The 288,358-nt window shown below is 38.5% G+C and overlaps 1 protein-coding gene across 2 annotated transcripts; it reads right to left on the reverse strand.

Moving 5' to 3' along the window:
* Positions 1 to 13,764: 13,764 nt before the first annotated feature.
* On the reverse strand, positions 13,765 to 230,429 carry LOC111155839 (transmembrane protein 131). 2 transcript variants are annotated; one of them, XM_022516255.1, is made up of 41 exons: positions 229,851 to 230,429; positions 166,993 to 167,054; positions 148,445 to 148,485; positions 129,089 to 129,157; positions 110,498 to 110,621; positions 93,738 to 93,854; positions 91,387 to 91,509; positions 87,275 to 87,355; positions 84,892 to 85,042; positions 84,733 to 84,789; positions 83,463 to 83,524; positions 72,363 to 72,471; positions 69,648 to 69,756; positions 68,685 to 68,838; positions 68,421 to 68,591; positions 66,843 to 66,953; positions 66,613 to 66,747; positions 63,287 to 63,391; positions 61,838 to 61,924; positions 58,238 to 58,390; positions 58,062 to 58,137; positions 57,760 to 57,877; positions 55,542 to 55,680; positions 55,318 to 55,427; positions 54,769 to 54,835; positions 50,311 to 50,462; positions 49,538 to 49,680; positions 48,909 to 49,095; positions 47,572 to 47,757; positions 46,604 to 46,762; positions 45,606 to 46,192; positions 33,508 to 33,683; positions 29,919 to 30,040; positions 23,535 to 23,659; positions 23,177 to 23,326; positions 19,223 to 19,388; positions 17,954 to 18,075; positions 17,771 to 17,867; positions 16,952 to 17,049; positions 15,866 to 16,026; positions 13,765 to 14,824 (listed from the first exon to the last, which is right to left on the reverse strand). In XM_022516255.1, exons 1-41 carry the CDS (start codon positions 230,032 to 230,034, stop codon positions 14,540 to 14,542), a joined length of 5,631 nt encoding a protein of 1,876 aa, XP_022371963.1. In that variant the 5' UTR covers positions 230,035 to 230,429; the 3' UTR covers positions 13,765 to 14,539. The 2 variants fall into 2 exon arrangements, with proteins under 2 accessions (XP_022371963.1, XP_022371964.1); XM_022516256.1 differs by lacking the exons at positions 87,275 to 87,355; positions 91,387 to 91,509; positions 93,738 to 93,854; ... (3 more) ...; positions 166,993 to 167,054; positions 229,851 to 230,429 and adding an exon at positions 85,809 to 85,924.
* Between the last annotated feature and the right edge of the window lie 57,929 nt (positions 230,430 to 288,358).

Below are 288,358 nucleotides of genomic sequence, written 5' to 3' on the forward strand. Positions count from 1 at the left end.
TTTATGTTTAGATTTATTTCTCTTTTTAAAATTAATTTATTTAATTCAATTAGTTAACATACAGTATATTAGTTTCAGATGTGGAGTTCAGTAATTCTTCAGTGGCATATAACACCCAGTGCTCATTAAAGCATGTACCCTCCTTAATGCCCATCACCCAATTACCCAATCCTCCCCACCTTTCCTCCAGCAACCTTGTTTGTTTCCTATAACTAATGGTTTGTCTCCCTTTCTGATTTTGTCTTACTTTATTTTTCCCTCTTTTCCCTATGATCCTCTGTTTTGTTTCTTAAATTCCACATATGAGTGAAACCATATAGTTGCCTTTCTCTGATTGACTTATTTCACTTAGCATAATACCCTCCACTTCTATCCTTGTTGGTGTAAATGGTATGATTTAATCCTCTTAGATGGCTGAGTAATATTCCACCATATATATATATATATATATATATATATATATATATATATATATATACCAGATCTTCTTTATCCAGTCGTCTGTTAATGGATATCTGGGCTCTTTCCATATTTGGGTGATTGTGGACATTCCTGCTATAAACATTGGATGCAGGTGACTCTTCAGCTTACTACATTTGTATCTTTGGGGTAAATGCCAGGTAGTGCAATTGCTGGGTCATAGGGGAGCTCTATTTTCAACTTTTTGAGGAACCTTAAAGTTCAGAGTGGCTGCACCAGTTTGCATTCCTACCAACAGTGTAAGAGTGTTCCCCTTTTTCCACATCCTCTCCAATATCTGTTATTTCCTGAATTGTTCATTTTAGCCATTCTGACTGGTGTAAGGTGGTATCTCATTGTAGTTTTGATTTGTATTTCCCTGATGCCAAGTGATGTTGAGCAATTTTTCATGTGTCAGGTAGCCATTTGACGTCATCTTTGAAGAAATATCTGTTCACGTCTTGGCTATCATTTGGAGTGGAAGGAGAAATTAAAAACTTCCAGGACAAACAGAAACTAGAAGAATTTGTGATCTCTAAACCAACCCTGTAAGATATCTTAAAGGGGATTCTTTAGTGAGGAGACAGCCCAAAAGTAACATAGACCAGAAAAGAACAAAGACAATATACAGAATCAGTGACTTTACAGGTAATACAATGGCACTAAATTCATATATTTCAACAGTTACTCTGAATGTAAATGGGCTAAATGTCCCAATCAAAAGACATAGGGTATCAGATTGGATAAAAAACATGACCCATCCATCCATATGCCTTCTACAAGAGACTCCTTTTAGACCCAAAGTCACCTCCAGATTGAAAGTGAGGGGGTGGAGAACCATTTATCATGCTAATGGACATGAAAAGAAAGCTGGGGTAGCCCATCATTATATCAGACAAATTAGATTTTAAACCAAAGACCGTAATAAGAGATGAAGAGAGACACTGTATCATATTTAAAGGGTCTATCCAATAAGAAGATCTAACAGTTGTAAGTATTTATGCCCCTAACTTGGGAGCAGCCAGATATATAAACCAATTAATGGCAAAATTAAACACATTGATAATAATAAAATAATACTAAGGGAGTTTAACAACCCACTCACAGCAATGGACAGATCATCTAAACAGAAGATCAACAAGGACTTTAAAATTTTTTTTTATTTTTTATTAACATATAATGTATTATTAGCCCCAGGGGTACAGGTCTGTAAATTGCTAGGTTTACACACTTCACAGCACTCACTGTAGCACATATCCTCCCCAGTGTCCATAACCCAACCACCCTCTCCCTCCCCCCTCACCCCCGGCAACCCTCAGTTTATTTTGTGAGATTAAGAGTCTCTTATGGTTTGTCTCCTTTCCAATCACATCTTGTTTCATTTTTTCCTTCCCTACCCTCCAAACCCCCTATGTTGCCTTTCAAATTCTTCATATCAGAGAGATCATATGATAACTGTCTTTCTCTGATTGACTTATTTAGCTCAGCATAATACCCTCTAGTTCCATCCATGTCATCACAAATGGCAAGATTTCATTTCTTTTGATGGCTGCATAGTATTCCATTGTATATATATCCCACATCTTCTTTATCCATTCATCTGTTGATGGACATCTAGGTTCTTTCCATAGTTTGGCTATTGTGGACATTGCTGCTATAAACATTCAGGTGCACAAGCCCCTTTGGATCACTACATTTGTATCTTTAGAGTAAATACCCAGTAGTGCAATTGCTGGGTCATAGGGTAACTCTATTTTCAACTCTTTGAGGGACTTCCATGCAAAACAAGGACTTTGAATGGCACACTGGACCAGATGGACTTCACAGATATATTCAGAACATTCCATTCTAAAGCAACAAAATACGCATTCTTCTGTAGTGCACATGGAATATTCTCCAGAATAGATCTTTCTTTGTTGTGGATCTTCCATAAGTTTTTTGCTTTGTCATTATTTTGAAGCTTACACAAAACTGCTTATAACTGTCTAAGTTGAAATAACTTTAGTGTGAACACATTCAAAAGTTCTACATTTTTATTCCTCCTTCCCACATTTTGTGTTTTTGATTCCACAATTTACACCTTTTATTTTATGTATCCATTAACAGGTTATTGCAGTTTTTAGTTATTTATACCTTTTGTTTTTTAACCTTTATGCTAGCTTTATAAGTAATTAACCCACCACATTTATAATATTAGATTATCCTGAATTTCACTATATATTTACCTTTACCTGTGAGGTTTATATTTTGTTTTCCTGTTACTAATCATTGCTCGTTTGTCTTCTCTTACAGAAGCACTGAACACGTCTTATAAGGCCTGTCTAGGTGTGATGAACTTTTTAAACTTTTGCTTCTCTGGAAAACTCCTTATCTCTCTTTCAATTGTGATGGACAACTTTCCTGGGTAGAGTGCTCTTGTTTGGCAGTTTTTTCCTTTTAGCACTCTTAATATATTTGCTATTTCCTTCTGGCCTGCAAAATTTGTGCTGAGAAATCTGATAGTCTAATGGCTGTTTCCTTATATTTAGCAAGTTGTTTTTCTCTTGTTGCTTTTAAGATTTTCTCCTTGTCTTTAACATTTGAGACTAATTACATGTATCTTGTTTTGGATCTCTTGGGTTAATCTTATTTGGAATTTTCTCAGCTTCCTAGATCTGGATTTCTGTGTCCATTGCCAGACTAAGAAAATTTCAACCATTATTTCCTCAAATAATTTTATGACTCCTTTTTCTCTCTTCTCTTTTGGGGACTCCTATAATGTAAATGTTGGTCTGCTTGATGTTTTTCTATGTGTCCCTTAAGCTATCTTCACCCTTTTTCATCCTTTTAAAAATTTTGCTTCCCTGATTGATTGGTAAGTTCCACTGCCCTGTGTTCAGATTCAGTGACCTTTTCTTCTGCCTCTTCTAGTCTCCTGTTGAACACCTCTATTGTATTTCTCAGTTCAATTATTATAGTCTTCATCTCTGTGACTTCTATTTGGTACTTTATTATATTTTCTATTTCTTTGTTGAAATTCTTACTTTGTTCATTCATTCTTCTCCTGAGTTCAGTGAGCATCTTTATGACCATTATTTTGACCTCTTCATCATGTAAGTCATTTATCTGTTTCATTACTGTGTTTTTCTGAGGGTTTACTTTGTTCTTTCAGTTGGAACATATTATTCTTTTTCTTCATTTTCTTTGTCTCTATGCATTATTTTCCATGTGCTAGATAAAAGTCACCTTCCCAGTCTTTTTTTTTTTAAGATTTTATTTATTTATTTGACAGATGGAGATTACAGAGAAGCAGGCAGAGAGAGAAGGAAGTAGGCTCCCCACTGAGCAGAGAGCCTGATGCGGGGCTCGATCCCAGAACCCTGGGATCATGACATGAGCCGAAGGCAGAGGCTTTAGCCCACTGAGCCACCCAGGCACCCCACCTTCCCAGTCTTAAAGCATGGCCTCATTAGGAGATGGACCTTACCATTCAACCCTTCTTTAGCTCTTGGCTGTCTTATACTTTGTGATTTCCAAGAAGTCAGCTTTACTTTTAGTGGTTCCCAGTAGCGGAGGGTGTGCCAATACCCTCAACTACTGGGTGGAATACCTGTCAGTATTCCAAAGGGGAGGAACTTAGCACCTAGCGTTAGTCTGATTAGAAGCTAGCTAATCAGGCAGCTGCTCTTAAAGTATGCCAATACACTTCTTTCAAGGCAAGACTGGAAGCTGGGTGTTTCTGTTGGCTCCCTCTGCACTGAGCCCTAATGTAATAGCCGATTAAGAACTGTTTCTTTGGTGCTATCCTGTTGAACCTGTAAACACAAGCCCTATTGGCCATGGAGCCACACTACCAAGGGAAGTATTTTATGGGTGGCAGACACAAAAGTAGGGCATCGGGAGAGCATGGAAATGTGCTTGTCAGCCTCCCACTCTTTGCAGAGAGTCACCCCCTCAATGTGTGTTTAATTAGAAGCCTGCTCTTCAGGCCACAGCTTTGAAGATGAGCTAATAGGCTTCTTTCACAGATACCAAGGTAGAGGAGAATGCAAAGATGGTGGTCCCTGGCTTATGTTCCCTGAGAACAACTTCATAGGCCTCTAGATGTGTGCCAAACCAGAGGCCTGCCCCTTAGGATAAAGCTCTAAGACAAACAAATAAGCTTCTTTCACAGAAAGACTGGGGATGTGCTATCCTTGCTGTGCCCTGAGGTGGTGGCCAACCAAGAACAGTCTGTTTGGTTGTCTTAGTCCCATGGAACCCATGAAACAAGGCCCCCTGGCCACCAGACACATGTACAAGCTCCCTTCCTGGGAATACCGGCAATCTGGAGTGTGGCAGGGGAAAAGTGTCAAGATATAGTGTCCATTTTCTGAGGTCTCTGGAGACGAGACATCCCTGACAGTATCTCTAACATTTAATATAATGGGCAACTTATCTCTGCAATTATGGGTAATATCAGGAATTTTGTTAGATTCCTCTCAAAATTTTTTTGGTGATTTAAGTTGATAATCCTTAAATGTGATGCACATCATAACTTTCCCCATTTTCTTTTTTTCCTAATCAGGGCCTTGTTCTGACAGTTAATAATAGCTTCTCTGAATTTCTCCAACTTTTGTCAACAGTGAGATTACACAAGTATTTCTCTAGGTTAAACTTGTTTCTTTAGAATAATGGTTAGCCCAAGAATTACCATTAGAGTCTGGGTCTTTGTGTTTTATTTTATTTTTTAAAAAGATTTTATTTATTTACTTATTTGTCAGAGAGAGAGAGAGAGTGCAAACGCAGGCAGAGTGGCAGGCAGAGAGAGAAGCAGGGTCTCCACTGTGCAAGGAGCCCAATGCGGGGCTCGATCCCAGGACCCTGGGATCATGACCTGAGCCAAAGACAGTGGCTTAGCTGACTGAGCCACCCAGGCATCCCTGGGTATTTGTGTTTTAATATTTATTGTTATTATAGCTATTTTTTTTACATGTTAGTAAAGCATATAAAATATCTTTGTGGGGCACCTGGGTGCCTCAGTTGGTTAGGTGACTACCTCTCGATTTTGGCTCATGTCATGATCTCAGGGTCGTGAGATCGAGCCCTGCCATCAGGCTCCATGCTCAGCAGGAAGTCTTGCTTTTCTCCCTCCCCATCTGTCCCTCCCCCAACTCTCTCTCTCTCTCAAATAAATCCTAAAAAAAGGCTTTCTTATTCAATTTTTATAGGCTTTTTTCAAGATCTTTAAGACTCTTTGAGTCAAAAGCAGTCAGAATCCCTCCAAATGTAACTATGTACAGTACAGTAATAGAACAAGGCATCATACATATCATTATCCTCACCTGAAGTTAGCAAAGCTGGATTCTGGAGGGACACCACTCCTTTATCTCTTATCCAAGAATTAGCAATGCCTCCTTCCAAGCAGAGCCTAGGGGAAGACACAACTCCTTTATCTGTCTCTCTAGGTCACTTGTTCCACCTGACCTCTTTATATGGTTCTAATGCAGTTGCTTTCTTCCTTTTTTTTTTCTTTTTAAGATTTTACATATTGAGGGAGAGAGAGAGACAAAGAGAGAGCACAAGCAGGGGAGCAGCTGAGGGAGAGAGAGAAGCAGGCTCTCGGCTGAGCAGGGAGCCCAAACGGGACTCAATCCCAGACCCCTGGGATCACCACCTGAGCTGAAGGCAGAGACCCAATAGACTGAGCCACCCAGGTGCCCCTCTAATGCAGTTTCTGCTTATGGGAAATGGTGACAAGTAGTGAGCCACCAACTCCCAGGTGGTATTAGATCCCTGCCTCTTAGAACTTTCAGCACCACGGACAGCACCCCCAGTCTGTTCTGAGTTCCAAGCTCTTGCTATTTCCTGACCCTCAAGCCCTGTGTTTTCCCAGGCCCTTTACTTAGGGGCAGGGAGGTGGGGAATCAAGTTATTATTCTGTGGTCTGTGGGTAGTTCTGGCCAATGACTGGCCCCACCACTTCTGCAAGAATCCATCTTCAGAGCTGGTCCCATTGCCTCTTTCACTCAAGGCACCAGTGGACCCAACTGCATACAGCTAGGGGGGTGAGGAGTGCCAGGAACAGGCTGCAATCCTGCAGTTGCAGCCTTCCTAGTGCCTTTCCTCCACCTTCCCTTTGCTTCTAGACATTTGGCAACTTCTTACTTTCCAATCACAATATAAGATACACATTTATTGAAAATAATCCACATATAAGTGGACCTGCAGAGTTCAAACTCCTGTTGTCCAAGGGTCAAATGTATATCATCATCTACAAGTACTTGCATATTTTGCTAATTAACTAAAAGGTAAATTAAAATTCTTTTTGTATCCATTTCTTTCGATAAAGTGCACACCTCTAAATATTACTTACAAATGAATTTAAGGTCCAAGTTTTTAGAAGTTAGTTACCAATCTGGACATTAAAATTTCAATAGCATATTAAGTCTTCATGAATTCTAGTATTTTAAGAATTTTTTAAAATTAAGCTATTTAAAAAGATATTTAAATGCTGTGTATGTACACATACGTATATATACTGTATATACACATATGTTTACATAAAAACTTAAAAAATTTTTGTTTTTAAATTTTTTATTTAAGTTCACTTTTGTCAACATATACTGTATTATTAGTGTCAGAGGTAGAATTCAGCGATTCATCAGTTACATACAACACCCAGTGCTCATAAGTTCAAGTCCCTCCTTAATGCTCATCATCTAGTTACCCCATCCCCCACTTCTGTTTGTTTCCTACAGTTGAGAGTCCCTTATGGCTTGCCTCCCTGTTTTCCTCTTATTTTTTTCTTCCCTTTCCCTATGTTCATCTGTTTTGTTTCTTAAATTTCACATGAGTGAAACCATGTAGTTGTCTTTCTCTGACTTATTTTTGCTCAGCATAATACCCTCCAGTTCCATCCACATTGTTGCAAATGACAGGATTTCATTCTTTTTGATGGCTTGTAATATTCCATTGTATGTATGTATATATATATATATATATATATATATATATATATACACACACACCACATCTTCTTTATTCATTCATTTGTTGATGGATATCTGGGCTCTTTCCATATTTTGGCTTTTGTGAACATTGCTGCTATAGACACAGGGGTGCACGTGCACCTTCAAATCAGTATTTTTGTATCTTTGGATAAATACCTAACAGTTCAATTCCTGGGTCATAGGGTAGCTCTATTTTTAACTTTTTGAGAAACCTCCATACTGTTTTCCAGAGTAGCTGCCCCAGTGTGTATACCCACCAACAATGTAAGAGGGTTCCCCTTTCTCCACATTATCACCAACATCTGTAATTTCCTGAGTTGTTTATTTTAGTCATTCTCACTGGTGTGAAGTGGTATTTCATTGTGGTTTTGATTTGTATTTCCCTGATCCTGAGTAATTTTGAGCATTTTTTCATGTGTCTGCTGGCCATTTGTGTGTCTTCTGTGGAAAAATGTCTGTTCATGTTTTCTGCCCACATCTTGACTGGATTTTTTGGTGGGGGGAGGATATTGAATTGGTAAATTCTTTTGGTTTTTTTTTTTTGGGTACTAGCCCTTTATCTGATAAGACATTTGTGAATATCTTCTCCCATTCCATAAGTAAGTTTCTTTTAAATTTTGTTTCCTTTGCTGTGCAAAAGCTTTTTTTCTTGATGAAGTTCCAATAGTTCATTTTTGCTTTTGTTTCCCTTGCCTTTGGAGACAAAGCAAGAAGTTGCTGCAGCCGTGGTCAAAGAGGTTGCTGACTCTAGGATTTTGATGGATTCCTGTCTCACATTTGGGTCTTTCATCCACTTTAAATTTATTTTTGTGTATGTTGTAAGAAAATTGTCCAGTTTCATTTTTCTACAGGTGGCTGTCCAATTTTCCCAGCACCATTTATTGAATAAATGTCCTTTTTCCATTGGATATTCTTCCCTGCTTTGTCGAAGATTAGTTGATCATAGGGTTGAGGGTCTATTTCTGGGCTCTCTCTTCTGTTCCACTGATCTATGTGTCTGTTTTTGTGCCAGTACCATACTGCCCTGCTGATTACAGCTTTGTAATAGAGCTTAAAGTCCAGAACTGTGATGCTACCAGCTTTAGTTTTCTTTTTCAACATTCATTCAGCTCTTCAGGGTCTTTTCTGGTTCTATACACATTTTAGGATTGTCTGTCCCAGCTCTGTGAAAAAAGCTGATGGTATTTTGATAGGGATTGCATTGAATGTGTAGATTGCTCTAGGTAGCATAGACATTTTAACAATATATATTTTTTTAAAATATTTTATTTATTTGACAGAGAGAGATCACAAGTGGGGAGAGAGAGAGAGAGAGAGAGAGAGAGAGAGAGAGAGAGAGAGGAGGAAGCAGGCTCCCTGCCTAGCAGAGAGCCTGATGTGGGACTCGATCCCAGGACCCTGAGATCATGACCTGAGCTGAAGGCAGAGGCTTAACCCACTGAGCCACCCAGGCAGCCCTTAACAATATTTTTTCTTCCAATATTTAACGATATTTTTTCTTCCAACCCATGAGGCATGGAATTTTTTTTTCATTTCCTTATGTCTTCCTCAATTTCTTTCATAAATGTTTTGTATTTTTCAGAGTACAGATCATTTCCCTCTTTGGTTAGGTTTATTCCTAGGTATCTTATGGTTTTTGGTGCAATTGTAAATGGGATTGGTTCCTTGATTTCTCTTTCTTCTGCCTCATTGTTATTGTAGAAATGCAACAGACTTCTGTGCACTGATTTTTATATCCTGCCATGTTGCTGAATTCCTGTATCAGTTCTAGCAATTTTTTTGGTGGAGTCTTTTGGGTTTTCTACACATAGAACCATGTGGTCTGTGAAGAGTGAAAGTTTGACTTCTTTTTTCCCAATTCAGATGCTATTTATTTCTTTATATTGTCTGATTGTTGAGGCTAGGACTTCCAGTACTATGTTGAACAATGTAGAATGGACATCCTTGCCGTGTTCCTGACCTTAAGGTAAAAGCTCTCAGTTCTTCCTCCTTGAGGATGATATTTGCTGTGTGTTTTTCATAGATGGCTTTGATGATATTGAGGTATGTTCCCTCTATCCCTACATGGTGAAGAGTTTTATCAAGAAAGGATGCTGTACTTTGTCAAATACTTTTTCTGCATCTATTGAGATGATCATATGGTTCTTGTCTTTTATGAATGTGGTGTATCACATTAATTGATTTGTGGATGTTGAACTACTCTTGACCCCACAAATATATCCCACTTGGTCATGGTGAATAATCCTTTAAATTTTTTATATTTTCAAGAAATATTTGAGAGAGAGAGAGAGAGCAAGTGAGAGAAAGCACAAGCCAGGGGGAGAGGCAGAGGGAGGAGAAGACTCCCCATGGAGCAGGGAGCCTGATGTGGGGCTTGGTCCCAGGACCCCAGAATTATGACCTGGGCTGAAAGCAGATGATTAACTGAATGAGCCACCCAGACACCCCATGAATAATCCTTTTTATGTATTGTTGGATCCTATTGGCTAGTATTTTGGTGAGACATTTTGCATCCATGTTTGTATCATCAGGGATATTGGTCTGTAATTCTCCTTTTTGGTGGGGTCTTTGGTTTTGGGATCAAGGTAATGCTGAACTCATTGAATGAGTTTGGAAGCTTCCTTCTGTTTCTGTTTTTTGAAATGGTTTCAGAAAAATAGGTATTAATTCTTTTTTTTAAAAAGATTTTATTTATTTGATAGAGATCACAAGTAGGCAGAGAGGCAGGCAGAGAGAGGGGGATAGGAAGAAGGCTCCCTGCTGAGCAGAGAGCACAATGTGGGGCTGGATCCCAGAACCTTGGGATCATGACCTGAGCCGAAAGCAGAGGTTTTAACCCACTGAGCCACCCAGCTGCCCCTAGTATTCATTCTTCTTTACATGTTTGGTAGAATCCTGCTGGGAGGCCATCCGACCCTGGACTCCTGTTTGTTGGGAGATTTTTGATTACTGATTCAATTTCTTTGTTATGGGTTTGTTTAGGTTGTCTATTTCTTCCTGTTTCAGTTTTGGTGGTTTAGGAATGCATGCATTTCTTCCAGATTGCCTAGTTTGTTGGCATGTAGCTGCTCATAATATTTAATTTTTTGTATTTCTTCGGTGTTGGTTGTGATCTCTCATCTTTGATTCATGGTTTCATTTATTTGGGTCCTTTCTCTTTTCTTTTTAATAAGTCTGACTAGGGGCTTGTTCTTATTCTTTCAAAGAACCAGATCCTGGGGTGCCTGTGTGGCTCAGTCTGTTAAACATTTGGCTTTGGCTTGGGTCACAATTATTAGAGTCTTGGGATTGAGCTCTGCATCTTGGGCTCCCTGCTTGGCAGGGAGTCTGCCTGCTTCCCCCTCTGCCTCTACCTGCCACTCCCCCTGCTTGTGCTCTCTCTCACTCCCTTTCTCAAATAAGTAAATAAAATCTTTAAAAAACAAAACAAAAACTTGAAGCACCTAAAGAACCAGCTCCTAGTTTTATTTTTCTGTTCTACTGTTCCTTTGATTTCTGTGTCATTGATTTCTGCTGGAATCTTTATTATTTCTCTCCTCCTGCTGCTGGATTGAGGCTTTACTGTTCTTTTTCCAGCTCCTTTAGGTTTAAGGTTAGGTTGTGTATTTGAGACTTTTCTTGTTTCTCAAGGAAGGCCTGTATTGTTCTGTAGTTCCCTGTGAGGGCCATCTTTGCTCCCTCCCAAATGTTCTGCATTGTCATGTTTTCATTTTCATTTGCTTCCATATATTTTTCAAATTCCTCTTTAATTTCCTGGTCGACCCATTCATTCTTTAGTAGGATGCTCTTTAAACTCCATGTATTTGAATTCCTTCCAAATTTTTTCTTGTAATTGACTTCAAGTTTCAAAGCACTGTGTTCTGGATATACACATGGAATAATACCAATTATTTTTATTTTTATTTTTTTTACTGGTTGAGGCCTGATTTGTGATCTGGTGTGTGATCTATCCTGGAGAATGTTCCATCTGCACTTGAGAAGAATGTGTATACTGTTGCTTTAGGATGAAATGCTCTGAATATATGTGTGGTCCATCTGATCGGTGTGTCATTCAAAACCCTTGTTTCCTTGTTGATCTTTTGCTTAGATGATTTGTCCATTGCTGTGAGTGGGGTGTTCAAGTCCCATACTATTATTTTATTATTATCAATGTGTTTAATTTTGTTATTAATTGGTTTATATATTTGGCTACTCCGATGTTAGGGGCATAAATAATAATTGTTAGATCTTCTTTTATTATGATTTAGTGTCCCTCATCATCTTTTACTACAGCCTTTGGTTTAAAATCTAGTTTGTAAGATACAAGGACAGCTATCCCTGCTTTTATTTGATGCCATTAGCATGATAAATGTCCTCTACCCCCTCACTTTCAATCTGGAGGTGTCATTGTGTCTCAAGTAAGTCTCTCGTAAGCAGCACATTGATGGGTCTTTTTTTTTTTTTTTTTTTTTTTATCCATTCTGATACTCCATGTCTTTTGATTGGAGTATTTGGTCCATTTACATTTTAGTTTATTTTAAAAATATTATTTTGAGAGACAGCAAGCATGAGCAGGGAGAGGGACGGCAGTGGGGGAGGGGGCAGGGGGAGAGGAAAAGAATCCCAAGCAGACTTTTCATGGAGCAAGCTCAACCTCGATCTCACAACCCTGAGCTCATGACCTGAGCTGAGATGAAGAGTTGGGTGCTTAACTGGCTGAGCCACCCAGGTGCCTCAGAGCTTTTACTTTTTTTTTTTTTTTAATGATTTTATTTGAGAGAATGAGAGAGAAAAGGAGCAGGGGGAGCAGCAGGTAGAGGGAGAAGCAGACTGCCTGCTGAGCAAAGAGCCCAATGTGGGGCTTGATCCTAGGACCCCAGGATCTGAGCCGAAGGCAGATGCTTGACTGACTGAGCCACCCAGGTGCCCCAAGCTTTTACTTTTAAAATTCAAACTCAGGGGCGCCTGGGTGGCTCAGTGGGTTAAAGCCTCTGCCTTCGGCTCAGGTCATGATCTCAGGGTCCTGGGATCGAGCCCCACATTGGCCTCTCTGCTCAGCAGGGAGCCTGCTTCCTCCTCTCTCTCTCTCTCTCTCTCTGCCTGCCTCTCTGCCTACTTGTGATCTCTGCCTCTCAAATAAATAAACAAAATCTTAAAAAAAAAAAAAATTCAAACTCAGCTTTGTGCAAAGCAAACTACCATGCTAACAAGTTTTTCACCATAAACCGTTAGATTGAATCCTGTCAGTTCAGGTTAGGTGGGTCTGTTGCCAGGCAAACATCTCCTGCGAGAGTTACTGAGAAGTAACAAAGTAACAGCAGAAGCTCTCGTTTGTATTTTTCCTCATTTCATGTGTATGGTGTTTCTCGGTCCCCCCACTGTTAGCAACATGGGGTGAAATTAGAACTTTTTTTTTTTTTAAAGAGGAAGGCATTTTGGGAGTGTCAGGTGATTCTAATGAAGAAGTTCAGAAGCCTTTAATGAGATACCTTTATTGAGGTAAAGTTTGGAACCAAATTGTTTCTCTTGTAAATGAGGGTTAACAGGAAGCTCACCTGTTTCCGTTGGTCAGTAACACCTGATTGGCTTTGGTGGAGAAAGAGAAGCTCCAGCCTTGAGTGTGTGTGTTGCGGTTTTGCAACTGCATACAGGAGATCCACTAGTGAGGCTGAGGGCCACGTTTGCCATGGGCCCCGAGCACCAGGGCTCTGGTGTCCCTGAGGGACAAAATATAGGTTGGAAAGGTGACATGGCTGGTTCTACTGAGCTTTGGTGTAAAGCAGAGAAGAGGTGGGACTCAAATTCATTTTGCATGTTTCACCTAAACCACTTTGACCTTGGGGGATCCTTGGATTTCTTCATGATGTAATTGACCTCAAACAGAAAGTTTGTGTTTAGTGTCTGCTGGTTCCCCAGCAAGGCTGAGTGTTCAAAGGCTGGCTTTTAAAATAGACTGGAAATAAGTGGGGGAGAAAAGCCATTTGGAGCAGGCAAGACAGTGTGAGAGAGTCAGCCGGGCTGATGCACTGTGGCATACCCAGTGTGCCTGATATGTGGTGTTTCTACAGGTTCCATGTGGAGCATCTGCGGGGATCTGAAAAACTGCAAAAGGGTCAAAACACTTGTAATTAAAAGGAAGAATAAATTTTAAGATGTGCCAATTATTTTCTCTCAAGGACCTTCAGTGACCACCATGGAAAGACATGGAATTTAATTAGACCACAGGGGTTTCCAGCCACGATAAATCAAACTGCACGGAATAAGGCAATGATAGAATGGTACGCTCTGGGGTGAGAGAGTCCAGTGATGAATAAATTCATCTTACTGTAAAGAAGAGACACACAACAATTCAAGGCTTTTGAAAAAAGCATCATTTATTTCAAAGTACAACACAAAGTTGTATTTTTAAGAAATACACATTCAATCTTGTATCCCAAGACTTGGCTATGTGCATTTCAGTTTATCGTTAAAATAACTTCAGGTATACAAATGGTACATACCTCAAGTACAAACAGCACAGAAAATGTGTATGGTCTCAACCGAATGTTTTTACATTCATTCACGGTTCTTAAAGTTGACTTACATTTCTGTAATCTGCTTTTAAACCAAGACAGCCTTATTTTAAAAAAATACTCTGTATTTTTCAGCACAAAGTCCTCATACATTTTTAAAATTAGATCTTGGTGCATAATATTGCGAAATTATTAAAAACCAAACTTGGTAGTTTAATAAAATTGTCACATGCCAGGACTTCTGAATCAACTCAAATTATCTCCTTAGCTGTAAATGTCAAATTTGTGTTCAGACAGATAAAGGATGGAAGAAGACAGGTGGAGACTTGATAGCAGCTAAGGTTTTCAGATGTACAGGTCTTATTAGAGAGTTTGTGGCTGAGTCCAGACTTTTCCCTAAAAGCACAACAGCAAGTCTCATATTATCATAATTGCAAGAAAGATCTGAAAGAAGCGAGTGGCACAAGCCTGCCCTGCTTGAGTCGTTTTGCAAAGATGAGGAGGGTGGGGAGTGGGAAGCTACAGCAGTAACAGCCTTAGAAAGAGGTCTCAGAAACTGGCTTATCATGATCTGGATGAGGGACCCCCACTTTTGTTTTTTTGTTTTGTTGCCTAATTTCAATTCTCATGAGGGAAGTGCGAATTAGACCAAGGGTCGGAGCTTCTTCTTCCGATTGTGGGGCTCCATATCCGCCATGGGTTGTAGGTCTGCCCCAAGTCATCGGCTGGACTCGAGGTGGAGGGAGCGTGAGGAGCGGAGGAGTGTTCTGTGCCCATGAGGCCGATGCCTGGCAGCGCATTGGCTGGGGTGGTGAAGGGCAGGGCACTGTTCAGGCTGCTGGACCAGATCGAGTTGCTGAACGGCGTGGTGGACCACAAGCTGCTGGTGTTGCCAAGGATCGACTGACAAGACAGAAGACACGCAGCATGGAGCATCAAGACTGACAGGCGCACAGGTTCTACGCGGGTGACGCTTATGCTAGAAACTGGGGCTGGGCCAGAAGTGCTTTCACCTTCTTTATTTTGAAACAAATGCTTCACACATATAGCCATCTCAGCATCTGAGCGGATGGGTCTGCTGGCTTCAAGGGCTGGCAAACCACAGTGGGCCACACCCAGCCCGGCCTGTTTCTAAGTCAAAGGGCTGCGGGCACATGACTGCCCCGCTGGGAGGGCCCGTCCGGCCACGTCGGCACGACCGCAGGAGAGGGGAACAGATGCAAAGAAGCAGGACGGCCTGCGAAGCCTAAAATATTTACTGACCCATTTTAAAAGCAGCTTAACCATTCTTTAAAACTGAAGCCAGAATGATTTACAAGGAAAGAAGGTAAAGTATCTACTTTCAACCCTGAGTGTCTAATTTAGTTTTCCCGAGAATGAAGAGGGAATCACAGCAGGGTATCTTTCTGTGATCATTTTGTGAAAGCTGAAACCAGTAATTATCTTGGCAAGAATACTTCTTTGGAGCATGATCTCGACAGAAAAACTTAGCTGAAAAACCAACAAATGTACACTGGAAAAGCTCAAGCTAAGGTGCTCCCCCAAAGCAAAATTAATGCACCCTTCCAGCAGCTTGCTGCCGGGGCCCGAGTGGCTACAGGTCATAGAGGGTGAAGGCCACCCTCTGCCGCTGTCTGGCTGCCCCACACCTGCGGCTGACTTGCAGGTTGGGAAAAGGCAGTAATGCTTTGGCTCAACTCGGAGACCCACCCCACAGGAGCTCACTTGTGCTTCCTATAGTTTCCTGACTGTAATCACTGACAAATCCCAGTGGGTCACTTGGGCAGAGTATGAAGACACGGCAATGAGGACCAGAGAAGAACTAACCTGCCCCTTCCAGGCCATGCTCTGGCCTCTGTAATGGCGTCAGTCCCGCCTGAGGAGCAGTGACAGTAAGAGCAGGAGTGACGAGGGAGCAGGTGAGGCCGAGCCCCGAGTACTCACTGTGGCCGTGTGGGTCGGGGAACTGGAACTGGCTGGCCAGGAAGGGCTGGGATCCGTTGCTGGAGAGTCCCAAAGGTACGAAGGGCCACTACTGAACTCGCTCCAGCCTCTCTGGGAGGCCTGATTGCATGACCGAGATAACCCAAGTTTGCTGAAAACTTCTGCAAATAAGGAAGCAATCAAGTGTGTATTATTTTGCCATGCTCACTGGGGCATTTACTCAGAGGCACATGTCCCCGCAGCTCTCACTTAGGGCCCCTCACCTGCTCTGCCAGCTCCCACCACAGCCTGGGGAGAACAGGGCATAGGAGGTGTTCCCCAGAACGCAAGCGCACGGCACACAGTCTGAGCTCTTTACCCGGCCCGCTAGCTGGATGACCCAGTGCAAACATCCCACGGCTAACGTGACTGCAGCTAAAGCAAAGCTCACACTGCAGCCTCTAGTCTGGGACACCAAGTAAGGAGCCCAGCAGGGTCAGGAGTCACCTTTCAGACACACAATCCTTTCTTGAAGTTCTTAAATAACCGCTGGGGACCACAAACCAGCTGGCACTCCTGGCACTGAGCTGGCTCTGCCAGACGCCTGGGCCTCGGGCAGGTGGAAGAGGAGGCCCTTTAGAGAGGTTCCTGCTGGGCGTCCCTTGCTGCAGGCCGCTGTGCCAAGGGCTGATGGGGCCTGGGCCCAGGCATCTGTCTGGGAGAGCTCCAACAGCCCGGCTGCCCTGAGCCAGCCTGCGTGTTTTCTGTCGGTGCCTGACCACAGGGACAAAGAAACGCGCTGACAAAATGACAGGCTGGGGGCGCCTGGGTGGCCTAGTCAGTTAAGTGTCTGCCATCGGCTCAGGTCGTGATCTCAGGGTCCCTGCTTAGCGCAGGGAGTCTGCTTCTCCCTCTCCCTCTGGCCCCACCGCTTGTGCTCACTCGCTCTCTCACTCACTCTCAAATAAGTAAAATCTTAAAAAAAACAAACAACAAAAAAAAACTCTCCTAGTTCAGTGTGTTTCTCCACACATAAAACTAGACCTCATCTTCCCTTTTTCTTTGTCCACGTGCTTATTAGTTGTAGGTCTAGTGTTAAACACTCACCACCAGTTAGGTTAAAAGAATTTCCAAAGGCCGAGAACGAATTGAGGGGTGTGAAGTCAGGGCTGCTGGGGTTGCTGGCAGGACTCCACAAACCCGAGCTGGATGTTACAGGAGGAAAATGCAACACACAGAGATGTATACTGGTTAGTGCGCACAGGCCTGTTACACACGGCTTCGCAGACAGCGGGCGCTGCGTCACCCGGGGGCACTCAGGCTATGGAAGAAGACAGGCGCCTGTGCCAAAAAGGGTTCGGGCACAGAGAGGTTCTGAGCTCCTAGTCTACGCAGGAGCTGTGAGCCGGGCTCAAAGCAGGTGTTCTGCGGAGAGAACAGGTATTCTTTTTTTCCCTTATGTTGATCTTTTGGTAATGGAAGATTGATTTTAAAAATTTCCAATCCAGCACTCACCCCTTTCAGTACAGGGTGGGTCGAGTTGGGGCTGTACGGACAGTCTTTACTGTTACTGACCTGGGAAATCGAACCACAGCAGTCGCTGCCCATCACCGTGCCCAGGAGGGTTGCTTGGGGTCAGGGGAGCGCATCTCCAGTATTCAGTACACACTGTCCTGTACCAACTCTCAAGCATAGTTTGTTCTCTATGTGCTCACATCCTTTCTTACAACAGACCATGACAGGGAAGAAGGGCGGACACACACCTCGTCCTCTGTCGGGGGAGCCACCGGGCCTTCTGCTTCCACCCAACAGACCAGAGCTCCGAGAGGATGGCCTACTTGGAATCTCGGGGGGGAACACGGGTATGGACGGAAGAAGCTAGCCCTGCCTTTTAGCTTTCTTTTGATTAAGAATGGTCTACTGTACCTGTCTGAGCCATCGCTGTCGACAGGAGTGTGTGAAATGCCAAGGCTGCTGGAAAAATCTGTTTTGTTTGAAGAAACTTTAGCAAAGCCATTCCCGCCTGTAACAATGGACTCTGAATCAATCAAAGGCAATTCTACTGTGCCCAAAGCCCAGGTGTGACAAATAGGACCCCAAGCCACTCACCTGGGCTCTTGTCGTACCCGGCTGTGACTGCAGCAAAAGTGGGGTTGCCGTTCTTGCCAGGGAGTGAGGCTGCTTTTGTCAATTTGTGTTTGCTTCCATTTGGCTGCTTGGTTTTAGGGTCACTTGAAGGAAGAAGCAAAGAGAGGGGCCATTCCTCGTTAGTCCAGGCTGGAGGCCTGCTGGGGGCACTTGTCTTGGGCAGTTTGGCTGCCCTGAGACTGAGCCCATGCAGTGCCATCACTGTAGCTGGGCCCAGGTTTTGACGGGCAGCTGGAAACCGCCCAGGACAGCCCCCCGAGTATGGCCTGGCCTCACCTAAAATGCTGCCAGACCTAAGACTGCGCCGTCTGATGGGACACAAGGGACTTGGGGGAAAGGTGTGAAAACAGAAGGCCCCTAGAAAAGAGACCAGGACAGGGATGAGCATTTAGGGGCTGGCAAAGCTGCAATCCCATTGTAAAGAACACTGGATAGGGAGCCACTGGGTCGTGGGCTGAGGAGGAGACCAAGAGCTCACTGGCAGGCAATACTACGTGACAGGGTTCCAGTCTCTGGCCTGTCAGGACCTGGTAAGGGGCCCAGTACAGCAAGGGCCTCAAGCAGGGCAGCCTGCCCTCTGGCTCTTTGGCAAGAGAGAAAAACTGGGCAGGTTGTCTGTCATGTCAGGCTGGGTGGTTCCCCAAGGGCAGAGCAGGGATGGTGACAACATTGGGCTTGGCTTGCAGGTGTGTGTGTGAGGAAAACGTGCAGCACTGAGGGCATTCTGGCACTCACTAAGAACTCGCACGGGCTCCTCACTATTACTGAGGTTGCTGTTACACCAAGTTAGCCAAACACGGGGGGGCTCTGGGCCTCCACGAAGGAGCGCCATTGCGGGGTCCTGCCTGCCTGTCGGGAGGCTGCTGCCTCTGTGCATGGCACCTGGTGCAGCAGCTCTTGTGGTGGCCGGTCTTGGCCTGTAACTGCTGAGCTCTGCAGCCGTAAGGGCGGAATAAACATCCTGTAAAGCCGCTTCCTCAATGCACAGGGCAGCTATAGATCTTCAATACTTAGGATGCTCAATGCCTCTTGAATTAGAAAGTAATTCTACCAAGTTAAATGATGCATAGTTGGGGTCGGGCACCAACCCCAGGAAAGAACAGAAGATGGCAGAGGACAGGAGCGGTGGGATGGGACAGCAGGCTGTGGCCACTGAGCGTTTCCAATCCAAGGGTGCAAGCATTTACCGAACTTAGTTATCTGAAGGGTGGGGGACAGCCAGGGACCCACCTGCTGGAGCTGCTGTTGACGATGCTGCTGTAGCTGCCCCGGGTCGAGAACGGGCAAGGTGCAGCGGGGGGAGAGGGAGAGGCAGGTGTCGGTGAGGTCTGGCGTTGTTTCAAAAAAATGTCTGCGTTGAGGGTTTGCAGAGAAAGTTTATAAAGACTATCGGTAGCTGGAAATGAAAAATAAATGGTCTTGTTAATGTAGTGTTTTGATTTTTACTCTTGAAATTACTTTTGATGTTCTGATAGAATGCAGAACTCAACCGCTTCTATAAAACAAAAACGAAAACAAAAACAGCCAGCAAGAAAGCTTTTACATGTGTTTTGTTTAAAGGCTTGAAAGGGAAAAAGGAAGTCCTGCGTCTCTCTGCCTAACGAGGCATTCCAATTCACCGCTCCTCAGTGCTCTGCCAGATGCTCCTGGACAGCTTCTCCTGGCTCAGGGTGGGAAGGCGGCTCTTCCTTGTCCTTCAGGGGTGGGCAGGTAAAGTCAGTGCCTGGGACCGGACAGAGTCCCTGTATTTCCACCCAGGCAGGTGTGGGGGTGGCAGGCAAAACATCCCTGAGTCCTATAGCTTGACCCTACCCTGCTGCTGCCCCAGTCCAAGGCACAAGGATGCGAGCTCCTAGGATAGTCCTGCTGCCCTTTAGGATAATGTGTACACAGCTGTTTGAAAAATTTAAAAAAGAAAAAGCCTGCATAAATAAAGTATTAATTCTGCACTCACTAAGAGGAAACACACATAACTTCTTACAGAAAACGGCATCATCTGGCGAGGTTGCATCCGGCCCCAGCCACGGGGGCTGTGGCCTCTGCGAGCTCAGTCCCCATGGGCTCCTGGGGTGTGTGGTTGCGCACCTCCCCGCAGTTCTCCTGGCACAACGGCCCCGTCCTGTCACCCTCCTTTCCCATCCCTGCCCAGCACACTCTTCTGCTGGGGCACATTCCCACCCCATCCCTGCCTGACGGCCCTTCCTGGCACGTGCCAGCCCTGTCTACAGCGAGGACAGCCTGCTCTACTCCCAGTCTCTGTGAACGGTCTGTTTCATCTCACCTCCAGAAAGACCAGAAGCCGGCTCAGCACAGTGCTTCCACTTCCCTTCCCACACCCGTGGTTCTCCCCAGGCCCCCAGGGCTCAGAGCCCGGATGGAGCTGCATGTTCCCTCGCTGCGTCAAGGCAGCACCTACGACACCGCCATGCTAAGCCCCCTTCTTCTCAAAGCCTGAGCTAGCCATTCATTCCCCATCTCCAGTGCCACCTTGCACCTACCCCAGGATTCTGGCATTCCTCAGTGCTGTTGGCCCCTTATTCCTCCTTATTGCCTCCACTCCACCAGCTCTCACCCTTGATTATGTGGTTAATCCCCTTCCTATATGCTCTGTAGTCTGTTGACTCGATGCCCATGTTCAGGGACAGCCTATCTCAAAGCTCTCCACCTTTCTGCCTGCCTCGGAAGCCCCTGCAGCGCAGTGTGTCTGCTATCACCTCTACGTGGTAGGACCATTATTTGTACAACTGTCCTGATCCTTCCCAGCCACCCCTTGTAGGACACCTTCTCTGACTACCCCCTAACCCCCAAGAAGTGAGCCGGGAACTGTCTGCAGTGGGACAGTCCTCCTCTAATGGGATGTGTTTCACTGAGCCCAGGAGTAACTTAGTAAATGTTAGAATGCAAGAGGGGAAGTTAAGTCAGAAAAAGACTTTTTGGACTAACGCTTGAAGTAAGAAGAGAAGATGGGGGGAAGGTAGGAGGTGACCAAGAATAGCATAGGGCATGTGCAATTAGAGATCTTTTTGACTCAACAGATTTCCTCTGGGGCTTTCTGTTTGCCTTTCAACAAACCCTTGGATTTGTTGTCTTTTAAAGTCATGACGTTATTCGAAGAGAATTTTCTCAGCATCTCCTAGGGTCCAGGGAACCATGCTATAAGGGGTCCTGCCTGGGGGTGGAGCGATCTCTCCACATGGTTTTCCAGTGAGGTGCCGGCTAGCACAGCCGAGTGGAGGATGGTCTACCCCTGGGAAGCCTAGGAAGTGTAGCTCTGCTAGCAGGGGGTGTGGAGGCTGGAGATCTCAGCCAGGTCAGTTATCAGTGAAGGGTGGAAAAGGGAGAAAAGACGAGAAAACAGGGGGACAGGGAGTGTATTAGACTGATTCTTACTGGTTTCATGTAGCAGTTTTGTGTATATGATGGAGCCCTGCTGGAACTTTCCAGTAAAGCTGATGGAGACAGTGGAGAGGTTACAGGATGTGGGACCAGGGTAAGGTGTTCCTTGCTTGGAAAAGCACACAATCATTATGCAGACGTGGGCCCTGGAGAGAGTACACACTTTCTGCAGTGGCAAAGCCATCTAGCTGTCTGACAGGGAGCTCTGCCCCGAGGCACTGAGCTCTCGGAGGCATCGGCTGGCCTTCTTAGACGGGCCTGGGGAGGAAACAGAGGCCCACAGCATTCTGCTTTCCAAACATTTTCTTCTCCAGACCATTTGTCTGGCATTTCTTACATTCCTCCCCTCCTGAGGTGGGGATCCGAACTCACATGGGTTTGGATCTGGTCACCTTTTCTCCTCCACCCCAAAGGAGGGACAACAGCATGTTTGTCAGGTGCCACTTGGTGGTGACACTGTCATGGCCAGCTACCTGGTCTTGAAGGCTGTGCCCGGTTGATACCCCCTCTCTCCTGTACCACGTGTTACTCATGGCAGCAGAGCTCACGCTGACCTCGCTGGGCTGCAGACAACCCTATGAAACTGGCTCCCTGGGAACCCAGTATCCCCAGTGCTGAAAACGTCCCTCTGTGGGGGCGGTGATGTCTGTTTAATACGGCACGGCCCAAATCACAAAGTGGAAGCCAAGGACCGGTGTCCAGCTGAAACTCAGAGGGGAATCTAAGGAAACAAAAAGCATTCAGCCTGGACACCAGGACTACTGAGAGATTTGTTTCAAGATCTCTGAATGACCAGGGATTTAGGTTTGTATCTCATCCCAGGCAAAAAAAAAAAAAAAAAAAAAAAGTATTAAATAGTGCCAGAAAGTCTCATGGCAAATAGGACGCTAGAGGTTTTACCACAGAAAGTGTCTTTTTCCAGTGTACTTATACAGGTGAAAATGTAAAAGGCGCCATGTTTCCTGTACACTGTACCTGGATTTCCAAGTTCTTTTCCCCCTTCGCTTTACTGAGGGCTCCAATCACACAGTCTTCATTTAAATCCCCCTTTCCCCCAAACAATCTTTTGTTCAACTCTGATTTTCCCTTTGGCACAAACTGGCTAAGTGTGAGTTCACTCTAACACCGTAGATGGGTTAGTCCTCAAGCTGGTCCTCTCTTGACCCCAAACACCTATAATTAGGCCCCTCCCTTGGCCTGTGTCTGTTGCCTTCTATTCTGGGTTGTAAGCATGTAAGGCGAGGACTGCTATCGTATTTTAGTAGCCTGTGCTACTGCCATGATTTACTCTTGGCCAAGTCTGACAAACAAGGTCAAGAAGCTAGTGAGTAAAACAGAGAAACCTTCACACAGGTGGTTTACGTAAAAGATGTGGGTCAAGCTGAAGGAAGACTGAATTTTTACAAAAACGATTATTACACTGGTAAACGTTATGAGGAACTAGTCAGGCAAAAAATGGCTGTGTTAACAATTTCCTAAAGAAGTATTTCTTTGGGTGATTCACCGCTCCAGACAGATCTTCCCATTTTGTACACTGGGAAGTGGTGTGGTCTAGCAGCTCTGGAAAAAGAGCCCTCGTGTGAACTGTCTACTGGTTTTTCTGGTGTAAACACTCCTGCCACGGCCAAACAAGCTAGGACACTTTTACCAATGGCGGACTATTGAACAAAGGGCTTTGGCTGGCTGGTACAAGTGGCCTCAGATACCAGGCCTCCTTTTAAAGCAATACGCCCCACGGAGTTTTCCTGCCCAGAGCGGACCCCAGGGTTTCTCAACCCCCATACTCACAGCTGCCGGGCTTGTGAACTGGCACAGAATCCCATTCCGGGGGTGGAGAGTCTTTTTCACCTTCTGAGCTACTGGTGTTGCCTAGTTCTTGACTATTTGGGAGGAATTTTGCTAGGGCAGGTGGCCTGTTATCCACTAACTTATTTGTACCTACAGAAAAATCAGGAAACAAAAAAATCATTAATGGAGGATAATTCCTTTCTTTCAGGTCTGTTTCAATGAACCTTTTAATGAGCATGAGGATACCACCGTAGCCTTTTACAGGACCAATGACTACTAATCGATTACTGGTAACTCACAACTAATAATTACTAGTACAATGAATCATGAAAATATCCATATGGTCACACAAAAGTACCTTTTGTTTTCTGGGAATTTCGTGATTTGGATCCACTTGTCAATGCAGTTGGAAGAGGAATCTTGGTTGGGAGATTTCTGCGTTGTTTACTTTCCAGTGGGGGGGTATAAGGGAGCTCTAAAGAACTGAAAGACAATCATGGATGGAAAATACAAATTTATGCCTTTGTTTTGGATCAGAGAGTAGAAGTTACTGATCACGCTACAATTTCCATTGCATATGTTTTTCTCATCTGGCTTCCTCAGACGCTATGTAGTCATGGTCCTAACTTAACACTGGCTGCTTTCCAAATGCTTCCAAGACTGCTCAGAAGACATGCAGCATTTGCAGATTTATCCTTTGCTATTCTGAGTGCTGACGATGAACTGAGGTCCGTTGTTTGATACTATGGAATGGGTGAGAGCACCTACCTCACATCGTATGTATAAAGGCTTTGGCAAAACATGCTGTTTTGGGGGCTGCTAAATGCAGTCATTTTGCTTGTGAATGAGTCTCTCCCATTATCTGGACTACTAGCGGGATTCTTGAATGTGGAGATTCTGAAAGGTCTCCGACTTACAATGTCAAAGGGTCTGCACATTTGTCTCACAGAAACCATGAAATGAACCAGGGCTAAGTTCCTGGGTTGCCTATGAAAATCCACTAGCCCACTGCAGAGCAGGACTGACAGATTTGCCTAAGCTCTAGGGTGACTAGGGTGAGATGAATTTTCTTCTTTATTCTTAAACTCAAGGTTAAACCTGGGCAAACATTTAAGTATTATTTTTTATTCATTCAGAGTATATATGTGTTCTAAAAGATTCAGAGGTAAGCTTAACATAATAAACATTTATAAATAGAACTAATTGGCTCTGAACTTCCTGTCCAAGGCAAAATGGGAGGCATGCTGGGCTATTTTAGTTTCTACAGCCTGATGCAGAAAACATTAAAATCTGGGAGAGAAGCAATCTCTAGGAGAAATGGACAGATGACCTATAGAAGGTAACAGTGTGAACAATGTAACTGTCTGGGCCATAAAGGTATTCTTTATGAAGTTGCTTCTGTAATGGCCACCAAGATCAAGTCAGAGGCTTGGGAAGGCCTTGGACAGGAGCTAAGCTAGCTGTGGTCCAAGAAGGGTGTTTTCTGGTGAAGGCATGAGACATAACTGAGAGAACCCAGTGGCCCCTTACCAGGATTCTTCCAAAATTTATCAGTTATCTCCACCATTCTGGTGATGGCCAGAAAGCTGTCAGTTCAAGGCTGAGCAGAGCTTGCTTTTCATTAAAAATCTGAACAAGTTTACGCGCTGATGTAGATGTTCTAAAATGGGTGTGTCTCTGGCAATTTCCACCTTAGGGTACTTCCTGTCCTGTCCCCAACCCTCAGGTGTGTGACTCCAACACACCACTCTGGCCTCCCCGAGCCTGTCCTTTAGGTTCTTTTCTATGTACCACATCATCTTCCTTCCATTGCTACTCCAAATTCTCACTCCTAGAAGCCAGCCTGTTTCTGCTAGGTTCTGGGATGGGGACAGCACACCATACTAATTCACATCAGATCTTAAAGGTCAGAATGGTTTAAACCTCCCAGGTGACAGAATAATATATAAATATTAATAATAATATAAATAAACCCCTTTTAACATAGGCTATTTACAAATATTTATATGGTAGTAGGTTAAAGTCATTTTCTTCTTTTTTTTGTATCTCTGTATTTCACAAATTTTCTATAATAAATATGTATTAGATTTGGAATCAGTAAAAGAGCTAACCAAAAATCCAAAGGGCTCTGTTAACCCAAGTAAGTAGAATTTTTGGCAGGTTAACAAACCAATGTGAAAAAATTCACTTTTTATGGGCAAGAGTATTAATGTTACAGTTTTATAAACTTTTCATGTCCTTCCACTTCTGACTGACAGTGTTATTTAAAAATTCCACCTAAACAACAACAACAACAACAACAATAAAGGCTCCCATAAACCCTCTGGTGCTGGTGGCAGAGATGGGTGTGTGGGAATTATTTTTAGGTAAGTCATTTATAAGTATGGAGGTTGGGGGTTATTTATACAAAGCTAACTCTGTGCCACCGTTAAATTAGTTGGTTTCTTTTTTTTTTTTTTTAAAGATTTTATTTATTTATTTGACAGAGATCACAAGTAGGCGGAGAGGCAGGCAGAGAGAGAGGAGGAAGCAGGCTCCCCGCTGAGCAGAGAGCCCGATGTGGGGCTCGATCCCAGGACCCTGGGATCATGACCTGAGCCGAAGACAGAGGCTTTAACCCACTGAGCCACCCAGGCACCCCAATTAGTTGGTTTCTTAAGAAAAAAGATGTCAGACAACTATTTTATTTCTGCTGATTCATACTTTCCAAAATTAAGTTAAATGATCTTTATCAAGAAACCTTTTTAAAGGCTTCTGAGTAAAATAGGAAAGAGCCTACTTAATTTATAATTTTTTATTTTTTATTAACATATAATGTATTATTAGCGCCAGGGGTACAGGTCTGTGAATTGCCAGGGAGCCTACTTAATTTAAATGATTCTTTCTAAAAGGGAAAAACCTTAAGGTGGTTCAGATGCTAGGCTTGATTTTTGCTCTGTAATACAGTCTGTGCCGCTGTCTGGGGAAGGGGGAAGGCAGAGAGCTGAAGCCAAGGTCAGGGTGAGCCAGTGCTCACGGGTCTGGAGGCCAGTATGTGAAATGTGGTGCCCACGGCCCTGAGCCGAGTGTGCTATTAGGGCAGAGTAGTAAAGAGGACAATTACTCTGTGAAGGCTCCCCGCCACACCCTCATTTTAGATTATTACATTTAAGTCATATAAAGTGTTGGTAAATAGACAGACAACAAAAGGATGAATGGATAGCTGCTGTCCTAAGCCAGGCCTGGTTCCACTGTGCCTGAGCTGGAACTCTCATTTCCTGGCCTCTTGGACCTAATACAGTCTTTTGGAAGTCTACAGGTTCAACTTACTTCTATGGTGTTGAAGCTGGCCAAGATGGACTGACTGGCTTCTGCCATTGCGACAGCATGCTCCCCACTCCCAGGAAATGATTTTTTGAAGCGAACTTGAGGGAGTACAGTGGGAGGTGGCTGCACAGGCAGAGACCATGACTGAGGCACTGCTCTGCCTTTATCACCACCTATTTATAAGAAAAGAGATTCCTCGACATTTCAGGATTGGGTCTTGTAGCCTAGAGATAACAGAACATCCCACTAATACTGACTATCAGCGTTTTGGCTGACTGATAGATGGAACATTTATTCCCAATCATATAAAGCTTTCAAAAGAAGGTGATAATACATATATGCCTTATTAATGGTATCTCTTTTTAAGAGTGCATCTATACCCTGCAGATCATGGAATCACAGGTAACACACTGACATCATTTCTGAAGTGACAGGAGTTTTGGGTATCATTAAGATAAGGACTGGCAGTGATTTTACCTGAGTGACAGAGCAAGGCCTTTACCGTCATAACTCAGTGTAGACAGGGAATGGTTCTATTCAGAGAGGCCACATTTCTGGTTATTAAAAAAGCCAGTCTTTGTATGATCTCATGGATATGTGGAATTTAAGAAACAAAACAGAAGATCATAGGGGAAGAGAGGGAAAAAGAAAACAAGACAAAATCAGAGGGAGTCAAACCATAAGAGACTCTTAGTAAACAAACAGGGTTGCTGGTGAGGGGATGGGGCAACTGCATGATGGACATTAAGGTGGGCACTGGGTACTATATGAGACTGATGAATCACTGAATTCTATTTCTGAATAATAATACATTATATGCTAATTTAATTTAAATTTAAAAAATTAAAGAATATATGGCCTATTCTTTGTGAAAACAAACAAAAACAGAAACCAGTCTTTGTTTAACTCCATATCTGAGTGATGTACTAATGAATTCTGACTCTTTTAATAGATTTATCCCTGAGTTTGGAAAAACACAAAATAAAATTGGTGAGTTTAAAGAGATTAGATTAAGGAGATTAGAAGAGTAAGGCTGAATATGGATTTCTTCAGTTACAAAAGACAATTTGGAAAGACAATTCAGAGGACAGTGCTTAAACTATTTTGCTGGTAACAATTTTTCTCTTAACTATACACCAAGAGGACATGAGTTAGACTTGGAACTGTCCCTTGATGGAGAGCCAGTAGAGAATGGACTCCTGTAGCTTTCTGTTAACCAGAGACCCAAAGTCCTTATAAAATTAGTAGCATTCAAGTGAAATCTTTTATAAAATTTTCAAAATCAAATCTGCTAATGGTCAACTTATTTTATAAAAAAATAAGAATACTGTAGAAGAGGAAAAGGGATGAAGGTAAAAATTAACATGTAGTATTTGTCTAAAAAATACTATGTATCTGAGCTCAGGCATCAAGGCTAACACACAATGCAGAATGGGTAAAATCACCTGTAATTCTGCTAATGGTCAATTTATCTCATAAAAATTTGGAATATAACAGAAGTCAGTGGAAAAGGGATGAAGGTAAGAATTAACATGTACTATCTGTTTAAAAAATTATGTCTGACAGCTCACGCATCAAGGCTAATCATGCAGATTTGGCAAAAACCACCTATGGAATGGTTTTGTTACGGTAATTTTTAGAAGGTTGGTTTTTAAATCCGTGCTAAGAATTATAGCATGATTTTCTATTCTCACAAGATTTCCATGAAAACTATGGTTTTTCATAATCTGTATTTTTAGCCCCATTTACTTAAGAATATCTTATCAATCACCTAAGCCTGCTTTAAAAGGCCTAGAAGGATAATCCCTAATCACTAGAGTGTTGTTCCAGTCCTGGGATGCCAGAATGTTGTTAGCACTAATTAGTGCCTTAGGTTGATTTCTCTCAGGAGAGATCCGAGTGTGTCAACCATTGCTTCTAGCTGGATCAGATTGTTCTCAACAAACTGTGGGATTGGATCCAATAACAATTTGCACGTAAGAGTGAATTTTAGGTCTAAATATTCCATTAGTAATTAATGACTGCCATATGCTGTATTATTTCATAAATTCAGAGACGAGGTTTCATTTCACTAGCATTAACACCTAATTTTTAGGAGCTGTTGATTCTGTGGAGGAGACTGCCTGTGCCTGAGTTAGGCCCTTCTAGGGAAAAGAGTCCAGTTTATTGGTGTTTCTGGAAAGCTCACGTATTATTCCCAGAATCAAAGAACAGATCTTCCCAAAATGTAAGGCCAAAAAAAAAAACAAAACAAAAAAACGTAAGTCCAATTCTAATGATAACAATGCTTTCCTTTAGTAATTTTTTTTTAAAAAGATTTTATTTATTTATTTGACAGAGATCACACGTAGGCAGAGAGGCAGGCAGAGAGAGAGAGAGGGAAGCAGGCTCCCCGCTGAGCAGAGAGCCCGATGTGGGGCTCGATCCCAGGACCCTGAGATCATGACCTGAGCCGAAGGCAGTGGCTTAACCCACTGAGCCACCCAGGCGCCCCTTTCCTTTAGTAATTTATACGCAATTCTCTCAACCTCCTAGGTCAATGCTCACTTATCACACAAGAAGGTAAATATCAGCTTCCATGCTATTGGCCATTTTGTACAATCAACTATGAAGGGCATGAACAATGCTAAAACTAAACTTAGCTTATTCAGTAGATCTAAGGTTTAATGAAAGTAACCTTAGTTAATGACCTACTAGTTCAACTTCATTCACTTGAGGAAACATTCTGCAGCAAGCCTTCCCTGTGGGGCCCACCAGAATCCTGTTCCATGGTGACTGGAATGACTGGAATGGAGTTATTTCATAGTTAATTCTTGTCTGATAGGGGATATTTGCCCTGAGTTTTTTTTTCTTAAATTGGAGAGAGGGAGAGAATCTTCAGCAGACTTCCGCTGAGCGCAGAGCCCAACTTGGGGCTTGTTCCAAGGACCATGAGATCATGACCTGAGCTGAAACCGAGAGTCAGACTTTGACGGACTGAGCTACCCAGGTGCCCCCTTGCCTGAGTATTTTTCAGGTAAGAATAAATTCTTTCAAGTTTTATGACACAGAATTCTAGAACCCAATTGCAGCTCTGCGTTAGTAAAGAGACTCAGCTCTTTTTGAGAAAGTTATGCTCCTATCTGTGGTTAAACCACCAAGGCCACCTTTGTACGGAACTGAAATGGCTTGCTGCCTGGGAACGAACTACCAACCTAAAATTTCATCCTAAATTTTCAGAACAAGTCCTTAACTCTGCCTTTTCCATGTCTGATATCAGCAGCATGTGGTCCCCAATCAACATCAGGTATTAGAAAAACCCTGAGAGGAGCATGATGCAGCTGTGGCTTTTGTTGCAGAAACCCCACAGTAACCAACCCACCACAAAAACATGACCTGATTCACCAATCATTTCTTCTGTATACCTGATTTCTCTGCATACATTTGTTTTTCTTACCTGGGTTTCACATCTGTTGGGATTTCTTTCTTTAAGAGTTTTTTGCTTTTTTGCTTCACTTGAGACATTTCATTTTCCTGTTTTTCAGGCATGGCTTGTTTTCCCTTTTGCTTTTCTGTATCCTGTAAAAAATGTACACTTAATTGCTATGAAGGATTAATAAAAATGAGTGATACAGCCCTATATGAAGGCAGAGACACAAAATCGAAGAGGCAGCAGATACAACATGTTATATGTATAAAAAGAATAAACTTTTTCTATCTTTATTGTAGTTCTGTCAATTTTTTAGCCTTTGCTTTACTGTAATTATGTTTTGGAGAGCCTGAATTATAAAGAATGTTTTTATTTATACTCATGTTCTGCCTGGGATGGGTGGTGGCAGTGGCAAATTGGTAGCTTCTCACTTTTTAAGCACAGGGTTGGGTGTGTAAAACCTTGCTCTTTTACAAGAAAAGTCAGCTTGGAGTACAATATAAAGTCCTACACTTCCGGCAATGTTGCTAATCCTAAGTACAGGTAAAATCTGGGGCGAGAAAGCAGTGCAGGCAGCAATACACGTTCACACCTGTTCACCAAGTGTTCACAAGCAACACCGTGAGCATGGAAGTGTTACGGTGGGTTTAATGCTAACCATTCACCATCAACGAGAGGGGCTTCATTATTTATTCACTTACTCAACCGACACTTACTGGTCACCCACTTGGTGTTGGGCAATGGGGGCTTCCAGGGGCCCAGACCCTTTCCCCAAGGACTGTGAAGTCTAGCAGGAGGCAGACACATATGATGGTTAGAGACTTGTACCCTGGTGGAGGGCTGTTCACGGGCTCTGACTAGAGCAGAGAAGGGCTGTCTTACCTGGCTTGAGTGTGGAGCCTGCACGGAGAAGGCCATACCTACGCTGTACCTTACAGCTATGCTGTGTCACTGGTCTGCCCACTGTGGTTTCTGGTCCCTGACGGGTAAGTACGGAAGCCACACTTAGGCATGTTTATAGTAAGTCCACACCGTTGTGGCATCCAAGCATGAGACCAGTGGCCTGGCCTCCCAAACAAGGCACAGATCTGTTCAGGTCTTATTGAATTCATTGGGGAGTCCCATGTGGCATGGGTATGTACCGCCCATATGACAGACTAGAAAGAAACAACACCCTGGTTCTTCACCCCCACAAAGCTGGAGCAACACGGTGTGCAGGGAAACACTGAGGCTAATCGGGAGATGGAAAGGGGAAGGACAGGCTCAGTCAAGTGGCACAGCTGTGGGTACAGGAGTTACTGGTACGGGTCAATGAAATGCTACCCAGCTTCACCATTTATGGTCATTAAGGAACCCTGGGTTTTAACAGGTCACATCAGGTCAATCTGTTTAACTGTCAGGAGTAAATAACCAGAGAAAGGGCTAACCCACCCTCTTGCCCACATACCTTTTAAGACTATTCTGAGTTATTCAAGAAGTATTTCTTGAACACTTGACTCATCAAGCACTTTGTACACCATGAGCTCTCTGAGGATAAAGAGATGGGTCTTTTTGTCCTGTTGTTTCCCATGCACAAAGCACTCAGGTGCTTAGTACCTAATTTTTTTTTCATTTTAATTTACCTTAAAAAAGACTGAGTATAGCTGACACAAATGTGACACATTTCAAGTGTATGACATAGTGATTCAATATCTGTTATGCTATGCTCATCACAAGTGTAGCTCCCATCGGTCACCACACAATGCTGCAGTGATATCATTGCCTACATTCCCTATGCTGTGCCTTCCATCCCTGTGACTTATTCAGTCCACAACTGGAAGCCTGTATCTCCCACTCCCCCTCACTCATTTTGCCCATTCCCCCTCCCACCTTGCCTCTGGCCACTACCAGTTTGTTCTCTGTATTTGTGGGTCTGATTCTGCTTTTTGTTTATTAATTTGTTTTGTGTTTTACATCCCCCACATGTGTGAAAGCAGGTGGCATTTGTCTTTCTCAGTCTGATTTTTTTTTTTTTTTTTAATTTTTTTACCTAGCAAAACTTCCTCCACCCGTGCAGTCACATAGCAGGAGCTCATCCCTTTTTAATGGCCATGTAATATTCCACTCAAGCCTTCCTTTTTGAATGAATGGGTTGAGGAAGGTTGGAAAACACATCTGTGGGATAGTGACCTGTCAAGTCTGTTATCTAGTTAGGAAGAAAACACACACAACTGGCAAGCAGATCAGTCAGTAAGAAATAAAAGCACAGAAACTGTATGCAAGAGCCCTGAGGAGGATGACTAAAAACCAATCCGGAGGGAGGACAGAGGTAATGGAGCCACACGGAGTCTGTGCTGTGTCTGTAAGAAACAAATGGTGGGGAAGGAGATGGGAGGAGCGGGAGGAAGTGAGCAGAGAGGGGAGAATGATGCCAGGGGTGCACAGAGAATGGCGGCAGATGGGGTCAGCTGGAGAGAAGCGTTAGGAGAAAAGCCAGAAAGGCAGGAAAGGAAGTGACGAAACGTGAAGAAAGCCTGCCCTGAAAATGCTTTCCAAATGCTTATTCATATCACTGAAACCGTTGGGATTCCACTCAAAGACGAGTAGACAGCATTCTACTTCTTTGAAGGAATCTGTTTGGTTATAATAAAGTACAGAACTCCAGGACTACGCACTGTCCTGAGGGCACACAGAGCACCCCACCAAATGTGACAGACCCAAAGGGGAAGGGAGCTGACAAGAAAAATAAGTCACATGTAAATTTCATTTAAAAATTAACATGGAGATAATGCTGTTAGACATCTTTAAGAAATGATTCCTTAGGTCACTAGATTAAAACTGAAAACGAAATTCGGGCCTGTAATATTAAAGGCTGTATTAGGATCATATTAAATTTGGAATATAGTTATCTAAAAATAAAAATGCCAAAATAGAATTATGCCTTCACTTTTCTGCATAGCACTTGTAACTTACAGTCTCAGACCTGTTCACAACAGTAACTTTACCTTCCATTTACCTAATGCCACTAAGTACCAGGCATTTTGCAGTATTACCTGACACTAGTGACAAGCCTGAGAGCTGAGGACTTTGAGAAGTGAGGTGGCTTTCTTGATCTGGTAATGTGTGCCAAGCAGAGTCCCTAGTTCTGGGTGACCGCTGAAGCCTGGGGAGCCACCTTCCTCTCCACAACAGTCCCTGCCCTAACTGTGGGAGAAGTGAGCTGCTACTGATGCCACTGTACCAGCAGTGGTAAGACAGAAGTCCCATATAATTAAAATGGTCTAGTTCCTTCTCAACCTCTTTTGATACTTAAAATTTGAAACTGACTTCATGAGCCAGAGAAGTTACTATTCCAGACAGTCCCTGATTTTCAAGCAGTGTATCCAATTTCTAACTACTTTACTTTATCAACATGCTTGCCAATGCTCCTGTCGGGGGGTGGAAATGACGACCTCCAACGTGGGGGCTGTGACGGCTTCCCGAGAGCCAGTGACTGTCTAGCCATGCCTATGCACTCAGAGGAGGAATTCCCAGAACGTGTGCCTACATTAGAGATAAAGCCTGATCTATGAGACAGTGTCTCGCGTGCTGCAGGGGACACTTCCTTCTCTCATTTGATCATGGGAGGCTGTCATACCTCCTTGAGGAGAGGCTCTGTGTCTGGGTTGGAGGTCTCCGTGGTGGTGGAGGAGCTGTCGTCATCAGCCAAGGAGTCTTTCAGATCGTCTTCCTGTGGCTTTCCCTTTCCCTTTTTCTCCTTTTCCTCTTGCTTCTTAGGTGGTTTCACCTTGCGCTGAAGAGGTTTTCCTTTCCCTGGGGATAAAAATCAAAGTAAAGTAACTTCTTGATTTTTCAAATAGCTCAGAAAACACAGCCATTGTAACCTTCCTCCAAGAGGCTGGACTCTCTCATTAGCGAAGGTTTCTTTCTCTACTTTATTTCTTCTCTGATTAAAACTTTCCAAATCATGTTTGACTTTTTTGATGAGAATATTTGTAAAAGTCCATTTTATTGAGGCACAATTTATGTACAATAACATAAACCCATTTTAAGTGTACAGTTCAATGATTTTTGGCAAACTGAGTATTTTGACAAATCTACGTCTGTCTTAGAATATTTTTTGATACCCCTGAGGACGATGTGGCTTTGAAAAGTGACAGAAGTGAAAACCAGAGATCCTTTCCAATCTCTTTGGAGCTGGAAGCTTGAGGGTGACACAGGATGAACTGTCCTTGGGCATCACCCGAGGGATGCTAAGAGGCCTGGTGCCAGAGCCATGATGGCTGAGTCCAGATCTTGGCTCTCCCTAACCAGGTGTATGACCTTGGCCTCCCATCGGGGTTGTAATAAGGAATTGCATAAAGCCCTCAGAGCAGTGCCTGACACATAAACACCATGGAATGTTCTATATGGACAGAATGAAACAGAGCTCTAGTGAGCTTAGTATTTTAAAAGATATGGATGCTCCCAAGACAAATGAGAAACCAACCCATAGCATATTTGAGTGCCTACTACTTCCCAGGCAGAGCTCCATGTCCTGGGAATACAACAGCCCCAACGACATAACCCTTGCAGCTTCCGTTCCAGCTGAGTTAGACAATGGCAGAGAAACTGCCAGACTCCAAAACCTGTGGAATCACCGGGGTGGGCAGGCAGGCTAAAGCTGCAGAAGCTACATAAGCCACAGCCTCACCCACTGTCTACATGCCATTTGAAAATACATCCTTTTGATAATGGGGGCTTAAACAAGTTATTTAAATCCTAATGTCTCCTGGCCACTGGTTAATTGTTGCCAGAAACTCCAACTCTGGCGTCTAGAACTGGGGTTGGCAAATGATGGCCCTGGAAGGAATCTACCCTGCAGCCTGTTTTGTATGGCTTGTGAGGTGAGAATGATTTTTTCATTTTCAAGTGATCAAAAAAAAAGAAACAAAGAATATATGACAGAGACCGTATGTGGCATACCATGCCTCATGTATTTACTGTTTGGCACTTTACAGGAAACCTTTGATGGGCCTGATCTAGAAAAAGAACAGGTAAAGGTCCGACTGGATTTTAGGAATGACATTTTGTCATTTTCTTTCACTAATTCCAGGAGGTAATAAACTTGAAACTACAACTGGGACATTAAGTCTCAAAAATTGAGAAGCCTTTGTTTTAGGAGAAGACTGGACAGTTGGTTTAATTACAACAGCTTCTGCTCCACCCCGACAGCCTGGAGCTCCTTTCTGCCATGGTAAACGGGAAGGAGCCTGTCTGGCTCTGGCCCTCAGAGCCCTGGGATTTCTTAGATTCTGAGTTCAACAGTTCATGCTGCGAGTACTTCAGCCTTTCCCACTGCCTGAGATCGATGCCCCATGCAGTGAACAATTCTGTCATGCTTATGAACATTCTCTGGGTGAGAGGCACCATTTGTATGAATAACCACTATTTACAATAACTCAAAACCTGCTTAATTAAATAGGAAAGCACTAGAAGTGATTTCTTTTTTAAACTGGCTCAAATTTTGAAAATATGGATACATAAAGGAGAAAAAGAAACACTTAACAAACCAATAGTTAAGCCGAAAATTTGGGTAAAAAAAGTTTATTTCATGAAAGATGCTTTTTAATCTCCAAATCCCCATCTTTTACAAATTTCTTAATGTCCTGCCCTTGGACTTCTTCTCTTTAACTGTCAGTACCAATGACCTCTAACACTCCTCATTCTACAAGTTTGACTGGACACTGGACTATCCCTCTTACCACTCCTGCCAGAGCAGACATCATTATCCTTTTCTGATACTGTGATTGTTTTGGCAATGTTTTTTGCCAGCTCTTTGCTGCTATTCCCTAAAGATCAGCCCTTGGAACTTCTCTTCCTCCTTTATATTCTGGGGGATGACTTTAATTAATTTGACATAAGCAATTCAAATCTGAGATGCCCCAAACTGAGTTATATATCCTAAAAACTTCTTTTGGGTTCTTAGTCTGTAACAATCATTCTTAATCTGCTGTACCTTAGCCTAACCTAGAGAGCTTTTAACAAATATCGGTTTGTTTGGGCTCCACTCTGAGGTTCTGATGAAGCAGTTCTGCGTGGGACCTGGTGTGGGTAAGTATTTAAGCTCCTTAACTGATTCTACTGTGTAACTAGGCTGAGAACCATTAGTCACGGTCTCAACACAGTCACCACTATATCAATCCAACAGCCCAGGCTAGCAGCTACCTCACTGTCCTGGATGGTTTCTTTGGCTGCTTCTGTTTCCAATTTCAAATGTTGGTGGGAGGAGAGAGAGCATACTTTCATCAAAGGACTAATAAGAATTCAGACTGGATGAGCCTGATGACAGACCTATGTGCCCTGCAAGGCTGTATGTATGGGGGGTGGCCTCTCCTTCTTGCCACTTAGTGCGGGGTTTCTCAGGAAAGCTTGTTCCCAAGGTACTCAGGAACTGCTTCCCAGGGCTACGAATGGGCTCTAGGGAAAGACAGTCTAAAATGTTTTGCTAGGAGGAGACTGGGAAGTGGGAATCAGAAGTCAGAGGGAAACTGCCTTCTCAAAGGTAAGTCATTTATTACCACGATACACAGGGGAGAACACAGGATATCCCGTCTTAAGGGAACCATGCCTTAACTGGTGTATAATCTATATAAAAACTAACCCCTCTAAATAATGACAGTAAAACTGAAGGGAGAAGCAGCTGAGAAAAACTGAGGTTTCCAGCGGTGGCCAAGGGATACACCCAACATGAGTGACCGGTTCCTCAGGCTTCACCCCACCATCTGGATGAACGGTCCCCGAGGCTACTCACACTCTGTCTGCCTACTCCCACCACCACCAAGCAGACTCTTCTTGATTGAAGATGCTACCTGTCCTACCGTGGGCAGCGTTTACCCCCTCGGTGATATTCCACATACAGTTTAAAAACCTGAAGGGCAGCGATAAGCTTTACTGATCCCTCCATCCTCAGTGCCTTGCATGGTGCCCAGCACATAGCAAGCGCTCAGCCAGTGTCTGTCAAGCTGTACAAGATGGTTTTGTGCTTTTATAAACAATGAAATACGTCTACTGTGTGATCTGCTCCGGGACTTACCGCCCCTAGTCTGGAAGCTTATCCCATTTCACTCTTTCACGACTAACGTATCAAGGACTGAATCCAAAGTCAGTCTTCATAGCAAACTGTGTGATTCCACATACAGAACATTCTTGAAATACCGTATTATAGGAATGGAGATTAAAGGCTGCCAGGGGCTAAGGAAGGGATAGGAGTGGGAGGGAAGTGGGCGTGGCTAGAAAAGGACACACAGGGAAGGGATCGTTAGGGTGATGTAAATGTGCTGTATCTTGGCTAGATAGGCATCAGTATAGAAATACCTCTAGATGTTGCCAGGTTCGATTCCAGACCATGACAATAAAGTGAATCAAATTAATTTTGTGGTTTCCTAGTGCATATGGAAGTTATCTTTACACTATACTGCCATCTATTCAGTGTGCAATAGTATTATATCTAAAAAACCCAATGTACATACCTTATTACTAAAAAATGCTAACCATCATCTGAGCTTTCAGTGAGTTGCAATCACTGATCACAGATTACTAACCAAATTTAGTCATAATGAAAAAGGTTGCAATATTGCAAGGATCGCCAACATGTGACACAGAGACACGAAGTGAGCAAATGCTGCTGGAAAAGTGCCGTGGACAGAATTGCTCTGTGTAGGACTGCCACAAACTGTAGGAAAACTCAGTTATCTGCGCAGGGCAACAAAGCCAGGCCCAGGGAGGTGCACATGCCCGAACCCCGGCTGTGGTAACATGCTGCCCACAAAGTTATGCCCAGCTGGCGGCTGCGAGGCTTGCTCACAGAAACAGTCAGAATGAAACCGTTTCTTCATTGCTTTAAAGCCCAATTAAGTATATTTTTTCTAATAATTGAGTGGATACAAAACTTTATTGGCAAAAGCCGTTTGTCCCTATCTGCAGGGTACCTCAGGACTGACCTGTGCATACAGGGCCATAAGGCAGGCTGCTAAACATTTGTGGCAGAGTACCATCTGCCTCTTACTGCTCTAGCATCCTGACTCAACAGAAAGTTCGAAGCCTCATCAAATAATCCAGCTACAAGCATTATATACTTTCTGTAGTCACCATGAGTACTGTGCACACGCGTGAGGCTAAGCATAAATCTGTGTGAAGAACATTCCCATGTTCTCTCCAATAAAGACAAATGCCCACTGTATTAATCAGTGTCCTCCGATGGAAGCGGGAACTCAGTGCCAGCGAAGGCTGTGTGGTTTTTTTTTTTCTTTTTTTTTTCTTTTTTCAGATGCAGTCTCAGGTATCCTCTTCCTGCATGAGAACTACAGAACAATGTTTTACTTTGGCCCTTGCAGCCAGGAACCACGCTGCTCAATTTAACACTCAATGGTAACAACACAGTTTTTTCTAGGTTTCTGAGGAGAGAGCACCATAATTAAAAACAAACAGATAAAACATCAAAAACTCCTTTCTGTCTTCACTGTTTTACCCAGGCTTTAATAATTTAAACCACCTCCAATTATTTTAAGGAGAGAGAGTATGAATTATAAATTTAAAGAATACATCCTGGTCATTTACTTTTTGTCTTCACTAAGGAGTGAATAAATTTGTAATCAACTAGTCTGGCCAAGCTGCTTTGGCTATCTCTCTTCCACGTTAAGTCATTTCATTAACTTCAACCCAAAAGAATTGTTTCAGTAAAGTTTCAGTTAGCAGCAAGTGGTTTCTCTGAGTATGTGCTGTCCCTGGCAGCGGCAGGCCCAAGGCAGGCCATGTAACAGCTGACCACACGCTCTGGAGAAGCACTAATCCTGAAAGGAATTTGTCTTCCTCCTTGTGTTTTGGCTGCTGAAATGGTCTAAATGAGGCCAATAAATAATACAGACCCACACACAATTTACTGGGGTCAGTACCAGTCATGCAAATTTATTTCCCCACATAATAACTTTATATAAGCATGTTAAACTAAAACATAACAAAACATGCATATGAAAAAACGTCTTTTTAGGTGTTCTTAAAGTTAAAGCAAATAATGGTTTTCAAACTTATTCTGATTAAGTTCTGTGCACAGACTGTGAAGATGCTAGTTTGGCTCAATTCAAGTTAGAAAAGAAGTCCTTATTAAGTGAAATAATTTTACTTCTAAGCCGGGGAAGGAATTCATGAATTTGTATGAATACCTGTACTCCTTTTGTTCTAGCTTTTCTGGTACCTTTATAAGGTTGTATATATCAACTGTGGTGCCTAAGCAGAACCAATAAATAAGGTACCCAAGACCTTATTCCTGCACCATCAAAAACATTACAGTACACAGAATTCAATTATGTAGGGTTTTCATAAAATTATTATACTCAACTCATTTTGGATTCATCACAGATATTCAAAAGCACACTGAACTACAATTTAATGTTGGGAGAGGATAGCTTCTGTTCTGTCTAGGTATTTCTGTCCATTCCCTTTAAGGGCAACTCCCTGTCTGCCCAAAAACCACCAGAGGGACCGGTGCCCACCTCCCAAGGACATTCATTGGTTACGTTCACTAGTGGGTTAACACAGGTTATCCCAATCACCAGTGGACCTTGTTGAATGTCTGCATACGACTCAGCACTCTGGGTTGGCGCCCATGATCCTACATCTCTTAAGGCCCTGGACCACAACTTTCGGTAGCAAATACTACCAACACTGCTCCCCTTGCGCTGATACTAGCCCTTCTCTCTGCTTGCTCAGGTCCACTTCTCCGCCCCTATTGGGCAAATCACGTTAGATTTACTCCGAGGACTGGTTACCTTTGCCTGTAGGACAATATACAGTAGTAGAGGAGGGACTGGAAAGTTTATCAACCAAGCCTCAGGCTTTAACAATACTTGGCAGATGCCGTGCTTTGGGAGGCAGGTGAGTTTTTATAATGTTAACTCTGAATCTAGTCTGTTTCCTTGCAGACAGCCCGGAAGGCAGATCTATGCGCGCAGAATCCTCTATGTCTATGACAACTGCACACACACTACATTCCTACACACTGGCCTCACCACTGTACCCTACATGTCTCCAGTCCTCACTGAGGAGACTGACACCAGCCTCACGGACTTCTTCTCTCAACCTATCACCTGGGCTCCAGGCCTCGTATGGGTCAGGTCAGTCATCTCTCCTTAGGACCTCTGAAATCCAAAAAGCTCTCGGAGTTTCTCTCCCTAACACATTCAGAAACAGAACTTGAGGACTAAACTCTTAGTGCTGAACTGAAGTTAGACTTATGAATCACATGGTGCATGCACTGTGTGCCTTTCCAGAATCTCAATTCCCAAACACGTGAGGCTTCCAGAGGGTTTTGTAAGGCTCTGTGGCCTCACTGTTGCTAATGGGCTTTACTTCCACATCCCATTGCCAAGGCTGCACCTAAGAACCTGTTACCGCCCAGAACTGTGTTTCCTTGAAGCCCTACAGTCTCAGGTCTCACTTGCAGACCACAGTCTCCCGTCATTCCCTTGCTTCCACCATCTCTGCAGTTGGACATGTCGGATCTCCCATCCCTTGACTGTCCATGCTCTCCCCGTTTGTAGAGCTCCTTCTAGCCTCAGCTGGGTCCCAATGTTACCTGCAGGGCTGCTCTGCACATCCAGCTCTCATGTCCCATGGACTCCCAGTCCACAGAAATGTGAGCTCCAGAAATGAGCACCAGACCACTCTCAAGTGTTTCCTGTTTCTGCCCTCCCACTTTGCCCCTCAGTCCCAGCAGCTGTGACTTCAGCTCAAACAGCAGCTCCTTGGACTCCCTGTACCGCTTCTGCATTTCTACCCATTCATCTGCATCCACACACCTGTGGAATGAGTGTCTCATCTTTGTAATCTACTGAACTGGGGCCCAGCCCACCCACCTCCTTGGGCACTTGCTTCTCTTCTTTTTGGAGGCGGCAGGACAGTGTAGTTACAAGCTGAGGGCTTACAATCGGGCCTGGTCATGGTCTCCCGTAACGCCTGTTGCAACCTTTCTTTCTGGACTGAGTTTCTAACTGGAGACACAGGGTCACAGCAATGCCAGCCACCAGGGTGCACGAGGCATGTACAGTCAGGCCTGGAACATTAATTAAGTGTTGACCAACGTTATCGCTCTCAGCTCTACTGCCTTTTTGTCCTTCACTCACAGATATTTCCAAACGCCATGCTCCCCATATTTTTCATTAAAAATACGACCACACAGTATTTTCATCCCGGGTCACTGGGTGGCTGAGTTGATTAGTGTCTGCCTTAGGTCCAGATCATGATCTGTGGGTCTGGGACTGAGCCCTGCATTGGGCTTCCTGCTCAGCGGGGAGTCTGCTTCTCTCTCTCTCTCTCTCTGTCTCTCCCCCATCTGCCCTTCCCCACTACTTGTTCTCTCTCAAATAAATAAATAAAATCTATAAAAAAAAATTCATTCCCCTGCATCTTTTCTTTTTTTGTTAAAAGTTAAATACGGAAACTACAGATTAAAGAATAAATGCTCCCTTTCACTTACTTGCCCCCAACGCATACCCTAAGAAGTGGCCACTGTTAAGTCTGATGTGAACAGTACTCTCTACACCACAGTAACCAAGTTTCTCGTCCTATCACTTCACAGCAACTATCCTGCCAAGGTCAAGTAATGTCCTAGCTGCCAGACTCTGTGCAGCTCTGCTCTACCTTTATTTCTTCTGGCCTTGCTGGGATAGGGCGACCACATCTTCTGCCTGCTTTGTCACCCTGTCTGCTGGCCTTCTCCTTGCTGGCCCTGCCGTTGGCATTCTTTCCTTAGCCCCGTTTGTCTCATTTCTCACCCTTAAGATCAGTGCTGCGGTGTTCCACAGCTCCCTTCAACTCAGCAGGCTGAAGACCATGAGCGCCATCTTCTGCCTAATAATAGTCCCAGCAGGAGATACGTCCCACGATGTAAGTAGTAGCTATCTCTTCCACTTTAAAGGTAACAAATGGGGGCTCAGAGAAGTAAATGTCAGAGTCACACAGTTAGTAAGGAGCAGAGCCATGATTTAACCTGGGCCTGCCTCATGTCTGAGCCTAGCCTCATGACCATGTGCCACTCTGTGTCTCCCTACCCTAGATAAAGCTACCCCTCATGCAACCATAGCCAGAAATTAGCACAGCTGCAGATGGCACCGTTTCTTCAGGTAATATGGATACCGACAGGTTGACTGCACCAGGTGCAGAGCTTCCTTAGGTTTTAACCCTCAATCCAGCAATGGCCTCCATCCAGTGCCTAGGATTCTGTATTGCAGGGGAAGAAACCACACAAGCGTTGAGTCTGACGACTGCGCAGCTATATGAGGCCCTGCACAGGCCGCCTGTGAACAGAGGGCATTTCTGGGTGCCATCTTCCACGAGGAGCAGTGACAGGAGGAATGACTAGGTTAATGGCTTGGATGGCCTACAATCTAGGTAAAACCTAGGGAGAGCTATTTATTTGAAGAGAAGTCACTCTGAACAGTCCAAAAGCTAGAACTTTTTTTTTTTTTTTTAAGATTTTATTTACTTGACAGAGAGAGAGAGACAGCAAGAGAGGGGATGCAAGCAGGGGGAGTGTGAGAAGGAGAAACAGACTTCCCACTGAGCAGGGAGCCCAATGTGGGGCTCGATCCTAGGACCCTGAGATCAAGACCTGAGCCAAAGGCATATGCTTTAACGACTGAGCCACTCAGTTGCCCCAAAAGCTGGACATTTCATAAGCTCATTATAAGGTAGACTTTTTGTCTGAGATACTGGGGAGGGACAGAGGGGAACAGGGTGCTTCTGAAAACAGAAGGTTTATACTTAATGTGAACATGATGAAGACTTGCAGGGGCTTAGGGTAAGCTTTAGAGAGCTTATAAAGGTTCTGCCCAGCTAAAAGCCTATGGTTTTATGACACACCACTGTTTTGCAACCTGGAGATCAATGCCCACTTTTTTTTTTTTTTTTTAAGATTTTTTATTTATTTATTTGTCAGAGAGAGAGAGGGAGAGAGAGCAAGCACAGGCAGAGGGAGAAGCAGGCTCCCTGATGAGCAAGGAGCCCGATGTGGGACTCGATCCCAGGACGCTGGGATCATGACCTGAGCCGAAGGCAGCTGCTTAACCAACTGAGCCACCCAGGCGTCCCTCAATGCCCACTTTTATAAGTTCTTCTAAGAGGCCAGTTTTCCACATGTATGTTACATTTCAATAAAAATACTTGCTAAAAAAAATTAAAGGTTTTGTTTCCTTCCTTCTTTCCAAACAGCAGCAGTGGGGAGGATAACAAATATGATGTGATATGATGCCTGGAATCACTGTGTCCTCGTGGGCTCAAGAATCACTAACGATGTGGAGGTACACGTACTCCATCTCCAAAATACCTTTTAGTAGGTCAATTCTAGGACCACTGTGACCATTAAAATCATTTTTTAGTTTTAACATTTATGTTCCAGATGGATGACCATGAAAGTAAAAATGGACCCATCACACTGATGTTAGCGGACTATCTTAGACATAGGTAGTGAGGTATTCAGTTTGACTGCCAAATTCCTTCTGGTAAGAAATGATTATATATGTTTATTTTATTCATGCCCTCAATATTGAAAAAACTCATTATGTAACTTGATCTAATAAAAAGAACTTTAAGGATTCATTTCCTGTTACTATGAAAATTACCCTAAAATAAGCAAGCTCTATTAATAATGAGTTAGCAAAAAATACATTTCTCTGGAAAAAGTTAAAAATATCTGAGACATTTTACTACTTTGCAAATCCAAATGCATGTAATTCTAAGAGGACTCTACGTAACTAGTCTTCATATCCAAGAGTAGGAAATTCTCTAATAAAAGTCCTGGACTCTGGGACATTGAGTTTCTCCTGGTCTCTCACGACAGCCAAGCTCCCTGTTTCCCTGTGTAAATGAAAGGCAAAAGCCCTCCCTGGTACACTGGTACACGAGTGAGGGAGGTCCTGAAACAGGCTTGGAATCACGTGTACTTAATGAAAAGTCCAAAAGCTGCCATGGGAGAGAGAGGAAGATGCAAAAGCTCGGGCTGTAAAGGGATTAAACTGAAATAGAGCTACAGGCTGTTTATTGGTTTTTATATTTTGATTTTGGAAGTTACCAAATAGCTTACCTCTGTGCCTGTGTTGATAGGTCACGTCTAAGATCCCAGTGCACCCCTGCCTCCTGGTGTTTATGCTCTGTGGAATTCCCTCTTCTGGAGTATGGGCGGGACATTTCTGAGTAGCAGACCACTGCCAAAGTCATGTGATGTCACTTCTAAGATTAGGTCGTAAAGGACTGTGACTTCTGTCCTGCTAGCTTTTCTCTCTCTTGCCTTCTAAACTTCCTTGCTCTGGTGAAGCCAACTGCTTTAAAGTACCACATGGAGAGGACTCATGAGGGTGGGGGCCACAGCCATCAAGGAACTGAGATCCTCAGTCCAACAGTATATGAAGAACTGAATCCTGCCATCAACTGCCTGAGTGAGCTTAGAAGCAGATTCACCTTCAGCTGAACCTTAAGATGACTTCAGCCCCAGGCAACACCTTGACTGCAGTCTTGTGAGCCAGAGACCCCAGCTAAGCGGCACCCAGATGCCTGACCCACAGCAACTCTGGGATAGTAAATGTGGGCATTCTAAGTGACAAAGTTTTGGGGTCATTTGTTACTGAGAAATAGGTAACTAATACAGTATACAGAACTCCAGAGCAGGGATCAGCAAAGTTTTTCTGTAAAGAGATAGATAGTAAATACTTTCAGGTTTGTGGACCTCATGGTCTCTTGCAGTTACTCAACTTTGTTGCTGTAGCATGAAAGCAGCTATAGACAATATGGAAATGAATAAGCATGGCTATGTTCCAATAAATGTTTATTTAAAAAAACAGGCGGTGGGGCGCCTGGGTGGCTCAGTGGGTTAAAGCCTCTGCCTTCGGCTCAGGTCATGATCCCAGGGTCCTGGGATCGAGCCCCGCGTCGGGCTCTCTGCTCGGCAGGGAACCTGCTTCCTCCTTTCTCTCTCTGCCTGTCTCGCTGCCTGCCTGTGATCTCTGTCAAATGAATAAATAAAAATCTTAAAAAAAAAAAATTTTAAAAAATAGGCGGTGATTTGGCCCCCTGGCTATAGTTCGTTTGCCAATCCCTGCTCTAAAGTACAGATTCTGTGGAAATATTATTATTATCATTTTTCAAAGATTTTATTTATCTATTTGAGAGAGACAGTGAGACAGAGAGAGCATGAGCAGGGGAGAGAGGCAGATGGAAAGGGAGAGGAAGACTTCCCCACTAAGCAGGGGAAGGTGAGGGGCTCATTCCCAGGACCCTGGGATCATCAGCTGAGCCGAAGGCAGATGCTTAACTGACTGAACCACCCAGGTGCCCCGGAAATATTCTGAGCTAAAATGCATGGTCCCCATTTTACCACTGTATTAAAAATTAGTTTAACAATTAAAATAAAAGCTCAACCTGTCACAGCACAACAATTACAGACAGCTGAACATGGAATCAGATGTTCAGGAAATTTCTAAATTTGGTAAATAACCTAAGAAGTTCAAATATTTTTTATGATAAGTGGATACCTCTCTATCTGCATCGGATATGGAAACGTTGGAAGTCCAAACTGGAGGTAAATTAGAGCCAGAAGAACACTTACTACATCAGCTGTTTATATCACAACTACAATCACAATAGCCCCTTAATCACACACCCACCACTTTCCTCTCATACGTCATGCCAGTGAGAACTGATGATTACCTTTGCTTTTGGACAACGGTGATGGCGGCTGCTCTGTAAACACTTCTAGGGGTGGGGAATCGTGGTGGTCGAAGTCTTTGTCCATGGCTTCTATGAGACTGGTGATGTCTGAGTCCTCTGAGCTGTGCCTTGTGCTGCCGGCACGTTCTGGGTGGGCAGGGTGCGAGAGGGGGGCGGGGGACAGCCTGTCCAGCTGCAGCTCCTGGTGCTGAGGCACTGGTGGTGGTGGTGGTGGAGGTGGAGAGTGCTGCTCCAGCGGGCTGTGGACATGGTGCTGACTGCTGTGCTGGCTCTGTTTGGCTCCTTTGGACTTTCTGCCTGCTGCGTGACCTTGGGCCACTGCACTAGAATCTAAGACAAGGGGGCTTGCTTTGCTAGCAGCTTGTGCAGAAGTCCTGCTAGAGGTACTTGAGCTGTTTTTTGCTCTGACGTTTTCCACGTCAGCTGAGTTTCTATTGCTGTGACTGCTGTGTGGGTGCACCGGTGGGCCACACTGCTTGTGACTCCCTCCACTGGTTCGGGATGACGAGCCGCCTGCTCCACAGAATCCCCTACTGTGACCGGGGTCACAGCTGAGTGTGTTCAAGCTGAAAAAAGGACCAACTGCAGATCAGTAAAGAGCAACTTATAAAATCTAAGATTAAAAAAATGTTACTCCTCAGGACAGCCACAAGAGAAATATAAATTAAGGAAAAAAAAACCCAGCAAGAAATAGGGATGCTTTCCACAATTTTATAGGATCTGTTCTCTCTGAAAATTTAGCAATCAAGTCAGTGATCTAAGAATATTTTAATCCTCATTAACATAATAATAAAAACATGGGATTTGCTGTGAGTTCCTAGTAGAGAAGAGAGCTATACACAAGAGATTATGAAGTTATTAGAATTAAGATTTCTTCCCCCTTGAGCAAAGATGAAAAGAAAAACTTATTTTTTCTTTTAATTGTATCAGCCACATCTATGTGTACTAGAGAATTTATTTCCAGCATGTGAACATACTTTCCTTCAGATGAAATACCAACGATTCTCCTGAGATCAAATGGTCTGCCCACATCAAAGGGTGGGTTCGAGGCCTCAAAGGACAGTCGCCTTCGAAATGGCTCCCAAATTCCTTGAGCTTCTAAATAGGCTGTTCCAATTACCAAGAGAAACAGTGCACTGTAGGGGCACAGAACGTGGAGAGTTGGGATTCACTTGTTAGTGTAAGGGTAACAAAATTTTATATTAAAGGCAGAGTTTTTTGGTAAAGTACAACTGGATGTATAAAGCAGAGATGCCTGAGACAATTTTTACTGGACTAGACAAAAACAAAGCGTCACGAATAAAAGTCTGCAGGGTCCTTTTTATAGAATGCCAACTTACACGGAGGCTGATAGAGAAGAAATAATTACTTGTATCAGAACAGATACTTGGAGGTTACTTTTCCTTTTACGAAGAAGAAGCTTTTACCTTGCGGTTTTAACCTTCTAGGCCAATTCTTTTCCCTTAAAGGATGTGTGGGGTAACTATGTAAATTTAGGGGCAAGTGTATCAGATTCTCTAAACCCATAAATATACTGGAAAAAAAGATAAGGTTGCTGAAGATTTAAAAAAATTTCTCATGTTTTGTGTTGCTTAGGTCTGCTTAAAAAAAATACTATATAATGTTGAGTAAATTACCTATGCCCAAATCAAGTAACTTTACCTGGCAAATTATGAGTGGTTTTTTTCCTTTAAGAAATTAACATGTACTTAATTTCTATAAGAAATTTTAAAGGTAGAAGACTTTTGCTTATTGTATATGCTACTCAACCGGGGTTCAGTTCTGACTGCTCCCACTAGTAGACGTGGTTTGATCAAGGCAAAAAGGTCTGTTCTGTTTGCGGACATAGTGCTAGCACTCAGAACAGTGACTGGCACACAGCGAGCGTGCGAGCAGTAGTGTCAAGTGACGCCTGAACACCAACCTCAAAAGAAGACACAAGTACCTCATTATTCCTGAGATGATGATGTACAGAGCCAGCTCCCAGTTGGGTCTGGGCAGGGCTTCTGCACAGGTTGCTAACATATGGTATGGAAGGGATGCGTTCAATACAAATACAAATTCAGAGCCACTGGTTGTTATAAACTTCAGTTCACGAATAACTCTAGAAGCTGTGAAATCAGGAGTAAACCTAAAACAGAATAGTGGCAGTTAGACTAGTTTTAAAAATACACCATAGCCGGTTACATCTAATACCAGTGCCACACACCTTTGGATCCTAACGGGGAATTTTAGAGTTTGGTACGTCTATTCAACTTCTAAGACTTCATTTTAAGGTCTCATTTTAAGACCGAGAAAGCATTATTCTCTGAGGTTAATAACAAATACAACTATATTCTGTCGGTAATTAGAGAAAACTTCATGAAAAAGAAGAATAATGAGCTTAATTATTAATTCAGGAAGTGCTCTCTGAGCTTCTCTCCCTTCCTCTTTTCTCCTTTATCTGAATCCACTCTTTTCTCTCAGGATATATTCCTAACATATCCTGAGAGATAAAGCGAAATATATGCACACAGAACCTGAGAGATAAAATAAAAAAACAAACAAACACACAGAACCAAAAACCATCTTAGCCCTGGTGATCTTCTCTTCATCTCTTGCAGTACTGACTTCTGCCCTAATTATTTTATTTTTATTTTTTGCCAACTGTATGCTCTCCAATCAGATGGTCGGCACTGTGAGGAGAGGCGTCTTCTTCTCCACTGTGCCGTTAGGTACCAAGCACTATGCCGTACCTGAGTACTATCATTCCATACTGAGTGACTACCCATTGAAGATCATGAAAGTATCACTCAGTTAAGGGGACAGAGGTTACATTTTATTACACAAACTCTATAATCTAACAAGTTACCAACTGACTGTCAAAACAGGCTGCAGCTATTCCCAATACAGGCATTAACAATGTCTTCTGACCAGAACATTACACACTCCTCCATTGCACAACATGGAAAAACTGCATGTGTGCGATGCAGGGACCTCTCTGTTACTGAGACTGAATTTATAATTAATTTCCTACCAAAACCTTATGCTTTAACACAGCCCTGGAAATAATTGTGAAACCGGTTTCTAAGATTATCTGATCCACTTTGGATATATAGGAAGTTTCACAAACAAAGACACGAAGAAATAACTAAAGATGAAGGGGAAACAAATCAAATGAGTACATTTGTGGATAAAGACTTTGTGAGTATGAAAACGTATCTTTGCACAGTCTGAACAACTGTACTATTTGAGGGTGATGGGAAGCCAGTAATTTGTTACACCTCCCAAGATAGTACTTACAATATGATTATGTCTTTAGAGGCGTTGGCGCTTAGTGCAAACTCTTGACAATTAACAACTTTAAAGCCGTATCCCTCACACGAGTACCCACTGACTTCAATGGTTTCTATGTGAATCTGAAGTTGTCCCGTATTCTCTACTTTAAATGTTCTTTTCAATGTGAAATTTGGTTCTCTTAGTTTCAAACCTAAAGGAAGGAATGTCAAGAGTATAAAATCTTGTTAGCATGTGCTGTAGGTCCAAGTGATTATCACATTCACCATAAATGTACGCCAAACATTATGAACCACCTCCTCATGCCGAAGAGATTAGCTGGTACCCAGACTTCATCAAGAAGTACTATTCCACTTTGTTGTACCATTTGAGATAGCAAAAGTTTAATTATGCTTTATTTTTCATACGCAGAGTAAATCATCTAAGACATGCAATGGAAATTGAACTTTGAAATATTTGAAGATTCAAATCAAACAACCCTGAAAACAAGTCAGGGTATTTCATTAAAAATCTTAAGTATTCATCACTAATATACACACGTGCACATAGAGAAATACTGTTTGTTTTGGGGGAATTATTTATTTTTGGAAACAAACACTGAAAGTTGTGCCATTGAAACTGTTAGGAATACTTACTATCTGTACAATCTTTCAACAACGCTTCTGTGATTTTAAAGCGTAAGGAACTCCCTGGACCTGGAAGCTTGCCTGCCACCCTCAAGTTCTCAGTTGTTCCTTGTCCTTGGACCATCACAGCATCCACCACTGTCAGATTATTTCTGTGCAAGAAATACAGAATTTTCTCCCATTAAAATTTGCGTTAATTATAAATTTGCATAAATTATAGATAATTGATCTATAACTCATTTTTTTAATAAACCATGTAAAAATGAATATACTAAACTTTAGAATGAAACATTTACACTTCAAGAATTTAAAAATCTTTACACAGAGAGCAGCAAGAGTTTTTCATTTTTAAGAGTCATACATGGTATAGTAACAACACTACTCAGGTTTTCAAGTTCTAAATATAATCACAGAGGTACATTTCATCAAGTGTGATATGTTGTGTGCATGTTTTGGACAAAGTGAATACCCTATTTATTTTTAATTCATTTTTAAAAAAGATCTTATTTATTTACCTGAGAGAGAGATAGAGAGCATGGGGGGGGGAGGGTCAGTGGGAGAAACAGACTCCCTGCTGAGCATGGAGCCTGATATGGGACTCCATCCTGGGACTCCAGGATCATGACCTGAGCCGAAAGCAGTTGCTTAACCAGTTGAGCCACCCAGGCACCCGTGAATACCCTATTTAATAATCAGACGCACAAACTCACATTAAAACAAATCAAGTAAGGACTTCTGAGTAAGTACTAAAAATCAACTCACACTTAAATCACGGAACATACCTGATTATGATTAGTGAAGAAACAGTTCTATTGTGAATCGGAGTAAACTTTACTTTGACAGATTTCTTCTCTCCAGGTTTTAAAATTAGGTTTAAAATTGAATGTCGAGAGAGGCCTTCTGTAAATCCTGTTGAACTCTGCAGTGGATGAGCCTTAAATCATTGGGTAAAACAACAGAAGTCACTATTATATTCTCTGGAAAGAAGTTTTTTTCTTTACCCCATCCACAGCCCAGTACTAGTTTCTTGAACTGATTAAATGTGTGAACAATTTTACCCCTCATGATTCAGATACTGTTTAGCCTGCAGACAAAGTAGCAACCAGTGATGGCCCTTCTCATTGTGCTTTAAGTCACCAAAAGGGCTTTGATCCCGTCACCAAAGTCCCTATATTTGTACTAGGCATTTGTTTTTGTATACATATCTTTTTAAGACTAAAAAATTCTGAAATGTAATACACATACATAAAAAGGACACAAACCTAAGAAGCAAAGCTCAAAATTTAGCACAAAGCTAAGAGCTATGCAACCAGCACCCCAAAGTCCTATGTTGCCATTCCCACTTTCATCCAATTTTCCTGTTCCTTCTCCTTTTGATGGGTATCAGCTGAAGAGTCTTCAGGGTGTATCAGATTTTTTTTATTTGTAAAAATATTTCCAACTCATATCCATCTATCTTTGAATATTATTTTGAAAGCTCAGCACATAATTACTGTTTAACATTTGATTGACTGAAAGTTAAATAATAGCTTAGTTTAATAATCAAAAGATCGCTTCTTGACAGCCAGTTACAGATAAGATTTAAAATATACTTTTTATTAAAAATATGATAGTTCATACTTAAGGATACACTGTTCTGATTTTTAAGCAACATTAAGTGTAAGCTTTTTTGGTGGTGGTGGTGGGGGGGGAGGGTTGGAAACACCTGGCTACAAATGTCCACGGTTCTTCATGGCTCTGCTAATATGTGGAAGGGGAGTGAGGTTTGCATGACTTTCTCCTCCACTTGGCATAGTTAGGTTTAAAACATACAGATCTATCTACTTGTGTTGGCATGATTCTACAAACATAACTTACAGTCAATAGACTTAATGAAGCTGCCTACTGAAGCATCACGTTGTCTACCATTTGATAGACAAACTGAATTAGCTGCTTTTCTCATGGAAGACCATTCATAGTTGAAAGAATGACTGACAGTCTGTGGTTGTTCAGACTTGGGTATTTGGTAGAGATTTTCACAAAAATGAAGTGTGTCTGTCCAATTAAGGAAAAACAACTGAAGTATTTGTTGCCCATGGTAAAATTTGAGTGAGAAAATTCAGAATTTTGGAAAACGTGCATCTACCCCTGTGAACTTCACAGCTTTCCAATAGTTAAGGAATTCCTTGATGAGATTGGTAGTTATATAAATGAATATGATTTTTTTGGATTTTGTAGAGTGAATCATGTCAACATTTGGAAGCTCTGCCTATCTCAGTGAACCAGTATTTTCTGAATAACTGATGCATGCTGTTAGAATTAATTAAAAAGGCAGTTAAGATACTCTTTTTTTTTTTTTGTAACTACGTAACTGTGCCAGGTCATGTCAGATATCTGTCATATACTTCAACCAAAACAATACAGCATGAGAGACTAAATGCAGAAGCAGTGGGGCTCTATCTATGTATTAGGTCTGAGAGCCATTAAAAGAGATCTGTAAAAATGTAAAACAATCTGTTCTTCTTGCAAAAAGTCTTTTTGGGAAAATACAGCTATTTTTAATTTTTATGTTACCTGTGTTAAATGGAATGAGTTTATTCTTATTTTAAATGAATTAAATATTTTAAAGATCTTTCACAGTTTTTTCCCAGTTTTGAGAAGTAACTGACATACATCACTGTATAAGTTTAAGACACAGTGGTCTCATTTACATATACTGTAAAATGATTACTGCAACGGGCTCAGCCAGCATCCTCCTTCTTATACAGACACAGTGAAAAGAAAAGAATGAAAAAAAGAATAAAAGGAAAAGAACTTTCTCCCTGTGATGAAAACTCTTCGGATTACTCTCTTAACAACTATCTACTATATATATAGCAGTGTTGGCTCTAGTCAACATGTTGTAATCACACATCACATCCCTAGTACTTCCTCGTCCTGTACTTGGAAGTTTATACCTTTTGACCATTTCTCTCCCAATTCCCTCTCCCCTCACCCCTCTACCTCTGGTAACCACAAGTCTGATCTCTTTTTCTAGGAGTCTGAGTTTTTTCCCTTTTTTAAAGATTCCACATATAAGTGAGATACAGTACTGCCTTTCTCTGTCTGACTTATTTTACTTGGCATAATACCTTCAAGGTCCATACATGTTGCCACAAAATGGTAGGATTTCCTTGTTTGTTTGTTTTTTTTTGGCTGAATAATATTCCACTGTATAAATATATACCATAAGTTCTTTATCTATTCATTCATCAATGGACACTTAAGATTATTGCCTTGGCTATTATAGATAATACTGCAATGAGCATGGGGGTGCGGATATCTTTATGAGTTAGTGTTTTTGCTTCCTTTGCAAAAGGAAGTAGAATTGCTGGCTCATTTGGTAGTTCTATTTTAAATTTTTTGAGGATCCTCTATGCTGTTTTCCATAGTGGTTGTACCAATTTATATTCCTACTCTTCTTTCCACATCCACACCTGCATTTGTTATATCCAGTCTTTTTGATAATAGCTATCTAACAGGTGTGAGATGATATTTTATAGTGGTTTTAATTTGCATTTCCCTAATGACTGTGATGTTGAGCATGGTTTCATATACTTTTTGGCCTTTTGCAGAAAAGATCTCTCCGTTTTAATTTTTAATATGGTAAATACGGAGAGATGTGACCCACATGAACAAAAAAACCTTTTTGGAGTCATGAATAATTTAAGACTGTAAAGAAGTCCTGAGACCAAATACTTTGAAAACCATGGGTTTTATAACCACTATAGAGGACGGTGATAGAATTCATCCTAACCTTACTCTAAGATCTAGTATTTCATATTTAGAATAAATTTGTGAGATCTAGAATATTCTTACACATCTTCCTACCTTTCACAGTGCCTACACTTCAGTGTTTTATACCTTGTAAGTAACACGAAAGAACTTGTGTTTGATAAGAAAAAAAGGTAAATATTAGCTCATTTACTTCTTATGTGTATTTCCTCCCTTATAAAAGCAGGGTGAAAGAAATCTCTGATTATTGAGCTTTCTAATTATTTGGAATCTAGATAACCTTGAGCTTATTAGGTTGTCATTTTATGCATTTTATGCATGGAAAAAACCAACCAGGAAAATATTCCAAGAGAAAGGCACGAGACTAGAACATATGTCTATATTCTAGTCTGGTGTTCTATTATTTGGCAGAAAAAAGACACATTGAAATTTACTTTCTTACATTGAAAATTACTTTCTTACACAAAATTGACTTATAGACAGTATAAAAAAAACTACTATTCTACAAAGATTTAGCTTACACATGCCTTATAGACTAAAACTCGAAACTACGGGAAAGAACACAAGTATTTCAAGAACTATAGAATATCTGGTCTGACAGGCTAATTAGGGACACTGACTACGTGGCATGACAGTATGGGGGAGGGCTCTGGGATCTGAGAGAACCAGACTTTAATTTCGCCCTGCCAGTTATTTCATACCTGCCAGGTATGAACTTGGGGCAAGTTCCTTCCTTTTCCTGAGTTTTATTTTTCCCCAGCAACAGAACAAGGAAATCTTTACCTTTTGGGGTAGTTAGTAATTGCTCAGCCTGGCTGCCTGTAATGATTCCATGAAATTACAGATGTGAATGTACCTGCTATAATGCTGACACATACTAGATGCTCATGATACTGGGAAGCATTCTTCAAGATGGCCCCCCAATACTGAAAACCTTCCTACTGCTTTTCTTTCCTGGCCTACTTAGCCACAGATCGACTTATCTAGTCAACATTCAGCACAGTCTTCCTACGCACCAAGGAACCATTTGAAGGACTTCCCATGAGTTTGTTTAATCTGTTCAACAACTATGGGTCTGGCATTAATGGAGCTTACAATTTTATTTGGAAGTATCCAAAATAAAAATTTAAATGACCAAGCTCAATATTTTGAAGCTTAATAAAAATAAATTATGTTAGTATATACCTCATTTAGATACTCTCAGGGTTTCTGGTAGCCATTATTGTAAACCTTCATGGACTCAAGGAGTAATGCCTGCAAACTGGAATCTTCTACCCAGTGTGCCTCATGTTGATCTAAATCCCATCTATTCCCCCTGGGGTTTTTTTTTTTTTTTTTTTTTTTCCTCTAATTATTGGACTGCTCTGACTTCTTCAGTAACTTCCCCTTCAGCCAAATTTAAGGATAGTCAGTAGGTTTCCTCCATGTTTGCACTTATAATATCATAGAGTTATTTCTCAGGAATAGTATGAAGTTTGCATACTTACACTGTTTCTGAAGACTTGGAATTCTAGCGTTCTTAAATCTATCTTTGCCACCTTACTCAAGTTAAACCTAAAATTAAAAAAGTATATATATTTCTTCATAAACAGCATCATAATTAATGGGTAATTAGAGTAATTATCAAGTCTGTACTTTATTTACAAATTACCTTTTGGCAGATTCTAAGGTCAGTATTACCAGATTAATAGCCTTCCAAAAATTAAAGGCCAACTTACAGTTAATATTTTGTTCAGTTTTTAAAACTAAAATATTTAAAAGGTTCTACTTGTTTTCTCTTTATGATCTTTCATTTTTTAATATTGTTTTAGAAAGGAGTTCAACATTACTTTTTCTTGTCTTAAACTGAAAACTCTTCTAGATACTTAACATATTATGAATATCTCTCTCCAGAACCCCCTCTCAATTTTAATTACAGATTTAGAATTTCTCTAAGTCAAATCTATAACTGTATAAGCTAAGACAGAGTTCTAAATGTGTAAAATAATAATTCAATGCTAATATAGAACATTTTGATTAATTAAAGCAGTGCTTACCGTGATATTAACTTATCTACAAAGACTGAAGGATTGGAATATAAAGCCAGAGGAATAAATTGAATATAAACAGGAACATCTGCAGGATTTTCCAAAGTAATCTCTTCTTCCTTAAACAAAGTAACAAAACAGTAAATGAAATGTTTCCATAGTTAAAAGTAAGAGTAGATACTTAACAGCCCTGTTACGAATTTCCAAAAACCAATGTCACTCTGAATACTTACGGAGGAGCAGTTTGTATTAGTAAGTGGAAATTTCAAGTGCCGGGGTGAGCTAATTATAGAAGGCCAGGAGAGCTCAGCAGTGATTTTTGATAATATATTTTTTTGAAGGTCTGTATTTACTTCAAATAAAGCACTCAGTCTAGAAAAAAAAATTTGTTAGTTACTATATAAAAATGAAATATCTGAGTTTTCTGAATATAAGAAATCTAATTAGGCTTGTATACTTCAGAAATTTTATTCTGGCCCTGAATAAATATAGTTTTATTTGTTCGGACATTTTACTATGTTTTTAATAGAAATCTATGAAGATGTCTGTTTTGGCACTAAGAGGTGATCACTGATCACCTGTGTTGTTTTTGTACTGAATAGTGAAGGAATAGTGAAGGACAAGGCAGACATATACGTATAACATATGGTGTTAAGGGATCCTAAAGGAACTTGCAGCCTAGTGGAAAGATCTAGACACCAACAGCAGAGTGCTGATGAATATTCATCAGCAGAACTTATGAGAAGGCAGTGCATTGCTTGGCATATGGCTTTTTACCCCCTGAGATTAAAAAAAAAAAAATGAAGGAAAATCTTAATATGCAACGAGGATGTCAGCTGAAGTGGTAATACATATGAGGGTTTTGCGCAGATATATGTAGAGTTATCAAAAATATTCAGGACCTCATTTGAGTATTTCTCTACTTATGAGCATTCATAAGCCAGCTGTTTAGAACTCAAGAACGTATTCCCTAAGGAAACACTATTACACACGGGGCTAAGGTTCCTGGGCCCAAACACAGAAGCCCACTTCTGTTTTTTAAATTAAGATTTTATTTATTTATTTGACAGAGACAGAGAGAGAGAGAGAGAGAGAGAGAGAGAACACAAGCAGGGGAACTGGGAGAGGGAGAAGCAGGCTTCCCGCTGAGCAGGGAGCCTAAATTAGGGCTCGATCCCAGGACCCTGGGACCAGGACCTGAGCCAAAGGCGGATGCCTAATGACTGAGCCACCCAGGCGCCCCCATTTAAGCCCATTTAAACCCACAATACTACTGAATTGTGACACTCTAATATTGGTAAGAGTACAGATTTTATAAGGCGAAGAACAGAAATTCTCTGTAACACAAAGTCAGCAGCAGGGAGAATGCCACAGTCACTGTGCACCTGGGACATGATGGCATGGGACAGACGAGAAGCCTAGCTCCTTAGCTGTGGAGTGCTGGGCATACAAGGAGGAAGGGAGAGGTTTTGGTGGGGGAGAGGTGAAGAGGCTCTTCAGCACCGCTCCAAGTTTATCTGTTCATAATGTTAACATTTGGAGAATGTCTATACACTGTAAGGTCTGTAATGGAAATGTAGGCGACCAAGAACTAGTGAATTCATTAGAGGTTTCTCTCTGTTTATTTTCACCATTTTAAAGTAGAACTTTAACTCTTTTGCCTGAAGAAAATTTTTGATAGTAGGTAGTTCAGATAAATGAAACCCTCAGATTCAATCACTAATGGTTTGAAAAATGTATAGTACTATAAATTAGATTCTCTAGATACTGACAAATACATTCAAATTAGCCAAGTGAAGAAGAGCAGTTTTTATCAGTTACCACGTTATCAATATTCTAATCAAATTCTCTTCTGGAGCACAAGAAAGATGGTACTTCTACCTTGCTGAGGAAGTGTGTTTCTGCTTTTGAATCCAGGTGTGGTTGGGTTTGCCATTAGCACATTTTCTGCCTGCCAATGACATATGGTTGAGCCTCAGTGAACTGGGCTCTAGGTGCCCCCTAAAGGCTCAGCACTTGGGAAGGGAAGAGGCAGTTCTTTTCACAAGGAGCAAATGGACACTTGGTCTCCACTGTGGGACTGAACCTAGGAAATGTTTTCTCTGCCTTTAGCAGAGGGCAGTGGTAGCTCTTACGCAAATGGCTGTATCTCTGGTGAAAAATGTATGCATCCTCTATAAAGACAACTTCAAATAGTTCTTTGATTTTAAGGAAGTATCTAGAGCACTGAAGGAGAGAGAAAAATGGCAGTGTGTGTATTTCTGAGCAACATGCAATTAAAATGGCAATTTAAGACTCCTTCTTAATAATTTTCTGAAGATGAAGCATTATTTTCTTAGCTATAGAGAAGTAAAAGAACCTAATATAAGAGTAACATTTAGAAAGTAGTATCAACAGAGACATTTCAAACTTGCAAAAATAGCTAAACATACTTAAAGCAAAACCACTCACCTATGACCTGAATTTTCCTTTATTCCCATCCATCCTTTGAACAGGCTTTGATGCAAATCCCAGTCAGCATCCCATGTGTCCTCCTGCATGGCTACACCAGGCTGTACTTTGGGTTCAGCTACAACAAGGACACATACTTTATGACAAACTCAACCCTACAATTTACATCCACTTGTCAACTTCCCTTCAAATGACTTCCATGGTACCAAGGGATAGAGATGGACTTTGAAAGTGGCAGCCTTTCATCAAAGAATATTTTGGGTGGAGTGAAGGGGATGACAGAGAATAGCAAGATAACTTACATTTGGATAGAAAAGGCAAGCCAACATAGCAATGATCCCCACACTGCAGTCCAGGATCAAAATAAATGTTTGCAATCTACAAAGAGGCACAGGAGAACCGTGAATCCTAAATCCACAGAAGGTCACTGTAACACAATACTAACAGAAGGGAATCCTCAAATACAATGTTCTCAAACCTTTGACTTTTTTCCTGGCTCCAAGTCTTCCTTATTGCCCCGTAATCGTTTGTAGTAAAATCGCACATCTTCTGACAAAGATCGTATTTGTTGTATCTTTACCTTCTGTGAGAAGGAATTCATAATATTTAAGCTTTGATGAACTACTTTTCCCTGAAGAAAACAAACAAACAAACTCATTAGTATATGGCTGGATTTTCTTAAGAACACACAATTTAGAGGTGACAGACACATTTTTCAGGAACCAAACTCCAAAAGACACTTGGAATTTTTATCACTTGATAATCTCTAATTTTGTAATCAGAGTGCTCCCAAATCTATCTATACTTATCTCTCTATATGTGTGTGTATTATATATATATATAAAATTATTTTTTAATTTGTCATTTTCATGGCCTGTTACACAAAAATCAGTAGGACAAATCTCTATAATCTTGTGAAAATGAAATAAAATAAGAAAAATGTCCATATCTGATGTTAAAATAATGAGGCTGCCAACAAAGGTAATAAACAGAGTTAGCTTTGAATAAAGGAAATGGTCATTGTCAGTTTGTTAAGCAAGATTCGTTTATACCAAGGCCAGGTTGCCCTCCAAGTATCCAAATTCATGATGAAATAATTTAATTCTAAAATCAAAAGCCAAACAAGACCAAAAAAAAATCAGATTTATTTTACTTAGAAGTATTTTCTTTTTAAAAGAAAAAATATCACTTGTGCCAAAAACAAATTAGACATCTTTTAAAAATACAGGTTATCAAATATCTTAACACAGCAGACAGATTAAATAACCAGATAACCAATGACTGCTCTCATCGGCTGCATGCTTCTCCCTATGATAGGGTATCAGATTTTAAGTAAAAAATTAAATAATTTAAATAATCTTCAATAAGAAATATAATCTTTCCTTTCATTTGAGTTCAGAATTCGATCTTATAATCTGATTCCTAGTCATTGGAAGAAGTCTCAAAAATGACCATTACCCACTGGGCAAATATCTGGTATAAAAAGACACAGAAATTAAGAGAGTACACAGAAAAAAGGAGTTGAATGAGGGTGAGGTTAAAAGTAATACTCATCATTTGCACCCCAGGCAGAGGGAAACACAGCAGAAAGGTATCAGAGGTCAGGTATGGTGCTGGGACAGGAGAACAAAGGAGCAGGAAGCCCGTCTTTGACAGCGAGACAGCCCGAGCCTGGCCTCTAACCAGCTGTGTCTTCCTGGCATGCACTGGTAATAATCATTTTGCTCAAGTCCATGTTTTGTCTCTCAGGAGTGTGTGTGTGTCGGGGGGGGCGGTCAAAAGAGGTAACAGTACAAAAGTTCATTTTATGATGGTATTCAAATATTAAGTATTAAACTATGAGTACTTGAAATGCTAATTTGGATGTATTGTTTTCATTAATTGGTGCTAGTATACTCCATTGGATAAGGATTTTACAGAACCTGGTGACTGTTATGGAATGAATGTGACCCTTCCTCCACACCCCATTCCTGCGCTGAAATTCTAACCCTCAACATGACAGTATTAGAGGTGGGGCTTTTGGGAGGTATCATAAGGGTGAAGTCCTAATGAATGGGATTAATGATCTTAAAAGGAGAGACAAAAGAGCTTGCCCGCCCTCCCTCCCTGATCTGCTGGCTCTGTGAGGATACAGTGAGAAGACAGCCATTTGTAAAACCAGGACCAATGCCCTCACCATATACCGCATCTGCCCAGTGCTTTGATCTTGGGCTTTCCAAGCATTCAAAACTGTGAGAAGTAAATGCTTGTTGTTTAAGCCACCCAATCTATGGTAATTTGTTATAACAGCCTGACTAGGACAGTAACATCAAGTTAATTTGTGATTCCAAGTAAGTATCTGGTAATGTAAGTCATCTGAGGATATTTAAAAGTTTGATCCTACTTTGTTTAAAATCAACACCTTGTTTTTATACAGACGCTTTCTCATTTACTCCATCCCGGGGCCTTACACTGTGTCACTACTGAATTATTCTGTTCTAGGATTTTTGCTGTATTTAAGGAGATCATGATTGAAAAGGCGAAGGAACAAGGTCTTTTTGGATAAATAATGAAGTCAAGTGCAAAGTGGAATGATAAGAAGACAAAAATTTAATTAAGAATCAAATAGGCTCAAACTATGAACTCAAAAGTTATCTTTTTAAGGTGCTAAATTCCAAATTTAGGTTTTATTATATATAGCATTAAGATTTTTACAACATACTGTTTTCTCATAACCCATCATGTTTCCTTCCACACGGTAAGGGACACTTCTACATTTGCCCCCATGTCTCCTGAACTTACCACATCACCTTCCTGCAAAAGGCTGTGGCTGTCTCTTGGTTTTCCATTTCTTTTCTCTTTATTCTCTAGGTTCAAACTCTAAGTCATATTTTTGACTCTATCTACTCTACCTAGCTGCTTCAATTAGTAGGACCTTGTCAGGATATTCAAGCACAGTTTGAATCTGAAATGTCTCTTGCCTAAGCTCTCTTCTCCATTATTCTGCTCTTTCATCCACCCATTACCTACTTACTAACTGCCCGCTTTGGGGATATAGGATCCCTTATCCCTTTCCTAGAGGATCTTAGCGTCTCATGGGGAAGACCAACACACAGAGCAATATTTAAAGCACATGTGACACCTGCTGCAAGGAGTAATTTAAAATCATTCCAAGATGTAACACTTAGTAACTATCTAGCAGAGTCAAGAAATCTTCAGAGAGATGACGACATGGAATTGAATCTCGGAAAATGTATAGTTCTGTCGGTAGGCCATGAGGAAGGGTATTCAAGACAGACTAACAGCCAAGGCTTAGAAGTATGAAAGGGCTTTATTGCCTCTGCCAATGCCCTAAGCTCAAAGCCCCTCCTGACATTTTTCAAATGGACTATGAACAGAGTTCCTGGGTTGACCTCAGGCACTCTACTGTCACTTCCATATGCACCCTTTATTTACTTGTGCCAGAGAAACAATGTTTAAAGCTCAGCAATAACGATGTCATGCCTTTGCTTAAAAACTTCAGATTTTTCATGGACTTAAATGCATTTTTTTCATGCTATCACTCCAACATGTCATTTCATCTCCTCTTACAATTTCCCTCGATTCTTGTCAAACTAGGCAACTCACTACTACATAAAGCCATCTCAGACTTTACTGCCTCTGTGCCTTCAGGTTGATCCCAGGGATCTGAATGTAAGTTCTAACTACCCTTCCTATCATCTAACCTGCCAAAAGAAATTCTAAGCTAGCTCACATGGACTTTCATCAATTACGTGTGTAGCTCACTCACAGCACTTCATTTTTATAACTTTTAGGGCATTTTCTACATCCTGCTTTACATTTATGAATCATGGGTCCATTTCCCAATCTAAATAGAAAACTTTTTGAGAGAAGGGACTATTTCTTATTCCTCTTTATACCTCCTATGGAACCTAGTTCAATGTTTTACCTTAAAATAAGCAATTAGTAAAGAATAACTCACTTTACTGTTGGATTCTAGGAACACAGAGGTGAAGGCAAAGAAAACACAAACACACACACACACACACATACACACACACATATATATATAAAAAACCCTATAAATTAAATCTCTTACTGGAAAGGAAGGTGGAAGAACCATATGTTTTGGGAAGCAAGTCAGCGAACCCACTGCAATTACAGCCTTCACAGGAATTGTTAGGATCTGTAAAGTGAAGAAGCAGACCATAAAGAAATGTGTTTAAGTATGAGATTGATCTTGATCATTATTGCATTATTCTTGAGGATATAAAAGAAGGTCATCTTGGGACTTATATTAGCAATAACCAACTCAAAAGCAATATTAAAATTACCCATGAAAACTGTTCAATTTGACCAATGTACTCCATAAAATGCTCTGAAATACATTTCCATGTATTTCTCAATGATTCATTGAAAACATGGTAAATAAGATGAAACAATGGGAAAGAAATGAAGAATAGATTTTTCATAATACAGGTTATTTTGTGGATGATTATGTTAACAAGGAAAGTCAAACTGTACTCCTAAAACAATGTATGCAACACTTAGCATTTTCTACAGTTATGTGATTCTAAATTTTTTGTATGCAGCAATTGACCTCAACTTAATTTAAAAAATGAGTTTAACAGAATAGATGCTGAATATCAACTTACACTCTGTAACTCATAAAAATACTTAAGATATTTTTTCCTAATTAGCACCTTTATCCATACTAATAAAAATTTATCTTAGCTATGAAATGTACTTATTTCTCTTTCAGAGTGATAAACAAGAATTTTTCACTTTTGGAGGTAATTAATTGACACACTCCCAACAAATCTATTACTATTATTACTATATATTATTTACATATATTATTATTAAATGACCAGTTCTGTTTATTCTGAATTAGCTTTCTTTTATGTGGGGGTTGTATGGGTTGAAAACAGGAGACTAGCGGAAGCAACTTGTTGAATTTAGCAGTGTTCAACTTCCTGAAGAACTTGTAAATATTAAAATACTTAAGTGTGGCAGAAATATATCCATTAAAAAATCTGACTGAATGCAACATGTTAAACACCACAAAGAGTCTTTCAAAAGCTCAATGATTTTCACTCTGCCCTTGACTTAGAATGACTCATGTAAATACAGTATCATAAGAACTCAAATTAAGATGTGATTTCTTGATTGTATCTTCCTTTTTGGGAATATTACACAGGAGTATATTAATGATTGCAGAAGAATCAGTTATCTCATTCAGGAATTCCAGTCAGGATCTGTGCAATGCTGTAACTATGTGTAAGCAGGTTTCCAAGAGAGCAATTAAAAATGTGCCAAAGCCATTTTTCTGAAGTTGTTTTTAGTTAAGAGGTTTGGATTATATCAGAAAACTAGGAGCTAATGAACACCAAGATTTTGTAAACTATTCTCAAAAGCTCAGTTTTTAAGGTATGAAATAGGTAAACTATAACTTTATTAGCAAACTTAGTCGTTTCCATAAAAACAAACAAACAAAAGACTGAATTATCAGAAAAACCTCATTGACATGAATCCCCATAGTCTTTACCTCATAGTCTGTGGTGATCTGTATGGCTCCATCGTGAATCCCTTCCAGTTTTTTTGCAGTAAGTTTGACTCTGAATATTGCAAAGTAGCCTGAAGCTAATACTACCTGTGAGCGGTAGAAAGGATATCATTCATTAGCCTCGCTAGCTGCAGTTTCCTATTAAAACGGTAAAGAACACTATTTGTAATGACCTGACCTCCAAATTCTAACATATGCTGTATGACACTGAATTACCATACCATCTTGTACAAATATCTCAAAATAATGCCCATTCTTAGATCCCTATTTACTACACTTATTCCATGGGCCACTGAGATAATGGCTCCCTGAGGAACAGATTCCCGTCTGCCAAGGTGCAAAAGGGGTATGGTCCTCACACATCCTGCATGTACCTGCACCAACAGAGAGGGTGAGGGCTGGAGCAAAGGGAGTCAGATCCAAAAAAAATCATCACCAACCCTGATGTTAAGGGACTTGCCCCCTTCGTCTAGGGGGTTTTATGGGTTCAGGTCTTAAATTTAAGTTTTTCATCTGTATGAGTCAATTCTTGTGTGTGGTGTGTGACAGTGGTTGTCCCTTCTCTTCCTGTCAGCACTTTTCAATTGTGAAATTCCCAAAGAAAAGTAATTCATTTTGTGAAGTTGCACCTTAATTATTAGTTATATTTTATCTAGAATTCACGGTTACCTTAAAATAGAAGATGGTGATACACCAAACATAGTCACTTTCTCATTTTAAGGAGCATTTTCTGTGTTGGTTTTGTGCCATTCTAATGCTTTCTACTCTACTGTGCAGACTGCACAAATCAGTACAAAGGTCTGAAGAACACTGAATTGTTGGCAGTGTGTGTTTTGTAAGGAATAGGATGATAATTTAGTTCATAGCTTTGGGTTTTGGAAAAAACAGTTGAAAGTTTAAAGCGTTATAAGCTTAAAGAAAAATCATTTTGTGGAGTTGCTATTTTGAAGTTGGCAACTCACTACAACTTCCTATTTTAAGAGTTCATAACAATGATCTCATCTTTCTGTCTCTTGTTTTTAAAGTTACAGTTTTATATAAAAGCTAATTCTAAAACCCTAAATTATCAAACTGGCTTTATGTTTTTAAATGGACCTTTCAAGTTTAAATAGTATGTGTTAACATATGCTATTTATTGCTAGGAAATGATCTAGATTTCTAGAATTATTAGATTTTTTAATGTCTTCCCAGGAAACAGTAAAATGCAAACAGCTGGGAGTAGATATACATACACTTTTATTCTAACTTTACTGTTGAAAGGAATACATTAACGGCTGGCTTAATTATTACCCTTTTTCAGCATTCTTTTTTTTTTTTTTTTAAGATCTTATTTATTTATTTGATAGAGACACAGCGAGAGAGGGAACACAAGCAGGGGGAGTGGGAGAGGGAGAAGCAGGCTTCCCGCTAAGCAGGGAGCCAGATGCGGGGCTTGATCCCAGGGCCGTGGGATCATGACCTGAGCTGAAGGCAGACGCTTAATACTGAGCCACCCAGGTGCCCCTCAGCATTCTACTTTTGTTAAAAATAAAACCTCAGCTGGAGTGACAAATATTACTTCTCATGGACATATATATACTTGTTTTAAAAGGAGGCTTTATTTTTTTTATTTTTTATTTTTTATATTTTATTTATTCATTCGACAGACAGAGATCACAAGTAGACAGAGAGGCAGACAGAGAGAGAGAGGGAGGGGGAAGCAGGCTCTCCGCTCTGCAGAGAGCCCGACGCGGGGCTCGATCCCAGAACGCAGAGATCACGACCTGAGCCGAAGGCAGAGGCCTTAACCCACTGAGCCACCCAGGCGCCCCAGGAGGCTTTATTTTTGAATCAAATTTAAAATGTTATAAATTATTAAAATATAAACAGATATAAATTACCTCTGTTCACAAATATCTGATTATGTAGCTTGAATGCTACATAGTTGCAATTAGAATATTTAGTACTGTCTTCCACTTTCTCATAAATCATCTTCCAACACTGCATCAAAAACTAAGGATGTATTTTATGGTGACTAATAGGACACAATTAAAAAAAAACATCTTCCAAGTTTCTACACACAATTATATTTATAGTTATTTTTATTTGCTTCATATGCAATCATAGAATCATGATTTACTTTATGTATTTGACTGTTTCCAGGTATTTGAAATTATTAATAATACTATTACAAACATCTTCATTTTCACGGCTTTTAGCTTTTTAAAAATTTTTTAATACTTTTCATTTATATTAATGTATCCAAGTTATTAACATTTCAACATGTAATCAATATTAAAACATTATCAGTAGTTTAATATTATTATTAACAGCTTATAATCCCAAACTAAGTCTTCAGATCTGGTGTGTATTTGACATAAGACATCTTAACTGACACTAGCCACATTTCAAAGGCTCTGTAGCCATATGTTAATTAGTTCTGACTGTCTGGGCAGCACAGTTTTATACCAGTGAGCTTTTAGCTCTTTAAATTACTTCCATGGGAAGAATTCCAGGAGTGGTACATAGTGCCAAAATGCCCTCCAAAATCGTTATTTTGGAGGGTCCTTCTGGCACAAACTATTTAAATAAATTTTTATAGCTGATGGCATCCCATGGAAGCATATTTGCCAACCATCTCTGCATAAGGACATTCTCTCTTTCTTTTATAAGACTGTCACAAGAAGTTCTATCCTTAACTTACAGATGAGGTATGTTACGCTCCTTCTCACATAAGGTAACTCTCCTAGTTCTGTTGTGAATTGGTATAAACTCCAAGTTCCACTTTCAGTAGTGGTAAGGCCTTTGACTGATATATCTGTTTTCTCTTGTTTCATGCTCTTTTATGACCAATTGTACCTATTTCTAAGACAGAGTTGAAGTACATGGGCAGATCTACAAAGGGATCAAACAAGGTTTGTCTCACTTACGGAAAACGGTCCAGAAATATTCTGTATAACTAAAAGCACTTTCTACCAATGCAAAGGGCTATCTCTTTGGCCAAGTAAATTCAAGGAACACAGGGTTAGTGTAGTACCAATGGGAACTTCTCTTGTAATGACACTTGTGTTACAAAGATCATTTAAATTTTCTTTGTTACGTAACTTTTATGACAAGCTAGAACTTAACTCCTTTGGGTTTCAAGTGCCCTCATCATAAAAGAAGGGAGTTAAAGTAGATTATCTACAAGAACCTTTTAATATCAAATAACTGATGCTATTAAGAGTCTCATAAAAACATTAGTTCAAGTATGTGTCGTAGGAATAGTCTTTTATTTGGGGTTTAAACATACAACTAAGTTTAAGGAAACAATAAGAAAGTTTGCTTACTGATGACTGGTCTGATAAAGATGACTTTTCTAATTCCGGAAGGCTTGAAATTATTGTAGTTCTGTTGCCTCTTTCAGTAGCTACCAGTTCTATTGATAAACCGTCTCCTATGATGTGCCAACTTTTTATAGCCAACTTAAAAAAAGAGAAAGATATGAAAGGGATTACTGTAGCTCTAGCATAAAATCCTTAAATGTGACTTAGAATAAAAACAAATTTTTTTTTTTTACCTCAATTGGATTGCTGTTTATAATTGCAAATAAAATATTACTTGCTTCTGTAGCACTCAATATGCCAAAATCTATGAAACGTTCCTCTATTTTGGGGGGTAATACAAAGTACTGGAAAGATATTAAAAAAAAAACAGATTAAACATTAAATCACACTTATATAAAAGCATGTTATCAAGAGAAAGTAGCTATATGAACATACTAAGGTTTCTATTTTTATGGCAATATATACATAGATACAAATATATAAAATATAATTAAGAATTCTGTACAATGAAGTATTTTCAGTAATTAGAAATGAAGACATTCATAGTCTCTACAGAATAACTATTTCTCCTCTAAAGACCCATAAAAGAAGCAGGAAGCTAAAGTACTAGGTACAGGTAAGTAGAGCCCCCAAGCTTAGGCAAAAAGTCCTTGGTCTTAGTAAACAACGTATTCATGAGAGCAGCCAAAAATGTGTAATCACTCAAGCAAAACAAATGAAGAAGGGGAAGTCCCCTCAGCTCTTAAATTCTTACTGATGTTGACTTTTTAGAGAACTACATCTCTATATGTTCTAATTTTCATTTTATCTTTCATATCTTTCTTACCAGTTTTATTTCTTTCTTTTTTTTTTTTTTTAAAGATTTTATTTATTTATTTGACAGACAGAGATCACAAGCAGCCAGAGAGGCAGGCAGAGAGAGAGAGGAGGAAGCAGGCTCCCTGCTGAGCAGAGAGCCCGATGCGGGGCTCGATCCCAGGACCCTGAGATCATGACCTGAGCCGAAGGCAGCGGCTTAACCCACTGAGCCACCCAGGCGCCCCACCAGTTTTATTTCTCATCTAAAGTTCTTTCATTGATTATCCTAAGGATAGCTTAGTTTAGACCCCCACCTGCCTCGGCTTCTTTTCTGTATTAGACTGACCTTTATTCTTTTCTGCTATTTCAACTGTGTGTCTTTACCACCTCTCTTATTATTTGGTTCTTTTCTTCATGCTGTATTTCCAGATTTTTTTTTTTAAGATTTATTTATTTGACAGAGATTACAAGTCAGTAGAGAGGCAGGCAGAAAGAGAGAGGAGGAAGCAGGCTCCCCACTGAGCAGAGAGCCCAATCCGGGGCTCGATCCCAGGACCCTGGGATCATGACCTGAGCCGAAGGCAGAGGCTTTAACCCACTGAGCCACCCAGGCGCCCCTGTATTTCCTGATTTTGGTCACCACCTCCTTAAATAGTTTCCTCTTTGCCTTCCTTGTATTATTATTATTTCTTTTGCTTATTATTTTCTTCCACTTTGTTTTCAGTTTCCCCGTGACTAAAATTGTTTAAAAGAAAAACCAAGAAAAAGCACAATGTGGAAAAGATCTAAATGCCAGCTGTCACAAAAGGACTGAACTGTGTCCCTACAAGAGATGGCTACTGGGAAGGGTGAAAACGAGTTACCTTGAAAGTACTAAGAGGAGAGATTAGAGCAACTTGAAGAGCTCAGAAAACGGCAAAGTTTAAGCACGTACAAAATGATCGCCTAATAATACCTGAACACAAAAAAGATCGGCTGGGAGCTTAAATGTTAAAGGTAGACGACATACTTACATCTAAAAAGCCTGTATATACTCGCACAGGTAAATGAAATTTAGAAGCATTGGTAATAAGTAAAATATTGTTATCTATGTGCATGGACAATGTGGAGGGCATAAAAAACAGAGTAAAAATGTATCCTGATTCGTTTGGGAGAATTAAGACTGGTTTGCTGAAGTTGTGAACCTAAGAAATGAGGGGAGAGAAAAAAACAATGGGTCAGCATCACCTAGTTGGTAGATCAATAAAATGAAGAATATGGGGGGGTCCCAGACATACTTTAAACATTGTTTTAGCTTCTTCTGGTAGCAACACATCATGAATGAGGATAGCAAAGCTGAAAGTGTTAGTCAGGTAAATTGGCCTTTCCACAGGGTCAGCAGGACTGTCTCGGATGTGAAATAATGTGGCAGCATGATCAAATCCCAAATAACTATTTGAAAAAACATAAACAAAATAAATCATTTTTATCTCTATGCGTTAATTTAAAATCCAAGTTCTTCTGTTGTATTAATTTTACATTTAGCATTAAAGACTGTTATTGGAGAATCAGAACTATGAATATTTTAGAGCTTGAGCACACGATTTAAAACAAACCTTAGACTGCAAAATACTGACATGTAACATAAAGAATTATTCTCTATTGAATTATATGCAATTGAATAATTAAAAATCAAGAACGTATTAACAGAAAGTTTTAAGCTACTTAAAAAAGATCATGTTTATCATTTAACTGTGACCAGCTTTGTTAAAATGAGTTCCTACCAAGTTGCATATTAAACTATTATTGTTTTAAGTACAATAAAAAATGAACTACATTATATTATTACCCATTTATAAAAAGTTGCAATTCTAGAACACTGTTTTTGAGTTTATAAACAAATATAAGTGATTTTGTTTCAAGTGACAATATGCTTTAATAACAAAACACAACCACTTGTATGTTACAAAAGGAATTACAGAAAGGAAATAGCTCCAATGATTTAAATGTTATTTAAAAATCATAGATTCCTTTTTCTGTTATTACTGAATCACTAAGACTTCATTTAAGCCCAAATCATATCATCCCATTTATCTTTTTCTTCTAAAAAAGTAAAAACTACAAAGTATAAGTTGTTTTTCTAATAGTAATTCCAGGGGGTTCATGTGAATTTGGTTATTACTTTTGCTAAGGTCAATTAGTAGAAAAACAATTTTCCGATTAGCGAAAAGTTGTAAAGCTTATTTTAAAGAGAAACTCACCCATCTAAAACTTCTGCCTGATATGGTATTTCGAGTTTAGAATAACTCTTTTCCTTTGCTTTAACAGTTATTTTCCCAGAAAACTGAGATGGTTTTTTTGCCTTTGATGCTAAAAGGAAACATAAAAAATAATCTCTGTCACCTTTTGCTATGAGAGTTTCTAGAGAGGTTGAGAGTGACTACAGACTAACAAAATCTTTAAAAAACAAAGTTGAGCTTTCAGATTGGCAAACAGACTCTGACAACATTTTACATCAAATATCACATTTTTCATCCAAAAAAGGGAGAAATATTTTAATTTTCCTGTAATGGGATTAATCAGACAAGGAATTAGCAAGTGAACATAATTGAGGAAGAAAAAAACAGTTATTTGAGCTGCTTCCATGGAGCCTGAAGCTATGGCTTTCCTTATACCAGCGCTTTTCACACTGGGCACTACTAACATTTTGGGCCAGGTTAGTATCTTCTGGGGTGCAGGGGCTGCCTGTCCTGGGCACTGGAGGATGCTCAGCTGCATCCCAGGCCCCTAGACAGCAGTAGCAGCCCCCCAGATGAGACAACCAGCAATGTCTGTGGACACTGCCGAATGTCCCCTGGCCTGGGAAGCAAAACCAGCTCCCACTGAGAACCACTGGTTTAGAGCTGTATCAAGAACTAACTAACATTCCTTGTATGCCAGAGCCGTGTTATAAATATCAGTAAAGTAGCATGAAATAAATATCAGTAAAGTGTCATGGAACAAAAAGTGTCAGGAGCTGTGAGCTCTGACTTCCTGTATTAGCCAAGCCTAACTCAAGAGTGTTAAGCCATCATACTGTCCTCAGAGATGAAGTAAAATCTTTAAATTTTGTAGCATTATGAATAATTCCATCTGGAATTACAGAAATAGATGCAGTTGGATCCATTCTTGGTACCCATTAGATGTTCTTTTCAAAGCAAATAAAGAAGCTGTTTATCTTTATCCCACTTAAGGTAGTTTAGGAACACTTCTAGTTAGGAGAACTTTATGGGAGTTCTGCAAATGTGTGTTACCCAACGTTAGCACAAAGAAAGAAAAATAAAAAAGACAGTATGACATCTAGTATATGGCTATGTACAGACAGTGATTTCAGATTTTTAAAACTTGCATTAATCCTCATTTCTTTCTGTTTGCTGTGTAGCCCTTACTGGGCTCATTATCTTAGGAGGCTGTACAATATTCCCACCATGCACTGGGGTGGTAGGAGGGGAGGTGGGAGGTGAAAGCTGGAAGGATTTTCCCATGATGATTAAAAACCACGTTTAAGAAATGTAGCATTGGTTTAAAAGATGCTTTTCCTTTTATTAATATTACATTATTTAAGAAATACTTTTTTTAGAGCCTGTGATCTCAGAAGAACTAAAGGTTCTGACATTCATTTATCTCAAGAAGGGAAACATTCACAGGGTTGTCGATTCAGGAGCTGGAGAAGAAGAGCTTGGGAGAACTATACACCACACCTGCTCTTGGTGCATACTCCCCCACTGCCTGAATTTATCAGAAGGATGGATCCTGAAAGTTCTCAGGTTCAGGATACTACCAGCTGCTCTTCTTGTTGAGAGAAGAGAAGGCACTCAGTGATGCTGATACTGGTAGACATGACGGTGGTACTCCAGCAACACAGAAGACAATTTATCACAGATTTGGAAGTAACTGGGGCATCAAAACCTTCTACAATACTATTTCCTGATAGCTGGGTTATGAAAGTATGCCACATATTTAATCTTGTTTCTTCAGGAGTTTTCTCTGAGCTCATAAGTTGAACACTAAAGCTTGGCACCCAGCCTGTGCACTGCTCCAGAACCTCCCCAGAGCTCTTCATGTACAAGGAGTAAGCACAGATGCTCTTACAAACACTGTGCAGAGTCTTCCAGTATTCTGCTACACTCGGTAGGGCAGAGTGATCAAATGCTCTTTTCTGATGAGGAGTTAGCTGTGAAATGTGGGCTATGAGTGGAGGTGGCTTCATCATAAAGCCGAAGTGTAAGCTTCAGGGCTCCTCATTTGCAAGGGCCCTTATGAGAAGAGTCCCATTTGAGTGTCAGTTCTCATTAAGTACAGCTAAGCAGCCACTAAATCACTATTTAAAAATTTCTGTGACAGCAAACTCAATAAATGTTCTAGTAAAGTGGGCAAAGCTGAATAAGAACATGCTATTAAAATATGGTAAAGTCTGGGTCAACATTTCAAATGTTAAAATATATAATATACATGTCTGAAATAATAGTTCTCTAATTTGAGAATGCTATCATGAAGGCTATTATTTTAGGTTAGGCAGAACTGTCTGCCTTGTTTAAAAAGCCAATATGTGAAACTGTTACAGAGAACACTTTATTTCTAGTCTCAAATTCAAACACACTTCTGAAATCCAAATACATTACCACTCAATTACAAAAAATAATGACTTCATCGTTAAGGCAAACCTTATTAGGTATATATGTGAAAACCCAGATTACAAAAATTTAATTCTAATCCTAATGTATTTGCTAATACTAATTGCAGTTTATAAACTTGTATTTTCTTTCATGTAGCAACCAAATAAGAGTTTGTGATGGTTTATAAGATAAACCAACCTAAGCAGTAATATAAAATCTGACTGTAAATGGTCAGTGTTTTTACCCTAAGATATCAATATACATGCTTCTGGTTGATCAAAATAAGATCACTTCAGTAGAGAGAGAAAGCTGAATACTTACCATCAAAACTAATACTTGCAACCTTGGTATATTTACTTTCTGAAGCTTTCAGTGTAATTGGTTTAAAGTGTACCGTTATAGCGTCATTTTGTGGTGTAGGTCGAACACTCTGCAAACAGAAAAATATATACAGCCTTATTTTAGTCTAATGGCTCAGTTACTTTATACTGGAGAGTGTACTGAAAAGTGAGGCAGAATCAAAACTGGAAAAGTTTTACTTTATGTGCTCCCTTTAAATAGAACAGGCCAAACTGACACAAGTTCACATTAATGTCATTAGAGTATCTCCACGAGTGCTGGGTGTTGTACATAAACAATGAATCTTGGAACACTGCATCAAAACCTAATGATGTATTTTATGGTGACTAACATAACACAATTAAAAGAAAAGAATCTTCATGAAATAAAATGATGGCTAGAGGAAAAGTGTATGATAGGTGAGTATAAAAATCTAGAGACAAACCAGTACACTAGGTATGAATACATAAAACAGAAAAGTATTTTCTAAACAAGTGCCCAGTTCATATTAAGAGAGAAGGAGACGTGAAGATTTACGACAGGGTCCTTCTTAAAGAACTCCACAATAACAAATGTAATATCCTGACTATATGAAGAATGAACACGAATTTGGGAGCCGGTACCCCTTTGCCAGTAGTTTTGCAGATCCCACTTTTGGTGGTACTTTCTCTATGTCTCTAGGGCATGGCTGTGCAAGTGAGGCATGCTGCTGTTACTGTACAGGGCTGTGCTCCCAGCTGTGGGCCTGAGCAATGGGGAGGACTGAAGGGCTGTGTAGCTCAGAGAGGTCAGAACAGTTTTAACTTAAAAAATCAGATCTTTCTATTCACCAACTAAACCTATAATAACAAACACAGTAAAAGTTTGTAGTTTTGGAGCAAGCTAGAAAAATAAATGCATTTTAAGGTGCAGTTACCCTTTTTTTTTCTTTTAAGATTACATTTGTTTATTTGAGAGAGAGAGAGACAAGCAGGTGAATGGGCAGAGGGAGAAGCGCACTCCCGGCTGAGCAGGGTGCCTGATGCGAGGCTCAATCCCAGGAGCCCAGGATCATGATCTGAGCTAAGGGAAGACACTTAACTGAATGGGCCACCCAGGCACCCCGTTAGGGTTTTTTTTTTTTTTTTTTAATCTTTACTGACACAAAGCATTTTTCATTGGAAAGAACAAAGATCCCAACCTGCTTCGCTGTTTTACAGATGAAGAGAATCTTACAGTACGGAGAGATGTTTCAATACCTAGGCATCAAGAAATGGGGCTGGAAACCAGGTGTCCTGACTTGATCCAGGGTCTGGGCCCTTTACTTGGCATCCTACTGCCTAAATATGTGTCAATGAAGTCATGGTACTGTATACAAATCTTGATCAGTAATATTCCTTTAGAATTCAATTTGAATCTTACTTGGGTCTCGAAACCTTTCTAGGGTTTTTGCTGAATTTTCAGGGGCTTCCTGAACTTGTTGTCAAAGCCTGATGCTTCCCATAGAAAGAACTTCTGTGACACTCACCAGGTGTACCTGCTAACACGGGCACAGTCAGATCCCTGCAGGTCGCGGAGTTCTTCCCCCGGCTCCCTACCCACCCTTCCAGTTGATCTGTAAAAGTGGAAATCTGACTAAACCGAATGAAGGGCAGTTGCAGGAAGGCACAAGAAGCACCTGAGAGGAGTATGAAGAAAAACTCTTTTTGCATTGTGTCTGTGATCCAAGGGAACAAAGCTGGTTATACACATGATGATTAAATGGTGAGGTATCTCCCTTCTCACTGCTGTTTGCTGTTTGTCTTTATTGGACCTGACGGTGGTTCTGCAGTTCTGAGCTGGAAATCATAATAGCCTGCCTGAGCTCTTGGCCCCAGGCTCTCTCAGTAGTTTATCTTTCTTCTGAATTTCTCATTTGTTTTTGAATCTCTAATTGGAGCTGCAAGTGGATTTGTTCATATTGATATATTTATTATCAATAAGCTTGCTGTTAGTAGCAATTATTTAAAATACAAATCCCTTCCTTCCTTGAAGGCTGTGTGTGTATGTGTGTGTTATTTTTAAGAATAAAACAACGCAGTTTCACCTGTGAGATAAACTACAAAATGGAAAGGTCTCATATACTATACTACTACATTAACACTTCTTCCAAAAGAATGGAAAGCAGTACAGAAGTGTATGTGACAGTCCCATAGTGATGGGTTTATGCACAAAGAAGAAATTAACTATTTAAGTAGAAATGTCAGTTTGAGTAAGCTGCCCATCTACTCTGGGCCTTATTTTTCCTGCTTGAAAACACCAGGATTGGATTAGGTATTTTCTCAGATTCCATCTATCTACAAAGTTTTGTAATTCTATTAATTTTGTTCTTTATTCAAATGAGCCACTTTTCTCCTGAGGTGGAGATTTGTTAGAGAGATGATCAGATAAAGCTCTGTAGTTTGCAGAGGACTGTTACATGCTCTACTGAACGCGACAGAGCAGCAACAAAATCTTGACCATTTTCAAACATGCCTAAGGTGGCAGTTGAGTAGGAACAACCACAACACTTTTTGAGTGTTATCAGCCTGCACAAACCAGAAATAGCTAAGCAATGACATTTATTAAAATACAGTCACTCTAAGTTGTTGGTGGGAATGCAAACTGGTGCAGCCCCTCTGGGAAACAGTATGGAGGTTCCTCAAAAAGTTAAAAGTAGAGCTGCCCTACGACCCAGCAATTGCACTATTTACCCCAAAGGATACAAACATAGTGATTCGAAGGGGCATCTGAACCCCAGTGTTTATAGTAGCAATGTTCACAATAGCCAAAATATGGAAAGGGCCCAGATGTCCACTGACAGATGAATGGATAAAGAGGTTGTATGTATATACAATGGAATATTACTCAGCTATTAAAAAATAAATGAAATCTTGCCATTTGCAATGATGTGGATGGAACCAGAGGGTATTATGCTAAGCAAAGTCAGTCAGTGAGAGAAAGACAAATACCATATGCTTTCACTCGTATGTGGAATTTAAGAAACAAAACAGATGAACATAGGGGAAGGGAAGGAAAATAAAATAAGATGAAAACAGAAAGGGAGGCAAACCATAAGAGGCTCTTAACTATAAGAAACAAATTGAGGGCTGCTGAAGCAGAGGTGGGTCGGGGAATAGGGTAACTGGGTGATGGGCATTAAGGAGGGCACTTGATGTAATGAGCAATGGGTGTTATATGCAACTGATGAATCACTAAATTCTACCCCTGAAACTAATTACAATATATGTTAATTAAATTGAACTTAAATTAAAAATATATAGTCACTGTAAGAAGTGAGATCTTAGAATACTTGATGAAAAATGTTTTTCTTACATGAAACATATTACTTTAAGATTTTCCTTACCAGAGGAAAATTTTTATATTCAGAATTATTACATATATAATATATATGTATATATATTATAGCAATAGTAAGTATTTAATTGATTTGTGTTTTATACGAATGATCTGTTCACTTATTATCATTAAAAAAAACAAACACCCAACCCTAAACCAGTTAAAATTCATTTTCCAAGGAAACAAAAACACGGCCAAACAAACAAAACACTTAAATAGTTGGCTCATTCTGGTGGCTTTAAAGGAAAAATACATAATCATTAACTTGTATTAAGCATATTCACACTAACAATCTGTTTTAGTATCAGTCACTAACTGTTGCTTACTAAAGATAATTGAGAAGTGGAAAAAATTTGGCAAGATTCCCAGGAAAGGCAGCTTGCACATGTTCTAAATATAGTTCTTGCTTTTTCTCATGATATTCATACCCAATTAAAGCTCAGTAACTCTCAAGTAAGATTCAAAGGTCCAGGCACTCTAAAACTACTTACAAAAACATATGAGCAAGTAAGGAGAAAACCTTTCAGAATATAACAATTGTATTTTTAACAGTAGCTACACAAATTCACTAAAGCTCACATCAAGTTGACAGTGGTAAAACTGACAAATATATCCGTGTTTCTTATTCATTATCAGTAAGGAAACTTTATGCAAATGTTTCTCTTAAGATATCTTATGCAAATGTATTCCATCATTTATACCACAGTAATGTTTTCTAAGTGTTGAGAAAAATCATATTCTCAGAGTTGCATTATACACCATCAATGTCAGGTAGGCTTGAACTAGGTATCTTGTCCAACTGCAGGTAAGAAACTTTTATTTTGAGACACTTGCTTTAGGGTTCCCATATCTAGAAAGATGAAGAGACTCTGAATTCCCTGAAGGGGAATTAAAAAACCCTCCAGCTTCTGATTAAGATGTTACATATCTGTGAAATGGACAGAGGCAGGGGCACTTTTAAAAATGTGTCAGTCTCGTGTGAGGTGATATCTCATTGTGGTTTTGATTTGTATTTCCCTGATGCCAAGTGATATGGAGCACTTATTCATGTGTCTGTTGGCCATCTGGATTTCTTCTTTGCAGAAATGTCTGTTCATGTCCTCTGCCCATTTCTTGATTGGATTATTTGTTCTTTGGGTGTTGAGTTTGCTAAGTTCTTTATAGATTTTGGACACTAGCCCTTTATCTGATATGTCATTTGCAAATATCTTCTCCCATTCTGTCAGTTGTCTTTTGGTTTTGTTAACTGTTTCCTTTGCTGTGCAAAAGCGTTTGATCTTGATGAAATCCCAATAGTTCATTTTTGTCCTTGCTTCCCTTGCCTTTGGCGATGTTCCTAGGAAGATGTTGCTGCGGCTGAGGTCGAAGAGGTTGCTGCCTGTGTTCTCCTCAAGGATTTGGATGGATTCCTTTCTCACATTGAGGTCCTTCATCCATTTTGAGTCTATTTTCGTGTGTGGTGTAAGGAAATGGTCCAATTTCATTTTTCTGCATGTGGCCGTCCAATTTTCCCAACACCATTTATTGAAGAGGCTGTCTTTTTTCCATTGGACATTCTTTCCTGCTTTGTCGAAGATTAGTCGACCATAGAGTTGAGGGTCTATTTCTGGGCTCTCTATTCTGTTCCATTGATCTATGTGTCTGTTTTTGTGCCAGTACCATGCTGGCTTTTTTTTTTTTTTTTAAGATTTTATTTATTTGTCAGAGAGAGAGAGGGAGAGAGAGCAAGCACAGGCAGACAGAATGGCAGGCAGAGGCAGAGGGAGAAGTAGGCTCCCTGATGAGCAAGGAGCCCGATGTGGGACTCGATCCCAGGACGCTGGGATCATGACCCGAGCCGAAGGCAGCTGCTTAACCAACTGAGCCACCCAGGCGTCCCGTACCATGCTGTCTTGATGATGAGAGTCAGAATGGCTAAAATTAACAAGTCAGGAAATGACAGATGCTGGCGAGGATGCGGAGAAAGGGGAACCCTCCTACACTGTTGGTGGGAATGCAAGCTGGTGCAACCACTCTGGAAAACAGCATGGAGGTTCCTCAAAATGTTGAAAATAGAACTACCCTATGACCCAGCAATTGCACTGCTGGGTATTTACCCTAAAGATACAAACGTAGTGATCCGAAGGGGCAGCAATGTCTATGATAGCCAAACTATGGAAAGAACCTAGATGTCCATCAACAGACGAATGGATAAAGAAGATGTGGTATATATACACAATGGAATACTATGCAGCCATCAAAAGAAATGAAATCTTGCCATTTGCGACGACATGGATGGAACTAGAGGGTATCATGCTTAGCGAAATAAGTCAATCGGAGAAAGACAACTATCATATGATCTCCCTGATATGAGGGAGAGGAGATGCAACATGGGGGGTTAAGGGGGTAGGAGAAGAGTAAATGAAACAAGATGGGATTGGGAGGGAGACAAACCATAAGTGACTCTTAATCTCACAAAACAAACTGAGGGTTGATGGGGGGGGGATTAGGAGAGGGGGGGTGGGGTTATGGACATTGGGGAGGGTATGTGCTACGGCGAGTGCTGTGAAGTGTGTAAACCTGGCGATTCACAGACCTATACCCCTGGGGATAAAAATATATTATATGTTTATAAAAAATAAAATTAAAAAAAAAAATGTGTCAGTCTCTATGTCTGGCATGCTATGCAGAAAGGGGAAAAAAAACCTTAGGAAGCTCTCTTAAAACTCAGTTTCCATGGTAGATGGGCTTGTCCCCTGGCCGATAAGGTAAGCAGTCTAAGCTAACACCATCTCAAGTGGACCAGCGCAACAGACTCCTAACTCTACGTAGTGCGTTCTGCACAAAGTAGCTACTATGACCTTTACAACACAGATGATGACCTTTACAAATCAGATGATGTCACTCCCTTGCTTAAAATTCTGTAATTTGCTGTTGCACTTATAACAAAATCTAAATACTTCCCAAAGCCCAGAAAGCCATGATTAACTCTCTGGCCCTCACCTTATACATTCAACCCTTCCTTGTTTCCCATGACATCCAAAGCTGTTCCTGCCTCAGGCTTTTGCACTTGCTGTTCCCTTTGATGGGAACTTTCATCTGCCAGCTTCTCTTATGGGTGCCAACTGCTTACTCTTCAGTTATTACCTCAAATGTCAGCTCCTCAGAGACAACCCTATCTAAACCATCTCCCTCCCCCCACTTACATGCCATTCTGTTTCTTTTTTTGTTAGAACTTGGTTCAATTTACAATTATATTGTATACTGGTCATCAGTCTCCCAGCTAAAAAGTGAGCTTAATAGGGGTGGAAACCTTGGTTGTTTGATTTACTGCTGTGTTTTCAGTACTTAGCACAGAAGCTGGCATATAGCTGACGCTCATTAAATATTTACTGGGTGAATAAAGGAAGAATGAATGAGGAAATATGACAAGACTACCAAAACACTGGCAAGTTTAGGCTCTGGATATTAGAAAAAATACATACACGGGTAGCTACAGATGCAGATATACAGACAGGTATTATAGATCAATAGGATTTTAGGAGAAATACTAAATATGAAATTAAAATGATATATTTGCAAAGACTTGATTGGTGTCATTATATACTAATATACTTTTAAGTAACTTTTGAGTTTTTATGGTTGAAGAAGTCTTTAAAAAAAGTTTTTTTTTTTTTTTAATTTCTTTTCAGCGTAACAGTATTCATTGTTTTTACACCACACCCAGTGCTCCATGCAATCCGTGCCCTCTCTAATACCCACCACCTGGTTCCCCCAACCTCCTACCCCCTGCCCCTCCAAAACTCTCAGGTTGTTTTTCAGAGTCCATAGTCTCTCATGGTTCACCTCCCCTTCCAATTTCCCTCAACTCCCTTTTCCTCTCCATCTCCCCTTGTCCTCCATGCTATTTGTTATGCTCCACAAATAAGTGAAACCATATGATAATTGACTCTCTCTGCTTGACTTATTTCACTTAGCATAATCTCTTCCAGTTTACCTTCTTTGGAAAATCAGAACCTGTGTATGTTATAGGACTGTTGTATTAAATAAGGTGATCCATGTATTAAATAAGGTAATCCATGTAAAGAACCTAGCATAGTGCCTGACCCATAGTAAGAACAAAAATGTTGACTTATAATGTATCCTAAAACTCTAAGAAAAAGGAGGAACATGAGCCTCTTTCCTTCTCTTTTATAACTGAATTTCCTTCTCTTTCCTAACTATGGTATTTTTTCATTCATATTCTTATGATTGATAATTTCATTTTTAAGAAAATGTTTATTGAAAAAGGCATTTAAAAAACAAGATTTTATTTATTTATTTGTTAGAGAGAGCACAAGCAGGGGAGAGGCAGGCAGTGGGAGAAGTAGACACCCTCCTGAGCATGGAGTCTGATGCGGGGCTCTATCCCAGGACCCCAGGATCGTGACCTGAGCTGAAGGCAGACACCTGGGTGACTGAGCCATCCAGGCGTCCCAAAAGACATTTGTTTTGGTCCGTTCACTGTATGTAAAAAGTTGGACAAAATTGCTTGGGCTAAGTAAAGTCATTTTCCCATCAAATCTCTAAACCCTCACATTTGGAGAAGTGACTGCAGGCGTCAAGTGTGCCCAACAAGAAAGCTCTCACAACAACCCTGCCCTGTGCAATGGCGTCCCAAGGACAGAAGAAACCAACCATGGACAAACAGCATGGAGAACACACAAAAATAAAAATTATCAGATATCTCGAACTGAGGCAACAGCCAGGTGATCCATCAGTGACAGTCAGTGTCTGCCCTACAGGAGAAGAGCTGCCGTCTGCAGCACAAGAGGGATCTTCCAGTGTGCTGCCAGGAAGCTGTGCTAGGAGAGGCTTTCCCAGTGGAGAAAGCACTTGAGCTCACCCAAGAGAAAAAGGGCTGGGAGGAGTGGTGGATATACTACCACGGATACAGTAAATGTGCTCTATGTAGCCAAATGGGCTAAAGAAGAAATCAGTATCAAAAAGTTCAAGGAAGGTAAGCAGGTTGTAGCCAATAGAATCTAAACAAATCTAGCAGAAGGAATTATATTCTATTATGGAGGAAACCCAGATAAACGAACTCAGAAATTTTTTAACAAAAACAATCATAATTCTGGGTAAAGAAAGATTTTAAAATGTTAAATTTTAGTGATACAGAGGCCTTTGCATTTCATTGACTGGTACAACCTAGAATGTGTGTGTGTTCATGGTTGGAGAGGGAACTCTAACAGATTTCTATTTCTTTAGTTTGCAAATGTGAGGATAATGGTATCAAGGGAACAAAGGGGTTCTCCTACTCTCTACCATCTTTACTCATCAGCTAAAGGATGTTTTAATGACAGACAAAGAAAAATAGAGAAAATTAACAAAACCAAAAATTAATTCTTTTAAAGATTTTATTTACTTACTTGACAAAGAAATAGAGAGAGAGAGCAACAGACTCCCTGCCAAGGAGGCAGCCCAATGTAGGACTTGATCCCAGGATTGTGGGATCATGTGCTACCGAAGGCAGAGGCTTAACCGATGGAGCCACCCAGCTGCCCTCTTTCAAAGGATCAACAGAAGTGACAAACCTTTAGCTAGACTGACCAAAACCATCTTTAAATACAGAGAAGACTAACTTACTAAAATCAAGAATGAAAAACGGGACATTGCTACCTACTTCACAGGGACAAAAGAATCATAAGGGAATACTATGAACACTGGTACACCAACCAATTAGAAACTTGAGACACAGTGACAAAATCTCTAGGAAGACAAAAGCCACTGAAAGTGAGGCAAGAAGAAACAGACAATCTGAATAGGCCTAAAGAGACTGAATTTTAAAACTTCCCACAAAGAGAAGCCCAGGCTCACAGGACATCATTGGTGAATTCTACCAAACATTTAAAAAGAGTTAACACCAGTTCTTCCAAACTCTTCCCAAAAATAGAAGAGGAGAGAATACTTCCCAACTCATTCTACTGGAAAACAACAATAACAAAACACTGCTACCTTTATAAGACAACAGGTATTTTAACATCAAACAAAGAAAACAAGTATATTATTACAGAACGGTCCTTGTCCAGAAGGGTGTTCATATTAACACACATATAACTCACATCTTTATAAACATTTACACTGCTCTTCTTTTGCTCATTTTTCCATATACTTTGAAAATGTCAATATAGTTAAAGAGACAAAATCAGTCCCTAGCCCCTCAATATAGTAACAATCAGCATTACGTATTTAGGAAAACGTAATTAATTATTGCTAAAATAGGAATTACAAAGATATCATACAACAGAACTATTCACTGTAGTATTTTCTTATGTAAAAGGTCATTACTGGAGAACATGGTGAGTTCATTCCACAGAGACTTCGATGGTAATCTTTTAAAAAACTGAATCAAAAAAAGTTTTTTTAAAAGCAAGCATATAAAAATATTTCACTAAAACTGCTATTTAAAAAGAAAAATAACAAAACAAAGAGATATAATGCTGCTGTTCATACTGTTGTGTTTTGTTTCAATGGTACCAGGGTGGCCGGGTCAAAAGAGCTGTTCCTTGTCATCTGTGGTGGGGTCCCAACACGTAAGGACCCCCTGAGAAGGACGGGTGTGAATCACAGCAGACCCAGGCAACTGTACCACAGGTTCCTCTCAGCCTGCCAACAATGGACAGGCAGGAACTCCAAGTGGGGCAGTTTCAGCCCAGAGTAGAGTCGGGGAAGCTCCCTACCAGACCCCATCTCCCTAGTTCTTCTATTTAGCAGCAAAAAATACTAGGTCAGACAGCAGGACACTTCCTGGACTATGATCAATGAGCACAGTTACTGTACATTAAAATATGGTTACCCGGGATGACCGTCTCTCGCTCCCTCATTTAGGATTTGCAAACTCTCCTCTCTTTGGTCCATGATACCAGCTGGCTAAAAACTCTGGGTTTGGCCATGGATGGACAAAGGTCCCTAAGTCTCATGACTATTTGATGCATCTCATTTTATCAGAATTCTCTGATTTTAGGCTACTGACATTAGCACAAATTATAATAAAAATGTACTTTCTTTTTCCATTATTTCCTATATTTGTATCTTCAGGACTTCACCAGGAGGTAAAGTTGTGGACCAAAGCAAAATTTGGGTCTCTCTCTCTCTCTTTTTTCCCCTAAAATCGTGTAATGGCTCCCCAATTCCCCTGTAAGGCCTAAAATTCACTTGTTTCATGTGCATGTGTGAGGGGAAAAGACGACCCTGGTTTGTAGTCTGCTATCTAGCATGCTGTAGTAGTTGCCAGTTAGAAGGATACTTTGGACAAATACTAACAGCATTCTCACATTACCTACCATATCTCTTTGCTTTATTATTATTTCCCAACTCATCTGAACCCTTTCTACCCCTCTCTCTTTACTTACCCATACCTTACGTCTAACAGCTAAACCTGATGGAATCGTTATAACCCGTTTTTCTTTGCACATGGCACACATCCTAGGATTTATCAGAATCCATAAGCTTCTTAAATGACACCTAAAGAAGAACCTCAGGGACTTTGGTTCAGACTTGGCTTGGGGAAGATCATCGACTTTCCTTCTCATCTTTAAAGGTGGTTAGAGGAAGAACAGGTTTCTCACATCACACTTAGAACCCAACTACACTAGGCCACCATAAAACAGAATCATTTAGAAGAGGAGTTTAATTATTTTTAACTTTCTCTTAAGTTTAAAAACAGAGAATATATAAATTTGGAGAAAATAGATAAAAACTTACTGTTATTGGTACATCTTTTGTTCCTGAATTTAATAAATGAAGGTTTAAAACTTTTGGTAGATCTGTTAAAATTGAAGAAAAGAAATATTTCTTTAACATGTGTGCTTTACAGCAAGCTAGAATTTTTACCTTATTAGATATGAGACTGAACCTATTCTAGAACATGAAAAAGAACTACAATTACATTAGTAAAAAGAATGTGATCCTACCCAGCTCATAAGGATACAGTGTATTACAAGAACCATGCCCTCCTAAATAACCAGAAAAACAAAACATAATTTTTTAGTGGAATTAGACATTATTACTAATCTTTCAGTTTTCCAGGAAAGCATAAGGAAGCAAATTAATGTGCAATGTGAAATTATCACATTAAAACCAAATCTAGTTTTCAAAAAGGGGTCTTCAATCCTAAACAACCAAATTCTAATTATACATGACCCACAGAAATCCCAAATTATAACTATTTCTATTTTTTTCTTAATAAATCCTTAAACTTGAGCGATTTCAATTTTAGAAATCGAATACTTTCTTTGAACATCTGGGGCAAATTTAACATTATGTTATTATAATATAACTGAATAATTAATGTTAATAATAAAATATTAATAAAATTAATAATAAAATGGCATAATCTACTTCTAAGAATCCAGAAATAGTTTATTTTTTATTTTACTATTTTTTATTTTTTTAAAGATTTAAAAAATTTTTTTTAAAAAGATTTTATTTATTTATATTGACACAGAGAGAGAGAGATCATAAGTAGGCAGAGAGGCAGGCAGAGAGAGAGGGGGAAGCAGGCTCCCCGCTGAGCAGAGAGCCCGATGTGGGGCTCGATCCCAGGACCCTGAGATCATGACCCGAGCCGGAGGCAGAGGTTTAACCCACTGAGCCACCTAGGCGCCCCTATTTTACTATTAAAAAAAAGATTCAGCATAACTGAATATGTGACAAACTAGATTAAAAAACTCAGAAACTATAACTTCTGCCTCATTGTTCTGTTTAGAAGACTTCACTTATCTCACAACCTTGCTTTCCCACCTGCTAGGCAATGGTGTCCCTCAGAGGAATGGGGTATGAACTCATGAGGGCTCGGAGTTCCCAACAGTAGGTTTCTACGAGATTGTGTAACTCACAAAGGTAACTCCCAAAGCTGAGTTACCAAAGAGTTAAAGAAGAGTCAGCCATTCAGCACTGTTCTGAACAGAGAGGTTTTTTTTTTTTTTTTTTTTTTTTTATAAAGACTTAGAAAAATACTGTCTCTTTTCTTTACCTTGTGTTCGTAGTGTACCAAAATCTAACATTTCGGTTGAGGAATAAATTCCAGGAGCTTGGAAAAGAGAAAAGTAAACCATTAGATTTTACTTTGCCCAGTGTAAGATGTACTAAAACAAAACAAACACATTTGCAGCTCCTTCGGTTTTCTACTAACCTGTTGTAACTTCTACCTCAACAGGAAGAATGATAAACTCCGTGCTGTCTGAAGCATTCGTTTTTATTCTGATGAAGGCTGTGTGGTTATCTGCTTCTCTGGATGAAAAGCTGGCTCTCATCACTCCCTTGGTTTCATAAGGAGGGATCTCCTGACAAGTTAACAGACCATACGTAGCACAGATTTTGTAATGTTCCAAAACCACCACAGTTTAGTGAATAAGATGAGAATGACTGAAAGATGCATTATTATTTTATATGTCTACTAAGAAAAAAACCACATTGCCATTTAAATATATTCCATGGATCGTAACACACTCCAATTTTGAAAAACATCAAATGTGAAAAAAAAAAGTGCATCTTAGAATTGATGAAGCATGATATAAAAAATCAAGCAAAGAAAAAAAATCATCTGGAAACAAACTGTCAGTTGCAAAATTATCATTAAAAGACTGAATTATTCTATAAATCATTTATTCTTTAACGTGATGTTTGTGTATACAATTCATTCCTAAAATTCTCTAACAAATAGACATGTCACTATTGGAGGGAAATGCTTTTCCAGAAGTCTACAGAAATTTCTTTAAATAATAACTGAGAGAGCTCTTTAAATGAAAGTGTCCTTGCATTTAAAACTAAACACAACAAAGCTTCCCAGGCAATCGCAGTTCACCAACTGCTTTCAGTAAGACTCTTAGCAAGTAAGATAGCAAACATTTTTAGGCCTGGAACGACAGAACATTCAGAAATACACTAGAAGGAAGATTCATCAGGAAAAGAAAAATTTCTTTTTAGATGTACTTTTTCCTGGTTTTACAACAATCTGGCTTCCTTGGGACCACCAGAATTTCTCTCCACCCACCTTTTGGTATATTTGAGGAGATCCCTGTGATATAGAATTTACTGGTCATCACTTACCTCTATTCTCTTAACTTTTTAGCCTCAAAGTAGGAAAGAAGTGATTGGAACCCTCCTGGGGCCACTAGAGATGCACCATCCACTTCCCCATCTCTAGGGAGCTGACTGGTCTCTGGGCTTTTCTTATGTACACTGTAAATGGGCTGAGGGTGAGGTCAAGGCCAACTGACTTTTCTTACTCTAGGTTTGTAGGAATAAGAATAACTTTATCTTTTCTTGTAGCCACTGGGAGTCTTAAAACATTATGCCATCTCTGCTACCATTGATCACAGTTCCTAAATAATGAGAAATCTCAATTCTCTGATGTTTTTTGGTTACCAATTATATTTCACAGTAAATTCTTAGTTCTTCTATCTAGAATTAGAATACAAGTTGAATAGCTTATAGTTAATTCTCTGAAGCACTGTTTTAAATACGATTTCTCCCAAAGGCTTTTCAAACAATAACATAATTTCGAGATAAAATATTTTTGTGAAAGGATATACATGAACCATCCATTACATATTTCTATCTGCTAATGTGTTCCTGTATCGGAGGAGTTAACCAAATCCCTGACAAATCTATTTCTAATTGCTCAAGTCAACATTCTAAAAATGTTCCCTCTGCATCCCTTCCTAGGATGAGACTGGTCAGAAGACGAACAAGAGGCTAGGTGTGTTTAATAGAGCAATTAATAAATAAATTTGATATTCTGAATTTACTCATACCAGTAAAGTTTGTTGTCTCCAATTATGGATGATAAGCGATCTGAGTGCCCTCGGTACAAGAACTGCACCTCCTATGCTTTTCCCCTCTTTGATTAAGGTGTGGAAAATAACATTTAAAGAAAAACCCTCTGATGACAGGAAACTGTACAAATAAGGTAGTTGCTACATATTCACTGACTTGGCTAATATTTGCCAATATTCTCTAAGTGGTTCTCTAAGAATTGACACAAACTAGTATTGACTATTCAGTAATATTAAAGGTGGATGTAAATTACCTGAGAATTTAAAATGTTCTAAATTGTCACGAGGGCTTGACTACATTCTCTTTGAAAATGTCATCACTATCAACAATAAATCTGCATGTTCAATTCTCTATCTCAAACATATAATGGATCTTTCCCACAGGTTTTTTTTTAAAATCTTGGTATAAAGCACATTATAAATGACTATATTCAGAGACAACATTACCAATATAATTCTATGAAAGAATAGTTGAAATCTCTTCCTTTTCACAGAGTGGGTTAAAGCTCCCACTAATTTTGTTCATTGCTCTTCCCAAAAATTACTACTTATACTTTTCTCTCCATGTATCATCTAATTTTCAAATATATCTGATTTAAGTTTAAAATTAAGATATAATTAAGGGAAAGTCACCCACATTTATACAGCTGATAAATGTGGTGTATAATTTCTGGTGTATTTAAGAACATAATTGGTTCCATGTGACCACACATGAGAGAAAAATACACCATCACTCACCCACAGTTTTCTGGTACCTCCTTGTTGACCCGTTGGAAGTTCTAGGTGAAGATCTCCTCCACTAGAGTACATTTCTACAACCTACGACAAAACAGCATGTGATGGTTAAGTTCAAAATCACATTCTCAATGCAACTGATTTGCTGTTAAACAGAAATACGTCTGACATCCTGTGTCTTAGAACAACTTAAAAACATTTACAGATATAAAAGTAGGATAAGTATCATGTCTTATCACTGGAGTCAGTGATTCATATGTGTGACCAATGGTGGTTATTTTTTATTAAAACAAAGTAACTTCCAAATATTAAATTTAGAGTATAGTTATATCGGACACTGGATTAAAGAAAATCCATCCACAGAACACCTTTTTTTCCGAAGGAAAAACAGTTTATGGAAATACAATTTTTGTACTTTTTATAGTAACATGGTACCTTTTTTTTTTTTAAGATTTTATTTATTTGAGAGAGAGAAAATGAGAGAGAAAGAGAGAGAGCGTATGAGAAGGTGAAGGGTCAGAGGGAGAAGCAGACTCCCCACTGAGCAGGGAGCCCAATGTGGGACTCGGTTCTGGGACTCCAGGATCACAACCTGAGCCGAAGGCAGTCACTTAACCAACTGAGCTACCCAGGTGCCCAACACAGTGCTTTTTTCAGTCACACATTTATATCAAGATTTAGCAGCAGATCCAACAACTACTATAATAGTGAAATAGTGAAGAATGCATCATTCTGGGATATATGTAACATTTTTAATGCAGTATGACAGTATTTGGTTTCTCTTGGCGGCAAAAATCAAAGGAACTGTTAATACCTCTGTGGCTTGCACCTATACTCATGATTTTGCTGAGCTATAACTGATGTACAATAAACTACCATATTTCAAGTGCACAACTTGATAAATTCTGATATACATATATAGGTGTGGAGCTACCACTGCAATTAAGACATTAAATATAACCCTTCCTCCAAATTTTCTTCATGACCTTTGTAATCTAACTGTCTCTTTCTGCTCCCTCACACCCCCTAGCCAACCAATGGGCTGTGTCTGGCCATTCAAGATTAGTTTGAATTTCTAGAGCTTTATATAAATGGAATCATACAGTATGCACACTTGTCCTAGCTGCTTTTACTCAGTGTAATTATTTTGAGATTGATCATGTTACTGTATGTATTAATAGTTCTTTTCTATGTTATGGTGATGCCACAATTTTTGATCCATTCACCTACTGATGGACATTTGGATTGCTTCCAGTTTTTGGTCATTACAGATAAAGCTGCTATGAACACTGCATTTCTATAAGTCTTTGTGTGAACATCTGCTTTCTCTTCTCTTTGGTAAATACCTAGGGATAGAATGGGTCATATGGCAGGAGACTTTCCTTTAAGAGCAGGTAATCCAGCCTCTTAAAAAGAAAGAATATACTTAATTTTTTTAAAAAAATTTTTAAAAAAGATTTTATTTATTTATTTTAGAGATAGAGATAGGGATAGAGAGAGTGAGTGCACGCAAGTGGGGGAAGGAGTGGAGGGAGAGAGACAAGTGGACTTCGCGCTAAGTCGTTGGTGGGGCTTGGTCCCACAACCCTGAGATTGTGACCTGAGCTGAAATCAAGAGTTGGCCGCTTAACTGGCTGAGCCATTCAGGCACCCCAAGAATATTCTTAATACAAATTTGGGGCAAAGTAAAAGAATGGGTGGAAGACCTTCACTTGTTTTACCACATAAGTCCTTAAGGAATTCATAAAAAAAAGACAAAGCAGGAAAAACAGCAATATTTTAGTATAAACTTCAAGGTTTTTGGTGTATATTGTTAAAATAACACATTTAGCAAAGACTAACAAGCTAAGATTTTCTTTGAGTATTATTGCCTGCTTTCTGTTTTATTACAGTGTTCCCCTATAGTCCCAGTTGTATTAATAGTGATACCATCTAAACTGATGGAGTGACTGTAGAAACTCTGCTGAAAAACCAGACGATATCACATACTATTTTGTTTATTCTTCCAAGGTATTAAGGAAACAAGCACAACAATGTGTGGAAACAGAAGATTAAAACGTAGACTACTGATTGTAGGGAAAGGAATAAGGAAATGGGGACAGAAAAAGGCTACACTATAAAATTCAAAGGAAAGATCACATTAAAACTAGGAACACAACATATTCCTGACTTTAAGTCCAGTAATATTTATTCTAATTAAACAACATACAGAAAAAAAGGAAGCCAACAATAGAGAATATAATTTATATAAAAAAAAAACTGCACAAGAATGTTTATTTTTGTGTCCACATATATATATATATGCAAATGCATTGAAAAGGGTCTAACAAGACACACCAAGATCATACCGGATAGTATCTATAAGGGGGGGTTTGGGACTAGAGCTGTGCTAATACAACAGTTATCAGCTATGTGGTTATTTAAATTTAACTGAAATAAAATAAAATGAAATGTTCAGTTTCTTAGCCACCCTAGCCACAAATTCAACTGCTCATTAGCCACATGTGGCTGGTGGCTGCTATGCTGGACAGAGCAGATACAGATATATCATTGAAGAAAGTTCTATTGGATAGCACTGGATTAAAAATTGGAACTCAAGAGGATTTTTGCTTCACATGTTTGAGTTAACTTTTTTTTTTTTTGCGCAGTGAGAACATACTCATGTTTGTGCTTTATCAAATCAGATGCAACCTGTGATTTACAGTATTTTCTTAAATTTAAGGATAAGACTAATGACACAGTATAACACAGAACCATCAGGTTAAAGTGCCTTCCAGATAAATAATCTGTACTGGTTCTAAGAGGGCAGCTTTGGCTTTTCCATTTGCTCTCCTGTGTGCTGGTGCCAAGTCCAGTGTGGGATATATTCTTCATTAAAATGTAGTAACTGGAAAAAGCCCAGATTAACAACAACAAAAATCAGTTGACTGAAAACAGACAAGGAAAGAAAGCAACAGGAATTTATGAGATTTCTGTATAATTTGTCATAAAAATTAGTCAGAACAGGGAAAATACACAATTACCTAAAGTTAGCCACAAGGATATAAATGATCAACTGATGATGAAGAGGAAACACTTTTCACTTGTAAAAACAGGACAGAAAGGCATTTTCTTCTTTTGTAACAAAGATATCTAGCTAAAAAATCATTAAAATTTGGGCAGAATATTCTTATGAGTAGCTATGCTCACCAAATGTTATAAGTGTCGGGGAGAAACCCCTTTCTTGCTAATTCAGCATATAATTTCACAATTCATGTTCTAAAAATCTCACTATACTCTTCCTCACTTTCTGTTTATGAACATTTCTACCAGCGGTTCTGGGATGACAAGAGCCATTCTGGCTGTGAAAGCTCTGCAGTTCACGACAATATGTAGTGCTTTCCCTCCAATGGCTATGTTCAAACTACTGTTAAGGCCTGCAGCACTGGTCCTCAAGAACTCTGGGTGTGGATATTATGGACTATTCTGGAAAGCATCCACATCTCCTTCCAACCAGATGACACAAGAGGCAGCAAATGTCACGTAGCTGGAAGTCACTGGGGATGCAGGTGGAGATCTTAGGAAGTACATAAGGGAGGAACATCAGCCACTCCCACTGTGCCAGAGACGAGGAACTAGTGAGGAGATTTCAAACTTGAAAACACTCAGTACTAACAGACTGAGTAAGATCAGGAGTGGACTTTTAAAATAAAAAAAATATGTTTGCTTTTAATCATGATTCTGTATTACCCTTCCCTTGGACTTCAATTTCCAGGCCGCCATCACCAAAAACTTATTACCAAAAGTAAGCATGAACAGTGTTATAAAAAATTTATGTCATACTAGAAAAGTAGTGGCCTTGTGTAGCTGAACTCCTAAGTTAAATGTAGACCTGTTAAAATCTAATACCAGAGGAAACACAGTTTTAGAAGTGGTCCCCAAAATTCAATACCTGGACTACTGTGATCCAAAACTCCAACCGCAGAAAGCTGCACTAAAAGAAAGCCTCCACCACTGTGATGCATCCATTCAACCCCACTATTTCAAACAGTCTTGAAAACTCAGACTGAGATTTCATGCTAAGCATTAGTTTTTGCCCAAATGAAACTCATTCAAAATCACCATCATAAACTCACCTGTAAAGGCTCACTGTGAGGATTGTGTATGTTTATTATAGGTGAGAAACTGCTGTTCACAGGAACTCTGGCCCCAAGGAATGGCCTCAATCGATATGGGTTTGGAACCCCAACACCAAATACCTATTTCAAAGATGAAAAAAATCTGAGTTGCTCTGATAATTAACATTTTTATAGTTATAACTGATAGATCCAGGGAAAACGAGTGAGTCTTATTTAGATGGACAAATCTTAACCAATTTAAAAAGAGCACACGTGTAGTTTCTATACTTGATTTGGCTACATATTTGATTTACTACATATATATGTGTATTTGGAATTATTTCTATATCAGAAATTAAAATGATAGCAGGCCTTCATGAGCTCATAGAAGAGACGAAAGAAGAAAATAGGGACTCAAAAGATTTCCTTACTCTAACCATAAGGAGATGGATCTAGGGCCCAAGGAATTTCTCAAATATCAAGCTCAGCTCCAGGTCATACCAACATGGGAAGGCAAGGCCCTGGGTTTACTTACTAAACAGGGTGAGCCAGTCATTCAAATGACAAATATTTATTAAGTGCCTACGATGTGCTAGGCATAAATATACACATAGTGAATGATTTAATAGTGAATAAGAAAAATAGTATGCCTGCTGCCATACACCTTATATTCTAGTATGAGGAACAGACTAGGTAACAATAAAAAAGTTCTAAAAACCAGGTAATGTGATATAGAATAACTGGCTGGGGTGAGGCTGGGAATATTCTTTTAGAGAACACGGTTAGAGCAATCTTCTCTGGGGAAGTGATGTGAGCTGATGTCACCAGCAAGATGAGAAAAAGCTGCAGTGAGAGTGTATTCAGGCAAGGGGAAGTATGCAAAGGGAATGAGGCAGGAAACGGGTTGACTTGTTTGAAGACCAGGAATGCCATGAGAAGCAGGGTCATGGGGTTAGGTGGCAGAGCTATGGGAGTCAGAACCTCAGAGCCTTGTTGGCCTTGGTCAGAAGTTTACATTTTGTTCTAAGAGCAATAGGACAACATTAGGATTTCCATGGGCAAGTTGACTAGATGTGATTTATGTTCACAGAAGGTCACTCTGATTACAGTGAATGATGGCCTATGGCAGGGACTGAAGGGGTGTGGAGGGCTGGTTGGAGGCTACTGTGTCATCCAGAGAGAAGCAATGGTGGCTTAGAAGACAGCAATGGCAGTGAAGAGAAGAGAGGTAGACAGACTCAAGATATATTTAGGAGGGGAACTTTGTGAAAGATTAGATGTGGAGAAGTGAAGAAAGACAGTGGCCACTGAGGCTCTCCTTGAGAATGACCTGATCACAAGCCTCAGGTAGTTCCAGCTTGGCCACAACTACCTAGGCAACTGGGGGTGCCTTTGTGGAGCAAAGGTCTTAATACTCTTACAATAGTCTTCACTTACTCAAGAGGTTCTTGTTAAATGAGTGTCATATAAACGGTACTTCAAAGTTACTAATCTATGCAGGCTGCTTACTAAACAACATTAAAGACTTATTCACCATACATAAACACAGGTGCCTGACTAATCAGTTTACTGCGACACTAATTTTCAAGATACATGGTATGTTCTGGGTCCTGGAGAAGAATGTTGAAAACAAAATCATAGATACTGTCAAGTAAGACATTAGCTAAGTAAGGAGTTAAACCAATGTGTTCCAAGCACAGTATAACACAGTGGTTAAGAGGATGGTTATTGTAGGTACAAAGACATGGGTTTGAATCCCTGCTCAATAATCTACTAGTAGCATAATCTGAACCAATTATTTAACTTTTCTAAACTTCACCTTCCCTATCTCAAAAAATGAGGATAACAGTATCGATAACATAGGCAGAAATGCATCTAAGGTATGTGTATAGTGCCATATAAGCATTTTTTCTTAATAATCTTGATAACCTTGATATATAAAAGTCTTGATTCATAAAACATTAACTTTAATAACCTAGACAATAATTACATATAAAAAGAACAATTTTTAAACAATCATTTACTAAGAAAAGCAGCCATGTATATTTTACTCTTGAAACTATTATAAAGTATAATGTGCAAAGTAAAATCTAAAAAAAAATTTAGTTAGTGTAACATATTTTTTACTATTATTTTGCTAACCAGTCTTACATTAATGCTTTAGCTGTAGCTTTAAAAGACTGTTCAGTCTCATCTGAATAGGGATAGTCACAGACACAACAGTGAGTAAAAATGCTCTAAGGCTAAACTCTTGTATTTCCTATTATCCCTGAGTTTTTAAAGAGGGTTCTTGATAGGCTGTCATATGACACATCAGAGACGAGAACTCTATTTTATAAAAAAATGAAAGATTTACTCCTGGTTCTTACCTGGTAAGTAAATACCCCATGATTGGATGTGTTAATAAATAAAGTATTTTCTACATTTCCCACTACTCTTGCAAGAAAAACTACATCAAATGATGTATTTCCTCCTGGAAGTATTTTCTGAAAAAGAACAGCAATAAATAAAGTTAAATTAACAACTAAAAAATCCAACTGTGCTGACCACAGTCAAGTAGCTGAAGTTCTCTAAAACAATCATCTTAGAAATATTTCCATGAAGTAGGTTCTCTCCCATGAAGGTATAAGCTTTAAATTAGCTAAATTATTCTGCAATGGAAAATAATAAAAAGATATCTTCATATTGATGTCTATAGTCATATAGCTTTGCCAATTACCAGCCTAAAACCCTGTAGAGCAGACAGTTTCCTTAGATTCTGTTCCTTCAACAACCACTAGGCTGGAATGAAGTGCCTAATTATAGGCTGTTCCCTCAACACATAATCAGGCAGGGACTGAGCCAAAGCTAAACTTTTTTTTTTTTTTTTTTTAAAGATTTTATTTATTTGACAGACAGAGATCACAAGTAGGCAGAGAGGCAGGCAGAGAGAGAGGAGGAAGCAGGCTCCCTGCTGAGCAGAGAGCCCGATGTGGGACTCAATCCCAGGACCCCGAGATCATGACCTGAGCCGAAGGCAGCAGCTTAACCCACTGAGCCACCCAGGCGCCCTAGAATTCTAATTTTTTAAAAAGCATAATTAACAATCACACACACACAAATACTGAAGTGTAAATCTATTAATGTGCAAGTTCTGTAAGATGAAACCTGCAAAATATTGCTGAAAGAGATAAAAAAAAAAGCCTTTAACATCAGGGAAATAAAAAATCAAAACCACAGTGAGATACCACCTCACATCCATCAGAATGGCTAAAATTAACAACTCAGGAAATGACAGGTGTTGGTGAGGTTGCACAGAAAGGGGAACCCTCCTATGCTGTTCGTGGGACTGCAAGCTGGGGTAGCCACTCTGGAAAACAGTATGGAGGTTCCTCAAAAAGATACAAATGTAGTGATCCGAAGGGGCACGTGCACCTGAATGTTTACAGCAGCAATGTTCACAACAGCCAAACTGTCGAAAGAGCCTAGATGTCCATCAACAGATGAATGGATAAAGAAGATGTGGTATATGTGTGTACACACACACACACACACACACACACACACACACACGAATACTAGGCATCCATCAAAAATGGAAATCTTGCCATTTGCAACAATGCGGATGAAACTAGAGGGTATTATGCTGAGCGAAATAAGTCAATCAGAGAAAGACAATTATCATATGATCTCTCTGATATGAGGAATTTGGGGGAGGTTGTGGGGGAAGGGAGGGAAAAATGGAACAAGATGGGACCGGGGAGGGAGACAAACCATAAGAGACTCTTAATTTCAGGAAACAAACCGAGGGCTGCTTATGGACACTGTGGAGGGTATGTGCTATGGTGAGTGTTGTGAATAGTCTAAGACTGATGAATCACAGACCTGTACCCCCGAAGCAAATAATGCATTATATGTTAATAAAAAAAAAAGAAGCCTTTAAAATGGAGACATACTGTGTCCCTGGATTAGAAGACCTAATATTGTTAAGATGTTAATTCTCCCCTAACTGATTTATATATCCAATGTAACTGCAATAAAAATTTCAGTCAGAGAAAAAGTTGCATGCAATGTGAAATAATATCCTACAGCAGAAAAAGTACACTGCTGATAGGAAAACTGATGAAATTCACATATTTTTAAAAGATTTTATTTATTTGAGAGAGAGAGAGAGATAAGAGAGCGATCATGACAAGTGGAGGGAGGGGCAGAAGGAGAGGGAGAAGCAGACCCCTGCTGAGTGGGGAACCTGCCACAGGGCTCAATCCCAGGACCCTGAGATCATGAACTAAGCTGAAGGCAGACGCTTCAGCCACTCTGAGCTGACTGAGCCACTCAAGTGTCCCTCATGTAAGTTTTTTAGTAATATTGTACTAATGTTAATTTCCTTGTTATGATAATTGTACTCTGATTATATCAGATGTTAGCACTAGGAGAGACTGGGTAAGGGATATAAGGAGTCTATCTGTACTGTTTTTTATACATTTAAGAGTATATCAAAATAACATAATAATAATTTCTTAGAAAGATTTAAAACAAAAGAAATTGACAAGCTGATTCCAAAATTTAGATGGTGAGAAAAGGGAATAAAAAGAGCAAAACAGGGGCGCCTGGGTGACTCAGCTGGTTAAGCGTCTGCCTTTGGCTCAGGTCATGATCTCGGGGTCCTGGGATCGATCCCTGTGTTGGGCTCCCTGCTGAGTAGGGAACCTGCTTCTCCCTCTGGCCCCCTCCCAGTGCTCATGCTCTATCCCTTGCAAATGAATAAAATCTTTTAAAAAAAATCTTTAAAAAAAAAAAACAATTTTCAAAAATAAAACTGAAGGACTCACAATATCTAAGAATTATTAAAAAGCTACAGTAAACCAGAAAGTGTGGTATTGGTGAAAGGGTAGACATTTTAAGAGTCTATTAGATACATATTAGGACATAATGGAAAGTCTAAGAAACAGACCCACACTTAGGTCATCGGACTTTTGACAAAAATGCAGAGGAGTTTCAGTGAGAAAGACTAGTCTTTTCAATCAATGGTGTAGGAACAACTGTGTATTCATATGCAATACAAAATGAGCATTAATCACAGCTCATACCATAAACAAACATTAACTCAAAATGGATCACAGACCTAAACATAAAATCTAAAACTACTAAACTTCTGGAAGAAAAATAGGAGAAAATTTTTGTGACCTTGGTTTGGGCAAAGCTTAGCTACAAGTCCAAAAAGCATGACCCATAAAAGGAAACTTGATAAAATGGACTTCATGGAGATTAAAAACTTGTCTTTGGAAACATTCTGTAAAGAGAATGAAAAGATATGCTGCCAACAGGGAGAAAAGATGTGCAAATCACATATATGATAAGGACTTATATCTAGAATATATAAAGAATTCTAAAGAACTCAGTTAAGAAAACAAACAACCCAATTAAAAAACAGGCAGAAGAATTGAGCAGACATTTCAACAAAGAAAATATATGCATGGCAGAGAAAATATACACATCAAAGAATATAAAGGGGCATTAAAGATGGTGAAAAGATGTTCACCATCATTAGTCAGTGATGAAAGTAAATTAAAATAAAAATGAACACTACAACTATTTGAGTGACTAACACTAAAAACAAGCAAACAGAACGCATCCTCACAGTACGGACTACTAACAAAGATGCTGCACAACTGGAGCATACATTCATTCCTGTTGGGAATGCAAAATGGTACAGTCATTATGAGAAACCATTAAGCATATACTTAGCGTAAGACCAAGCAATTCCACTCCTAAGTATTTATATTAAGGGAAATGAGGAAAAGAAAATTTATGTTCATACAAAAATCTGTATGTGAATATTTATAGTGGTTTTATTTATAATAACTCCCAAAGTGGGAAGAATGTAAATGTCTTTAACCGGTGAATGGATAAACAAACTGTAATACTGTCATCCAGTGAAGTATTACTGAGAAATAAAGCGGTACAAAGAATGGATACATCCAACTACCTAGATAACATGAAATGCATTATGCTAAATGAAAGAAGTTGGACTCCAAAAGCTAGGTAATGCATGGTTCCTATCTACATAACCTCTGGAATAGGGTATACTCAGAGACTTGAATTGACTGAGCTGTCAATTACAGGACCATGAATTTTTGAAGCTCAGAACTATACATTAAAATGGATGTATTTCGGGGCAGCTGGGTGGCTCAGTGGGTTAAGCCTCTGCCTTTGGCTCAGGTCATGATCTCAGAGTCCTGGGATCAAACTCCGCATTGAGCTCTCTGCTTCCCCCCCATCCCCCACAACCCCCCACCCTCTCTTCTCTGCCTACTTGTGATCTCTGTCAAGTAAATAAACAAATCTTAAAAAAAAAAAAATGGGTGAATTTTCCTGAGAGTATACTGTAATAAAAATATATACATATATACATTTGCACATTCACTCAAGACAGTATTTTAGCCTGGACCTTTTTTATAAGGGTCTCAGTTTTTATAAGGGTCTTCCAGTTTCCTGGAGCAAGGACAAGTAATCGAAAGATTAGGTTTCACTATCAGTAGGCAAGAGTAAACTCAAATCTACTTTAAGACAACAAAAATCTCTAAACGAAATGGATAATTTCACTGAGCACAGGCAGTCTGTCCATAATTTCCACTGCTGTGAGTTTAACTATAAGGGGTCATATTGTTGGCCACCTACTTACCACCTTCATTACTCCTCTGACAGTTCAAGGACTTGTTGCTGACACCAAAGGGCACAGAGAGGAGTCTCAAGGCTCTTTGAGAAAAGAATGTCATTTTCCCCATCTAAGATACCAGTGCTTATAACAGAGATGTTTAATTTTTTAACACACCAAGAAAACAAAAAGGAAAGAAAAACACACTAAAAAATGCAGAGTTAAGCAGAAACTTCCTATTTTAAAGCAAGGAGTGAGGTTAACAGAAGCCTCACAGAAAGGGTCAGTGAAGAAATGTGTATGGCTTATTCTAGGCACTGCATTAAGGTAGGAAAACTCATTTACTCTTAGCATTTCAACTATAACTCAGGACTCATGAAGGTTTATAATCTAATTACAGATTATAATTTTTTTTTTTTGAGGGTGGTCCCTCAAAAACCTCAAGCAGTCAATGTAATGTTTAGTTGGTAGCACGAGACACTAGTGCTGTCAATCTGGGGAAAACGTTAACTTCAACGCAAGCTAACAGTGACAGTACTATGCCCTTCACTGTAAGCCGTGTTCCAAGTTCAGAGACATAAAAATGTTGAAAAAACTGTTTTAGAATCAATGAGTATGGTATCCCTGTTTGACAGCATTTCTAATGTCAATGAAGATATTCATAACTTACTACAGGGAAGTTTATCCAGCCAGAGAAAAACTGGTTTCCTTTAAATTTTAATGGGAACTTACATATATATTTATTATCTTTCTATATCTATATTCTATATATCTGTATCTATATTCTATTATCTATATTTTATATAATATTATCTTTCAAAAGTCCATCTAAATTCAAAGAGGAAGGAAAATTATCATGGAACACTTAATTCTTAGTATAAACTTTGGCTACTACCAGAACTGGATATCTAGTCTTGAGTAAGTAGGTGATGCATTAGAGACCTGAATTTCTAGTTCCGTCACTAAGAAACTGTGATTTTGGCAAATAATTTAACCTCTGTAAGTTTCAACTTCTCCTAAATTCAAAATGAGCCAGTTTTATTAGATGATCTCTGAGATCCCAATTATTAAACAAACCATAAAAATGACCAGTCTGTTTAATTTTGGAAGATAAGGCTTTGCTTTATGATGTCATTTATATCTGAGGAGGGACAGGAGGAATCTAGAAATGAGAGTATAAGTTCTCTTTGATAGTTCTCAGTATCTATCAAGACTTGACTCTACTCTTATTTTAGTACTTGAAGAAGATGCTGAGACTGAACAAGTATTTCCCTCCCTCCCCTCCTCCTTCCCCTCTTCTCCCCATTTTTCTTCTTCTCCTCCCCCCCTCCCAATAACAGGGAAAATCTAATTCCAAGTGACACTTAAGGATGTAACAAAACAGAACAGCAGGCTCAGGAACATAACCTTCCCATAAGAGTTCATCAGATTTGCTACAATTTATCCTTTGTCCCCTTTCCTGCACACTTTCTAAATTAGATGAATTGATGTGATAAAAAATTAGAAAACAGTATAAAGTAATGAAGAACAAACAAGGTGTGCTAGCTTTAACCCAACATTATCTGCAGCTAAGTATTTTACCTTTGTACCACTGCTTAGTCCCTGCCTGGCTCGTAAGCTCAACCAGGTCCACGACTTCACCAGTGACTCTTAAACTTCCATTTTGAATCCAGTCTTTTCTCTTATAATCTAAACTCAGACACCAACTGACTCTTGGCACTTGTACCCGGATATCTAAAAGACATCTCAAATCTAACATGTCAAAAACTTAACTACTGATTATACTCCTGAAATCTGCTCAACCTTCAGCCTTCTTCATCCCAGTTGATGGCAACTCTGTTCTTTAGTAGTTTGGGACAAAAACTACAATCAATCTTGACTCTCCTCTTTCTCTTGGTCTCACATCAGGAAATCCTGTTGGCTATGTTTTCAAAATATATCCAAAATCCAACAGCTTTCTTCACTTTTTTTTTTTTTAAGATTTTATTTATTTGACAGAGATCACAAGTTGGCAGAGAGGCAGGCAAGAAAAAGAGGGGGAAGCAGGCTCCCTGCTGAGCAGAGAGCCTGATGGGGGGCTTGATCCCAGGACCCTGAGATCATGACCTGAGCCGAAGGCAGAGGCTTTAACCCACTGAACCACCCAGGCGCCCTGCTTTCTTCACTTCTTCACTCTTGTCAGAGTAACTGTCTTTTACCATGGGGTACTACAATAGTTAATGTAACTGGTGTCCCTGATTCTCCCCTTGTTATTCTGCAGTTTCTTTTTGATAAATAGTGATCCTTATAAAACATAAGCTATCATTTAATTTCTTAGCTCAAATCTGTGAAGGCTTCCAATTCCAATCAGGATAAGAGCCAAAGTCATCCTCATAGCTTGTAAGAGCCTTCACAGTTTATCCCTTCCCATCCCCATTCATTTCCCTCACCCTTGGTCACTCTGGTCTAGCCACACTGTCCTGTTTGCGCACAGGCAGGCTTTCACATCAGAGCCGTTGTACTGCCTGTACCCTGTCTGGAATGTTCTTCTTCCATATATTCTACTTCCTTCCATTCAGTACTCTCTCTCACCTCTTTCAAGTCTGTCCAAATGTCACCTTCTAAATGAAGGCTGTCCTATCTTATTTAAAATTGGAAGAGTGATGGCAGCCTAAGATGTCAGCATGAGACTGACATGGCAGCATAAGATGATCCTCCTTTTTGTCCCCCTTTTTAAGCTATGGATTAGAAATACATCCACAAACAGTAGTGCTTTTGTGGGAATTGTGGGATTCAGCACCATATGCCAGGGGACTTGGGAGTTGTCTCAACCACCTGTGCATCTGGTAGTAGGTGGGCAGACTTCAATATGGGTTGCAGAATCAGTCCACTTGCCCCAACCACTCTTGCCATAATGGGAAAAAAACCTGGAGAGTGCTGACCTAGGCAGATACCCATACAAGACAGATGTTGTTTAAAACAAACAAACAAACAAACAAAAAAAAACGGTTGGTCACAGTGGAAACTGTAAGAGGAATTTTCCCAATGCCAGTTCCATTTCCCCTACTCCACCAAAGCCAACACTCCATGGGAATAAATCACCCAGTAGTGGAGACCTTTACAATAAGGGAAAAGGAGAGCAGTGAGTGAGTACCCAACTAGACCCATTGTGCAGGGAGTGGCAGGAGAAACCAGTTTCTTTCCAGCAACACCCAGAGTACTGAGGCAGGACCTCCAAAACTGGGAAAGGGAAGAGAGCAGGAAAGAGAAAGATAAGAATATAAAGGGGCATTAAAGATAAACAGTTGCTGGTAACTGTACTCAGGACTTCAGCAGGAAGCCTGCCCATGAACCTCTGGGAATACTTCGCCTAAGGATACCCCCCACTGCACTGGGTCTACAGGCACTTCAATGGCCCAAGTGCTAAACCCACATCCCGTTTCACTCTGCAGTGGCTCCTTGTGCTCACTCCCAAGTGCAGTGGTGAGAGCAAACCCAGTAAATGGAATGTTATCAGGAAAACAGCAGGATGTGTGGGCAAGTGAGGAACCACAAACTTGAGCACCACCTTCTGGAAAATCTAAAAGGTGGAGAAAATCCAAATATAATAGCACCAACAAAGAATATACCACATCTGAAGACAATTAGTAAAGATTTAGGAAGGGGTCTCCTACTTCAAACACAAAAGCAGAAATGCAAAACTTCAAGAAACATGAAAAATCGAAAAAACATGATCACCAAAAGAACAGTAATTCTCCAACAACCAAAAGCACAGATTTTTGCAATCTAGCTGTTAAAAAAAAAAAAAAAAGGAACTACTTGAATCCTTTAAGATTTTGTTTATTCATTTGAGAGAGGGAGAGCACAAGCAGGAGGAGCTTCAGGCAGAGGGAAAGGGAGAAGCAGGCTCCCCACCAAGCAGGGAGCCTGGTGCGGGGCTCAATCCCAGAAGCCTGGGATCATGACCTGAGCAGAAGGCAGACGCTTAACCAACTAAGCCACCCAGGTGACCCTCAAAGTAGTTCTTCTGAACAAACTCAGTGATGTACAAGAAAACTCAGAAGGACAATTCAATGGAATCAGGAAACAATATGCAAACAAAATGAGATATTTAACAAAAAGAAGAAATAATAAAAAAAGAACCACATTGAAATTCTGGAGCTTAAGATTTCAATGATTGAAATGAAAAAAACCCAACAGAGAACATGTATAGCAGAGTATAGCAAAGAGAATGCAGAATAAATGATCTACAAATTTTGAATTATCAATTAGAATAAAAAGAATTTTAAAAAGTGAAGAAAGCCTATTGAATCTATCTAATTCCATCAAAGAACAAATATAATAATCAGAGTTCCAGAGAAGAGAGGGAGAAGGAGGCAGAAAGTTTATTTAAAGAAATAACAACTTTGGGACACCTGGGTGGCTCAGTTGGTTAAGCTGCTGCCTTCAGCTCAGGTCATGATGCTGGGGTCCTGGGATCGAGTCCCGCATCGGGCTCCTTGCTCGGCAGGGAGTCTGCTTCTCTCGCTGCCTCTCCCTGCCTTTCTGCATGCTTGTGTGTACTCGCTCTCTCTCTCTGGCAAAATAAATAAATTAAAAAAAAAAAAAACATGAAAGAAATAACAGCTGAGAACTTCCCAAACTTGGGGAGAGACTTGGACATCTATGTACACGAAGCTAACAGATCACCCTATTATCTCAATGCAAAAGACCTTCTCCAACACATGGTATAAAGGAACTGCCAAAAATCAAAGACAAAGGGAGAATCTTAAAAGCACCCAGGGAAAAGAGTGTAATCTATGAAGGAACTCCATGAGGCTATTAATGATTTCTCAGCAAAAACCCTACAGGCCAGGAGAGAGCGGGATGACATACTCAAGGAACTGAAAGAAAAAACTGCTAGCCAAGAAGACTCTTATCTGACAAAATTATCCTTCAGATGCAAAGGAGAAGTAATTACTTTCTTGGACTAACAAGTCACTTGTGAACTCTGAGGGAGCTTATCCCTGCTAGACTTGCTTTGTAAGAAATGCTGAAAGGTGTTTTTCTAGTGTTACTAGTGATACAAAAACAGATGAAAGTATACAACAAACTGGATAAAGGTAAATACATAGTCAGACATAGAAAATCCTAATTCTCTAAGAGGATGGTTTATTAACCATGTAACGGTACTAGAAAGGCTAAAGAGAGTGTCAAAAATAATGATAGCTATTATAATTTGTTAATGAACACAATAAAAAAAGAGGTCAATAATGACATCAAGCATATGAAAGGGGGAAGAGTAAAAGGTGATGCTTTTACACAACTGAAGTTGCTATCAGCTTAAAATGGATGGTTTTATAAGATATTTTATGTAAGCTTCATGGTACCAAGAAGCAAAAACATATTCACAAAAGTTAAAGAAGTAGGAAACAGAATGGGGGAAAAAAACCACAAATCTAGAAAGGCAGGCAGAAAAAGAGGGGAAAAGAATCAGTGGAAACCCAGAACAACCAGAAAGCCATTAAGAAGACTACACTGTAAGTCCATACATATCAAGAATAACTCTAAATGTAAATGAACTGAATTCATCAATCAAAAGGCACAAAGGTACTAGATAAAGAAATGAGACCCAACTCTGTATTGCCTACAAGAAGGCAAACTTCAGCTTTAAGGACACACATTGACTCAAAGTGAAAGGCTGCAAAAAGATAATTCAGTGCAAGTAGAAACCAAAAGAGAGGGGCGTGGCTAGACTTGTATCAGATGAAACAGACTTGAAAAGCCAAAAATGCTAACAAGAGACAAAGAAGGTCATAATATAATAATAAAGGGGTCAATGAATCAAGAGGATATAAAAATTGTAAATATATATGTACCCAACATCAGAGCACCTAAATATATTAGCAAATATTGCCAGATTTGAACGGAGAAATCGACAATACAATAACATCAAGTGACTTCAATACCCCACTTTCACCAATGGATAGATCATCCAGGCAGAACAAAAGCAAGGAAATGTTGGATTTGAACCATACATTAGACCAAATAGACCTAACAGACATTTATAGATCATTCTATCCTACAGCAGCAAATATGTGTTCTTCTCAAGTGCACACAAAACATTCTTCAAGGCAGACCATATGACAGTACAAAGAACAAGTCTTATGGCAAATTTAAGAAGACTGAAATAATACCAAGTATATTTTCAGACTACAATGGTATGAAACTAGGAATCAGAAAAGGGAAGCTGGAAAATCTACAAATGTGTGGAAATTAAACATACGCCTAAGTAACCAGGTCAAAAAAGAAATCAAAAGGGAACAAACAAAAAATTGAAACAAATGAAAATGGAAACACAACATACCAAAACTTATAGGATGCTGCACAAGCAGTCCTAAGAGAGACTTTATAGTTATAAATGCATATAAGAAAACAGAAACATCTCAAATAAACATCACACTTTACACCTCAAGGAACTAGAAATAGAAGAACAAACCTGAGTCCAAAATTAGCAGAAGGAAAGAAATAAAAATCAGAGCAGAAATACATAAAATAGAGACCAGAAAAACAACAAGGAAAAAAACAGTGAAACTAAGAGCTGGTTTCAAAAAAATAAAACAAAATCGGTAAACCTTTAGCTACACAAACCATGAAAGAAGACAATATTCGAAGTCAGAAATGAAAGAGGAGACATTACAATTGATACTACAGAAATACACAGGATCATAAGAGACTATTATGAACAATTATATGCCAACACATTGGATAACCTAGAAGAAATGGATAAATTCTTAGAAACATACAACCTACCAAGACTGAATCAGGAAGAAACAGAAAATCTGAATAGACCAGTGAGTAAGGAGACTGACTCACTAACCAAAACCTCCCTACAAAGAAAACCCCAGGATAAGCTGGTTTCACTCATGAATCACAGGTATGCCTGTGTTAGGAAAACTACAAAACCTTGATGAAAGAAACTGAAGAAGACACAAACACATGGGAAGATATGCCATGTTCAATGACTGGAAGAATCACTGATAACTGTCTGTTAAGATGTCCATACTACCTAAAGTCATCTATAGAGTCAAGGCAATCCCTATCAATGACCCAAAGGCATTTTTTTTTACAGAAATAGATAAAAATTGGACAGCTATATACAGAAGAATGAAGCTGGGCCATTCTCTTACACCATACACAAAGATAAACTCGAAATGGATGAAAGACCTCAATGTGAGACAGGATTATATCAAAATCCTAGGGGAGAACATAGGCAGTAACCTCTTCAACATCAACCAAAGCAACTTCTTTCAAGACACGTCTCCAAAGGCAAAGGAAACAAAAGTGAAAATGAATTTTTGGGACTTCATCAAAATAAAAAGTTTCTGCACAGCAAAGGAAATAGTCAACAAAACTAAGAGGCAAACCACAGAATGGGAGAAGATATTAGCAAACGACACTACAGACAAAGGGCTGATATCCAAGATCTATAAAGAACTTCTCAAACTCACCACCCCAAAACCAGATAATCAAGTTAAAAAATGGTTAGATGACATGAGCAGACAATTCTCCAAAGAAGACATACAAATGGCTAACAGACACATGAAAAAGTGTTCATCATCATTAGACATCAGGGAAATTCAAATCAAAACCACACTGAAATACCACCTTATACCAGTTAGAATGTCAAAAATCAAGAAGTCAAGAAACAACAAATGTTGGAGAAGTTGTAGAGAAAGGAGAACCTTCTTACACTGTTGGTAGAAATGCAAATTGGTGCAGCCACTTTGGAAAAGAGTGTGGAGGTTCCTCAAAAAATTAAAAATAGAGATACCCTACGACCCAGCAATTGCACTATTGGGTTCTTACCCCAAAGATACAGATGTAGTGAAAAGAAGGGCCAAACGAACCCCAATGTTCATAGCAATAAAGTCCACAATAGCCAAAACATGGAAAGAGCCAAGATGCCCTTCAACAGACGAATGGATAAAGAAGATGTGGCCCATATAAACAATGGACTATTACTCAGCCATCAGAAAAGATGAATACCCACATTTGAATCAACATGGATGGGACTGGAGGACATTATCTAAGTGAAATAAGTCAAACAGAGAAAGTCAATTATTATATGGTTTCACTTATTTGTGGAGCATAAGGAATAGCATGGAGGACAATAGGAGAAGGGAAAATTGAAGGGAGAGAAATTGGAGTGGCAGATGACCCATGAGAGACTATGGACTCCGGGAAACAAACTGAGGGTTTTAGAAGGTAGTGGGCTGGGAGAATGGATGAGCCTGGTGATGGGAATTAAGGAAGGCACAGATGGAGCACTGGGTGTTTATAAGCAAACAATGAATGGAACACTACATCAAAAATGATGTACTTTATGGTGACTAACATAACACAATAAAATAAATAAGTAAAATGGGCAGAGTAACTTCTTTCCCAAAGAAGACATAGCCAACAGGTATACAGAAAGAAGTTCAATAATTCTAATCATCAGGGAAATGCAAATGAAAACCACAATGAGATATCATTCCATAACTGTTAGAATGGCTATCATTGAGAAAACAAGTGTTGATGAGATGTGGACATAAGGGAATCCTGTACACTGTTGGTGGGAATGTAAATTGGTTCAAAACAATATGGTGGTTCTTCAAAAAATTAAAAAACAAGAACAACCATATGATCTGGCAATCCTACTTCCGGGTATTTATCCAAAGGAAATGAAAACAGGATACTGAAGAGATATAAGCACTCCCATGTTTACTGCAGCATCCTTCACAATAGCCAAGTGTCTATCAATAGGTGAAGAGATAAAAATGATATGATATACACACAAACATTCCCCCCATGGAATATTATTCAGCTATGAGAAAAAAGGAAATTCTGCCATTTGTAACAATATGGATGGACCCTGAGGGCATTGTGCTAAATGACTTATATAAAATAATTCATTAGATAAAAATATTCATTAAGACCTTCAACCCATGAGAAGAGATTATATTAGGAATAGCAAAATATGTGGGCTAAAACATTTTTAGTCTCAGATTGAAACAATGTTTTCTTAATCTTCAAATTATGTGAAAATTTAATCAATCAAAAGGTTCTAGACAATCAAGGAAAAAATAATTTGTGTTGCTTACCTATGTCTGTAAGGGACTACATTTTTATAATTCTTACCATAATCCAAATTAGACTATTATATACAGTATTAAAAAAAATCTGTATTCTTTGATACAAAACATGTATTACATGTTTCTTTTTAGTATTACATGTTTTATGGTCAATATACAATACAGTCATGAAAGATGAATAGGTCTAAATTGCGGTCATATTATGGAATTTTAAATTGTAAGTGTAATTAACTAGACAATTATAGTTAATTAACAGGTAATTACAAGTAACAATTAATTATTGGAAGTCACACACAGAAAAACAAATTGTCACACAACCACATTCTTTACTACCCTTATTCTTCTTGATTTTCAGGTTAAAAAAAGACCTTACTAAGGGGGTTATTTGCCTATGGGTTATTATATGGTTATATAAAACTTGGCCTTTTAGAAAAATAACTACTGTTTTCTCTATTTCCTCCTGGTTAGTTAATATAGAGATGATACTGGTAAATAACTGAAAACTTAAGTGAGTTATAGGAAATGTTCTATTTTCAAGGATGTGAGATCTGACCAGGAATTTTGAAGGTGACGAAGAGTTAAAATAAAATTTCAGAAAGGGTCTGCCTTCCTGGACATGAGAAGACTCTTTTCATCTTTCACCAAAGGCTCTTAATGTAGGCATAACATTGAAGTGGAGGGGAAATAAGGTTATTTCTTCCCCCAAGAATTCATTCCATTTCTCCTCTTCATTCTTCAGCTGCTGGAGTCCACACCTTACTTCAGGAAATTAAGATGGAAACCAAGAAGAAGAAGAAGAAAGAGAAGACAGCATAGACTTTGGCTATCTTCTTTTTTGAAACTAAATCTAGGTGATTCAGCTGTAGATTTTGGTAGGTATAGATAATTTTTGTTTAATTTCACCTCCTGACAATGGAAAACAAATATGATTTTTAACTTATCCTTTGACTAACATACAGATTTACTTTATCTTTTTTTTTTTTTTTTTTTTCAGATTTACTTTATCTTTTGAGGAATTTTCAGAAAAACACTTCTCTGCATAAAATTCATGTGTAGAAATAAGTCCTGGGAGAGTCTAGTTCGGAAATGTCAAGCTAGTGGCCGTTAGTTTGTTTCATTTGGTCCACACCATCTGTCTTTTTAAAACTGAATACATTTCAATGTGTAAAAACTGGAAGATATCATATAAAAATTCCTACTTCTGATTCTTTTTGGAACATAACAAGAACCATGGATGGGCTTACATTCCCAGATGGTTAACCACTGGCTGGACCTGAGTGCGGGCTGATCCCTTTAGACTGGCCACGTGTTCTCCAGTCACCCTCATTCCATGTGGCCCACTTCTCTCATTTACATTATTTATATGGTCCCTGTAAGCAATCTTTATTTGTAATTCTTGGTCTAGTCTTTGTCTTATGATAGAAACATGAAAAAAGTGAAAACCCTGGCCTTTAACAAGGGTGAAGCTTAGGCATTTTGAAACAAGAAAACATTGCTTGAATTAGCAGAGAATGTTAACGAGTTAAAAATAAAATCTGTACTGCAGTTGTGAACTATTTTTAAACTGTTTCCATTTTCACTTCACTATTTTGCTCTTTAACTCAACAAACAAGTCTCTGCACACTGGCCATTCCCGGAAGTTGGGTGGTTGCATTTACACATAAGTGCACCTCTATTCACAGGTGGTAGCATATACATCTCACATCACAGCCTAATATGATACAAATCGCTGGGTAGGCCAATAGAACACATAAACACTCATCTTGGGTCTTATCATTAACTGCATGACAGGGGCAAACCCTTCTGAAACTGAGCTCTTTCTTCCTTTGTATAATGAGGATATTGGACTAGATGAATACATAAATCTGTCCCAGCACAGCCACTCTATTATTTGAGAACATCAGCATGTTTATAAAAGCTCTGAAAACATCTTTTAAGTAACAACAAAAAAATTACTTCAGGGAAATTTAACAAATACCTTAGAAAAAGGGACTTCTTCCATGAGAACCACAAAAATAAAATTTTCATTACTGAAAGTAACATGCTAACTCATCAGTTCCTTGCTAATACTTTTAAATTTAAAAAAGCCAAAATTACGTAATTTTATTTTTTACTCCAGAAGTTGCTAGCTAAGGACAACATATGAAATAGGATTTTGAAAGGAGAAATGTAATATCTAAATAAATTCTATACTTTTAGCTACTTTAAAAAAAGATCCTTTTTATTTGGTCCTATCTCTTCAAAGGAGTCAGTAGAAACTCTGGGAAGATGAAATTAAGTTCCACTCACTTATCTCCCTCTGATGCTTGGTATTTAGCTTTTTTGGAAGCTCATTTATTAGTTATTTTAGCAGCCTATCTGTTAAAGCTTAATGTGTGCACTGTCTCAAATTCAAAATTTTTGAAGGCTCAAGTTTTCAGTCGGATTTTTTTTTTAAAATTACAAGTCTGCATACTATCTACAAAAATGATTATAAAGTTAAATTTCAGAGGATACTTGTGGTAGACAGAACTCTAAAACAGCCCCCCAAATTTCCTGCCCTAATCTCTGAGATTGTGACTATGAGGAAATATCACACCTGTGGTTATTTATATTACACAATAAAGGGGAATTTGCAAATGTAACTGAGGTCATTTTAGTTAGTTGACGCAGTTCATCAAAAAGGAGACTATCCAGGTAGTCCTGACCTGATGATACAATTAAGGCAGAATTTTCTCCACTGGTGGCAGAAGAGGAAGCCAAAGAAACCCGAAGCATGAGGGAGATAAGATGTATTACTCCTGGCTTGAAGGTGGTGACAAGCAATGTGGGCACCCTAGGGAACTGAGAGAGGTCCCTGGCTAAGAGACAGCAATGAAATGGGGACCTCAATTCTATAAGCATAGGAATTGAATTCTGCTGAAAATTTCAATGAGTTGGGAAGTGGATTTTCCCTGAGTTTCCAGTCAAGGACTCAGCGCAGCTGACATATTAACAGCTTTATGATACTCTGAGCAAAGAGCCCACTGGACTTAAGACTTACAAAACTATGTGCTAATAAGTGGGTGTTGTTTTAAGCTATCATGTTTGTAGTAGTTTATTATGAACAACAGAAAACTAACACAGTGCTGAGGAATTACTTATTTTTAAAAAGGAAAAAAAATCAACTAAATATCTGACTGCTACATTTTCCAGAATGCCTAGGTTCAAACTGGAATTAAATTGTTTCATGTTGAGAAAAACAATATGTGTTTAAGAGGAGAAGTGATAATTATTAGGAAATGGGGCAACTGAAATCCAGAACAAATATGAAACACTCACATTGGATTTTAATTATAGCAAAATGAAATTATACATAAAAAAATCTAGCTATTTCAATTTCAAACTTAAGGGAAACATTTATTGCAGAAATACTTACCCTATTTTGAAAAAATGATGCATGAAAATGTGATGTTGTAGCAGATATTGATACTAAAGTAATAGTTTCTTCAGAACTAGGATTATGTAAGTAAACTTTTTCCATTTTTGGCATTCCAACTGGCCTGTAAAAGCAAAAAAAAAACAAAAAACAAAAAACACAACAATAAAAACCTGTCACAAATACTTCATAGATTCCTAGTTGTTAAAAAATTAAATATCAAAACCATTAGACAAATATACATCCAAACATATAAAACTATTTATTAAATTGGTTTATATTTAAAATTACACATGAAAATGCATTCAGCAAATGTATAGTGAGTGCCAATTTTATGTCACAAACCGAGCCAGGGGCTGGGATATGATGAAGCAAATCTCTGCCTGAAGGAAGCTTACAGTCTAGTGAGGAAGCAGGCAGGAAACAAAATGGTCAGATCCTTTCATTGCTTTCTGTAATACCGCCCTGCTTTCCTACCAATTCTGAATCATGTCCTCTTCTCCCCAAATTCCACTGATACACGCTCTTCAGTTTAGGAGAAACTGAGTGGCAAAGTTATGTGAGCAGATCTGCTTTATGAGTTAGGGGGTATTATTGTCCTCATTTTATAAATGAGGATGCTGAGGCACAGAAAAGTTATTTAACTGATCCAAAGTCACACTTGGAATCTAAGTTTGAATCCAGGCCACCTGGCTTTAGTCCATGTTCTAACCCATTATACTAAACTGTCTCCTCTCATAGGAATAACATAAACCACAAACTCAGTGGTCTGATATCCACAGATGCATTTTAATGTTCTCCTTGGCATCCACATTATAGTTTGTCTCAAAAGTGAAATCTCTCCAGTTATGGAGTCCATTAAGTACGTATAGAGCTAATCTTAGTTGTACAGGCCTCCTGACTCATGCAGCATTAGAGAATTCTTATAAGTTACACTTCTTCTATGCTCTCTAATCATTTAATTGGCACCAGTCTTCCTCAACAAGATTATCAGTACTACTTCGGACAAAGGTTACATTATATATGCACCGTGTGGTCTCCATGTTATCTAGCACAGGCACTTGGTAAGAGGGTTCATGGGTGAGCTGCATCCCCCCACAACCCTCACCAGTGGAAATTAAGGTTCTCCCCAACCTGACATCAATCAACCTAAACAAGTAACTAATGCCTTATGTTTTCACAGCTTTCCAACCTGGCTCAGGCTGGTCTCATGTGCACAGCCCTCATGCCTTTACCAATCTCTTTGTTCTGTGTTTTCCTCTCTATCCTCTATGCCAATCCAAATTCTCATTTTCTAATTCAAATACAGTTTCTTTCACAAGGTCCTCTCCTCAGGCAACCATTCTGGACCACATTTTTATTTTATTCATGCTACTGCTCTTCTCGAGCACCCCATCCTCATACATACACAAACAACAATGCTGGAAAAATGTAGAAGCTAGAAAAAGGTACTGATCCCAAGTATTAACTAAAAAACAGTAAGAAACCCTTGGGGGAACAGAAGGTTGCCTTGAACTGGAAGGTGGGGAAAAAGCAAGGGACAAAAAACAGTCTAAGCTGACAATGAGAGGCTAGGGGAGAGGAAGTCTTCAAAATTTCATTCTCCATTTCCTTCCCTGCTTGTCTTGGGACAATCGGAGCCTGCCCCCTCAAACTAGAATAGCAGAGGACGGGCCTTACAGAGATAAGAAGCTGATAATCAACTATCCTGGAGCATAACAACCTCTAAGTCCTCTCTTTGGTCCTCCAAAGACCAAGACTGTTTGATTACAGTTTAGGAAGACACCTCCATCCAGATGCTTCTGCCTATCAGACATAGTGGTGGCCAACACAGGACAAATAACAGTTTTTACACATATATGAGTGTGGAACTGGATCCTTCTTCCTTGGGGGTCATCTTCCTTCTTTAATTCACAGGAGACAAGAACCAAAAGGTGTGGTATTCTGCCTTTCCTCAATATGCATTACAAGATGAATGCAAGCGGAACTCTTAAGTTCACACATCAAAATAACATGATCTGTAAGGGGTATAATCAATCAGAAAACATACCATGTTGTGGTAAACTGTAGTGTTCCCAATCTATTGACAGAACCTGTGAGAGGATTATACTTCTCCACTTTAACATCAGGCTTGGCTGTAAGATTTTCTTTGGCCATTGAAATGTGAGCAAAAGTGACATACAATACATTAAGTTTTAAAAGTCATCTTTTACTCTTTGCTCTTGTACATTGTTCCAAGAAATGGCATTTCTCAGATAGGGGTGCTGGTTAGTCTATACCCCACTAAGACTTTGGTCATAGTATATATGTAACTTGGTAAGTTCTGAATAATACACACTTGAAGTTGGAAAAGTTGAACCAAGAACTAAAAATAAGCACAATGTGATATATTTAAGGAGATATGGCAAGACATTAGTAAAAGGAGGTAAGAGACCATATAGAAGGGGCGCCTGGGTGGCTCAGTGGGTTAAAGCCTCTGCTCAGGTCATGATCCCAGGGTCCTGGGATCAAGCCCCACATCGGGCTCTCTGCTCACCAGGGAGCCTGCTTCCTCCTCTCTTTCTCTGCCTGCCTCTCGGCCTACTTGTGATCTCTGTCTGTCAAATAAATAAATAAAATCTTAAAAAAAAAAAAAAGAAACCATATAGAAAAAAGAAAATATTAGTATAAAAGTACAATATATAAAGGTGGATCAAAAACTATTAGTGACTTGGAAGATCAGACTGACAAGTTAGTTGAGAATTCAGCAAGAAAATACATATATATTTAGAGTATTTTAAAAGAGCTAAAAAAAAAAGAGAGAAGCACATAGGGCACAACTAGAAATGGTAATATTTAGAAGAATATTTAGGGATATTTAAAGAGTATGGATAAAATGAATGCATAAAATCCAAACTTTAAAAATGACAAACTAATTCTTTTTCTTTAAAAACTTATTTGAGAGAGTGCATGCACATGCATGGCGTGGGCAGAAGCAGAAGGAGAGAAGAGAAACTTTAGCAGACTGCACTCAGCAAGCAGCCCAACCCAGAGCTTGATCTCATAACCTGAGATTGTGACCTGAGCGCAAACCAAGAGTGGGAGGCTTAACTGACTGTGCCACCCAGGCACCTCAAATATAAACTAATTCTTAATTGAAAGGGTTTATGAAGTGTCAACAAGGAGAGATAAGGAAACCCTGTACTTAATTAAGCACAGAGTAAAATTAAAGGCATTGCAGGAGTTCCTTATACAATGTGGATATCAATTGTCCCAGCACCATTTGTTGCAAAGACTATATCTATTTAATTGTTTTGGCACCCTTATCAAAATCAACTGGTAATAAATGTGAAGTTCTATTTCTGGGATCTAAATTTTATTCCATTTATTTATGTCTTTCCTTATGGCAGTGTCACAGTGTCTTGACTAAAGCTTAGTCAAGAAAGTTTCTGATATTGGGGAGCACCTAAGTGGCTCAGTGGGTTAAAGCCTCTGCCTTCAGCTCAGGTCATGATCCTGGGGTCCTGGCATCAAGCCCCGCATAGGGCTCTCTGCTCAGAGGGGAGCCTGCTTCCTCCTCTCTCTCTGCCTGCCTCTCCGCCTACTTGTGATTGCTGTCTGTCAAATAAATAAATAAAATCTTTAAAAAAAAAAAAAAAAAAGAAAGCTTCTGATATTGGGCACTGGAAGTTCTCTCCTGCTGGTCTCCTTTTAAAACAATGGCTGCTCTGGTTCCCTCTTATTTCATGTGAATTTTAAGGTCAGCTTGTCCATTTCTAGAAAAATGTCAGTTGGGATTTGTGCTATGAACATCACTTTAGGGAGTATCGCCATCTTTATTTGTATCTTCCGATCTATGAATAAAAAATGGCTTCCATTATATTTAGTTCTTTAATTTCTTTTGACAACGGTTTGTTGTTTTTAGTATATAGGTCTTATATTACTTCTGTTAAATTTATATCTAAGTATTTTACTCTTTTTGAGTTACTACAAATGGAACTGTTTTCTTATTTTTTAATTGCTCATTGCTAGTGTATAGAAATATAATTTACTTTGCATATTGATCTTATATCCTGTAACCTTGCTGAACTCACTTATTCTAATTTCTTTTTGAAGTGGATTGCTTATGACTGTCCATATATAAGAGTACAACATCCAAAAATAGAGATGGTCTTCCTTTTTCCTTTCCAGTCTGGGAGTCTTTTGCTCCTTCTTCTTGCAAAACTGCCCTGTTCTTGATGTAGGGGGACTCTTTCAGTCTTTCATGAATATAATGTTAGCTGTGGGACTTTCATAGGTGTTCTTTATCAGGTTAGGGAAATTCTCTTCTGTTCTTAGTTTTTTGAGTGTTATTATCCTGAAAGGATGTATTTTTTCTTTTTTTAGAAAATTTTATTTACTTGACAGAGAGAGAGAGAGTACAAGCAGAGGGAGCAGCAGGCAGAGGGAGAGCGAGAAGGGAGGAGTCTTCCTCACTGAGCAGGGAGCTGGAAGGGGGACTTGATCCCAGGACTCTGAGATCATGACCTGAGCTGGAGGCAGCTGCTTATCCCACTGAGCCACTCTGGCACCCTGAAAGGATGTATGTTCAAATTCTTTGTGTGTGTGTATTTACTGACAAGATCATATGTTTTTTCTTGCCTTTATTCTTTTTTTTTTAATAATTTTTTTTTAATTTTTTTAATAAACATATAATGCATTATTAGCCCCAGGGGTGCAGGTCTGTGAATCGCCAGGTTTACACACTTCACAGCACTTACCATAGCGACATACCCTCCCCAATATCCATAACCCCACCACCCTCTCTCTACCCCCCAGCCACCCTCAGTTTGTTTTGTGACATTAAGAGTCTCTTATGGTTTGTCTCCTCCTGATCCTATCTTGTTTCATTTATTCTTTTCCTTCCCCTCAAACTCCCCTCACATTGCATCTCCACTTCCTCATATCAGGGAGATCATATGATAGTTGTCTTTCTCCGATTGACTTATTTCACTAAGCATGATACCCTCTAGTTCCATCCACGTTGTTGTAAATGGCAAGATTTCATTTCTTTTAATGGCTGCATAGTATTCCATTGTGTATATATACCACATCTTCTTTATCCATTCATCTGTTGATGGACATCTAGGTTCTTTCCATAGTTTGGCTATTGTGGACATTGCTGCTATAAACATTCGGGTGCACGTGCCCCTTCGGATCACTATGTTTGTATCTTTAGGGTAAATACCCAGTAAAGCAATTGCTGGGTCATAGGGTAGCTCTATTTTCAACTTTTTGAGGAACCTCCATGCTGTTTTCCAGAGCGGTTACACCAGATTGCATTCCCACCAATAGTGTAGGAGGGTTCTCCTTTCTCCGCATCCTCACCAGCATCTGTCATTTCCTGACTTGGTAAGCTTAGCCATTCTGACTTCTTGCCTTTATTCTATTAACATGGTGTATTAATTGAATTTCAGATGTGGGGCTTGAATTCATGATCCGGAGATTAAGATCTAAGCTGAGATCAAGAGTCGGTTGCTTGACCAACTGAGCCACCCAGGCACCTTGATATATAATCATTTTTATGTGTTGTTGATTTTGGTTATTATTATTTTGTGGAGGAATTTTAACAAAAGGGGTATTGGTTTGTAGTTTTCTTGTAATGTTTTTGTGAGGTTTTGGTATAATGGTATTGCAGGCCTAACATACTGAGTTGGGAAATGTTCCCTCTTATTGTTTGGAGGAGTTTGTAATGGATTACTATTAATTCTTCTTTGATTTCTTGGTAGAATTAATCAATAAGGCTTTCTGTGCATCAGAACTTTCATTCTGGGAAGTTTTTTGATTATTAATTCAAACTCGGGACTTGTAAGTCTATTCAGATTTTCTATTTCTTCTTAGGTCAGTTTCGGTAATTTCTGTCTTTTTACGAATTTGTCCATTTCAACTAAGCTAATGAATTTGTTAGCATATAGCTGTTCGTGGTATTCCCTTATAAACCTTTTTTAAAATTCTATAAGGTTGATGGTAATGTCACTCTTTCATTTCTGATTTTAGTAATTTGAGAGTCTTTTCTCTTTATTGCTTGGTCAGTCTAGCTAAGGGTTTGTTGATTTTGTTGCTCTTTTCAAAGAACCAATTTCTGTTAATTTTCTCTATTATTTTTATCTCTTATTTATTTCTACTCAAGTCTTCACTTAAGAAAAAAAAGATTTTATTTATTTACTTGACAGAGAGAGAGGGAATATAAGCAGGGGGAGTGGGAAAGGGAAAATCAGGCTTCCCGTTGAGCAGGGAGCCTGTTGCGGAGCTTGATCCTAGGACCCCAGGATCATGACCCAAGCCAAAGGCAGGTGCAGATGCTTAACAACTGAGCCACCCAGGCATCCCTACTCTAGTCTTATTTCCTTCTTTGTAATTTTTTTTTAAAACTTGCTTTTCTTTTTCTAGTTTCTTAAGGTGCAAGATTAGGTTTCTGATTTGAGGTTTTCTTTGCTGATTAAGACATTTACAGCTATAAGTTTCTTCCTGGGCAATGTTTTTGCTGCATTCCATAAGTTTTGGTATGTTATATTTTCATTTCATTCATCTGAAAGCATTTTCTAGTTTCTCCATTGATTTTCTTCTTTGATTCACCTGTTATTAAGTATGCTGCTTAATATCTCAAGATTCTTTTTCTATATTGCTTTCCAGTTTATTTAATTAGAGAATGAAGTTACCAGAAAACATACTTTGTATGACTTCAAAAGTTACTGGGGCTTGCATTATGGTCTAGCATATGGTTTATATCCTGGAAAACACTCTATGTGTGTGTGAGTAATGTAAGTACTTTGTTGTTGAGTGGAATATTCTACAGATGTCTACTAGGCCTAGGAGCTCTGTACTGTTTTCAGCACTTCTATTTCTTTTGTTATCTCTTGACTTAGATAGTCTATCCATCATTGTAAGTGGAGTACTAAAGTGTCTATTAATACGGAATTGTCTATTTTCCCCTTCAGTTCTGTCAATTTTGCTTCTTATCCTTTGGGTTTCTGTTAGCTGAGTCTTGCTTTTTTAATCTGAAAATCTTGGTCTCTTAATTGGTGTGTTTAGACTATTTATATTTAATGTAAATATTGATATAGTTAAAGTACCATTTTGCTAACAAGGAATACTATTATGCTGAAAAAAAAATTAAAAAAAAAGTACCATCTTGCTAGTTATTTTCTATTCTATCTCGTCTTATTTTTTATTTATTATTATTATTTTTTTAAAGATTTTATTTATTTGACAGACAGAGATCACAAGCAGGCAGAGAGGCAGGCAGAGAGAGAGAGAGAGAGGAAAGCAGGCTCCCCGCTGAGCAGAGAGCCCGATGTGGGGCTTGATCCCAGGACCCTGGGATCATGACCTGAGCCGAAGGCAGAGGCTTTAACCCACTGAGCCACCCAGGCGCCCCTCGTCTTTGTTTATAACTTTTATATTCATAACTTTCTAGTCCTGGATCAATTAAACTAGAAATGAATAACAAAATGGGGTAACTCGATTCCTTACAAATATGTAAATAGATCAATGAATGTGTAAATAACCCATGGATCAAAGACAAAATCTGAATAAAAATTAAGAACTATCTGGAACTGAATGAAAATTAAAAACTGAACTCATTAAAGCTTGCATAATACTGTTTATTCTGTGTTTACAGAAAAGTTCATGAACTAAATCTACATATTTGAAAAGAAAAAAAAAACCTAAAAATTAATGAGTTAAGCATCGATGTCATTAGATAAAGAAAAGCAAATTAAATTTAAAGAAAGTCCAAAGAAAGAAATGTTAAAATAAGAGTGGAAATCAATGGAGTAAAACATGTAAAATAGAGATGATCTACGAAATCCTTAGTTCACACGTCTTGGGAGTAAAAAACTAGTAAGTTGATAACTACCTGACAAAACTGAGAAAGAAAAAAGAGATGGCACAAAATATCAATATCAGCAATGACAGGAGTTACAGCTACAGATGCTGCAGACATTAAAACAATCACAGAATGATATTAGCAATTTTATGTTAGTAAGTTTGAAAATTATCCTGAAATTGCCAAACTCCTGGAAAAACACAGCTTACCAAAACTGGTAAATTAAAAAAATTATATGTAAGCATTACAAAAATAAAACTATTAAAGGGGCACGTGGGTGGCTCAGTCAGTTAAGTGTCCAACTCTTTTTTTTTTTTTTAAATCTAGGTTTTATTTTATTTTTAAAGATTTTATTTATTTATTTGACAGAGAGAGACACAGCGAGAAAGGGAACACAAGCAGGGGGAGTGGGAGAGGGAGAAGCAGGCTTCCCACTGAGCAGGGAGCCTGACGCGGGGCTCGATCCCAGGACCCTGGGATCATGACCTGAGCCGAAGGCAGCTGCTTAACGGCTGAGCCGCCCAGGCACCCCAAGTGTCCAACTCTTGATCTCAGCTCAGGTCTTGATCTCAGGGTTCTAAGCTGAAGCCCCATATTAGGCTCTACACTTAAAATGAAACAAAAAACTATTAAAGAAATTAAATTCACAATTTAAAACCTTACCACAAACAAAATTCCAGTCCAGGAGTACATTCTACTGGCAAACTTTACCAAATATTTAAAGGTAATATTCTACCAATTATTTGGGGGTGTGCAGTGAAATGCAGGTACAAAATGGGGAAAAATGAGGAAGAACTCTATGACTTTGGATCTGTGTTGGGAAAATATGAATTAGAATTATCAGTATCAGGCATGATTTACATATATGCATTTATTTTTTAATTAAAACTTTTTTTAGAGAGAGAGTGTGTAAGTGGAGTGGGAGACAGAGGGAGAGGGGGAGAGAGAGAGAGAGAATCTTAAGCAGGCTCCATGCCCAGGGTGGAGCCCGACTTGGGGGCTTGATCTCATGAGTCAGATGCTTAACCAACTGACTTATGCAGGTGCCTCTACACGTATGCATTTATATATATGCATATATATATAGATCTGAACACATAAAGATATGGTATATATATATACGAAATAATATTTCATTATATATATACATGTATATTTCGTTATATATATACATATGTATATATATATGTATATATATAAAACGAAATATTATTTGGCTATGAGAAAGGACATCTTGCCACTTGCAACAGCATGGCGGTTCTTGAGGGCATGATGCTAAATGAAGTCAGACAGAGAAAGACAAACACTGTGCATCACTTATATGTATAAAAGCTGAACTCAGAGAAACAGAGACTTAAAATAGCAGTTACCAGGGGCCGAGGAGTGCATTAAGAGGGAGATATTGGTCAAAGAGTACAAACTCTTAGTTAGAAGATGAGTAAGTTCTAGGGATTTAATGTCCAGCATAGCAATTATAGTTGTTAATACTGTATTGTATAGTTGAAAGTTGCTAAAACCTCCAATGTTCTCATCACAAAAGAGAAGTGGTAAGTACGTGATGTGATGAAGGTGGTAGCTAACTCTACAGTGGTAATCATTTTGCAATATATAAATATATCAAATCAACATGTTGTATATCTTAAACTTATACAATGTCACATGTCAACTATATCTCAATAAAGACAAAAATGAGTTATATCATAATATTTGTATACTAAATATATATATATATTAAAAATATATTAAAATATATATACTAAAAATAATTACATAAACTAAGAATATATAATAATACCTATATGGGTGGCAGGTGTAAAACTACATATATATGTATATATATACACATATATATCATGCATTTTTCTGTGTATTTCATGAAAAAAGGTAAAGACAGCGTTATGGTAAAGTAATAAGAATACTCTGGAAAGTAACACTACTCTACAATTGTTAAGCATCATCATATAAAACTAGAATAAAGCTTTTAGAGGTTTTTTTGTTTGTTTAGAGTGACCTCTTCAGTCAAGATGGTTTTGCTATGCGAATTGTTTACTTGAGGTCAATGAATCAAAAGGTATTCACTGACGCCCTATATATGAGCCAGCTTTATAATGATGCTGGCTTATTTTTATGGTTGATACTTTTTTTTTTTCCTTTTCACTGTGCGGCCTGCTTTAGTGCCTGCAGGCTATGGCACAGAGGCCAGGCAATGGTTTGGGGCCACAGTTTGCTCTGGCATGGGGCACTGTGAAAGGCCCAGTGGCATGAGCCGGCCATAAATCCAAACCCATGCATTAGAGCTGATTCTTATATAACTGTATAATGCTCAATCTTATTTAGTGAGAGTGAGTCTCATATATTAAATATAATCCCTCAAGAATTCATTTTTAAAAGTACTTAAAGTACTTTAATAAATGCCACATGAAATAGAGTATTACAGAACTCAGGGTGGGAAGTAATATAATTAAACATTACAAAAAATAAACTTAAAGGTCATTTTATTGTCCAAGTAGAAATTTCAGTCTGTTTCCTTATAGGTTTTTGTCTAACTTCCTCATTAGGACTTCATAGTTTTTTTTTTTTTTTTTTTTTTTTAATGCTTAAAGTCAGAAGTTCGTCAGATTTCATGTATTTAAACTGACTTAATATAGTCACATTATCTCACCTGATTTTCATATTCTGTATTATCTAAATCGTCATCAAAATCTAATTTACCATTACTTTACTCAGTTCTTCTGCAGCTTTATCTACAGTTTGATCTTGGACAATTTTAAACATTTTGTCAGTTCTAGAACAGAGTAACAGTCTCTTCTCCCGTATCACACAGAAAAGTCAGGTTCACCTGTGTAAGGTTCACCAGTTACGTAAAAAAGAATTATTCACTGTCTTTGGAACATTCAACACATTTTAATGGTTTTGATAATGGTCTTTGATGTGGTTTATTTTACACATCAATTGACAATTTCTTTATAATGATGACATGAAGTTTTGTTGTGGTTAATGTTTTCTGGTACCTCTAAGGGCTAAACACCAAGTCTTATTCCCATTCAGAGAGTTCATCAGTGCAGATGCTAACCACCTCTTGCCACAAGCCAGAAGGATGTGGAACCAAAAACCTGGTCCAAAATCATCCTATGGCTTACAGCCCAGCCACCATGAGGTCCAAAATCTTTCTGTGGCTTAACTGTCCAACCACGAGGAAAAAAACCCAAAGGTGGAACAAGGACTTCATCCTGAGGCAAGGACAGAGGGGTATCCAGAGAGAGACTTATAACAACACATTTAGAATTAGGAAGTAGGAAGCTTAGTGCCCTCATAAGCTCTCCTCATAAACTTAGTGGAATCCCTCTTGCCTCTGGTAAAAGAAGCTAGACCCCTTAACTAACAGGCTCATCAATCCCAGGCTGGAGGTCACAGGACCATGAAAGTAGGGAAGTTAAATGTAGATCCTGCTGGGGCCTCAAATTTGGGGCATGATGCTGCAGGAAGAAGCTGTATAAAGATAGCATGGAAGATAAAATTCTTTTTCCTCAAGCTTTATATAGACATAGAACAATAGTACACAGAAATAAAAATGGCTTTACATCCTAAAAGTTTACCACTAACATGCTTTCTTCAATAAATACGCTCTTTCACAATTCAAGTGTTCTGTAAGCTAACTGGCAACAGTCATTCACCTCCCTACAAATTTGACTTACATAATGTTTTCCCTCCTGTGACCTTAGTAATAATCAATCTCAGTTAAGATAAAGAAGACACAGTATAAGATGCACAGGTAGTCTGGGGGATCCTTCAAGAAGACAGGACTGGAGATGGCCTGCTGCAGGAGATGACCACGGGGTAAGTAAGTAGCCTGGAGGTACCTGGAGCCTGGAAGCAGGGAGCGGATCAGAATGCTTGGTGTGCAGTGCTGCTAAGGCTGGCCTTGCCCTTTTTTCCAGGGATCAAAGAGGAAAGGCCCTGGTCACACACTACAGAAATGAACTTTTGCTCAGAGGAGAAGGGTCATCTACTTATGTTGTTCAAAGAGGTTTGGAGTAAGAGGAACAGAAGAAAGATCTCAGGAAGGGTATCAGGAGGCTACTCTAGCTATGTGGGCTCAGACAGAGCAGGCTTCCTATAGCTCTGGGCAGTCCACACCACAGGAAGCAGAGGGAGGCCTCCTTGAACAGACCTCATATAAACAGCTTCCCCTGGCCCTCCCTCTCCTCAGTTCCCTTGGGGATGTGAACAGGATCCATGATAAAGTGGGAGGCTTGAAAGAAAAGTCACACTAAACCATGAAAACTTTGGCCAAGTACTAATGCCTGCTTACTTGTAAATAAATAAGCAGTGCATTAATTTTCTGCAACATAACAAATTACCACAAACTTAGAGGCTTAAAGCAATAACCATTTATTATCTTACAAGTCTGTAAGTCCAAAGTCCAGGCCCAGCATGCCTGGGTGATGTGCTCAAGGTCTCACTCACTCAAGCTCAAAGTCCTCTTCCAGGCTCATGCAGGTTATTGGTGATACTGAGGTTGCTCTCAGCCTCTTGCCATACGGCCCTCTTCAATTCCAAAAGCAGCACAAGAAACTCCCTTGCATCAAACACCTCTCATGCTTGAAATCACTGCATTTCCGTCTATGACTGCTACAGACAAATGTTGAGGGCTCATGACATCAGCTCAGGGCCCCAGATTATCTCCCTAACTTAATGGTCAACTGATTTGGGACCCTAATTACATTTCCAATATCCTTTATGGCAACATCTAGATTCGTGTTTGATTGGGAGGTGTGTGTGCATCTTGGACCAGGAATTTGGAGGACCATCTTAGAATTCTGCTTGCCATAAGCAGCACGTGTGACTGCAGGGCTAGACAGGTAAGATTTAAAAATAAAACACAGATTTTTCAAATGGCCTGCAGCAGTGGTTCTGCTTGTTTCCACTGTCAGCTCCTCCAAAGACAGAAGGAGGGCCAAAGGGGAGAGTGAATTATTTATAGATAAAACAAGCAGAATCAAAGATATGGCTGTTCTCTGTACTGTTTGTGCACAGCTACTGACTGTCCATATTCCAGAAGAGTCTGAGGTGCAAAAGAATTAGCAAGCAGCAGCTATGAACTAGAGACGAGCATGGAAAGTAAGCTGCAATTTTGTGGTCAGTGGCGAGTTTCCTAAGCCACAGAAAGACAAAGCAATGCCAGGAAACAGCTGCAGAAATGGCTGAGCAGCTACCCTCAGACAAACCTTATGAACGGCAGTGACACAGCACTCTACTAAACACAACTTTTGGCAGGAAACTGGACCGAATCAATATGCAGTACTTTGTACCACTCAATTACCACAAAATTTGAGCATCTTCTTATACACATTTGAGATTGAGGGTTGAGGGGATGGCCTTGAGATTGGAAGGGACGGCCTTGAGATTGGGGGGTAGAACAGTTAGAAACTGAAAAAGTGAAAAGGAACCAAACGTGCCTTCAGAAAAGAGAACCTACTTGATTTTATCTGAATATGAAAAAATGATTAGAAGAAACACCTTTCAAGAACTGAATTTAACTTGAAAATAAAGACCTCTGTTTTTAGCAATAGACTATTCAATAACTTCCATTTTTTAAGCCATTAATTAGGTCTCCATTTTAAGCTTTAGATTTGAAATCAAGATTTCCTGCACTTATTACATAAACCAAAGAACTCAGTAAACCAAGTTTCCACCCAAAGCATCTTTCATAGTCTGCAATAAATGTCTGAAAAAAGGAGTTGTTTTGGAAACAGAAAAATATTTAACAGCATTGGCATAAATAACTAAGAGGGGTGCAAAGGGATGGGGGGAGGTGGTCATGCCCAGATTGTACTAACTAATCGTTAGAGAGAGAACAGGGAAGGGAGAGCGGGAACGTAGTAGAATTAAAGAATAAATTTAAATGTAATGGATGAAAACAAAGAAAGCCTATTTTTAAAGAAAGTTAACTTGATTTACTGTGGAAGAAGCTCTAGAGGGCAGTAGCGATGCTCACAGTAGTGAGAGGAGTCAGTACAGAGGGGTCCGGAAGGGGGCCAGGGTACGTCCTAGAGCTGCATCCTCACTAAAGGGCCTGGAGCTCTCCTGGAAGCCCTGGGTGACCATAAGATGCAACTTAGAATGGTAAATTCTATCCAATTTAAAGTTTTTCCAGATACTGCAAAGGATGTTTTAAAATTATGAGTGACTTCTGGTTTAGCAAAAAGACCACAAGCAGTGTGGAAATAGTTAAAAAAAAAAAACACAAGGCAAAACTTCAGTGCATGAGTCAAGGTAGTAAGCAATGATAAGTCTACTGAGAATTTTTGGAAAAAATATTATGAAGTGTTAAGGATATTCTTCTCAAGTCCTAAAATTACTGCTATACATATCAAGTCAATGAAACTTTATAGCATGGGCATTAAGACAGTGCACTGCCAGATCAAGTAGAAAAGTAAAGCAAATGTTCAATGTAGTCTGGCAAAAAACACTTGATAATGTAAATTTAATTTAATTGAGATGAAGAAATCAATAGGCAATCTTACTGGACTTAAAGATAACGTACTGTATATAAGCGTTAAGTGTCAAATACGTGCCAGAGAGACAAAGATAAATAAATTCTCTTCACAGCCTGGTCTAGAAGGGAAGCAGACACCTAAACAGACAATTAGAGCAATAACCAGCATGCAGACAGCAGTTAGTATATGTCATGAGTAATGAAGACTGATTCCATTTTTGATGTTTGATTACTGACAGTTTTTAAGCCCCATAACGTCCCCTCACTTTATATGACACAACTGGGCAAGCCGAAAAGAGCCTGTACTCTTGCTCTTAGATGCCATGAGTTCAAACTTTCCAAGTCTGCCCCAGCCTCACCTCCAACCACAATAAAAGTCAAGCCGGTCTCCTCTCTCTGCTCTCTCAGGTCATTTTTCAGACTTGCTTGGGAGCCCACCCAGCTCTCCCTAGAATGCTTTATTCTGTGAGTAGAATAAACCTTCCTGCACCCTCTTCACATGTGATGTCATCAGTACTGAGTCAGTATCCCTCCCAAGATAGGTTCATTTTTGCCTCATCTAGTTTCAGTCAGATTTCCATCACTTAGAACCAAATAACTGAAGTACTGACGAAAACAGAGGGAATAAAGGCACTCTGTAATTACTGTTAATTTTCTTACAATATGAATAGCAGTAGTGTAATTATGTAGAATGTCCTTACATACGGAAATGTGTGCTGAAGAGTATAGGAATAAAATGTTATTGTGTCTGCTTTCAAATGATTTAAAATTGACAAAAATATGAATATGGCAAAAATCTTAATTATTGAGTTTACGTTAAGAGTACATTCATTACCTATTCTTTCTTCTTTGTTTGTTTTGATTATATGAAAGCATCCATACAATTCTTTTTAGAGCAGACTCAAAGTATGTACAACATGGCTAGAGCTTAAAAGACCACTTACTTTCATGAAGTGATTTCCTTTGGCAATCCGTTACTTCCTAACCTACCAATAATTCACCTTTTGCACAACCTCTCTTTCTTTGAACTAGAATTTATACTTTCAACTTTAATAAAAAGAAACTTAGCTCGAAAATGGCTAGGCAAATCCTTCCAATCACATTGCCTGTGATCTTCCAGGGTTGAAGTTCTAAATTTAGGGACCTCCCTGTTTACATCCATGTGGCAGCTCTGTGGTCTATCAACTTGAGTGGGCTGAACTAAAGTTCCCAGAATTCCCTCATACATTTCTGCTTAGGGTGGGTTATGTGTGATGCCCTCTCCTGAGAGCTGGAACATGGAAGGGAGGCAGCTACCATTCTGTAGCATACAGTAACTTCTCCCAGTTATTCACTCAGTCACTAATGTTGGTGCTGCTGGGAAGGGATTCTGCAGGTGTAATCAGCTGACTTTAAATTAATTAAAAGAGAGATTAGGTAGCTTGTCTTAGCTAGTTGGAAGCCCTTTCAAAAAGAACTTAGACCTTGCCTGAGCTAGGAGACTTGAAACAACAGATGGATCTGCAACTGCTCTGCTTCCTCAGGATCTTCCCTGAGAGCCTGCCTGTGGACATCAAGCTTCAGCACTTGCTCACGATCTTCCCTTCTTGTGCTGTAAATAAGAGCCCATGCTATGCTTCAAATAATTTTCTTCACTGTATTACCCAGCCCAGCTTGCACTGGAGTTCACGTGTCCATTTGCACACCTTCAATAAACTTTCACAGTTTCTCTCATGAGATTTCAGTTCCAGTCTCTTAAGAAAATCCCATTTATTTCCTCTCTAGTCATACATTAATTCATGTATTCCTATCAGTTCTCTTTGTTCATGACACCAAATTCTCTAGCTTAAATATTAACTAAAAACCTTTAAATTCTGTGTATCAGTTCATCCCACAACTCCATGCTTAGGACTCTCTCCTGAGAAAAGTCATGCTGTGCTTAAATCATTAATTTCAGCACCGATTATAAGAATAAAACATTTAAAGCAACACAAAACAATAAACAGATCCATACAATTTGATGTTTTCTAATAACATAAAAGAAAGTAACAGATAATTCAATAGAATGAAAAAATGCAAAATGTGTTATGTTTAGAAAGCAGGTTATACAACAGTTTATGTTCAGAAAATACCACTGTGTTTTTTTGTGACTCAATAAATAAATAACGATGCACAGAAGAAGGACCTGAAGGATAAAAGCTCAATGTTAATGTTTCTGTATGGTAGGACTGCTAGTAATTTCTTACTTTCTTCTTTCTCCTGATTAGTAATTTCTAAGTTTACTACAGTGGACATGCACTGCTAGTATAACAAGCAAAATCCCAGTAAGTTCTGTAGTGATGACTTAATAACCTGTGGCCTAGAACAGGAATTCTTCACTACCTCTGAAGAATCCAGTATGGACTTTGAGAGGGATGTCCAGAAAACCCCTTAACCTGTATGCACAACACTGTCTGTAGGTGCAAAGCTGTGTGCCTTTGTGTGCATTTGGAGAGGTGAAGGAAGAGGTTCACAGCTTTCATCTAGTCCTCAAGAGATCCATGATCAAAAAAGGTTAAAACCACCAGTCCAGCATCTTGCATGACCTTACCTCAATTTCTCCTATTTCCGGGGTAGGGTATTATTTAAAGAGTCCAGAAATTTGGAACAGAAATTCCCAATTTCTACTCAGGCATTTTGCATAGCTGAAAATATCTTTATATCAAGTGATATATAAAATCTGTAAAACTCTCTCAAAAAACAAATTATAAAGTAAAAAACAGCTGGGTATAACTTTTGACAAGATCTCTCTAGAGTGGTTACTGCTAAGCTTTCCAAGTAAGAATACTCTGTTTGAGACTAATAATTTTGGTGTTGTATGTTGACCTCCTCTCCTTACCCTCACATGGCACCAGAAATATAGCTCATGCCCTTGTCTTAGAATGGAGTTCATTAGTCTCTGTTCTGGGCCACTCTAGAGTGAGCGAACATATTCCAAAAGAATTTTACTGTACACAGAAAACTCACTAGTAGTTAGAAAATAATAACTCTTTTATGGAGATCAAAATATGTGCCATGTTTCATTAAATATCTTGCATTTGACAGAAGGAGACTGTGGGCGACACATTATTGTGATGTTCCTTGCAATCTTAACATTGTACACTTAAGCCGTTTTTGTAAGACAGAAATGATAGTGATATGTTTCCCATATAAATATTATGGTTTTTAAATCTAACACCCAGAAGTTAATTTTACTTACACAATGACTATTCTAAAATACTGATTCCATCTAGAAGTGCACAAAGAACTACACAAACTTCTCTCTACACCTCTACCCCTAAAATCCATGATCTCTGTAGGAATATAGTCTTAAAAGATAGGAGTTGCTATCAGATATCTTGCTTTTTTATGCTAGCTACTCCACCATGGTCCTGTACAAATACAATTAGTGTATTTTACTATTCCAGGTTTTGAGATTATAAATAATTTATTTGAACTTAATGTGTTTACTAGTAAAAAATGGTTAATTACAACTTTGACAACATTAAAGAAATTTTAATTTTCACTTACTGAATCAAAGAGATCTAGATACAGTTTCTCCACCACTTCCCTTTTAATTTTTTTTTTCCTGCTAGTTTACCAGAGTGGCATGGCTCTAGCAGTTATATCACTAAGAAGTTCTCTTTATCTACTTGCTGAATTAGATTAGAACCAAATACAGTGAAGACCTGTCTTTTCTTAGTGTATCTGAGACGTGCAAAACCTGAGACTCAGAGGTAGAAGGGAAGCCAGAAATATGGTTTGAGGAAGCAATTCTGTGGTTGAACCATGTCTTTCTGTGGGATTTTCTTTTGTCTGCTCTTTTGGGTTAGTGATGATGATATTTATTGGTGATGTAGAAGAGTCTGTACTTTAAAAGCACATGCAAATAAATAAATAATACATCTTTCTATATCCACATGGAAAATCTTTAATAGTAGAACTGGAAATGAATTACTAATCACAAAAGTAACCTAAAAGTATTATGCTGCTTCTGAAGATAAGATCCTTTGAACCAGGGAATTTATTAGGTGGGTATCTTTTAAACTCTAAGAGATAATATTATATGATAGATGCGTAACAGATACTGGCTTCCCATTTTCAAACCACATTCAACAACACTGCTTTCTTGTACTTAAAAATGTAACTTTCTCAGAGAGATGATACAGATAAAAACCAAGACAAATGCATGCATAAAATACACGTAACAGTTTAATGGGAACCTATGGTCTGAAAATTTTCAACTTACTGTTCATGGAAATCCAGCATTGGCGGCTCAAATCGTATAGGTCTGCAATTACCTCGGTACAGAGATATACTGTAAGTAAAAAGAAAAGAGCGTAAGAAACAATTCTTTAAAAAATATGTATATCCCAAAACTGAAGTCAGACACTTGAGTTTTGTCACAACAAACTATCTTTAAGGAAAGTGTAGTCTAATGTTCTGTTGGGAATGTGCATTACTTTTCTTAGTAAAGGAAATCAATAAATATGTATTTTTAAAAATGAAAAAAAAAAGGAGAGTATTTTTCCTATTCAAAGGCACATGAAAACAGAAAATGCTCAGGTAGACTCTATGTTGAAATTTATGTGGTTGAAATACTTGATAACAGTATATATCTTAATATGTTCACTCATATTTTTTTGATACATGCACCATGAACAATAAACAGTCAACACAACTACACATACTTGGCAGACAATACAGTATACAGACTAAAACTACAATGACATTTTAACTACAGTGGCAAAGGAAATAAAAATGAATTTGGGGATAGAAACTTTTAAGAACTGAAATATCTTTTTCATCTGAGAGTTTAGAACATACTGATCTATTTAAGTATCACTTCTCACCATCCCACTTGATGCTAGAACTTCTCACTAAAACCAGTTTCTGAACAGCAAGCCTCCTAGTCATCACCATGACCTAACAATGATGTGATACAGAAATGACATGGGGGTTTGGGGGATGTCCACATACCTCAAGTCATCTGCTTAAGTATTGAGAGAGTCAGAAATTCAGTAAGCCACTGAAGTTTCTAAATAGTAGACGTTTATCTTTCTGTTGTATTTTAAGAAATGATGTTAGAGCAAAACCATTCTGCAAAACTTTATTTCCATCAACACAATTCAGAAGAACACAAGCTTCGAATGATATCGTAATTTTTATTCAGGAAATACAGGACATATATTAGAAATAGACAAGGACATTCAGAATATGTAGGAAATTTAGCTTTAACTCAGTTCTTTAAATAATTTAGACTATTTAAAGATTAAACAGTCTGAGTAGTAGAATCGAAGCACTAAAAGTAATGAAATCTTAAGGTGTTTTTGGCTTGAAATCCCTCTACATATGCTGAGCAAAAAAAAAAATGAAAAACACAAGAAAGGAGGAAAACAGCAAATGTAAGACTACTTTACTAAATAAAGCACAAGTCTAAAGACACTAGGACAAAGGCGGCACAGTTCCCCCCAAGATAGGAGCCACGTGCAGCAAGAGGAACAAAATCTATTCCCTCTTGATTTCTGCTCTTCTTAGGCATGACCTAACAAGGACACTTTCTGGCATCTTTAAAATAAGAGATGCCCATCAGCTCATTCGTTTCAAGAGTATGAAACTCAAACAATAAAATCTTAATCCAATCAAGGAGGAAAAGTATAATGCACGAAGTGAATGCGTGTAAGTCATTAATTCATATATATATAAACACTGACTCTATTAGATGCTAGAGATACAAAGAAGATTAAGATACTGTATTTTGGTTTGTTTGTTTCACAGAAATGAGCATCTATTCCCCAAGCTGCACATGGAAATGTCTAAAGTAACCAGGAAAGGTAAGAAAAAAACAAGCCATATACATTGTGTTGATTCAACACAAATCAATAAACGTGAGGGGGGCTGTCTAGTGGCTGGGGCTATGGAAACAAAGCAAAGAGCCTGTTCTCATTGCACTAACATCCCAGTAGGGGAGACAAAAGTAGAACATAATAGGTAATATGGGACAAATAAAAACAAACCAAGCACAGTAAGAACAGAGAAGGTCTTTCTGAGGAGGGACGTTGGAGCCGAGACCTGAATGGCGGAAATCTGGGGGAAGAAAGGAGATCTACTTGGCATGCTGTGGAACAAGAGGGCTGAGGTGGCCAGAGCGACCGGAGGGAAGGGTAAGGAAGGGGCTGAGATCAGAGAAGCACAGAGGCCAAGTCTCCACGCAGGAATCAGGATTTTATTCTAATCGTGACAAAGAGCCTCTATAGTGTTTTCTGCAAGGGAGTAACAAGATCTGACACATCTGAAAAGGTTAATTCTGGATGCTGTGTCAAGAACAGATTGTAAGGAGACCAAAGTGGAAGCAGGAAGTCTGCAGAAGTCCAGACAAGAGGTGATAGCAGCAATGGTCTAGGGAGGATTACAAGACAAAGTGGGGAGAAGTGGCTCTTTTCTGAATATATTTGGGAAGCTAAAGGAAACAGGTCATGCTGATGGATTGATTTTGGAATGTGAGAGAAAGGAGAGAAATCAAGGATGACTTAATTCTAAAATTTTGGCCTGAGAAACTGGAGAGAGTCATTGACATGGGAAGAGTAGGTTAGCGATAGGAAGGATAGATGGGTTAGATGTTCAAGAGTATTTATCGTTTTAGACATTTAAATTTGAGATGTCTTGAATTTGAGATGAGATGTCAAGTAGGCACCTGGATATACAAGGGTATTGCTTTCTATTAAAAAGTTACTGATTTTTGTGTGCTGATCTTATAGCCCAAGTCACTTTGGCAAGTTAATTCTAACAGTTTGTCTATAGATACTCTTAGATTTTCCTAGCACTATATGTGCTGCCAAAAACAATCACCACCTTGGGTTACCTCTGTAGACAAATCATCTGCAAGTAACAATCACACTTTTCCCTTTTAAATCCCTAGACCTTGTTTTTATTTTTTATGCCTCGTGTTGGCTAAGATCTACCAAAAAATACTCCACAGAAGCTGTGTCCAACAATTTTTCTTTACAGATTTCTCACAAAATATGATAGAGGGACCAATGCATTAAAGAAGATTCCCTCATAAATAAATGTGTATTTTCGAAACAAGAGCAAATTTATGTCTAAGGAACAGTTTAATATTTGAGTGGGTACAACACAAGTTGTCATAGGTATAATCTTACTTTTTTTAAAGATTTTATTTATTTGACAGAGAGAGAGATCACAAGTAGAGAGAGAGAGGGGAGGAAGCAGGCTCCCTGCCCAGCAGAGAGCCTGATGTGGGATTCGATCCCAGGACCCTGAGATCATGACCTGAGCTGAAGGCAGAGGCTCAACCCACTGAGCCACCCAGGCAGCCCCGGTATAATCTTATTTAAAACAACAACAACAACAACAACAAAAATTCAATAACATAGTTTTCATGTATCCACAGCTGACTGAGATGCTTGCCACTATACCTACTTTAAAAAGGGATGGCACTGTTTAGCATTTTATTAACAGAAAGCAAATGTTTGCAAATCTTTAATGTTGAATAATAAACTGGGGCAGAAGTAATGTGAAAAGTGTACTTTACCAATTTCAAAGAAACAGAATCTGAGATATTTTAATAGTATATTGCATGATTTTTATCCTTTCCAGTGACTGTATTTGTTTGAAAGTCTCAAATATTTTTATTCTTATTATCCACTTGGGGACAAGGAGGTACAAAAAGACTGTTTTCTGACTTCAAGCTAGGAAATGGCTAGAAAGATAAAAGAAATATTGTGGGCCATGGTCTATGATGGTTTGTGGACTGTCAGGTTAAAGTTAAGCAGGTAGCTCCCCAATGAAGCAAATAAAGGCTTCTTGGAACTTTGGGAATTTTTTTAAACTAGGAAATTTTAAATGTTTCCCTAAAGGCAGTTACTATCCTAACAAAAGGTACTCTTCAGCCAGTATTTCTTAAAGAATGGGTTGTGGTCTATCTACACCTTAATCAGCTAGAATGCTTGTAGAAAAAGCAGATTCCAGGGCCCTACCACCATAATGTGATTCCTTACATCTAGTCTGAAGTCCAGAAACCAGTGTTTCATGTACACTCCCACTTTCAGGAACTACTCTTTTGCCATCTTGATCCACAATAAGCACTGCAGGCAGAAATAAGAGGGGACACAAGTACCTTAACAAAACTTTTAAAGTCATCAATAGTTTAAAATATGATTTTTATTAGAGACAGCTAAAAAAATCCATGACTTAAGAGAAATTATATAGATTATACATTTTAGCTTAAATTTGCATTTCTCTAAGGACTAATAATGTTGAACATCATTTCATTTATTTTTAGTCCAACTAGGTATCTTCTTTTGTAAAGTGTATATTCAAAGTTTTTATATTGGGATGTTTGTCTTACTGAGTTATATGAGTCCTTTACAGATTCTAGATATATGTCCTTTATCAAATATATGTCCTGTGAATATCTTCTCCCTCTCTTTCCTATTACAAATAGTGTCTTTTGGGGAGTGATTTCATTGAGATGGTGAGATAGGCTGTTGCTAACTTCAGTCCCCTTCACAAGAAGATCAATTAGCAACTATCCATGGATAAGACACTGTTGTAAAACTCCAGAACAGAGGGGTGAGGGTGAAGAACCCTCCTGGACCACAGAGACTGAAAAGGACTATGCAATAGAAAGGTAAGAGGAATGGCTACACTCTGATCACATTGCCCTTCCAAGGCACGCATAGAGCCACAGTAAAAAGGTCTCCTGGGCATACAGTTTCTCCAGAGGGAAAGAGACCCAGGTGGATATCCAGGTCCCTCAGTGTAATGGGTTGCTTCCCAGAAGGCCCACTTGGGTCTTGTCACAAGGGGATCACAGGAAGAAACTTCGGGGTGAATCTGTAGGTCTTGACTACTGGAGATTATATTGGGATACAGGGGAGGACAGGATATACAGCAACCAGAACTTGATAGACTGCCCTCCTCCTTGAAACAACACCCAAGTGGAGATCTTAGCCAGTGGCTATACCCATCCGCAAAGTCAAACCAGAGGCCCCGCCTGGCCAGTGATGTTGGTGGACAATTCTACATGATTTGGGTCCCCACCCAATGAACCATACCAGCCATGAGCCTGTTCTGCAGCCTCACCTAGGCTGGGAAGCAAATTAAAAGACCTGCCTAGGGTTGAATATAAACTTCAGCTCCACCCAACCAGGAAGCCTAACTGGAACATCTGGAAGCTGTAAACTCAACCTGCAGTCCTGCTTAAAATGGCACTTAGCAGAGAACTCAGCCAGTGGCTCAGCTCACCTGCAGAGCTGAGCTGGTGGCCCCATCTGGCCAGGGAGCTTGGTGGGTAGCTTTGCTAGATTCAGGTCTCCAGCCATCAAATCATAATGGTTATGGAGCCTGTTTTATGGCCCCATCCAGGCAGGGAAGCAAATTCATAGTCCTAACTGCTGAGTATAGCACGCAGTCCTGCCCAACTAAGAAGCATGAGCAGGCACTGTGGAGGGCATGTTCCAGCTATGCGTGGACAGGGAAGCAAGTCAGTAGTCCTATCCAGCTGTTCCCAGCCAGTGGCAACCCTGCTGACATCAGAGCTCCACTAGCATCCTTGCCCAAATAGAGACCCACTTGCCCACGGGCACTATCAGCTGATTCATCAAGAACCCCAAGTTAAGCTGACTAAAGAACTGTCTCTGCAAAGACACACAACCAAATTTTTTTTAAAAAATGCATAAATGAAATGAAAAGTTCAACAAATAGAGGATTTCTATTAAATGAGTTATATATTTAATATAGAAAAACAACCACCAAATAGAAACCCTAGGGATGAAGAATATACAATGACTTGACTGAAGAATTCAATAAAGAGCTTCAACAACAGATCTGTCCAATCAGAAGAAAGAATCAATGAACTGAAAGGTTACTTGAAATTACCCAACAAGAGGAACAAAAAGGAAACAGAATGAGAAAAAGTGAAAAAAGCATGCTGATTTATGGAATAACTTTAAGAGAAACGATATATAGTTGATCCTTGGACAACGTGGGTTTGAACTGCATGGGTCTACTTACATGTGGATTTTTTATAGGATACTATTTTAAATGTACTTTCTCCTCCCTAAGGTTTTCTGAATAATATTTTTTTCTAGCTTATTTTATTGTAAGAATACAGCACATAATACATAAAACATACAACACATATGTTCCGGTCTACATTAGGCTATCAGTTAAGTTTTCAGAATGTTGAAATTATATGTGGATTTTCAAATGCATGGGGGGTTGGTGCCCCTTTACCCTGTTGGTTCAAAGGTCAACTATAGCTTCCAGTGTATGGATTTCAAGGTGTTTTTCATAAATTTATCCTCAAGTATGTAACATCTTTAGAGGCTACTGTAAATGGCATTTTTCTGTAACATTTTATGGTTGCACTTGTAATAAAGAAAAAGTGTTTCTGATATTGACTATATATTTTTCAATCTTACTAAATTCACTTATTCTCATAGCTCTTTGGGTATATTCTTTAGGATTGTCTATACAATCATTTTGTTGACAAACATCTTCCTTCTCTTCTTTCCCAAATGATGCCTCTTATTTCTACTTTCTGTCTTAATGTACTGACCAGCACATCCAGTACAATACTGAGTAGAAGTGATGAAACTAGACATCCTTGTCTTGCTCTCAATAGAAAGAAAGCATCCAATCTTTTACCATAAGCATCATGCTGGTTTTTTGTTGTTGTTGTTTCTTCCAAAAGATGCTCTTTATCAGACCGAGGGAATTCTTTTCCATTCCTAGTCTGCTGAATGTTTTAAGTCATGAATATATGTTGAATTCTCTCACATATTTTCATTTCAATTTTTAAAATTTCCCAAATTGTTAATGACTTCTAATTTAATTCTGCTATGTCAAAGAACATGATTCTGACTGCTGAGTGCATTGCTGAATAAATATCTGTGAAGAAAAATATCTATAAGAGTAAGTTCATCGATAGTGTTGTTCAAGTCTTTTATACCTTTACTGATTTTCTGTTTGTCAGTTATTGACAGATGAGTGTTGAACTCTCCAACTATAACTGTGGATTGATAATTGTGAATTTACCTTAATTTCTGTTTATTTTTTCTTCATGCCTTTGGGAGCTCTCACACTAGGCTTATAGAGACTTAGGACTACTGTATCCTCATGACGAATTTTCTCTTTTATAATGATAAAATGTCTCTCTTTATCTCTGATAATATTCCCTGCTCTAAAGTCTAATTGGTCTGATAATGTTATTCCCCACCCCATCTTTTTACTTTTAACTTACTTGCATTTTTATACTCAAAGTGCATTTCTTCAAAATCAAATTCTCCCTGAACAACAGGGAGAAAATATTTGCAACACAGGACTACTACCTCTAATAAGAGAAACGGTTCAAAATGGAAAAAATAAGTATCAAAGGTCCTATGGAAAAATATGTAGAATGAAGACAGACAACATCAAAAAACAAATATAAGCATGGCATAAAATATGTAGAAAGATAACAACCTCACTAATAACTAGAGAAAGACAAACTAAAACTATATGACAGAATTTCTGACCTATCAGAGAGACAAAAATTAAAAAGTATGATAATATATTCAGTAGGAAAAGTTGTAGGAAAATAGGGACTTTAATTCATTGATGAGGGTTATGCAAATTGGTGCAGCTCTTGAAAGAGAATTTGGCAACATTAACAAAACTACACATGCATTTACCTTTTGACTCACCAATCCCATGTCTAGGAATTTACCCTAATCATGTACTTTCAACAATACAAATTACATATGCACTTATCTTTTTTTTTTTTAAGATTTTATTTATTTATTTGACAGACAGAGATCACAAGTAGGCAGAGAGGCAGACAGAGAGAGAGGAGGAAGCAGGGTCCCTGCTGAGCAGAGAGCCCAATGCAGGGCTCAATCCCAGGACCCTGGGATCATGACCTGAGCCGAAGGCAGAGGCTTTAATCCACTTAGCCACCCAGGTGCCCTTGCACTTATCTTTTGACTCAGAAATCCTATATGTAGGAATCTACTCTGCAGATAACTTTGAAAAATATGAAAATACATATATGCAAGGCTATTCTTTGAAGCACTGTTTGTAACTGCAAAATACTAGAAACAAATTGCTCATATGCAATCTACATCCAAATAATATGTATGTTGCAGTCCATAAAAATACTGAGAAGGGTCTCTATAGGACTTATTTTTAAGTAGATCAAACAAAACACAAAAAAGCCTATATTACGCTTCCTTTTGCAGAAGAAAGGGGAGGTATAAAAGAAAAATCCATGTGTTTGACACTTTTGTAGAGTTTGACTTTTTGAATTCTACTATTTCATATTTTAAAATGAGTCTTTAAAATGGAGGTAAAAAAAATCTCAAATAGAAACAAACGAACAAGCAAACAAACCAGAAGCCAAAGAGCCAAACTTTCTTCAGAATGAACATTACCACAATGCTGATGTGTGGGGGGGCAGTGGAGAAAGACAGAATGGTGAAGAACACAAGAAGAACACAACACATGTAAATTTTGAGTAAAATATTACTCAAATACCATATACATTCAAACTAAACAAAATAATAATAAATTCTAAACACTGTGCTTCCAACTAGTAGGTTTGTTTTCATGGTGGTATGAGTTAACCAATCTGAAACAAATTCATTTGTATTCTAGGGTTGAGTAATTAAGTCTATATTCTGTGGATAACTGGAGCCAGATTTCTCATTGCTGGAGAATATATGGAAACAAAAAGGGGAAGGGCAGAAAGAACACTGTGGTGGTATATTAAAACTGGAGTTATCAGTAACAACTCATCGTTTTAATATACATAGATATTAAGACAGATATAAACAGATATATGTTTGTGCATACATACATACAGAAACATTTCTTCCTAACTCTAACAAGGTCTAGAGACAATCACACCCCAGCAGTAATGATTACACACAACATAACAGATCTTAGTTTGTAAACATCCTCCACTAAAATGAAGCACAAGTCTCTGAAGAAGTGGGATGTTCCTGGGCTAGATGAGGAAAATTATGAAATACGCCTGGAACATCTTGATGTTTCAGAAAGTAAGGAAGTGTTCGAAAAATGGGGACATGTGAAAATCATAGATAATACCCCCAAACATATATGGTCAATTGATTTATAATGACAGTGCTAAGATAATTCAATGGGAAAAAGACCGTCCTTGCAACAAATGGTGGTGAAATAATTGGAAGTCTATACCAATAAAAGTGAACTCTGACCTTTACCTTACGGTTTCCTTGCATTAGAATGTCAACAACAAACAAAAAAACTGAAAGAATGATAGAATTAAAAAAGAAAAATCACCAGAGGAGTAATTTCCAGGCAAGATGCACCAGCGGATGCTGTAACTAGTCAGAGTTTGATGCCAAACAGCATATTTACATGGTTTCAAAGTACTTCTTTGCAAGGTATTTATGTATTACAAATGAAAATGGTACAAACAGACATGTTGTGCCTCCCAATAATCAGATGAACTGAGCAGGACACATATTTAAGTGATATTCCTGCCAGAAATGCATAATCTAAAATGAACCATGAGAAAACCCAAACTAGGATGCTGGCCTCTACTTTTAAAATAAATGGGCTCTACTTTTTTAAAAAAATGTCAAGGTCATAAAACAGACAAATCAACTATTCCACATTAAAGGTGAGTCTAAATTAAAATTAAATATGACTGGAACTGGCCTGAGATTTGGACCAAAAATTTCTTTTCTTCTTAAAATAAAAATTATCCCTAAGGCCGCCTGGGTCGCTCAGTCGGTTGAGCAACTGCCTTTGGCTCAGGTCATGATCCAAGGGTACTGGGATCAAGTCCTGCATCAGGATCCTTGCTCAGCAGAGAGCCTGCTTCTTTCTCTCCCTCTGCTGCTCCCCCTGCTTGTGTGCTTTTTCTCTCTCTGTCATATAAATAAACTCTTTAAAAAACAATAAAGTTTAAGGGCGCCTGGGTGGCTCAGTGGGTTAAGCCGCTGCCTTCGGCTCAGGTCATGATCTCAGGTCCCTGGGATCGAGTCCTGCATCGGGCTCTCTGCTCAGCAGGGAGCCTGCTTCCCTCTCTCTCTCTCTCTCTGCCTGCCTCTCCGTCTACTTGTGATCTCTCTCTGTCGAGTAAATGAATAAAATCTTTAAAAAAAAAAACAAAACAATAAAGTTTATAGATTAAATAATACTATTTGTGTTAATGATTGTGTTTACTGATTGTGGTATGTATTCTCAGCTTTTATAAAATTATGTCCCTCTTTATAAGAAATATACACTCAGGTTTTAAGAGTAAAGGAACAACATATCTATAATTGATTCTCAAAAAATTCAGAAAAATAATTACATATACATTACAGGTATGTAGAGAAGGACAGATAGGAGAAGGTAGGGAAGAAAAAGGAGGGACAGAAGAAGTAGAGAGGGAGTTAATTAATGATAAAGTAAATGCAAAATGGTAAATGAGGGACTCTAGGTCAAGGATATATGGTAATTCTCTGTACTATTTTTGCATTTTTTTCCTCTGAACTAAAACTATTACAAAAAGTAAAAAAAAAGTAAATATAATTTGAAAACTAAAGTATATTTCTTATAGACAGCATATGCTTGGATCTTTTTTTAAAGACTTTATTTATTTATTTGACAGACTAAGAGAGAAAGACAGCAACAGAGGGAATACAAGCAGGTGGAGTGGGAGAGGAAGAAGCAGGCTAATGCGGGGATTGATCCCAGGTCCCTGAGATCATGACCCAAGCTGAAGGCAGACGCTTAATGACTGAGCCACCCAGGCGCCCCAGATCTTTCTTTTTTAATACAGTCTGATAATGGTTTTGAAACTGTTTACATTTATTCTAATTTTTTATATAGTTGATTTTGGTCTACCATCTTACTATTTGTTTTCTATTTTTTCCATCTGCTTTTTATTCCTTTTGTCTTCTTTATCTGCCTTCCTTTAGATCAAGTATTCTTTTAGTATTTCACTTTATACCCATGACTGCTCTGTTAGATCTCTTCGGGTTTTTTCTTTTTAAATGATTTTAATGTATCTTCCAGTATTTGTTTCATCTTTTCACAGTCTAACTCCAAATTATTATTCCACTTTACATACATGTAAGAACTTCACAACTCAATTTTCCCTCCTCTTGTCCTTTGTGCTGTCATCATACATGTAATGTATACAAGTTATCAATTTCATAAAACACTGTGATTATTTTAGGTTTTAAAGGTCAGTTATCTCAAAAAAAATTTTAATGAGAAAACATGTCTTTTATATTTTTCCACATATTTTCACCTTTTTGGTGATCTCCATCATTGTGTCTAGAGCTGTTTTCATCTGTAATGGTTATTACCTTCAGAATTTAAAGGAACTGCCTTAACATTTCAATCAATTTGCTGATTTTGTGTTTGCACTGTCTCTGATGAAGAGCCAGTAGTCATTCCCAGCTTTTGTATCCCTACATGTAATTTATTTCTTCCTGGCTGCTTTTTGTCACTGATTTTTTTTTTTAAAGATTTATTTTTTTTTAATTTGACAGACAGAGATAACAAGTAGGCAAAGAGGCAGGCAGAGAGAGAGAGAGAAGAGGAAGCAGGCTCCTCACTGAGCAGAGAGCCCAATGCGGGGCTCATTCCTAGGACCCTGGGATTATGACCTGAGCCGAAGGCAGAGGCTTTAACCCACTGAGCCACCCAAGCGCCTCAGAAGTTGTTTTTTATGTTTTCTGAATAAATTTAAAATCATAACGTATGACAAGTTTGAAGGTTCTGAATATTTTTTATGCCTTTTTTTTTAAATTTTATTTTTTATAAACATATATTTTTATCCCCAGGGGTACAGGTCTGTGAATTGCCAGGTTTACACACTTCACAGCACTCACCATAGCACTTTGTCACTGATTTTTAGGAACTGGAATATTATGTGATTTCGTGTGGTTTTCTTTGTGTTACTTGTGCACTGGGTTTAGTGAAGTTCTCCAAAAGCTCTGTCCTCCAATTCCTGGAACTTAATTACATCTGTGTTAAATTGCTTGCCATTATACCATAGGTCACCAGGGGTTTGTTTATTCTTTTCCAGTCCTTCTTTTTTCTTCCTGTGCTACAGTTTGGGTTACTTCCATCACTATGTCTTCAATTTCACTTAAAAAAAAATTTTTTTTTTATTTATCCATTTGACAGACAGAGATCACAAGTAGGCAGAGAGGTAGGCGGGGGGGGGGGGGGGGAGCAGGCTCCCCACTGAGCAGAGAGCCCAGACCCTGAGATCTCGACCTGAGCTGAAGGCAGAGGCTTTAACCCACTGAGCCACCCAGGTGCCCCAATTTCACTTTTTCTTTTGTAATGTCTACGTTTTTATTAATCCCACTCAGTGAAATTTTCATTTCAGAAACTGTATTTTCCAGCTCCAGAGTTTCCACTTTGTTTTTTTACAACGTCCATTTTTCCTTCATTATATTCATGTTTTCCTTTAAATAGATGAACATATATAATGGATGTACTGAATTCCCTGGTGCTACTTCCATCATCTCCATAATTTCTAGATGTTTCTTTTTTTTTCTTGGTTATGGGTCCATTTATTGGTTCTCTACACATTCAATAATCTTTGATAAAAATAATTATTTCTATTACATTATTACTATTCTAAGTTACTTTCATTTCCATATGAATTTCAGAATTAGCTAAACTGTAGGTAATCTCTACCAAAAAAAAGCCTATGGGGATTTTGATTTGGATTGCACTGAAATATACAGATAAATTTGGAGCGAACTGACACCTTAATATTGACTTTTTATCCATGAAGACAGTATTCTCCCTCCCCTTATTTGGGTTTTCTTTATTTACTCTTGCTGATGTTTGGAGATTTCAGTGTACAGTCTTGCACATCTTTGGTCAGACTTAACCCTAGGTTCACTGACTGCCAAATCTACCCAGACTAGGCTACACCTAGGAAGCTAGGGCATATGAGGCCTGTCACTCAGCTGCTGAGCACACCAGGACACAGAGCTCTCCAGGACACAGAGCTATGTAGGAAAAGGGGACGGTTCTTTTCACCAGCTGCCCACTCTAATGTCCATACTTGGAAAGGGTGGCGGGAGGGGAGACAAATATCACCTGATTGCCACCAGCCACTAAAAAGCCTCTACAGCACGGAGCCTACGGAAAATGAGATCTGCCAATGTTCTCCAGCTGCCATATCCGATTGGAATAACTGTCCCATCCCAGTGAGCTGGGGGAGATAGGAACATCTACTTGTCTACCAAGCCCACTGAAACAATTCTGATGAAAGGCAGAGCTGTGGAGTGATGGATGCAGTCTCTAGCTTGAATGCTATGACCTCCCACACTGTTCTTACCACGTTCATACAGATTTTGTTGAATAAATGTTTCTCAATTCATTGTAAGTCCTTTGAACTATCTCCAGATACTCTGTCTTTGCTCATTTTAATCATCCTAACAAATGTTTCTTATGGGGAGAAGTCCCCAAGCTCCTCATACCATCATTCCAAAAATCTCAATTCTGTCACACTTGTATTTAAGGTGAGAATAATGTGATGCTTTAAAAAAATAAGTGAAGTAAACTGGCCTACTCAAAGGAGCTTACCAACATCTGCTTCTGTGGTTTAACGCAAAGTTAATCCTATCTTTACTTAAGCTCACTTCTGGTAAATTGACTTCCTATAATCAACTTACTACAGTCTCCAAGATTTATGTAAAGTAGGGCCTTTGGGGGGGGGGGAGGGGGGGGCATATATGTCACTTCATGTGCAGCTAAAAGCTCCAGAACTAGAAAATAAAAGTATAAACCCCAGTGAAATCTTAAAAAAAAAAAAACAAAACACAGCTTAAGGACAAATATTACCAAGTTTTGGATCTAACTACAATCTTCTGGATGCTTATGGCTACTATAGGCAACCAAAAGAGTTATACTTAATAATAAGGAAACTATACAGTCAATTAAAGAATCTGAACACCATGTATTTCCCAGCCCAGTATTTTTGGCTTATTTCCCAGGTACACCAGGAAACTTAAAGATTAGAAGAATCTGGTTCTTCTCATGAACATTAAGTGCATACACACACATATACACATATATCCTTCTTACCTAGCTGTATTTGCTAACATTTTCAGCTCTTATGAAAATAACAACAGTAGCAGTATTCCCAACCTAAGAGCTCTGCATTAGCTGCTTCTCTGTCTGAAATGCTCTTCCCTAAGACTTTCACCAGGTAAACTTAAACAGCATTTCAGAGAAGGCTTCCTTAACATCCCATCTAAAGAACCTATGGAGTCCTGTCTATTCCAGACTACTCTCTAGCTGCATTTACTTATTTAGTGGCTTACTGTCTGTTTTCCTCATTTGAACATAGGCTCCACACCAGGGCAGGAGTCTTAGACTATCTCGCCCATCCAGCACTGTAGTAGTTTTAAAATATGGCCACAGATTCTCTGATGCTCCTCTCTTCAAGAGATGGCGCTTAATTCCCCTGGCCTTGGGGTGACTTCTTATGAATGGAATATGGCAGAAGTGATGGTGTGTGACTGTAAGACTCAATTACAAAAGACACTGTGGCTTCCTCCTCATTTCTCTTGCATCACCTGTTCTGGCGTCAGCAGCTGTCGTGATGTGGCAACATTTAAACAGCCCTATGGATGGTTCAACGTGGTGAAGAAAAAAGGCCTCTTGCCAACAAGCCAAGAAAAACTAAGCCTTTTTTTTTTTTTTTTAAAGATTCCATTTATTTATTTGACACACACTGAGAGAGATCACAAGTAGGCAGAGAGGCAGGCAGAGAGGAAGGGGGAAGCAAGCTCCCTGTCGAGCAGAGAGCCCGATGTGGGGCTTGATCCCAGGACCCCGAGATCATGACCTGAGCCGAAGGCAGAGGCTTTTAACCCACTGAGCCACTCAGGCGCCCCCAAAACTAAGGCTTTTTGCCAAGAGTTACATGAGTGAGCCATCCTGAAGAGGATCTAGCTGGCCCAGGCCTTCAGATGTGGGTTGATACCTGAACTGCCATCTCAGGAGGGATCCTGAGCCACAACTACTTCACTGAGGTGCTTCCAAATTCCTCACTCCCAGAAACAGGAAGATGATATATGCTTGCTGTTTGAAGCCACTAGGTTTGGGGGTAGTTTATTACAAGGTGAGAGATAACAAATACAACTACTAAGTCACCAGTTCTTACAACAAAGCCTGGCATAACCGAAGATTCCAGCAAACGTTTGCTGAGTGACTGAGCAAATAAATGATCACACAACCACAACTTACATTCATATAACATTTTAAAGTTCGCAAACTATAGTTGGCCAAATATTTTGGCCAAATAATTTGATCCTCACAACAACCTTATATAAATACATAACCTTATTATCATCTGTAAGATATACCAGGCAGAGAAATCATCTTCCCCAGTTTGCCAATGAAAGTCGTGCTCAGAGCAGTGAAAAGGCTGCTTTCCAGGCCCCACAGACAGTGAACAGAGAACTCAGGACTTTTGACTCCTCATCTTCCACCACAGGGCTCCACACTCCCAGGAAAAGTCAACCATGAAAGATGGCCTCATGTCACAAAATACTCAACCATTACCGGTATTTATTGTAATATTTTGGTGTTCAACTCAAATAAACACTGATGGAACACTACCTGCACATCCTCTACCATTCTATCATTGTAACTGATAATCATATTAAAACAAATCAGAAGGGGTGAGTCAGAACAAAGGAGAGGAATAGGAAAAGGGGATCCTGGAAAATTGTGTTTCCCATGGTTTTACTTCCCACAATTCTGAGGTCATGAAAACAGCAGTTCATTCCCTTGCAGAATATCCTAAAAGCCCATGGAGCCAAACCTGTCCCCAGAACTAACACAGATGATAAGGGTGGGTGGTGAGGGTGAGGAGGGAGAGGAAAAGGCCGGGGGAGAAAGAAACGGTAGCCAGAGGCTAGCATCTACCATTGTACTGCTATACAATCCACTAGGTACAGAATCATTCTATTAGCTGAGCTTTTCATGTTACAAATTTCCCTCGGGCAGGTAAAGTTTCATTTAAAGAATGAGGGTTTTGATCCAAGAGATCATGTACAGGAATTTAAGAAAGTGTGGGGCAGAATCTACTGGCTTACTAATAAAGCCAGGAGGCAGGCAGCATGTGGCTTATATATCTGGGGAGCACCAACAGTGAGAAATTGATGCAGAAAAGACGAGAGAAGTTCAAAAGACAAAGTGTGCCTCCCAGCAATCTAACACTGGCCATGCCGCAAGGGGAGACTGGTAGAGGTAGTAATCTCTAGAGGTGGACCAGGCTCTGGAGTCAGAAGCCAGCCTTCACCTCAGCTATGCCTTGGGCTTTGTGGATCATCTTGATGATGCAAGTGAAGGGCATGCCTGTGTCTTCTGTACCTTGATCCCTACAACCCTTTATGACATCCTTTTCAAGTGTGCTTTTTTCCCCCACACAGTAGGCTGTGTTTTGTCACTTTAACACCTGTGCTCTATGACCTCATCAGAAGGGATGTCTTCATTGCCCTTCAAGATGCCTAAAGGCAGGGGCTACACACACAGTCCCAGCACTGAGCAGGTACTTTCAGAAACCTCTAGGAATACTGGCTGAAAAAGAAAATCCAGGGAATACAGAAGGACTACATACTTGCTGTGCACACAGTCAGAGTGAACACACACAGCCTGGCAATCAGAAGATGACGAATTCTAACTAAAACTGTGCCGCTTTCCCCGCAAGCATATTCCTTGGTTCTAAGGGTCTCAGCTTCCTCGTGTGTCAAACAAAGGGCTCAATAACACTACCTATTAGGGTCTCCTGTACTTAGAATCCTTTGAAATCATATAACTTTCACCTTAGTCAAATTTTGAGACCCAAACCCAAATGCTGACATTTTTACAGAACAGTTTTTTAAACTGAAAAAAATTATAATTTCTGTTGTGTTTACAACTATACATTTTATTTACAACTTCTGTTGTTACACAACTGCACACTTATATTTTCATTCACATTTTATTTTACAGATGCAATTTTATTTAAGTTATTCTTACTTAAATGAGAGCTCTGGCAGTGTTTACTTTATGTAGCGCTGAGCCACATGTTAAAAAAAACCAGCTAAATGTGTGCAAGCTATGTTCTGATTATGTTCTTGTAAGTGTAGAGGCTGTATTTGCTTTTCCATGTCATATATATGTTTTAAAATAACTTATTAAGGGTGAGTCACAAATATAGTCCTTTAGTTTAGTTTTTTGTTAGTTTATATTAGGTTCAAAATCTAAATTTAAGCCTGTATATTGTTATGGATTGAATTGTATCCCCCACCAAATTTGCATGTTGATGCCCTAACCCTCTGATATGATAGGCTTTGAGAGATAATTAGGTTTAGAGAAGGTCACAAGAATGAGGCCTTCATGATAGCATTAGTGCCTTTAAAAGAAGTGACACCAGAGATCTTGCTTCCATTCTCCCTCTTTGCCATTTGAGGATGAAAGGGAGACAGCAGCTATCTGTAAGCCAAGGACAAAGCCTTCACTGGGGAACCAATCTGCCAGCACCTTGATCTTGGACTTCTGGTCTCCAAAACTGTGAGGAAAAAAATGTTTAAGCCACTCAGTCTATGTGGTATTTAGCCCAGTAGCCTGGGCTAAAACGTATGTTTAGTACCTAATCCAGGTTCATACCCATAGCATATGCATTCCAATTTGAACCCAGTAGTTTAATGAATTCATGATCTTAGTCAAAAAAAAAAAAAAAAAAAAAAAAAAAGTGAAGTCTGATGGTTTTAAAACGTATCTGTAAATCATCGAATATTCATCATTCCCCTCACCCAATTCCCCATCCCCACATCTTTCTCCCCTCCCCCATGCCTTAAATCAAGACCAACATAAGTGACTGGTTGAACAGCAGCAGCCAACAGAGGTAACACTACATGACTTCAGAGTGAAGGTCAAAAAAAGTGATACAGCTTTTACTGGCTCTCTTTGGGATGTTCACTCTTGAAATCCAGCTATCATACTGTGAGGGAGCCCAAACAAGTCTTTGTGAAAAGACCACACAGAAGGGCCCAAATGTAGGCATTCTAAGGTGACAGCCTAGCTGAATTCCAGGTAACAAGCTAACATCAGCATGCGAGTGAACATGCCTCTAGCTCTGGAGTCTCCCCAGCTGAGGCCCCCATCACCATGGAGCACAGACAAGCTGTCTCTGCTGTGCTCTGTCTAAACTCCTGGCTTACAGAGTCTGACGGCATAATAAGATGATTGCTCTATGCCAGTAAACTGGGCTAGTTTGTTAGGCAGATGTGGATCACAGATAAGTGGAACATGAGATCAGAATATAATTATGTATTGATGTAAATTCTTCATTATACTAGGAAAATAACTTAAAGCCAAATCTTGATCATGGATGAATAACATCATCTTCATAAATGTAGCCAATATAACTTCATAGCTAATTTCCTAACTGCTGGAATAATGTAACAAGAAAGTAGCACAAGATAACAGGTGTCCCTTTCTTCCAACGAGTTTAGCTCTAGAGGAGTCAGGGGGTTCTAGGGTTCTCAGATGGTCTAGCCAAGGTGGCATCAGGCTAGACATGGAGTATTCTGGAAATAATCCACCCCAGTCCCAAAAATATCTGCGAAGGGGTAGAGGGGTAGAAGGGTGGCATTAGGCTTTATGATAGAGAGCGGAGTAGTCTACATCTTAGTGTAGGCAGTGGGTGTGTCTTTTGGGTAGGGTTCATGGGTAAAGCAGGTCTCAACAGGGCATATAAAATTAGGCAGATGGACAGAACAATGAGGAAGTAGGGTCATGTTACTGCAGATCTAAGAGTGAAAAAAGCAAAACCAGTGAATGAAGGAGTTTCATTATTGTATTTATGAAGTTGAGTTTTATTGTCTTACTCTGAGTATGTGCTACTTCTCTCTCAGAATAAAGTTCTTTGCTGATGAAAACTTCATTTCACTAGGCCAAGGACACTCAAGGATATTTAATTCACAGCTCTCATTCTCCTTTAAATACCAGGTACAGACCCTCACTGGGTATGTAAGTTCATCAGGATAGTAACTTTCTGTTTATAGTGTCTCCCTTTAGATGTGAGAAGCTACCAAAAGACCAAAGAATTTGGATGTGAGAAAGACATCTTCAAATTCACATGCATGTACCTATTTTCATAATACCTAAGGGTAAAACAACTCCCTTGTTTGTTTTCACAGAGAAGCTGTGTTCAAAAGGGGTCTCTTTCAGTGACTTAGGTTTCATAGCTCTGTAGGCAGACACCTTATGGTAACTAAGGGCAGGAACAGTCAGTCCACAATAGGTAGCAACAGCCAGGGGAAATTACTAGGGAGTTACAAAGCTGATCCTCCCCAGATATGATGGGGAGAAAGACTATATGATATACCTCACCTGCAAATTCAGATCTTAACCTGGTTTTCCACACTTGAAATACATGATATAATGTGACTTATAACTTGCTTTTTCCTCTTCACCAAAAAAGGTGGTGCAAGAGAAGGACAGTATTGCTGGAATCCCCCAAAAGGAACTGAAATTATGTTAGTATCTTATTAAATATATACAATTTTATGTTATAAAATATACATATATTCCTTACCTTTTCTGTTGATACGAACTGAGTCCAAGTGTTGTCTCAGTCTGCGAAAGGAAGAAAACAATGAAAATACTGAAACCTTTCTACTACAGACAGACAGAACATCCAAAATATACTGCAGTTTCAATTTCGATCATATACTCACTTAGATTTTCAGGTTAAACCCAATCCTTAAATCAAAGGAAATGATATGTCACATTACATAATTCAAATGAGAGAATAATTTGGGATTAAATTTTAAACACATATGAAAAGAATACAGAGTTATGTGATTTTTAAGAGTTTGCTAAACCAATACATCCTGTGAGAAGAGTCCGCTATGCAATCACTTTGGGAGGCCAGCTGTGCCTCTCATTGCTCACTGCTTACCAACTGTGTGGCTGGTGCTGGTGTATAACGGCTCCTGCTGCTATGGAGCTCAAGGGTGTGGGGGCAGAGCCATTTTAAAACTAAATAAATATAGGAGCACCTGGGTGGCTCAGTTGGTTAAGTGTCTACCTTCAGCTCAAATCATGATCTGAGGGTCCTGGAATTGAGCCCTATATTGGGCTCCCTGCTCAGCAGGGAGTCTGATTTTCCCTCTCCCTCTCCCTCTGTGTGCGCACGCTCTCACTCTCTCAAATAAATAAATAAAATCTTAAAAACAACCTAAATAAATATGAAAGAACTATGAAAATGTTGGAAAGGTACTGTGAAAGAGAATAAATAGGTGTTGTGTTTCAATGTATCATGAGGGAAGGCCTGTCTGAAGAAATCATATCTACACTGAACGTGATTAAGTGTAAAAAAGCTGTGTGTGGAAACAGGGCTGTGTAGTGGTGGAAAAAACAACAGGCACACAGATCCGACTTCAGAAAAGAGCCTGGACATTCAAGAAACAGACAGAAGGTCTATTTGGATGGAGCTCAGAGGGACAGGGGGAAGAAAAGTAGAAAATGAGGTTGGAGGGCTGGACAGGGGCTAGACTATGCTGATTCCTGGTGAGAAGCCATGGTAAGAAGTTTGAAATTTGATCTACTCTATATGTAATACAAGGGATCTGAAGGAGTAAGAGAGACAGAGACAGACATGGTCTGATTTAATTTTAAAGACACTATTCTGGTGGCAGTGTAGAGAGGATGGAGGAGAGGAGAACAAGACAAAAAGCAAGAAATTGGTAGACAACTGAGGAAGGTAAGTTCTTAATAATGGTATGTGAGAAAATGCCAAAACTCTAAGGAATACCATCAGTGAACTTATCCCAAAAGGTTAGCTTCTAGGTGGTAATTAGAAAAAGAAGAAGAGTTGTGGCATTATTTTTCCCATTAATATATATTATTTTGCAATGGTATTTTTGGAGACTGTATATGGAAGAAATATGACAGATGTGGGAAAATGTCCTTAGTGTTTGAAAGTGAAACCTCGGGTGAAGGTTAAGTGTCAGGATGTCTGTAATTTTCTTTAAAATGTTTCAGCACTATGACTTGCAGGTGCATGGAAGTATGCGTGTATATAAGCAAATATGACAAAATGTTAATAATCTATCTCAGTGGTAGGTAAATGGGTATTCATTCTTAACTCTTATTTTCTGTGCTTAAAAATGTTTAACTTTTCATTATAAAAAATTTTTAAAAAGAATTTATTTATTTGAGAGAGAGAAAAAGCACAAACGGGGGGAGGGGCAGGAGGAGAGGAAACTTGACATAGGGCTCAATCCTAGGACCCCAAGATCATGACCTGAGCCAAAGGCAGACACTTAACTGAGCTTCCTAGAGCCCCCCAAATTTTTTCTTGTGGGAGAAAATGTTATATATTTGATAAAGGGTTAATATATAAATATATAAAGAAGCACTAAAATTCAACTTTGCTATTGATAAATAGCAAATAAACAAACCTGATTTAAAAATGGGTGGGTGGGGGCCTGGGCAGCTCAGTAGGTTAGGTGTCTGACTCTTGATTTTGACTCAGGTCATGACTGCAGGGTCCTGAGATTGAGCCCTGCATTGGATTCCACTCAGCATGGAGTCTAGTCTGCCAGAGATTCTCTCTCTCCCTTTCTCTCTGCCCCTCCCCTGCTTGCATACTTGCTCTCTAAAATAATAAATCTTAAAAAGGGGGGGCAGTGCAAGCCTTGATAGACATTTCTGCAAAGAAATATACAAATGGCCAATGGTCCCATGAAAAGATGTTCAACATCACTATTAGGGAAATGCAAATCAAAACTATAAGAAGACACCACCTCACTCCCATCAGGATAGCTACTATCAAAAAGCCAGAAAATAACAAGTGCTGGAAAGGTTGTGGAGAAACTGCTATCCTTGTGCACTGTTAACAGGAATGTAAAACGTGGTGCTATGGTGGAAAATGGTATGGTTGTTCCTCAAAAAATTAAATATAGAATTACCACATGATCCAGCAATTCTACTTCTGGGCATATACCCAAAAGAATTGAAAGCAGAAAGCAGGGACTCAAATAAATATGTAAATATCCATGTTCATTGCAGTCTGGTCCACAATAAAGTGTGGAAGTAACACAAGTGTCTACCGATGGATAAATGGACAAACAACATGGGGTTTATATGTACAACAGAGCATTATTCAGCCTTTAAAAAAAGGAAGAAAATTCTGACATATGCTACAACATGGATGAACCTTGAAGACGAAGTCTATACTAAATGAAATAAACCAGTCACAGAAAGACAAAGACTACATGATCCTATTTATATGAAGTACTTAGAATAGTCAATCTAATAGAGATAGGAAGTAGAATGGTGGTTGTTAAGGGTTAGGGTAAAGGGAATGAGGAGTTATTGTTTAATGAGCACAGAGCAGTTTCAGTTTGGGATAATGAAAAAGTTCTGGAGCTGGATGGTAGTGATGCAAAAACAAATATGTATTCAGTGTCACTGAACTATATAAAATTAAAACGGTTAAAACTGTAATTTTTATGCTACATATATTTCACTACAATTTTTTAAAAAGTTACAGTAATGATGACAGTGAGCTGCCATAAAGATAAGACAAACAGATCAAGAGAACTGGAGAAAGTCCAAAAATGGACTTACATATGTACAGTCATTTGATTTTCAACAAAGGAATCAATGCAGCTAGTTCAATGCAGAAACCTTTATCTTTTCAGCAAATGGTGCTGGAACAACAGGACAAACTTATGCAAAGGAAAACTGAGCCTTTATCCTTATGTCACACCATGTACTCAAATTACTTTTATACTTATAGTTTTAAGCATAAAATCTAATTATACAGTTTCAACAAGAAAACATAGGAGATTATCTTTGCAATCCTGGAAACAAAGATTTCATGAACAGGACAAAAGCAACTAACTGTAAAAACAAAACAAAACAAAACAAAACAAAAAAACCTGACAGACTAGACTCCATAAAAATTTTTTAAATATGCTCACCAAAAGACATTGTTATGAAAATGAAAAGGCAAACCGTATACTGAGAGAATATTTGCAATCACATATTTGATGAAAGACTTGTATACTGAACACATAACTTGTGAATATAAATTTTAAAAAAACAACACCATTTTTTAAAATAAGCAATTGTAAAAATGTCAGTTAAGCACATGAAAAGATGCTCAGTATGTTATTAAGGAAAAGCAAATTTAAACTATAATGACACTATATACCTATTATAATGTCCAAAATTGAAAACACACTAAGAGTTGGAGAGAATGTGGAAAAACTACAACTTCCATACATTGTCAGTGGGAATGTAATATAGAACCACCACTCTAGAAAAAGCTTAGCAATTTTTTACAAAGTTAAACACACCCCTACCATATGATAATGCCTCTCCACTCCTAGAGATTTACCCAAGACAAACACAAGAAAAGCATGTGCACAAGAATGGTTACAGCAGTTTTATCTTCATAGCATGTTTATAGCAGGTCAATACTGGGACAACCCAAATTTCCATTAACAAGTGAATGGATAAATGCATAGTGGTATATCTACACAATGGAATACTACTCAGCAATAAAAAAAGAATAAAGACTGGGAAAGTTTCTTGTTTCCTTAAACATTTCTTTTTCATTTCATAATACATATATTATTTTTAAAAGAGCAAAAAATAACATTTGAGCATAAAAAAGAATAAACTGATGATACAACATAGATGAATCACAAAATAATTATGCTGAGTCAGACACCCCCCCCACCAAAGTACATTCTGTGTGAATGCATTTATATAAAATGGTTTATAGTATAAAATGATAGTGACAGCAGAACAGTGATTACAACTGCCTAGAACTGGAGGGTGAGGGTGGAGGGATTACCAAGGGTCACAAGTAAACTTTTGGGTGTGATGGATATGTTATCTTGATTGCAGTGATGGTTTCACAAGTGTATAAATATTTAAACTCTTCAAACTGTACACTTGAAACACATACAGTTTATTGTGTGTCACTCATACTTCAATAAAGAATGTAACCTAAGAATTCTAGAACATGCAACATTGTGGTTCTTAAGTGAAGTTGACTAAAAGGGAACTCAAAGTTTATCACCCATGTACACTTTCTTAAGGGGGAAAAATTCTTCATGAAGACAATCTGGCCAACAAGATTACTCATGAAGAATTGCAAATGAGGAAGCTGTCTTGTGAAAGATAGGCAGATGGTCACGGCAAAGGAACTGTGGAAATAAGATTAGAAAAGCAGAAAGTAAATGTTGTTTTTAAAGTGTAAGCCACAAAATAGAAAAATCATTTAATCATAATAAATAAAAATAAAAATCTCAGCACATGCCAACAAAACACCCTAAGTATTAAAAGAGAAAGATCACAATAGATAGGATTTTATTTTCGAAGTAATTTGAGAAATAAAGGTTTAAACATATTTAAAACGTACATCTGAAAATTAAGCTCTTAAATCGAGAGAAAACAACAAAGAAAAGATAAAAATTAGATGGAATAAATATATATACAGTATAATTAAATGAGATAAACTCATCTATTTTTAAAAAAGACTAAAGGATTGTGTTAGAAAACTAAAGCCCAACTATAAACTGTAAATACCTAATACAAAATGATGCAGAAATGCTGACAAACAATGGGCAAAAACAGGGTAAATGCTCCTACCCCACAAAAAGGAAGAGAAAAAGCACACAGATAAGGGTTACAACACTAATAATCTTACAATGAAAAAAATTTGTGAGTTTAGGTTTTAATCTGTATTTTCTGGGTGGATAATATGGTCGAGCAGTTTTCAAATGTCCTTTCTGCCATCTGTACATCCTTTTCAGTGAAATGTCTGGTCATGTCTTTTGCTGATTCCTGACTGGATTTTATTATTGAGTTTTGAGAGTTCCTGATAAATTCTATAAACTAGGTCCTTTGTCAGATATATGGTTAGCAAATATTTTCTCTTAGTCTATATTTGGCTTTTTATCTTTTTCATATGGTCTCTGGCAGAGCAAACTTTTAATTTACAAATTTTTCCTTTACGGATTGTACTTCTGGTATCAAGTCTTTGGTGTCAAGTACTCTGCTAGCCCTCTATCCTGAAGCTTTTCTCCAATGTTTTTTTCTAAAAGTTTTATAGTTTGGGGGTGCCTGGGTGGCTCAGTTGGTTAAGTGACTGCCTTTGGCTCAGGTGATGACTCCAGAGTCCTGGGATCGAGTCCTGCATTGGGCTCCTGGCTCAGTGGGGAACCTGCTTCTCCCTCTGATCCTCTCCCCTCTCAGGCTGTTTCTCACTCTCTCTCTCTCAAATAAATAAAATCTTTTAAAAAATTAAATAATAAAAATAAGAGTTTTATAGTTTTATATATTTTTGCATAGTTTTATATTTAAGTCTATAATCATTTATGAGCTAGTTTTTGTATAAGCTGTGAGAGATGTTTGTATATTTTATTTATTTTTTTTAAAGGTTTTATTTATTTATTTGACAGACAGAGATCACAAGTAGGCAGAGATGCAGGCAGAGAGAGGAGGGAAAGCAGGCTCCCTGCTGAGCAAAGAGCCCGATGCGGGGCTCGATCCCAGGACCCCGGGATGATGGCCTGAGCCGAAGTCAGAGGCTCAACCCACTGAGCCACCCAGGCGCCCCTGTATATTTTAATACTATTTTAATATCTTTTGATGTTCTTTGTTCTCAGTTTTTAAGGCTATTTTTGAACCAGCTACTTAGCTTTTTTGGTACCATTTATCTTTAAAACAGAGGGTATGAAATGGTAATGTGAAGAGAGTACAGAGTCAAAAATGGGCATGAGACAGAGAGCAGACAGTTCTGAGAAGACTCAGAATTTGAAGTAAAAAACAAAAACAAAAACAAAGAACCTGTGTTCAAATACCAGCTCTGCTCTTACTAGCCAAGTAACCCTGGGAATATGTGAGGAGGCTTCCTGTCAACTGTGAAGAGCTGTACAGATGTTAGCCTCTACTGAGGGCCTTCTAGTGTCCCAAACATTTCCCCACCTCCAACAAGCATTTAACTGGACATGATGAGAAATAACTGCTCTGGGCACTGAAATCAGTTGTTATACTGTAAAACTTGACTATGCAGAATGAGAAATCAAAGCTATGTCCACAATGAAAATCATGGAAAATCAATAAATAAAACTATTAACATGTACTACGTTTGGGTATTGGAATACAAGGATAACTCCCAAGTTCCCACTCTAGAGTACAGTGGTTTAGAACTTATGCTTTAGAGTCCAAAAGCTTGGTATTGAATTCTAGCTTTACCGCTTACTAGTCACTTACTGGGTTAAGTTACTTAAACTCTCTATTCTTTAAAATCTCCCCTGAAAAAATGATCATGTAATTAATACCTATCTCATGTATTTAAGAATTAAAAGAGTACCTGGCACTTGGGAATATCCAATAAATATTACTTAAAATTATTATTTTTCCAAATTTTCCATATTTTTTACAAGCATGCATTTCTTTTGTAATAGAACTACTTTCTTAAAAGAAAGATGAATATTTTTATAATTCTGTGTATGTCAAAATCACAGCTCCCTCTTCCTTTATCTCAACAAAACAGTAAGGCCATTCCCAAGAAAATTTAGAACAGTGGTTGATAATCTATAGTCCATAAGCCAAGTCTAGCTTGCTACCAAATTTTTGTTTTTTTCCTTTTTTATTGTAGTAAAATACACATAATGTAAAACTTACCATTTAAAAAAAATTTTTATTTATTTGACAGAGAGAGACACAGCAAGAAAGGGAAGTGGGGAGTGGGAGAGGGAGAAGGAGGCTTCCTGCTGATCAGGGAGCCCATGTGGGACTCGATCCCAGAACCTTGGGATCACAACCTGAGCTGAAGGCAGATGTTTAATGACTGAGCCACCCATCTTAAGGTGCCCCATCTTAACTATTTTTAATTGTACAGTTCAGTGGCATTAAATACATTTGCAGTGTTGGGCAACCGTCACTACCATCTATCACTAGAACTCCTTTCTTCTTGCAAACTTTATTTATTTGACAGACAGCGATCACTAGTAGGCAGAGAGGGAGAGAGAGAGAGAGAGAGGGAGGAGGAAGCAGGCTCCCCGCCCAGCAGAGAGCCCGATGCGGGACTCGATCCCAGGACCCCGAGATCATGACCCGAGCTGAAGGCAGAGGCCCAACCCACCGAGCCACCCAGGTAGCCCAACTTCTTGCAAACTTTAAACTCTGTACCCACTAAACAACTCTCCAGTCCCTCCTCCTTCCAGGCCTGGCAAGCACCATTCTTACTTTGTCTCGACAATTTTGACTAGTCTAAGTACTTTGTATAAGTAGAACCATACAGTATTTATCTTTTTGTAACTGACTTATTTCACTTAGTGTATTTCCTTAAGACTCACTCATGTTATACCATATGTCAGGTTTTCCTACCTTTTTAAGGTTGATACGTGTTCTATTATATGTATAAACTTCATTTTGTTTATCCGTATATCTGTCGGTAGATCCCTGAATTGCTTCCATGCTTTGACACAGTATATCATCCTTTTTATAAGTGGTTACATTCAGTTTGCTAGTCTTTTGTTGAGGACTTTGCATCAGTGTTCATAAGGGATACTGTCTGTACTTTTCCTTCATTGTCGTGTCTTTGGCTTTGTTATCAGAGTAATGCTGGAATTACGAAATGTTCTCTTCCTCCTAAATTTTTAGGAAAAGTATAGGGAAAGATTGGTAGTTTTTCAAATGTTTGGTGGAATTCACCAATGAAGCCATCAGGTGCAAGTTTTTTTTGTTGGGAGATTTTGGATTACTGATTAACTCTTCTTACCAGTTATATAGGTCTCTTCGGATTTTCTATTTCTTTATGACTTAATCTTGGTAGGTATTGTGTTTCTTAGAATTTGTCCATTTAATTGAGGCTATACAGTTTGTTGGTGTACAACTGTTCACAGTACTCTCCTATAATTCTTTTTATTTCTGTATGATCAGTAGTGACGTCCCCACTTTCATCTCTGAATTTAGTAATTTGGCCGCCTTCATTCTTAATCCACATAGGTAAGACTTTGTCAACATTGTTGGTATTTTTCAAAGAAGCAACTTTTGGTTTCATTTATTTTCTCTATTTCTCATATTCTCTATCTCATTTATCTCTGTTCTGATCTTTACTACTTCTTTCCTTTTGCTACCTTTGGGTTTAGCTTATTCTTATTTTTGTACTTCCTTAAGTTGTAAAGTTAGGTTATTGATTTGAGATCTTTTTTCTAACATCAGCATTTACAGCTATAAATTTCCTCCTTACCACTGCTTTTGGTGTATTACATAGTTTTTTGGTATGTTTTGTTTTCATTTTCATTCATCTCTCTATAGTTTCTAATTTCCCTTGTGTAATTTCCACAAATATGTGAATTTTTCAGTTTTCCTTCTGTTACTGATTTCTAATTTCATCTTCTTGTGATTGGAGATGATACTCTGTATGATATCTATCTTATAAAAACTATTGAGGACTTCTGGGAAGATGGCAGAGTAGGAGGATCCTAACCTCACCTCTTTCCCACAGACACACCTAGAGAACAGCTACAAGAGCATAACTAAATAAGAAAACAATGTGAAGACTAGAAGAACAGACTTGTCACAGTTAACTGTAGAGAAGAGGCCACACTGAAAAGGGTAGCGGGGGAGAAACGTGGCTGGGAATCAATCTGCCTGCAAGGCTAACCACAAACAGGAGAAACACCACAAGCATGTGGAAATGTTAGGAACAAACTCCACACCAGGCACCCCAGACAAGGGGACCTACCCTAAGAAGATGAAACCACATAACATGTGGCTTTAAAAACCAGTGGGGCTTAAATTTACAAGTTTTACAATCAGTGGAGCTTAACTCTGGTTTCTTTTAAAATCAGCGGGCTTAGTTCTAGGAGAGCCAGGGGGCCTTAGGAAGCTAAGTCCCTGCCTTTAAAGAGAAAACAAGACAAACCCATGGAGATAGTTCATAGAAGCAGCAGTTTGAAAAGCATGTGGGGTATATGTGAAGGTGGTTATTTATTCAGAACATGTGCTGGAGGAGCTGGGATTGTTAGAAGACTTCTCTAAGAACAAAAGAACTTTCCGTCCCCCATCCTCCCAAATAGCAGGATACCTGTGGGAGCCAGTTAAAACACCCTACTTGCAAAGACTGTGCACCACACAGATCTTTTTTTCCTGCAGATCTCCCCCATCCAACCTGCCCTACTTGGTAAGAGTGGCTTCAAAGTGGCTCCTGCTCTGTCACTTCCAGCATGTTGTCCTGGAAGGGACCACTACCACTCCAAAGTAATTTGTTTTGAGAAAAGGGGGAGATAACCGTACATACCAGTTTAACTGCAGTCCCAACATATGAACTGGGGGTACACACCTGATCTGACTGCCAGTCCTGTCCACCAACAAAAATCTCTCAGGAGACACCATGAGACAGCACTGCAGTTCCATGTAACTACAGACCGGGGAAATGGGCTGTGGGCAGGCATCTGGTCTGACCACTAGATACTACCCAGCTACAAGTGCAAGGTAGCCAGACTGGCCCCTTAACAGCACAGGGACCAAACTGTGGCCCAAACAGGTAAAGCAGGCAATTGTAGCTGACTGGACTAAAAGCTTAGCCACAAGAGTAGGGCACATGCAACCCACACAGGATACACCCCTAAAGCGCCTGGTTCTGGTGAACATGGGTCACTGCACTACAGGGTACCAAAGGAACTCTTCTTCTGAAGGCTACTTTCAAAATTGGAAAACAGATGATTTTTCTTAATACATAGAAATAAACACAGGGTTAGACAAAATGAGGACACAGGAATATGTCCCAAATGAAGGAACAAGACAAAAACACCAAAAGGGGTACATGAAATGGAGATAAGCAATAGACCTAAGAATTCAAATGGTCATAGAGATACTTACTGCACTTGAGAAAACAGTGAAGGATCTCAATGAGACCTTCAACAAAGAGACAGAAAATATAAAAAAGAACCAATCAGAGATGAAGAACTCAATGACTAAAATTAAAAATACATTAGAGGGAATCAACAGCATATTAAAGGAGGCAGAACAGATCAGTGAGCTGTAAGACAGAGTAATGGAAAGCAACAACCTGAAACAGCAAAAAGAAAAAAGAACAGTAAAAAATGAGAATAGGTTGGGGGAATTAAGAACAACTGCATTACAGGGATCTGAGGAAAAGAAAGAGAAAAGGGGGCAAGAACTTTATTTGAAGAAATAATAGCTGAAAATTTCCTGACTCTGGGGAAGGAAACAGAAATCCAGATCTAGGAGGCACAGAGAATCCCCAACAAAATCAACCCAAGGAAGTCCACACTAAGATACATCATAATTAAAAGGGGGGGGAAAAAAACAGTGATAAAGAGAGAATTTTAAAAGCAGCAAGAGAAAATAGTACACTCAGGGGGAACCCCATAAAGCTGTTAGCTGATTTTTCAGCAGAAACTCTAGAGGTCATAAGAGAGTGGCATAATATCTTAAAAGTACTGAAGGGAAAAAACCTGCAACAGAAAATACCTGACCCAGCAAAGCTATCATTCAGAACAGAAGGAGAGAGAGTTTCCCAGACAAAACTTAGAGAAGTTCATTGCCACTAAACCAGTCTGCCAAGAAACAGCAAAGGGAATTCTCTGACTGAAAAGAAAAGGCCATAATCAGAAGTAAGAGTTTTAAAAAGAAAAAATTTCACAGGCAAATGCAAACATAATAAAAGTAGTAGATTCATCACTTATAGAAACAGTACAGACATTAAAGCACAAAAACAGCAAAATCAATTACATATTGTATTACATACATAAAAATGAGTCAAAGGATACACAAAATAAAAGGATGGAGAGCATGGCATTATATACACAGGATGTGGGTATGAGAGGTAAAAATTTAGTGCTTCTAGAATCAATTCAAACTTAAGGGATCATCAACTTAATACTGACTTCCATTTGCATAAGGCATGTACATTAACCTAATAGAAACCACAAATTAAAAACCTGTATTAGATATGCAAGAAATTAAAAGGAAGGAATTGAAGCATATCACTAAAGAAAGCCATTAAGCAAGGGAAAAGAGCACGAGAAGAAAGGAAGAGAGAACTACAAAAACAACCATAAAACAAGTTAACAAAATGGCAATAAGTACATATCTAACAATAATTATTTTGAATACGAATCCATTAGGTGCTTCAATCAAAAGACACAGGGTGATGGAATGGATGATAAAACAAGACCCACCTATATGCTGCCTACAGGGGACTCATTTCATACCTAAACACATATGTAGAATGAAAGTAAAGAGATGGAACAGTATGTACCAGGCAAAATGAAATCAAAAGCAAGCTAGGGTAGCACACTTTTATCCCAAAACAATGGACTTTAAAACAAAGACTAACAAGAGACAAAGAAGGACTCTACATAATGACAAAACAATTTAACAAGAGAAAAAATAAAGACATTTTCAAACAGACAAGATTGTAGAGAATTTGTCACCAGAAGATTTGCACCAAAGGAAATAATGGAGAATAATATTCTTCAGGCTGAAGGTAAATGGTCTCAGCAGCTCAAACATACAAAGGATAAAGAGCATTAAAAATAAAAATATGTAGGGGCACCTGGGTGGCTCACTTGGTTAAGCATCTGACTTAATTTCAGCCCAGGTCATGATAACCTGAGCAGTAACAACTGTAAATATTTAAGCACCAAACATGCACCTAAATATATAAAGCAACTATTAATAGACATTAAAAAAAATTGATTGCTCTTCCTCCTAGATAATTCCAAATAACACATCTTCATGTTTGCTTATTCTTTCTTCTGCTTGAAATAAATCTGCTTTTGAACCCTTCTAATAAATTTTTTCAATTCAGTATTCCTGTTTGGTTCTTTTTAATTTTTTTCTATCCCGATTTTTTTTTCCTTCATGAATGGGTCACACTTTCACATTTTTTTTTGGTATGAATTGTTTTTCTGTTGAAAACCGGACATGCAAATCTAATAACATAATAACTCTGGACATCAGATTTTCCTAGGGTTTGCTTTTTTTTGTTATTTTCTCTTTACTGGTGAAGGGTATTTTCACTGGGTATAGAATTCTAGTTCTAATTTGTTTTCAGTAAATTTTATTATTTTTTGCTCCTATTGCCCTCAAGTAAATCCCTAGTACTTCTCTGACTCTACCTCAAGATCTTGCTGAGAACCCCAACTGACACATATGATAAAGGGTATCTATTGGGGTGGAGAAAAACTATACTAAACAACACACTTAATGAAATGCTGGAGGTTTTATCTCTGAGACGAGGTATCAAAGTAAGGTCAAAGATACACACTAAATACCGCTTATATTCAACATCATAATGACTGTAGCCAGTAAAGTGAAGCAAGAGAAAGAATTAAAAGCTAAAAGGACTGTAAAGTTAGAAATACAATGTTATTAACTTAAGACTATGATAGTTTATGGACCTAGTCCAGAGCATCTACAGATAAGTTTTTAGAAACAACTAGTAATTTAGCTAGTTTGCAGTAATAGTCAATCTATAAAAAACAATCGCATTTCTGTATTTTATGTTGGCCCATATGAATTTCTACTTTTATAGAAGAGAAAAGGCAACCGAGCCCAGAAATAGATTCATGCATACATGGATACTTGACTTATGAATAAAGTGTCACTGAAGAATACTGGGGAAAGAAAATATTGGGGAACAATGAAGGGTACTGGGACAAGTCAATATCTATATGAGAAATAAAACTATGACCTCACACCAATAACAAAGTCAATTTCAGTTAGAATTATAGCTATAATTATGAAAGGCAAAACAATAAATATCTGTATTTTATACAATAATACAGGAGAATATTTTTATGACCTTGGATAGGAAAATATTTTCTTAGCAGTACAGAAAAAGTATAAACTGTAATGGAAAATAGAGTTTAAACTACATTAAAATTAATTAAAAGTAAGAATTTCTGTTTATCAAAGTCACCATTATGTGTGGAAAGGGTAATCCACCAAGCAGAAGATACTTCTAATATATATAACCAGAATTGTACCAGATTTAAAAAGAACTCCTATCACACAAGAGGAAAAAAGACATGCAACCCAACAGTTAAACAGGGCCAAAGGTTTAACTGAGATTTCACAAAAGATATCCAAATGGTCAAATAAACATGAAAAGTTACTCCACCTTATTAGGAATCAGAGAAATGCAAATTAAAAGTACAATAAGATACTATCACTCACTCTTCAGAATACTTTAAAAAAATATATGAAGTACTGCAGAACACTTCCTGATGATGGAACTGTAAGCTGGAACAAGCACTTTGGAAAACCATATGGCATTACATACTAAAACAGAAGATTCATAACCTATATCCCAGCATTACACTCAACTCTACCAGAAATGCATATGTTCACCAAGAGACACCATTTATTTATAATAGCTCAAATTGGTAACAAGTGAAATGTCCATAACAGCATAAATTATATATAAATTGGGCCATATTCAAATAATGCAATACTGTTCAGCAAGGAAAATGAATAACCGCAGTCACACTTAACAGCACAGAGAATCTCTGAAACTTAACACTAACAAAAAGCTGGAGAAAAAAAGAATACAAACGGTATGAACTCCAAAAAACAGATGAACTATAGTGTTTAGAGACACGTGCTTAGATAGTTAAGACTTCTAGGGAAAGAAATTATCATACACTTCAGGATTATGACCAAATCTTGGGGATAGTGACTTAGAGAGAGCTTCAGGGGGGAACTTATGAAGAGTGTTGGCATGTTTTTAATTTTTAACTGGGGTGATGGTTATAAATAGGTGTTTGCTTTGCAAAAAAACCCCCATATTTTATGCATGTATATATGAATTATATCTCACAACAAACAACTTAATTAAAGAAAAAGAAATTAATCAAATTCTTAGATGTTTTTATACTCCTTGCAGGAAGACTCAATATAGGATCCCTAACTGAGTACTTAAAACCATTTATACCTGCCTACATCTAGAATAAACCTGATTCATTTTCTAGAATGCACAGCTTCCAATGGCTTCAACTCCAACTCCTTTTAGTTACAGAAACTAAAAAAACTTGTTTAGGAGCTCAAGTTATTCCCAATAACCTCTTTACAACTCCTGTTAAGTTTTACTATGGCTATCTTTAAAAATTATTATCTTTTAAATGTAAGCTCACCCAAGAACAAGAGAACTACTAAACAACCAAACTATATGCTCACTTGCTTATTCTGTTGAGTGTTTTGGTATGTTGCAAATAATTGTCTAGTTAAGGAAGGTCTCCATAGTCCTTTCCCAACAACCTGACACAGAATAGTAGACAAACTTTCCATTATCTTTTCCCCAACCTTCCTCTGAGAAGACTGGGAAAAGAGTTATTTCTATAAATGAACAACTTTGGCTGACTAACCATGGTCCTGTAGCTGAAATACTGGGGGCACAACGAAGTGGAATCTGTTATCTATTATGTATGTATGAAAAGATCTCTTAGACCTGAACTGTCTTCTAAGCACAGCAATTAGGAATTTATCTCCTTCTTCTAAGGCAACCTTGTTACTTAACCTTTAGGCAATAGACCAATGGAAAGTATTAAGTGTTAAGAGCTTTAGAATCAAAATTGCTTCTTATTCTCCTTGGACCCCTTATTAGCACTGAAATTTGGGGCCAATTAATGAACTAGCTGAGACTCCAGCAAGTACTTAAAAAATAGGAGTTCTAGCTAATCCTGCCTTTGGTACCTGAAAGCCAGGTAGTGAGCAGAGGTAATAGGTGCCTATAGGTTATGAGAGTGACCAATGAGCATACAATGAAAAGAATATTTCTGTTTCTTGACCAGTGAAAGGGGAGGAGAAGAGAGGAGAGGAGAGGAGAGGAGAGGAGAGGAGGGGAGAGGAGAGGAGAAGGAAGGGGAGGAAACAGGAGGAGAGGGGGAGGAGGGGAGGGGAAGGGGAAGGTGGGGAGGAAAGGAAAAGAGATGAAAGGAAAAGGAAAATACAAAGCCAGCCTTTTCCCTGGGCTTTATCTTCATTTGTTTATAAGAAAGTTAGATTAGGGGGCGCCTGGGTGGCTTAGCGGGTTAAGCCACTGCCTTCGGCTCAGGTCATGATCCCAGGGTCCTGGGATCAAATCCCACATCGGGCTCCTTGCTCAGTGGGGAGCCTGCTTCTCTCTCTGCCTCTCCCTGCTACTCTGCCTGCTTGTATGCTCTCTCTCTCTCTGACGAATAAATAAATAAAATCTTAAAAAAAAAAAAAAAAGATTAGGAAACAGATTAAGGCTTTTAAGTATATCTTTTGTTATTCAATCTTATAATCGACTGATCAAAGGAATGGGTCAAGAAGAGCCAACCACTCACATCAGTTAGGGTTGGAATGGTAGTTTGAGATACTTCTTGACCTGCAACCCCTATGGTGAAGAGTCTTCTATTGATAAGCAGAATTCTCAGGGTCTGTGTTCCTCTTAGGAATTATTTATCTTTCTATATTCTATATACCAAATCTTAGTAGCCCTGCCAAACAGGAATGGCGATGGCCAAAGCACCAACTACAGAAAACATGTGCTAAGAGGATTACTGTGATTTCTAATCACAACCTAATATTATTAGTGGTAACCCAGGCAATGCACCGGGAGGAACTGCAAATACATGGTGCTGTGGAAAGAGCTCTGAAAGCAGAAAGGCTGGTTACTTACTGAATGCTGGAATCCTGCACTAGTAATTGAATACTGAGCAAATTATTTAGTGTCTATGAGCCTCATTTTCCTTATCTTTAAAAAACAGGGAAGGTAAATCCAAAGTTTCTAGCAAATTTTTTATGAGCTTTGGCAATTTTTATGGACTTATCATCAATTAATTTTCGGGGCTTAAAAAGTTACTATGAGCCAAGCGGCATGAATTTAACATAGAATTCAGGATCAGAGAAGGAATGGTCTTAGGCAAAATGCTCATTTTAAATAATGCAATACAAGGCTGTTACTTCGACTCTCTCCCTGATTTAGTTATAATTTAATTTGAAAAACCTTGATAATATATTCTGCCATAGGAATGCTACATGTAAATACTTCTGTTCTAATCATACCATAAGAAACCCAGGAAGCTGAAACCCAGGAGTTGTTTAAGAAATGGTTTAAGCCACTGGTAAATTATCATTAGAAAGAATCATTATGTCAAACATCAAAACTGTTGTTCCTAGGAAATATTCTTCAATATTAAAATGAACAATTTACATGTATCTATTCAAAAGGGTCTTATATTCTGCTACCTGGGGATAAATAATACACTATAGCATCTTGACATTAGATGTACTGCAGGAGTCTTAGTGAGGTTTCACTGTGGCTGAGGTAACCAACTGGTAGCACCTACCTTCAACATTGTTCCTGTCTAAAATTACCTTTGCTAGGGAACTCCTGAGAGGTCTTAACCGAGGTCTCAACCAAGCTCCTGCCCTAGCATTCTGAAAACTCAAAGAGGATGAGCAAGGCACATAGCAGTCTACAAGCTCTTCCACAGCTAAATCCATGTAGACAGGGACGGACAGCCTCCCCAGACAAAAACACCAATCAAGCTCCAGAATTTTCAAAATGAATTACCATTCGCAACCTAGATGTCTAGTTCGTAAAGAACATGGGTCCTTCTTCAATCAATCAATAAAGGAGAATTTTTCCAGAAATTCAGTCCTCATTTGCCTATTATCCAGATCCTGCAAACCACTTAAAGGGAGGTATTTAAAACAGTCATGTCTATAGGTTCTCTAAGTTCTCAGCTTGCAACAGATTAAAGAACTAGAAAAAAGAGACTAAGCTCATTTTCTAGTATGGTGGCTTTACAAAATTTGAGATTATATATCTTAAGTTTTTATTCAGTTTTTCAATATAAAAAGCTGTACAAACACTTTTCTGGAAGTACCATGTAGACACTGCCTGCTATGTTTCTCAACATCTCTTATGTAAAGGTATGAATGATATGCTTATTTAAAAATTTGGAAGCAAGAAAAAAGTTATTCAGAACACTTACTTGCTTTATTGTCAGAGAAAAAGAACCTTAAAACCCATCACTTTTTTTCTTGTTCTCTCTGGTTTATGGTCTGAAATCTAAATTTGTGATAAAATGCAAACAGAAATCTTATTTGAGGTTGCTAGCACAATTATTTTTTCTCTATTGCCTTAATCTAACTTTTAGTTTCCTACCATTATTACAAGCTTCATGGGGTATCTGTGCTAGGTCTGAAAGGCAGGACACCAGATTATACCTTTTCAGAACTGCTTAACTTGTGTACTTCGTTTTAATTAAGTAAATAAATAAATACATCATAGGAAGCATCACATAAGAGAAAGACAAACAATCACACCTGGAATGAGAAGACGAGAATTCTAATACTAGCCATTACCACAAAGTAATGGGATCTTTGGCACCTTTCTTAAACTAAACCTTGGGACAACTGTGAGTCATGCTACCAAATAGATGGTACTTGAAAACACATGTTATAATTACAAAAGTGTAAGTATTATAAAACAAGCATAGAATAAGATAAAAGTTTGGAAGAAGGGAAGAAAACATCTCAGTCATAAAAATCAGAGGGGTGGTTAAGATGCCTTTATTCTCTTTTTTAGTTCTGAAATTCCGGAACTGATTTTTAGCTAGGGAGACTAAAAGAGGCTTCATGGGATATCTGTGCTAGGTCTGAAAGGCAGAACACCAGATTATACCCTCCAATTTTATGTATAATATATTTAAAGATGTGGCTTAGAATGGCAAGTGGAAAGATGATACAGATGTATATCTACAGAACTTATATTCTAGAGAAGTCTTCTTCCAGATAAATATTCTGAGGTCTGACATTTGAACTGAGTACTTCACTCACTGGTTCTATACTCACAGAGCTAACCACCAGTTCCACTGCCCCTGATCTGACTCTCCCCATGTAACCTCCCAAACCACCCCCAGAAATAACTAATTTAAAAAATAATTCATATAGCTAAGGAGGTTTTTGTTACAGAATTGTCTGCATATAAAGCTCATAAAATATATTTCACAGAAACCAGTTACATTTTTTAAAGATAAATAACAATCTGATAAAATTCAAGGTTTGACACTCAGATAATTTTTCAACTTAAAATAAAATTACCTGTAGTAACCCTCCATCATCAAACCGTAGTACTTCTATTATGCTCTCCGACTGAATAAATGCTGTGAAGGAAACAAAACATACTATCACTTTACAGAAACATAAATCTGATTTAAATAAATATCTTTTACCTTAAGATTAATAAATATAATTATATATTTTAAAAAACATACTGCTTGAGGGTGATGGTTAAAGAGGAAAGTGCAATCCTTCAGTTTTTAAGCAACTATAAAATACTATAAAATAAAACAAGACAACCTATTTAGAAAGTAGGTGTAACAACCTATAGGCTGTGTAAGCCATCTGCCAAATATATTTCTGGCATACTTCCAGAAAGCACAAAACAAATTCAACTAGATGCAGCTGATTATTTTCACCAACAGTTAACTGAAAATATCACAAGCACATGGAAAAGATCATCAAAGGTTCAATTACTAAAAAAAAAAAAAAAAAGATTAAAAAAAGACAAGCTCTTTTATAGCGATAATAAGACCTGGAATCAACAGTCAAAAGAGACTTGGAGGGAGAACAGGCAAAGAAAATGGGAAGGGGAGATTATTGCACTCCAAGAAACTATGTACAATGCAAAGACAAGATATTTAAAAAGCTCACATACTTTTGTCATATGGTCTGGTTGTTGTACTCACAGGTATTTACCCAACTGATATGAAAACTTAAGTCCATACAAAAACCTGCAAGCAATTCTGTATAGCAGTTCCATTCATAATCACTCTAAACTGGACACAGTCAAGGTGATGTTCTTCAATAGACGAGTAGATAAACAAACTACAGTCCCTCCACAAATGAAATATTATTCAGTGATAAAAAGTGAAATAAAAAGCTATATACTGTTTGATTCCAAGTGTATGACACTCTGGAAAAGGTTATACTACAGAGATGGTGAAAAGACCAATGACTGATAGAAGTTTGGGGAGAGGAAAGAAGATGTAAGTGAAGCAAAGGAAATCTTTCAGAGCAGTGGAACTATTCTGAAGGACACAGGAATGGAAGCTACACAGCGCTATGCATTCATCAAGACAGAACTTTAGAGTGAACTTACTGTATGCAATTAAAAAAAATCATTTAGGAAACCAGGGGGTCCTGAGATGAAATGAATATGACAAGATAATTTAACTATATTACAAATGTATGAAACCACCTTACTAAAGTGTGGGTTAGAATGGAGAAAGATGCTAACATGAGTCATGCGAAAGTGAGTAGAATCTATAAGACTAAAGGTAAAAGCCCAAAAGAAAAAGAAACTGTAAGCACTATACCCTAATTGATAAAGTCATTTCCCATGGGAGCTTGGGTTAACAATTCTCATGTCGCTTCCATGTTTACTGGAACTGAACAATTAAAGACAACAGAAAGTGAAAGTCAGACTTCTCACTACTGGATTAAGAGTGTATGCCAAAGCAAGGGGAAGAAGCAATCATGATCCATGTGGTACTGAACTGAGTTGGCAACATCAGTATGAACTCATATTTAATTTAATATAGATGTATAGAAATATTCATGTTATGTATAGAAATATTCATAAATATGTGTGTATGAAAGGGTTAGCATACACACATATATTTTCTTGCTTTGTCAGTTGAGAGGGCCTAGAAGTAATGACACCCCAGCAAGTGCTAACCATCCAAAAAAACCCCAAAATACTGTACTGATGAGAATTTGTCAAAGGGATGTAAGAATTAACAGAAAGAGTTCCCATATAGCCAAACCTGGAACAACGTGAGCAGTACAACAGTGCTGGATTACAGCCCAAAATATAAAATAAAGAGCCATGAGTCCATGCTGATATAAATAAATGATTGAATAAATAAATAAATGGAGGAGAAGATACAAGACCCCCAGACAGAATTCTAAATAATTTATGGATCTAGAAGATGGAGGATAACTCCCCATCTTTTAACAAGTGTGGGATGCACGTATGGACTTCCTTCCAAAAACAGTATGGAAAGGAGGGGAAAAAAGAGTAATTTTACAGTGGAGAAATCTGACAAATGTGACCTCAGTCAGATGATCTAGGTCAACATCCCAAGTGAAATGTCATGCTGACAGTACGTATCTTTCATATGACATAATAAAAATGGTATCTTATCTTTGTGGTCTTTCTCCCCAAATCACATAACCCCAGACTCATTATGAGAAAAACAGACAAATCCCAACCAGGAAACATTCTACAAAATATCTGAGCAGTACTCCTGAAAACTGTCAAAGTCATCAAAAAGAAGTAAAGTCTAAGAGACTGTCTGTCACAGACTGGTGCAGCCTAAGCAGATAGGACTACTAGATGTAATATGTTACCTGGGGGCAGATGCTAGGAAAGAAAAAGGAAATTACGTAAAAACTAAGGAAATCTGAATATGGACTTTAGTTAATAATCATGCATTAATACTGGTTCATTATTTGTTTAAAAAAAGGTACTATATTAATGTAAGGTGTTAATAATAGGGGAAAGGGTGGGGAGGATGGAAATTGTGGTATCTTTAAGATGTTTATATAAATCTAAAGGTGTTTTAAAATAAGTTTATTTTGGGGAGCTGCCTGGATAGCTCAGTCGGAAGAGCATGTGACTCCTGATCTTGGGGCTGCAAGTTTGAGCCCCACAGCAAGTGTAGAGATTACTAAAAAAAAAAAAAAAAAATTTAATGAAATAAAAAGTTGACTTTTAAAAAACAACATTCACTGACTCCTCTTTCTTGGTCTTTGAGTATTCGTCAGGGAAGCAGCTTACTATTTCATCCCACATACCTGGCTTTTCCAGCCTGACTAAAGCTGATAGTCAAGCAGCAAGGTAGGATACCAGCTAATTAGATCCACGTCACCTAACTGAACGGTATTTCCTGCCTGCCGAGTATCACTTTTCCATTGTTTTAGAAACCACATCCCAATTTTATTTTGGGGAAGTCCTGTGTCAGTCTGCTCAACTGCTCATTCCCCATCAGTTCTCAATGTAGAGAACACTCCATAAATACTGAGTGCGTGAGGGAAATCCCACCTTTTTTGCTCAGATGCAAGTACCAGTATTTGCATTTGTTGATGCAAATGATCTCTTTCCGGTTTGTTATCTAGTCCTAGCTTGTGGTTAGTTTCAAATCCATACTGTGAAGGACTCTACCTAGCTCACCCAGCCCATGACCCTCCCTTCCTCTACCTTTTAACATAAACTGAAATTTAGATGATCCAGAAAATATCTCTCAGTTATACTCCTGTTGAAGACAGATTTACTGATGTAAGAACACAATGAACTAACAAGAATTAGCTGAAGAGCCAGATGCTCACAATGGAAGAGACAAAAGTAGGAGCTCCCAGTTGGAAGCTTTCAGTAAGAAAGTACCAGACACATGATCTATTTGGAGGCTGCTATTAGAGTTATGATATAACGACTATCACCTAACTTCCCATCATCAAGCTATATCAGACCTTTAGCTAATTGAGGAGAACTTTCCTGCATAAAGATATGACAGCAACATAATTTGGTTGTATTTTATTTTTAATTAGGAGCTTTTTAAAAAACAGGAATTACCTTAGTTGAAAAAATTAGTAACAGCAGCTATTTCATAAAGACCTAAAAGGAAAATACTGTGTCATATATCATCAGTTTCCCTTAAAAGATATAGAAATGAATAGGATTCAACACAGGCATGAAATAAAGTTAAGATATTTCACTTTAAATGGCCAGTTATAAGAACTTCAAATTTTATGCCTAGAAAAATCCAACTGACACCAGATAAGTACTTAATCATTTAAAGTGTTAACAGTGTTAGGCTGTGAAATACAAAAAGTAACCTAAGCAAGCCCAATTCCCCTGTTTCTGGAATCAAAACCACAACTTACAGCTATTTCCTCTCCTAAGAACTTTCCCCCTAATTTTGTATTTTAAATGAATCCCAGATTCTCCCAATGTTCCCCAGTTCAAACAGCAACCAGATGTAATAGACACGAGAATAATATCCAATAATTATCATCACTATATTACTATTAGCCTTCAAACTAAAGGTATGACACAGCCATTAGAGATTCCATTTTAAAATAAGTAGGCACAATGAGGCTATGCTTGAGGTCACCCAGCAAGAAAAGCGGCTAGAGACAGACTATAAATTTCAGCAAAAGGACCCCAGAATCTATGGTTCTAAACCTATCACTATTTACTTACAAAGTAAATTTGACATTATGACTTAATGGTACCTTTTTTTTTTTTTTTTAAAATTTTTTTTTTTTTTTATCTGACAGAGAGAGAGAGAGAGAGAGAGATCGCAAGTAGGCAGAGAGGCAGGCAGAGAGAGGAGGAAGCAGGCTCCCTGCTGAGCAGAGAGCCCGATGCGGGGTTCGATCCCAGGACCCTGGGATCATGACCTCAGCCGAAGGCAGAGGCTTTAACCCACTGAGCCACCCAGGCGCCCCATGACTTAATGGTACCTTGAAGCAACCTAATTTCTAAAATTAGGCATATATTTCCAATAACAAGTGAGGAAAGAAGGAAGGGATTTATATTTCTGGCTTTTATGATTTTGCAGGCATTAACTTTGTGAACCTGGGCTCCATAAGATGTACTTTAAGGTCCCTGTATCCGCCCACATTTCCATGATGTCTCAGAGTAATAAAGACATTTCCATACAGTGTAAAAATCTCCACATGTCGGTCTTTAATCACTTTCAAAACATACGTTTAATAATTGAGTTTGTTTACTTCCCTATTTCATTTAGTAATGAATGACACAAGCAAAAAACCTTTGCTTTAAAGGCAAATTTTTCTCTACTATAATTTCTTTCTTTTAGCTAGAGATTTCTTTTCCTGAATGTTACAATCTGCCTGTTTACACACATCTTCGCAAATAATTGATGAAAACAATGAATGTAAATAAACAGTAGAAATATGTGTCATATGGGGGTGTGTGTGTGTGTGTGTGTGTGCACGCGTGTATGTATACCAGGCATTGGAATTCTAGGCTGTCACCACTGATTCTCTACCTTCTAGCCTTCATGGTCTCCTTACCCATAGGGAAGGAGGTTGGGCTAGTTAAGTAAGTGACTTTTTTTTAATAACTAGGAAGCAAAGAAAGGGCCACACAGGCAGGACTTGGAAGGGCACTCAAATCCTGTGTCAAAGAACCACCCTGCCTGGGATATTCTTCTCCTGGCTAGTGTCTTCTCCTTCAAGTCTCTCCCAAAACACCATCCCTGAGCCAGGTTTCCCATGACTGTTCCAAGCAGCTCTCAGTCATCCTCTATCATCTGCCCTATTCTAACTCATCACTTATTCCTGATTTGCTTGTCATCTAGCACAAAGTCTGAAAAATGGCAGATAAAAAAACTGGTTAAAATAATGGCATTATTATTTCAGATTTCATCATTGTTAATGATTTTATCTTTTACAGTTACACTTGCTCAGGATTTTATTTCAACATACAATCACTAACAAAAATTTTTAAACATTCTGGACTAGATTTGTGTGAGTCCCTTCTATCTGTAAAGATACCCTGACTGAAACCTTGTTTCTCCCCCTCATTAATTTTCTTATCTGAAAGATGTAATATACACCTAATTTATCTTCTTCTTCTTCCCACATTGAAAGTACAAAGGAATTTATATATGTCAAATTCTTCTTATCTTCTTCCCAAATTAAAAGTACAAAGGAATTTATATATGTCAAATTCTAATTTTACCAAGATCACTCAATACTACCAACCCCTTAAAAAGGCTGTGTCCATGTTATTTACTCCAAATCAAAATATAGATTTATGCAACTCAGATATGCCAGATACACACCACATATCCAAAGAGGTGTGGCACATATATTTTCAAAATAACTTCACAGTTATGATAAAATACCATAATTAATTTTCATTTTATCCTGAAATGCTTAATTTATATAAAATGATCAATAAACTTAAGTTTTAAAATGAATGTCTGAGAACCACCAACTACTCTAAATAAGCAACAGAAAATCACTAATACACTGAAGCATATCCTACTATGTTCCCCCTTCCCAGCACAAGCAGGGATTAGAGGGAGCACTAGAGGCACTATATAAAACAAGCAGATCAAAATAATAATATAAAGGCTCTTAAACTATTCTGCAACCATAGCTCACAAAAGGATCTCTGTGATAAACCTAAACAGGCTGACTGCCTGCTAAAATAAAAAATTTAAATAGTATCCAGACATAATAGAATCAACCCAAGTGTCCACCAACAGATGAGTGAACAAAACCAGATATATAAATACAATGGAATATTATTCAGCAATAAAAATGAAGTTCTCATACACACTACAAACACGGATGGACCTTGAAAATATTATGCTAAGTGAAATACATCAGACCCCAAAGGACTAATATTGTGATTCCACTTAAATGAAATATTTAATATAGGCAAATTCACTGAGACAGCAAATACATCAGAGGTTACCAGGGGATGAAGTAAGGGGGAGTGGGAGTTGTTGCTTAATGGTTACTGGGTCTCTGTCTGGGATGATGAAAAAGTTTTGAATAGATAATGGTAATGATGGCACAACAGTGAATATAATTAATGCTATGCTATAAAAATAATAGTGAAGTTTGTGTTACATATGTGTTAAATTTTTTTCTTAATTCCTGCAGATAATTAAAAAAAAAAACAAACCCAAACTACACACTACATCTCATTAACTTGGACCAAAAAACAAAACACAAAAACACAACAAACTATTAACAAATTGAATCCAGCAATGTATAAAAAAATTACACATCATGACCAATGAGATTTATTTAAGTTGTTTTTAAGATTTAAGCCAGTCTTGTACAATCTATTTAATTCACCACTACCAAGAGGCTACAGAAGAAAAATTACTTGACCATACTGACTGAAACAGAAAGTGTATTTGACAAAACCCAACACACACTCATAACAAAAACTCTCAACAAGACTGGAGAAAAGTAGATCTACCTCAACCTTCAGGTAATACCTTACTTAATGGTTAAAGAATGAGACTGGGAACATCAGAGATGTGGCTCTTGCCATTCTTAACACAATACCAGAAGTTCTAGTCACTACAACAAAGCAAGAAAAAGAAAAACCTATACACCAGAAAAGAAATAACGCTATCTCTATTTGCAGGTTACATAACTATCTATATAAAAATCCCAATGACTCAAAAGCAAACAAATAAAAAACCACCTATATCTAATAAGTAAATTTAGCAAAGTTGCAGAATAAAGGTCAAATCCCAAAAATCAACTGCATTTCTACATATTAACAACAAACATATGGAAACCAAAATTAAAACCACCATACCATTTATAAATACATGAAATAATTAGATATTAAATCTAAGATAACAAGTACAGAATAATATACCTAAATACACTAAATGCCAATGGAAAAAAATCTTAAAAAGACTGAAATAAATGTGGAGATACACCATGTTCATGGATTAGAAGAGTCAAACTAGTAAAGATGTCAATTCTTCCCACACCAACCTATAGATTTAACATAAAACCTATGAAAATACCAGGATAATTATTTGCAGACTAACACAAGCTTATTTTAAAAATTAGATGGAAAGGCATAAACCCAAGAATTACTAAAACAATCTTCAAAAATAAGAATGAAGTGGGAGGTATCACTCTAACAGATATTATATCTTACAATACCTTTATCATTAGAGCATGCTATTGTGGACAAATAGACATATAAACCACTCAGACAAAAAGAAAACCTAGAAGTAGACCCAAACGAATATCCCCACTTGATTTTGACAAAACTACAAAAGCAATTCACTGGACAAAGTACAACTTTTCCAAAACACACAAACAAACAAAAAAGCAACTAGACATCCAGAGGCAAGAACCAAAACACCTTAATCTCACTTCTTTACAGAACTAACTCAAAAGGGATCATGGATCTAAAATGCAAAACTGTGACACCTTAAAAAAATAATTAACGAGAAAATCTTCAAGATCCAAGGCTAGGAAAAGAGTTGTTAGAATTGACAGCAGAATCACAATTCAGGAAAGATAAAAATGAAAAACTGTACCTCATCAAAATCTAGAACTTTTACCCTCCAGTGACCCTGTTAAGACAAGGGCAAAAACTACAGAAGGTGAAAATTAGGGTGGATATTTGTGTAAACATATATTCAACAAAGGGACAGAATCTAGAATATACAAACAACTCTCAAAACTGAAGAAATAATCCAATTAGAAAAGAGGCAAAAGAGAGAAACAGACGTTTCACCAAAATAAATAATAAGATGGCAAAATGAATGCAAGAAAAGGCATGCAACATCATTAGCCAACAGGGAAATGCAAACTAAAACCACATTATGAGAATGGCAAAAATTAAACTCAGCTATCAGAATGTCAATACCCAAGTCATGATAGTGTAGCATTCTTTCACAAGATGTTGCCATTGAGACAATCTAGGTAGCTTGAGATGATGGATAAAAGGCCAAACGATAACCTAACGCTAGAGCTTTTTAAAAGGAAAAGTTGAGAATGAGATGTCCACATGGGCTTTAAAAAGCAATGGCATCTTGGGTCGCCAGAATGGCTCTGTTGGTTAAGCGTCCACCTTCTTCTTGGGTGGTGATCCCAAGGTCCTGGGATCAAGTCCAGCATAGAGCTTCTTGCTCAGTAGGGAGCCTGCTTCTTCCTCTGCTTCTGCCTCTACCCCTTGCTTGTGCACTCTTTCTCTCCCAAATAAATAAAATCTTAAAAAACCAAAAACCAGAAAGCTATAACATCTTCTAGGCAATCTAGAGGGCCATGTGCAAGAGGGCTGTACATATACTCAGGAAAGACCTGAAGGCCTAAATGTTCTCATACCTGACTGACCCTGACTGAAGCTCTGTGTGAGCAGGATGTGAAGGCTAAGGCCTAATGGTCAACTGCCTGGATAGTGAACGTGTGCTGCAAGAGCCTCTCAGCAGAGACTGAGAGAATTACTCATTCCAAGCATTTAAGGGAACCTCTGTTCAATTTAATGGCTGACCATAAGACTAACCAGGCCAACTGCACTGACCATTTATGACAAATAAGAGACTTAAAAGAATTAGTTCAGAAAAGACAAAAGAAGCAAATAGCAACAACAACAAACCTGAGGAGGAGAAAAATCTGATTGTCAGTTGCCACATTACATATTACTTTAAATGTTCAGTTCTCAATATAAAGTTGAAAGGCAAATGTATGGCCCATACAAAGGAGAAGGGATATTCAATAGAAAGTGCTGCTGAAAAAGCCCAGATGTTGGAATTATTAAACACTTTAAGTCAGCTATATTAAAAATGTTCAAAGAATTAAAGGAAACCATGGGTAAAGAACTAAAAGAAAGTATGAAAATGATGTCCCACAGAGAATATTAATAAGGAAAATGAATTTGTTACAAAATCAAACTAAAAAGTGCAGCAACTGAAATTCCCTAGTTTTTAGTGAACTATTATAAGCAATATTTAAAAAGGGGGGGGGCGCAAAATGTGGCCTATACACAGGGAAAAAAGACAGTGGATAGAAACTGTCCCTGAGGAAGTCCAGACATAGGACTTATTAGGAAAAAATGTTCCATAAACTACTGTAAGTATGTTAGAAACAAAGGAAAATATACGACAAAAAAAACAAAAAACAAAAAAAAAAAACAAACTAAAGGAAAACATGAGAATGTTGTCTCACCAAATAGAAAACATGGAATAAAATTAGAAACCAATAACGCGGTATAACTAAGGAAACTCAGAAAGTACGTGGAAATAAAAAAACAATCCCATGAATGGATAAAGAAGATGTGATACATACACACACATGCAATGGAATTACTTGGCATAAAAAAGAATGAAATCTTGCCATTTGCAACAATGTGGATGGAGACAGAGTATTGTGCTAAACAAAATAATTCAGAGAAAGACAAATACCCTATGATTTCGCTCATATGTGGAATGTAAGAAATGAAACAAATGAACAAAGAGGAAAAGAAGAGAGAGGGAGGCAAACCAAGAAACACACTCTTAACTATAGAGAATGAAGTGATTAGCAGAAGGGAGGTGGGAAGGGGGATGGGTTAAATAGGCGATGGGTATTAAAGAGGGCACCTGTGATGAGCACTAGGTGTTGTATGTAAATGATAAACCACTAATTTCTACAACTGAAACTAATATTGCAATGTATGTTAACTATATGAAATTTAAATAAATACTTGGAAGAAAAAAAATCCTAAATAACTAATGTGTCAAATAAGAAATCAGAAGAAAAATTAGAAAATATATTTTGAAAGAAACAAAAACCAAGGCACAAAATACCAAAACTTACAAAATGCAGGGAAAACAGTGCTTAGAAGAAAATTTATAGCTGCTCTGTGTCTATATTAAAATAAAACAAAGATCTCAAATAGCCTAATCAACCATCTTAAGAAACTAGAAAAAGAGCAAACCAAGCTCAACCTAAGTAGAAAGAAGAAAATAATACAAGTTAGAGTGAAAATAAATAAAATTGAGAAAAGAAAAATTAATGGAACAAAAATGTGGTTCTTTTGAAAACATCAAAATTGACAAATTTTTAGCTCAGGCTGACAAACAAAAAATTCATGAATGAAACAGGGAATAGGACTGCAGACCTAACAGAAATAAAAAAGAACTTTACAGAGAACTAATTATAGAAGAGTAACTAGTAACAACTACACACTAACAATTTAGCCCATATGAAATGAACAAATAAATACCCAGAAAGACACAAACTACTGAAATTAACTGAAGAATAAACAGAAAATCTGAATGGACTTATAACAAGAGGTTGAATTAGTAATCAAAACATCTTCCTACAAAGAAAAGCTTAGGGACATATAGTTTCACTGATGAATTTTACCAAATGTTTAAAGAATTAACAACAATATTTCACACACTCCTCCAAATTTTAACAGAGAAGGAAACAGCTCCCAACTTTTTCTATGAGGCCTTAATAGACTGAAACCAAAAATCAGATAAAGCCATCAAAAGAAAAGAAACTATAGACCAATATCCCTTATGAAAATGGATATTGAGTTCTCAACAAAATACAGCAAACCACATCCAGCAACATATGCAGAAGATAATCTAAATAAATGGGAAGACACTTGGTGTTAAAAGTTTGTAAAACTTAGTAATGCTGAGATTGCTATATTCCCCCCAACTGCTTGCTTTTTTCTAAATTGATAATTTGACCCTAAAATTCTTAAGAAAATGCAAGGGACCCATAATAGCCAAAACCATCTTGAAAAAGAACATAGTGGAGGACTCACATTTCTTGATTTCAAAACTTACTTAGTGTAGCAAAGCTACACTAGTCAAGACAGTGTAGTAGTAGGAATAATGATAAATGTACAGATTAATGGAAGAGAACTGAGAGTCAAGAAAGATCAATCACATTTATGAGTAATCGATTTATGAAGGAGTGCCAAGAAACTCAGGGGAGCAAAGGATGGTCTTTTCAACAAATGATGTTGGGAAAACTGACTAACTGCATGCAAAAAAATGAAGCTGGACTCTACCTCACAACACATGCAAAAAGTAACTCTAAATGGATCGAAGATTTGAGTTTAAGTGCTATAAAACCCTTAGAAGATAACAAGTGAAGTCTCCCCAACCTTGGATTAGGCAATATTTTTCATCTAAGATAGCTAAGCAATCAAAGACAAATACAGACACACTGGACCTCAGAATAAAAGCCTTTGTGCTTCAAAGGGCACAATCAAGAAAGTAAAAAAGATAACCCACAGAATGGGAAATTTTTGCAAATGATACATCTGTTAAGGATATGTACACAGACTACACACAGAGAACATCCACAACTCAATTAAAAAAAAAAAAGACCAATATCCCAATTTTAAAAAATGGACAAGGAATCTAAATAAACATTTCTTCAAAAAAAGGGGGGAGGACAGCCAATAAACACATGAAAAGACACTCAAGAACAGTCCTCAGAAAAATACAAATCAAAACCAAAGTAAGAAATAAGATACCACTTCACACATTCTAGGATGGCTATAATCAAAAAGGTATACAATAAAAGGCATTGGTGAAGATGTGGAGAAACTGGAAACCAGTAAGCTGCTGGTGGGAGTAAAAAAATGGAGCAGCTACTTTTAAAAACAGTTCGACAGTTATTCAAATAATAGGTGAATCTGGGTAAAGGAATGTGAGTATTCTTAATTCTGTTTTGATTCTTAGAAATTTTCTGAAAGCTTGAAAATATTCCAAATAAGTTTAAAACATAAATATTTACTCAAGACTTATAAAATTTTGGATGTTTAAACATGTTTTCTCTTTTAAAAAGCCATATATCATGCTACAGTAAATGTCCACTTGGAAATAGTGGTTACAGAGCTGTTTGGTATATTTACTGCTGGCACAGATTAACTTTGGAATAATAAACCAATCAAGTGTCTGTGACTACAAGTGGTATTATAGCCATCTTAAAACTGCCTTTAAAATAATATGCCAACTCACCTACTGTATAGGGATTTTATCTTGTATATATTTCCACTATGCAATCACCTAAGACATATAGCATATGTAGATAACATCTACATTGCATCCATATATACGTAATACATAACATCACATTTCAACTATTTAGATAAGTAATCATCCACATCTTATCAATATAGTTTTTATCGCACCTGCCCAAAGAAATGACCAATATAAGAAATTAGAAAATGAAGAGCAAGTTAAGCTTAAAATAGAATATAATAAAATAATAAAGAATACAAATCAATGAAATAGCAGAAAATAAAGAAGAACCAAAGAAATCAAAAGCTTCTTAAAATGTTTGAAAAGATGAATAAAATTGATAAACCTCTAGCCATATTAGTCAGCGGAAGTCACATATTAGAAACGAAAGAAATGAGAGACTAGACACAACTATACTTTCTATAAACAAAAGGCTAGTAAGGGAGCATCATTAATAATTCTGTTAACTTAGTCAACAATTCAGATTATGAGATTGACAAATTCTTTCAAAAATTCAAAATGCCAAAGATCAGTCAAGAAAAAATAGCTAACTTGAATAGCCCTAGATGTATTAAATGAATTGTTCTCCAGTTAAAAATCTCACAAAGAAATCTCTAGGCCCAGACAGATTAACTGATGAATTTTCCCAAATATTTAAGAAAAAAAATACCAATTTAACACCAACTCTCCTGAATATAGAAAAGGAGAAACTTTCTAACCATTTTATGAAGCCAGAATTACTGATACCAAAAACATACACTTTAATGGAAAAACTACAGGCAATATCCTTCATTATTATATATGAAAAAATTCTTTAAAAAAATTCTCATTAAAATTTCAGCAAATGTAATCCATTAGTATACAAAGAGAACAGATACATCATGACTATGTACAATTTATCCCTGCCATGTTGGTTTGACATCCAAAATAATAATAATAATAATGATAATAATAGTGTAATCCAACTTATAAAAGACTAAAAACAAACCCAAAAAAACAGGCATCTCAAAAGATGCAAGAAAGGCATAGGATTAAAATTCAACATACTTCCATGATAAAAAGATCTTGGGAGGGGGAGGAGTCAAGATGGCGGAGAAGTAGCAGGCTGAGACTACTTCAGGTAGCGGGAGATCAGCTAGATAGCTTATCTAAAGATTGCAAACACCTACAAATCCAACGGGAGATCGAAGAGAAGAAGAACAGCAACTCTAGAAACAGAAAATCAACCACTTTCGGAAAGGTAGGACTGGCGGAGAAGTGAATCCAAAGCGACGGGAAGATAGACCGCGGGGGGAAGGGCCGGCTCCCGGCAAGCGGCGGAGCAACGGAGCACAAAATCGGGACTTTTAAAAGTCTGTTCCACTGAGGGACATCGCTCCAGAGGCTTAACCGGGGTGAAGCCCACGCAGGGTCAGCGTGGCCTCAGGTCCCGCAGGGTCACAGAAGGATCGGGGGTGTCTGAGTGTCGCAGAGCTTACAGGTATTAGAACAGGGAAGCCGGCTACAGAGACAGAGCTGAGGAGTAAGCTCTAAGCTCGGGGTTACCTTGAACCGGTTGCAGGCTCGGTCAGCTCGGAGCGCGGCCAGAGGCAGGGTGACGGGAGTGGATCGGCGCTGTTCTCTGAGGGTGCACTGAGGAGTGGGGCCCCGGGCTCTTGGCTCCTCCGGGCTGGAGACCGGCAGGCCGCCATCTTCATTCCCGCCCTCCGGAACTCTACGGAAAGCGCACAGGGAACAAAAGCTCCCGAAAGCAAACCCGAGCGGATTACTCAGCCCGGCCCCTGGTAAGGGCGGTCCAACTCCGCCCGGGGCAAAGACACTTGAGAATCACTACAACAGGCCCCTCCCCCAGAAGATCAACAAGAAACCCAGCCAGGACCAAGTTCAACTACCAAGGAGTGCAGTTTCAATACCAAGGAGAGCAGCGGAATTCCAAAGGAGGAGAAAGCAAAGCATGGAACTCATGGCTTTCTCCCCATGATTCTTTAGCCTTGCAGTTAATTTAATTTTTTTTCTTTTTCAATTTATTTTTCTCTTCTGCTAATTTTTTTTAACTTTTACCCTTTCCTTTTTTAACGTTTTTTAACTAGTTTATCTAATATATATATTCTTTTTTTCCTTTTTATATTTTTTCTTTATTGGTTTTCTTTTTTTAATTGTTTCTTTCTTTTTTTTTTTTTTTTTTTCTTCTTTCTGAACCTCTTTTTATCCCCTTTCTCCCCCCTCACGATTTGGGATCTCTTCTGATTTGGCTAAAGCATATTTTCCTGGGGTTGTTGCCACCTTTTTAGTATTTTACTTGCTCCTTCATCTACTCTTATCTGGACAAAATGACAAGGCGGAAAATTCACCACAAAGAAAAAGAACAAGAGGCAGTACCAAAGGCTAGGGACCTAATCAATACAGACATTGGTAATATGTCAGATCTAGAGTTCAGAATGACGATTCTCAAGGTTCTAGCCGGGCTCAAAAAGGCATGGAAGATATTAGAGAAACCCTCTCGGGAGATATAAAAGCCCTTTCTGGAGAAATAAAAGAACTAAAATCTAACCAAGTTGAAACCAAAAAAGCTATTAATGAGGTGCAATAAAAAATGGAGGCTCTCACTGCTAGGATAAATGAGGCAGAAGAAAGAATTAGTGATATAGAAGACCAAATGACAGAGAATAAAGAAGCTGAGCAAAAGAGGGACAAACAGCTACTGGACCATGAGGGGAGAATTCCAGAGATAAGTGACACCATAAGACGAAACAACATTAGAATAATTGGGATTCCAGAAGAAGAGGAAACAGAGAGGGGAGCAGAAGGTATATTGGAGAGAATTACTGGAGAGAATTTCCCCAATATGGCAAAGGGAACAAGCATCAAAATCCAGGAGGTTCAGAGAACCCCCCTCAAAATCAATAAGAATAGGTCCACACCCCGTCACCTAATAGTAAAATTTACAAGTCTTAGTGACAAAGAGAAGATCCTGAAAGCAGCCCGGGAAAAGAAGTCTGTAACGTACAATGGTAAAAATATTAGATTGGCAGCAGACTTATCCACAGAGACCTGGCAGGCCAGAAAGAGCTGGCATGATATATTCAGAGTACTAAACGAGAAAAACATGCAGCCAAGAATACTATATCCAGCTAGGCTATCATTGAAAATAGAAGGAGAGATTAAAAGCTTCCAGGACAAACAAAAACTGAAAGAATTTGAAAATACCAAACCAGCTCTACAGGAAATATTGAAAGGGGTCCTCTAAGCAAAGAGAGACCCTAAAAGTAGTAGATCAGAAAGAAACAGAGACAATATACAATAACAGTCACCTTACAGGCAATACAATGGCACTAAATTCATATCTCTCAATACTTACCCTGAATGTTAATGGGCTAAATGCCCCAATCAAAAGACACAGGGTATCAGAATGGATAAAAAAACAAAACCCATCTATATGTTGCCTACAAGAAACTCATCTTAAACCTGAAGACACCCCAGATTTAAAGTGAGGGGGTGGAAAGAATTTACCATGCTAATGGACATCAGAAGAAAGCAGGAGTGGCAATCCTTATAGCAGATCAATTAGATTTTAAGCCAAAGACTATAATAAGAGATGAGGAAGGACACTATATCATACTCAAAGGAACTGTCCAACAAGAAGATCTAACAATTTTAAATATCTATGCCCCTAACATGGGAGCAGCCAACTATATAAACCAATTAATAACAAAATCAAAGAAACACATCGACAATAATACAATAATAGTAGGGAACTTTAACACTCCCCTCACTGAAATGGACAGATCATCCAAGCAAAAGATCAACAAGGAAATAAAGGCCTTAAGTGACACACTGGACCAGATGGACATCACAGATATATCCAGAACATTTCATCCCAAAGCAACAGAATACACATTCTTCTCTAGTGCACATGGAACATTCTCCAGAATAGATCACATTCTCGGTCCTAAATCAGGTCTCAACCGTTATCAAAAGATTGGAATCATTCCCTGCATATTTTCAGACCACAATGCTCTGAAGCTAGAACTCAATCACAAGAGGAAATTTGGAAAGAACCCAAATACATGGAGACTAAACAACATCCTTCTAAAGAATGAATGGGTCAACCAGGAAATTAAAGAAGAGTTGAAAAAATTCATGGAAACAAATGATAATGAAAACACAACGGTTCAAAATCTGTGGGACACAACAAAGGTAGTCCTGAGAGGAAAATATATAGCGGTACAAGCCTTTCTCAAGAAACAAGAAAGGTCTCAGGTACACAACCTAACCCTACACCTAAAAGAGCTAGAGAAAGAACAAGAAAGAAACCCTAAACCCAGCAGGAGAAGAGAAATCATAAAGATCAGAGCAGAAATCAATGAAATAGAAACCAAAAAAACAATAGAACAAATCAATGAAACTAGGAGCTGGTTCTTTGAAAGAATTAATAAGATCGATAAACCCCTGGCCAGACTTATCCAAAAGAAAAGAGAAAGGACCCAAATAAATAAAATCATGAATGAAAGAGGAGAGATCACAACTAACACCAAAGAAATACAGACAACTATAAGAACATACTATGAGCAACTCTACGCCAACAAATTTGACAATCTGGAAGAAATGGATGCATTCCTAGAGACATATAAACTACCACAACTGAACCAGGAAGAAATAGAAAGCCTGAACAGATCCATAACCAGTAAGGAGATTGAAACAGTCATCAAAGATCTCCAAACAAACAAAAGCCCAGGGCCAGATGGCTTCCCGGGGGAATGCTACCAAACATTTAAAGAAGAACTAATTCCTATTCTCCTGAAACTGTTCCAAAAAATAGAAATGGAAGGAAAACTTCCAAACTCATTTTATGAGGCCAGCATCACCTTGATCCCAAAACCAGACAAGGATCCCATCGAAAAAGAGAACTACAGACCAATATTCTTGAGGAACACAGATGCAAAAATTCTCGCCAAAATACTAGCCAATAGGATTCAACAGTACATTAAAAGGATTATTCACCACGACCAAGTGGGATTTATTCCAGGGCTGCAAGGTTGGTTCAACATCCGCAAATCAACCAATGTGATACAACACATTAATAAAAGAAAGAACAAGAACCATATGATACTCTCCATAGATGCTGAAAAAGCATTTGACAAAATACAGCATCCCTTCCTGATCAAAATTCTTCAAAGTGTAGGGATAGAGGGCACATACCTCAATATTATCAAAGGCATCTATGAAAAACCCACCGCAAATATCATTCTCAATGGAGAAAAACTGAAAGCTTTTCCGCTAAGGTCAGGAACACGGCAGGGATGTCCGTTATCACCACTGCTATTCAACATAGTACTAGAAGTCCTAGCCTCAGCAATCAGACAACAAAAGGAAATTGAAGGCATCCAAATCGGCAAAGAAATCAAACTATCACTCTTCGCAGATGATATGATACTATATGTGGAAAACCCAAAAGACTCCAAAACTGCTAGAACTTGTACAGGAATTCAGTAAAGTGTCAGGATATAAAATCAATGCCCAGAAATCAGTTGCATTTCTCTACACTAACAACAAGACAGAAGAAAGAGAAATTAAGGAGTCAATCCCATTTACAATTGCACCCAAAACTATAAGATACCTAGGAATAAATCTAACCAAAGAGACTAAGAATCTATACACAGAAAACTATAAAGTACTCATGAAAGAAATTGAGGAAGACACAAAGAAATGGAAAAATGTTCCATGCTCCTGGATTGGAAGAATAAATATTGTGAAAATGTCTATGCTACCTAAAGCAATCTACACATTTAATGCAATTCCTATCAAAGTACCATCCATTTTTTTCAAAGAAATGGAACAAATAATCCTAAAATTTATATGGAACCAGAAAAGACCTCGAATAGCCAAGGGAATATTGAAAAAGAAAGCCAAAGTCGGTGGCATCACAATTCCGGACTTCAAGCTCTATTACAAAGCTGTCATCATCAAGACAGCATGGTACTGGCACAAAAACAGACACATAGATCAATGGAACAGAATAGAGAGCCCAGAAATAGACCCTCAACTCTATGGTCAACTAATCTTCGACAAAGCAGGAAAGAATGTCCAGTGGAAAAAAGACAGCCTCTTCAACAAATGGTGTTGGGAAAATTGGACAGCCACATGCAGAAAAATGAAATTGGATCATTTCCTTACACCACACACGAAAATAGACTCAAAATGGATGAAGGACCTCAATGTGAGAAAGGAATCCATCCAAATCCTTGAGGAGAACACAGGCAGCAACCTCTTCGACCTCAGCCGCAGCAACATCTTCCTAGGAACATCGCCAAAGGCAAGGGAAGCAAGGGCAAAAATGAACTATTGGGATTTCATCAAGATCAAAAGCTTTTGCACAGCAAAGGAAACAGTTAACAAAACCAAAAGACAACTGACAGAATGGGAGAAGATATTTGCAAATGACATATCGGATAAAGGGCTAGTGTCCAAAATCTATAAAGAACTTAGGAAACTCAACACCCAAAGAACAAGTAATCCAATCAAGAAATGGGCAGAGGATATGAACAGACATTTCTGCAAAGAAGACATCCAGATGGCCAACAGACACATGAAAAAGCGCTCCATATCACTCGGCATCAGGGAAATACAAATCAAAACCACAATGAGATATCACCTCACACCAGTCAGAATGGCTAAAATTAACAAGTCAGGAAATGACAGATGCTGGCGAGGATGCGGAGAAAGGGGAACCCTCCTACACTGTTGGTGGGAATGCAAGCTGGTGCAACCACTCTGGAAAACAGCATGGAGGTTCCTCAAAATGTTGAAAATAGAACTACCCTATGACCCAGCAATTGCACTGCTGGGTATTTACCCTAAAGATACAAACGTAGTGATCCGAAGGGGCACGTGCACCCGAATGTTTATAGCAGAAATGTCTACGATAGCCAAACTATGGAAAGAACCTAGATGTCCATCAACAGACGAATGGATAAAGAAGATGTGGTATATATACACAATGGAATACTATGCAGCCATCAAAAGAAATGAAACCTTGCCATTTGCGACGACGTGGATGGAACTAGAGGGTATCATGCTTAGCGAAATAAGTCAATCGGAGAAAGACAACTATCATATGATCTCCCTGATATGAGGGAGAGGAGATGCAACATGGGGGGTTAAGGGGGTAGGAGAAGAGTAAATGAAACAAGATGGGATTGGGAGGGAGACAAACCATAAGTGACTCTTAATCTCACAAAAGAAACTGAGGGTTAATGGGGGAGGGGTGTTGGGGAGTGGGATTATGGACATTGGGGAGGGTATGTGCTATGGTGAGTGCTGTGAAGTGTGTAAACCTGGTGATTCACAGACCTGTACCCCTGGGGATAAAAATATATTATATGTTTATAAAAAATAAAATTAAAAAAAAAAAAAGATCTTGGGAATATAGGAAACAAAAAGAACTTTCTTACACTAAGAAAAATTATGTATCAAAGTCAAAGCTAATGCCATACTAAATGGTGAAAGACAAAATACTTTCCCATTAAGATCAGAACAAAGCTAAGAATGTTTCTTCTCACTACTCCTATTCAACATATTGAAAGTTTAGCCAAACCAAGAAGAAAAAGAAAAGTATGTAGAGTGGAAAAGAGAAAGTGAAATTGTCTTTATATATAGATATCATCATATTGAAACAGAAAATCTCAGAAATCCACAAAAATCCTACCAGAATAAGATTAGCAAAGTGGCGGGATATGATAGCAACATACAAAAACCAACCATATTTCTAATACTAGCAAGAAACAATTAGAAACTAAAATTAAAACCACTTACAATATCATCAAAATATATGAAAAGGAATATATTTGACAAAACATGGCTGGGAGAAATGAAAGAATACCTAAATAAATAAAGAATACCTAAATAAATGGAAAAATGTACCATGTTTGTGAATTAAAAGACTTTTTTTTTTAAGGATTTATTCATTTTAGAGAGAAAGCACACAAGTGGGACAGAGGGAGGAGGAAAGAGAATTCCAAGCTGAAATGCCCTGATCACAGAGCCTGATGTGGGGCTCAATCTCACAACTCCAAGATCACACAACCTGAGCTGCAACCAAGAGTCAGATGCTCAACTGACTGCACCACTCAGGTGCCCCAAAAGACTCAATATTGTTAAGACACCAATTCTCCCCTGACTGAGATATTCTGTGCAATACTAATGAAAATCTCAGCAGACCTTTTTGTAGAAATTTCAAAATGATTCTAAAATATATAAAGAAAAGCAAACAACCCAAAGTTTAAGTAAAGATAGTTTTGAAAAAGAAAATAAGCATTGGAGGACTTAGCACCTGATTTCAAGACCTAAAGCCATTGTAATCAACTCAGTAGAATATTGACACAAAGACAGCAGATAAACAGAATAGAACAGAAATTTCAGAAATAGACCCCCATATATATGGTCAATGGATTCTGACAAAGGTATCAAGGCAATTCAATTTCTCTAAACAATGCTGGTACAACTGTATAGTCATATGGGAAAGGGGAAAAAAGAACCTCAACACCTCAACACTTAACAAAAATGAACCTGAAATGAATGATAGAACTTAACGTTAAGAGCTAAAACTCCAAAACTGCTAGAGAGCAACACAGAAAATTTTAGTGACCTTAGGTTTGGCAAAGATTTCTTAAGTAGGATATAAAAAGTCATTAACTATATATAACTATATATAAATACAAAAAGATGCATTTCACTTAATTTTGTTTTTAAACTTTTCTTTAAAAGATGCTGTTACAAAAGGAAAAATAGAAGACACAGACTGGAAATAAATACTTGACAAAACATTTATCGGACAACGGATTTGTGTCCAGAATACATAAAGAGCTCCTGCAATTAAATTTTAAGAAAACAACACAATTTTTTAAATGCACAAAGATTTAAACAAATGTCCAAGCAAAGATACTATGATGGTCCGGGGGGAAAAAAGCATATGAAAATATGGTCAAAATTCTCATTCAAGAAAAACAAATTAGAGGGCGCCGGGATCGGTCAGTGGGTTAAGCCTCTGGCTTTGGCTCAGGTTAGGATCTCAGAGTCTTGGGACTGAGCCCCACATGGGGCTCTCTGCTCAGCGGGTAGCCTGCTTCCCCCTCTCTCTCTGCCTGCCTCTGCCTGCTTGTGATCTCTCTCTCACTGTCAAATAAATAAATAAAATCTTAAAAAAAAATAGAAAAGAAAAACAAATTAGAAACACAATGAGGGTACCAATACATAACCCACTGAAATGACTAAAGTTAAAATTAAAATTTCTTAACATACCAAATGTTGGTAAGGATGTGGAGAAACTAGAAGTCTAACACACTGCTGATGGAAATATAAAATGATGCAACCACTTTGGAAAACAGATTAGCATATCTTCCTTTTTTTTTTTTTTTTTAAAGATTTTATTACGTATTTATTTGACAGAAAGACAGCATGAGCAGTGGGGAGGAACAAGGGGAATGGGAGAAGCAGACCCCATGCTGAGCAGGGAGCCCAACACAGGACTTGATCCCAGGACCCTGAGATCACGACCTGAGCTGAAGGTAGACGCTTAACCAGATGAACCACTCAGGTGCCCAGGTTAGCAGTTTCTTAAAGTTGCATTATGCTCCAGACATTCTACTCCTAGATATTTACCCAGAAGAAAATGAAACACATGTGCATACAAAGATTTGTGGATGAGTATTATATGAAGCCTTATCTGGAATAGCTCTAAAGAGGAAATTACCCACATTCCCATCAATGAATGCATGAATAAACAAATTGTAGAATAACCGCACAATGGAATACTATTCAGCATTAAAAAGAAACAAACTATTAAAACAAAATACCATGAATGAATCTCAAAATAATTATGCTGAGTAAAAGAAGGCAGACAAAAAATACATGCTATATGGATCTGTTTATATAAAATTTTAGAATATGCACACTGATCTATAATAACAGAAAGCAAAAGGGAAGTTGCTTGGGTCTAAAGGAGTAGGAAGTAGATTACAAAGGGTCACAAAGAATCTTTAGTAGGAGGTTGCATAATGTTCACTATCTTTAGTGGGGTGATAGTTTCACCTGTTTATACATGGGTTTATACATTTTAAATGTGTATGGCTTATTATACGTCAATTTACTGCAACAAACCTTCCTATAAAAAGTTAAAAGTCCTTTCTGTATTCTACACATGGTTTGTTTCTTTGGTTCTTTTTATACAACAGCTTTTGAAGGATTCCAAATCACACCTCATCTTAACTATATGGAGGGTTTTCTTCCTAAGTATAACCATTCTCCTTGTCTTATTCCTTGCACCTGCATACTCAACCAGCCTATTACATTGAAATATTTCCCCTCAGAAATACATAACTTTCGTGTGATGATGATGATGGCTATCAACCTCATTAAGCTAAACAGAATCTTGTAGAATATCCAAAATTTTAACACAAATGAGAGAGACAAATAAACGCCTATCAAACCAATATTTAACCATAGCATTAAAGCAGTAAATGGGTGGGGCACCTAGGTGGCTCAGTTGGTTAAGCAACTCTTGATTTTGGCTCAGGTCATGACCTCAAGGTCCCTTACACTGGGCTCCTGCTCAGCAGGAAGTCTGTTTGGGGATTCTCTCTCCCTCCCCTGCCCTGCACATGCACATGTGCTCCAAAAAATAAATACATCCTTTAAAAATATAAAGCAGCAAATGGGAAAAAGGATTTCCCAGTGAAAAATACTGGCAAAGATTTGTATTCTACATTTTCATCTAGATGGCAATTATAAAGTATATACATATATAAAAATGTAAAAACCCATATTTAAGGATGTATATTCTTTAATGAATGAATATAAGTTATGCTTCAATTAAAAAATTTAGTCAACATTTGAGGGTACCAGTTCTATAGTTCACAGACATTCCTACCTTATTCCAAACATGTCTCTGTGGCTTTGGAGCCCCAGTCCTCTCTCCAGTATGCTCTGAGCCCACATCCCTAAACCTCCTATCCCTCTTGGTACCCCTCCAGACTCCAGTAAAGACCATCAGGCAAGGGCCTCTCTACAGGATATTCTCACTCAGGTGGTAACAGACTGGGGATGCAGTAAATCTCAGCAACCTTGCAGAAATACTATTTGACTTTTTTTTTTTTTTTTAAACATTAAGGGTACCTTAGAAATCTCACAGAAGCCGAATGAGTTCAGAGCCAGTACTAGGACATCAGTTTGCCGATTCCTAGAGCCCTGTATTTACATATCTACATCCTCATTTATTAGCTCAGATTCCAAACTAGTCTTACACAACGCAATTAAAAACTACTTAGTTGTAAACCTGTAACCAAAGATAACTAAAATTTGAGCCAATAAATTAAAAAAGAGGAATTAACATTATGAGACACTAATGTCATCATAACAGCCTAAATTTACAATAGAGGGAAGTATAGTGAACTAGGACATAGCCAACAAACCAAGAGGAACTCATTTCCTAGAGGAACATAGTTTTAGGATTTACCAGAGTCACCCATTTTAAAATTAAAATGACTGACCAATAAGAATGGAACCAAAGAGGAGCGCCTCTGTTGTCAGCTCAGGTCAGGATCATGGAGTGCCGGAACTGAGCCGGTCACTGATGAAGTGAATGATGTATCCCTGCTTAGCGGGGAGTGTGCTTCTCCCTCTGCACCTCACCCTGTTCTTGCTCTTTCTCTTTCAAATAAATAAATAAAATCTTAAAAAAGGTTAAAAAAAAAAAAAAAAAAGGAATGGAACCAAAGGGATACAAATACACTAACAACTCAAGTGATGGTGGAGACTCACATTAAATACCATCTGACATATTTTAAATGGCAAAATTCCCTTTGATTACGTGAAATTGATCTAAAGTGGTTAGAAAAACATGGTCTCATTTAAATTTGGCATGTAGGTTCTGGTCTACTTTTGTGGCCAATAGTTCCAAAGACAATTTAGTTTTGTAACAAGCCTTTGTAATGCTATGCTTAACTGTTTCACTCTTCTAGCCCTGCCTGAGCTCCCAGTGGGTAACTTCTGGGGACACAAAGGGATGGAAGGCACTTCCTTTGGTCCCCATAGTATGATTACATGACTGGGTAGAGGAATGCCAGGCCTGTGGGTGAAAAGTATTTATTGTGGCCTGTTCTCTTGGTCATCCCACTGGTGAGCAAGCTTCCCATTCTCTATTGCCACGGGCAGACCAGGACCATCGATGCCGTTGGGTAAATATCTCATTGCTAGGTCCCCTTTCCTGGTTTTTCTGCTTGTCTATGTCTGTTGACAATTCTAAGTTTTAGGCCCCTCCAGTGTGGGACATACAGGAAACAAAAAGAAAATACAGGGAATCTACCATAGTGTCATCCTTCAAGTCCTAAAGTCCCTAGCCAGTCCACCTTCTTTCTACCTTTCAGAATCTTTTAGTGTTTGTCTCTTAAGTTGTTTCCAAGGTATTTCATTTTATTTAGAGGTGAGGAACAGGGAAAAGTAAGCCTATGCCATCCCACTAAACCTAAAAAAGTAAATGCTTGGTAAAATAAAGATTTAAATTGACCCAGAGTCTCCTAACAGACAACATGTTCAAATACAATATGAAATGACTTATTACAACACAAGACCACACAATGTAAATGAGAAAAGACAATCAACTGGAGCCAAAACTAAGATAAATCCAATGCTGGAACTGACAAAGATTTTAAAGCTGCATAATATTAAAAAAGTAAATAAAAATGCATAATATTGTTTCAGTAAGTAGTTAAAAATTCCTTTGAGAAAAATGAAAAATACAAGCCTCAGTTAAGAAATATAAGTTTAGGGTGGGGGGATGAGGTAGTTGGGTGATGGGCATTAAGGAGGGCACATGATATGATGAACACTGGGTGTTATACCCAACTGATGAATTGTAGTGATGAACACTGCATCTGAAACTAATGATGTACTATATGTTGGCGAACTGAATTTAAATAATAATAATTAAAAAAGAAGTATGTTATAAAAAATGTCAATTATAAAACTGAAGGCTCTTAACTGAAAATTAAGGAATCAAAAATAAGATTCTGTAAGATCAAAAACTCCCCAAATTTGGTGAAAGATATAAACCTTCAAAACAAATCCCAGGCAGGATAAACCCTAAGTTCATGCCACATGTCACAAGTAAACTGCCAAAAACTAGACAAAAAGTTTTAAAAGCAACCTCTGAGAAATGACATATTACCTACAGCAGAACAGCAATTCTTAGGGCAGTGGATTTCTCATCTGAAACCACGAAGGCCTGAAGGAAGTAGCACATGCTGAAAATACAAGAACTGTCAATTGTGAATTCTACATCCAGCAAACCATCCTTCAGGAAAGGCAGAAAAATTAAAATATTATCAGATGAAAAGAACCTAAATACTTCATCACTACCATGCCTACCCCTAAAGAATGGCTAAGGAAACCTCCCCCAAAAGAAAGTAAATGATAAAAATAGATTTGGAGGGGCACCTGGGTGGCTCAGTGGGTTAAGCCTCTGCCTTCGGTTCAGGTCATGATCTCAAGGTCCTGGGATCGAGCCCCGCATCAGGCTCTCTGCTCAGAAAGGGAGCCTGCTTCCCCCTCCTCCTCTGCCTGCCTCTCTGCCTACTTGTGATCTCTCTCTCTCTCTCTCTCTAATAAATAAATGTTTAAAAAAAATAGATTTGGAAAAAAGAATAAAGAAAGAGGGAAAAAAAAGAATAAAGAAAGAGATTTTAAAAACAGAGATAAATATAATAGACTATCTTTCCTCATGAGTTTCTTAACTCACACTTGATGGGTGAGACAAAATTATAACAACATCTGTTGTGTTCAATGTATGGACAGGAAATGCTTCTATCTACCTACCTACCTACCTACCTACCTAAGTAGGCTCCAGGCCTAGCATGGAGCCCAATGCGGGGCTTGAACTCATGACCTTGAGATCAAGATCTGAGCTGAGGTCAGATTGCTTAACAGACTGAGCTACCCAGGTGCCAGCAGAAATTATATTTTAAAAGATGAGGAAGGCAATGGTATCTTAATGAAAGCAAGGTTTGGGGGCACCTGGCTAGCTTGGTCATACAGCTTGCAGCTCTTGATCTCAGGGTCATGAGTTCAAGCCCCGTGCTGAGCATGAGCCTATGTAGGGGGGAAAAAAAAAGGCAAGGTTTTAATACTACGAACCAGTAAAACATTGATATGAGTAGGCTGTGATGAGTTACAAATGGTAGTGTAATGTGCAGAACAACTACTAGGAAAAATATACAAAAGCAATACTTAAAAACAATATAAATAAAACAAGATGGAATCCTTCAAAAAAGGATTCTTTTACAGGTTCCTGAGTGCCTCAGTTGGTTAAGCATCTGCCTTCAGTTCAGGTCATGATCCCAGGGTCCTGGGATAGAGCCCTGTATTAGACTCCCTGCTTGGCAGGGAGTCTGCTTCTCCCTCTCCCTCTAACCCTCCCTCGTGCTCTCACTCACTCTATCTTTCCCTCAAATGAATAAATAAAAAATATTTTAAAAATAACAGTAATTGTAACTGTATTAACAACAAAAGGATTCTTTTTTAAAAGAAGAGCAAAATAAAACCAAAGAAAGTAGAAAGAAGGAAATAATATAAATAAGAACAAAAATCCATGAAACTGAAAAACAGGAAAATAACAGAAAAAGAACACCAAAATCTAGTTCTTTGGAAAAAAAAAATCAACAAAATTAATAAGCATCTAACAAGACTAACACACTAAAAAGAAAAGACAGAAATCACCAATACCAAGAATGAAGCAGGGGATAGCACTATAACCGCTACAGCCATTAAAAGATTAATAAGAGAATACAATGAATAACTTCACTCTCATAAATCGGACAACTTAAAAAAATTGAACACTTCCTGAAAAACCACAAAATACCAAAGCTCAACCAAGAAGCAGATGGCCAGTATACATTTATAGTCATTAAAAACAATGAATTTGGAAGATCTCTCCCAAAAGAAATCCTTAGGCACAGATGACTTTACTGAAGATCTTTATCAAACATTTAAAGAAGAAACAGCACCAATTCTACTTAAACTATCCCTGAAAATAGAAGATAGGAATACTTCCCAACTCTACAATGTTAATACTACCCTGATACTAAAGCCAGACAAAAACACAACAAAAATTTTTTTAGAACTCTAGGCCAATATGCCTCATTAACTTAGATATAAAAACCCCCGACAAAAAACTAGCAAACTGAATTTAGTAATGTAAAAAAGGACCTATACACTATGACTGATTAGGATTTATTCAGCATATGAAAGACTGACTCAAATATCTAAAAATCAATCAATGGAATCTACTATAGATAAATTAAAAAAAAAACCCTGCACGATCTAAATAAATGATGCAGAAAAAGCTTTTCACAAAATCCAACACCCATTCATGATACAAATTCTCAACAAAGAACAAAATGGAATTTTCCTTTACTCTATAAAAGAGCATCTGTTAACATCGTCATTAATAATGAATGACTGATAGCCCCCCAAAACAGGGGAAAAGGTGAGGATATTGCTTTCACAATTCTTATTCACCACAGTATTAGAAATTTTAGCTGCTGCAGTACTAAAAATAAAATGTACAGAGAAGGAAGGGGAAGAAAACCTGTCTCTATTTGCTGACAGCATGATGGTTTATGTAGAAAACTCAAAGGAATCTATAAAAAACTCCAAAACTCCTAGAATAAGTGAGTTCAGTAAGGTAGTAAGATATAACCCCAAAATCATATTTCTATATACTAACAATGAACATGTGGAAACCAAAATTTAAAACAAAATACCATTTACAATCAACCCCCCAAAAATAAATATTTTGGTATACACTTAACAAAATATATATAGGATCTATATGCTGAAAATTACAAAATGCTGATTTGAAAAAAAAAGACTTACATAAATGAACATGCATACTGTATTGATGGATTGGAGTTTTCAATGTAGTATAAATGTCAATTCTCCCAAAATTAGTATACAGATTCAATGCAATTCCTACAACTATCTTGGCAAGGTATTTTATAGACACAGACAACCTTATTCTAAAATATACATAGAAGGGCACATTCCCTGAAGTAGCTAAAATAATCTTGAGATATAAGAATAAAGTGGAAGGAATTACTCCACCCAATATTAAGGCTTATTAATAAAGCTAAAAGCACTCAAAAGGCAGAGTGGAACTGGAGGGATATGCAGAGATCAACAGGATCCCACACAGAACCCAAGAACAGACCCACACATATTGTTAACTGATTCTCACAAAGGTGTAGAAGCAATTCACAGGAAGGATAGCCTTTTCAACAAATGGTCTATAGCAACTGGGACGGGACACCTACAAGAAATAAGTATTTAGTATCTTAGAACCAATTTATTTTGCTTGTGCTAAGCAGAAACATGAAAGTTATAAAATAGTTACAACGTCCCATCAGATAACTTGTTGATTATACAGATAACACCCTTTTTTTAAAAAAAAAATGCATTCTTTGTTTTAGCTCATGTGGTGCTCATCTCCTATACTCTGATCAGTTTCAGGAGCAAATTAAATTCTAGTTTCTTTCAAGAAACTCTTACAAATGACAGGTCATACTCCATAAGCGGTAAAAGGATAAAAGACTTAGAGTTAGGAAAATTATCTTGGGCCCAGTAGTAATTGGAGGAAAACAGGTAAATGTCAAAATGAGAATGTGTTATAATTAGAAATAAAGAGTTAAAAGAACATTTCTTTTTTCAGTAAACGGTGGAAACTAGACATTTTTATTAAACATGATTTTTGTAAATGCATGATTTAGTATTTTTATTCACTATCAGTCTTTAATAGATTCTTTAATAGCTTATTCCCTACCTCTGACATAAATTTTAAGTTTAAAAGATTATTCAACACATTAACTTAAAAATAAAATTAGATGTCCAAATAAATGTGAGATGTTTTACAAAGAGGAAAAAAAAGTTGAAGACACCAATTTGGTAGGTTCCAGACCAAAAAAAAGAAACAAAAATCCTACTATCCCCAAGCACTTAATATTTTACTTAAATATAAATTTTAATAATACTATGACTTCTAATTTTGTTCTTGTTTTTAAATTTTATTCACATATTTTCATGTTATCATATGATTATACAAATACAAAAATACATTATACATATTTTTCTCCTCTAGCAATGAGGCATAAATCTTAATTTACCTCTAGTCTGTCCTGGTTTGCTTCAAAGCTCTAGGGATACCATTTTTGGCACTAACCACTGGATATAAACAGAAGGTACCAGCTAACTCACAGGATAGGAAGGGGCAAGGTTAATTTATGATCTCATTGTGGCGTGGGTCAATTACAAACCTAAACTTAAAAAAAGAAATGAGTTACCTCTTCAGACACGGCGGGGGTTGGGGGAGTCCAAGCACTAAAATTTCTATTCCAAAAGGACATAGACTTCCTGTTTTGAAAATGTGCTGGGAAGTTTCCTACCTGTTGTCACAGCTGCCAAGTATGTTGACAAACACGTAAGGAAGAAAATTCGTAATTAGGCCTCCAAGATATGATTAGCTAGTGCCATAGTAGGTAGTCTGATAATTTATATTTAAAAAGCAAACAAGAAAACTTTTGACAGGAAATACTACACACAGACTAGGGGCTACAGCTAGACACTGCCTGTCTTCAAGGAGCTTCCAGACCAAAAAGGGTAAACACCAACAAATCAAGTACTGGGGGCTCCGGGTGTGCCATCACCCAATTAAGCCACAAGTCTTCAGATGCCTCCAAGCAGTGATTAAATGTGAAACACAAGTGAGAGACAGGTGTGCTTTTCTTCCAAGAAGCACAATAGGCCAAAGGAATTAGAGGTATGAGAAAATATGGTACTTTCAGAAAATAACATTTATTAGGTCTGATATTTAAGAAGCAGTGGAGGAATTAGAGAAAAAGCTGGCTAGGGAAGCAGAGGCTGAGTCACACCCCATGCTAAGCCCTGGAAGTTATGTGTTATTTTTTCCCATTTTTCTAGTAACTTGCTCAAAGCTACAGAGCATGTAAACAGCAAGGTCAGGATGAAAGCTCGTCTGTTTTTCAACAATATTCCACACTAAGGGGGACAGAGGGAACTCTCAATATTGGCTTCTTGAAGGTAGAGGAATCCCATGGTGAACCAGTAGACTAACTAACCCTTAAACTGATCATTAAAACAGCAGTTCTCAAAGGATGGGTCCTTGGATCCCTACATCTAATCCCCTTGGTGCTCAGTAAAATGGAGATTCTGGGTCTACTTCTAAACCCACTGAATCCTATTCTCTGGGGCTGAGCCTGGGACTTTGCATTTTACAGTGATAAACACAAGCTTTGGAGATTAGTGATTTAAAGCCCTTTTCAACTGAAGCTAGGTGGATGACCAGATTTGAAGGGAGTATAAAGAAAGGAAAAAGGCTTAATTCAACCTCAGACTACAGGATTTAAGAGAACAATGGAATATGCAAGTGAAAATGCTGACGCAGGCAGTCCCACAACAGTGTTCGAACTTGGGGAAAGAGGTCAGAACTGGAGACATTCCCAAAACATGAACCTGATGAAAACTGAACCTCCTAAGCTTTAAAAAGTCACCAAGGAAGAAATGGTAGAGAACCCTAGTCTATACAGTTCATAGACAGGGTAATTATAGACAAGTGTATATAGTTTAGTCAGGGCAGAATGTCCCTCGGGAGCAATGGAGTTACTGAGAGTAGAGGTATCTGACAAAGAGGACCAGAAAAGCAAAGCATGTTCATGGAGGCCAAGAGAGGAAGGTTCAACAATGTCAAAAGCTATCATACGGAGAGGATGGAAGGAAAAGGAAGTAGAGACTAAAATAAGCCACCAGATTTGGCCAATTGGAAGTCACTAGCAAGTCTTGAGACAGGTTTCTGAGTGGCAGAGGAGGACAACTTGTTTTATGTTGATCCAATAATATTAAAATAATATGCAGCACACATTTAAGTTTACCTCAGTTGCCGACCCAAGTGTTTGATATTTTTGTGCAGTTCAGAATCCAATGGAGGATCATGCATTACAAATGGCTGTAATGTTTCTTTAGTCTTTCAATTAGAACAGTATCAAATATTTTTTGTCTTTGACACCATATTTTTAAAGAATCCAGACCTAATGTTTTATAGAATATCCCACAATCTTCATTTACTTTGCTATTGCCTCAAATTAGATTCAGACTGAACATTATATAGATGACACTGTGCATCCCAACATTAGGCAGATATGTTGATTTGTCTGCTATTACCGGTGATGCTGAATTGGATCACTGGGCTAATACAGTATACACCAGATCCTTCCATCAGAACTAGGTTTTCTTTTTGTAAAAAACAAGTAATTCATACAGAGAACACTGAGCTAGTAGGCATCTATCTAACCAACAACCTTTCACCAATGATTTTAGCACCCACTGATGATTCTTGCCCAAATCAATTATTACCCTGGTGGTTATAAAATGGTAATTTTCTAATTCAATCATTCCTTGTACATTTACTACATGACATTTTTTGGTAATGCCATTTTCATTTCCCTTCACCCTTTTCATTTCTGAGTATCACTATACACTCTGGATTTTTCTCCGAATATAATTGATTACTATTATTATTCTTTTGGGATGCTCAAAATGTCCCAAATTTGGTCAAGTAGAGTCCCTTCAAGCCAGCTCTTGTGTCCTTATGCTGTGTTCCCATTCGTCCTTGAGCACATCTTCACTTGCTGGCACACACACACACACACACACACACACACACACAAGTGTTCCAGGATCATCTTGTAGTTTTCCTGTCTGAGCTCTAGATGGTTTCCTGAAACAGGTTTACACACACACACACACACACACACACCAGACCAATTCTATATATAAATAATTTCCACATTAGAGGGGAAATATGTCCTAATTAATTTTATGAGGTCAACATTATCCTGTCACCAGAAACAGACCAAAAAATGCTTTAAAAAACTAAAACCAATATCCCCCATTAACACTGATACAAAAACGCTTTAACAATGTTTTCCCATGTTGAGTCCAGCAATATTTAAAAAATAAGTAACATAATGACCAAATGAGGACAACACCAAGAATGCAATGTTGGTTTAACTTTTTTTAAAAAATGTTACCACATTATAATGTACTCAAAAAAAGACCCATCTACAACCATCTCAACAGATAAGGAAAAGGCATCTGACAAATTCACTAAGTTGTAATGAAAACTATCAATGAACTAAGAATATAAATGAGCTTCTCCAACCTGATTATGAGCATCTATGAAAAACCTGCTATTATCATACACAATGGTGAAAGACTGAACAAGGTACCTTCCCCCTAAAACTGAGGACAAGGCAAGGATGTTCGTTCTTGCCACTTTTATTCACGTGTTCTGGAAGTCTTAGCCATTGCACTGAGGCAAGAAAAAGAAGCAAAGAAGTGCAAAATACAAATATGGGGCGACTGGGGGTGGCTCAGTTGGTTAAGTGTCTGACTCTTGGTCTCAGCTCAGGTCTTGATATCAGGGTCATGAGTTCAAGCTCGCACCTAGCATGGAGCCTGCTTAAAAAAATAAAGAAAAAGGAAGAGAAAAGAGAAAGGCATACATATTGGAAAGGAAGCTGTAAAACTGTTCTTAGTCACAGACATGATCATGTATGAATCTACCCAAACTACATGAATCCACATATGAATTTGGCTTAAGAAAGGCATTATTAGAATAAGTAAATTAATAAAGTCAACATACACAAATGAATTACATCTCTATATACTAACAATGAACAAATGAAAAATAAATAAAAATACAATTCTATTTACAATAGCATTCAAATACATAAAAGAATAAATTTAACAGACTACATGCAATAGTTGTACACTGAAAACTATAAAATACCACTTAATGAAATTAAAGACCTAAATAAACAGAGATGCACCATGTTCAAGGCCTGAAGACTGAACACGGTTATGATGTCAGTTTCTCTCCAAACTGACACAAAGATTCAAAGTCCCAACAGCCTTTTTTCTTTTTTTAGGAAACCGACAACTTAAGTGTGAAATATATATAGAAATGCAAATAAATTAAAACAACAGTGCAATTTTTTAAAATAACAAAGTTGAAGAACTTTCACTACCTCTTTTAAAAGACTTATTAAAAAGTCTCAGTAATCAAGACGGTGTGATACTGACAAAATGACTAAATCAATGGAATAGAATTAGGAAACCCAAAACATATATATATATGTTATATACATAGTTAACATATATATATGTTATATACATATTTAACAATAGTTAATGGATTATGAGAAAGATTAATTCAGAAAAATTAATTAATTTCTCCCAATTAAGTAAGAGAAAGGAAACTCCTCATAAATGGTACTGGAACAACTGACTACCCACATGCAAATAATGAATATTTACTCTCACCTCATATCAGATACAAAAATTAGCTCAGAATGATTATAAACCTAAATATAACAACTAAAACTATAATATTCTAGAGACACACATAGCAGTAAATCTTTGTGAATTTGTGATAAAATTGTGGCAAAAATTGTTACAGGTCTCACAAAGCACAGAACCTTGCATGAAAAAGGTGAAAAATTAGACTTCACTTAGCTTAAATTATTTGTTCTCAAAAAAGTTAAAAAATGGAAAGGCAAATAATATACTCAGGAAGAAATTATGAATAGGATAATAAGTAATAAATAAAAAAATAATAGTATTAGCTGTATATCTGATAAAAGAATCACATACAGAATATTAAAGAATTTATAAAAACTAATTAAGACCACTCAATAAAAATGAGGCAAAAGATTGAACTAGAAACTTTATAAAAGGAGATCCATGAATAACCTGGAACCACATAAAAAGATGCTCATATCATTAGCTCTGAGGCAAAAGCTAATTAAAACCATACTGAAATACTGCTACACATCTACTAAAATGACTGACACCACCAAATGGACAAGGACGAACAGCAAGAACAGCTGGAAACCTCATGGTGATGGAGGTTTGGCTGCTTACTATAAAGGTAAAATGTTAAAAAAAAAAAAACAAACGATTTTTACTTGGATGTTCATGAGAACTTTAATCATACTGGACCAAAATGTGAAACAACCAAAATGCCCGTTAATAGGTGAATAAATAAGTTGTAGTATATCCATATAATGGATCGCTACTTGGCAATAAAAAGAAGTGAACCACTATACATGCAACATCAGTGAATCTCATAATCACTATGCAAAGTCAAATAAGTCAAGGGAACAACTGCAGTGCAATTCCAGTATGATTCCATTTATTCTGAATTCTATAAAAGACAAAACTATGGGGACAGAAAGCAAATCAGTGGCTGCCTGGGGCCAGTAGTGAGAAGAAGGCATTGACTGCAAAGACGTGCAAGGGAACATTTTGATTTGATCAAAGTGTCCTGTATTAAAAATGGTGGTGGTTTCAAAACTGGGTATGTCTGTGAAACTAATCAAAGTACTTAAAACTGGTGAATTTCATTGTACATAAATTACTTCAATAAAGCTGGTTAAAATATGAAATAAAGAAGGTAGTAGGCACAAGCTCAATAAAGTTCACATCTTACAGGGCTATTTTAGGTACACAGTGCTCTATAGCCTAATATACTCTAAATACCCCTAAGGCAAACAACTGTCATGTAGTGTTTGTCTTTTATTATCTCCTATCCAGTGAGGAGAGAGAGAAAGAGTTACGTTGCCTAATTTTTTTTTTTAAGATCTTGGGAAGCAGAGAGATTAAAAAAATTTCTTCAAGATTGCTAGAACAACTTGATTTTCCACTTTAAACACCAAATAATGTTTGTACTACATCATGTATTTTTAAAAAGGTTTTACATCAGGATGCCTGGGTGGCTCAGTGGGTTAAGCCTCTGCCTTTGGTTCAGGTCAGAATCTCAGGGTCCTGGGATCAAGCCCCGAATTGGGCTCTCTACTCAGCAGGGAGCCTGCTTCCCCCTCTTTCTCTCTGCCTGCCTCTCTGCCTACTTGTGATCTCTGTCAAATAAATAAAATTAAAAAAAAAAAAATAAGAAGGCTTTACATCTATGCAAATGTATCGTGGTCAATTTCTGTTAAAAGTTCAAAATACCTGGATATGGAATGAACTAATATTTGAAAGAATGTTATCTTTTCAAATATAAACATTTTCCTCAGTCTGGTTTTCTGACCCACAGGCGTACATAAAAGTGACACAGGTATAGTAATGTTTTACAACACTTCAACCCACCTCCAGGAAAACTAGCAAACCAAGCTTTCACATTCCTACATGTTCTGCCAATAGGAGAGTAGCAATCCCTACACACCCATTATTGTAACACCGCTCAGACAAAGGCCTCTTTCTATTTTTCAATTAGAACTCCTATGTCCCTGGACAAAAGAATATAAAGGAGACCACCATCTAAAAGTTTCAAAATACTGCTCTAACATTTAGGAAATTAGGAGACTTGTTAGGCATTCTACTGGGTTTATTCAAGACTGACAATTGTGCTGTCACTTTATTTTAAAAGATTTTATTTATTTATTTGAAAGAGACAGAGACAATATGAGAGAGAGAAGAGTGAGCGGCAGTAGGGGATGGGCAGGGCAGAGGGAGAGGAGAACAGGCTCCCCGCTGAGCTGGGAACCAGATGTGGGGCTCCAACCCAGGACCTGAGCCAAAGGCAGACTTCTAAACAACTGAGCCACCCAAGTGCCTCCTCATGTCACTTTCTATTACTGAAACTGGTATGCAAGTCACACGCTTTCCCTTTAGAGTAAATTCAGTCCTACTGAAAACAATTACAGTCTGGGGGAATACAGTTAGAGAAGAAGTCAATATTTTCCATAATTCCTTTCAAATAGGCAAATAATTCTTGCTGAGGAAAGCAAAAATCACATGTAGCTGGGAATGTAGCTTGCTAAATACATAGTTAAGATACAATGTCCTTGACTAAGTCAATTCTACAACATATTGTTTTATCCTTATACTATACCTTCACTTCCAGATAGAAAAATACATCAAAATAACAAGACATCTACTGAATGCCTTCTACCTACTGAGCACTGAACTAGACAATTTGCATGCACTATTCTTTTTTAATCCCAACAAATCCTGGGAAGGACAATATTAATCTCTAAAATAGGGAGATAGGGATAATGATAAATCATTATCAAGTGATTATTATGATTAAAAATACACTATTAACTACTCTCAGGAAAATCTGGGAAAACACTGCCTCACATAATCTTTAAACCCCAGCCCCCTCACCTATGAAATACATATGTATTTCCTGTTACAACAGGCAGTACAGTAAAGTACCTGGCATATAATAGCCACCACTTACTTACTAAGCATCTATTATCAAGATTATTTATGGGGCTACTCAGCTATGTACCAAATGGAAACCTGGAATAATGAATGTGGATGGTGTGGCAAGTCCTGTGACTGGGCACCAACTCATCTGATGTCCTAACAGTACAGATTATTTAAAAATTCCCTAGTGTAATGAAAATTACTGCTTCTGGAAATACGAAGAAATTCTCTAGTGAATTTTGATTTGTAAGCTGGCTTACCCCTAAACAGGCTAACTTTGAAAGCTAGCTTCTACCTTTCTTTAGTCCACCATGGAGAACTGATCTAAATATAATTCTGAAATCCACATAAAGGTAGCAATAGATGGCACTGGCCAAGTTTCCTGGCATGGCTCTTTCAACTAGATCTACAAATGTAAATGAGTAGAAAAAGAACAGTAATATAAGGATGATCCAGTAACAGAATAAACAGAACCTAAAGAAAAAATTAAGCAGAAGCAAAATTAGAAACTAAAGAAAAATTTTACATGTGAGACTAGCAAATTTTTTCTATGATTTTATTTATTTATTTTACAGAGAGTGCAAGCACATGAGCAAGGAAGTGTGTACACCTGCACAAGCAGGGGGAGGGGCAGAGGGCGGGAGAAGCAGAGCAGACCCCTGGCTGGGTGTGGAGCCCAAGGTGGGGCTCGATCCCAGGACCCTGAGATCATGACCTGAGCCGAAATCAAGAGACAGCTGCTTAACCCACTGAGCCACCCAGCCACCCAGAGACTAGCAAATTCTTACATTTAAATTGCCATCATTAATTTAACAGAGCTAGCTATATTTTTTTCCCTTGTCATAAAACAAGCCTCTATCATGGATGTCTCATATGTTAAACTACCTGATTACTAAGGCTGACACAATGCATACACCAAACATATATGCTTGGGACAGTAAGTAGAGCAGTTGCTCACTGTGACATAATTCAGCAGATGCTAAACCTGTGCAGTGTCTGGCACTCAACTAAGCTACAGTCTTTCTGGAGTGGTTCCTAAGGTCCAGCAAGGGCCATTTGCTTCAACCACCTGGTATTTTACTTTAAGAAAATCCTTTTTAAATTTTCTTATTTCTTCCCATTTTTCAAATCTAACTACTTAAATGTCCTGATCTTAAAAGTACTCTGGGAAAGCAGAGTACAATACAAATAAAAAATATAAACTACTCCAGGACAGGAATCACCTCTTATTTGTCCCTGAGGCCCCAATGACCAACCCAGTGTCTGACACACTACTTGGCCTTTAATAAATGTTTGTGAAGCTGAACACATGGAATACCTTCAGATAAAGGTGTCATCCTGGTCCAGCTGAAAATAACTGCAATCTGGCTAGCCTGGTATTACACAAGCAGTCCAGACTGAAACACAGTAGAATATGGAAGAACAAGAAGAAGTAGCACTAATCTTGCACTTACTACATGCCAAGCCCTACAGATGATCTCATTCAGTCCTCACATCAACCCTCAAAGGTAGGTACTCCTACCAACCCCATCAAAACATATGAGGAAGCTGAGGCATGCGGGCTGGATAACCTCCTCCTGGTAAGTATCGAAATGGTATTCCAAGTGACCTTTACATCTGGTCTCTACAGGGTAGTAGATAGGAAGCCAAGTTCCATGCAAGACTGGTAATTTATCAGGAAAACATGAGCTTGCTCTGACCAAACTTTTTCCAGGAGTGTTCAAAGATCTAAATTCAGTCATACCCACTCACTACATAAAACAAACAAACAAAAAAGGCACACATGTTAAATGGGTGGCAGTGGTGATTAGAAAGGAACTATGAAACCGTGTTTTGACTCATTCTAAAACTGGGTTACATGGATCCAGATCTAACATCCTTACTAGTATTGTTCTCTCCATTATATAAACTGACCAACATAACTTCATTTATACAATCAACCTAAGTCCTTCCTGTGGGCACACAACCTTGATACATATCTTTAACCCCACATTGTAATTATGTGTTTATGCCTGCCTCTCTAGCAAGAAATTCTTGGAAGCTAATGACTAAGTCTTATTCATAAACATATTCCCAGAGCCCAGCAGTGTGCTCAGGAAATATTGGTGGCATGAGAAAGGCAAAGTAATAGAGAACAGGAAGTGTAACTTAGTACCAGGTATGTAAACTTACTCACCTATGACTACAGAATGGAAGGCTTGAGAGGGCTCCATTTATTTAAATTCCCTGGGTATAGACCAACTGGTAGAAAGGAGTTAAAAATCAAAATATGAAGATCACATGGAAATAAGGAATTTTAATAATTAACAAATTATAATTTAAGAATTACATACTCAAAAATCTAAAACTTACAATGGGGAATTTTTCAAGAGGGTTGATACTGAAGGAGAAACCGTGATAGTAGATTCATTAAGAATTCTCAAACCAAAAGTTTCAACTCCTCAACACTCCATAAAATTTTTTTAAATGTAATCTAAGAGAAGCTTTGCACAGTGGCAGTATCATAGCCAATGAGGTTTATCCGAGGCGCGATTATTGCTAATTAAATGTAATCTAAGAAGAAAAGGACTCTCAGCATAAGTAACTTGTCCAAGGTCACATAGTAAGTACTAGAACCTCAGTGTTTTTCATCAAACCATGCTGTCTTCCCACATAAAACATTGTGTTGAGAAGTTGTAAAGAATTTATTTTTTTAAGGTGGGAAAGGAAGAGGTAAAGGGAACCCCCAAACTCCCTCTTTGAGACACAGACACATTATGACAAAGCTAGTGTCAAGCCTAAGATCCAAAAATGGGTTACCCATTCTAAGCAAGATCAGTTCACAGTGTGTTTGCTTATTTATGGACCTCAAAAGCTTTATTCGAAGACAAACCTTCTGCTTATAAGGAAAAAATGGTCCTGATAAGAAACATGTAAACTGGATCACACTGAAATGTCTTTTCTCATTGTTCCCAAGTAAGGTCTTCTGCCTCCCGCAGCAACCCTAGTCTACTTATTCCTGTCCATAGCGACTGACCTATCCTGGGCAACCACTTGGAACCTGTAACTCAAGTGTCTGTCTGCAGGCCTGCTCAGCCCACTGTGCTGGAAGCTTTTTTAGGGCCAGAACTGTGTCTTTATCTTTTAGACATAGGCTAGGATATAGCACCCACTAAATAAGTAATAATGAATTAATTGGCCAGTATTCAGCCTAGTCTGGTGACCAAGTAAGAACTGGGGTGTGACTACCAGATAAGGGCTCAGAGGGTCTGTGTTTAAAAACGAAACAAAACAAAGCAAAACAAAACAACAACAAAAAAAAACAATGCTGTGTTTTGATGTTTTAAGTATTAACATTTTGAGAAACCAGCATGAAGTTCCGAGGTAAACATAGGGATGGTTAGAAACTAGCCCACAAAGTATATATAATTCAACACAAGACTCTCAACTGAGTCAAGATTTTCTGAACACTTGCTGTGTACCATGCACAATGCAGGTAACAGTGGGCTCCTATCTCTCTATAATGAGTCCTCAAAGAACCAGTTCCACCCTCAGGAAGAAGATAATCAGATAAAAACATAAATCTTCCGAAGGTATGCCAAGCCATGTTGGCATATGCCTGCAGGGAAGACTACACAAAGCAAGAGTGACTTCCAACAGCTGTGGTAAACAGAGACCAGACCATAGCAAGCTTCTCAGCTGCCAACACAACAGGGACCCCTTCTCCAAATCACTAGCCAAGGCAGTTTTCGAAGACACAGCCTTCCCATCAAAACAAGAAGGATATGATAAGTTATGCTCAACAGCTGACTTAACTCACTAAAGAACAATTTGTTGATAGGTAATAATTACCAAGCATGTGTAAGACTTTTATTTTCAACTGTCTGAAGACAAATCACTCCGTATGTGGTACAGATCTTAAGCCTCCTAAAGATACCCTGGCGGTAGGTGGTGGGGTAGAGGCTTAGACCACTGTTTTATCACCAATTTCTTCAAGGCCCCAGGCCAATCCCCCTTGCTTAGGTCTTTCAGCCTAGCCCCAATACCTCCTTCCAAACTTCTCTCTCCTTGCATTATCGCTTTCCTCCCCTGTGTCCGCAACCCAATGCCTACTTTGTGTTTTGAAAACTTTTCCTTTTCAGAATCTAGTTAATGACACTCATAGGCCTGCTCCGTTACCTTCAAACGTATCTTTCTGTGCTGAAGCTCCTCCAAACAGGTTGTTACCCCCACGGTCTTGGAGCACTCATTCTGTAGTGATTCAGAAACCTATCTATACACCCATCTGGTGAAGATTATCCATATATCGCTGTATATAACCTGCTCCAGTTTAAAAAAACAAAAAACTGATGCACTAAGAATCTAGAGGAACAGAACCACTAAGCTGAAAGCCAAAGCCAAACACCTTCTGCCACAAGTAGCTGGAATCCACCATGGGCTTTCACCTCGAAACAACGCTGGATAACCTGGTTACTGCAACTAATACAAAACTGTCTACTTCTCTACATTTTCCCAGGGCCTTTCACAAAAACTTGTCTAATGCTGTGGTGCAGGCACCCCAGGTTAGTAGTCTACCCCTGAAGACCAAGACCCCGGAAACATTCCATTCCATTGTGATTGTTACTGAGAATTGCTTTAAGAGTGCTGCTGTAGCAAGTAAAGAAATGTTTCCAGGAGCATGCTGCTATGAACTAGAAGTAGGAAACATGAAACATCTTTCAGGAGTATCTGCTTAGGAAAAATTGTTTTTCTATTGAAATCAGCATGGAATGGAATGCAAAATTTGCCTATATGATTAAAATAAAACCTAACAACCTTAAAAAAATGGCTATCTCTTTGGGGTTTGTCCTTAGACTTACTATGCCCCCCAAGGAACACCTTAGTAGGGAGCATGAGAGTGTTAAGGACTGATGCAAGAGGAAAAAGCTCTAGGCACTGTTTCTTCCCCTAGGTGAAAGGAGCAGGAAGATATAAACAGAGCCACAGGCCAAAACAAACAGCACAGGAAAACCCTTTTTTTTTTTTTAAGGTAGAAGTATTCGCTAAAGGTATCAAGTACCTATGTTAAGTGCCTAACAACTCTATTAAGCCATGTGTATACCCACTATATAGCTGAGAAAAGTCAACAATTAAATAATTTGTCCCATGGACACATAGGCTAGAAAATGATAAACCAATACGCGAATAAAAGTCAGCCATCTGCCAAACCTTGACCTTGTCTATTTACCAGGCACCAGACCCCAGTCAGAAACCAGCCAAATGAAAGAAATGGTGCTCGGCCAATCTGGGTCCAGGCCCCAGAACTGTGGCCAGAGGAGGATGACAACCCTGAGTCTTTTCCTGCAACAAGGACAAAGTGCTGAGTTCTTGGCCAACTTCTTATTCATCTGCCATGCCTGGTACATCTAACTCACTTCCACCCAGAGGCATGCCAGTGGCAGCAAAGCAAAACAGAAGAAAGAAGCAGCAGAAGGCCTCATAAACAAATGTCACTGACTTCACCATGTGGTCTAAAAACTGGCCCTACTGACCCTCAACTGTGCTCGGCCATACAAAAGCTTTGTTCGTTTTAGATTGTGGGGGGGGGGGGTAATAAATAATGATTAAAATCTGCTTCACCGTTCTGCACTATTATTTGTTTTGAGTCTTGACTTCTGGCTCAAATACTATAAAGACATATTGTATTCAACAACTACTTTAGAATTTCATTGATAATTATTTAGACATATGAGGAATATGGGAGCCACAACACAGAGGCAGCTATGGAAGGAAAAGTGAAACTTAAATCACAGAGTGGCTGTGCATAAATTACTCTGTCAATATTAAAAACACATAACCCTTCCCATAGAACCTTGGGTAAAGGTCAGGGAGAAAATCATGGGTCTGCAACACTGACAGTTGTCAAGGAGTACAGAAAATGCTGACATGCAGGAGATGACCCTGACTCAGTTAGGTCTTGCCTTAGCTGTGGATAAAAATTGGTCCTAGACTGAGCACTGCTCCAGATCCACCTAACAAATCTTAAAAACAATACTCCAAAAAAGATAAAACTTTCAAGATACTTAGTTGTACCTTAGAACAAAGCTCAAGAATATTTCTACGAATTCAAAAATATAGCACCCAAAAAGTAGAATTCACAACATCTGGCATTCAATTACAGACAACTGAGCAATGAGGTAAGAAAACATGAACCAATAGGAGGAGAATAATCAGTCGGAACTAACCTGGACCTGGCACAAAAGTTAGAACCAGCTAACAATAAAAAAGGTTTTGTAAGCGTGTTCCATATGTTCTAAAAGTAGAGAAATAAAAGATATAAACAACACTGAACTTACACTTCTAGAGATGAAAACCACAATGTGTGAGATGAAAAATACATTGGATGGAATTAATGACAGATTAAACACTGCAAAAGAAAAGATTAATGAACTCAAAGGCACAACAACAGAACCTATCCAAAATGAAATACATGCACAAAAAAAAAAAAATGCAGAAACTGAATAGTATACTGAGTTGTGGAGTCAACTTCAAACTACCTAATACATGGATTAACTACAGTCCTTAAAACTGAGGTTGGGAATGACAGGAAAAATATTTAAAGAAATAATAGCTGAAAATTTTGCAAACCAAATGAAAGCTATAGATACACAGACCCAAGATACTCGGTAAATCTTAATCACAATAAACATGAGAAAACTATACCAGGAGATATCAAATTGCTCAAAACAAAGGGCAAAGGGAAATCTTAAAAACATCAAGGGATAAAAGATATGTTCCATAGAGAGAAACAAAGATAAAGATGACATCTAATTTCTCATGAGAAACAATGCAAGGGAGAAGACAGTGGAAATGACATTTTTAAAGTACTAAAATAAATAAAAGCTTGTCAATCTATAATTCTATACCCAGCAAAAATATCTTTTAAAAGCAAAGACAAAGTAAATACATTTTCAGACATAAAAGCTGAAACAATTCATACACACTACAAGAAATGTTTAAGGAAATCCTTTAAACAGAATTATGGGCATAAAAAAGAATGAAACTCACTGGAAATGGTAACTAAATATTAACTATACAAACTAACTGCAAATACATATATTTAAACAAAAGCCATATGATGTATTGTGGGGCATAAAACATGTAAAATAAAAAACATAACAGCAGCATAAAGGAGCAAAGAGAAAAATGTAGGTAAACTATTATAAGTGGCATAATATCACTTAAGCTTGATTGTGATAAACACCTATACTATAAATCTTAAAGCAACCTTTAAATGATGTAATTTTTTAGTTATAGCTAGTAAGTCAAAATAAGATAAAAGACAATAAAATCATTAAATAATCAATTAGTACAAAAGCCGGCAGGAAAAAATGGAAAAGGGAACAAAGAGATGGACAAATGGTAACAGAGCAAGATGACAGACTCAACCCTAATCATATCAATAGTCACATTAAGTGCATCCGGTGTTATGGCAACTAAAAAGCAGAGATTATCATATTGGGTAAAAGCCAGACAACTCTACAAGCATCACATTTTAAGTAGAAAGACTTACAAAAGACACAACTAGGTTAAAATCAAACAGATGAAAAAAATGTACACTATACTAACACTACTCCAAAGAGTGCTGGAGTGGCATTAACATCAAAGTAGATTTCAGAGCAAGGAATATTATCAGGGATAAAGAAGGTAATTTTACATTGATAAAGTGGTTAGTTCATCAAGAGAACAGAATAATTCTAAACATTATACACCTAATAATAGAGTCTCAAAACACATGAAACAAAAACTGATTAAATCATAAGGAAAAAATAGATAAATACACAATTATGGGCAGAGATATTACTACTCCTCTCTCGATACTTGCTACAAGTAATCAGAAAGTCAGCAAGGAAACGGTAAACTTGAACAACAATGATCAATCTGATCTGACTGATATTTGCAGAACACTCCAACAACAGTAGAATCCACATTCTGCTCAAATGCACATAGAACACATAAAAGGATAAGCCCATCTAGGCCATAAAACAAATCTTAAATTCAAAAGGATTCAAATCATACAAAGTAAACTCTCTGACAAATGGCATTAAATTATAACTCAATAATAAACAAATCCTTGATAAATCCCCAAGGGCCTCAAAATCAAAGATCTCAGTTCCCACCTTAAGAAATTAGAAAATGAGAAGCAAATTGAGGTCTAAGTAAGCAGAAGAAAGGAACTAATAAAAATCTTAGTGGAAATCAATATAAAGAGGGACCAGAGAGGAAGAAAAATAACACCAAAAGCTGTTTTTGAACAGAGTATTAAAACTAATAAACCTTTGAACAGATTGATCCAAAAAAAAAAAAAAAAAAAGAGACAGAGAAGACACAAATTACGTAAGGAATGAGAGAGGTGTCACCTCTACACACTCTACGCTATTCAAAAGATACTAGAACATTATGAACAAACTCGTAAATAAATCTGACAACTTAAATGAAATGAACAAATTCTCCGAAAGACTTTAATTACCAAAGCTCACTCAGAAAGAGATAACTTGAATAGTCTTTTACTATAAAAACTGACATTGTAGTTAAAAATCTCCCCACAAAGAAATTCAAGGCCCAGATGGCTTTAATTCTTATCACACATTATAAGAAAAATAATTTCAATTCTATTTGGACTCTTCCAAAAAATTAAAAAGGAAGAAATACCTCTCAACTAATTCTATGAGGCCATTATTACCCTAAAACCAAAAGCAAATACATTACATGAAAACTTAACACTATCATGACCTCATGACCACCGACATAAAAATTCTAAACAAAATTTTAGCAAAAATAAAAAATCCAAGAATATGTTACAAGAAAAATACATCATGATCAGGTAAGAAACTCAAGTTGGTAACTCACCATATTAACCTAAAAAAAAACAAAAACAACAATGTAAAAACCCTCAATAGACACAGAAAAGCCATTTTATAAATTCAACATCTATTTGTTAAAGACCCTCAACAAACCAGATGTAAAAGAGAACTTCCTCAACCTGAGGAAGTCTATCTATGAAAAATGTACAGCTAAAATCACACTTAATGGTGAAAGACTCACTGCTTCCCCCAAGATTATGAACAAGACAGGAATGTTCACTCTTAATTACTTATGTTAAACACTGTCTTAGAGGTTCTAGCCAGTACAATCAGGCAACAAAAATAAAATGTATCCGGACTGGAAAAGGGGAAGTAAAACTGGCTTTATTTGCAAACATAATTATCTATACAGAAAATACAATGGAATTTACAGAAAAGCTCTTAGACCTAAAAAATCAGTTTAGGAAGACTACAGAATACAAGATCAATATACAAATATCAATTCATTTCTATATATTAGCAATGAACAATAACAACTGAACTTTTAAAATACCATTTAGAACAGTGTCAAAAATATGAAATACGGGGGCACCTGGGTGGCTCAGTAGGTTACGCATCTGCCTTTGGCTCAGGTCATGATCTCAGCATCCTGAGATGGAACCCCATATCTGGCCCCCTGCTCACTGGGGAGTCTGCTTCCTCCCTCTCTCTCTGCTGCTCTCCTGGCTTGTGCTCTCACTCACAAACACTCTCTCAAAAAAAAAAAAAAAAAGTGAAATGCTGGAGAGAAATCTGATGAAAGATATAAAAGATTTTTACAGTGAAAACTACAAAATACTTCTAAGAGAACTTAAAGTAGCCCTAAATAGAGAAAATGTCCCTCTTCAGAAGACTATTAACATGTCCATTCTCCCCTCTATACATTTAAAACAATCCCAATTAATATCCCAGCAGTCTTTGTTACAGAAATTGATAAACAGGACTCTCAAATTCTTAAGGAAATGTGAAGGACATAGAACAGGCAAGATAACTTTAAATAAGAACAAAGCTGGAGCACTAATACTGCTTTAGTAATTATTGCAAAGCTACAGTAGTCAAGACAGTGGTTCTGGCATCCAGATAGACAAACAGATTATTGGAACAAGAAACTGGATATAAACCTATGCATAGGCAACTGACTTTCAGTAAGTGCACTGACAATACAGTAGGAAAAGGACAGCCTTTTCAAAGAAATGGCACTAGAACTGGATAAGCATATGCAACAACAACAACAACAACAACAAAGAACTTGGATTCTTACTTTGTTTCATATGTAAAAATAAATCAAAATGGAGCTTAGATCTAAATGGAAGACCTAAAACTATAAAACTTTTAGAAGAGAACCTAGGAGAAAATATTTGATACCTTGAGTGAGGCAAAGATTTAGTTCCAATACCAAGAAAATGATCTATTAAAGAACAACTTGAAAAACTAGAACTTAATTAAAAACTTCTCTTCAAAAGACATCTGTTAAGAGAATGAAAATACAAGACACAGACTGGAGGAAATCTCTGCAAACATGTATCTCCAGAGGACTCAGAGCCAGACTATATAAGGAATTCTCTAATTCTCAAGTCTCGATTACAAAACAAATAATGCAATATAGACATGGGCAAAAAAGAGCCGCTTTACCAAAAAAGATATGGATGTCAAATAAGCACATGAAAAGATGCTCATTATCATTTTTCACTGTGGATCAACTACTTTGGAAAACAAATTAGCAGTCTAAGTTAAACATACACCCACTGGATCATACAGACTTTCCACTGGTAGGTATTTATGAAAGAGAAAAAAAAAAACATACGTGCATACAAAGACTTGTCCATAAATGTTCATAGAAGCTTTAATAGTCACACACTGGAATACTACTTGGCAATTAAAAGGAATAAACTGTTGATACACACAAGAAGTTGCACGAATTTCAAAGCACTGTGGTAAATAAAAGAAACCAACCCCAACATCATAGTCTCAAAACTATATATATCATAGGATTTCATTTACATGACATTCTCAAAATGAGAAAACTACAGTGATGGAGAACACATCATTTGCCAGGGTTTAGAAGTGTGGTCAGAGTGTGTGACTATAATGGCAAAGCACAAGAGAGTTTTGGGGGGTAATGCAACTGTTCTGTATCCTGATTGTGGCGGTAGTTACACAAATCTATACATATATTAATAGAACTACACACCACACATACACACAAAACATAAAAACCAAATTTGTTAAAGGTAGCATACTCTACACACAACACAGACATATTCATTCCTCTCTCTCTCCTTCTCTCCCTCCCTTCCTTTCTCTTTGGTTTTTTCTTCTGCTTTCAATCTGCAGTGTATCAGGTAATCATGAATAATAGACTCCAGAGATCTGCATTCTGTTTTTCAAGTATATAATAAGAATCCACTACGGGATGTAATATAATTTATTCAACTACTCATGGACATTTAGGCAGTTTTTCAGTATTTTTCAATTACAAACAATCACATTATGAATAACCTTGTATGTATAACATATTTGTATGTCAGATGTGGACCTTCAGGGTCAGTTTCTAGGATTGGGATTGCTGGGTTAAAAAACTAAACATGTATGTAGTTGTGTTAGATAATGTACCAAATTTCATTCCATTAAGGCCATACCTTTTTTGTGTTCCCACCATCAAAGTTGTGCTTTTCCACAGGCTCACTGAGGTGTTATCAAGCTTTTAAACTTTTGCCAGTCAGGTAGGTAAGAAGTGGTAGCTTATTTGTTGTTGCTGTTGTTGTTTTCTTAGACAAAAAGGACATTTGTCAATTTTTAAACTTTTAAATAATAACTTTATTGAGATATAATTCACGTACTATGGAATTTCTCATTTAGAATACACAATGTACAGTTTTTAGTATATTCAGAGATGTTCAATCATCACTACTAATTCCAGGACATTTTCATCACCCCAGTAAAGAAAACCCAAACCCTTTAGCAGCCACTCCCTATTCCTTCCTCCCCCAGTCCTAAGCTTTCTGTCTCTACTGATCTACTTTCTGGCTCTAAGGATTTGTCTATTTTGGACATTTTTTTGTGGTCATACATGGTCTTTTGTGACTAGCTTCACTCACTAAGCACGTTTTCAAGGTTCATTTGTAATTACAGCCCACATCCATACTTTCTTTTATGGCTGAATAATATTCTATTTTATTATTCATTCATGAGTTGATGGGACGTTTGAGTCATTTCTACTTTTGGGCTTTTGTGAAAAATACTTCTAAGAACATTCCTATGTGAGTTTTTGTGTGCACATATGTTTTCATTTCTTTTGGGAATATACCCAAGACAACTGCTGGAACATACAGTAACTCTATACTTAGCATTTTGAAGAGCTGCCAGCCTGTTTTCCAAAAAAACTGCACCATTTTATATTCTCAGCAGCAACGTATGACATTTTAATTTCTTCACATCTTCACCAATACTTGTTATTATCTGTCACTTTTATTTTAAGTGTATTGGTGGGTGTGAAGTTGTATCTCATTTTTGTTTTGGTTTGTATTTCTCTGATGGCTAATGACACTGACCATCTTTTATGTGCTTATTGTTTGGAGAAATGCCTATTTAGATCCTTCACCCATTTTTAATTGGGTTGTCTTTTTTCTACTGAGTTGTAAGAGTTCTTTACATGTTCTAGATACATATTCCACATCAGGTATGTAATTTACAAAAATTTTCACCCATTCACTTTTCTGACATTGCCCTTTGAAACTCAGATTTTTCATTTTGATGATGTCCAATTTACCTATTTTTCCTTTCACTGTTTGTGCTTTAAGTGTCTTATCTATCAGGGAAACTCAAGCACACAATCAATGCTGTGACAGGCTAAATAATGGCTCCTCAAGATGTCCACATCCCAATCCCCAGAATCTATGAATGTTACTTTATATGGCAAAAGGCATTTTGTGGATGTGATTAAGTTAAGGATTTGAGACAGGGGGATCAACTTGGATTATCTACAGGAGTCCAATGTAATTATATTGGTCTTTGCAAGAGGGAGGCAGATTAGAGGATCAGAAGGCAATGTGACAATGAAAGAAGCTGGAATGAATTAAGCAAGACAGTGGAGTAATAAGAGGAAAGGGCCACAAGCCAAGAAATGCAAGCAGCCTCTAGAAGCCCACAAAGGAGAAGAAAAAAATCCTCCACTTAAGCATCTGCAAGGAACACAACCTGTCAACATCCTGATTTTACAATTCTGCCCCTTAGAACTATAAGGCAATAAATTTGCATTGTTTTAGGACACTATAAACTGTGGTAATCTGCTACAGCAGCAATAGGACATTAATACAGGATACAAGGTTTTAATTGAGGGGCAGCCATAAAGGCACTCCCTTACCCGCACATTCCAGACTCCCCGAAGGAAAGCAGGTATGTAGCATAAACCACGGACTTAAGATCTGCTTACAGAATTTCTATTCTATTCCACTTATTGGTCTATATACATACACCAATACCTTACATTTTGCAAGTATATAATTGCTTTACAGTACGTTTTAATAACTGCTTGTGCTAGTCACACCTCATAACTTTTCTTTTTCAGCATTTCCCCAGCATTCCTACATGTTTATTTTTCCATATGAACTTTAACATCAACTTTCCTAACTCTATAAAAAGTTGTGTTGGTATTTTTTAATTGCATCTGTGCCAAATTAATGTTAACTTGGGGAGAACAGACATCTTTATGATGTTGAGTTCTCCCATCCAAGCACAAGGAATGTCTTTGCACTATTCAAATCTACTTCTCTGGCTTCAGAAATGTTTTAAAGTTTTCCTCAGATTCTGCACATTTCTTGTTATTCTTAAAACTACTTTTTATTGCTGCTATTACTATTGATAACTTTTTGGCAGTGTCTGAAATATTTCAAAAGCTTTTAAAAGAGTTTGGTAAAGAGGGAGAAACAAAGAAAGAGAAAAAAGAAAACCATACATAAAAATGTACACATCAGCTAGAGGAAACAAATGTGTGAATATGTGTGAGAGTAGCCTGTTAGCAGTTAACAGCCCAAGTTCAATGGGCATCATGGACAGATTTTCTAAAGGGAACAGAGATATGGTTTAATTCACGGTGAGAGTTCAGTGGAAGGGAGTTAAGATAATTGCTGCTGTAATGCAAATAGCCAAAATCAATAGCTTAGAGTAAAAACCATAAGAAAAGTTCACCTGATACAGCATTAACATCTACCCCCTACTAACTCTTAAGATTAAAACTCTTTAAAATGTAAGAAATCGTCTATTATCAAAAACATCTAATTTCAACCAACTGCCACCATCATACTTCACAAGAGACACTGAATGTATTTCCCTATAAAGATGAAAAAGATAAGGCCTGCTTTTTCACTATTTTTATTTAAGTGTTCTAACACTCTGGCCAATGTAAAAATTAATGTAAATGTACATATTAATATTATTCAATAAGCTGTTATTCAATCATTTGGAGCCTAGAAAAATGGCAATTTCAAATGGTTCAACTTAATGTGTGTGTTTGTGTGTGTGAAAGAAAAATAGAAAATATTAAAAAAGATGTCCACAAGTTCCAAATTTGTCTAATATTTAAATGCAATCCCAATCAAAAAGCAAACAAAGGGGCACCTGAGTGGCACAGTCAGTTAAGTGACTGCCTTTGGCTCAGGTCATGATCCCAGGGTCCTGGGATCAAGCCTGGCATCCGGCTCCCTGCTGAGCAGGGAGCCTGCTTCTCCCTCTCCCTCTGCCGTTCCCCCTGCCGCTCCCCCTGCTTGTGCTCTCTCTCTGTCAAATAAATAAATAAAATCTTTTTTTAAAAAAAGCAAATAGAAATTTTACATTTTCTTCAAAATGATTTTAGGGTTTGTAGAGAATAAAGACAAGACAGATAAAGTGTTTTTCAAAGAACAGCAATTTAGGGGGAAAGAATGACCTGCCAAGCCACCTAATAAAATGGACAAATGAATAAAATAAGACAAAGATGTAATACTTAAACTTAAAACAAAAATACACATCAGTTAGGAAAAAAAACAGAAGATCAAGTCATTCATCCAAGTATGTGACAGACTTTTCATGAAAAGGAAATACTGTGTTTAACTCAATAACTGATATTAAGGCAACTAACCATTTGAGAAAAATAGATTCCCTACCTGATACCAACAGACCGATGAGTTAGAGATTTTCATTTAAAAATAGAATTAGGGACGCCTGGGTGGCTCAGTCAGTTAGGCCGCTGCCTTTGGCTCAGGTCATGGTCCCGGAGTCCTGGGATCGAGTCCTACATCGGGCTCCTTGCTCAGCGGGGAACCTGCTTCTCCCTCTGCCTCTGCCTGCCACTATGTCTGCCTGTGCTCTCTCTATCTGACAAATAAATAAATAAAATTAAAAAAAAAAAAAAAGAATTATAGAGAAAAAATATTGAATATGTTTTATGCATAGGGCTTTTTACACATAACAACAAAGGCAGAAACCATAAAGAAAAGAGTGACAGATTTGGCCAATAAATTTTAAAACAGTGATAATAAAAAGAACATTTAAATGTAGAAAATTTAAATGCAAATGGAAATATGGGAAAAATGAAATCCATAACTGTTCATTTAAGTCAAAAAAGAAAAATCCAAACCCCAATGGAAAACTTGACAAAAGACAGGATCAAACAATACAAAAGAAATATAAACAGTAGAGCATTGTCTGGGTGGCTCAGTGGGTTAAGCCTCTGCCTTCGGCTCAGATCATGATCCCAGGGTCTTGGGATTGAGCCCCAAATTGGGCTCCCTGCTCGGCGGGGAGCCTGCTTCCTCCTCTCTCTCTCTGCCTGCCTCTGCCTACTTGTGATCTGTCAAATAAAATAAAATAAAATAATCTTAAAAAAATAAAAAATAAATACAAACAGCTAACAAATGTATAATAGTATTCCTAGTAATTTTTTTAATGTGTCAGACACTGTGCTAAGAGCTTTTCACCCACCACCTCTGTAAATCCTTGCAACAACTCAAGGAGAAAGATGCTCTCATCATCCGTACTCTATGGGTAATGAAACTTAGACACAAAGTGGTAAATCATATTTACCAAAGTCATACAGCCAGAAAGCAGAAGATGACCAGAGCCCAGAGCCACACTGTGAGTCACTATTTCCACTTCCCAACTATTACCTCTTAGAGTCCTAGGCAAGGCTGTGAATTCTCTCACTGACTTAGATCACTCACAAAGCACTTCTGATATGTTCTCTAACTTGTTGCCATACACAGAATGGTGGTTCCCAGAATTCTTTCCTCACTGACACACATTTTGACTGAGGTTCATATGCAGAATACTACCTAGGATCACTCAGAATTTCCTAAGGTTCTGTGAATCTCAGAATACCAGCTAGAGCTCTTGACCCCTCCTCTCTGAACTTGAGGTACTTCTTACACCTAACTGCCAAAACCAAGAGTTGGACACAACCAACGGAGCCACCCAGGTGCCCTGGTTCCTTATACTGGATAGACAGAAACTGTTCTCCATTTACTCATCCATATTTTATAACTTGTTTCATTTTTACAATGAACATGAATTTTTTGTGGAAGTGAAAAAAGCTTTTCCAAACTGACCTCCAAACTGTATGCATAGGAAGACTTACTATATATTATACTGGCTAATTTTACTGGAGATTAAAATCATGTATTATATTATCACAAGCAAGCGCCTGCCAAGAGTACTGATAACCACAGAGGAATTGTAAGCAAGAAAAGATGTGAAGAGTTAAGAAAGAAGGACTAGCACCCCACACAGGGCTAATATGAGGATTAAATGAGATAGGGTATGCAAAGCAATTAACACAGTGAAAATACTTGATAAACATTAGCCATCATCATTAAGTAATTACAGGCATTACCAATTATAGGCAGTAACTGCAAACATAATATATTCCCCAAATGGTGAAAAATCAAACTTGTATAAATACTAGCTTTTCAGAAATACCTCTTCTTCTTCAATCAGGTTCATCTTTAATCGGTTATGGTTCACTACTTCTCTGACCAAGACAAGACTGAACGTGTTGAAACACTTAAAATGCTTGGTCCAGGAAGAACATGACCCAGTCCTTAACCTCCAAAAGTTCATGCTCCTATACGAGCACAAATAAACCCAAATGCAGTTGGGAAGGAATTGACAATATTCAGAAATTTTCTATTTACAAGAATTTCTAAGATCCTATTAAAATTCAATCTAACTTCTTACATCTTCTTCTGTTCAACGTAAGTCTCAAGTAACCTTTTTTCCCACCCAGACAGAACCCAAGAGAAGCCCCCAGTACCATGAGGTAAACCTTTAAATATGAAATAACTCCCCTACATGTGAAATATCTGAAAAGAGAAACTGACTTGTGGTAGTCCTATCTACTACTTCATTTCCTAACTTCAGATTAAGTCACCAATTCACCAAGCATTTTTTAAAGTGTTCCAGTCTGAAAAGTGTTCCACTGCCCCCTTTTTTTTTTAATTTGACAGAGAGAGAGAGATCACAAGGAGGCAGAGAGAAAGAGGGGGAAGCAGACTCCCTGCTGAGCAGAGAGCCCAATGTGGGGCTTGATCTCAGGACCCTGAGATCGTGCCCTGTGCTGAAGGCAGAGGCCTAACCCACTGAGCCACCCAGGCGCCCCAACACACTGCCCTCTCTTATGCACTGCTCTACTAAAAAACTTCTGGAATGACAAACTTTACTTACAAAGAGCTCTGAGCTAAGGCTTAAGATCTAGACAGTACCTTTCTACTATAAATAATTCCCTAGAAAATCTTCTGCTTCCAATTTAACCATTCCCAAAAAAAAAGAAAATCCAGGTAGGGCCCTTGCCATACCCTGGATACTAACTGCTAATTAATTTGTAGCAGTACGGTTGTCTTAGCCTATTTCTCAAACTTCAGTGCTGCAATAGTTTTTTACTATTACATGTTTTGATCCAAATGTAATACTGTAACTATATAAAAATAATTAGCTAAGAACCAAAGTTAGACTGTCATAACATTTTGCAATCATAACTGATTTAGAAAATAGTCACAAATTTCTTAGAACTTAAGATGACTTAAAATACATTTCGATTTATAGGCAAGCAATCTAAGGAAATACTTTAAGCATGTAGAATTTTTTGTTTCAAATACAGAGCATGTTTCTTTTCTCAAACACTACAAGTTCACAACACGCAGTCACGCAATACTTGAAATAATTTGTTCAAAAATGCAGGTTTGATTTATAGTAGCATAAAAATAAAATACCTAAGAATAAATACAATAACCAAGAGGAGGAAGGCTTGTACACATTGAAAACTACAAAACACTGCTGAAAGAAATTACAGACAACACAAATAAATGGAAAGACACCCCATGTTCAGAAACTAGAAGACTTAATACTATTTAGATATCCAAACTATCCAAAGCAATTTCAAGATTCATGCAATCCCTATCAAAACGACAAGAGCATTTTTTGCATAAACAGAAAAAGCCATCCTCAAATCCATATGGGATTTCAAGGGACCCAAAACAGCCAAAACAAACTCTGAGGACTTACATTCCCTGATTCTGAAACATGTAACAAAGCTACAGTAATGCAAAGTGTGGTTGGTAACTGCATAAAGAAACAAATAGACCAGGGGTGCCTGGGTGGCTAGTGGTTTAAAGCGTCTGCCTTCAGCTCAGGTCATGGTCCCAGGGTCTTGGGATCGAGCCCTGCATCAGGCTCTCTGCTCAGCAGGGAGCCTGCTTCCCCCTCTCTCTGGCTACTTATGATCTCTGACAAAAAAAAAAACAAAAAACAGAAAGAAAGAAAGAAAGAAAGAAATAGACGAATGGAATAGAGCCCAGAAATAAATTCTCATATATAGTCACATGACCATCATGCAAGGTTTCCAAGACCACTCACTGGAGAAAGGACATCTCTTCAACAAATGGTGCTGGGGAAACAGGGTATTCACATGCAAAAGAATGAATGTGGACACTCATCATACATCTTATACAAAAATGAACTGTAAACAGACTAAAGAATAGAAAGATCGAAAATTAAAATTCCTAGAGAAAATGGGAAAAGCTTCATGACATAGGATTTGTCAATGTTTCCTCAGTAGGACATTGAAAGTACAGGCAGCAAAAGCAAAAGTAGACAAATGGAACATCAGACTTAAAAACTTCTATGTATCAAAGGTTACAATCAAAAGAGTAAAATTGCAACCAACCCATGGTTTGAGGGAAAGCATTTGCAAATCATCTATCTGATGAAGAATTAATAACCAATATATATAAAGAACTCCTTTAACTCAACAACAGAAATAACCCAATTTAAAGGTGGTCAAAGGACTTGAATAGATACTTCTCAAAAAAAAAAAAAAAAAAAAAGAGAGAGAGAGAGAGAGATAAATGGCCCAAAAGACTATAAAAAGATGCTCAATGTCACCTACAAAAATGCAAATGAAAACCAGAATGAGACCATATCCTAATATTCATTAGGATAGCCACTCTAAACGAATAAAAACAAGTGTCGGTGAGAATGTGGAGAAACTGAACCTTTGTGAACTGTTGGTAGAATCGTAAAATGGTGCAGCTACTATGGAAAACAGTATGGCAGTTGCTTAAATAATTAAAAATAGAACTACCATACGACCCAGTAATCCCACTTGTGGTATATATCCCAAAAGAATTACAAGCAGGATTCAAAGAGATATTTGCACACCTATGTCCACAGCAGAATTATTTACAAAAGCTTTCAAGCAGCGAAAGCAATCCAAATGTCCATTGACAGGTAAATGGATAAATGAAATGGAAAAAAAATGGTCTCTAAGTACAGGAGAATATTATTGAGCCTCAAAAAAGAAAGAAATCCCGTCACATGCTACAATATGATGAACCTTCAGGACATTATGCTAAGTGAAACAAGCCAGCCACAAAAAGGTATTCACTCTTGGGATCTGCATGATACCACTCACATGAGGTATCTAAAATAGTCAAGTTCATCAAAACAAAATAGAATGATGGGGCAGGAGCAGGGGAGAGGGATGGGGAGCTACTGTTCAGTGGATATGGAGAGACAGTTCTGGAGATCTATTCCACAATGTGAGTGTACTTAATACTACTGAACCATACTCTTAAGATGGTTAAGATGGTAAATTTTATGTTATGTGTTTTCGTACAATTAAACAGAAACAAAGCAGGTTTGACACTTGACTGTGACAGACATATCAAGGATCCTCTTAGACCTTAGGCATTTTTCAGACCTTTGTTCTAAGTGCTAAATGTAACAAAATGAATCACACTAAGAGTTAAGGCTTTCTAAAAATCTTTCTAAGGCAATCTCAAAGGAATGAAAGAAAACTGATTTAGTACTATAAATGAAACCACGTAACCCAAAAATGCCTTCATAAGAATGAACAAAGCACTAGAAATGAACATCTTTGGGAGCTCCTGGACCTCTAACAGAAGTCTCAGAGATTTCCCCATTGTCAAAAGCCAATGCCACTTCCAGCCTTTGGATTAATTCTAGTTCCTTTTAATCAGGGCTAGTTTCTGAGACTATCCCACACGTCTAGATTAACCTATCATACCAATCTAGAACTAAGGACTGTTCACAGAATTTAGTCTTAATCTTGACCTAAGAATATATCAGGTACTTAAATCACTGAGAACAGAATCAGTAGCTTTCGCTACCAAGTATCTGTTCCCTAGATTATCCATTCATGGGTTTCGTTTTACAAATGTACATGACTGGGGTGCCTGGGTGGCTCAGTCATTAAGCATCTATCTGCCTTTGGCTCAGGTCATGATCCCAGGGTCCTGGGATCAAGCCCCCACACCAGGCTCCCTGCTCAGTGGGAACCCTGCTTCTCCCTCTCCCACCCCCCCGTTTGCGTTTCCTCTATCACTGTGTCTCCCTCTGTCAAATAAATAAAATCTTTTTTTTTTAAATGTACATGATCCAGAATGGCCTGTAATCATTTTAATGTTTAACAATATGGATGATACGGATGTCTAAAGTTGTTTAAAAAAAAAAAAGTGCACTTCACTGGAATACTGAATACATTGCCTCTGCAGGAACTGGCAGTTCTATTCTTTATCCAACTGGTATACATCAGAATCTCCTACCTTAAGTACTCATCCAGGATTATATATTTGGTTCTAGGAACAGACAGCTTTGGATGGAAACCTGGCTCAACTACCTACGAACTCTGTTACCTTCAGAATACTACTTAATTTCTCTGTGCCTGTTTTATAAATTGGGATATGTAAGAATCTGAAACCTTAAAATCCAAAAGTTACAAATGTGTGGTTTACGTAAGTGTATATTGCTCAGTTACAAGGAAAAGCAACATGCAGAGAAGAAAAAAGAAGTGTCACCCTATTCTAATTACAGCAGAATTCCTAATGACACCAGCGACCAAGGTCCAAGTTTCACCTGTACTCTTGACTCTCAGCCCAGTCTCAGGTAAAAGGGGAAAGATAAGGTCATTTCAGGTAAACCTTCATTTAAAACTGAATGCCTGTTATGTACATACATAGCAGTTGACAGAGGTTCAAAAATTCCCGTCTGGGTGAAGAAATGTCACCCATAAAATAATTTAAGTTGCTAAATGTTCAGAATGAATAACAAAGCCAATGCGAGCAGAAATGGAGAAAGTCCAGAGGTGAGAGCCCACCACAATGCCTCCGGGGTGTAGGTCATGGGAGAGCTGACTAAGAAGGGGAAAAGACATTGACATCACTTGCTAAGGGTCAAAAACAAGACCAATGTGGCAGAAAGAACAATCACAGCATTAGTAAAACTGGGAAACCAGAGATGGTGTGATTATTCTGCCCTGGACATGTGCAGTGCATGCTGGTGGCTGGACACACGTGTGAGGGAAAACATCCAGTGGGCGACTGGAGAGCAGTGACCGAGGACTAAGGCAGAATGATAACCAAGAACTACAAAGTCCTGGAAATGAACGGGGAAAAGTTCCAAGAAGCAGCTATTAACAGTGTCTGATGCTGCTTAAAACAGATAGTGAGGAAAAATTCAGCCATAGAAAAATGGCCTCTCCATCTGCCAAGGCTGGTCAGAAAGCTCAAGCCACATGCAGATGAAAAAGAGATTCTAAAATATCAAAGACTCAGCAATGATTTAATTCCCCCCCAAGAGTAGTCTGGCTTATTACTACTCCGGATGATAACAAATTAGATGATTTTACATCTACTCTCAAAGCTGATCTTTTTGGCAAGTGTCTATGAGGACCCACTGAAAGGATTATAAAGAGAAGGAAAATAGTCATTAACAAGAGAAAGAGAGGATACACTTTTTCCAACTACAGGATTCCACAGCTTCTGGCAGTAGCAAACAGCTTTTAGTAAAAGTAAGCCAACAAAAGTTCATTAGTGAAGCAGTGTTAACAAAGTAATATTCTACTCACTGGGCTTTAAAGAGTAGCCATTCTACCACCATACAAAAGATTAGAACAACTCACTCTTAAGAAAAACACTTCTAAAAATATTTTTACATTAAAAAGTAATAATTTGATTAGAAAAAAAAATACCACTCCTAATCAATTCTACCATCCTAAGACAAATTCCCTAATCACATTTTCATCTCTTCTGACCTTTATTACTAAGTATTTTGTTCATATGTTTTGTAGATAAAATACTTTTGGACCCTCCTCCTGTGTCTGTCACAAATACAAAGTTAAAAACAAAAATTTCTACACAAAACTAATACATCCAGCAAACAAATTTAAAGGTCCTTGGGACATCTGGGTAGCTCAGTTGGTTAAGCATCTGCCTTCAACTCAGGTCAGGATCCCAGGGTCTTGGGATAGAGTCCCACGTTGGGCTCCCTGCTCAGTGCAGAGCCTGCTTCTCCCTCTCCCTGCCACTCCCCTTGCTTGTGGTATCTCTCTCTCTGACAAATAAATAAAATCTTAAAAAAAAAAAAAAGTCCTAATAAAGATTATCAAACTTTGCCTTGCCATTAATAGACAATTAATCATACATGTGACACTGAAATTTGTCACAGACTCAACCATATTCCTGAAAATCTGTCCAAGTTTATATCTACTAGATACATAAAATGCAGCTTTTTATTTATAATAAAAGATAACTATGCCTTCCAAAAACCCATTTGACAGTGAAACTTTATTACCTGATATAAGATGCTTTTTAAAAAAACTCTTCTTTGCTGGCCACAATGGGCAGATTAATAAATCAAAATACTACTGGGGCGCCTGGGTAGCTCAGTTGGTTAGGCATTCGACCCTTGGTTTCCATTCAGGGTCATGTAATTGAGTCCTGCACTGAGCTTAGTGCTCAGCATGGAGTCGGCTTGCTCCTCTCCCTCTGCTCCAATCTCTTTCTCAAATCAATAAAAATAATTTTAAAAAATCAAAATACTACTAAGAATTGTATGTTTAACACACATACACATATTTTCACTATACAGATCAATTTCCACTATTCTCAACATCTAGATCTTAGCTTCAAAGAATATTTTGACACCAACCCAGAATAAGTGAGTTATCTGTAGTAATCATAGTAACTTCCTCCTCTCCCAAGTCTTTCAAAACCCTTACAAACTGCAGAGCACAGCCAAAACATTCTTAAAGGTCCCTTTTCTCTGAAGTAATTATACACTCCCACTGATCAGTAAAATTGGATGTTAAGATACAGGAATGTTAAAACATTCAGGATGTTAAGACAAGGAATAGGCTCACACTTCTGACTTAAGGAAATTAACATCTAGTCGAAACATAAAAAACTGCATTAGATAATGCACTTAGCTATTTCTGCTGTTTTTCTTCAAGAGACAATGAGTTTTATTCTGTTGTGAAGATTTTCTAGTGAAATTCTGCTGCAACTGAGGGAAAATATACAAAATACAAAATACCCAGAGAACCATCATTAATATTGCAGGAAAATCTTAACTTTGAAATACTAGTTTATACTGCTAAAACACAAAAATTCCTCAAGGTATAAATTGACAAACTGAACTCAGCTACCTTCGCAAATCTGCCCAGGCTTCCTGAAAAAACTCAACAGCACGTTTTCAGGGCAAATGCTGTTATTTGCGACCCATCAGATGCCAAACTCATGGTATCACAATCATGTAAAAATCTATCTCATTTCTTCTACTGAACTCAAACAAAAACAATACTATAGTTTGATCAGCAAGAAGGCGGAAAGCATAGGCCATTTTTGGAGCAACCTCCACAGAAGATTTGATTAGAACCAGATTTCATATATGATGGGTAGAGGCTTATGTTCTAAATTAGTATAATTATCGTCAATATCTTGACTAGCTGGTCTGTACACTGAAACTGTTCATACAGACACAACGTCTCCAAACACCACAAAAGGTGTTTGATTCTGCCAGGACCACTAGTCAGCCACATCTTTTCAGACTTCACACAGTGGCAAGAAATTCTCCTCATCTGAGCCTTAGACTTATCGGTATTAGAGACGTTCACTAAAACTTATAAACTAAACAAATAGGAAATTAACAAATATAATTTAGGCTGACAATTCACAAACAAGGGATTTGTTAACTATACACAGGAAATTAGCATATATATGGCTGTGGGAGGAAAAAGCAGCAGAAGGATAATATAACCTTAATGTTTTACGAGACTCAATCATTATTTCCCTGTGCTAATGGCCCAGGAAGAGAGTCATTCACTCAAACAAATGTTAAATCCCTACTGTGTGCGCGGCATGGTACAAAGTAAACACAAGAACAAAAAAAGCAAGGACAAAATCCCTACCAAGGACTACTTGAAACAAAAGGAGACATGCCCATTAAATTATTGTACTGTTTTAGCTTTACTGGACACCAACTACATGCCAGCCCGTACTGCACACCAGAGACGCACAATAATAACAATAATCTAACTGCAAATCTGTAACCAATCAATGAACTATGACAATAACAGGCCTGACTACTCCTAAAGCAGCAATTTTTTATTCTGGAAATAATCTTGCCTCTGTCAATTAATTCTTTCAATGGATGGCAATTCTCTGAATAATTTCCACCTACATGAACCCAAACTAAGGTTGCTTACAGAGTTAAACGAGAGAGTGTAATGTTTTGAACAAAAATAAATAACAGTAGAGAGAGACACATTTGTACTTTAACATTAATTTGGTTTGCATTTAGCTACTGCCTTCAACATGGGTAACAAGTGACAAGTCATAAAGCAGAACACCAACCTGAAAGTTACTGTGGCAAGACATTATTTTCTTGTAGTAGCAGTACAGTGGGAAGTGGAAACTAAACTAACAAGTTTTGCTAAGCTTTTTAAAAACCACTCACTTTTAGTGATTTCTTTGTGAAAGGTATGTGACCACTCATTTCCCCTAGGCTCAAAACCAAGTAGTGCCAACACAACTACAGATTTGGTCCTCTAGGTTACAAAATAATTTTTAACCCTGTAGAAGTACCAGTTCTACAGTCATTCGATACTAATGAGCTTTTTAAAAATAGGGATCAGCCCTTAACCTAATTACAGATAAGGTTTTGCAAACTAGAAACGGTATTCGTTTTTAAACTCTTCCACATTAAAGATGACACTCAATCTTAAAAATGTAAAGACTTCTAATAGCTTACTAGAGAACTAAACAGAACTGTGTTATATACACCGAATCGGTGGTTAAACAATCGAATACGGCAAAGGGATAAAGGAGAGGGAAGATGAAGAAACAAGATTCCTCTCCAAGAAATGTTTGAACAAATTCAAAGTGAAATTTCGGTAAGCTATGTTTTGAACCCTTTCCATCAGTCTTGCTATTTTTACCACGACATTTTCTGTGTGCCCGCCGTTATTAAAATCACAACCAAAGGGGGGGAAGTGTCCTAAAATTTGACTATTAACAGCAATCAAGTCTAAAAATATGCCCCTCCTACACAGTGGGCCAAGTGGCAAGAAGATACGAGAACTCAGGAAGTTTTGAAATGGCACTGACAGGAGTCAAGAGGAAAGACAAGGGGAAGGAATCACGGAGAACAAGAGCAACTCCGTGCAGCCAACGCCGCGAGCTGGCATTCGAACTGCAAGTTGCCGGCTCGGGACGGGACTCGACCGAGCAACTTCGCGCCGGACGGAGCTGCGCGCTTGGCCGCCCTCCGAGCCCCGAGCCGCAGCCCTTCCTCCCCGATCGCAGCCCCGCGGCCGCCTCCGCGAGGGCGCGCTGACAGCCGCGGGGCCAGGCCTGGGAGATGCCGGCCGGCTGACACCCACCTTCTTTCTCGGCCCGCGCCGCAGCCACTACGAGGGTCATCACCAGGTGCAGCGCTCCCAGTAGGCCGGCGGCCGCGCTCCGCGGGCTCCCGCCGCGGCTGGCCGCGGGCTCCACACCGGCCCCTGCGGACGTGGAGGCGGCGGCGGCGGCTCCTGCTGCTCCTCCTCCAGCCCGCTTTCCCATCCCTGCCGGCCGGGGGCCGCCGCGCTCGAGGTCCGGCGCGGCCCTTCTCGGCGAGGCGGCGGCAGGGGCGGCGCGGGAGCCGTGGTCCGGGCTCTGGCCGCGGCGCCGGGGGCGAGGGCGGTTCCGGGCCCAGGGCTCGGGCTCCGGGCGTGGGTCTGGGTCCGTGCGTGCGTGTGAGCAAGAGTGTCAGTCACGGCCTCGGCCTCGGCATCGCCTACGGAGAGTCGAAGCGGAGAGGCCACGGGTCAAGCACGGCGGGCGGCCATACTGGAAACGGGCACCGGCCGCGGGCTCTGGTCGCTGGCCTGCGAGGGGCGGGGCGCGGTCCTGGGCACCGCCCCCGTCGTGCCGTCACCTAGGGGGCCGGCAAGTCAGTCAGTCTGCCCCGGAGTCCGTGGGCCCGAATTTCTTGTCCCGCTCTCGGATGCCCACGGCTTCACCTGCCGGACGGGACACGGACAGAACAACCCCAACCTGTCACCGCTGCCCCGCGGAGGAGGAGGAGGGAAGCAGGCCCGGGCCCAGCCGCCAGGACTTATGATGGCGGTTCACGCTTCTCAGAGGCAATGACGGCAATCACGTGGAGACAAGGGGGCCTTGCCGCGCAGCCGCCTTGGGGTGTGGGCGGGGCTGGGAGGAACTGCGGGGTACTGGGGGAGGCTCGTCTGCTGCTCCAACGGGGGAACTAACCCCTTGCATCTCCGGTACTGCAATGCGAGAGCCTTCCAGAGGACTGAGTGCGCATCCGGACCTCGAGGCCCAGCGCGGAAAATCCATTCCAGTGACTCCTCCTGGTCCCACCTCCGCCTTTCGGGTCGCCTGAGAATACTCCTGGCCTGATTCAGTTCCTGGTGGCGCTTCGTTTAGTACTGGACCCGCTCCATTCATCGTTATATCTTCATGACACACTACCCAGCGCTTAATGGAATCATCTTGCTCTTGGAATTGTGCCTGCTTTGCTGCGGGAAATCCCTTTGCAGTGTGTTTTTATTAAAGCAGCAGTGACCCTGGACGGGGAGGGCAGATTGTTCTTTATAAAGTGCCCAGTGGCTATGCTGGCTTTGTCCGTCTTGGAATAATTCTTAAGACGTTTTCTACAGTTAGTTCCTGCAAGGCCCAAATCAAACGCCTTCTTTAGGCTCCTTCAGGAAGCCTCATGCCTCTTTCCGCCTTAGGTGGCGGTTCTTGGTGGGCGTGGATTTTCCGTACAAAATTTAAGTTCCTTGAGAGTCCCTCATTATTCGTCTTAATAACTTCCCTTAACTTAGTAACTGTCTTAGTAACTTCCTCAATTCCAGAGCCCCCAATTCCATTTGCTTATTCTTCGCAGTATTGGTTGAGGGAGTCCGTGTATTTTTAAGGCTACGTCCACCCCAATACATCTGAGAACAAACTACAAAGGAAAATAAAATTTCAGGAAGGCTTACAAAAGGAACTCAAAGTGCTGCCCTATGCAGTAGTCTTTGTCAAGCAAGCACTTAAGTTTTTTATTAATTAATATATTTTTATAGACTTACCGTAATGATTTTGAAAAATAATTTTCCTGAATATTAGTGTTAAAATTAATCAAATTTTGTTCTTGATGTAATGTAGGGATAATTATCTAAGGTGGATTTTCTGTATTTGTATATGTAAGGAAAGATTTCTGGAAGACTTTTAACTCACTAAAGAAATCAAGCCCAAGGCAAAGTAAGTGAGTATCTTAGCTGGGTCAAAGAGTACTTTCCAATGTGCTGCACAAAGAATTGGCAACCCTCCCCCCATTACCAGGTTTAGGGCAGACAAGTCTCTCCAACTATGAAATACTCAGGTTCTCTTACACAGGAATCAACCACATCCTCTGATTAGCCTGAGGCTCAAGAGCCACATGGGAAATAACTTGCATATGTCTGTAATTGGAGCTTAGACATTGGACTCTGATCAAACATGTCTGCCTATTTCCCAAGAAACTAATGAAGCTTAAGTTTTAGGGCTCCTCCTCTGCATAAGTTCCTTCCAAGGCCTTCCACCTAACTGTGTATTTATAAGCTTTAATCTTGTTCTTAATAAGCACTCCTCTCCCCAGTAGTTGGAGAAGCTTTTAGGGCCCACTGTACCTGAACCTTCCCTGTACCTAAGGACATTGGGAGCCAGAGGGGTAATAATGGAAATTTGTTTCCCAGAAAGGAAAAGGAGACTGCTGGGAGAATAATAATAAACGAAGAAGGACTTACTAGACAGCTTGATAAACTATGTTGAGCGCTCTGGGTTGAGCCACCATCACCCCATTATTCCCTCTCCCCCAACACTCAAGTGCTTTGGGAAGCAGAGAACTAGGAGTTAAAACAAGAAACGATCACCAAGGACCCTTCTGAAGTTCTTGATTAGCTCCAGACCTCCCTTCTCCCGTTTGAGGAATCAGAGAGATCTGGGCATTTTGGCAGGTGGAGGCAGGCTCCTCAGCTGGCAAAATTAGGGAAAATCTGCTAACCCAGCAATTCTCAAAGTGCTAGACTGGCATCATCTGCATCACCTGGGGGTGAGGCACAGCAGTCTGTTTTAATGAGCCACCTGAGTGATTCTAGGACATGCTCAAGTTTGAAAACTGTTGATATAAGCCAGGAACTATAGGCTATTGTGAGTCCTCATCTCTACTCACTTTGCTCTCTCGCCAGATTAGTAAACTACTATTAGAAGCAGAGTTAAAAGGAACACAGATGAATTTGGGCTTAAATCCCAGCCCTGCCTTTATTAGCTATATGATGATAGGCAAATTGCTCAACTTCTCTGGCCTCACTTTCTTTTTCTGTAAAAGGATGCCTAATAAATTTGGGGAGATGAAGCAAGATACGTTTGTAAACATACAGGCTCTGCCTGGCACATAGTAGGAGATTGTCAGAGGTAGCTAGAGTACTTATTTTTTTCAAAACACCATATAAGGCACAGTGACAGTTTCAAAGATCATTGATTGATTTATGGTCCCATTTCACTCACAAAATATTTGAGGACACTTACAAGAATACTCGCATTTAATAAAAACATATTTAAAGTTTGAGACCAAGAGGAGAAAACACTGTTGGAAGTCCCCATGGCTCTACCTTCCTGGCTCCCTGATTGACTGCATGTGTTCTCCTGGTATTGGACTCTATAGTCTTTCAAGTCCCAACTTTAAGTCACTCAGCCAGACCTTGCTGTGTCTATTGCTGGCCCCACCCTGGCATTTCACAGACGTCTTAAACTCACATGAACTCCTGATCTCCCGTAGCATGCTTTGTCCACAGCTTTTCCTATCTCCAGAGTTGACCCCACCTATCCAGTCGCATAGGCCATAAAACTAAGCATTATTATTTACTCATCTCTGTGTTAGATCTAGAACGTAGCCACTTCTTACCACTCTCACGGCCCACTCTGGTATGAGTCGCACCATCTTCTGCCAGAAATTTTGCAAGAACTTGGTTAACAGTTTCCCCTGTTTCCAACCACTTTTATAATGAAAAGTTTCCACTTGCAGCGCCTGCCTGATGGAGCTGTGTTATACTTCAATGGGTTCAAGCCAACTGAAGCTGATAAAGGACTGTGAACTTTGAGTGACCCCCAGACCAGACCCTTACTAGACCTGACCGAAGACCTATTCCTGTCCAGGAAACAAAGGGCCTTATTTTATCCAATGCTGTTCTTTCCTACCCAGAGTCCTGGTTTCTGGATTAACACAGCCACCTCGAACCCCCTTCCCGCTCTCTAGCGCTTAAAAAATTCTGGCTTTTCCTACTTCATGAATTATTTACTCAGTGAAATTTTTCACTGGTGTGTTTCCTTGCCTGACAAGTATATACACTCAGCTTTGATTTTTCTTTCTTTTAGTTCTGGTGCTCTTTGCTTTATATTTTGACATAAATTTGCACAATTTTTGTCAACACAGCAGCCAGAATGACCCATTTAAAACATAAGGCATCTCATCCCTCCTGCAGTGGCTCTCATCTCAGTGTAAAAGCCAAATCTCTTATGATGACCCACATGGCTGTATGCGATCTGGCTCCCTGTGATCCTTGACTTCCAGGCTTAGTCTGTTTCAGCTCAGTCGTCACCGTTTTGTTCCTCAAACATACCATGGATGCTTCTGCTCTGGGGTCTATACCCTAGTTCTTCCCTCTGTCTGAAGTGCTTTCTTCTCCACTTCTCTGCTTGGCTCACTCTCTCACTTCCTTTCAGTCTTGGCTCAGTTTCCACCTTCTCTGTGATCAGCCACTTCTCTGATCACCACTGTTAATACTGGAATTCAACGTGCATGCCCCCACGTCCAATCCTACCTACTCTGCGCTCATTTTCTCTTTTTCCCATAAATCTCATCGATTTCCCTAATACTATATAATTTATTTATTCCTATGTATCACCATTATCTGTCTTTCACCCTCATCTGTTTTGTTCCCTGGTGTGTCCCAAGCTTCTAAAATGTACTAAGCACTTACTAACACAGAGTGAACGAATGAATGAATGAATGAGTGGGACAGAAGGATGAAACAGTTAATGAATAGAACCAAAAGATAAAGAGCAGTAAGACATACTCCTTCCATTCCACAGAACTTAAAATGCAGTGGATAGGATAGACATGTACACAGTATGATAAGGAGGAGTGAACTGAGGGAGAGAAGAGGAGAGGGAATCTGAAGGCCAACTCTGAGTTCTGCCAATTTCTCTATGTATCCAGGCTTTTCAACATCTTCAACTGATTTTTCATTTGTTTTCAATCACATGTCTCTTTCATCTAGTTCAGAGTATGCATAAAGCCCACAGCAATCAGTTGAATATAAGAAGGGAGATAGCCTACTGAGAGTCTTCTTCAATTTACAGAGTGATCTCTTCATTTTGTCTGCTGTATGTCTTATTCCTTGTTAGCTTTCTCTTGGTGGTGTTCTTTTAAAAAAGAATCAACTCACAAAGCCCCGGGTGTTAAGTCTGCTCCACCTACTATGTAAATCGCTGCAGCCTAGGGTAGAACAAGTAAACAGGGAGCTTCATGCTGTAGGATGGGGATAGTGGTTTATGAGGGGGTGAGCTGAGCCCACTATCTGTGTGAACTCTATCGTATTTGAAGCTTTTTATCATATATTCTTCAAGACCTGATTCCTTTGCAGTTTCCAAATTCACATGAACTAAAGCCTTATCAAAGATAATAACCGCTACCACATACACACCTCTAATAAGCATCTTGATTTTGATGCTAGAATTTACTACAGTTTTGTTTAATATGTTCCTTCCAAGCTGGCTGACACATATTATAAGCTTATAGTATTCTTCCTAGCGTTTGTAAGAAATAGTTTTGTGGTAAACATCCTAATTTGAAATAAACCAAAAATTTCTGCCACCATTCAAATTCTCCACAACATGCTCCAATATCTGTCTTTTTTCTCTTCTAGAAGAACTATCATTAATCTTATGACTTTTTGAAATGTTTCATGTGGTTTGGTGGTCTTTCTAGTAAAAGGAAGGAGATAATTCTTTTTAAAAGATTTTATGTATTTAAATGAGAGAGAGTGAGCAACAGAGAAAGAAAGAGAGCACAAGCTGGGGAAGAAGCAGAGGGGGAGGGAGAAGCAGGCTCCCCACTAAGCAGGGAGCCAGTCATGGGGCTCTATCCCAGGGCCCTAGGATCATGACCTGAGCTGAAGGCAGACGCTTAACCAACAAGCCACCCAGGTGCCCAGGAGATAATATTCTTGAGGACAGACAATGCCTCAGTATTTTTCCTCTTCCTCCCACCTCCCCTACCATTGTCCTCTCTAGTACTCAATAAGTACTTTGAAACACCATTTTAGACTGCCCTGAATTTCCGAACTGTCCTAAACACCACTATTAAAAAGATCTACTTCAACCATCATTCAATTGTGCTTAAAATGTCAACCATTTGGTGGTAATTAGGAGCCTTGCAAAGCCATTAAGGGGGAAAAAAGACACTGAACAATGTGTTGAGGGATTTTTGTGTTCCTATCTCTCCCTATTATTTAACTGTTTGTAGCTGTAAAAATTCCAGGAATATTCAGTAAAGGCAAGGACGAACATATTCAAGATGCTCAGGTGGAGATCAGAAATGATGAAAAACAGAATTAAAACATTAATAATGTATGAAAGTAAAATGATATCTGCTGAGATGTGCTATAAGAGAGACAAAATTTTCTTTGCCAAGTCCAGTGTGAATTCCATGAATGAGGAATTAAGAATTGGCCACTATGTGTGGAGCTCATAATGGCAGTCTGAGAGTAGTTATCACAGGTAACACACACACACGCTCTTTGTGCAGTATTTCCTGTAAAGTGAATTCTACTTTCTCTAAACATCATTATGTTAGTTTCTGGTATTTTAACCACAAGTAAAATTTTGTATTGATTTTTTTTTTTTTTTTTTTTTTTGAGAGAGAGAGAGAGAGAAAAGAAGTGCAGGTGCCTGTGCCCATGCAAGGAGGGGTGGGGAGGGATGGGGTAGGGGGAGGAGCTGAGGGAGAAGGAGAAAGAGTCTTAAGCAGGCTTCATGCCCGGTGGATAGCCTCACTCTGGGCTCTATCCTACCACCCTGAGATCATAACCCAAGCAGAAATCAAGAGTTGGCCACTTAATCGGCTGACCCACCCAGGTGGGGCCCCTAAATTTTGTATTTTAAGTCTGGTATTTTCAAACCGTGTAACATGGCCGGTAGAATGTTTTTATGACCACAAATTAGCAAGTCTTTGAATTATTCTTAAAAGAAAAGTGTCATCAAACAAATAGTCTGTGCAAGTTCTCAAGAGTAATATTTGTGTTTTGGAGTTAGTCTACATTATGGTTAACATCTGTTAACATCTTAATATCATTAAGGTTTGATGCTTTGAATACCTTTGATAGTACACAGGCCAGGGAATATTAACAGCAGACTCCTTGATCTTCATAAAATATGCATCTTGTCACACAATGGAAAATACGAGAACTTTTGTTGTTGTTGGAGAAAATATTGTTTTCTTTTTGGCAATGTGGTTTCACTTGTGAATAGCCTCACACCAAAAATCTATAGGAATTTAGAACACGAAATGACTGTAAATATTTAGTTAAGGCTTTGGAAGTATCCCCTTCACGTCCAACTATTGTTTGGCAAATTACTCAGCCTTTCTAAATCTGTTTCCACAGTTTCGTGTTTTAAAACATGGCAAAAAAATAACTACTGAAGGCTAATTGTAAGGATTGAGTAAACTCACTTCTGTGGAACTATCTTGCACCTGGCAAATGCTCACTAATGTTCCTGTTGTAATAATGATTATCATTCCAGAAAAGGGGACTGAGGCCCAGAAATGAAGAGACCTGTCCAAGAGAGTGGCACACCAGAATTCCATTTTGTTTTTCATCTTTAGGGCCATTTAATATTTTCTATGTCTACAGTGTTTTATCTGGTGGAGTGTAGAATGTAGTCACCGATGAAATACAAATGTTTAGAAAGCCATTGGAGAGAATTCAAAATTTAATTTTTAGAGTTTGTATGTTTTCAAAAGAGCAATAACAGGGAATATTTGAATACTGGCTGGATTTTTGATGAAGAATCATTAATGGATATGATCCTGGTTATTATGGATTTTTTAAAAAAGAAACTTTATAATAATGCCAAGGGTTGAGGAATTAAAACTCTCCTGCTCTACCTAAGTGACAGAACAGATCAATCCAATAATACTATAAGAGGGGAATCAAATGAGTCCTCAATAAGGTCTCCCCTAAAAGCTCTCCCTTATTAGCCAGAGCTTGAACTTCCCTGAAATTACCAACTTAAGCCAACGCTGTATGCGAGCCAAAGTAGGCCAGGTTATGCTCTGATAATAAACAAACTCCAAATTTCAATGACTTAAAACCACAGACTTGCTTCTCTTTTCTGCGACATGTGTGCCCAGGACCACAGCTGGTGGAATAAACTGAATGTCTGTAGCAGAGTGAAGAGTGCTCCTGAAGGTCTGATAATGGCAATTAAATTATACAATGGAATTGATTTTTCCTCCCGTCTACTCACAACACAACGGTCAAAGCTAGTCATATGGGGGTGCCTGGGTGGCTTAGTGGGTTAAAGCCTCCGCCTTCAGGTCAGGTCATGATCCGGGGGTCCTGGGATTGAGCCCTACATCAGGCTCTCTGCTCAGCAAGGAGCCTGCTTCCTCCTCCCTCCCTGCCTGCCTCTCTGACTACTTATAATCTCTATCAAATAAATAAATAAAATCTTAAAAAAAAAAAAAACGCTAGTCATATGGCTGCACCTGACTTCAAAGGACAGGGAGGTGTAATCCTGCCTATGGCTGCAAGGAGAGACAGCAGGACAATTTAATAGCTCTAATGACTACCACAGGCTTTAAATTCTCTTCTCTTCTCCTTGAGAAATAAGAAACAGCAGCCTGAGAAAAGATGGTGAAAACTGGTTTCGATTTCTCACAAATTATGAAGTTATACAGATTAGCCTTAACTCTCTAACATTTATACTTCGTTGGTTGGTTTAATATGTTTTTGTTTGTTTTTAAGTTTTTGCTTAAATTCCAGTTAATAATAGTGTAATATTAGTTTCAGGTGTACAATACAGTGATTCAGCACTCCCGTACAACACCCGGTGCCCATTATGACAAGTGCCTTCCTTGATCCCCATCCCCTATTCCCCCATACCCCCACCCCACCCCTCTCTGGTAACCATCAGTTTGTTTTCTATAGCTAAGAGTCTGTTTCTTGGTTTGCCTCTCTTTTTTTCCCCAGGACTCTTTTGTTTCTTAAATTCCACGTAAGCGTGAAATCGTATGGTATTTGTTTTTCTCTGACTGGCATTTCTCCTAGTATTATATTCTCTAGCTTCATCTACATCATTGCAAATGACAAGATTTCATTCTTTTTGTGGCTGAGTAATATTCCAATCACCACATCTTCTTTATTCCTTCATCAGTTGATGGACACCTGGGCTGTTTCCATAATTTGGCTATTGTTGAAAATGCTGCTATAAACATTAGGATGCACATATCCCTTTGTATTAGTATTTCTGTGTTCTTCAGATAAATACCTAGTAGTGCAATTGCTGAATCATAAGGTAATTCAATTTTCAACTTTTTGAGGAACCTCCATACTGTTTTCCAGAGTGACTATACCAGTTTGCATTCCCACTAACAGTGTGAAAGGTTCCCTTTCTCCACATCCTCTCCAACACCTGTTGTTTCTTGTGTTGCTGATTTTAGCTATTCTGACAGATGTGAGCTGTTGTCTCATTGTGGTTTTGATTTGTATTTTCCTGGTGATGAGCGACGTTGAGCATCTTTTCATGTGTTCATTGGACATCTCTGACTCCTTTGGAAAAATGTCTATTCTGGTCTTATACCAATTTTTTAATTGGGTTATTCAGTTTTGCGTGTGTTGCATTTATAAGCTCTTTATAGATTTTGGATACTAACCCCTTATCAGACACATCATTTGCAAATATCTTCTCCCATTCCATAGGTTGCCTTTTAGTTTTGTTGATTGTTTCCTTCACTGTGCAGAAGCTTTTTATTTTGATGAAGTCCCAATAGTTTATTTTTGCTTTTGTTTCCCCTGCCTCAGGAGACATATCTAGAAAAAATACACCAGAGCCGATGTCAAAGAGGTTATTGCCTGCATTCTTCTCTAGGATTTTAATGGTTTCCTGTCTCCATTTAGGTCTTTCATTCATTTTGAATTTATTTATTTTTTTTTGTGGTGTAAGAAAGTGGTCCAGTTTCATTTTTTTGCATGTTGCTGTCCAGTCTTCCCAACACCATTTGTTGAAGAAACTGTCTTTTTCCATTGGATATTCTTTCCGGCTTTGTCGAAGATTAACTGACTGTATAGCTGTGGTTCGTTTCTGGGTTTTCTGTTCTGTTCTATTGATCTATGTATCTGTTTTCATGCCAGTACTGTACTGCCTCGATCTCTACACCTTTGTAATATAACTTGTAATATAACTCCAGTTTAATATATTTTTATTTGAATGTAGTCACCAATGAAATATAAATGTTTAAAAAGCCATTGGAGAGAATTCAAATTTTAATTTCTAGAGTTTGTATGTTTTCAAAAAAACAATAACAGGGAATATTTGAATACTGGCTGGATTTTTGATGAAGAATCATTAATGGATATGATCCTGGTTATTATGGATTTTTTAAAAAAGAAACTTTATCTTTTAGAAACATATACTGAAATATTTATGATTGAAATAATGGGATGGAATTTGCTTCAAAATAATTTACAAGGGGAAGTAGGGTCAGGGGGTAGGATTACAGATGGAAGAAGGTTAGCCATGAGTTGATTATTATTGAAGCCAGGCAACCAGTACATAAAGGTTCATTATGCCAGTTTTTCTACTTTTAGGTATGCTTGGAATTTTCCATAATAAAAAGTTTTAAAAAAGCAATAATAGGCCTTCAGCTACTTCAGCCCCAGACCTAGCTTCTCTAGATATGGCTTAGAAGGGATCCTAGACCCTCACTGTGGCTGGTGGGATCTGGCTTGGAAGATGAAATCAGGAAGCTTCATCCAAAGTATTTGTGCACTTGCCAAACATTTGAAAACAACCAAACTTGGCCCAAGGTGGCAACAGATAATGCCCACACCTTGCAGCATCTGGCAGGACCTCAGAACCTCCTACTCTTGCCTACTGAAGAGGCTGAGTGCTCAGAGCCTCCTGAGGCCATGGTTGCTTGTCCAGTCAGCATGTACGACTCAAGTGCAACTCTGAGCTAAACTCCTCTTCTCAGATTACTCTTCAAGTAAAGACAGGACACAAGAGTTTCTTTGCTCATTAACACAGTGCCCAGAGACCACTGACATCTCTGAGGTATGTAGAAATGTGTGGGACATGAGCCTGGGGCACAAACAGGGCTGCTATAAATGCTCCTCCCTGCTTCCTAAGGCCCCTGGACTTCATTAAAGTTCTTCTCCCACTTTTTGAGCCAGCCCACTCTCAGCTCTAGCCACTGCCTCCTTGTTCCTAAGAGAGGTGCTGGTTGTAAGCATCACCAGGGTGACACCTGGCACACTGTACATCCTCTCTCTGTCAGCCCTGCTCCCTTGCCCATAGTTGTGCATCTCTGTCACATGAATTGATTCTTCATGATCTTGCTTTCCCTGCCACAGTTGACTATGGGCTCCTATCCAGGCTGGTCCAATAAGATTCTCTTGAAATTTTTACTAAGAGATAGGGACATTCAGGCTGAATTCTGAGCTATGAAAATGGCAGAGCTTACATATGACCATCTACAAACTTTTGCTGCAGAGTCCTTAGAACCTCCTTGAATCCTGCTCTCCAGAGGACTCAGCATTTGCATGGATGCCATGAAATAATCCAGTATCCCTAAATTTGTCTATATGTAGGACTAAGTTCCTTTCTTTGTGGAGTGCCTTGAGGGTGTGGTGGGAAGGCTCAAAGATGGCCTCCAATTATCTCCACATTCTGTTATTCACAGCTTTCTGTAAACCACACCCTCCCCCACCTGGAGTGTGGGCTGAATCTAATAACACTTCTAATGAATAGAACATGGCAAGAGTGATGCGATTGTACTTTAAGATTAGGTTACAAAAATCTCTGTCCCCTCTGGGGGAACAGAGCCATTCTACTATGAATCTCCATATGGAAAAGCCCACTAGGCAAGGCCCTACCCCACAGCCAGCAGGGACTTGAGGCTGGCCAACAGCCATATGAGTGTGCTTGGAGAATAACTGGTATCCTTGTGATGACCAAGACGACAGGCCAGACTGATACTTCGATTATAGACTTGTGAGAAACTGAGCCAGAAGAACCCAGGTAAGCTATTCCCAGATTACTGATAATAAATGTTTGTTGTTTGAAGCTGCTTAGTTTGGGGGTAATTTGTTACACAGCAACAGGTAACTAATACAAGGGGTTATGAATATTCAAAATAAAAAGGAAATCTTAAAAACTGATGAAAATGAAAGGAGACCTAACCTAATCCAGAATTACAATGCTGATTTTAACAATCCTCTGTCAGTATTTAATTAAAAAAAAAAAGGTAGAAATCATAAGGACAGAGAGGACTTACATAACACTTTCTACCAATGTGACCTAATTGATGTTTATGGAACACGCCACCTGTGAGCAGAACATACAATCTTTTCAAGTGTGTGTGAGCTCATTAAGATACACCATCTGCTGGGCTGTGAAACAATCCTTGGTAAGTTTACCAGGACTCAAATCATTGAATATATTCTTTAACCACAATGGAATTAAAATAGAAATCAGTATTAAAAAGATATCAAGAAAGTGAAAATCTCATGTTTGGATGTCAAACACTTAATTTATTTATTTATTTTAAAGATTTTATTTATTTATTTGGTAGAGAGAGAGAGAGAGAGAGAGAAAGAATGAGCCCAAGCAAGGGGAGCAGCAGGCAGAGGGAAAGGGAGAAGCAGGCATCATGACCTGAGCTGAATGTAGCCGCTTAACCAACTGAGCCACCCAGGCACACCTGGATCTTAAATAGTTTGAATACTGCACGTGTCAAAGAAGAAATCACAAGAGAAATGAGAACCTATTTATGACTCAAGGATAATGGAGACCTGACATAACAAAATGTGTGGGATGAAGCGTAAGCCTTGCTTATGGGGGTGGGGGGCAGATAACTGTAGTGCTTACACTAGCAAAGAAGGAAAGCCTAAAACAAATGATGTAAGTTTCTGCTTATAAAACCCCCGAAATTAAGCTCATATAAATAGAAAGAAAGAAATGATAAAAATAGGAGTGAGAAGTAATAAAATAGAAAATAGACAACAATAGAGAAAAATCAATTAGTTCAAAAATCGGTATTGAGGGATCATTTTCCTGGCCTCCTCCTTTCTTTCATTCTGGAGCTCATCTTGACTATTAGATATAATGTTCAGCTTTGTCCTCATGTCTAAGACTTCAGCTTCTATATCTTGTATCCACTCCAATTAGTTTAAACTGGAAGGAACTTATTAGGAAGTGTTGGAAAAATCGCACTGTCCTTAGAAGGGCTGAGATTTTAGGGACATTGTCTACAACCTCTTCACAGGACCAACCTGGTAGGGAAGATTTGATCTCAGAACCACACTGTCTCTGTCTCCACTGCACCAGCAACATGGGGCCTCTGTTTCCTCTTTCAGATGGCTTTCAAATGATCTCTCACGCTGATTTCATCTGATTGATGGAATTCCATCAAATATCCATACCCAAGTGGAAAGGGAGGCTAGATAAGATAGAATCTGGCTTCTATAACTGAAGGTACCTTCACACTCTAGGAAATCATTAGAATATACACAGAAGGCATTTAAAAGATTCTAGATAGGCACTGAAAACAGATGAATATCTTAACTTTCGATTAGTTCCTAACACATTAGGCTTCCTACCTAAGATGTTCTATTGTCTACCTCCACCATCCTTCCATCATAACTGCTGAGCAGGGATCTCTCTTCTGGCATACTTCTTTTCTGCTGTTTCCTCCCATATATGGTATATTTGCCCAGGGCCTTATTCATGCATTAATCCAATGTCTATTAATTGAGCCCCTACTACATGCCAGGCACTGTGGTGGGCACTGAAGACACAGTGCTAAACAATCAGCTCAGTTTATGACCTTGTAGACTTTACCAGTATTCATTAGGACACTTCTACGGAAGCTAAGATAAACTGACACAAGCCAGATTAGCCAGAAAAGTAGACATTATTATTAAAAAATAAAGTATCTCACAGACTCCCAAGGATGGGACTATGGGTTGATTTCAGAAAGAACATCTCTGAGAACACTTCCCTCTGTATACCTCTCATCTCTTTCATTCCTATCTCTGAAGATACATGTTCTCTATCATTCCATTCCCATAGCATAAAACATGTGGGCTGCAGTGTCTGTTCAAGACACAGAACAGACCGAACCAGAATTTCAGACTAATTGTTGGTAGGAAGAAGTGGGGCCCATTAGATGTGTTTGTGTGGGTGGAGTTGGGGGCAGGTATAGTATTTCAGGATACTCAAGGCTACCAAGGAGCTCTCCACTCCTAGTAAAAGGGGCAGTAAAAGGATCCCTGCAGGCTGGCCCGATGCTCCCAAATACTATGCTAGTTGCCCCAAGTCGCCCAAGTAGGAATGTGATCGAGTTTGCACTTATTAATGGAAGTTGTAAAGTAACAGACATTCACCCTGACTTGAGTTCATCATAACTTCATGGAAAAATCTGGAATCAAAGACAAATGCTAAAAAGCAGCAAAGGTAATTTAGCTGTACTCAAACCTTTGCTCTAGTTGTCCTCTCTGGTGTTCCGATACACTACCACCATCAAAGCAATTGTCGTTGTCACCTGGCGCCCAGCTCCTGGGACCAGCACCCTGCAGCCACCAGGGTTCCAAGGGCATGTAAAAGAGTGCTCAGGTAAAATGTTTTTCATTGATTAAAAATAATAATAAAATCTTGGGCTTGGAAATCTGCAGTTTTTTTTAAGTTACCATTAAAATATCCTTTTTTTTTTCCCCCTTGATGGGTATTAAGGAGGGCACATGATGTGAAGAGCACTGCGTGTTACATGCAACTAGTGAATCATAGAACATTACATCAAAAACAAATGATGTACTATAAAAAATCCTTTATGTGGGTATTCAAACAGACCATTTCTATCATAGAAACTGGGAAGAGCTGGGCAGAGGCAAAGGAAAAGCAGGTCTTCAAGGGGAGCAGGTGCAGCATACCGGGCCAGACAGTGGTAGGGGTCTTGCGCAGGTGTGATGTCCCCAGTCCCACTATGCTCAGCAGCAGAGAGAGAATCCCCACCTGGCCTCAGCTCTTCCTGTGATTTCTGAGGTCAGGCTCACCCTTTTCCTGCCCTCAGTTTCCTTCGGGCTATGATGCTTTCCTGGGAATTTCCTTTCCTGTTTCTCAAACCCAGGTTTGCAGTTTCCAGACACAATCTAGCAGACCCACCCTGCCCCCATGCCCATGGTCCCTGCAGAGCCTTGTCTTGGACCATTGCAAATCTGCTTTTTAAATGCGAGTTTTCAAAAATCCATTTCCCCACAACTGAATATAACTGTTTGGGTAGATTGTGAACAAACAAATGTGAAAACAAAAAATGTGACACAGTACCCTCCAGTGCCTATAATGTAAATTTCAGATAAATCCTACAACTAAAGGTAAACAAAAGGGAAGTTACATTTCCTATGGGTTTGGAGTGAAGCTCTCAGAATCCTGAGCGAAGGTGTTCCTTTCTTCCTACAATCTTCCAGGAATACAGAACAAGAGTAAGCATAGGGAGTTCAATCTATGTTGCTAGACATTGAGAATCATTTCAAAGCTTTTTTTTTTTTTTTGCCTCTTAGTAACTTTTCTATCTATAGAAATTTTTATTTTAGTGGGAACTTGTGGTAATGTGTAAATATTTTAGCGTCTGTTTTTCTCCCTGCACTGAATTGGAATGCTTTGTGTGGATTATTGTCCTGAGAAAATAAGGATTTCATTAAAATATTTAATAAATAGGGGCACCTGATTGGCTCAGTAGTTTAAGCGTCTGCCTTCAGCTCAGGTCATGATACCCACTTCTTGGGATTGAGTCCTGCATTGGGCTCGCCGTTCAGCAAGGAGCCTGCTTCTCCCTCTGTCTGCTGTCTCCCTCTACTTGTGCTCTCTCTTTCTCTCTCTGACAAATAAATAAGTTTTTTAAAAATTTAATAAATATATTCTAAAACTATTTTCAATTCGATTTAAAATATTGTCTGTTAAAGAGGTAAACAAAACATCTCAGAATAATAGACACTATAGAATATCTTGTTTTTAATTAAATTCTTTAATTAGAATCCCTTGACACATAAAATGGTAATCACTGGTCCTAATCACAATTAAGGCTAAGGCTCAGAACTCAAATTGCCAGCATTTTTTGTTTACTTTTTTAACTTTTAACTTTGAAATAATTGTATTCACATACAAATGTAAGAAATAAAAACAGGAGAAGTCCTGTGTATGCTTCACTCAGTTTCCCCCAATAGTAACATCTTGTGGAAGTATAGTATACTGTCAAAATTTGGAAATTGACATTGGGACAATCCAGAGTTTTTTCAGATTTTCACCCATTTTAATGCATTTGTGTGTGTGTATGTGTGTGTTTAGTTCCACCCAATTTTATCACGTGAAGATATGTGTAATTACCATCCCAATCAAGATTCTCTTCCACTACCACAAGGATCTCTCATCTTGCTCTTATCTCCCTACAGTCCTCTCTCTCCCTAACCTCTGGTGACCATTAATCTCTTCTCCATCTCTATAACTTTGTTATTTCAAGAATGTTATGCAAATGGATCCTTTTGAGATTGACGGTTCCCCCCTCAGCAGAATTCCCTTGATATCTGCCCAGGTTTTAATCCTGGTTTTCTGTCTTACTGGCTGTGTGATCTTGGGCAAGTTACTTAACTTCTCTGTCTCAGTTTCTGTTCAAACCAACACCCGCCTGATTCCAAAGCCTCACTGAGTCCAGCCACACCATCTTGCCTCTTACATGCAGTTGAGAGGAGGTCTTTGTTGGTTTTATCATGGGTTTCCCTATGGAACCTTGGAACGCGACTGGGACAATGGACTAATAAACCTTCTCACAACATTTTCAAACCAGTCCAGGGTAAGGGAAAACACTATTTGGAAATGCCAGCTGGATAGTTTTAGGTATTTACATTTTTTCATAATTTTCCTCTTTCACTAAGTAATTTTATATATGTTTAAAGGAACATTGTTTTGAATGGAAGCCCATTTATGCTGCTGCCAGTTTTTATTTTTTGTCAGTTTCTCCTTCATCAGTGAAGATGTGCATCCAGGTAACATTTACCTGTTTTTTAAAAGTCACTTGATACAACCTTAGATTGCGACATGGCTCTGGGTATATTGCCAAGGGAATGGTCCCCCTACTGTGCCAGTTGGCTGATTATCTGTGGTTATATGTGTATAAAGCATTTTTATAAGTTCACAGAGCTCTCTGCTCAAATGTCAGTTCTACATAGAGGCCTCCCTGACCACCCCTAAAATAGCATCTGCCTCCTGTCTCTCTTCATTCCTTCACCTGACTATATTTATCTTCAGAGAACTCGCCACCGCTTGACACATTATAAATTTATTTGTTTACTGTCTGTCTCTCACCTTCAGAATGCAATCTTCAGAAAAGAAGGAACTTGTCTGTTCCCTGCTATATTTCTGTTGCCTAAAGTGGTCTCTGACGTATGACATTTTTAGAATGAGTGAATGAAATGCAGGGGTGAATGAGTGAGTTCTCCCACTGGTAATGGTGGGAGGAAGGGGACAGTCTGTCGCTGGAGAAATGGAAGGACAGATGGTAACTGGAGCAGCAAGGATGCAGGGTATGTCAGGGACCTCCACTGGAGCCACAGGGCAGAGGGAAAAGGGCTCACAGAATGAACACAGGGACAGCAGTAGTCAAGGTCATGACAATAGCAACTCTGTGGCAGGGATGGGTACCAGTCCACAAACTTGGACTTACAAGGAAAGCAAATTTATTTTCCTATCACTGAACCAGATTGCTGTTTTGAGTCTGGACGTTGACATGAAGGAGACACTTAGTAGGAGCAGAGTCACTGCCCTGTCGCACCTCTGCCCTGTGATGGGGCCGCCTGTTGACGTCATCTGTAGATGACTGAGACTGTGCTGCTGTCTGTCTGCATAGAATAGAGAGACCAAGACCCACCCATGTTCTGAGCCTATCTCACCAGGATCTCTCTGAGCCTATCTCTCCAGGATCATCGGCTATTTCTGACTCATCTCCTGGGTTCTGTTACGAGAAGGTCATTTCCCTACCGCTATGTTCTCCTTTTTAGCCATGCCCATAATTTCTGTTCTCAATTTCATGGTAAGTTTTAGTTCTTTATTCTCATCCTTGCATAAGACTTTTCCTCTTATTCTCAAGTCTAAAGGTTTGGTAATAAAATGAGGTAATTTTGCCCAGAGACTCCTACAGTGCCCTTTCTCATCATGAATGTTATAGAACATTTCCTAATTAAAACATCTCATTTAGGGCGCCTGGGTGGCTCAGTGGGTTAAGCCACTGCCTTCGGCTCAGGTCATGATCTCAGGGTCCTGGGATCGAGTCCCGCATCGGGTTCTCTGCTCGGCGGAGATCCTGCTTCCCTCTCTCTCTCTCTGCCTGCCTCTCCATCTACTAGTGATCTCTCTCTGTCAAATAAATAAATAAAATCTTTAAAAAAAAATCTCATTTATTTCAGTAGGCATTCTTCCCAAATCAAGTACTTGGTTTCATTTAAATGACAGGTATTATATTATAACTATATAGATTAATAGGGCATTAGTACTTGGGTTTCTTTTATTATAAATGAATTATTCATCTGAATAACATGTCTTTAAAAAAACAATTTAAATGCAATCATCATACCAAAATTTCATGAGGGAAATTTTAGCACTATTATTAGACAGGTTTTACTTTAAGAAAATGGGGTGTTCAGATAAAATGTTAGGAATTCAAAGAATCTAAGCCAGTAACCAGCAGTGTATGGCGGAATCCACTCTGGAGGCCTGGGTCCCACCCTTGAACACCCTAATTTGAAGGTCAAGGTGAGGTCTGAACAAGAGGAGTGTACCCTTGATTGCAAGCCCAAAGTGTAATCCAGCTCCCTCATTTATTTTACTGATGAAGAAATGGGAGCTCGGAGAAATAGTTTGTCCAAACTCACCCACACGAAGGAAGCAGTTTCCTCAAGTATATTCCAATAGGTGGGGACTCTAAGCTTTTCTGGGTAGTGATATTTAAGACTCATCACAAAACTCAACTTTTGTCATGACCTTATAATTCTGTAAATGAAAACGATGATGAAATTCTTAGTTCCTTTTGGAATCGACCCTCAAGTATTCAGGTTAGCAGTTCTCAAAGGTCATATTTACATTTTGCCAGAATTAGTCGTCTAAAAAGAGAACGTCTTGCAGTCCTACCCGGGGTGGTCTGAGTTCACAACAAGGGTGAATGGTCAGCAGTGGACACAACCATGGTTAGAAGTCAGTTGAGAGACTTAGCAACTCTGACATAGATGGTCCATCCTATCATGATGGCCTGGACATATCCTCACAGTACACTGGCTGCATTCCTTCAGGACATGGATAGAGAAGGCCTAATGACCTAGGGCTCATCTACCTCATGGATGTCACTCTCCAGGGAGTGGAAAACAAAAAAGTTCCTTTGATTCTTTAGCCCCTTTCTAAGAACTTACTTTATTATACTCCTTTACCATCAATTTTCTCAAAAGAACAGTGGGAATTTGCCATCTTAACCTCCTCAGCACCTATTAGTCTAGTTGGTCCACATCCCACTCTCTGTTTCTGCAGAGTAACAGTGTTCCTTCATTCATCCAATTAATATTTATAAAGTGCTGAATTTGTGCCAGGCACTGGCCTATAATAATAATTTAAGAGTCCTGACACCACCACTTCCCAATACACAATTAATGGGTGAAATCCCAAGCCCAAATCATCAATAAATCTTAACAATAAGGCCCTGCGAAGTGGTTTTGATTAAACTCTCACCTTCTTTGGGGCCTAGTGCCTCTCTCACATCTGCTACTCTCTACCTGGGGAATAAATGGCTATTTCTTAGTTCTTGCTCCTTTTTCTGGCTAGAAGCTGAAGAAGACCACCAGACCACCAGGCAAGACAGGATGTGGCCTCTCAATAACCTACTTCAGTTCCTTTTCTGAAGAGAATCTTAATATTTTGTCTTTGTGTTTGATGCCCTCAGTTTCACTATGATGTGACCGTAGGTGGATTTATTTCTATCCTGCTCATAATCCACTGTGCTTTTTCCATTTGAGCACTCATCTTCCTTCAATTCTGGTAAATTCTCTGCCATTATCTCTGAAATAGGTTGTATCTCCCTAATTCTTACCTCCTTTGGAACTCCTATTCAATTTCTGTGAGGTTCTGCCATTCTCTTCTTCACATTATATTGATTTTACTTTAATAATTTCCATTCTTTCCTCTCTGTACTTTGTTGTAATTTCCTCAGACCCATTTTCCAAACCAATAGTTCTCTCTCTATTCATCTAGTCTGTTTAATTTGTCTATTATGTTTTTGAAATTTTAATGACTATATATTCCATTTCCAAATTTTTTTGCTTCCTTATTTTCCTGCCTTATAGGTTTTATTTATTATTTTATATTTTTGGACATTTTAAATCTCTCAGATTGCTTAATTATCATTACTTCTTAGTGTGTAAATCTCACCATTGGTTGTATCTGCTCAGTCTCTTCCTTATGCTTTCCTATGGACACACGTAGTAACCTAACACTCTTGTGGTAAAATAATCCAGATACTGCAAGATAATATTTACTGTCTTCCTACAATGAGTGGTCAGTTTAGAGAGTATTGTTCTCCCTGATGTCCAGACCTCACGTTTTGTATGAAATAGTTCATGTCACTTTAAAGCCCTGATCTGAGGAGAATGCTGTAGGTTGCTTTTCCTATAATTAAGATTGGGATGGGGAATATAAAGGAGAAAGTATCTTTCTAAATCACTTTAATAGAATTCATGAAATAAAAAGCCTCTTGCTAAGTTGTTATAGCTATGTCACTATCAAGGCTAGATTTTAAGGGTTTGAAAAAGTCTAACAGTCTTTGTCAAAGGACCTCACACTAAGCCATATGTTTTCTCATCTAGTTATTTTCAAGTCTTCCAGCTCTTTACTCTCTGGTGAAATTTCCAGACTACTAAACATCCTCGCTTCCCTCCTTCATATGTGCTTGGGAATGCCACTACCATTCATCAGCATGCAAGGATGGAACAAGAATGTCACTGGCTGAGAGAACCTGGAACCCTTGCCCTTGCCCCGAACCTGTCTTCTACTCATGCAGCTCAAGGCCATCAAACCTTTTTAGGTAACACATTATATCACTTTTTAGGTAACGCATTACATCACTGAGTTACACCAGTTATTTAAAACCTTAAGTGTCTCACACACAAACTTGCTGCCTGGACTCTGAAGGCAGCTTGTGCATGTGACTTCTGTTATATAATCATTGCAACACCAAAAGACGTCGATAGAGATGGTTTCATGCCCTGCTGCACTCCAAATATCCTACAATGGCCCTTTCTTGGGTCTAGAGTCAAGGAGGCCATCACAGAAAGAAATAATATGAGCTTACCTCCCTGTGAAGGAGGACCATCATATTTCTGAGGAAAGAGCACTTGCATATATGAAACAATGGGAGTACACAGCCAAATGCAAAATCATGTGGGCCAGACAAATGCTGCAGAAGGGAACGGAAAGAATAAGAGTTGGTAAAGCTTCATGGGCAGACTCAGATCTACTCTGGTCTTGAAGGTTGAGCTGGGCCTGTGCATAAAACATTCCAGGTGTATGTGAGGGTAAATGCATTCTAGAGCATGCTGACTGCTCATGCTGCCCTTTTGGTTGAAGTGGGTGGATAAGCATTGGTAAGGGGAGGTAGTAAAAGGTAGGGCATTGGGTGAGTAAGGAAGCTATAGAGGAAAACACTGATAACTGATTGATGCTTAAGAGGGGAGATGTTGGCAGGCAGATGACAAGCAAAAATATGTAATAATATAAATAGCCATTGCTCACTGAGTGCTTCTTATATGTAGGGCTTTGTGATAACTTTGTTGTATGAATTTTCTCATTTAATCCTCACATATCTTATGAGGTAGAGGGTGCTAATATCCCCCTTTTCCAGATGAAGTTTCTGAGGCTAAAGGAAGTTAATTAAGGTTCCCTAGGTTATACAGGTAGCAAGTGGTATAGATTTGAACCCTGGAAGTCTTGCCGCAGAGTCCATGTTTCTAATCACCAGGAAATACTATGCCTCAGAGGTTATAGTGATTTGCCTTAATGCTACTAAAATTGGAGCATGTATTATCTTGATTGTTTTCCATTGATTGTAATATGAAGTAAGACACTGCTCACTCAACATATACTTATGATACTGCCAATCCCTAGCTTTATATTGTATGCTGAGGATATCAAGATGAGTCAGATTGATCACTGCCCTCAAGGAGGTGACAATCCCCGTAAGGAAGTCACAGGAAGGAGAGTCATGCAAACACATAATTATAATACAGTATGTCAAATGATAATTCAGCGGGTATTTCTAGGTGCTAGAGAATCTCGGAAGATAGAGTGGCTAATTCTATGAGAGGGAGTTTGGGAAGGCTTAAGAATAAGGGGATATTTAAAATAATTTTTATTTTTATTTTTTTTAAAGATTTTTTATTTATTTATTTGACAGAGATCACAAGTAGGCAGAGAGGCAGTCAGAGAGAGAGAGAGAGAGAGAGAGGGAAGCAGGCTCTCTGCCGAGCAGAGAGCCCGATGCGGGGCTCGATCCCAGGACCCTGGGATCATGACCTGAGCCGAAGGCAGAGGCTTTAACCCACTGAGCCACCCAGGCGCCCCTAAAATAATTTTTAAAGAATGAACAGTTAATCATATGGATGTGACTGTGTGAATAGTTTTATAGCAAAGGAGGTAGTGTTCAAGGGCATAGAGGTATGGGAGTGCATGGCAGCTTAGGTAATGAGCACAGTTAGAGAAGAGAGAAATACAAAGTCAAGGGTAATCTTCAAATACGTTCTTCAGACCATGTTCCTAGGTAATATTAGTTCACCAAATATGTTTGGAAACTATTGCATCCTATAATTTCTTTTGGATATTCATAACACATACAAGCATATTAAAGTCTTTATCAAGTATTGCAATAAACAAACCTGTCAAACTCTTTTACAAAAATCTCCCATTTTAATCATCCACTGAGTCCTTTGATTTTGGCCCCAAAATAGCATTTGTACATTTCAAGAATTTTGATTTTATATAGTTTTCATTTTTCTGTTGAGATTCTTTATCTGTTCACTCACTAAAATCATATTTTCCTCTAATTCTTGGAACAGAAGTTATACATTTTCTTTAAAGTCTTTTTTGCTAGTTTAAAACCTGGCCCATCTCAGATTTGGTTTCAACTGACTGCCTTAAAATTTTTTTTACTGTGGATGACATTATCTTATTTCTTTGAATGTCTAGCAACATTTTGATTATTTACTAGACATTGTGAGAGTACATTTTAGAGACTCTGATTTCTCTGAAGAGTACTGATTCTTGTTTTAACGGGTTGATTAATTAATGGATTACTATGAGGAACTTATAAAGTCTTAGGTATATACTTGGTTAGTGCCAATATGTGGAGAGTTCAAGATGTTTCCCAACCCTTTCTAACTTGGCAGAACTCAGCTTCCAATCTCTTATCCCACGTGAACCATTTTGGGACTTAGCTTTAAACTTTATTAGGGTGAGTCTGAAGTAGATGTTACTACTAGGTTTAGAGTATATCCTCCTAAATTCAGGATTTCCAGTGTCTCAGCTGGATGAGGGGGATATTAATGAGGTATAAACAAGATCTCTATTCTAGCAGGGTTATCCTTCAATGTCCTCAAGTACCATTCAGCCTCTATTCCCTTCTCAGCATTATAGCACTTGCTGTCTTCTAAGCTTCAAGAGGTCTTTCCCTGCACTTTGACAGTTCATCCCTCATCATTGGATTAAGGAGGTTCCCCATATGGACTTCTAAAGTCCCCTCTCTTTATAGTTCCTTCCTCTGCTATGTCCCACCCGACAGATTCCAGCTATTTCAGATGACCTGAACTATTATTTCTACCTCCTCAGCTCAGATAGACAAGTGTTCTGCTTGGACTTCAGTGCTCTGCTGTGGTCATTTAGAAACACCCCCCTCCCAAAAACCCCCAAAGAACAAAAACAAACAAAAGAACCCCAAACTTTCTCCAAGCAGAGATTGGAGCAATAAAGACATTCACCTTACAAGTTTCCTTTCTCTCAGTAATTACAGTCTTGTGCTGTTTGTTGTCCATTGCCTACAACAATTGCCTATATATTTTGCCCAGTTTCATAGTGATTTATGGGGAGTGAAGTTTACTCTGGTACCATTTATCCTACCAGAGTCAGAACAGAAGTCCAGTATAATATTATTAAATAGCACATAAAACTGGTAACCTACAAAATTTACTTTGAGAAATACTGAGATAAGTTTATTCCTATTGTTAGTCCCACTTTTAGCACTTTTAGTAATAGTGACTTATGTATTCTAGCAGCTTGCTTAACAACTCCGTTTGGATGTCCAATAGTCCTCTTAATCTTTTTTTTGTTTTTTTTTTTTTTTTTTATTTTTTAAAAACATATAATATATTTTTATCCCCAGGGGTATAGGTATGTGAATCGCCAGGTTTACACACTTCACAGCACTCGCCGTAGCACATAACCTCCCCAATGTCCATAACCCCACCCCCCCTCTCCTAATCCCCCTCCCCCCATCAACCCTCAGTTTGTTTTGTGAGATTAAGAGTCACTTATGGTTTGTCTCCCTCCCAATCCCATCTTGTTTCATTTACTCTTCTCCTACCTCCTTAACCCCCCATGTTGCATCTCCTCTCCCTCATATCAGGGAGATCATATGATAGTTGTCTTTCTCCGATTGACTTATTTCGCTAAGCATGATACCCTCTAGTTCCATCCACGTCGTCGCAAATGGCAAGATTTCATTTCTTTTGATGGCTGCATAGTATTCCATTGTGTATATATACCACATCTTCTTTATCCATTCGTCTGTTGATGGACATCTAGGTTCTTTCCATAGTTTGGCTATTGTAGACATTGCTGCTATAAACATTTGGGTGCACGTGCCCCTTCGGATCACTACGTTTGTATCTTTAGGGTAAATACCCAGCAGTGCAATTGCTGGGTCATAGGGTAGTTCTATTTTCAACATTTTGAGGAACCTCCATGCTGTTTTCCAGAGTGGTTGCACCAGCTTGCATTCCCACCAACAGTGTAGGAGGGTTCCCCTTTCTCCACATCCTCGCCAGCATCTGTCATTTCCTGACTTGTTAATTTTAGCCATTCTGACTGGTGTGAGGTGATATCTCATTGTGGTTTTGATTTGTATTTCCCTGATGCCGAGTGATATGGAGCGCTTTTTCATGTGTCTGTTGGCCATCTGGAAGTCTTCTTTGGAGAAATGTCTGTTCATGTCTTCTGCCCATTTCTTGATTGGATTATTTGTTCTTTGGGTGTTGAGTTTGCTAAGTTCTTTATAGATTTTGGACACTAGCCCTTTATCCGATATGTCATTTGCAAATATCTTCTCCCATTCTGTCAGTTGTCTTTTGGTTTTGTTAACTGTTTCCTTTGCTGTGCAAAAGCTTTTGATCTTGATGAAATCCCAATAGTTCATTTTTGCCCTTGCTTCCCTTGCCTTTGGCGATGTTCCTAGGAAGATGTTGCTGCGGCTGAGGTCGAAGAGGTTGCTGCCTGTGTTCTCCTCAAGGATTTGGATGGATTCCTTTCTCACATTGAGGTCCTTCATCCATTTTGAGTCTATTTTCGTGTGTGGTGTAAGGAAATGATCCAATTTCATTTTTCTGCATGTGGCCGTCCAATTTTCCCAACACCATTTGTTGAAGAGGCTGTCTTTTTTCCACTGGACATTCTTTCCTGCTTTGTCGAAGATTAGTTGACCATAGAGTCGAGGGTCTATTTCTGGGCTCTCTATTCTGTTCCATTGATCTATGTGTCTGTTTTTGTGCCAGTACCATGCTGTCTTGCTGATGACAGCTTTGTAATAGAGCTTGAAGTCCGGAATTGTGATGCCACCGACTTTGGCTTTCTTTTTCAATATTCCTTTGGCTATTCGAGGTCTTTTCTGGTTCCATATAAATTTTAGGATTATTTGTTCCATTTCTTTGAAAAAAATGGATGGTACTTTGATAGGAATTGCATTAAATGTGTAGATTGCTTTAGGTAGCATAGACATTTTCACAATATTTATTCTTCCAATCCAGGAGCATGGAACATTTTTCCATTTCTTTGTGTCTTCCTCAATTTCTTTCATGAGTACTTTATAGTTTTCTGTGTATAGATTCTTAGTCTCTTTGGTTAGGTTTATTCCTAGGTATCTTATAGTTTTGGGTGCAATAGTCCTCTTAATCTTAAACGTCTAAAGCAAGTCTTAATTTCCAAAGACTTTCTTCCATACCTGCTCTTTCCCCAGTATTCCCCTTTTTAGTAAATGGTAACTTCACACATTTAGTTTCTCAGGTCAAAATCCTTAGTGCTGGTGTTATTCTAGACTATATTCTCTATCTTATACTCTACATTAACTACATTAGCAGATCCTGTTCTATATTCAAAATACATGTAGAATCTGATCAATTTTCATCACCTCTACACAGTATCTTACATCAAATGACCATCATCTTTCACCTACACTATTGCAATAGCTCAAAAACTGGTCTCTCTGCTCCTTTCTTGGCCCCATCAGTCCTTTTTTTTTTTTTTTTTTTTTTTGGGCAACCAAAGTGACGTTAAATGTAAGTGATCTTAAAAAGTAAGTCAGCTCATGTCATCCCCCTACTCAAACCCTTCCACTGGCTTCTCAGCACAGTTAGAAAGAAATTCAAATTCCTTCTCATGCCCTAGAAAACCTTCATTTGTTTTGAACTCTGAATATCTGTTCTTCCTCTTCTCCTCCTACCCTCTATTGGGCTCTTCAGCTATACTAGCCTTCTTGATGATGTCTCTTGAATATGCCAGGCATGCTCCTGTCAAAGAGCCTTTTTATCTGCTGACTCCTCTTCCTAGAATGCTCTTCCTCCCAACATCCACAAGGCTCACTCATCTCATTCTTTATGTTATATACTAAGAGAAGTCTTCCCTGACTGTCCTGTGTAAGATTCTACTCTTGCTATTCTCTAATGCCTTACACTGCTTCATTTTCTTCATAGCATTTATCACTGCCTGACATATGTTATATCTCTTCATTTACTTTTCTTAAAGTAATCTCCACAAGAACGGGGACTTTTGTGTGTTTTGTTCATTGCTATATCCCAGACACATAGAAGAGTGGGTGGCACCTTGTAAACTCTCAATAGATGAAGTTGAATAAATTATGGAAATTATAATAAATGTATTTAAATGTTATTTTTATGAGGCTGTCCATAGTGATAAGAAAAGATTTAAAAAGGCACCCAAAACTTCAAATACATTGGAAAAATCTGAATATTTTATTGACTCATAAACAAAGGCCATAAGTGCAAAAGTACTTGTTGGTTGCTATATATCTCATAGTGGGGGAATTATCCTGTTTATTTAGTGAAGTTTCCTGGGTTCGGTCATCTCCTAACAGGTTACTTTTAATAAAAGTCTGAGGAGAAGAACATATAAAAATAAGAAAAAAATGCAACACTCTGGGACAATGCTATTACACCATCTGTGTTTTCCAGAAGAAACTAATTTTTCCCTTCTTAAACAGAAACAATGGCATTCAAAGCCATAAATAGCCTTCATTACATGGAAGGTTTATTATGCATAGATTTGATTTTGAGTATGAGAAAATATGTCTGTAGAGGAAAAAGTCTCTTGTATTTGCATTCACATAAAATGAGCAAATAACTGTAGACCCTTACAGAAAGAGATTACCTGATGAAAATCTGCCAAGATATGGTGATCCCCTTACACACTGGGGTTCTTATAAGGCCAAAGGGCATCTCCTGAAACAGAAATAGGGCCAAAGAAGCAAATGCAATTAAAATACACCTTCTTTGGAATGAATTCTCACCGGGATTGTTCCATTTGCTCACTGTTCCAGAAGAACAAACCCATGATGATGGTGGACATATTATTCCAAGCCATCATGATTGGCAACTCAAAGAATATTGGTTCCAATTCCCACAGTTTCCCTTGTCATTATAGATTTCCACAAAAAGTAGTTTCAGAGTTCTGGTTCCAGCCAAAATGAAATAGCTGTATTCTTCCCAAGATTTACCTCGTATAAATAAATAAAACCCTGGACATAACACAACAAACAAGCAAAGGAAGACTCTGAAAAGTGGAAAGAAGTCAGACTGTTTAAAGATGTAAGGACTTGAGGAAGAACATGGTGAAGAGTTCGCTGGGTTTCCTTTTTGCCTCCCATATATCCTGAATGGACTGTTGGAGAAGCATGTAATCTGGAACCACCAATAAGCAGAGCAAAGGGGCAAAAAAAGGTCCAAGCAAATCCTCTTCCCCCTGAATGAAGGAAAAGAAAAAGAGAGAGAGAGAGATGTATAAAAGAAAAGAAAACCTTTTTGATAATATCTGCCCTACTCTAGCCAAACATCAATGGACAAATATCCCCACCCAAGGTTTTTGAATGCCAATGTGGAGCTAATCTTCATTTTCTCTCCCAAGAAAGCAGGAATGGAGTTCTGATTTATCCACCCAGTAGTGTTGGCCGGGTCAAACAGGGAGCTAATATTCTACCTGCCACCCAGCAGAAGCAGCCAGTACTCTTGAGTTTCCTGCTTTGGTGCCATATAAAGTTCAGTGGACAACAGAGCATCTATCCCTACCTGACAGCAATGAAACTGAAGGAGATAGATTGTTCTGGGGCTAGTCAGTCACAGGGATGGATGTGTCACCTCGGTCTAGCAGGGAGATGAGCTTACACCCAACTTGGAGACAATAAGACAGTGTGAGTCAGTGCTAACAAGGTTGCTGAGCTTCCACCCCACTCATTTGCAGTAACAGGCTGTATGAATCATTGCTCAACCTTTGTCAGGATGGTGTCACTGGGGGTCCAGAAGGGAGCTGAATGCCCATCAACACCATGACTTATATACCACATCTGTATGCCAAAATGGGTGATGCTTTGCTAAAAAAAAAAAACAAAAAAACAGAAATCAGTCTCATGATATAGTAATCAAAATGTTCAGAATACAACCAGAAATCATTCAACATACCAACAAACAAGAAAATCACAATTTGAGTGAGAGAGACAACCAACAGTTGTCAACACTGAGATGACTCAGATGTTGGAAGTATCTGATGACGAATTTAAAACACCAATCAACAAGCAACACAAACAATTTAACAAGAAATTACAAACATGTTTGAAAAATGTGAAAAAATCAAAAGTCTTAGAAAACAAATCAAAAATATTTTTAAAAGAACCAAAGGGAAATCAAATTATAAAACTAAAAATACAATACCCCCACCCCCAAAAAACTCACTGAGTGGACTCAATGACAGAAAAAAAATGTGACAGAGGAATGAATCAAAGATATTGAGAATAGAACAACAGAAACTATAACCTGAACAGTGAAATAAAATACATAGAAAAGAAAAAGAACAGAATTTCAGGGACCTGTGGAACTCTGATGAAAAAGATTGAACATTTATATTATTAGAGTCCTAAAAGGAGAGTTGAAAGAAAGAGGAGATGAAAATATTTGAAAGAATAACAACTGACAATTTCCTAATTTTGGTAAAACATATAAAATGACACATGCAAGAATCTGAGTGAACCTAAAACAGGATAAACCCAAAGAAATTCACACCTAGACACATAGTTAAACCCAAAGACAGATTAAGCAACCAGAATGAAATGACATTTTACCTATGTGGGAAAAACAATTTGAATGACAGCAGATTACTTATGAAGGACCAAGGAGGCCAAAAGGAAGTGCCACAATATTTTTTTAAGTGTTGAGAATAAGAGCTGTCAACCATGAATTCTATATTCTAGAAAAACTATCCTTCAAGGTTGAGGGGGAAATAAAGACATTTTTCAAACAAAGGGAAACTAAGAGAACTTTTTGCCAACAGATGTAGCCTTAAAGAAAAGCCAAAGGAAATTTTCTAAGGAAAAGATCACAAGATTAAGGCTTAGAACTACAGAAGAGAAAGAATGATAAAATGGGTTTAAAAAAAAAAAAGGAAGGTGTGTGTGTAAATATAACAGACTATGTCATTCCTCACATGTTTCTTAAATAATATTTAACAGTTGAAGCAAAAAATCATAATAGTATCTGATTTAATCCATTTATATAGAGGAAATATCAGAGAATTATATTTTTAAAGTGGATAAATGAAGAAAGATTTCTGTCCTTCACTTAAAGTGGTAAAACAAAGAAATACAAATGATCAACAGGTATATAAAAAGATGCTCAACATTGCTAATCATTAGGGAAATGGAAATCAAACCATAATCAGATGTCACCTGACATCTGTTAGGATGGTTATAGATGTTGGCAAGGATATGGAGAAATTGGAACCCTGGTACACTGTTGGTAGGAATACAAAATGGTATAGTTGCTATAGAAAACAATATGGAGGTTCCTCAAAAAATAAAAATAAATAATAAAAACATAAAAATAGAACGAACATATGATCCAAAAATTCCACTTCTGGGTATTATCAGGATTAGAAGACATATTAGCACTCTCATGTTTACTGAAACACTATTCACAATAGTCAAGATGTTGAGACAAGCTAAATGTTCATTGATGTTTGAGCGGATAAAGAAAATGTGTTCTAACCATACAATGGGATATTATTCAGCCTTTAAAAAAAAAAGAAAATCCTGCAATATGCAACAACATAGTTAAAGCTTGAGAACATTATACTAAGAAATAAACCAGTCACAGAAGGACAAATACTGCATGATTCCACTTATATGAGGCATCTAAAATAGTCAAACTCATAGAAACAAAGAATAGAATAGTGGTTTCCAGGGGCTGGTGAGAGGGGAAGATGAGGAATTGCTAACAGATGGCTACAAAACCTTAGCTATGTAAGATGAATAAGTCTGGGTGATCTGATGTACAGCATGCTTATAGATAACAATACAGCATTATACGTCTAAAAATCTGTTAGAAGGTAGTCTCATGTTAAGTATTCTTAACACAATAAAAAGGTAGTTAATTAAAAAAATTAAATTTCACTAATAGGAGACCGTATAAATCCACTAATATACTTGGGGATGTCAACACCCCATTCTTAGCAATTGATAGAACTCTTAGAAAATCAGCAAAGATAAAGATCTGAACACCAATCAACAAGGCCTAATTGATGTTTATAGAACACCAAGAACAGCAAAGTACACATTCTTTTCAAGTGTCCACAGAACAGTCACAAAGACCATACATATCCAGGGGTCATAAAACAAACCTCAACACATTTAAAAGACTTGAAATAATACAAACTAAGTTCCTTGAATATAAGGGAATCAAGGGTGGAATCAATAACAGAAAGCCATAAGAAAATCTCTAAACACTTGGATATAAAACAACAGAATTTTAAATTATCCATGGGATAAAAAGAAAGTCTCAAAGGAAAAAAGAAACATGTAACTGAATGAAAATAAAGTACAGCATATCAATATTGGAGGCATGCATCTAAAGGAGTGCTGAGAAGAGATATAATAAAAATAAGAAATCGGTGAAATTAAGTAGTTCCATCAAAAATGGCAGAGTAAAGATCAGCAAAACTCCATAAAAGTAATAAGAAAAATGGCAAACTTCACAGAATTAGTGCTTTTCAGAACTTCAGAAATAAACCAAAGGCTTTTAGCAGTCCAGGGGTAGTGTTTATTCAGTTAAAAAAGCTGAATTAGAGTATGAACAGTGATTTTTCTAGTATTTTAATTTCCTCTTTTCCCACACCCTACCCCCAGCTCTGTAGCAGTCTTGAAAATCAACTATCCAGAATCATGATGATTGAGAATAGAAGAACATTCATTTTAAATCAGCGACTTTTAATATGTTCAAAAAGAACTCAAGGAAACCATGTCCAAACCACTAAAGGAAAGCATGACAGTGATGTCCCAGCAATAAAGAATGTTAATAAGGAGTTAGAAACTATGAAAAGAACTAAACAGAAAACTACAATAACTAAAATGAAAATTCACGAGGAGAGCTCAACAAATTTGAACAGGCAGAATAAAAAAAAATCAATGAACTTAAATACAGGTCAAATGTAATTCTCTAGCTTAAAGTATAGAAAGAAAAAAGAATTGAAGGAGAATGAACAGAGACTCCTAGAGTCTTTTGGCATCCCAAAAGAGGAGAGAGAGAAAAGCACAAAAATAATATTTTAAGAAATCATGGCTCATAACTTCCCAAATTTCATGAAAAACACTAATCTATACATCCAAGAAACTCAATATATTTCCACATCTTCACCTAGAAATATCATAATCAAACTCTTGACAGCTGAAGGCAAAAAATGAATCTTGAAAGTGGCAAGAAAGAAGCAACTCATCACACCCATGAGCTCTTCAGTAAGATTAACTGATGATTTCTTATCAGAAACCATAGAGCCAGAGGGTAATAGGATGAATAGCATGACACATTCAAAGTTCTGAAAGAAAAAGACTCTTGACCAGGAATCCTATATCCAGTGAAGTCTTTCAAAAAAGGAGAAACTAAGACACTCCCACATAAAAACTGAAAAAATCCATCACTTGCAAACCTGCCTTACAAGAAATACTAAAAGAAATCCTTCAGACAGAAATGAGAGGACACTAGACAGTAACTTTATCCATTTAAAGATAGGAAAAACACCAGTAAATGTTGCTACATAGGTAAATTTAAAGAAAATATAAACATACCTTTTGTTCTCAACACTTTTTTCCTCCTATTTGAATTAAAAGATAATTACATAAAGCAATAATAGCAAACCTGTGTTGATAGGCACACAAATATAAAAATATAATTCACATGAAATCTTGAAAAAGGAGGACAAAGTTGGTGGACTCACATTTCCTTTTTTCAAAATTTACTACAAAACTACAAAAATCATGACAGGGTAGAATTGGCATAAGAATAAATGTGAAAAAAGAAAAGAGAAAAAAAGAATAAATATGTATATCAATGAAATAACATTGAATTTTCAGAAATAAACCCATACATCTATGGTAAATTGATTTTTGACAAGTGCCAAGACCATTCAAAGGTGGAAAAAAAGAGTCTTTTCAATAACTGGCGCTGGAACAACTAGATAATTACATTCAGAAAGAATAAAAATGGGGCTCCTGGGTGGCTCAGTCGGTTAAGCATCTGTCTCCTGTTCAGGTCATAATACCAGAGTCCTGGGATCAAGACCTGCATCAGACTTCCTGCTAAGTGGGGAGTCTGCTTCTCCTTCTTCCTCTGTCCTCTCCCCTTTCCCTCTCCAACTTATATGCTCTCTCTCTCTCTCAAATAAATAAGTAATATTTTTCTCTAAAAAAGAGAATAAAACTGGACCCTTACTTCATCCTATTTACAAAAATTGACTCAAGAAGTATCAAAGACCTAAAAAAAAAAGTATCAAAGACCTAAATCTAAGGGCTAAAACTATAGAACACTTAGAAGGAAGCAAATATATCTTTGCAAACTTGGATTCAAGAATGGTTTCTTAGTTATGACGTTAAAAGCTCAAGCAACCAAAGAATGAACAAATAAATTACCTTTAATCAAAATAAAAAAAATTTGTGCTTCCAAAGACTATCTGGTAAATGAATAGAGAAAACATGATATATATCTATATATCAGTATATATATCTATATATAAAATTGATATCTATCTATCTATCATCCATCTATCTAATGTAATACTACCGAACCATGAAACTTTCATTTGTAACAGCATGGATGGACCTTGAGGGCCTCATGCTGAGTAACATAAGTCAGACAAAGAAATACAAATACTGTATGATGTCACTTACATGCGGAATCTAAAAAAAAAAAAAAAAAAAAGGAGGACCAATAGCCAAAAACCAAAAGCAGAAAAAAAAGATCATATTTGTGGTTACCAATGGCAGGGGAGGTGTGGGCTGGGGATTGGATAAAGGTGGTTAAAAGGCACAAACTTCCAGTTATAAACACTTGGAATGTAATGTACAACATGATGACTACAGTTAACAATACTTATGGTATATTTGAAAGTTGCTAAGCAAGTGGATTTTAAAGGTTGTTATAACAAAGGAAATTTTTTTCTTTTCTTTGTAATTATATGATGAGATATATGCTAGCTAAACTTATTGTGGCAATCATTTTGCAATATATGTATATCAAATTGTGTAGTATACCTCAAACTTATACAAAACTCTATATCAATTCTATTTTAATAAAACTGTGGGGAAAAATGTGAAAAGAACCCACTGAATGGAAGAAAAATTTTGGAAATCATATATATGATCAGGGTCTAGTATCCAAAAGATGTAAACAACTACTACCATTTAACAATAAAAGGCAAATAACTCAATTTTAAAATAGGCAAATGATTTGAAGAAACCTTTCCTCAAGGAATATGTACAAATGGCCAAGAAACATATAAAAAAGGTGTTCAACATCATTGTCATTGATGAAATGAAAATCAAAAGATTTTCAATGAGATACTGTTTTCATACCTACTAGAATAGCTATAATTAAAATAAGACAAACAAAAACAAATGTTGGCAAGGATGTGGAGAAATTGGAACTCTCATACCTTGCTGATGGGAATATAAAATGATTCAATCTCTTTGGAGAACAATTTGACAGTTCCTTAAATACTTAAATGTAGAGTTACCATATGACCCAGCAATTCCACTCCTAGGTATATAATCAAAAGAATTAAAACCAAATGTGGACATGAATGTTCATAGCAGCATTATTTACAATAACCAAAAACTGAGAACAATCCAAATTTCCATCAGCCAGCAAGCGGATAAATAGAATGTGGCATATCCATACAATGGAATAGTATTCCACCACAAAAGAGCATGAAATGCTGATTCATATGAATGAACTTAAAAACATTATATTGAGTGAAATAAACCAGATACAGTGGGCACACATAGTATAATTCTATTTATATGAAATGTCCAGAATAGGCAAATCCATAGAAACGAAAGTGGATTAGTAGTTACAAAGGACTGGGGGGAAGAGTGGATGAAAAGTGACTACTAATGTGGAGGGGATTCTTTTTTAGGTGATGAAAATGGTCTGGAATTAGTGGTAATGATTGCACAACTCTGTGAATATACGAAAAAATACTAAGTTGCACATTTTATAAGTGTGAATTGTATGGTTTGTGAATTACATCTCAATAAAAATAAGTAAAATTGAAAACAAGAAAATAGGGAAAACCAGTGAAACAAAAGCTGATTCTTCAAAAAAAAAATTGGGAAAATGGATAATCCTCCAGCAAGACTGACAAAGATATAAAGGAGCATACACAAATCATGATGGCTATCTGACAAGGATAAAAAGGAGAATATACAAATCATATGCAAATCAAAGGATATCACTATCGATTCTTAAGTCATTAAAAGCATAATAATGGAGGGGCACGTGGGTGGCTCAGTCCATTGGGCATCTGTCTTGTGCTCAGATCGTGATCCCAGGGTCCTAAGATCAGCCCTGCACTGAGCTCCCTGCTCCGTGGGAAGCCTGCTTCTCCCTCTCGCACTCCCCGTTTGTATTTCCTCTCTTGCTGTGTCTCTCTCTGTCAAATAAATAAATACAATCTTTTAAAAAAGCATAATAATGGAATACTATAAACAACTTTATGCTCATAAATTTGATACCCTAGAAGAAACTATTTCCTTAAAAAGTATGGAGTTCCATTTGTATCTTTAGGGTAAATACCCAGTAGTGTGATTGCTGGGTCATAGGGTAGCTCTATTTTCAACTTTTTGAGGAATCTCCATGCTGTCTTCCAGAGTGGCTACACCAGCTTGCATTCCCACCAACAGCGTAGGAGTGTTCCCCTTTCTTCGCATCCTCACCAGCATCTTTCATTTCTTTACTTGATAATTTTATCCATCGTGACTAGCGTGAGGTGGTATCTCATTGTGGTTTGATTTGTATTTCCCTGATGCCAAGTGATATGGAGCACTTTTTCATGTGTCTGTTGGCCATCTGGATGTCTTCTTTGTAGAAATGTCTGTTCAAGACACTTCTCCAATGAAGACATACAAATGGCTATCAGACACATGAAAAAATGTTCATCATCACTAACCATCAGGGAGATTCAAATTAAAACCACATTGAGATACCACCTTACACCACTTAGAATGGCCAAAATTAGCAAGACAGGAAACGACGTGTGTTGGAGAGGATGTGGAGAAAGGGGAACCCTCTTGCACTGTTGGTGGGAATGCAAGTTGGTGCAGCCACTTTGGAGAACAGTGTGGAGATTCCTCAAGAAATTAAAAATGGAGCTTCCCTATGACCCTGCAATTGCACTACTGGGTATTTACCTCAAAGATACAGATGTAGTGAAAAGAAGGGCCATCTGTACCCCAATGTTTATAGCAGCAATGGCCACGGTCACCAAACTGTGGAAAGAACCAAGATGCCCTTCAATGGACAAAAGGATAAGGAAGATGTGGTCCATACACACTATGGAGTATTATGCCTCCATCAGAAAGGATGAATACCCAACTTTTGTAGCAACATGGATGGGACCGGAAGAGATTATGCTGAGTGAAAGAAGTCAAGCAGAGAGAGTCAATTATCATATGGTTTCACTTATTTGTGGAGCATAACCAATAACATGGAGGACATGGGGAGATGGAGAGGAGAAGGGAGTTGAGGGAAATTGGAAGGGGAGGTGAACCATGAGAGACTATGGACTCTGAAAAACAACCTGAGGGTTTTGAAGAAGTGGGGGGTGGGAGGTTGGGGGAGCCAGGTGGTGGGTATTAAGGAGGGCACGGATTGCATGGAGCACTGGGTGTGGTGCATAAACAATGAATTCTGTTATGCTGAAAAGAAATTTTTAAAAAAATGTCTGTTCATGTCCTCTGCCCATTTCTTGATTGGATTATTTGTTCTTTGGGTGTTGAGTTTGATAAGTTCTTTATATCCAAAATCTATAAAGATTTATAGATTTTGGATACTAACCCTTTATCTGATATGTCGTTTGCAAATATCTTCTCCCATTCTGTCAGTTGTCTTTTGGTTTTGTTAACTGTTTCCTTTGCTGTGCAAAAGCTTTTGATCTTGATGAAGTCCCAATAGTGCATTTTTGCTCTTGCTTCCCTTGCCTTTGGTGATGTTTCTAGGAAGAAGTTGCTGCAGCTGAGGTCAAAGAAATTGCTGCCTGTGTTCTCCTCAAGGATTTCAATGGATTCCTTTCTCACATTGAGGTCTTTCCTCCATTTTGAGTCTATTTTTGGGTGTGGTGTAAGGAAATGGTCCAGTTTCATTTTTCTGCATGTGGCTGTCCAATTTTTCCAGCACCATTTGTTGAAGAGACTGTCTTTTTTCCATTGGACAGTCTTTTCTGCTTTGTCAAAGATTAGTTGACTATAGAGCTGAGGGTCCATTTCTGGGCTCTCCATTCTGTTCCATTGATCTATGTGTCTGTTTTTGTGCCAGTACCATTCTGTCTTGATGATGACAGCTTTGTAATGGAGCTTGAAGTCTGGAATTGTGATGCCACCAACTTTGACTTTCTTTTTCAGCATTCCTCTGGCTATTTGGGGTCTTTTCTGGTTTCATATAAATTTTAGGATTATTTGTTCTATTTCTTTGAAAAAAATAGATGATATTTTAATAGGGATTGCATTAAACATGTAGATTGCCTTGGGTAGCATAGACATTTTCACAATATTTGTTCTTCCAATCCATGAGCATGAACGTTTTTCCATTTAAAATTATTAGATCTTTTTGTTGGACAGACCCTTTGAGTATGATATAGTGTCATTCCTCATCTCTTATTATAGTCTTTGGCTTAAAATCTAATTTATCTGATATAAGGATTGCCACCCCAGCTTTCTTTTGACGTCCATTAGCATGGTAAATTGTTTTCCATCCCCTCACTTTAAATCTGGTGGTGACTTTGGGTCTAAAATGAGTTTCTTGTAAACAGCATATTGATGGGTTTGGTTTTTATCCATTCTGATACCCTTTGATTGGGGCCATTTAGCCCATTTACATTCAGGGTAACTATTGAAAGATATGAATTTAGTGCCATTGTATTGCCTGTATGGTGACTGCTACTGTATATTGTCTCTGTTCCTTTCTGGTCTACTACTTTTAGGCCCTCTCTTTGCTTAGAGGACCCCTTTGAATATTTCCTGCAGGGCTGGTTTGGTGTTTGCAAATTCTTTTAGTTTTTGTTTGTCCTGGAAGCTTTTTATCTCTCCTTCTATTTTCAATGATAGCCTAGCTGGATATAGTATTCTTGGCTGCATGTTTTTCTCATTTAGTGCTCTGAATATATCATGCCAGTTCTTTCTGGCCTGCCAGGTCTCTGTGGATAAGTCTGCTGCCAGTCTAATATTTCTACCATTGTATGTTATAGGCTTCTTGTCCCGAGCTTCTTTCAGGATTTTCTCTTTGTCACTAAGACTTGTCGTTTTTACTATTAGATGATGGGGTGTGGACCTATTTTTATTGATTTTGAGGGGGATTCTCTGTGCCTCCTGGATTTTGATGCTTGTTCCCTTTGCCATATTAGGGAAATTGTCTACTCTAATTTACTCCAATATACCTTCTGCCCCCTCCCCCCCTTACTTCTTCTTCTGGAATCGCAATTATTCTAATATTATTTCTTCTTATGGTATCACTTACCTCTCAAATTCTCGCCTGGTGGCCCAGTAGTTGTTTGTCTCTTTTCTGCTCAGCTTCTTTATTCTCTGTCATTTGGTCTTCTATATCACTAATTCTCTCTTTTGCCTCATTTATCCTAGTAGTAAGAGCCTCCATTTTTTATTACATCTCATTAATAGCCTTTTTAAAATTTCAAACTGGTTAGATTTTAGTTCTTCTAGTTCTCCAGAAGGGGGATTTTATTTCTCCAGAAAGAAATTCTCTAGTATCTTCCATGCTTTTTTTCTAGCCCAGCTAGCACATTGATAATCATCTTTCTGAACTCTAGATCTGACATATTACCAATTTCCATATTGATTAGGTCCCTAGCCTTTGGTACTGCCTCTTGTTCTTTTTTTTGTGGTGAGTTTTTCCACCTTGTCATTTTATCCAGATAAGAATATATGAATGAGAGAATAAAATACTAAAAGGGTGGAAAGATCCCAGAAAAATGTACACTAACCAAATCAGAAGATACCCCAAGTCGAGGGGAGAAGAAAGGGTGTAAAAAGAAATTTTAAAAAATTAAAAAATATATATACATATATATTAGACTGGTGAATAGAACAGAGCCACCCACTTGATTTTGGGTGTAATTTGGTCTCTTAGAAGAAACTACCTCACAAAATTTTAAAGAAAGAAAAACTTATATATATACAAAAATAAGGGTAAACACAATGACTGTAAAGATGAAAATTTAAAAAAAAAATTCCAAAAAAAAAGGAATTGATAAGATAAGTTGATTAGAAAAAGAAAGAAAGAGAAAGTGGAGAGAATTTGCTCAGGCTGGAGACTAGAACAAAGCTCTGTGCTAGAAGCTTAGAAGTGCTTAGAAGTGCTTAGAAGAAATTGTATCCCAAAAATTTTTAGAAGAAAAACCCTATATGTATACAAAAAATTAAGTTAGATACAATGAAGGATAAAATATGACTATAATAATGAAGGTTTAAAAAGTTTGTTTTTTTTTAAGAAAGGGTTAAGATAAACTAGTTAAAAAGCATTAAAAGAGGAAAGAGGAAAAGTTTAAAAAATTAGAATAAGAAAAAAATAAAAGTAAAAAATTTAATTAACTTTGCAAGACTAAAGAATCATGGGGAGAAAGCCATAATTCCATGCTTTGCTTTCCACTCCTCTGGAATTCTGTTCTTCTCTTTGATCAGTAGCTTGGTCTTGGCTGGACTTTCTCACTGATCTTCTGGGGGAGGGGCCTGTTGTAGTGATTCTCAAATGTCTTTGCCCAAGTTGAAATTGTGCTGCCCTTCCCAGGGGCCAGGCTAAGTAATCTGCTTGGGTTGCACCCCTCTCAGGAGCTTTTGTTCCTGGTCAATCACTCCTGTCTCCCTGGTCTCCAGCTGCACTCCGAGCTCACCCGGCCTGTGACTGAGCGTTTCTATCTCTGGTGCACGGCCCTGTTTGGAGTCTCCAAATCCAGCAGATTTCTGTCTCCAGAGGAGGAAAGTGGGTCTCCCTGGATCTGCCACTTGTGGGGTCCCTGCTCAAAGAGCAGTGGTGTGACCGTGCCATGGATGACAGTTTAAGGTAACCCCAGGCTGAGAGCTCACTCCTCAGCTCTGTCTCTGTAGCCAGCTTCCCCACTCTGATACCTGCAAGCTCTGCCACACTCAGACACCCCCCCATCTTTCAGAGACCCCATGGGACCTGAGACCACTGTCCCCGTGAGGGCTCCACCCCCACTTAGCCTCTGGAGCAATGTGCCTTGGTGGAGCAGACTTCTAAAAGTTTGGATTTTGTGCTCCTTTGCTCCACTGCTTGCCGGGACGTGGCCCCTCCCTCCATGGTCTATCTTCCATTCGCTTCAGATTCGTTTCTCCACATGTCCTACCTTTCAGAAAGTGGTCAATTTTCTGTTTCTAGAATTGTTGCTCTTCTCTTTGATCTCCTGTTGGATTTGCAGGTGTTTGGAATGGTTTGATAACTACCTAGCTGAACTCCTGCGACCTTATGTCATTTCAGTCTGCTACTCCTCTGCCATCTTGACTCTCCCCCGAGTTTGATATGTTCTTAATAGATTTTGGATGCTAACCCTTTATCTGATGCCATTTTTTTAAAAGATTTTATTTATTTATTTGACAGAGAGAGATCACAAGTAGACAAAGAGGCAGGCGGAGAGGGAGAGAGGGAAGCAGGCTCCCTGCTGAGCAAAGAGCCCGATGCAGGACTCAATCCCAGGACCCTGAGATCATGACCTGAGCCAAAGGCAGTGGCTTAACCCACTGAGCCACCCAGGCGCCCCTATCTGATGTCATTTTTGAATATCTTCTCACATCCTGTAGGTTGTCTTTTACTTTTGTTGAAAGTTTCCTTTGCAGCGCAAGAGCTTTTTATCCTGATGAAGTCCCAATAGTTGATTTTTGCTTTTGTTTCCCTTACCTCTGGAGACGTGTCTTGAAAGAAGTTGCTGTGGTTGATGTCAAAGAGATTACTGCCTGTGTTCTCCTCTAGGATTTTGATGGATTCCTATCTCACATTTGGGTCTCTCTTCTATTTGGAGTTTATTTTTGTGTATGGTATAGGAAAGTGGTCCATTTTCATTCTTCTGCATATAGCTGTCCAATTTTCCCAAAACCATTTGTTAAAGAGTTTGGCTTTTTTTCCTCCATTGGATGTTCCAGAAGCCATTTTTGCTAAAAAACTGTAAGCAGACTAGAAAGAGACAGGAAATTCCTAAACTTGCGAAGAAACCTACAGCTAACATCATACTTAGTGATGAAAGCCTGAATTTTTTCTCTCTTACTGGCAAAAAGGCAAAGATATCTGCTCTGACCACTTTTTTTAAAAAAGATTTTATTTATTTATTTGACAGACAGAGATCACAAGTAGGCAGAGAGGCAGACAGAGAGAGGGGGAAGCAGGCTCCCCGCTGAGCAGAGAGCCCGAAGTGGGGCTCAATCCCAGGATCCCAGGACCATGACCTGAGCCGAAGGCAGAGGCTTTAACCCACTGAGCCACCCAGGCGCCCCGACCACTTTTATTTAGCAGAACACTGGGAGTTCTAGCCAGTGTAATAGGTAAAGAAAAAAAGAATTAAAATATGCACAGATTGTAAAAGAAGAAATAAAACTGCCCCTATTTACAGGTGATATGATTATCTACTTTGAAAATCCAAAGGGATCTATAAAATAATTTCTGGAACAAGTGATTTTAGCAAGGTTTCAGGGTACAGAATCAATACACACGAATTCAGTCTCAGTTCTGTATGCCAACAAAAACCGTTGCAATCCAATTTTTTAAAAAGTTGCCATTTATAATCATTCCAAAGAAGATTAAATAATTAGGTATAAATTGAATAAGCATGTACATGATCTGCATGCTGAAAATTATAAAATGCTGGTCAAAAAAAAAAAAGTAAATGGAGAGATACGCCTTATTCATAGTAAAGATGCCAATTCTCCCCAAATGATTTAGATTTGACGTAATTCCTATCAAAAGCACAGCAAGGTGTTTAAATACCCATAGACTGATTAAATTTATATGAAAAGGTAAAGGAACTAGAATAGATAAATCAATTTTTAAAAAGAAGAGTAAAGTGGAAGAAATTACTCCACCTGATATTAGGGCTTACTTATACCTTTATTTTTTTCTTCAAGTTTTAATTTAAATTCCAGTTAGTTTAACATACTATAAAGCTATATTAATCAAGGAAATATGGTATTGATGGAAAGATACACACAGAGATCAATGAAATAAAATAGATAATCTAGAAAGAGAGCTACACAAACATTCCCAAATGACTTTTTTTGACAAAATTGCAAAAGAAATTTAGTGGAGAAATTCAGTATCTTTTCCACAGATGGTATTGGAGCAATTGGACATCCATGGGCCAAAAAATAAATCTTGACTTAAAACTTGTACCTTATAAAAACATTAACTCCATGGGCACCTGGGTGGTTCAGTCAGTTAAGAGTTTGCCTTCAGTGCAGGTCATGATCCCAGCATTCTGGGATCAAGCCCCACTTTGGGTTCCCTGCTCAGCAGGGAGTCTGCTTCTCCCTCTCCCCTTGCCACTCCCCCTTTTTGTGCTCTCTCTCTCTCTGTCAAATAAATAAATAAAAACTTAAAAAAAATCAACTCCAAATGGATCACAGACTAAAAGCTACAAAATTTATAGAATAAAACACTAGAGAAAATCTTTAGGCTCTTGAACCTGGTGAAGTGTTTTTAGGCTTAGCACCAAAAACATGATCCATAAAAGGAAAAATGAATGCATTAGGCCTCATCACAACTAAACATCTTGCTCTTCAACAGGATAAGTATAAGAAGAGGATTAAAATCTGGGAGAAATATTTACAAACCACATATATAACAAAGGCCTTGCATCTAGAATATATATATATATATGTATATATATATATACATTTCATACACATTTTTGAAATATATACATTTGTATAAATATATACATTTCATAAATATATATATATTTCATATGTGTATATATATGAAACTCTCAAAACTCACCAGGAAAAACTAAACAAAATCAACCAAAGCAAACTAACAAACAAACAAAAACCCAGCTAGAATATGAACAAAGGAATGAAGAGACATTTCACTGAAAAGGACACATGGTGGCAACTGACCATGTAGAAAGGTGGAAAGGTGTTTAAAATCATTAGGCACTAGGGAAATGCAAATTAAAACCATAATGGGACACTACCACCAACCTATCAGAATGGCTAAGAGGAAAATTAGCGACAGCATCAAATTCTGGTAAGGATTCACAGATGAATGGATATTCATACATTGTTTGTAGGAATCTAAAATGGTACAATCATTCTGGAAAACAGTTTGGCAATTTTTTTTTTTTAAAGATTTTATTTATTTATTTGACAGACAGAGATCACAAGTAGGCTGAGAGGCAGGCAGAGAGAGAGGAGGAAGCAGGCTCCCCACTGAGCAGAGAACCCGATGTGGGGCTCGATCCCAGGACCCTGAGATCATGACCTGAGCCGAAGGCAGAGGCTTTAACCCACTGAGCCACCCAGGCGCCCAAGTTTGGCAATTTTTTATAAAACAAAACATGCAACTACTATATACCCAGAAATTATATTTCTGAACATGTAGTCTAGTGAAATAAATGTATATTTATACAAAAACCTGTGCATAGCAGTTTTATTTATAATAACTCAAAACCAGAATCAACCTAGATGTCCTTCAACTGGTAAAACAAACTGTGGTACATCCCAACTATGGAATATTACTACTCAACTATTAGAAGGAATGAATTATTGACACATGTAAGAACCTGAATGGTCCTGAAGGGTAATATGCTGAGTGAAAAAAGCCAACCTCAAAATGCTACACATTACATGATTCCATTAATACAACTGTTCTTGAAATGACAAAATAATAGTGATTGAGAACAGATTTGTGGTTGCCAGGGGTTAAGGAAGAGAAAAGGAGATGAGGGTTTTTGTTATCATAAAAGGTTAGCATGAGGGAGATCTTTGTGGTGATGGTGTAATTCTGTATCTTGATTGTGGTAGAGTTACATGAATCTACATGTCTCCCCAGTGGTAACATCTTGCATAACTAGTATTATTGAAGCCAGAAGCCAGGAAATTGACGTTGGTATTATCCTCAGAGCTTATTCAGATTTCACCAGTTCTATATTCATTCGTGTGTGTGTGTGTGTGTGTGTGTGTGTGTGTGTGTGTGTGTAGCTCTACTGGGTGAGGTTAAAAAATAGATTAAAAATTTTCAATAGGTGTATTCCACAAACTTCAAATATTGGGCATTTAAGTTGTTTCAGTCACCACTAATAAAAACATTTGCAAGTATACATCTTCGTGTGCAAATCTTGTCTTTGTTTTGACCTATTTCTCAAGTTGGAACTTCTAGTTAGTGGAATTTCATAGTTTTAGAATAAGGAAGAACATTTTAACATGTGAGCTGTTCAGGCTGGGATGGGCTATCTAGGGAGCTAGTTGGAGCATTATCATTGGTGAATGTCAAGTCCTAGCAGTGTGGTCACCTGTTAGGAATGCCATAGAGGAGATGCCCATGTTAGTTGGACCAAGTAGCCTCTGAGGTTCATGTATAACTCAGTGTCCAGTATGGAGCATGTCACAGGCAACCCTATGCAATGATGATAAAACTGAATTCATCACTCTTATCCTCAAACTTACTCTTCTTCCTAGAGTCTCTGCCTCGGCAGATGATGTTACAATTGCACTACTCATAGGGACTCACTTTAGACTCATTTTTTCCTGTTCCTGCCCATAGCAGTCACCAGGTACTTTGAACTGTAGCTCCCCAAACATTTCTCACATCTGGTGCTCCTCTTCTTCCTGGCTGCCAAGCTACACCTGGCCTGTCTTTTAGCCTATAGGTCTCTGGCTTCCCCCTACTGCTCTATAGATCTCCACTGACACACCCTTCACACTATAGTCAAAATAAGCTCAGGAAAAGCATGAAAGATGCTAGCCCATTTTTAACACTTACTTGCTATCACAGCTTCTGTCTTTTTTAACCTTCTAGAAAAGACTTTCTCCTAGGTCAAGGAAGGGGGGTAGGGGAAGGTCCTGGGGAGAAGAGGAAAATCCAGTATTGCCTCACATACTGGTATCCCAAAGTTGAGTGTATGCTCCCTGGGGGCAGGGTCTGGGCCTGGAAGACCTCTAAATCTAACAGCCTGGAGCACTAACCATGTGCGAGACATGGCTCTCAGTTTACTCTGAAGCCCTCAGTGGCCCGGGAGATAGTGTCATGATCATCACTGACACGTTACAGATAAGGAAATTGAGACACAGAGAGCCCTAAAAAAAAAAACTGGGATGTTGTTATCAAATCAAATTTTAGAAATGAAAAATTGCACAGTGAATGTTGAAGCTTTGCTATACATTAAGGCAAACCACTTATTTGGCCTCTTCCCCACTTTTAAAGCTTTTTTATTATTCTTTTGGATCATTTTTTATTTTCAGTGACTTTAATCACTTAAGGGGCATGTCTAAATTCTTTGTCAGGTGTGACAAGTAACACTGTAATGCTGACAGGGGATGAAAGGTGCACATTACTTAAAAGTGGCTATTTGTATTTTAAAATGTTATAGATTATCTAGAAAAATGCTTAACCAAAGATGTTAGGAATTTGAAAAAAAGAAAAAAAGAAACAGGAACAGGTAATGCTCTGATCAGGATTGGGAAGTCTTTCTAAGATTCTGTATGAACTGCTTATGTTTGTGTGTATGTGTGTGTGTGTGTGTGTGTGTGGTCTGCTCCCATTCCTGTAGTACAGTAATGATTAAGTTAATGGTACAAGTTTCTATACTTGCAGATAATCATTGTCACTGGAGCACTCAACCTCCTATCCAGGTACTCTTGATCCACTGAGAACCTTACCCCTTGACTGTACGTGCTGCTCGTCTCACACATCTCCAAGCTAGCTCTGACTTCAACAGCCTTTCAGGCAACATGTTGTGAGTCAGGGTGTGTATTCAGATCCTAGGGCTGCCATAAGAAAGCACCACAAATTGGGTGTCTTAGGAAAACAGAAATGTATTGTCTCACAGTTCTTGAGGCTGGAAGTCCAAAATCAAGGTGTTGGCAGAGCCATGCTTTCTCTGGAACCTGTAGGGAAGGGATTCTTCCTTGTTTCTTGCTAGCTTCTGGTGGTTTGCTGGCAATCTAGTTCCTTGACTTGTAGGTTCATTACTTCAGTCTTCTGTCTTCTTTCCTCTGTGTTTGTCTCTGGGTCCAAATTTTCCCTTTTTATAAGGACACCAGTCATATTGGATTAGGGACACTTTACTGACCACATTTTAACTTGATTACATCTCCAAAGACCCTATTTCCAAATAAGATCACATTCTGAGGTACTGAGGGTAAGGACTTCAATGTAACTTTTTTTGTGGGGGAAATAATTCCATCCATAACAGGGTGTTAGGTCCAAGGTTTCCTGCACGTATGGAGCTGGGAGGACTCCATGATACTCCCTTCCTCAAAATGACATCCATCTTTGGGCATTTGTTTGGTTGGGTGTTGCCTGGGGAAGCTTGTCCAGTACTCTGCTCTTAGGATACCAAATGCCTCAAATCCCAGATGTCACAGCATTCAGGGGCTCCTCCATGTAACTAGGGCATCTGATGGCTCACCATGGGTGGAAACAACCCAGCAGACCTCTGGGCTCATCTTCCTAGTTGTCCTCACCTTCCCTTCAGCCTGAGGGCTTTCTATTTTTATCCTATTGTGTTATATACTTGTTCTTACAATATTCCTTAATTCTTTTGGGGATGAAATAAAGTATAAAAATAAATTAAATGAATGGCAATTGCCTGCCACAGTTTGGTGGCTTAATTAAACAGCAGCACAAGGGCAGGCTGTGATTTCTAAGGACTCAGTGTTGCCATGACAACCACCGGGTGCTGACTCCTCCACTTGGCTCTTCCCCAACCTCCATTACTAAGTCCAGCTCATTCTCACACCTTGGCCCAGGCTCCAACCTTCTGAGAAACCATGTCTGAGCAACAGACAGAACTATGGTGTTCTCCAGGTGTCCCCTCAGAATCTTGGTCTTCCTCTGTTGCTATAGTCACCTTGTGGAATTCCAGTTGCCTGTTTCATTCTCTCTCTCTCTCTCTGGACAGTAGGCTTCTCAAGGACAGGGATCATTTCATAATTTATTTCTACAGACACCTAATTCAAAACTTTGCCTTCAGGGAGTTGCCATAGCCATAGAAGGAACACTAGCCTTTAGGACTCCCGAAGGCCTGCCTCTGGAGCTGCTATATCATGTTGCCAGATGTGCCTATTCAATTTAAAATTGAATTTAAATTAACTAAAATTAATTAATTAAAAGCAAAACTTAGTCCCACTAGTCTCAGTTCAAGGGCTTAATAAGCTGCATAGTGCTAGCAACTGCCACATGGGACAACACAGCTGTAGAATATTTCCATCATCACAGAAAGTTCTACTGGACAGTGCTGGTTGAAAGGAGCCCATAACTAGTGCCACATGGAGATACTCTGGGTGTTTGCCCATTGCACTCCTAACCCGTCAGAGCTATGCCAACTAGTTTTAGCCTGGGAAACAAAATGGGAAATGCAAGCAGTGTATCCCTCTGTTAGGATCATGAGCTAATGTGCCCTCACCAAAGAGATCAACACAAGTGACAGGACACATTTCCCCACCAATCCTTAAACAAGCCTGGACCTTTCTGCCTCTATGTTTTTTCACCAGCTGTTCCTCTGCCTAGAATGTCTATCCTAACAAGAACTCCTGATGTCTTGTTCATTCTTCAGCTGTAATATAAGTATATGTGCCTTCACCTGCATAAATCCCTTCTCTGCCTGCCACCCCTCAGTAGTGTATGTGTGTGTGTGTGTGTGTGTGTGTGTGTACACGAAATCTTCCTCCTCACATTACATCCTGTATGTTACTATGTAGTGGCATTAGAATCTATGAGCAGATTATGTTCTATAATTAGCAGAGAGCACAAAAATCAAGTAGAACCAAAGCTGCCCTTGGAATTCTCTTAAATCTGCCATCATACGGACATTGGGGAGGGTATGTGCTATGGTGAGTACTGTGAAGTGTGTAAGTCTGACGATTGACAGACCTGTACCCCTGGGGCAAATAATACATTATATGTTAATAAAAATAAATAAATAAATAAAAATCTATCCCCCCCCCCCAAAAAATACCTGCCACCGAACATGCATTCTTGGTTTCCTTTCTACAACCCCATACAGAAATTCTTAGGGATATTGAACTGTAAATATGACTGAGACAGACTAAGGGGGAAGAAGTAGAAAGAAGATCCATAAACAGATTTGCAGACACACAAACGCCCTGCCCTTTAAGACAGCCACAACATCCCTGGCAGGGCAAGGACCGTCTAGATTTCCCCTGATGGACAATCATTCCCTCCAGTGGTCCTCAGAGTAGGCTCTGTGGGGCCAGTAGCATCAGCATCTCCTGGGAACTTGTTAGAAATGCAAATTTTCGGGCCCTATCCCAGACCTACTTGAGCAGAAACGCTAATCAACTCTCCAGATGATTCTGTGGCAAGTTAAATTTGAGAACCACTGGTTTGCTCCTTCTGGCTGTAACACTGAGCCTCTGTCGCTTCGTACAGGTTGATGGATTTGTTTGCTCTGTGAGATGGTACTATGGTAAGGATGAAACATGTCAGGCCCTGAACTGTGAAAGCACCCAGCTCAGGGCCCAACATGTAGTGGGTCCTCCCTACATGTTTGCTGAATTGTAATCCGCACACTTTGAGTGTTGCCTTCTTTGCATGGGACTCTTTGAGGAGCTGGAGAAGCTGTCGGCTCCCTGCCTGCTGCCCTTCCCAGGGGATGTTTCCGTAGAACAGTGTCATTCCCACTGAGACACTAGTCTCAGCTCAGAGGAAGTAGGCGAGGAGTTGGATTTTCAAGTCTCCTGAGAACTTAAGGGCATTAGAGATAGACAACACATTGTCTGCCCCCAGGGACGTTCTCCCTCCTCCTCACAATAAAAGGCTCTGCCTGGAGGCAGGCGAGGTCATTACTATGGCGTAGGAGGGGCAGGAACACTGGTGGAGCCGGTGCTATGTTGCCAGCACTGTTTGTTCTAAGGCCTTGCCATGTAACTAAGCAATCCTCACAACAACGCTGTGAGGAGAGCACAGACATCATTCTCATCTCACACAGGAAAAATGCAAGCAGAGAGGGGTTACCCAACTCATTCACGGCTGGTTCGTATGAGGTAGAGTTGAGATGTGAACCCAGTCTGGCTCCAGTTCCTGAGATCTAAGCACATTCATCTACTTCCTTTCACACTGGGCCAAACAAACTTTAAAAAGGGATGTCCCATGGGGAAAATAAGGAGCATACTAATGGCCAGCCCTGGGGAAAAGGTTAAATAAATTCTGTGGGATTCATAAAATGGCGTACTACATGGCTATTAAGTATACTGCATGTGATTTACTTTGTCACATAGAAAGATGCTTTGGATCTAAAAACAGTGTGTACACACCCTAATTTTACCCCTCCCCCCCCACACACACATTATGGAAGATTAATTTATGTGTAGAAAAAAGACTGGAGGGTCGCCTATTTCCTAGAGTTACTGTAACAAATGACCACAAATTCAGTGATTTATAACAATGGAGACTTACTCTCTCACAGCTATCTGGACGGCAGAAGGCTGAAATTAAGGTGTTGGCAGAGCCACGCTCTTTCTGAAGGATATAGCAAGGAAATTTCCTCATCTCTTCTGGCTTCTGGTGGTTGCCAGAAGTCCTTAGACCTCTTGGCTCATAGAGGTGTCACCTCAGTCTCTCCCTCCACCTCCATGTGGTCTTCTCTCCTGTATGTCTGTTTCCTTTCTGTGTCTCTGTTCTCTCTTTTTGTAAGGACACCAGTTGTTGGATTAGGGCCCATCCAGATGACTTCATCTTAATTGAACCGAGTACATCAGCAAACACTCTTTTCCCAAATAAGGTCACATTCTGAGGTCCAAATGAACATGAATTTGGGGAGACATTATTCAACCTAATATACTCTGCCCCTTGGAACCCCAAAATTCAAGTTACTCCCACATGCAAAACACATTCACTCTAACCTGAGACTCCCAAAGTCTTACACCATTTCGATATTAACTTTACATCCCAATTCTCATAAAGTCTTATCTTCTAAAAGTTCTCAGTCAATGGGTGGCTCAGTTGTTAAGCGTCTGCCTTCCGCTCAGGTCGTGATCCCAGGATCCTGGGATCGAGCCCCACATCGGGCTCCCTGCTTGGCAGGAAGCCTGCTTTTCCCTCCCCCACTTGTGTTCCATCTCACTGTGTCTTTCTCTGCCAACTAAATAAATAAAAATCTTTAAAAGTTCTCAGTCAAGTATGAATGAGACTCTAGGTAGGGTCCCTCCTGCAGTGAAATTTCCCCCTCTCTGTGGATCTGTGAAACCTAGAAAATAGGTTGTCTGCTTCCAAAATACAGTGCTAGGACAGGCAAAGGACAGACAGGACAGGAGCATGTCCAGGTGTACCACTGCCCTAACCTCTACAGATGCTGCCCCTTGATACTCAGTGTGTAAGATGCCTGGGACCGTACAGGTGTCTACCATACAGTCCCTGAAGACCCAAATGCCTCCACTACTGATGCACAGATTTATTCCAATCCCTGTACATGCTTGATCACCTCATGCTGCTTACTTTTGTGTTCTAGTTTTCTACTGATGAATCTAATTTAAAAAAAAAATCAAAAAGTCAAGCCACCTGATCTAAGCTTTTTGTGTTGGAAGTTGACTGAGACTTTGCTGAGTGAGTCAATTTGAAAAGTTGACTTTATTACCTTACTTGAGGCACAGATATTCACAACAGTTTATGAAAAATTGCACAATTTTGGTATCATGAAGTACATTTTTCTACCTTGTAAATGCTTTTTTTTTTTTTTAACACATAATGTATTATTTGCCCCAGGGGTACAGGTCTGTGAATCATTAGGCTTACACATTTCATAACACTCACCATATCACATACCCTCCCCTATGTCCATAACCCAGCAACCCTATCCCTACCCCCCACTTCCCAGCAACCCTCAGTTTGTTTTGTGAGATTAAGGGTCTCTTATGGTTTGTCTCTCTCCTGATCCCATCTTGTTTCATTTTTTCCCTCCCTACTCCCCATGACCCCCTGCCCTGCCTCTCAAATTCCTCATATCAGAGAGATCATATGATACTTGTCATTCTTTAATTGACTTATTTCGCTCAGCATGATGCTCTTTAGTTCCATCCAGGTCGTTGCAAATGGCAAGATTTCATTTCTTTTGATGGCTGCTTAGTATTCCATTGTACATATATGCATATATACACCACATCTTCTTTATCCTTTCATCTATTGATGGACATTTAGGTTCTTTCCATAGTTTGGCTATTGTGGACATTGCTGCTATAAACATTCAGGTGCACATGCCCCTTCAGATCACTACATTTTTATCTGTAGGGTAAATAGCCAGAAGTGCGATTGCTGGGTCATAGGGTAGCTCTATTTTCAACTTTTTGAGGAACCTCCACAGTGTTTTCCAGAATGGCTGCACCAGCTTGCATTTCCACCAACAGTGTAGGAGGGTTCCGCTTTCTCTGCATCCTTGCCAACATCTGTCATTTCCTGACTTGTTAATTTTAGCCATTCTGACTGGTGTGAAATGGTATCTCACTGTGGTTTTGATTTGTATTTCCCTGATGCCGAGTGATGTGGAGCACTTTTTCATGTGTCTGTTGGCCATCTGGATGTCTTCTTTGCAGAAATGTTCATGTCTTCTGCCCATTTCTTGATTGGATTATTTGTTCTTTGGGTGTTGAGTTTGATAAGTTCTTTATAGATTTTGGATACTAACCCTTTATCTGATATGCCATTTGCAAATATCTTCTCCCATTCTGTCAGTTGTCTTTTGGTTTTATTGACTGTTTCCTTTGCTGTGCAAAAGCTTTTGATCTTGATGAAGTCCCAATAGTGCATTTTTGCTCTTGCTTCCCTTGCCTTTGGTGATGTTTCTAGGAAGAAGTTGCTGCAGCTGAGGTCAAAGAAGTTGCTGCCTGTGTTCTCCTCAAGGATTTTAATGGATTCCTTTCTCACATTGAGGTCTTTCCTCCATTTTGAGTCTATTTTTGGGTGTGGTGTAAGGAAATGGTCCAGTTTCATTTTTCTGCATGTGGCTGTCCAATTTTTCCAGCACCATTTGTTGAAGAGACTGTCTTTTTTCCATTGGACAGTCTTTTCTGCTTTGTCAAAGATTAGTTGACTATAGAGCTGAGGGTCCATTTCTGGGCTCTCCATTCTGTTCCATTGATCTATGTGTCTGTTTTTGTGCCAGTACCATACTGTCTTGATGATGACAGCTTTGTAATGGAGCTTGAAGTCTGGAATTGTGATGCCACCAACTTTGACTTTCTTTTTCAGCATTCCTCTGGCTATTTGGGGTCTTTTCTCGTTCCACATAAATTTTAGGATTATTTGTTCTATTTCTTTGAAAAAAATAGATGATATTTTAATAGGGATTGCACTAAACATGTAGATTGCCTTGGGTAGCATAGACATTTTCACAATATTTGTTCTTCCAATCCATGAGCATAGAATGTTTTTCCATTTCTTTGTGTCTTCCTCAATTTCTTTCATGAGTACTTTGTAGTTTTCTGAGTACAGATTCTTTGCCTCTTTCGTTAGGTTTATTCCTAGGTATCTTACGGTTTTGTAAATGGGATCAACTCCTTAATTTCTCTTTCTTCTGTCTAGCTATTGGTGTATAGAAATGCAACTGATTTCTGTGCATTGATTTTATATCCTGACACTTCACTGAATTCCTGTGAGTTCTAGCAGTTTTGGAGTGGAGTCTTTTGTGTTTTCTACATAAAGTATCATATCATCTGCAAAGAGTGTGAGTTTGACTTCTTCTCTGCTGATTCAGATGCCTGTTATTTCTTTTTGTTGTCTGATTGCTGAGGCTAGGACTTCTAATACTATGTTGAATAGTAGTGGTGATAGCAGATATCCCTGCTGTGTTCCTGACCTTAGTGGAAAAGCTCTCAGTTTTTCCTCCATTAAGAATTATATTCACTGTGGGTTTTTCACAGATGGCTTTGATGGTATTGAGGTATGTACCCTCTATCCCTACACTGTGAAGAGTTTTGATCAAGAAAGCATGTTGTAGTTTATCAAATGCTTTTCAGCATCTATTGAGAGTATCATATGGTTCTTGTTCTTTCTTTTATTAATATATTGTATCACATTGATTGATTTGCAGATACTGAACCAAACTTGTACCCCAAGAATAAATCCCACTTGACCCTGGTGAATAATCCTTTTACTGTAATAATCCTATTTGCTAGTATTTTGGTGAGAATTTTTGCATCCACTTTCATCAAGAATATTGGTCTGTAATTCTCCTTTTTGATGGGGTCATTGTGTGGTTTTGGGACCAAGGTAATGTTGGCCTCATAAAATGAGTTTGGAATTTTTCCTTCCATTTCTATTTTTTGGAACAGTTTCAAGAGAATAGGTATTAATTCTTCTTTAAGTGTTCTTTAACCTAATTCTTCTTTAAATTCCCCTGGGAAGCTGTTTGGCCCTGGGCTCTTGTTTGTTGGGAGATTTTTGATGACTGCTTCAATCTCCTTACTGGTTATGGGTCTGCTCAGGTTTTCTATTTCTTCCTGGTTCAGTTTTAGTAGTTTATATGTCTCTAGGAATGCATCCATTTCTTCCATATTGTCAAATTTCTGGTGTATAGTTGCTCATAATATTTTCTTATAATTGCTTTTATTTCTTTGGTTTGGTTATGATCTTTGCTCTTTCATTCATGATTTTATTAATTTGGGTCCACTCTCTTTCCTTTTTGGTAAGTCTGACCAGGGGTTTATCATCTAATTAATTCTTCCAAATAACCAGCTCCTAGTTTTGTTGATTTGTTCTACTGTTCTTTTGGTTTCTATTTCATTGATTTCTGCTTTTCTCTTTATAATTTCTCTTTTTTTCTGCTGGGTTTAGGCTTTGTTTGCTGTTTTCCTTCAGCTCCTTTAGGTGTAGGGTTAGGTTGTGAATTTGAGACCTTTCTTGTTTCTCCAGAAAGGGATTTTATTTCTCTAAAATGGGTTTCTTTAATATCTTCCACGCCTTTTTTGAGTCCAGCTAGCACCTTGAGAATCATCGTTCTGAACTCTAATTCTGACATATTACCAATGTCCATATTGATTAGGTCCCTAGCCATTGGTACTGCCTCTTGTTCTTTTTTTTTTTTTTTTTTTTTTGTGGTGAGTTTTTCCACCTTATCATTTTGTCCAGACAAGAATAGATAAATGAGAAAACAAAATACTAAAAGGGTAGCAATGACACCAGAAAAATATACACTAACCAAATCAAAAGAGACCTGAAACCAGGGGGAGAAGAAAGGGAGAGAAAAAGAAAAAAAATATACATATATACAAATATATTAGACTGGTGAATAGAACAGAGCCACACACTTGATTTTGGGTATATTTTGGTCCATTAAAAGAAACTACCTCTCAAAATTTTTAAGAAGGAAAAACATATATATACACAATAAGGGTAAACATGATGAAGGGATGGATTATCACTGTAAAGATGAAAATTTAAAAAGATTCTAAGAAAAAAGTTGGTTAAAAAAAAGAAAAAAAAGGAGGAAAACGTGATCAGGTTGGAGACAAGAACAAAGCTATGTGCTAGATTTAGGGTATATTTTGATCTATTAGAAGAAGTTATATCCCAAAATTTTAAAGAACAAAAAAACATGTATATATACAAGAAATATTTTTAAATAGAATGAAGGGATAAAATGTGACTATAACAATGAAAATTTTAAAAGATTTTTAAAAAGGTATTGATAAGATATGATAGTTTAAAAATGTTAAAAGAGGAAAGAGGAAAAATTTAAAAAATAGAATAAGAAAAAAATAAAGTTAAAAAAATTTAACTTTGAAAGACTGAAGGATCATGAGAAAAAAAAACAAAACAAAACACATGAATTCTATGTGTTGCTTTCCCCTAGCTCTGAGGTCAGCCATTCTCATTGTTCGGTAAACTTAGTCTTTGTGGATGTTCTTGCTGATATTCTGCGGGAGGGGCCTCTTGCCGTGATTCTCAAATGTCTTTGCCTGAGGCGGAATTGCACCGTCCTTGTAGGCGGCCAGGCTAAGCAATCTGCTCCCATTCGCTCTCTGGAGCTTTTGTTTCCTGAACGCTTTCCATACAGCTTTGGAGGACAGGAATAAAGATGGTGCCTCCCAATCTCAGGCCCGGGGGAGCTGAGAGCTTGGGGCCCCACTCCACAGTGTGCCCTCAGAGAAAAGTGATCAATGACTCCCATCTCCCTGGTCTCTGGCCACACTCCGAGCTCACCCAGCCTGTGACCAAGCATTTCTGTCTCTGGCACATAGCCCTGTTTGGAGTCTCCTAACCCAGCAGATTCCTGCAACATGCTCCCACATCACTGCTCCTGGAGGAGGGAGAGGGGGGGTCTCCCCAGATCTGCTGCTTGTGGGGTCCCTGCTCAAAGAGTCTGTGCCTTGGGTCATGGTTTAAGGTAACCCCAAGCTGAAAGCCCACTGCTTGGCTCCATCTCTGCAGCCAGCTTCCCCACTCTAATACCTGGGAGCTCTGCTGCACAAGGGCACCCCTGGTCTTTCTCTGATCCCGCAGGTCCTGAGACCACACTGCCCCTGCAAGGGCTCCATGCCCAGCTTAGTCTCTGGAGTGATGTCCCTCAGTGGAGCAGACTTATAGAAGTTCTGATTAAAAAAAAAAAAAAAGTTTGATTTTGTGCTCTGCTGCTCTCTTACTTGCTGCTCTCTTACTTGTGGCCCTCCCCCCACATTCTATCTTCCTGTTGCTTCAGATTCACTTCTCCGGGTGACCTACCTTCCAAAAACTGGTCAATTTTCTGTTCCTAGAATTGCTGCTCTTCTCTTCTATCTCTTGTTGAGTTCATTGGTGTTCATAATCATTTGATAACTATCCAGCTGAACTTCTGGGACTGATGCTATCTCTGTCTTCTAGTCCTCCCCCTTCTTTTCTCCTTCTCCTACCTTGTAAATTCTTTTTGTTGAATTTTTAACTTGTCTCCTTTAAAGATTGTTAGCCTTTGTTTGCTTTTATTTGTTTGTTTGTTAGTTTGTTTACCTGTGCCTGGTGGCCATTGCACATTTCCCCCCCCGCCCCTAATTTTTAACCTTCCTGAGCACTTTGTTCTAAGTGCATTTCTTATATGTGGGTGTATTTCTTTACAATAGAACCATAGGATTTTTTGTAATCTGATATTGTTTTCCTGTTAATAGGAGAGCCTACTTATGAAATATATAAAATCTATCTATATCTATCTACCTATCTATCTGTATCTATCTATCTATCCATCTATATATACATTTATATATATCTATATCTATCTATAGATAGAAGGATGGATATTTAGAGAGAAAGAAGGTGCAAGCCTGAGCAGGGGCATGGAAAGGGGCAGAGGGAGCTCCATGCCCAGTGTGGAGCCAGAGAAGGGGCTTGATCTCATCACCCTGAGATCTTTACCTGAGCCAAAATCAATAGTCAGATGCTCAACTGACTGAGCCACCCAGGTGCTATGTTTTTTAGTTTAACTAATATCTTCAGTCTCAATTTTGTCATTTTAGGCTATACTTCTTGTTTTGATTGCTTTATAAAAATCTTTCACTACTTTTTCTGACTTTTTATGTGTGCTTTTGTGTGTATGTGTGTGTTTCAGATAACTAGAAGATACATATTTTGTCCTGGTGGGTTCTTTTTTAAAGTAAATTTTTAATTGAAGTGTTATGTTGTGATCTAGTTTATGCTGGCCTCTTAACTTTTTGTCTTTTATCTGGAGAAGCTTGGGTATTGATGGTTGGAGAAATTTCCCATTAAAGCCATCAGTTTAGAATTTTTGTGAAAAAAGTTTTAATTACAAATCCATGTTATTAATTAATATTAATAATAGAAATATATTAATAATTAATAATCTTAATTATATTTAATATAATCTTGATTATATTTAATATAACTTAATTTTAATATATTTAATATATAAATATTTAAATAAATATTTTGGAGAAGTTGTGGAGAAAGGGGAACTCTCTAACACTGTTGGTGGGAATGCAAGCTGGTACAGCCACTATGGAAAACAGTATGGATATTCCTCAAGAGGTCAAAAATAGAGCTACCCTATGACCCAGCAATTGCACTATTGGATATTTACCCCAAAGATACAGATGTAGTGAAAAGAAGGGCCATATGCACCCCAATGTTCATAGCAGCAATGGCCACAGTCACCAAACTGTGGAAAGAGCCAAGATGACCTTCAACAGATGAATGGATAAAGATGTGGCCAATATACACAATGGAATACTACTCAGCCATCAGAAAGGATGAATACCCAACTTTTGTATCAACATGGTTGGTACTGGAGGAGATCATGTTAAGTGAAATAAGTCAAACAGAGAAAGTCAATTATCATATGGTTTCACTTATTTGTGGAACATAAGGAATATCATGGAAGACATCAAGAGAAGGAAGTGAGAAATGAAGGGGGGGAATCAGATTTGGGGGCAAACCATGAGGGACTATGGACTCTGGGAAACGAACTGAGAGTTTTAGAAGGGGGTGGGGTGGGGGAATGGGTGAGCCTGGTGATAGGTATTAAGGAGTATACAGATTGCATGGAGAAGTGGGTGTTATGCGCAATGAATCATGGAACTCTACATCAAAAACTAATGATGCACTGTATGGTGACTAATATAATAAACAAACAAAAAATATAGTTTATTTAATAAATATATTTAATAAAGAAGTATTTATATGTTCCATCCTTTCTTAAAATAATTGTATTTTTAGAAACTTGTGTTTTTCAAAGAATTTTTCCATTTCATCTACATGTTTGTTTATTGCTATAAAGTTATTTTTAGTAGATTCTCACTGTTCTTTTAAAGAAGTATATTCTCATTATCTTTTTAATGTCTACAAAAGTCTTTATGTTAGTGTTTTTATGCTTTTTCTCTATTTTGTTCTCACTAGCCCTTATTGGAGGTTACTAATTTTCTTAGCCTAAAAACTAATTTTAGGCTTTTAATTTTTTTCCTGTATTGTGTATTATTCTTAGTAAATTGATGAGTTTCTTGTTTCTGACCCTTTTATTTTGATGAACTTTTCCTAGATTTTTGAAATTGTTAAGAGATACATTGGGGCATATGAAAATCTTAAGATTTTGAGTAAAAATTGATTGGGATAAGACAGTGCCAAACTGGAAGGATTAGGAGTGCTCACTCCACTGACAGGAGTTAGGGAAGACTTTCACAGAGAAGAGTCAGAAGCCAGGCAAGGAAATTTTGATTGGCTATAGTTTAAGCATTTGCCTTATTTGGAAAAGCCTAGTGGCTGTTTGTGATTGGTTGTTTGTGGGCTTTGATTTCTTAACTTTGAGG

Source organism: Enhydra lutris, unplaced genomic scaffold, assembly GCF_002288905.1.
Source record: "Enhydra lutris kenyoni isolate GAN:26980312 unplaced genomic scaffold, ASM228890v2 scaffoldscaffold44, whole genome shotgun sequence".
NCBI classification, from domain to species: domain Eukaryota; kingdom Metazoa; phylum Chordata; class Mammalia; order Carnivora; family Mustelidae; genus Enhydra; species Enhydra lutris.

Coding starts and splice junctions, on each gene's coding strand:
- LOC111155839 (XM_022516255.1), bottom strand. CDS start 230,034: ATGGGAAAGCGGGCTGGAGGAGGAGCAGCAGGAGCCGCCGCCGCCGCC. Junction 167,055..229,850: donor GGCGCGGGCCGAGAAAGAAG/GTGGGTGTCAGC, acceptor TTTCCTTCACAG/CATTTATTCAGTCGGAGAGC. Junction 91,510..93,737: donor ATGGGGTATTTACTTACCAG/GTAAGAACCAGG, acceptor TCTTTGAAATAG/GTATTTGGTGTTGGGGTTCC.